The 278,564-nt window shown below is 55.7% G+C and overlaps 7 protein-coding genes and 3 pseudogenes across 18 annotated transcripts; 4 read left to right on the forward strand and 6 right to left on the reverse strand.

The window, feature by feature from the left end:
- Positions 1-3,117: 3,117 nt before the first annotated feature.
- MSLN (mesothelin) lies at positions 3,118-9,660 on the forward strand. Of its 4 annotated transcripts, XM_045189699.3 has the most exons (13): positions 3,135-3,172; positions 3,889-3,957; positions 6,199-6,335; positions 6,440-6,527; positions 7,097-7,140; positions 7,244-7,334; positions 7,608-7,786; positions 7,885-8,040; positions 8,135-8,277; positions 8,348-8,475; positions 8,818-8,912; positions 9,180-9,366; positions 9,443-9,660. In XM_045189699.3, exons 4-13 carry the CDS (start codon positions 6,449-6,451, stop codon positions 9,529-9,531), a joined length of 1,191 nt encoding a protein of 396 aa, XP_045045634.2. In that variant the 5' UTR covers positions 3,135-3,172; positions 3,889-3,957; positions 6,199-6,335; positions 6,440-6,448; the 3' UTR covers positions 9,532-9,660. The 4 variants fall into 4 exon arrangements, with proteins under 4 accessions (XP_024408917.2, XP_045045634.2, XP_053783642.1 ...); XM_024553149.4 differs by lacking the exon at positions 6,199-6,335 and having other exon boundaries at positions 3,118-3,172; XM_053927667.2 differs by lacking the exons at positions 3,135-3,172; positions 6,199-6,335 and adding an exon at positions 3,687-3,705.
- A 396-nt stretch (positions 9,661-10,056) lies between these two features.
- On the reverse strand, positions 10,057-19,389 carry LOC112298406 (mesothelin-like protein). 3 transcript variants are annotated; one of them, XM_045189897.2, is made up of 16 exons: positions 19,143-19,389; positions 18,260-18,345; positions 17,272-17,392; positions 16,147-16,267; positions 14,781-14,866; positions 14,503-14,647; positions 14,238-14,428; positions 13,786-13,876; positions 13,407-13,554; positions 12,848-13,041; positions 12,618-12,773; positions 12,386-12,513; positions 11,609-11,739; positions 11,439-11,533; positions 10,930-11,194; positions 10,057-10,490 (listed from the first exon to the last, which is right to left on the reverse strand). In XM_045189897.2, the coding sequence occupies exons 2-16, from the start codon at positions 18,273-18,275 to the stop codon at positions 10,237-10,239; spliced, it is 2,142 nt and encodes a 713-aa protein (XP_045045832.2). In that variant the 5' UTR covers positions 18,276-18,345; positions 19,143-19,389; the 3' UTR covers positions 10,057-10,236. The 3 variants fall into 3 exon arrangements, with proteins under 3 accessions (XP_045045832.2, XP_045045829.2, XP_045045835.2); XM_045189894.2 differs by having other exon boundaries at positions 12,386-12,540; XM_045189900.2 differs by having other exon boundaries at positions 14,503-14,629; positions 19,143-19,388.
- Positions 19,390-21,225: 1,836 nt separating this feature from the next.
- Positions 21,226-24,620, reverse strand: RPUSD1 (RNA pseudouridine synthase domain containing 1). Of its 3 annotated transcripts, none has more exons than XM_024553415.4 (6): positions 24,470-24,620; positions 23,635-23,825; positions 23,413-23,536; positions 23,218-23,320; positions 22,961-23,062; positions 21,226-22,441 (listed from the first exon to the last, which is right to left on the reverse strand). In XM_024553415.4, exons 2-6 carry the CDS (start codon positions 23,814-23,816, stop codon positions 22,014-22,016), a joined length of 939 nt encoding a protein of 312 aa, XP_024409183.1. In that variant the 5' UTR covers positions 23,817-23,825; positions 24,470-24,620; the 3' UTR covers positions 21,226-22,013. The 3 variants fall into 3 exon arrangements, with proteins under 3 accessions (XP_024409183.1, XP_024409181.1, XP_024409182.1); XM_024553413.4 differs by having other exon boundaries at positions 24,512-24,613; XM_024553414.4 differs by lacking the exon at positions 24,470-24,620 and adding an exon at positions 24,330-24,416.
- Positions 24,621-24,752: 132 nt separating this feature from the next.
- CHTF18 (chromosome transmission fidelity factor 18) lies at positions 24,753-33,654 on the forward strand. 4 transcript variants are annotated; one of them, XM_053927704.2, is made up of 22 exons: positions 24,753-24,985; positions 25,213-25,392; positions 25,480-25,630; positions 25,807-25,975; positions 26,367-26,459; positions 26,553-26,605; positions 26,739-26,868; positions 27,372-27,581; positions 28,085-28,182; positions 28,479-28,602; positions 28,690-28,841; positions 28,985-29,078; positions 29,437-29,535; positions 29,617-29,747; positions 30,011-30,182; positions 31,047-31,271; positions 31,361-31,510; positions 31,607-31,737; positions 32,385-32,529; positions 32,645-32,776; positions 33,138-33,195; positions 33,267-33,654. In XM_053927704.2, the coding sequence occupies exons 1-22, from the start codon at positions 24,895-24,897 to the stop codon at positions 33,401-33,403; spliced, it is 2,925 nt and encodes a 974-aa protein (XP_053783679.1). In that variant the 5' UTR covers positions 24,753-24,894; the 3' UTR covers positions 33,404-33,654. The 4 variants fall into 4 exon arrangements, with proteins under 4 accessions (XP_053783679.1, XP_053783683.1, XP_053783687.1 ...); XM_053927708.2 differs by having other exon boundaries at positions 25,216-25,392; XM_053927712.2 differs by lacking the exon at positions 33,138-33,195.
- Positions 33,618-35,870, reverse strand: GNG13 (G protein subunit gamma 13). Its single transcript, XM_024553457.3, has 3 exons — positions 35,751-35,870; positions 33,984-34,109; positions 33,618-33,807 (listed from the first exon to the last, which is right to left on the reverse strand). The coding sequence occupies exons 2-3, from the start codon at positions 34,079-34,081 to the stop codon at positions 33,702-33,704; spliced, it is 204 nt and encodes a 67-aa protein (XP_024409225.1). The 5' UTR covers positions 34,082-34,109; positions 35,751-35,870; the 3' UTR covers positions 33,618-33,701.
- Positions 35,871-57,642: 21,772 nt separating this feature from the next.
- On the reverse strand, positions 57,643-58,541 carry LOC112298407 (large ribosomal subunit protein uL10 pseudogene; annotated as a pseudogene).
- A 648-nt stretch (positions 58,542-59,189) lies between these two features.
- LOC128779551 (ubiquitin-ribosomal protein eS31 fusion protein-like) lies at positions 59,190-68,693 on the reverse strand (annotated as a pseudogene).
- A 15,810-nt stretch (positions 68,694-84,503) lies between these two features.
- Positions 84,504-200,024, reverse strand: LMF1 (lipase maturation factor 1). Its single transcript, XM_053927753.1, has 10 exons — positions 199,817-200,024; positions 180,025-180,334; positions 145,274-145,422; positions 125,225-125,290; positions 110,147-110,314; positions 96,246-96,429; positions 95,721-95,874; positions 95,266-95,449; positions 93,890-94,002; positions 84,504-93,337 (listed from the first exon to the last, which is right to left on the reverse strand). The coding sequence occupies exons 2-10, from the start codon at positions 180,038-180,040 to the stop codon at positions 93,139-93,141; spliced, it is 1,233 nt and encodes a 410-aa protein (XP_053783728.1). The 5' UTR covers positions 180,041-180,334; positions 199,817-200,024; the 3' UTR covers positions 84,504-93,138.
- LOC112298272 (small ribosomal subunit protein uS5 pseudogene) lies at positions 186,460-187,376 on the forward strand (annotated as a pseudogene). Its single transcript, XR_011651480.1, has one exon. The product of XR_011651480.1 is annotated as a small ribosomal subunit protein uS5 pseudogene (transcript).
- Positions 200,025-211,493: 11,469 nt separating the features above from the next.
- SOX8 (SRY-box transcription factor 8) lies at positions 211,494-216,569 on the forward strand. Its single transcript, XM_024553417.3, has 3 exons — positions 211,494-212,070; positions 213,317-213,546; positions 214,358-216,569. Exons 1-3 carry the CDS (start codon positions 211,649-211,651, stop codon positions 215,095-215,097), a joined length of 1,392 nt encoding a protein of 463 aa, XP_024409185.2. The 5' UTR covers positions 211,494-211,648; the 3' UTR covers positions 215,098-216,569.
- The last annotated feature ends 61,995 nt before the right edge of the window (positions 216,570-278,564 follow it).

A 278,564-nucleotide genomic window follows, 5' to 3' on the forward strand; every position in this document is an offset into this window, starting at 1 on the left:
CCGGCCTGCGAATCAAAGGGTCGCTGGTTTGATTCCTAGTCAGGGCACATGCCTGGGTTGCAGGCCAGGTCCCCAGTAGGGGGCGTGTGAGAGGCAACCACACATTGATGTTTCTTCCCTCTCTTTCTCCCTTCCTTCCCCTCTCTAAAAAATAAATAAATAAAATCTTTTTTAAAAAAGGGGAGAAAAAATGGCACCACTGTGATAACATAATCAATAAAATATGCTTTACACGGAAAAAAAAAGAACGAAAGCTTATCATTTGTGACCGCATGGATGGACCTAGAGGCTATTATGCGAAGTGAAATAAGTCAGACAGAGAAAGATTAATACCGTGTGATTTCACTTATACGTGGAAACTTAAGCGCAAAATAAACAAGCACACAAAATAGAAACCGACTCAGGACAGAGAGCGGACTGGTGGCTGCCAGAGCGGAGGGGCGCAGAGGGCTGGGTGAAAGGCGAAGGGATTGAGACGTACAGATTGGGAGTCGCAAAACAGTCACGGGCTGTAAAGTACGGCGCAGGGAATGTAGTCAGTGATGTGGTAATAACTACGTGTGGCGCCAGGTGGGCCTTGAAATATTGGGGGGCCCACTTTGTACAGTGTGTGACCGTCTGACGGCTGTGCTGCACACCAGAAACTAATGCAAAGTAATACAGGGTGTCGACCGTAACTGAAAAAGGAAAAGACGCCGGAGTGATCACACTAATGTGCGCCCCCACCAGCGGTGTTTGAGGGTTCCAGTTGTTCCCCATTCCTGCCAGCGTTTGTCATTGTCAGCCCTTTTAAATTTAGTCATTCTGGTGGGTGTGCAGGGTTTCACCACGGTTTTGATTTGCGTTTCCCTAATGAGCGATGATGTTGGGCGTATTTCCATGTGCTGATTGGTCGTTCACACATCTTGTTTTGTGAAATGTCCGTTCAAATCAGCCTGTGTTTTAAAAACAGCTTACTGAGATATTCGCATGCCATACGGCTCGTCCACTGAAAGAGTACAAGTTGCTCTGGCTGGTGTATTTCAGTGGATTGAGTGCCAGCCTGTGAGCCAGAAGGTCACAGGTTCAATTCCTCATCTCAGGCACATGCCTGGGTTGTGGGTCAGGTCCCCAGTAGGGGGCGTGAAGAGGCAACTGACCCCTGTTTCTTTGCTGCTCTTTCCCTCTCTCTAAAAATAAATGAATTTTCTTTAGAAAAGTGTACAATTCAATGTTTGTCAGTATATTCACAAAGACCCTCCTTTAACCTGAATTACTGAACACTGAGTATCTTCGGAATTTAACATTTGCTTCAGATTTGATAATGTTTCTTAGTGACGACAACCTAAAATCCCATGGGAAAATAGCACGTGCACACAAAACGAGTGGTGGGCCACCATCGAGGTGACAACTGCTGCTGTGTGACTCACACGTAGCGCGCTTCACGCACTTCGCCAGTTGTCAGTTAAAACAAGAAGTGAACTCTTGGTTCCCACGCACGTCTGCGGTGGCTGTAACTGCTGAGCTCAAACTACTGTTCTCGATGCAAACACAATGGCAATTTCCACGTTTTAAAATCCATTTAACTGTGCAGCTGAGAAGCTCCCACTTAACCCTCAATTGGAAGTGGTTAGTCCTGTTATTAAGCCCATCCAGTGATTTTTTAAAATTCCAGAGTTTGAATTTTTCATTTCTAAAATTTCCTATTTTGTTCTCTTAAAAACCATTTTTCTACCTCTCATTCATGAGAGCCTATTTCCCACGACCTCGCTGGACGGGGTTGCTGTAGCCTGTTTAACATCCCTGCCTGACCCTTCTGATAGCCGACTGACTCCACCTGGCATTGGCTCAGCTGATCCTTTTCCCTTAAGGATGGGTCACAATTTCCTGGCTTTTCCTATGCTGAATATTTTTGGATTTTCTCACGAACATAGTGGCGATTACATTGTATAGACCCTGAATTGTCATATTCCTGTGAAGACTCTTTGGTTTTGGTGGGCCATGAACTTGGTTAGACTACAGCTGTGAACTCTGCCACTCCTGAGGGGGCAGAGGTCAGTTTCGGCCCCTTTCCATCTCTGGCCGAGCTGTTTCCCATCTGCCCTGCACACACGTGACTCAGGGCTCAGCTAGAGACTCAGGCCGAGACTGAGCACTCGCACCACCACCCTGGCCACGCCTCCAGCTGTCCGCAGGGCAAAGCCACCCGCACACACAGAAAACCACTCAGAGCTGGCATCTTCCCCCAGGTAGCAATTCCCCTCCAAGATCTGACTTTTGTTCACTCCCCAGGGCCCTTGGGGAGTGGCTTTTTCACATTCTGTGCAAAACTTGTAGTAGCTGTCTGTTGACAGGGCTTTTTAAAGGCATTTACTTCTCCATCGACTTCCGTAAGTTGACTCTCGTACCTGGCAGCCTCGCTGAGTTTCAGGCAGGCACACCTTGGAGATGTGGCGGGCTCAGTTCCAGGCTGCTGCAACAAAGCAGGTCATAATCTTTTTTGCGCGGTGAAGGGTCTTGCCTTCAATTTGTAAAAGAAAAAAGCAGCATCTGTGAAGCAAAAGAAAACAAGGCAGGCGTGTTTAATTAGCATGTGGTTTAACTGCATATAGCGAACTACGCTGCAGAGAGAAAGAAGGAACTCCTACCCTTCGTGACAGCGTGAATGGAACTGGAGAGCATTATGCTAAGTGAAATAAGCCAGGTGGTGAAAAACAAATACCACATGATCTCACCTATAAGTGGAACCTAATTAACAAAACAAACAAGCAAGCAAAATATAACCAGAGGCATGGAAATAAAGAACAAACTGATAGTAGCCAGAGGGGAGGGGGGAGGGAGATGACAGGAAAGAAGGGAAAGGTTCATCAAGGAACGCTTATAAAGGACCCATGGACAAAGCCAAGGGGGCGAAGGATTGAGGGTGGGAGGTGGGGGCGGGTGGGGTGGGGAAAATGCTGGGGGGAAAATGGAGACAACTGTATTCAAACAACAATAAAAAAAAAAGATTAAAAAAAAAGAGAAAACCCAGCCCACAGAAAAGGTCAGAGATGGGGCAGCTGCGCATACTCAGCTCAGCAAACAGAAACCTCTGCAGGTATGAAACTCACAGGAGCCCCCACAGGGAAATGGTGATGACTTCCTGTTCACGAAATCATCGGAGAGGTCGCAGGGGAAGCGAGGGAGCTTCCAGGTACTTTGGCTTCAAGGTCAACCACGAAGGCTGTGGTCTAAAGTCAGGAATCGGGGAGCAGGCGCACCGGGTTGTCCACACCCGGTGGCCAGCAGCCAGAGCATCGGGGACGTGGCCTCGTGCTCCTGTCTGGGACACAGCCAGTGCCAGGGCAGGGGCTCCCACTGGCCCCACCATCACGGAGGGCTGTGCTGTGTGCTCACTGAGGCTAGCTGGGTTGGCTTTGTCTCCCCAGCCCCTGGACTCTTGCAGTCCCCCACTCGGCCTCTTCACCCCCTGCTGACGTCCATGCTATACTACTATGAGCCCAGAACTCACTTGAACGAAACCACACCATGGCTGATACTCTGAGCGGCCACCAGAGAGAATGGCTTTGTGGGGTGGCCTGTGGAGACCCTGCCAGGGCACCACTGGGAGACCACACCCTGGCTGTGCTGTGTGGTTTTGGCCATTCACCGAGCCTCCCTTTCTCCACCTGAGAAACAGGAGAGTAAGAGCGCAGGAAGCAAGGACTTGGCTCCGACACATGCCTGGTACACGATGGTCAGCCCGGAGCGTCCACCCATGCCCACCAAGGGAAGGGCTGAGGCAGCTCTCCACCCTGCACCTCTCCTCCCTGGGCGGCCTCTCCGCGGGGCCCCCACCCTCACATTCCTGGAGCATGAGCAGCACAGCTCTTAGCTGCATCAGTAATTCCTCATTTCCTTCCCTGACAGACCTGAGAGGCTGCCGGCCCCTTGACCATCCACTTACCAACTGAGGAAACCAAGGCAGAGGAGGTTCAGGTTTGGTCCATCACCCCAGAACATCAGAGCCACCACAAGCAGGGCCTACCCAGACCCTGGGGAGGGACCTGGGGACACCAGGGTTTTTTCCAGGGGTCTCCTGGTACTCAGCTCAGTGTTCAGGCTCACGAGGGGCTGACCACAGCCTCATCCGTGGGGGTTGGGGGGTGGATAACGGCCCAGTCAGGGTCTGGGTCATGTGCATGGTCTTGCCTGGGGAGGTGAGGGCCAGGAAAACCCCATCAGCGTCTTCTGGAACTCTGAGCCAAGCAGCTCTGGGTGGGAGCAGGGAGTAGGCTGAAGCTGGTACTGGGAAACACCCAGGAGGGGCCCCTGACCATCCGCAAACAAGCAGGCTGGGGGAGGTGGGGCGGCTATTGCCTCCGCCTCCGTGGATGCCCCCTCCCGAGTCCTCATTGCACTTGGGGAGCAGTGAGGACCCCGCCCCACCTCTCTTGCTCTACTCAGAGGTTGGAACTTTGAGCACCAGCTCTGTCTGTCCCAGTACCAGCCGCTCCCGACGCGCTGTGAGCCCCTGGGCTTGCTGCGCAGCGTCTGTATGTGGGAGATCTGTCCTAAGCCCGTAATCTGCTCCCCTGCCCACCCTCTCCAGAGAGGCCTGCGGTTGGCAGGGAATGTGGTCTGACTTCATATTCCATCACTTGAGGGCCAGACCTTGGGGGCCGAGGTTGGGCTAGGGGGGAGATTCTGTAGGTGTGTGGAACAGGAGAGGGAGGGGACAGCCTCTGCCAGAGTCCCGCAGCCAAGCACCTGCCAGAGGCTGTGAGCTCCTGACTCTCAGCGTGGGGGAGGTGTCACAGGCAGTCGCCTTTATCTCGCACTCTCCTCTGAGGAGCTTAGGGTCCAGTCAGACCCCAGATGGCTGCAGCCAGGGACAGGAGGGCAAGGGCAGGGCCAGCCCGCTCTGTGCCCAGGCCCCACATCCAGGGTCCTGGCCAGAGCCTGAATGTCTTCTACTCCAGCCCCAGTGTCTGAGGAGGGCTTGGCATGCAGTAGGTGCCAGGTGAGTGTGCAGGTGGCTCATGAGTAACAGCTGACCAGGTGGATGCTGGTCTTGGAGGACTCAGGGTCAGAGAGGGGACCACTAGGTCCTATCCTGTCTTGCCCCCGCCGGGACCCACCACACTGCCTGGGAACTGTTTCCACATCACACATCAATACCCACGCCCTGAACTGGCTGAAACACCACGACTCGCTTGTGGCGCTCTGGCTGGTCCGAGAGCTGCAGCCTTAACACAGCCGAGGTGTCTCTGTGGCCCCAACCTGGCCTTGGGTGGGGAGGGAAGGATGCTGATTCCAGGGCCCATGGTGGCTTGCAGAGGCTCCCAGGGGGCCCCACCTGGGGTGCTGGGGGCCCCTGGTTACATGGTGCTGGGTGTGGGCTGAGGGGAGAAGCAGGGGGAGGTGCAGCTCTTGCCTGGTCCCACTCACTGCCTATTTTCTGGCCTGGGGCCTGGTTTTCTCCCACCTCCTCTGCGGCCTGGTAGGGAGGGGAGAGGGATTCTCTGGGGCCTTGCTGCTCCCCGGACTTTCCCTGTAGGCTGGCTATTTGCACAGCTGAAAGGGGTTGCTGAAACATGAATGTGCCCACCCCCCCCGTACTTCTGAGCCAGGGGTGCGGCTGACACAGGCCTGGGCAAAGGTTGGGGGGAGGGTTGTCTCTGCTCCACAGGGCCACCGGCAGCCTCTAGCTCTGGGTCTCCCTGGGAGGGGCAAGTGTACAAGGTGGCTTGGTCTCTTTCAGGCCCCACCCCGACCCTGGAACGACCTTCTCCACCCAGCTCCCCACTGTAGAAAGTGCAAGGGGCTCTCCCACCCCCCACAGGAATGCCTACCCACTCACTGCCTCACCTAGGGGGCTGACAAGTAGGAGGCAGCATTGCTCTCTGGCACCCACCCAGGCCTCTGTTTTGAGAGGGACTTCAGAAGGGAAAGCAGGAGGTGGGCCCCACCCAGCTTCGCCCACCTGTCAAGGCCCTGGGTTTGCACGAAGTCCTGCGCCTGTGGCCGTGGGTTTGGAGGGGCAGTTGGTCATGCCCCAAGTTGGGGGGCGGCATTCAGCAGGACTCCCAGCCCTGACCTGCTTAGTCCCCCTGGTGCAAATGGGGAAATTGAGGCCAGCCTGAGCCAGAGGCAGCCCTGCCTCCTTCTGCCTTCCCTGCCCTGCCCTACTGGGAGAGGGGGTGGGGCCAACTGACTGCCTGCCCACCCTCCTCTCAGCTGGGGACAGAGCGGACTCAACTCCACAGCCCCTGGCAGGAGGGCCCAGTTTCCCAGACGGGGTCAGCCAGGTGGGCTGTTCGGTCCTGAGAACAGGGCCGGAGGCACCACAGACGCTGCTGCAGGGGTCTGACAAGGTTTGATCTGGCGCCCCTCTGGGGCTCTGAGACCCCTTTACTGGCCTTGCGCAGGGCCGCGGGTGGGCGAGTGGTGGGAATGACAGAGTGGCTGTCCTCCACAGGCCACGGCCATGCAGACTTCTCGACCCACCCTGGGGTCCTTCAGAACCCCCACCCGAGGCAGCTTCCTGCTTCTGCTTCTCAGCCTCAGTGAGTAATGGGAGTAGCAAAGGATTGGACTGCCAGAGCGCTGGAGGGCAGCCAAGAGTTCTTTGGGGTTGGGGGCCTCAGGAGAGGCTCTACCTGCCCCATGCCTCCTCCCCAGTCTGTGAGCAGTGCCCCCATCCTTGGGAGGTGGATCAAGTACAGATCTCAGCAGATGCCCGAGTTTCGGGCAGGTTGTCAGCCAGGTCTCTTCCTGCCCTGCCCCATAGGGCTGCAGGCTGAACTAGGGCGGTGCTGTGATGGGGGCTCCGGCCAACCGAGGGTGTTTGTGGGATGGGTGTCTGACTGCCCTGAGCAGTGGGGTCCTAAGAAAAGGATATGGGAGCCCTGTGCTCCCTGGTGGGGAGCAGGCCCTGGCCTGGGGTGGGGCATGGGGGGCTGTGACATCATGGGGTACAGGGGCCTAACCCTCTGTTTCCACACCTGTGGGGTGTGCACAGGGCTGGGGGCCAGGGAGAGGCTGGCTTTGCCTCCTTCCTCCCTGTGGTAGGGCCTGCAGCAGGCACACCCAGGAGCCCCCAGCTCCTCCTGAACCCTGTGTCCCTGCCCTGCAGGGTGGGCACTACCTTCCACGGTGAAGACTGCAGACACAGGACAGGTAAGGACCCTCTGGGGAGACGGGGGAGGGTTTTCTGGCCCTTGGTGGGGGTGCTGGGATGCTGGGCCATGCGTGGCTCAGCCACAACCCTGTGCGTCCTCAGGGCACTGTGACCTCATGGCTGCAACGCACCTCCCAGGCTGAGCAGCCTGAGCCAACTGCCGTCCTCCTGAGGGCTCTGCAGGGCACAGACAGTGAGCACAGGGCCCAGCCCCGTCGAGTGGGAGACCTGAGGGTGGAGGCTGGCACTATGGGGTCTCACCTGCTAGTGCTGTAGCCCTTTCTGGCTGCTCAGCTCATTCAATTGTGAAAACCTTGGAGAGGGGACAGAATCTCCCCATTTTGCCAATGGGTAAACTGAGTCCTGGAGAGGGTCATGATTTGCCCAGGGTCTCAGCACGGGTGTGGAAGGATGAGGAGGTTGACTGGAAAAGCCCAGCCCCCTGACCCCCTGCCTGCCCCTGTAGAGAAGGCGTGCCCCCCAGAGAAGGAGGTCCACATGGTGGATGAAGAACTTTTCTTCTATGAGGACTGGGAGCTGGAGGCCTGCGTGAGCGGGGCCCTGCTGGCCGAGCAAATGGACCGGGTGAACGCCATTCCTTTCACCTATCAGCAGCTTGACATTTTAAAGCACAAACTGGACCAGGTAGTTCACGACTTGGGCTTCCGCCTGCTGAAGATGCCAAAGCCTTCCCCAGCTAACTGGGAAGGGGCTGTGGCCCTCACTGTCAATTTCCCCGGCAGTTCTACCCACAGGGGTACCCTGAGTCCCTGATCCGGAACCTGAGTTACTTCTTCCTCAAGGTCACCCCCGAGGACATCCACCGATGGAATGTGACATCCCTGGAGACAGTGAAGTCTCTGCTGAAAGTCAGCAAAGGGCAAAAAATGGGTCCTCAGGTGACCACCTGTTGGGAGGGGAGCGCAGGGTGTGCAGGCCTTGGGGGATACATCTCTCCCCGCCCCGAGGCACCTCACTGGGCTCCTCCCACAGGTGGCTGCCCTGATTGCCCGCTACGTGGTGGGAGGGGGCCAGCTGGACAAGGTCACCCTGGACATGCTGGCCAGCTTTCACCCCACCTACCTCTGCTCCCTCAGTCCTGAGCAGCTGGGCTTTGTGCAAGAAGATGTTCTTTGGTGAGTCCCGGGGTCTGCCCCGTTGGGGGTGTGTGTAAGCTCCCTTCCCAGCGCCATACCGCCTCTCCAGGGAGGTCAGGCCCCAGGACCTGGATGGGTGCCACCCACCGCAGATGGACGTTCTCTATCGCAAGGCCCACGTCGCTTTCCGGAACACGAGCAGGTCCACGTACTTTGAGAGAATCAAGCCCTTCCTGGGTGAGCCAGGAGAACGTGGGGTAGCGGGATGCTGGAGGTCCCCATACGTGCTGCCTTCCCCCTGGTATCATCACCAGGCATCGGGGTGCCCTCCATCCTTCCGAGTGTGTATGTAGGCTGAGGTCCTGTGAGTTCTGACCCCTGCTCAGGCGCTTGGCCACCTCCAGCCTCTCCGCTGACTGGGAGAGTCAGGTGGTCACCAGGCAAACCAGAGCCCAGGAATTCCTTAGGAAAAGGGAATCTCAGTAAAGGTAGCGCACTTCCCGCAGCTTGTGTTCAGCGGGTGAGAGTGGAGGTAGTGTTGTGAGTTCTCACGCTTAGGGCCCCTCTCCCTGGCCACAGGTGGGGCCTCCACGGAGGACTTGCGGGCTCTCGTTCCACAGAACATCAGCATGGACATAGCCACATTCAAGAAGTTAAGGAAAGAGGCCTTGCTGGTATGGCCACCAGAGGGGCGGGGCTATTGGAAGGTGCTGCCAAGTGGAGGAGCCAGGGAGAAGGGCTGGTCTGTGGATGGGTGGGGCCACTGAGTGGGCGGGGCCTTGGGGGGAGCAGCTACTGAGCCAGGGCCACTCCAAAGTCTGGAGCTGCTGAAGCAGGGTCTGTGGGCTAGGGAAGCATGGGGTGGTTTGGACAGGGCAGAGTCCAGCAGCCCTCTGGACAGAGGCAGGGACACTCTGACGGCCGCCTGGGGGCTTTGGCAGCCACTGACCATTGCCGAGGTGCAAAAACTTCTGGGTCCAAACCTGGAGGACCTGAAGGCAGAGGAGAGAAACAGCCCCGTGCGGGACTGGATCTTGCAACAACGTCAGGACGACCTGGACAGCCTGGGGCTGGGGCTTCATGGCGGCATCCCCAACGGCTATATCGTCCTAGACCTCAGCTTTCGAGGTGGGCTGTGGTGGCTGGCTGGGTGGGGCTGGGACAGAGTGAGGTGGAGGGTCTGAGTTACCCCCTCTCTGTGCAGAGGCCCTCTCAGGGGGGTCCCACCTCCTTGGACCTGGACCTGCATTCATTATGATCCCAGCTCTGCTCCTGGCTTCGCCCCTGAACTGAGCTGGATGCTCTGGATGCTGAACTGGGCCCTGCTGTGGAGACTCCCGCCTGGGGGAGTAGGCTTGGGTGGTCCCTGCCCCACCCTAGGGGACAGGAGCTCAATAAAAGAGAACATGTTCCTCCTCCAAAGAGTGACCTGTAGTGTTCTGGGGACAGGGTGGGAGGCCTTATGGCTACGGTGTTCTGAGGGGCGGGGTTGGGGTGGACAGCTCTGGTGTCCTGGGCCCTGATTGGCTGTGGTGTTCTGAGCGGTAGGGGCCTGAGGGCTGTAACCCTGTGGACAAGACTCCCTGACTTGCAGCCCTTCCAGTTTGTACTTGGAAGCAGGGCGGGTTGGGGGAAAGCAGGGCAGGGGGGAGGGCTACGGCCTTCTGATGCTCTTCCATTGCTCCCATCTCTCCTGAGGCAAGGCCAACGAACCCAGGGTGGCCTTGGTGACTCCCCAGGGTGAGAGTCCTGTTCCTGGCTAAGAGGGTTTCCGTGCCCTTCCTCGGGCCCAGAGCAAAGGGACACATGCAGGAAAACCACCTTGTCCTTTATTAAAATCAGCGAAGTGCCATAGCATCCCCGTCCCCAGCCCCACTTCTTTATCCTGAAGGAGACCAGAGGGCCCAGGTAACCCTGTAGTCCCAGCTCTGCCTAGGCCCTCAGTCCAGCTCCAGGTCCCAGGAGCTGGATGTGGGTAGGACCCTGCCCTGCAGGCTCCTAGGACATGGGACGTGGCCAGGTTCCCTGGGCCTGGGGCTTGCGCCCTGGCCTGGGCTGGCATCCAGCTCCACCTACCAGCCCCGATTTCCCTGCATGTGGTGCCAGCACAGTGCTGTCTTCGGGGGCTGCTGTGCAGGCACCCTGTGAGCAGCCCCCAAAGGGCTCCAGGCTGCCCCAGTACAGCAGCCACAGGAGACTGGAAGGCAGGGCCACAGCAAGTGGCAGACACCTCAGGTGGGCTGGTGGGCTGCCTGTGGGTGGATCATGGAGGATACGCCCATCAGTCCTGGCTGGGAGCCATGCCCGGGATTGTCCCGTCAGCTTTTGGGCAGCCACCCCTTCTGGGCTCCAGGGTCACACCAGCCCTGTGGGTGGGAAAGGCCGTGTGCGGCCACTCTTCTGTGCCCTAACAAAGATCTCAAAGCTTCCCCTTCCCTGGGGTCTGGCCCCTACTTTATGCAGTCAGTGGGTCTGGAGGAGGCAACTGTGTCCTTCAGTAAGTCAACAGACGATACAGGGTGAAGCATGTCACTCAAATGTCACCCAAGAGGCCAGTGGAAAAAGTTGGCCAATGGAGTATGACATTGGGTATAAGTAGCGGTTTGGGGTCCACAGAGGCCCTGGGCAGACAAGGCCGAGCAGAGGCAGGGGAAGGCCTGCCAAGGGGGAGGCCTGGGTGTGAGGCTGTACCTGAGGAGGGGGCATCACTCCCAGACCCGCCCGATGTGGCGGCTAGATGGGACGCCCAGAGAGTTGTGTCGTGAGTCCCAGTGGTCAAGGGGACCGGGCCGGTCGGGCTGGCGGGGCTGGCAGGGTCTGTGTCCAGGCCTAGCTTGTCCAGAGCCAACCTGTTCAGGCTGCGGAGCCAGGAGCTGACGGTCGGGTGGCTGCGTGCTTTCTGCAGGTCCCCCACATTCTGGCCGAGCAGCATCGTCACGTGGTCCACACTTAGGCCCTTTGAGGGAAGTGAGGGGGCCAGGTAGGAAGGGACAGAGAGTCGTGAAGGGGCCCAGCTTTGGGGCCAAGGGAGGACTCGGCAGTGCTTACCCAAGGAGTGAGCACAGGGGTGAGGCCTGGCAGAATCACCCTGGAGAAGTGACCTGAGGCCCACTTTGGGGTGCCTGCGGACCTGTGGCCTGGGGCTCCCCTGGCTTGGCCAGCCTACCCTACTCCCCCAAGGGGCAGCCCCCAGGGCTCACCTGCAGCACGTGGGGGTTCAGGTTGGTGAAGGTGTGGATGTCCATGGAGACGTTGGCCTGGGCCAGGTGCTGCAGATCCTCCAAGGGGGCACCACCTGAGGGGCGGAAGTGGTGAGGGGGGGCGGGGGGGTTCTAGAGGAAAGGTGTCTGCACACGGGGCAGGGTCTCACCAAGGTAGGGGCGTATGAAGTGGTAGTAGGCAGCCGAGGTCCTGGTGCTGCCGAAGGCTTCTCGGGCCTTGGAGTAGAGCACGTCCTTCTGGCTCTGAGGGCAGGAGGAGACATCCAGGGCCCCGGCCAGCCTGGGGAGGGGTGAGGCTGATGGGCAGGCTGGGAGCCCTGGTTCTCTGGTTGGCTGAGTCTGGCCCTCTCTCCTAAACCACGGCGGTCCTCTTATCCTCTGTACTGGGCTGATAGCATTTCCCCAAAATTTATATCCACCCAAAACCTCAGAATGTGACCTTATTTGGAAATGGGGTCTTTCCTATTTATAGAGGTAATCAAAGTAAGACGAGGTCCTACTGAATTAGGGTGGGTCTTAAAATCCAACGCCTGGTGTCACAGACACAGATACGGATTGGGTGGGGGACAGCCATGTGACGATGATGGAGGCAGAGATGGGGTGATGGGACCAGAAACCAAGAACCGCCAAGGATTGCCGGCAACACCAGAAGTTGGAAGAGGCGGGAAGAAACTTCTGCTACAAGTTTCAGGGGGAGCCTGTCCCCTCTGACACCTTAGTCCCAGACTTCCGGCCTCCAGACTGTGAGAGAATGCGTCTCTGTTCTTTTAAAACTCAGTACTTTGCTTTGGCAGCTGCAGGAAACTAACCCACCTGCAGTGGCCTGGCCCAGACCACTCCTGAGCCTCAGTCTCCCCTCTAATTCCCCTTGGTGAGCAGTGGGGCTGACACTAAGGTGCAGTGAACGTGCCGCTGGTGGGGCTCACCGGAACTCTGAGGGCCGGATGGCCTGGATCTGCTGGGGGCTCATCCAGCAGAGGCGGGAGCCCCCAATAGCCACAAGCAGCGCGCTGGTGATGTTGCCCTTGTGGTCCAGGAACTTCTGCAGGATGGCCTGGGGGCAGGACCGGGGTTGATGGGGCTGGGGTTGTTGGGCCGGGGTCAGTGGGCTCCCCTACCCCCCATCCTTGCCACCTACCCCACCTCTACTGCCCTCACCTCTGTCTGATTCTCCAGGGCCACGTCCGAGGCCAGCAGGGCCATGACCGTGTCCCTAGATGTGATGCTCCACTGGTTGATCTCTGCGTGAGAGTAGAGGTAGACCAGCGAGGTGATGAGCCGAAGCTGCTCTTCTGGGACGCTGCTCGGGTAGATCTGCGTGGACGAGAGGGTCAGGTCCCACCCCCAGTGCCCACCACCTGCCAGCCTCCACCCAGTCCTCAGCGCACCTGAGCCAGCTTGGCCTTGACGACACGCTGGCACTCGGCAGGTAGCGGGTGCTGCAGCAGGGGGTCCAGGTTGGCCTTGAGCACTTGGCTGCCCAAGCAGGACTCGAGCTGTGAGCAGTCGTAGCGCACCAGGAAGAGGTCGTCCTGCAGCGTGGCTGCCGTGATGTTGCCTTGGATGCAGGGTCTCACTGTGGCTGGGGGTGGGGTGGGGTGGGGTTGACCACCCGGCTGCTCAGCCACGGCCTGAGCTGGCCACTGCTGCTGACTTTAGGCTCTACCTCGCTCCTAGCCCTGACCCACCCTTGACTCTGTCCCTGAGCCTGACCTCTAGCCAAGAACCTGGCTCCGCATAGACTTAGTCAAGCTTGACCTTGACATCAACTCCTAGCCAGGCCCTGGCCCAGAAGTCCCGCCGAACAGCCTGTGACTGCCTGTGCTGGACACGGATGGCCGGGCCGAGCTCGGGAGGTATGGCAGCAGGTGGGCCATGTACTGGGTGCTCCCACCCCAGAATCAAGATTACAGACCGGTGTCCCCAGGCCACTGTGGCCACACTGACCTGTGTCCCTCTTGGGCCGTGAAGACATCAACTTGGCCTTGGCTTCAGCCTCAAGGAAGCTGGTGACAAAGCGCCTGGCGTCACGCTGGCTGAGCCGACCTGCCCGGCACGCGGCCACCATACTGCCGAAGAAGTCCAGGCCCACAGCCTGGCAGAGGGTGCTGGAGACTCCACACCCTGGAGCCCCCTGGTTTCTTCTCCTACCCCACAGATAAAAACCCTGTGACAGGAGCGACTGGGGACACCATGTGGGCATTGGAGTGGCGGTATGGTGAACAACCCTCAGGCCTGAACAGGCTGGTGAATGGTCGCTTGGACACTCCTCCCTACGTATGGGGCTAGTTTAGTCCCCCTACCTTACCCCAGGGCACTGTCCTACCTCCTGCACCTGCATCCACAGGCTGGGGCTGATGTAGGTGGCCAGTGGTCCCAGAGCCTGCAGCCCCTCCAGGTTCCAGGAGACAGGGGGCCTGGTGTGGGGAAAGAGGGAGCTGTGTCTGGGTCTGGAGCAGCACCCCAGGCCCTGGAGGCCACCTGCCCTTCCCTGAGTGCACAATTCCCAGGGCCTGGCCTGGTGGGACAGCTTCCCTACCCAGAACAGACTCAGGCTTTGGGGCAGGGGGATTAAGAGGTGCAGTGGATGTTGGTAGCACCCCCAGACCTGTGTGCCCCAAAGGCTGTAAGGTCTGAGAAAGGCTGTGAGTTGGGTCAGAAGTTGGAGGTCATCAGGGCTCTGGAATTCAGTGAACTCCTGCACCCGAACCCCACACCACCTCTTGTCTCATCTCCAGGAGTGGAGGCCTGGGCAGAGGGGGTGGGGCCCCCACTCACCCGAGCTCAGTCCTCCCACTGGCCAGTAGTGTGTTGACAGCAGCCTGCTGGGCAGGGGTCAGCCGGGGGCAGCGTTGCAGGTTCTGCAGCACGTGGGGGTCCGAGGCCACGATGCTGGACGCATCCATGTCGCACACCAGGACCCCAAGGAGCAGCAGGTCTGAGGCACTGAGCTGTCGGTGGGGCCTGCCCTGCAGAAATGGAAGGTTAGCGAGAGCCAGGCCCCCTGGCCCTCCCACCCTTCTGGTCCCACCCCAGGTCCTACCAGGCAGGCTAAGGCTGTGTGCTGCAGGGCAGCCCTCTGGTCAGGCAGGTTGGCCAGCAGCTCTGTGTCCCCTTGAGCGGCACGGCGAGTGAAGGCCCGACAGTCGGCTTCCCTGACCTGCCCCAGGCTGCAGGCAGGTGGGGAACTGTTGGGAGGGTGGGGCCAGCCAGGGGTCCTCTGGGGTGGCCCAGGTGCCCCTGAGGAGCTGGGGTTCCCGGGACCCAGAGAGGCATGCTTAGACTGCTGGGCGTTGGGTGGGACGGTTGGGGGGCACTCACTTGTAGAAGAGCAACAGGTCGGGTGGGTGGAGCAAAAAGTCACCCTGGAGGCCATGCAGGGCGGCCAGGTTGGCCAGGCAGCAGAGCTGGGCAGGTGTAGGGCGCATCACTCCCTTGCCCAGCCCCTCCTCTGTGGCACGGCCCCTCCCCCTACTCCCATACCCACATCCACCCAGTTTCCTCCTCCCAGCTGCTTGCTCTGTGTCACCTGGACTAGTTTTCATCCTCTGCCTGCCTCAATCTCCGCATCAGAATGGCCTCAGAACAGGTCAAACCCAGCCTGAACGTTACCAGCCCTCCCCCGCTCCCCCCACCGCAGGAGGCATTCAGGCCCTCTGCCTACCCCCCAGCCCCACTGCCCCGTGGAAGCCCATCCCAATGCCTCCTGCCCAGGCCTCTTGTCCTGCCTGGCTTGCTTTGGGGTTGTTTAAAGTTTATTACTAGTTCTGCCCTGGCCAAGTGGCTCAGTTGGTTGGAGCGTCACCCTATACACCAAAAGGTTATGGGTTCGATTCCCAGTCAGGGCACACACCTAGTTTGTGGATTCAACGGGGTGCATATGGGAGGCAACTGATTGATGTTTCTCTCTCCCTTCTCTCTCTGAAATCAATGAAAAATATATCTTTGGGTGAGGATTAATAAAATTATTACTAGTGTTTTTCCTTCTTTCTTATTTTCTATTCTTTTTTGTGTGTGTGTGTCTTCCTTTTGTTACTAGTTTTATACTAACTTTATAATGAGACAGAATGACTTCCTCCTTCCTTCCTTCCTTCCTTCCTTCCTTCCTTCCTTCCTTCCTTCTTTCCTTCCAACTCAGGGCAGGCTATGCTTGGGTCAGCTGTGAGTCGAGGTGAGCTCAGCTGGCCCTTCTCATGGCCCAAGTTGGGGAACGGCCAGCAGGCTGGAAGATCTACAGCCCGAGGACCTCAAGAGGGCACCATATGGCAGATGGAGGCAAGAAGGGGCCAGCACAGGCCAGGTGGCCTAGCCCTCATCCAACCGACCACAGGAGCCTGGGGTCTTTGGGCGACTGGCTAAGGAGTCCTAGAAATGATCCAAAGAGGAACATACAGGAAAACCACCCGAGGGGGTGGGCAGGCTCTGTCACCTCGGAGTCAGCCTAAGAGGCCTCTTAGGTGGCTGTGACGCCGGCGGGTGGGCTTAGAGACAACCGCGTGCAGAGTCTGCAGTACGGCCCTAGCACTGCTGTGAGCACAGCGTGTCCCGGCCCAATGGTCCTGGCCCTTGCTGGCCTGTGCCTTCTGCTGGGGACACTCTCCCTTCCTACCCGTCTCAGGTCCCCTTTTTTTGGAGCCTGTCCTTGCCCTCGACACCCAGCCCGCTCACGCCAACCAGGGCTTCTCACCTGCCAGGCTTGGAGGAGCACCCGCTGCAACTCCATCCTCCTGATCAGAGCCGAGAGCTCGTCCCGGGACAGCCGGCTGGCTGGCTGGCACCAGAAGCCTCGCAGGAGGGAGGCGTTAGCACTGAGCAGAAGGAAGCAGGTGGTGAGGGGAGGAGGTGGGGGCGGGAGGGGCAGTCCAGACTGCAGCATGCAGGGTGGAGGTCAGACTCCCAACACTGAAGGAACGAGGCACAGGAAGTTCTGCAGGCAGGGCAATTGACACAGGCAAGACCCCTGCTTCACCCCCTCCCCCTCCCTCCTCCCGTAAGCACCCCTGTTCGGGCTCTGGGCTCTGAGCAGGGGCGTCCCCTGCCCAGATGCTGGGTCTTTGCTCCTTCCCCAGCTGGTCCCAGCAATGGCTGAGCCTTTGAAGATGCGGCCCGGGCAACTGCTGGGCTGGGCCACTGCAGCCCGTTGCGTCTCCTCGCTGAGCCTTCCTCGTGGTGTGAGCCTAATGAAATTTGTGCAGGAGGAGGGGTCTCTTGGGACTTTAACTTGGGCCCGGCTGGTCCAACGTGGGTGCCCAACCTTGCTGGGTCAGTCAACTGATTGATCAATTGACTGATGGCTGATCAGTGACCTCCAACCCCTGGGAAGGAGGGGACAGCTGAGCCTAAGCATGAAAGCCCCGGAAAGTGTGTGGAAACGATGCAGTCTGTTCCGGGGCGTGAGAGGGCGGCAAAGTCTCGGGGTATAAGGAAGGATGAGGACTCAGGATGGGCAGTAATTGCCTGCCAGGCCAAGCGGGGCAGTGCGAGCGCTGCGGGGCTCAGGAGGGACCCTGGACCCGGCCAGCTGTGATGACCTGGGCACCCGCTCTCAGCCACGTGGACATGACCCTGATGCAGGACACCAGACTCCGGGCCGTGTCAGGGCAAGGTGGGTGAGCGGCCGGGGCAGGCCGGGCCAGGCTCCCCAGGCCAGAGCCGGGAGTTAGCGGTCCTGCCACAGCCGCACCTGGCCGGTGCGTGCAGACCCTGGAGGTGGTCCCTCCTTTCCACCGCCCCCACCCCAGGCCTGCCAGGGAATTGGCTGCAGGAGACACGGTTTGTGGATGCAGAGCCTGCAGGAGGGGCTGGCACTTACTTGGCCCACAGGTTGGCCCTGCTGGCTTCCAGCCCTTCCTGGGAGAAGCCCTCGGCCTGGGGACGAGAGCAGGAGACAGTGAGGCACACAGAGAGGGTAAGACCCAGGCTCACCAGGGCACCTGGAACAGAATAGGCCGTAAACAGCCACGAGCCCCTCGAGAGGCTGAGTCCTGCCTGAGTGGGAGCACGTGAATGGGATCCTCGTGTCCCAGGCGGGTCTGTGACTGCCTCCAAATGGAGACCTCGAAAGCCACGTGGCTCTGGTCTCCTGCGTGTAGCAGCCTGGCCTGAGTGGTGGTGTGTGTGTCTGCAGGTGAACATGTGTGTGGTGGTGTGTCTGGCTATATATGTGCCTGCCTGACACTGTACGTGTGTTCCTAATAGTGTGTGTGTGTGATGCGCACACGTGTGATGTGCATGTGCGTGGTGGCACGTACGTACCTGTCGTGGTGCTCTGGCCCAATACAGTACACCTGTGTGTCTGATGAATGGCAGTGTACATGTGTGATGACGTGTTCCCATGTGTAGCTGGTGGGGTGCGCCTTTGTGTGTGTGTGGAAGCATGTGCACACATATGTGGTAGGGCGTACATGTGCCCACCAGTGTCCACACGTGGGTGATGATGTACACATGTGGTGTACAGTGTGTGCCCACGTACACGTACCCGCCATCCTTGTAGCCCTGTCCGCACAGTCCAAGCCCCACGACTGCCAGGCAGAGGGACTGGGGGTCAACTCCCACCTCCTCCTGAGCCCCTTCTCGCTATGACCTCTCTTGTTCCTGCCTTGTCCCCTCCTGTCCAGGCCCAGGCCCAGTGCCCTGTCTGCCTGTCTCCTTCCTTTCCTGGACCCCCAGCGGGCCGCGGGGACACCCTGGGGCAGGGGCGCTGACTGCGGGCTCAGGAGGGCACGCTGGCTGGGGCGCGAGCACTCTCCACACCTGCCGCCAGGCTGCCCGGGGCCCTTCCGTGAGGGGAGTCATCACACCTGCTCTGGGGCCCATGGCTGCGTGACGCGCACAGGCTGTTCTGGTGGGAAGGCACCGGGGTCTCCAGCAGCGGGTCCAGAACAAGCTGGAGAGGAGACAGAAAGTGACGAGGCTGTCCCTACCATCTCCCCCAACCAGCCTTGGCCAAGGGGCACAGACTAGGAGGGTGCCTCCAGGGTCACGCAGGATGGGTGCCTTGCAGGGCAGGCAACCTGAGCCAGGCTACAGCTGCGTCTACCCGTCTTTGGGGAGGGGCGTAACCCCACAAATAACACATCTTTGGAACGAAAGGGAGCTGCCTGAGGGGCAGCCAGGCCAGGCCTTTCTTATCACAGGTTGGGGATCAGGGAACCACAGGCTGTGGCTTGGAGAGTGGCCTCTCTAATGAACAGATCTCTTGAATTACAGGGGAGGGGGCAGCGGTCCCAGGGACTCCCCACAGGCAGCTGCGGGAGACACCTGGTGGCTACCCAACCTGCCCTGGAGTGGCCACGGCTTCACCCCTACACCTGCGCGGCCCACGCAGCTCTCTGTCCCTCTCCGGGGCTGAGACCTGGCCCCAGACACAACCCACAGTGCAGTCCCCTGGGTAGCTCTGGCTGCGGTGGAGACCAAAGCAGTGAGGCTTGGGGATGCAGGTCCTGGGAGGTGAGGGGCATCGGGGAGCCTGGTCACACTGCCCACTCCTGGGCACAGCCTTGCACAGTGTTGCAGCTTGGGGTGACTGTGGGCCTCTGGATTCTACTTGGCCCAGGGGAAAGACAGGGAGCTTACTACCCCACGCAGGGGGGCAACATGGAGGCTCAGAGAGGCTCAGATCCTAGAAGCCTGACCTTGTGGGTCCAGCTAGGAATGGCCCCCACCCCGGCCCCTAGCCCTCACCTGAGTACAAAGACCTGTGGTAGAGGGCGGTGCTCCGGGACCAGGCAGCAGCTGTTGGGTGCAGAGGGCTGTAGCCAGGTGCCACACACTTCAGACACTGGCAGTCCCAGCCTAGTGAGCGTGTCCGTCCCTGCAGCCGAGCCCTGGGGCGCAGCGGTGGTGCGGGGCTGGGGCACCAGGATCCCCGCTCATCTCCCTTCCTCTGCAGCCGCCCACTCCCGGCTGATGTGCAGGGCAGGGGCTGAGGCTGTGCCAGGCAACGCTGCGATGTCAGCCCCTGGGGCCCGGCACAGCAGGCACCTGTTCCCAGCCCCAGGAGAGCGGGAGTTTGAGCACATGGTTGGCGGCCGCCCAGCGTAGCCCCCTCCCACTGAGGAGGTGTGCCTAGAGGGTTGTGTGTGCGTCCACACACATGCACCCCCGCCTTCATGTGTGTGCTGGGGCACGTGCACACGGGGGCCTATACACACATGCCTAGGAGCACACACGTGTGCACGTGTCCCCTGCAGGGGTACTAGGCGTACACAGACTCAAGATGGTACCTAGGTTTATTGACGTGTGTGGGTGTGTTTCTTTCCTGTGGGTGCTGGAGCAGAGCCAGGCACGTATGGCCACACACCTGTGTACCAAAGGCAGGGAGGGCATCCTTAATGGTGGAGAGTGTGCCACACGTACCCTGGGGCCGATCTACCAGGCAGGTCTCTGAAGCTCAGCAGGAGGGGTGCCTGCAGGAGCGACTTCCCATCCCACCCACGCCCAGGACCAGCTGCTGGATGACTGCCGTCTGTACCACATGGTCATATGCGCCCAACAAACCAGCCTTGTGGCCATGCAGAGGTGCTGACCCGAGCCTGCGGGCTGAGAGCTGGAGGGACCAATTGCAGGTCACTCCTGAGCCCCACACAAGCACCATGGAAATCCAGTTTTTGGCTGAGGGCTTGGTAGGGCTCTATACACCGAGGGATTTGGGGGCAGCAAAATCTCACGTGGTAATGGTGTCTCCACCCATTTCAGGGCTGGAGACTCCCACAGGTCAAAGGAGATAGGAGCAGGAAGCAGGCAGTGTGTACAGGAGGTCACACGCTGGCCTACCCGCTGCAGGGCAGCCCCTGCCCCAGACCAGACCAATGACCTCGGCCACAGAGCAACTGCTGGGCTGGAGAGTCGCATCCTGCCCTGGCTCTTCCACGCAATGCCTCACCAAGTCGGCCTTGGCCCATGGAACAGCTTCCACGCCCAGTTCAAAGATGAGGGAACTCAGGCTCAAAGAGGCTGAGCAACTCCCCTCGGCTGCATAGCAGTGAGTGGGGAGCACGGTCAGACCGAGGCCAGGCTGGCACCTGCGTGTGGGACGTGATGGGGGCGTGGGTGTGAGGATGGGGGCAGAGGGTGGATAGGGAGGTGGGTCAGGTCTCAGCAAGGAGGTGATGTCCTGATGTGAGAGTGAGAACTGGAGAAAGCAAGGTGTGCCAGGGTGGGGGTTGGTGATGCCATCCCATCACACCCCTCGCCAGTCACGCTGGGTACACCACAGGAACCACCTGGGCTACCAATACCGGCATCCCATGAAACCCTCCCAATACGGATGAGGAAACAGAGGCGCAGGGAGCAGGGACTGGGAGCTGGGTCTCTGCAGGGGCCCTATGGTGGCTGCTTCTGGCTCCATCCCGAGTTCCTGCTGTGACCCCAGGTAGGTCCAGCTCAGGAGCCTCAAAACCTATGTTACCTAGCAAAAGGGACCCAGCCCAGCCAGGTGCAGGGACACAGTATGTGACCCTAGACTGGCTGATGGCCCAGGTGACAGCCCTCCTGTGGCATTCTGACACGGTGGAGAGCCCTAAGCCAGTGTAACAGTGGTCGGGGCAGCGGCTCTATGAGGGGTGCCGGTGAGACTAAATGGATGCTGCAATGCTTTTGGCTGGGAGGGCCAGGGTTGCTCCAGCTTTTCCCCAACAGGGCAGGCAGATGCTGGCTGCATGGGGACACAGCCAGGAGGGCAGTTCTGGCTATTGCAGGGGAGTTTGGGGCAAATATCTGCCTGGTGCAGGAAAGGGGGCAGAAGTCGGGGCTCTCCCCAGATCTCCCACATTAGAATTATTCATGGTTGTTCACAAGGTTAGTCACTGAGCTTTTATTCTAAGTCCTGGAGCCCAGTTGTGGCTGCAGTGATATGGGCATGTCGTGGGGGACAGGAGGTGGAGGCTGGGCTGCCCTGGCTCCTAGGCTGCAGTATAACTGGTGGCTGTGTGGGAGGACCCCTGAGGCAGCACTATATCAGGCCAGAAGGGACAGATCAGACCCTCCCTCGTGTGCTGGTCAGGAAGTAGGTGGAGGCAGGAGGCCTGCAGGCAGAGTTTGGCAGAAGCTGAGGCACACAGTAGGACTGGCCAGGCAGGGATGAGTCAGGGTTTGCAGGTGGCGGCGGCTCAGCGGAACTGGGGTTCTATCACAGAAGGTCTGAACAGAATGGGGAGCGGGGTGCTATAAGGGTGGAGTAGGGGCCCAGGAAGAGCCTACCCAGGCAAGGGCTGGCCCAGGTTCTTTCCCAAGGTGACCCTTGGGCAATCTACAAAACAGGCCCTGGGGGTGGAGCTTTGGAACCAGAAAGCATTCTGGGAGGATAGACAGGCCTAGGTTTCCCCTGGGGGCTGGTACCACCGCCCTGAGCCCTTCCTCTCCCATAATCGTGGCTGCCTGGCTCCCCCTGCTGGCCATGTCCGTCCTCCTCCAGGTTTGGCTGCTGCAGTTGGGGTGGAGCCTCAGTCCTCAGTGGCCGGGACACCCGTCCCTTGGGATGGTCTTAGGGTTCTGACCCACAGCCCCCATCCACCTGGAAGTTCCAGTCTGCACCCCAACACCAGGCCCATGTTCTCAGTTGTCTGGCTCCAGTGTCCACTCTGACAGCCACTGAAGGCATGAGGCCCGCTGTGCCTCTGTCTCAGGGGGAGTGGCAGGGGGCGGTGGGGGCCGGCCCGGGCCTGGCAGGCACACGGAGGGGCTACAGGGCCCAGTGTCCCCTTCTGTGGGCTTAGGGTCGTGTGCAGCCCGCAGGACCTGGACAAGCTGGTCCAGTGGCTGTACCAGAGTGTGGGGGCTCCAGCAGGCGTCGAGGGTGGGCACAAAGGGGTCTGGTGTACGGGCTTCCACACACTCAGCCTGTGTGGGGATCCGCAGGTAGAAGGCATGCAACATCATACGAAACGGCTGCTCCTCCCGGCCCGAGGCCTGCCCGTAGGTCAGGTCCCCCACAATGGGGTGGCTGAGGGCACTGCAGTGCACGCGCAGCTGGTGTGTCCGGCCTGTGTGGGGAGAGAGGGCCAGTGAGACGGGGGTGCCACTCCCCGATCACCACCCACCACCGTTCACTGATCCCAGCTGCCAACTCACTGCCTCAGGCACCGCCTGGGGACAGCAACCCTCCCTGCTTCCTGCTAAGACAAGGATAAAAGCTCAGAGTGGAAGTCAACTTTTGGGGTCACCTCTGGTGAGGGCAGAGCCAGGGTGGCACTCAGTACACTGGAGAACTCAGGCCAGACTTCTCACTGCTCCACATCCAGACCAGCAGGGCCACTTGTAGGACAAGGGCTGCAGGTTGTGGGGTTAAGTGTGCGGGAGAGGATCAGCTTTGAGAGCAGTGGCTGGGGTGGGCCCGGTCAGGATACTCAGCCTCATGCCTCACTTTCCTTTCCTGTGTAACAGGGATGCTGCAGGGCACTGCTCGAGAAAATGCTGACACCAGGCACCCACCACGCCAGGGGCAGGACACTGTTGACGGTGAGCGGCCTGGGGAGCTTCCTGGCCCCTGCTCTTGAACATACCTGTGAGGGGCTGAAGCAGCACTTTGGAGACAGGGTCACCTGCATACAGGCCGTGTTCTAGGACCACCAGCTCTGTGAGGCTTGGTTTTGGGTTCTCACAGCCTGGGGAGGAGAAAGGGAGGCTGTGAGGGTTGGCTAGGCCAGCCTGGGGCCCCAGTCCATGCCAGCACAAGTCCGTTGCCTGGGGCAGGCCCTACTTGCCAAAGGTCCCCCTGGGTGAAACATGCCCCATGGCCCTGCCCTCTTGCCCACTGTACCCTGGGTGCCCTCGATGCACATGGTGTGGGCCCGACCCTCTGTGTTGTTCCTGCCGATGGCATAGCTGATGGTCATCCGGCTCTCCTGGATGTGCCCCCGAACCTGCAAGGCAGGGGAGGCTCCCTGACACTCAGGGCCTGCTGAAGTGGGCTGAGCACTGGAGTCCCCATGCCCCAGGACCGGCCAGCCCTTACCAGAGCCAGGTAAGCCTTCGTGACACGCCGCTCCTTGAAGCATTTGTAAGCACTGCCTGCAGCTGCCTTATTTAGGGCCACACAGAGTGCTCCGCTGGTAGAGAAGTCCAGCTGGTGGCAGAACCTGGCACAGAGCAAAGGAACAGAAGTGGCTGGGTTGGGGGCAGCCACTTCCCTCCAATGGAGGCTGCCCTGAGCTGCCTGTGTTGCACTCCTGCATACCTGAAGCCATAGTAGGTGTCTGGGTCGGCCAGCTCAGGGAAGTGGTGCCGCAGCTGCTTCTGGAGGGTCAACGTCTCCCTCCACGTCTTGCTATCGATGCGCATGTCCCAGTGCTTGTTCACCACCAGGAAGTCAGGGCTCTGGTACAGGATGGGCAGGTTCTCCATGCTGCCTGGCTCCATGGCAGGGGCCTGCAAAGCAGGGCAAGCGTATGAAGTGGTGGTTCATGGGGTGACCAGCCCATGTTAGGTTTCTGCCCAGCTGGGATGGACAATTCCTGCTTTCCACAGCCCTGGATCTGAAGCCACAGAGTCCGTGTCGGGCAAGCATGTGCATCTCCCGTGTGCCTGCGTCCACTGGGCCCCTTACTGCTCTCACCCCTGAACCAAGTAGGAGAGTCAGATACGCTGAGAGTGTGGCCGAGGGGAGGGGAGCCACTGCTGCTCTGACTACTGGTCAGTCCCGCAGTCCCGCCCAGACCCAGGCCTTGGGGGAAGCAGTCTTGCTCTCCAGCCCGCTCCCACCGACCCTTCCCAACAGATCAAGAGTGTGCGATTAGGACCTTTCTCTGAGTGGCGATAGGATCATAGAGAGAGGCTACTACGCCCCTTCCCCCGCCCACATCCGGGAGAAGCACAAGCCAGGAAGGTGCAAGGGTGGGGGGCGCTGGGTGCAATCTACCCTCGTCCACCTACATCCCATTACGCAGGCACTCATCCCCTACTTGCTCTCCGCAGAAGCCCCAACCTCCTGCGTGTGTGGGCAGAAGCCGAGGGCTTCTGGATGGACCCCCACTGCAAACTCCTCCCACGACTCCACCCACTCTGGAACCGACCTGCAGTCCGGCCGCGCCGTCGGGGCCCCGGATGCCGCTGACCTGCTCTAGATCCTGCCCCCGCGTCCCGGCACCTTGCGACCAAAGGCCCGCGGACCTAGGTTCAGGCCACAGAGCCGCGTTTCTCTGGGTCCAACCAGCCCCTGCAGCCCCGCCCACGCTTCCAGACTGGCGGCCGTGAGGGCCAATGGTGAGGTCCCGAGACCTGCCGCTGCGATTCTAAGCATTAACACAGCCCCACTCGACCTGCGCGCGCAGCCACGCCTACGCCCCGACCCGCCCACTGGCCGATGTGGAGCACAGCCCGGCACGCCGGCCGTTGATTGGTGGCGCCGGGACGCTGCAGGCGGGAGCGGCGCACGGCGCTGTCGCGGGAGGTTCGGAGCGGATGGTGAACCCAGTGGCATCTGCGGGTCGGCGTGGCCATGGAGGACTACGAGCAGGAGCTGCACGGCGTCGAGGATGACTTCCACAGCCAGTTCGCTGCCGAGCTCGAGGTGCTGGCCGAGCTGGAAGGTAGGCGCGGGTTCCGCCGCGGTCTCGTCGCCTGTAGCTCAGCACCGTCCTGGTCTGTCCCAGGAGTCGGGGACGGGTACTCGGGGGAGGGCAGGAGAACGAAGGCTGGAGGCAGCCGTGACCTGGGGCGGGGGGCGCATCGGAGAGAGAAGGGTCTTCCAGCGTCAGGGCAGCCCTCTGGCGATGTTGGCTGCCCTGAGGCGGTTGCTGTGAATCTTCTCTCCCAGCAGGGACGGCGGCCCTATCACCGTCCAGGGGCCGGCACCGGCGGACCTTTGAGGAGGCCATAGCTAGAGGGGACGCTGCAGCTCTTGGCTCTCCAGTTGGATCTTCAGGGAACCGCAAATGCGGTGCCAGCAAGAAGCAGCTGGCCACCGACGTACGGAGGGACAGATCCCTGCCCCTCAGTATGTCTGCAGTCCCCACAGGGTGGGGTGGGGTGCGGTGCAGGGGTGGGGTGCCTCTGTTCCATCTCAGAGTGTGTGTCTCCCCAGCTCCCAGGGTCAAGCGGCCCAGGCTGGAGGCGGTCAAGAGATTGAACTTCGGGCAGGATGAGATGGAAGAGCTGCTGCTTCCTGACTCCCCTCCTCAGGACATCACTCCCCCACCGAGTCCTGAGGTCCCAGCTGAGCTGTGGGGCGAGGGGTGTGTGGCTTGGGCACAGGTGTCCCAGGGTCATAGGAGGGTCTCATTCCTCAGACAAGTCCCAAGCCTGGGGCTGGAGGCCAGTGGGAGGGCTCGGTAGCAGAGGGTGGATCTGGGCCCCTGGCCTGACGGTAACAGGAGGCAAGAGTCCCAAGACAGCCGGTTTTTTTTCTCAGAATTGTGGATGCTGGTGCTGACATGGGTCTCATACCACCTTCGCCAGCCACTCGTAACCCGGTCCTGAGGCGACCCCCTGTCCTGGAGGACTACATCAATGTGACCTCCACGGGTGGTGACCGGGCCTTTCTGGTGCTACGGGCTGACCCAGTGGGCACTGGGGTGCAGGTGGGTGTCATTTGGCCATGGCGGTAGGCTAGGCTGGCCACAGCCTTCCTATGGGATTGGCAGGCTTGATGCTGCCGGAGAAAGGGTCCTGGGTATCATGTCCATGCTGGGACCCTGGGGACTGCTCAGGGAGTTCACTTGACTTAGGGGACGCTCTCTCTCCTTTTTCCCCTTTCTCCTCCACTTTTCTTCACCTCCCTCGAGCTGCCTCACCCTTAACAGCTTTTCCTTTTTGAGTCCCTGGTTACAGAGGGAGCTGTTCCATCTCTAGGCGTGAGGATGCTAGGGAATGCCACCTGGGTCCCTGAGTACTGTTGGGAGGGGCTCCTGGGTAGCCCTGTGACCCACCTAGGAGGGTGTCCAGAGGTGACTGCTACTTTCCCTCCCCCAGAGCCCTTTCTCGGACATCCAGTGGCGTGGACGTGGCCAGCTGGGTCTGCTGGGTGTGTCCTTCACCTCTCTGAAGGAACAGGTTGACAGCGAGGTGGGGTCTGCTGGGGTTTGCTGGGAGGGGCGGCGTCGCTCCGGGGTGACCGAGCTGTCTGAGCTGCCCTGATCGCAACCCCTCCTTGCACAGCGGCGGCAGCGATCACTCGAAGAGGCCCAGCGGCTCTCAGACACACTGCACAGGTGAGTCGGTGGGCTCTTTGGCTCCTGGGACCCTTGTCGGTTCTTGACCTGTTGACTGCCAGCCTGAATTCTGGGTGGGGGGTAATCCCTGGTGGAGTGGAGGCAGGGGGGCTCAGGGCACGGTGTTCTTCAGCCTCAGGACAGAGGACGTGGAGCAGGAGGCCCCTGAGGAGGTGCCGGCCGACAGCCGAGACGACTCCCAGCACTGCCTCTGGGTGGATGAGTTTGCGCCCAAGCACTACACTGAGCTGCTCAGTGATGATGTGAGGCCTTGTGCTTGCTTAAGTGTGACTGGCTTTCTTGTTGCCGTAACGGGGGAATTCAGGGTCCAGCCATATAGCATACTGCCAGCCCACAGGGAATGGAGGACAGGGCTCTGGTCCGCCTTGCTGAGTGGTAGGTGGGGAAACTGAGGCCAGCACTGGGCCAGCTTGCTACTAGTCACCTATGACACGGGTTGGGGATGCAGAGCACCCCATGCCTGGAGCTTTTGTTTTCTTTCCTCTCAGCAGCTGATGCCCCTGGTGGGGGGGGATGCCCCTGGGTATGGTGGGGGCTCCGGGAGGGGTCAGTACTAGGGGGATGGAGGCCCCTTGGTGATCCCCACTCTGCCACTCACAAGTAGGGTTAGTGGGTGTCAGTCATTTGCTGCTCAGCCTCAGCTTCTATGTGTGTGTCCTGGGGCTTATGTCAGCTAGGGAGACAGACAGATGCGGCGGGTCCTTGGCACTGGTGGTCCCCCAAGGCAACACCTCCTTTCCCACAGTTCACCAACCGCTGCCTTCTCAAGTGGCTGAAGCTGTGGGACCTGGTGGTGTTTGGCCAAGAGAGGCCAGCCCGGAAGCCCAGGCCCAGTGTGGAGCCAGCCCGGGTTGGCAAGGAGGCCACGACCACCAGCAAGTGGAAAAGCCAGGAGCAGGTGTTGGAGGAGATGCTGGAGGCTGAGCTGGACCAGAGCCGGCGGCCCCGGCAGAAAGTGAGCCCTTCCTGTCTGCGCTGTAGACACAGGCACTGTACTCACTGGCTGGTGCCTTTGTACCTCTGGGGGCCACAGCACATGCACATTTATTGCTCTCATGGCTGTGGGCATGATGACATGTCGGTGTGGGGTGTCAGCGACATGAGTGGGACTTGGGTTGTTTTTTTAACCACTTAGGTAAAGTCAGGGTCTCTTGAAGGGCCCTGTACCTCCCAGAGGGTGACTGTGACGGACGGTGGGTGGTTTCGGGGGTCAGTCGTGTCAGTAATAGATGTGTTCCTGTCAGGCCTCCCTGTCACTGGCTTGATTCAGGGCTTTCTCATTCTGAAGTGCTACTTCTGAGCCGTGAACATGCTGGGTCCTCACCTGGTGACAGGTGAGGTAGGGAGGACCTTACTCAGCACCAAACCTCACAGAACAGGATTATCAGTCTCGGTGGCGGGGCTGTGAGGACCTAAACATGGTTTAGGCGGCAGCATGTCTTCGTGTCTCGGCTGCAGGTGGCGCTACTGTGTGGACCCCCTGGGCTGGGCAAGACCACCCTGGCCCATGTGATAGCAAGGCACGCTGGGTACTGTGTGGTGGAAATGAACGCAAGGTGAGTGGTGCCAAGGCCCAGCCTCTGGGGCTCCTGTCTGTGCTCATGTGTCTTGTTGAATCTGGGAGGCTGGTGGGTTAGAGGTGGGGCTGGGGTCTCGGGCGTTGCCAGGGGACTGGGGTCCTCGGGTCACTGGGATTTGGGGCAGCCACGTTGCAGGGTCTCCTCTTGCAGTAGCTGTAAGGTGTAAGTGTGGCAGCTTGGCCCTGGGAGGTCATCCTGCCAGGTCCACTGGCTGCTGCCCTGGCCGAGCCCACAGCTGCCCTGATGGCCCTGCCCCTGCTTCATGGTTCCAGTGATGACCGCAGCCCTGAGGCCTTCCGCACCCACATCGAGGCAGCGACGCAGATGGAGTCGGTGCTGGGTGCTGGTGGGAAGCCCAACTGCCTGGTCATTGACGAGATCGATGGGGCCTCCACGGTGGGCCTGGGTGCCTGACCGGTGGGTGGGTGGGCGGGCGGGCAGTGGGGACTGTGGCTTATCGCATCCCCTCCACCTTCCCCCCAGGCTGCCATCAATGTACTCCTCAGCATCATCGATCGCAAGGGCCCGAGGGAAGCAAAGCCAGGGAGCCTGGCCGTGCTGGCCGGCGAGGGGCGGCGGCTGCGACCAGAGGGGGGTGTCTTGATGAGACCGGTCATCTGTATCTGTAATGACCTGTGAGTAGTTGGGGCAGGGTCTCGGGTGGGGGCCTGAGGGTGTTTCACTGGGTGGGGCTTCCGCAGGGGGGCGGAGGACTCCAGGGATGTGAGGCTGGTATTTGGCTGAGTGGTTCCCCCTACACTCTATGCCCATCCCGCAGGTTCGCGCCCTCTCTGCGACAGCTGAAGCAGCAGGCTTTGCTGCTCCACTTTCCGCCTACAGTACCCTCTAGGCTCGTGCAGCGGCTACAGGAGGTCCGTGGGGGTGGGGTGGGGTGGGGTACAGAGCCCAGGCTGCCTGGCTCATGCGGGGGTGGGGGGCCTTCCCCATCCTTCTCCTCTTGCATCCAGGGCCCCACCCCCAGTTGCCCCTGCTACTACCCATGCCTGCCCCCCCGCCCCCAGCTGTCCCAGGTCCTGAGGGTGAGGGGTGACTATCACTTTGGTGTCTGGTGGTGGGTGGTCCCAAGCAGGGAACACGATCAGTTCATAGGGTGTGCAGCCTTTGTCTCCTGTGGCATGAGAGCAACTACTCATCTGTTTCCAGGGAGGATGTGGCCATAAGGTGGGGCTCTGGGGGGCATGTGGACACCCGTGCTCTTGCCTCCTGCAGATCTCCGTACGGCAGGGCCTGCAGGCCGACCCGGGTGCCTTGGCAGCCCTCTGTGAGAAGACGGACAATGACATTCGCGCCTGCATCAACACCCTGCAGGTGAGCTGGGGGCCACCGGCTGTGGTGGGGTGGGGCGGGGCAGGGGGCCGCTGCCTCTCACCTCCCACACCCTCTGTCCAGTTCCTGCATGGGCGGGGCCAGCGGGAGCTGAGTGTCCGGGCTGTGCAGGCCACACGAGTCGGCCTCAAGGACCAGCGCAAGGGGCTGTTCTCTGTGTGGCAGGAGGTCTTCCAGCTTCCCCGGGCCCAGAGGTAGACGAGGGGGACAGAATGAGCGGGTGGGCCTGCCTCCACCTGGACATCTGTGGGGCCCCAGCCCTGGACACCAGACCCTGCATGTGCAGTCGGGCCCCCCTTTGCCAACAGAGGCCCAGGCTTGCCTGGGCCCTGCTTTCAAGGCTGGGCTTCAGCCTCCCCCACTGCCCCTTTCTTGGGACATCTTGGGTTGGGAGGGTGCTGCCAAGAGGAATAAGGTGGGTGGGGGTTCCACTCCAGCCTCAGTGCCCCCTCTGCAGGAGACGTGTGGGCCAGGACCCCACTCTGCCTCCCCACACACTCCTGCTGGGTGACGGGCCCACGGGCCCAGGGCACCAGGCTGCCAAGGCACCCCTGACCATGGCCGCACAGCGGTTCTACCACATCCTGCATGTGGCCACCTCCGCGGGCGAGCACGAGAAGGTAGTCCAGGTAACCACGTTCTACCCGAACTCTCTTTTCAGGGTGAGGGGTTGGGGGAGTGTTCCTTTGTTTCCACTGAATAGGAAACATTTCAGGTAATGCCAAGCTCGAGAAGACGCAGGTGGGGTGGGGTGAGGCAGGGCAGAAACAGCATCAGGGAGACCTCGGTGGGGACTGTGAGCAGGGCAGAGGGCTGGAGGAGGGGCTGGTTAGTGCTGGTGGGGGAGTGGCCACCAGCATGGGCTAGGAGGGACAGGCAGTGGGCTGGGGGGTGAGGGTGTTGGGGGGTTGATTGATGGGATCACTGGCTGCCAGTTGGGAACCAACAGGAGAGGCGGCGGCAGCAGCTGGCCAGCCTGACCCGGTGACTGGGAGGGGGCTTGATTCTGCACGTGAACTGCGGGGATGGGGACATGTGGGTTAGAGGGCAGGCAGGGGTTTTGGCCTACCTGAGCAGGTGGCAGACGTGCCCCTCTACCCCAAAAGCCCGACGTAAGCTGTCTCCCTAAGCTGCTTTGGGTTAGTGGTCAGGGACCCGTGCAAGTCCAGAAATCCACGGTGAGGGCAGAACAGTAGTGGGAGGGAACAGGACTTCCTCATGGAAGGAGAGTGGGGGCTCATCCCTCAGTTCTGGTGGACAGAACTTCCTGTATGTAGGGGTGAGGGTGGGGGTTCTTTTCTGAACATCCCAGGTCTTGGTGAAACCAGAGTGGGGCAGCAGGTGGGCCCTCCTGCTCGGGGATCTGGCCACTCACTGGCGTTTGCTGCTGTCCCGAGCCCCCAGACTCGGCAGGGCAGACGGGCACAGTGAGAAGCACTGGTGCTGTGGGGGAGCCCTGGTGCCGAAGGGGCTCAGGGACGTACCGCCCACAGGGCCTGTTTGACAACTTCCTGCGCCTGCGGCTGCGGGACTCCAGCCTGGGCACCGTGTGTGTGGCCCTCGACTGGCTGGCCTTCGAGGACCTGCTGGGCCAGGCTGCCTACCACAGCCAGAGCTTCCAGTTGCTGCGCTACCAGCCCTTCCTGCCCGTGGCCTTCCACCTGCTGTTCGCCTCCAGCCACGTGCCGAGGATTGCCTTCCCCAGCAGCCAGCAGGAGGTGTGCCCTGCACCCTGCCCCTGTCGGGGTGGGGCCCGTAATCTGGGGGTGTCCTGGCTGACCTGGCTCTGGTTTATCCTCCGCCCCAGGCCCAGAACCGGATAAGTCAGATGCAGAACCTGATCCGGACGCTGGTGTCAGGTACCGCACCAGCCACCCGAAGCCGGATGGCACCCCAGACGCTTGTCCTGGACACCTTCTGCCTGCTCCTGGACATCCTCAGGCCTAAGCTTCGCCCTGTGAGTGCCTCACCCACAAGGGGAGGGTGTGGCTTCCAGCAGAACTGGACTGTTGGGTGTGCTTAGCATTCCTACCTGTTGCCCACTTGCCCACAGGTGAGCACACAGCTATACAGCGCCCGTGAGAAGCTGCAGCTGGCCAGCCTCGTGGGCACCATGCTCGCCTACAGCCTAACTTACCGCCAGGAGCGCACGCCTGATGGGCAGTATATCTACAGGCTGGAGCCGTGAGTCCGTGTACCACCTGGGGTGGGGGTGCCGGGGGCTGGGCTGGGAGTCTTAAAGTGTGGCCTTGGTGAGGTATGTGAGTCTGTCCCCATTTGTCAGAGGGTGGGGGCGTGGTGTCTGGCCCAGCCCAGCTCCTGCTATTCACGTTAATTGTGCAGTGGGCCCTTGGGCTGGGCAGAGCCCCAGGACCTGAGGTTTACTGCAGGACCTCTCCCTGCCCGAGTGTACCCCGGGAGCTTGCCTAGGACCCTCGTGCTCCCAAGGACGTTGTTTCCCTGTCCTGAGATGGTTGTGGGAATGGAGCGCTGCCTGGGGCCCTGCTGCTGGGCAGGGGCTGCGGTGCGTCTGGGATGCAGATGTCCCTCCATGTCGAGGGCGAGGAGGCAGTGATGGTGGTGGTTCCTGAGCCCAGCCTTGCCACGTTGTCTCGCTCCCTCCCCAGGGAGGTGGGAGGTCCCTTCTCATGTCCACACACAGTTGAGAAAACAGGTTCAGGGATAATCCCCCTGCTGGCCTGGGGCTGGGGCATGGTAAAGCCCCGTCCTGCAGCTTTTGAATTCTGGCATTTGGTGGTGGTGTGAGTTGCCCCTGCCCCTGTCACCACTGAGTGGGTGCCTGGGTGTCCTGCCCTGCCCACCCTGAGTAGGAACTTGGAGGAGGTCTGCCACTTTCCTGAGCTGCCTGCCCGGAAGCCCCTCACCTACCAGGCGAAGCAGCTCATCGCCCGTGAGATCGAAATGGAAAAGATGCGGCGGGCGGAGGCCTTGGTTGGAGATGCAGACAGCCCCCAGGTGAGCCCACCCCTGGTTTGGGGCAGAGCAGGGCCCAGTAGGGCAGTGCCCTCTGAGTGGACACTGCCCTTGGACTGGCCCTGCCCGTCAGCTCTCATTGTATCCACTTTTGCAGGCAGAAGAGAATCCCCCCAGGGCCAGAGGCCCACAGGGGGGTGCCGGGGGAAAAGGAGCACAGTTACCCACTCCACACAGCCACGAGCAGCGGCTGGAGCGCATCCTGAAGAGAGCTGCCCTGGAGGACCAGGTTGGGGGCCAGAGGGTGGCCAAGCGGGTGGGGCTGTACAACTGAGGGACCCACATGGAGGTGTAGCTCCGTGCAGCTCGGCGGGACTGGGTTTCACCTGGGCAGGAGGGTGGGTTCTGCTGGCACCTGCTGCCCTGGCCCTGACGGAGCTGGCAGCTCTGAGGGTGGTGAGGGGCAGAGGAGACACTTGCTGAGCAGGTCAGCACAGAATGAGGGGAAGGTGCTGGGAGAGGTGTCTACTCCCCAGCCCTGCGCCACTGTTCAGAGGTGCCGTGAGACCCATTCTCCCTGGGAGAGCTCTCCCCTTGCGGCAGGGGGTGTCCTCTGTCTGTCCCCGTGAGCCTGACCTCCCCTTCTGTAGCCCGAGAGGGACTTCTTCGGCCGTGTGGTCATCAGGAGAGCAGCAGTGCTGAGCGCAGGTGTGTGTGGGGCGGGAGCTGGGGAGGTAGGGGCTGGGGTCAGGCAGAAGGTCAACCCTGTGGCCCCATAGAGGATGCAGCCCGGGAGACGGACGCGGTGGAGCGGCGCATGGGCACTGCTGTGGGCAGGAGCGACGTCTGGTTCCGCTTCAAAGAGGGCGTCTCCAACGCCGTGCGACGCAGCCTGCATATCAGGGACCTGCTGTAGCTGAGTCACACCAGACACCCCGGGGCCACACGCTACTCCCCAGGGTCACGCCTGGTGCTGTGGTCCACGTGGACACCCAGACCCATGCTGATGCCCCGATTTACACCGGACGCCCAAGTGTCCTCCCAGATGATGTGACGTCTGTGACCGACCCCAGCTCCACACCAGACGCCCGGCATCGCTTTCTCCGTTAGAAAATGTACAAAAGCACAGATAGCCCCAAAAGTCTTTATAAAAGTCGCACCTTTACGGAGTTGTCCTTTTCACAAAGAGGCTCGAGCCCGGGAGTGGGGGGGTCTCACAGGATGGCACACTTGCCCTTCTCTACCCACGGGTTGTTCTTCATGAGGTCAGGGTTCAGGAAGGGGTCCTTGGGGATCCCGTCCTCAATCCACTTGAGAAGCCTGTGGGTGGGGAGATGGGGTTGAGCAGGCGGGCAGCGGGCCCCAGAGGAGCGGCCCAGTGGCTGTGTGAGTGTTAGATCTCCGCTTATGCAGATGAGTGCAGGGCAGGGAAGTGAGATGCAAATCCGCAGCCACCGGGGTGGGGTGAGGCTGGGGCTCGGGTCCTGGGCACTCACTCAGGGATGGTCTTGGATGACGTCTCCCTTTTGAAGGCCAGCTGATACTTGAGGCTCTCAACCTCCTTCTTCATCTGGGGCACATCCCACTCCTCCATGGCGTCGGGGGCTTCGGAAGCAGCCAGCCTGGGGTGGGAGGACACAGGAAGAACCCTGGGGCTGTCAGCTTTTAATCACCTCCAGATGTTCCCTCCCCACTGGTGAGACCCCCACAAAAAAGGAGAGAGGGGCCCCACCCTTGCACACTAACACCCAAACCACTGCCTGGGGGTGTCCCTGGGGGCCACACCACCAGCCCTGGTGCTTCCCAGCTCCACACAGTACGGGCTGCAGGGCCTGGGCGTGAGGCCCTACTAATGAGGCCCCGTGTGTGGGCAGCCCTGCCCCAAAGGGCTAATTAACTGCAGAGAGAACTTTCTACCCTTAGAGCTGCGTCCCCACCGGATCAAAGCCTTACCAAGGCTGAGCCTTTGGGTTGCAGAGGTTTGGGGCACTGTCCCTGCTGAGGAGGTGGCGGGATTGGCACACAGCACAAACAGGTTCCCAGGACTCTGTGCCAGTAGTCCGTCCGCCCCCCCGCCCCCCCACTGCCTTCCAACTGTGAGTCTGTGAGGCCCTACTGGTGGCAGAGGTGGGGCGCAGACTATCATGTAAGGGGCGGGACCCTGCCCGGCCCCTCCACAAGCCTCCCCTGCTTTGCATGAGCAAAGCCCCCCACTGAATGCAAGTTAATCCCTGGGCTAGGAGATTTGACTGCACTTTGCATCTCTGACTGGTGGTTGGGGGTGCTGGGGATCTTGAGGGGGTCAGTAGATCTGCATTCGGAATAGCTACGTCCTCTGTTGCCCAGCGTCTCCCCTGGAACTCCACAAACTGCACGGGCTACTTTGTGAACCAGCTTGTAAAGCCACAAGTTGAGTCCTCAGAGGAGACTGGCCAGTTTGGGACACGTGAGGGCAAGTCCTGGTTGCCTCCCTACCCCAACCCACTCCACGGGCCCAGGGAGTCTCACTACCCCCATCCCTGAGGCTGGGAGCCAGGGGACTGGCTTTCTTGGCTTTGGGAGGGTGGGCAGGGAGGCCACAGGCTGACAGGAGTGCGACCCTGCCTGCTGCAGATGGTGTACAGTCATCCTGGGAGCGGGGGGATGGGCCCTGGTCTTTGTGGTGTTTGGGGAAAGTGACCAGACTGGGAGAGGCTGTGGGACAGCCAGGAGCGAGGGTGAGAGCCCAGGGAGGCAGGGCAGCTCTGACAGACATGTAAGAGGGGTGTGCAGTGGCTTCTCTCCCAGAGACCCCAAGTTCCAACCCCAGAGCAGGCTCTCACATGGACAGCTATGTGTGTTTGGCGGGGGGTGGGGAGTTGGCGGGCATCACAGTCTGGCTGTCCATAACCCCCTTCGCTGCCGCCTGGCCCTACCTGTGTGCAGCTGAGCCCAGCCCTCCAGCTCCATGCACCCTGCCTGCCCCTCAGCCTGCACCACCTCCCAGATGGTACTTGGCAGGCACTGCAGGGATAACGCAGCTCCCCTTCCTGTGGGCTGCCCCACCCTACTCCACCCGCAGACAGAGGGGGTCTTCCTCAGCACCTGGCTTGGTCCCTTGGGATACCCAGGGCGGCTGCCCTGGGCTGAAAGACACACAGGCAGAGGTGTCTTGTCTTGGGTTAGGTCTGTCCAGGTCAGCCCAGTGAGACCCAGGCAAGTCTCAGAACCCCGGGCCTCAGTTTCCCGCTCAGCCTGAGGGACCGCCAGTTCATCAGACCTACCTTGGGCAGTGATGGTGAGGGAGATTGCAAAGTGACGGCAAGTGCTGAGTGATGGGTGAGTGAAGCTGGCACGCAGGCAGGCAGAGCCCAGCAGGGGCCGCCCACTCCCGCCACCTGGGGCCCGGCCCTGGCCCCGCCCCCACCCTCCACCCCCCTCCTCAGGGCTGAGCTGAACCCGGGGACTTGGCGGGGCCCTGCTAGTCTCCAAGAGTGGGAGATGCAGTGTGAGGTCAGCTCTGGCCCTGAGAGGTGGGCCAGCCCTCCAGTTCTCACAACAGATTCCACCTGGACCAGAACTGTTCCCCCTTCTTGGATGGTGCCCTGGGCACACCCAGTGGGCCCGCTCCTGTGCCTCACTCTAAGGGAAGCTGTGCCCCCAGGGCCATTGGGGTGACGCAGGTGCCAGGCTGTATCCTGAGCAGGCTCCCAGGTGGCAGGGTCCAGCTCTCCAACCAAGGCCCCTAAGGGGGCCGGACCCAAGGCTGCCTGGTTGGGGTGGGGGAGGCCTGGACAGGTGCTCCTGTGATCTCCCCTGGGCTCAGGGTCTATGACCAGCCACTCTGCCCCACCTGGAATGCAGGAGGGGTGCCCCCTGCCCCTTCAGACACCTAGGTCCTTCCCGTTGTGATTCTGTAAAAGGGGTCGGTGACGCCTCCCGGCCCCTCGAGTGTGTACACGCTGGCAGATCAGGAGGCGCTCGGGAACTGGGGCATAGCAGGGAAAGTAGGGATTATTTTATGGATTTGGCGGGGGTGAGGGCTTAGACCCGAGGGCGTCCTCGTTCTCAGGGCAGATGGCCACAGTGCTGGCTTCCCTCTACTCCGTCCCGCCCCATCCCCCACCCCTGGGGCCTGCGCTCACCTGCCTGCCTGGCCTCTCTGGTGCTGTGCTTGGGCTGCCTGGGGTCTCCTGGGACTGGGGGCCCTGCTCACACTGGTAGGAAGCTGAGGGCAGGGGTTCTTGTCAGTCCCCAAGACTAGCTCAAGGTATGGATTGAGACCCAGGCTGGGTAGATTCCACTACCTTGTCACGCCTTCCCCTTGGGAGGCGTGGTAGATGGGCATCCGGGACCAGGCTGTGGCCTGACAGTGTTCCCCGAAAGCCCCTGAAAGAGGAGCCCTGGCGCGACCTCGCCAGGGGTGGACCTCCATGCTCGGCTCTAGGGGGTGCTCTGCAGGTGCTGTTTGCACTCTTCACTGTGGAATCAGAAAGTTCTAGGTGGTCACAGCACTCGAGTTCTCCGGGGTGTCCTCAGCTCAGCATAGCCGGGCCTGCAGTGGGGAGTCGTGGGGCACAGACCCTGCCCTTCCCCCACTGGGCTCTGGGACCTGGGGTTCAGAAGTGCGCATTGTGCTGACTCAGGTGGCCCCGTATGATGAAGGCCACAGCTGTTCGGTGGCCAAGCTGGAGAATGCCTGCTTGTGTGAGCTCAGGCAGCCGCCCCCTAGGGGAGAGTTGGGGAGCCCAGCTCTCCTATTTCTCGCCTTCCTGGGAGGCAGACTTGTGGGCCCCAAACACGTCTGGGTCCAGGGCCCCCTCACTGGAGCCGCCTGTGGGGACTGGGCGGGCGCAGAGGGCTCAGAGGCCCTAGGACTCATGGTGGGGCAGGCGGGGGCGGGGCTCAAAGAAGCAGGGGCAGCTTGTCCTCCAGCTGAGCGCCAGCACGCGGACTCCCAGAGTGGGCCCAGGGAGACAGCCGCCTTTCTGAAATTAGCTCCAGTAACTGGGCTGCTGGTGAGAGCTGGCGGAGCTCCTCACTGGCCTAGAAACGGAGGCCCCAAGCCCCAGGCCTGCAGAGGCCCCTCACGGGGAAGGTGATTCAGGCCAGGCCTCCCAGGGGACGTGGCAAGCGTAGGGGCAGGGGCAGCGAGGCCCTGTGGCAGTGATGCTCTTGGTGTTCAAGAAGAATCAAACATGTGCAGGGGTTGCTTTGACGCCTTCTGAGCAGGGACCCGGGGAGGGCTCAGAGAGGAAGGGGAGGAAACGCCCCAACCAGACAGGGCCCACATATGGGCACTGTCCCTGCCTGTTCCCAAGGTGGCTCTGACCTTTGGCCTGTCTCTCACCAGGTCACCTCTGAGCTGCCCAGTGCCACGCCCAGCTGCTGTCAGCTGCAGCTCCACGTGGGGGCACAGTGCCACTTGGGTTCTCCAGAGACCGGGGCTTGTCCTCTGCATGGTTCCCCGGGGAGAGAGGGCAGGCAGCCCTGGGCAGAGGTGTGGGGCCCTCGGTAAGATTGCCGCTGTCGGTGTCCGCGGTTGTGCTGCAGAGACCGCTGGGCGGGGGAGGTATTTAGGCTTACACACAGCCCTCCCAGGGTCACAGACCTGGCCTCAGGTGGGAAGCCAAAGGCAAGCGGGCTGTGTTGCAGGGCCCTGATGGGGCACAGTGGGCGCCCTGCCTGCCAGGGAGGGCACAGGAGCCTTGGGGTTACGACAGGCCAGCCACCCTCCCGAGGCATAGTGATGAGTTCTGGTGGCTTCAGGGGGACATGCTGACTTCATTTCCACCCCTGGAAACCAAACCGGGACAGGTGAACGTGGGGATTAGAGAAACACCAAAGAAACCTGTTGTTTTGCCTGGTTAAACGGAGCTCATATAAAACTGCAGACAGTTTTTATGTAATCTTTGATGGTCTAAAAATGATTTGCAAAAGTAATTTAAGCTCTTAGACCCACGAGTGCAAATGTACAACAAATAATTCCATGGAAATCGAGGGTGGGCAGCTGGCTCTGGCTGGCACGTCCTCGTGTGTGACAAAGCCTCAGGGAAGCGACTGTGGTTAGCGCGGAGCGTCCCGACAGTTCTGGGCCCAGGCCGGAGGCGCGGCCGCAGCTCTGACGGGCTGGCTCTCCTCCACGGGAGTTCCGGAAGTGGCCGAGCTCTCAGCACCTCTGGGTCATACACAGTAAAGCAGCTTCTCTCTCTGACAGCGTTGACTGAAGAAAGCCACAAATTTTCTAATAACAAAAATCTGCTCAGCAGCAGGTGGCTCATGGTCTTGAGGTATAACCTTTAGAAAGTTTGCGGAGGGAGCGGGGAGCCCGGGACATCCTGTGGGAGCAGGTGAGGTCCAAGGCATCACTGGCTCGCTCCAAGCGGTAGCGTTCACAGACCCTGCTAACCACTCCACACATCGCACCGGCCCCAACAGGACCCTCTGGCTGCAGGACCTGCCTCCCCTCCCACGTGGGCAGACACTGACTTCGAAATGACAAAAGCTGAGCCGCTGCCCAGGGACAGCTAAGGAGTAAAGACAGGACGTCAGGGCACCGGCCCACGCTGTGTGCCAGGGCTGGCAGCCTGCCTGTGGGTGGGAGGGCCCCGGGTGGGAGGGCCCCGGGTGGGAGGGCCCCAACCCGGGGTTGGGGGTAGGAGGGATGATGACAGAACTATCATCCGGGTGAGTCCTACTGTGTCAAAAGTGTCACCACGAGTGATTCATCCCTGCTGGTAGAGAGGACCCCAAGGTGGGTGCCACTTACTGGCTCAGATTTTAGGCCACCACGTGGGACAGGAAGACGGTGACGGGCCGATTTCTGGACTCTGGGAGCTGGGGACAGGAACAGCTCCTCATGCACATAGTCGGGGCCCAGGGTGTACCGCACAGCACATTCTGGCACGTGGCTGGCACTGGTCTTGCTATGTGTGCCCGCACACTGCGTGGGGCTCCCTTGCGGACCCAGTGTCTACCTATCTGCCCTTAAAGGCACACAGGCCACGCAGGATGAGTAAGCAGAGCAGACACGCACTGGGCCACCGGGCTGGGGCGGGTCCCTGGGGGTCGGGCTGGCAGGTGCAGAAGCAGGTCTTTGCCCGAACTCTTGGCCTCCTCTGAGGGGCCACCATCCACTCTCAACATGAAGTGGCCCCCCAGTTCTACGCAGTGCTCGGAACCCTGCCCAGGCACGGGGCGGCAGCTCCATGCAGGCACGCGAGCAGGGCTGGGATGTGCAGAGGGCTGTAGTGGCCTTCATGGCTGACCGCACCTGCGCAGTGCTCTGCGAGGTGGAGCAAGGCAGCTGGCAGGAGCACGGCCAGCTGTCTGACGTTCTGGGGGCAGCCCACCCTCTGCTGCTTTACAAAGGACACAGGCACAGACATGCCTGATGAGCCCCCCAGGACTGTCAGCGCGGAAGCCAGGCCCTTGCTGTGACCGTGCGCTTACGTGTGCCGCAGGGCTTGTTTCTGGCAACTCAGGTCCAGCGTGATCACCCCCACCATGCAGAGGAGGACAGAGGCTCCATGTGTGGGCCCTTCTAGAAGCAGCCTCAGCGCCTAGACACTTTCCTACAAGAGCAAACGAAGGGGAGGCCTTTCAGGAGGTGACGCTGCACCCTGTACCCCGCCACCAGCCTCACCCCGAAGGCCAGGACAGTGTCCAGCCGTGACGTAGGCCAGGGCAGCTCCGTGAGCAGCCTGTGGAGGGCAAACTGGACATGGAGCAGTGGGCAGGCCTCGAGGCCCAGCTGTGGGTGGACAGGAGTCTTTTGGGGGCCCAGGCATGAGCCTCCCCACGAGCCCTGAGCCACGCCTGTGTAAAGAGAAAGGGGGGAGTGAGGGTGGATCGCACACTGCGGGGAGACTGGACAATGGAGCAGGAGGAGGTGGGAGAGGTGCCCTGCGCAGACTCACCGCGCCATAGAAGGGGCTCGAGGGCAGGGAGGGCCCTGCACGCGCTCTCAGCTACTGCAGGGTGCCATCGGCCACGGGCAGCACGGTCTGCACTGAGGCACACCAGGCGTGAGCTGTGCAGAGACGAGCCGGGCCCACACCATAGGGCTGCAGCCTGGACAGGTGTCCACTACTGTGGGGCTGTGCCGAGGGGGGGTGGTCACAGGCCGGGGCAGGGGCCAGTCACATCTGAGGCTGTGTGGCTGGGAGTCTGGGAGAGGTGGGGGTGCTCCGCCAGGCTCCAGGGTGTGTGGATGTGCACCGCTCACAGGCAAGTCCCCACTGACTGCAGCAGGGTGCAGGGTGGGTGCTGAGCCAGGTTCTGGAGGTGGGGGAGGGCCAGCACAGGCACCTCATGCCCTTGTTGGGAGGGGCTTAGGGATGGAGGAGCGACTCAGGAGGCCAACTGCCACAGCCAAGGCCTGATGCCAAATGGTCCACCAACTCCAGGGGTGCAGGGCCTGGGTGCCTCCAAGTGCAGACACCACGTTTGCTGTAACTGGACAATGTTCCCCAGGCTGGAGGAGAAGCTTACCATCTGGAAGTAGGGCCGGGGTACCCGCAGGGCCAGTGAGGTCAGGGGCCCACGCTGTTCCTGGCCCAGATGGAAAGCAGGAAGCCCTGCAACACAGGTGCTCAGTGGGTGCAGCCCACAGGGGCCCCGCTAAGCTTCTGAGGGGACGTGTGAGCCGCATCTGCCTGGTGATGCAGGAGGGTGTGTAGGGCAAACACTCAGTCTCTGTACAGGGACAGGTTCCTGTGGCGTACCCTTGGGGCCTGCTTAATGACGGCCCAGCGCTTTACTGGGGTCCTTGGGACAGGGAGCCTGAGCCGGGCTCGGCAGGAAGGGCTGGGGGCTCCCCTCCTCTGGGCACCAATTAGAAAGCAGCACAGACACAGTCAGAAACGGGGTGCTGTTACGGGCAGCTTGTCACCCATGCAGACCACCTGCTTGTTGTGGCCGTAGAAGTTGTTTCCCATGGGGATGCTGCTTGGCCAGAGCATCTTCCGGTAGTTCTGGACATAGGCGGGCGTGAGCCGGCAGGTGGAGCAGCAGCCCAGGCTGCTAGGGGACGCCAGGGGCCTGCAGCCAGCCCTGGCGGAGTCCCTGCACCGCACAAGTAGAAGGGGATCTTACCACGGAGCTCCTGCAGCCTCTGGGTGGAGGGAGGAAGGGCCTCTGAGGAGGGCGCACACCTCCCTGCACAAGCCACTTGGGATTTGTTGTGACAGCTATCATTTGGACTCAAAGGCCAGGTAGACTTGAGAAGAAAGGAGACGCATGTAGAGAGGAATCAGCTCCTTTCTCGCCCAATGGCATCTTCACGCCGCACAGCTTTCAAGCAGCAGAGGAGCTCTTTGTATCTACACTGAGGCAGGAAGAGGAAGCCCTGTCACCAAGACGCCCCTGAGGCCCCTCCCGGCTACTGAGTGGGCCTGTGGGCTTTGACGGCTGTCGTCCCCAGCGCATAGGAGTGAGTGGGAGGAGACCCTCTGGGAGACACCGGCCTCCCGCCCTGAGCGGGTGCAGGCTGGAGTTCCAGACTTCAAATAAAATTGGGGCCATGCAGGCTTTAAATTACATGGGAAAGCTTTGGATGAAAACACAGGTTGTTCTTGATAATGTCACAGCAGGGAAGGCCTGTCTAAGGAGGGCCCAGAACTGGGCGCAGGAAGAGAAGACACACTAGAGAGTTCTGTGGAGAAACGAGAAGAGTGTGCACCGGGAAAAATGGCGGACAGTAAAGGTACAGCTGTGTGCTTCCTTCACAAGGCAGCGCGACGGGGCCGAAGCCAGGGGAAAACTGGCAGAACTCCCGGACGCCACCCTCCCCGTGTCTGAAAGCCTGAGAGCACCCCAGGGTGCATGTGGGAGCTCAGGCACACCATATGCACTAGGTCACTTGTGGGGAGGGCCCAGGGAGGGGAGAGAGGAGCTTCCTGGGAACTTGGTGCCGACTTCGGGGCTCTGAGCAGCAGAGCGGGTAGGGGAGAAGAGTTGGCCCACCCGAGCCTTGCCCAGGGCCATGAATGTTCATGAGGGCTAGTTCTATAACTGGCAATGTGCAGAGCTCCTGGCACTGCATGAACCCCAGCTTGGGAGATGGGTAACCACCCTGAACATGAGGGGTCCAGCCTGCCCAGAACAGCGCCCGGGCCAAGGTCCCCCGGCAGGGGACTCCAGGACACCATGGCCACAGACCGCAGAGACTGCTGCTGCCTGGTGCTGGCAGGCCCTGGTCAGGGGCCGGCAGGCGGCAGGTCAGGCAGAGCTGCCCCCATGCTGCCCCCACCGAGCCTCACCTTGGAGTGAATTTGAGAACTTACTGCCCGTGCTTTCCACCTGATCCTGCTTGGCTCTGCTGACAGTGAAAACTTTCCAGAGAAACTCCTGGTTTCCATTCTTTTTCAGATGTCTAGTAATGATTTGGCCTTTTAAAATGGTGGTCAGCAGCCTGTGGTCCACAGGCAATGTTCGACCTGAAAGAAAGGTGGATAGATGCAGGAGGTCAAGGGAACCAGTCCCCATCTTCTTGCTCAGGGATGGTGAGCGCCCAGGTGAGCAGCGCCCAGGTGAGCAGCGCCCAGGTGAGCAGCGCCCAGGCCCCTGCCTTCAGCTCCACTGCTGGCTGCTCCACAGGCTCAGAGAATGCAGGTAGTGGGTCCACCAGAGCATCAGCACAGAGGCAGTGGGGAAGCCCACCTGCCCACCCACCTGGGAAATGGGCTCAAAGAGTGAGCAGAGGCTACAGCAGGGCCCACTTACCCAGAGAGCTGGGTGCACAGTGAGCCAAGCGCCCTGCCAGTCAGGGCCAGCGTGCATGTGGAGCAGACAGACAGAGCCGCTGGGACAGCCCACCGCGGCCCCCAGAGTTTTAAGAAGGCCCCCCCCACACACACACCAGTTTGTGAAGCTGAAGCAGCGCGGGGGACAGTGAGGGGATTGGGGAAGAGAAGTCAAGGAGGGAGACTGATGAGAAGCAGATGAGCTTCTCACTCAGAATTTGGGGGACGTTGCTGAGCACCACTGTCTGCTGAACGTGTTGTGTAACCCTGTGCAAGTGAGGAGGGCCGGCGCTGGGCTTCAAGTGGCCACAGTGACCATCTCCTGTGCCAGCCGCAAGCAAGGGGGAGACAAGGCCCTGGTGAAGAGGGGCCCGGGGACCTGCCACTTGAACAGTCAAGAGGTGCCCCCTCTGCTAGTGAAGGCCAGGGCCCTCCTCCTGCTGCCTCCTTGGACCACTCACCTCCAGAGGGTGGGGAAGTGAGCATGCGAGCCTGTAATGGCTGTTCCACCTCCTGTGAGTCACACACATGCACACACATGGCTCACACACATCTCACACTCGCATTCACACATGCGTTGCATGTGCACACTCACATGCATACTGAACACACATGGCCTGCACATGTGTGCACACACTCACATGCATGCCCCGTGTGCGTGCCCACGTGCATCCCGCAGCACAGAGAGATTCTAGCCCAGAATGAACGTGTGAAACTGAAGTGTGGGCTCTGGCTGTCCTGTGGAACTCTTGGACGCATCTCAAGGCCGGAAGGGAAGTCCGGAAAGGTCCCCTAGCTCAAGACTGCAGAGGGCCACCTGCCTGGGAGTCTGTAGTTGGCCCCTGAGGCGTGGCCTGTGGCCACAGTGCCCGCGGGAGCTGCCCGGGCGCCATCCGCCGTCCAGACGGAGAGCAGGCGTGGCGGCAAAGTCACCTCAGGCCCTCGGACTCACTTGGCCTTGAGCACAGGCACTGCCAACTCGACACTTGGGACCTCTAGCGTCCTGCTGAGGCCCTGTGAGAGGACACAGTGGGTACCACTTGCGGGCATAAGCGTCCTCGGCACCGGGCCGGGGCCAGGGCTTGCAGGGGGAGCGGCACAGGGACTGCTTACGGGGAAGGGTCCTTGTGCAGGGCAGTTTCCTTAAGGGCGCCCAACAGCATGGTGGCAGACGCTTGTGCTGCTCCTGCTGTGCCTGGCTCACAGCGAAGATAACACCACAAACAAACAAACAAAAAAAACCCCCAACCCAACCCCAGAGCACCGAGAGTTAAAAAGGGCCCAGTCCCTTTCTACTGGGTGTAACTGAAAAGCGTAAGTTTACACCCACATGGTTTCCGACTTTAGGAGGCATTACTGATAGACAAGCCGGAGCACCACTCAGCACCCCAATTTCTGGACGCTACATGTCAGACTGACCCCCGAAGTTGGGAGCAGCTGTCAGGACTGCTCACAGCCTGTCCTCGATCCCCACCCATGAGGCCACAGTCAGTACCTGCAGAGGAGTGCTCCCCACCAGCCACGGAGGGAGCACTGCTTTCTGCTCTGGAGCTCGGGGGCACGGTCCGTTTCCATGTACCTACTGGTCCTGACACTTGGACACTTGGCAGCCGCCCCCCGGGCGCACAGGTACCTGGAGCTGCTGGCGGAGAGGGCACCCTCTTGAGTGTGGCCATGACCGACACATGCAGGCCTGTGAGTCCCTCAGTGTCGCTCCGTGGAGGTGACGTGGGTACAGCATGGCGAGCTCCTGCCTGAGCTGCAGCAGACTCCTTCCTGGAAGGGGCAAGGTGGGGCCGGCTGCCAGCACCCTGAGGCACCCTGCAGACACCGGGGCCCACACTCAGTTGCTCACCCCCACACCACAGGGCTCTGTGCACCTCCAAGAACTCTCAGTGGAAGGCGACGAGGATGCTGCCTGTGAGAGGCCGCGCTGCTCCGGGCGGCCCCCGCTCTTGCTGTGGGCACTGCGGCATCACAGGGCTGACGGCGCCCAAAAGCGGCACTGGGGGGTGGGGGAGAGAACCCTGGACAGATCCCCGTCACAGGCACTGGGCTCAGACAGGGCTTTGAATCTGAACCCATGCTGCCCAGGAACTTCCCCACGATACACAGGAGCCACTTTAGTCTTCGTGCAGAATGCCTCTCGCTGGGAAAGATAACATACTTAGAAAACACCATTGCCTGAGGCCTCTGAGGAGATGGGGGGACGGAAGTCAAGTCAGGCCTCCAGGGAGGTGTGTGTGTGCGACCCCTTGACACCTTGGTCTTGACTCTGGGCCACGCTGCAGTCTTAGGCCGCACTCCTGTCCCTGCCTGGGGTAGATCAGCCCAGGAGACTAAGGCAGCAGTCTGTCCCGTTGCTCCTCCGCGACATCTGCACGTCCTTGCTTCTTGGACGCCAACTCTGATCCTCTCTGAGGACGCCCCCAAGGCCTTTTCTTTTGCTTTTGTGTCTTTCACATTAGTGGCTTTCCTCACACACCTGGACACCTGGCCGTCTATTTTCTTTTCGTCAGAAGCCGATGGGACGCTCCAGGACCGCACAGCCCAAGTGGTTGAATGGGGACCCTCAACTATCACAACAGTCTCTTTTCCCGGACAGGACTCCTGGGTGACGGGGGTCCCTTTGGGGACTGTGGACTTCACCCCTCAGCCTAGCCTGGGCTCAGTGTGGGGTTCCCTCCGCTTGCCCGGGTCCTGTCTGCCGCTTCCCGGATGCAGCCTGTACGGAGCACGGCCCCTTTGCTGGCCGGGGTGGGGAACTTGGTCTCAGAGGCAGACACCGGATTTACAGGAATCTGGACATCCCCCGTTTCCGATTAAATCTCCCAGGGAGGGTCTCTGACACGGGAGAGAACGAAGTAGACCGGAGCAAAGGAGCAAACTCAGGCCTGTGGCCTCCTTCAGACCAAGCCCCAGACGGCAGGGCCTGCCTGGGCAGCGAGACAGGCTGCATGGGAAGTTCTGGCCAATGGGAAGGGCCGTCACGCTCTCCGTCTGCCTGAGACACGTGGGGCTGGAGAGCTCGTGGGCCACACACAAGGCCCGGCCAGCACCCTGGGCTATTCTTACAAATTTTCCTTCAGGCAGGAATTTTGACAGAAGATCCCAATGCAATAAATGCCTTCTTTCATTTTTTAAAATTATATATTTATCTCATAAAATTTCTGCACATTCACTAATTATGTGTTTATTTATTGATTTCATTGGGGTGACATTGATTAATACAATTATGTAGGTTTCAGGGGTACAATTCTGCAATAGATCACCTATAACAAATGCCATCGTTAAAAGATGTCTGTTAGACAAAGGGTTTCTAGGACACAGGCTGCCAGTCCATTTGCTTGGGGAACTTAGAGCCAAATAAAGGTTTCTCGCATTCTTTGTAATGACGTTTTATGTCATGGTGCTTATCATAAAGTATTTTTAGTTTAGAAAAGTCGAAACACAGGCAGCCCCGGTGGAAACCACGCTGAGAAGTCACAAAGGGAGCTGGCGCGACGACCTACAAGATTTACAAATGAAGGGGTGGCTCGGTGAGAAACGGCCCCTACCAGGTTCCAGGCCCCTCGGTCCAGCCACGGCAGATGCCCTCACATCCAGTGGGGTATCACATGCCTTCTCCTGCGGGAAGTCGCTGTGAGCTCACATTCCTTGCCCATAGGCTCCTCGGGGGACCACATCAGCTGGAAAGGAGCCGGGGAACATGCCGTGGCCACAGGTGTCTAACTGCCAAACGTGCCAGGGCCCTTGGAGGACGCCAGGCCACGGGAAAGCCCCGACTCCGCGCTGGGCCCTTCCTCGCCCTGCCGGGCTGTGCGGCTGAGGTGAGTGTCAAGTGCGCCCCCAGTGTCCTGAGTGAGTCCCTTGCAGCACTGCTTTATGAACACGCACTGGGTGTTTCTGGGAGGTCCCTGAAGGCCCGTTTGGCCCCTCGGATGTACCCAGCTCACCAGCCAGCAGAGGGGCCTGGCAGAGGCAGCTACCTGGTTACCCACAGCACCACGTCCAGGGGGAAACCGCCCTGGTCTGCACCACATACCAGAGGGCTCCACCAGAAGGGTGGGGTCTCCAAAGCTGTGTCCGCACTCTCATCAGCACTGATCCAAATCACAGACTTGTCGAGGATGGTGTCTGCTGGCCCCATGCGCCTGCAATCGGAGCCCCAGCACCTATCGGTGTCCAGCGGATGGCAAATGCCTTCTGTTGGATAACCAGGCTGACTCGCCCTTATACAGACACCGGGACAGTCACCAAGGACAGCCCAAATCAGCAGGGGCGGAGAGGCCACCTACCCCAGAGAGCACTTGTTAGGGCACTGTGTCCTCAGGCCCTTTCCAACCTCAAATCCACCAGGCACAAACCTTGAGGACAAACGGCTGTGCTCTGCACACCTTTCCCAAGCTCTAGGATAGGAAATAGCCCCACTCAGCCAGGGCACGGGCAGAAGCTGCTCCGTAGCAGCTGCAGAACAGACTGGTCGTTGGCACTAATTCAACGCCAATAGGAACCCCCAATTTGAGGTGTGGTGAAGGAAACTTTATTCGGTGCAAAACAGCTCACTTGTGATAAAGCACAGCTGTGAGGAGGCCCTGGGGCCAGGCTCCTCCCTGGCCAGACAGCTCTGCTGTCCATCTTGCTGGGGTCCTCTGCTCCGTGCTGGTCTGCTTTGCCCTGCAGCGGTCTGCTCCACTCTGCTCCGGTGAACTCCATTCTGTGCCGGTCTGCTTTGGCGACACATCTTCAGCTCCAGCAAGAGAAACCATGCCCCTCCACTTTGGGAGGAAAAAGGTGCTTCTAGAATGGAGCTTACTTATATAGACGGAAGTCCTCAACCCTGGTCCCTGATTGGCCCATCCTCATGTGAATGAGACCTCCACATATTTGCAGTTTGATTGGTCTAAAAGGCACTATCCTGACTGGTCAGAATGAAGCAGCTCTGATTGGTTGGTGAAGAAGGTGATGGGGAGAGAGCCCAGAAGGGAGAAGTAGCTCGCAGCTCCCCACTGGATGCGGAAGGCCTCAGCCCTACTGGCTGAAATAGGAATCCAGGAACTCCTTTATGAGGGCAGGCGCAGATGGCAAAACTACATGCAGGCAGGCAGTTCAGTGCCCTGACCTGCAGTTTGCATGAGAGGCTCCTGTGTAGAAATGGCTGCCAGGCTCTGTTTTTGTTGTTGCTTTAAAAAAACTCATTGTTAGCTCAAAGGTCTTACTAAAACAGGCCCAGTCCCCGCTCCAGCTGGAGAATATTCAGAGAAGAAGGGACAAAAGCTGGAGAAGAGGGAGGTAAAGGGTCTGTGTGGCTCTGCCCATACTACAGGGAGGCTGGACCGAGCACCGGCTGCCTAACTGTGTCTCTGTCCTGTCCTTAAAAAAGCCTGGCAGCTCAAATGAGAGACAAACCACGGGACCTCCGCCTCCTCAGGATCCGCCCACAAAGGCTAATCAGCCCCAGCTTCACCTGTCACCCCTCCATGCCACTTTGTCCAGTCAGCGTCACCAAGTACATGTCCCACCTGTGGACACACCCTCCAGGTAGTTGTGGCATCCCCCCAACCACCGCCCAGCTCTCCTGCAGCTTCCCCTCTAAGGACACTGGCCCGGCTCTGCCCCGACCAGGCAGAGCCCTAGGGTCCACTGCAGCCTCCACCCGTGCTATCCTGCTATTTCAATTGCCCTCTGAGCCTTGCATGCTCCCTCTGCCTTGGGAGATCACTTCCGGGTCAAAGCCAAAAGGGGCACATTTGAGATGAGGCAGCCATCTTGGGGCCTGGCAGCGGTGTCAGTGGGGGCGGAAGTGTGGAGTGGGGGGAAGTCCACGTTGACTTGTATGTATGTGGAATTCGTTGGACACAGCGATTTTCCAGACCTGTGTTAAATTTTGACAAAGGCCTGGGAGGGAGCCAGGCACTTCCGCCAGTGGCCCTGGTGAGCGAGTCGGGGGAGACTCCCTGTCAAGTGGCGCAGTATTGGAGAAAGATGACAGAGCCTGGCAAGGCCACACTCAGGTCTCCCACGCAGGTCTCCCCACCCCACGTCTTCTCACCCAGGTCTCACTGCCCAAGTCTTCCTGACCAGTCCTCCCACCCTAGGTTCCCACTCAAGTCCCCTCACCCTAGGTCCCCTCCTCAGGTCTCCCCACCCACATGTTCCCACCGAGGTCTCTTCACTCAGGTTTCCCACCCACGTGCCAAAACCTGATCTCCTCACCCAGATCTACCCACCCCAGGTCTCCCCAGACTAGGTCTCCTCACCTATGTCTCCCCACACAGGTCTCCACCCCAGGTTCTCACCCCAAGTCTCCTCACCGAGGTCTCCTAACTCATGTTCCCCACCCAGGTCTCCTCACTCACGTCTTCCCGCCCAGGTCCCCACACCAGGTCCCTCCATCCCAGGGCGCCCCACTTAGGTCTCTTCACTCAGGCTTCTTCACCCACAGTGTCTCTTTGGTGGCAAAGCAGTGGACACCCTTCTTTTCCCCTAAAGGGCTGTTCTAGAAACCTGAGCAAGCTATGTAATTATTGCTCACAACTAATTTTTGGAAGGTCTTCCTCAGAGACATTGGGCACTCGAGTGTGCAAAACTTACATGCTGGACAGGTGGGGGACAGTAGGCAAAGCCTGTCTTCCAACGTGACTCGATCCAAGGACTTCAGGTGATGTCCCTGGGGGTCTGGTGGCTCTGGACACTGAGGAGGCGGGTTGTGAAGGCAAGTTTGCTGGCAAGTGGGAGGTGGGGCTTGGAGAAAGAACAGCCTAGTCAGACACAAGAAAGGAGCTGTGGCATCTGCACCCTGCGAAGCCTGGTCCCTCTGTGACCCACACCCCATCCTGCCCCAGCACCATCAGTGCTAGGGTGCGGACGGTGATCTGGTCTGTCTGGTCTGCTGGAGATCCTGGGCCGGGTCTGCGTATGTTTCTGCTCCTCACCACTGGAGCGCTACTGGCATCTAGTGGCTGGAGGCCAGCGTGCAACTCCACGCCCATGTACCCCAGGTGGCTTCGCCACTGTCCTATCCTGATCCATCCCGAGTCCCCCTCTGTCCCTGCCTGTCAGTGTGTACTCACACATGCCTTTCTTCCCTCCTTGAGCCTCTGGCCAGCCTGTGGGCGAGGTCAGGGATGTGCACACGGCGAAGTCCCACCTCCTGGGGTTCCGTATCTAACAACAGCGCACTGTGAAAAATGCTCTCACAGCACGTGTAGGGCCCTGAGCAAGGCCTCAGGCCAAGGCACGTGGGGCTGGGTCTTGGAGGAGGGTCCCAGCAGCCCTGTCCAGTAGAGTTTGAAAACAGAAGCCTCCTGAGGTGGTGTGACGGATGGTGTCTGTGATCAACTGGAGTCCCCAGCTGCCTGGCTCTCGCCTCTAGGTGGAGCCACAGGCCCATGTCGTCACCACTCTGGATTCGAATGGCTGTCAGCCCACCAGCAGTCAAACTCAGGACCCCGAAACAGTCTTACGCATTTCAGGCTTCTGTTCTGTGGTGACCTCTAGAGGTGTTTACTATGTGAGAAGTGAAAATGGAGAAATATGTTATATTTCTACTTTACACTTAAAACCAACAATAAGAAATCCACTGTTTGTGAACATTACATTTTAATGACAAACAGCTATATTTTCCCTTAACAAATGTAGAGGCATTGTTTTACATTTATGCAGATCTCTTAAAGGAAGAGCTGCGTTCTCGCTCAGTTCCGCCCTCAGTCTGTTGGGACGTGGTGGCCTGGGCAGCACCGGGCACTCCTGGGAGAATGGCAGCGCGGTCCCCTGAAAAGCATCCTACATCCACCCTGAGCACCAGGTATGGCCATCTCATTCCCTTTTTTGACGTTCTGTCCACATTGATTTTATGCTTTTTGATTCCTTTTGTTGAAGACAAGGAGGGTCAGACATAAAATATTTCACATAATTTTATGGGGAGAAATGAGCTTTCAGAAGTTGGATTTGTAATCGGGATTACTCTGGGCATTAAGAAACTGACCCCTTCAGTCTTGCTGAGATGGGGCCAGATACCCTCAAGCCCCTGGTGGGAGCCCCTGGTGGGAGCCCCTAGGGGGAGCACCTAGTGAATGAATCTGGCCGGAAGCACCTGGTGGGAGCACCTTGCAGAAACTCCTGGCGGGGACCACCTGGGGGGGGGGACCCTGCAGCCCCTCCCGGCATGAGGCCTCATTTCAGGGGGAGCAGAGGCTCTGCTTTGGCAAGGGGCTGTCCAGTCCCTGGTGGCCAGGCTCAGCCCAGGGAGCACAGTCCATCAGGCCTCAGCCCCTCAGTCCCCCAGGATCCAATGGGCATTCCTGCCCAGCCAGCCTGGCTTTTCTAGAGGCTTCACTCTGGCTGTGGGGGTTTCTCAGGGCCTTGAGGTGCTGCTTCGTCTCTCAGGACTCAGGCGAGGGTTGAGGACCCTGAGGACGTGGTGAGTTCCCCTGCACCCATGAGCCTGCTGGTGCAGGGGACTGGCAGAGGGCAGCTGTTCTCCTAGTCCACTGCTGGTCGTGGGTGACTGGCTCCTGCCGAGGCGGGCTCTGCAGCAGCAGGCAGGAGGGCAGAGGGGAGACTGTGTGTGTGGGGACGAGGTGACACTCAGGGCTGGGACTTGGAGGTGGGGAAGGTGCTGGGAGACCTGAAACTTTTGGAACCCACCTCCAGGCTGACCTCTTCCCTGCTCAGCACTTGGGTGGGAGCAGCCTGGAACCCCATGGCCATCTGGGCCTCATAACTCGCTGTTCCTGGTGCAACCGGTTTGTGGAAAAGCTGTTTCCTTCCAGAAAAAGTGCATTGGGTTCCCCTCTCTTCTGACACAACCTTAGCTGAGTGGTGGTGGAGGTTTCTGGCTTTTAACAGACGTTCTCACTGAGCCCGTATTTCCCGTTGTCCCTCAGACGTGGGCTGATGGACGCTTTTACACCCCCATTCCCAGGACCTGCAGCTGCAGCGCCTTCGTGTGCCTGGCGGGATGTGACCACAGCGGTTCCCGCTGCGTGTCATGAGAGCGTGTCTCGACCCTTCGTTTCTGTCAAGTCACAGCTGGTTCCGGACTCTCTGCCTTTCTGGGCCCCATGGCCTCCCCCGCCGGGGTTTCCTCCAGCATTTAAAGCAGAAACAGAGCCCGGCTCCCCAGCAATTGAACTTCTGTGGTCTGTCTTCAGGAAAGCAAACCAAGTGTTGAGTGGGGCTCCTGTGGATGCTTCATCTACGGATGAAGAGGCGGATCTTCCCATTTCGAAGTGCACACACCTCCTTTCTTCCTTCCTGTGGGGGCGGGGACACAGGAGAGTAAGGGACAGGAAAACGGGAGGGCCCCGCTCGCCAAGCACCCACGCACCTCCTGTGCCTGGGAGCTGGGCTCACAGATGGCCCGGTGTTTCAGGGATAGGCCTGTGTTTTCGAAAGGGGCGGGGAATTTACTCACCTTATGCCGAGTGGAGGAAACTCCAGGCTGTCAGGACAGAAATCTTGGCTTTTGTAACGGTCACGATCATTTATCAGGTGCCCTAAACACAGCCACGGTTTCACTGAAAGAGGGAACCAAGGGGAGACAGGGTGCTGGGGAGGGGGGCGGGGGGCGATGGCAAGGCAGCTGACGTGGGCACGGTGTTCAGCATACTGGTGTGACTGGGGCTCCAGGAAGCCGTCAGCTGAACAGTTTCAGTCAGGGGACGTTCTCGCGACTGTCACTGACCTTCGCTTGGCTCTGCTAGGGCCTGCTCTTAGAGGACGGGGCCGGGCGAGCCCACCCGACAGTGACTCCTGCTGGCCCAGGAGGACTTGGTCACAGCGCTGGGTGATGGGGCATCAGGATTTGCCATGCTAAAGTCGATCACTTTGGCATGAGGGTTATTTTGAGGCGAAGACAATTGAGAATCAACAGATGCAGAAAGAAACCTTTCAGGAGCTTCCCTTGTCAGATTCAAAGCAGCGACTTCTGGGAAATAAGGCTGCTGTAAATTTCTTCTTCAGAGCAGTTACTCCCCGTGGAGAGACCCTGAGAAAGCCTGTCGCAAACCCCTTCTCTGGGGGAGCTGTACGACCCGAAGGAGACAGGGGACCACTTATCGCTGTATTGGCAAACAGTAGCTGAAGTTCCTTACTGTCCCTATTGTTCTCCTGAAACGGAGTTTGTCTTTCCTAAGGAAACCTATTTGTTCTTTTCATAAGAGCCCTTTCCTCCCCCGTCCTTATCCCCACTAATGTATATGAGCATTTAATTGAAACCATTTACACAGCCAGCTACTTTTGTTAGCGGCCATGTGCATACGAATAAACTTTTTTCTTCCGTTAATCTGTTGTTTGTCTGTTTAATCCCCAGTCCTGGCGGGAAATGGGGGTGGGGTGATGGGGTGAGGAGGCGAGGGAGTGAGGGTAGGTGCTGCCACTGAGAACCTCCACACCCCAACCTGTCCCTCCTCCCCTTACGTGTGACATCATGCTCATCAAACTTTGAAAGGTCAAGATCGCTCCTGATCCCCTTGGCAGACAAACGACACCTTTTTGTCAGGAAAAAAGCAGTATCACGTGGTGGAGGGGAGAGAAGTCCCCAGTGAAGGAGAGGGGGCCATCAGAGAAGGCACAGGACACGTACTTCCGCAGGGCAGGGGACTCATGGTGGTTTTGAGTAGCTACAGACATTGGAAATTTTTAAATTTTTTTCTTCATTTTTGGTATTAATTGAATTGAAAATGTCCTGCGTAGGAAATAAAAGGGGGATTCGCTGTGTGCCACCACTGTATCCGAACTTGTCAAGTCCTTGTCACTCAGAGAGAACCACGAGTCCGTGGGCTCCGGCGCCCGGGCCCTCAGGAAGTGCCAGGGTCTTGGTTCGGAGGGCCTGGGCGTGACCCTTGCACAGCAGCCCTGTCGCACTAGCACTGGATGGAGACACGCTGACACGACTTACGTACTGCGCTTATCACCAGAGACTTTACTTTCAGGTCGCTAGCGTGAGGGACCGTGCCCATATTTTCATTTAGATACCGAAAAACGGGCTTTCTGAATTTCGGCTAGCTCCTTTTAAATCAGGCTGGCTTTTCAGGGAGAGACACCGCAGACTTAAAATGCGAAGTGTTCAGCGTGGCTCTCACATCTCATGTGCTTAGAGCACATCTGTTGAGAATTACGTGGGCCCTGCTTTTGTGGAAAGGAGTCCAAATTGCCTGTTTATCGTGGGCAGAAGAATTAAAGAAACAGTGAGCCTGCCGTGCAGGGAACAGACTCGGTGTCTCAGCTCTGGAATGGTAGAAGGCATCTTTTGCGTTTGACATTTGCCACTCCTTTAAGTTTACTGGTGGCCTCTCCTATCGCTCCGTATTGTTAGGCGTAAGTGTGACATTTTCTCCCCCCGCCCGAGGGCCCATCTTGGTTCTTGCAACGCTTCCAGGGTGTAAGGTTGTGGTGAGCTTGCATTTCGATGGTTTGGAAGCACTGGTGGCTGTTTTATTGGTTAGAGGTGTCAACCTGGCCTCTGGGTCATTCCTTATGCTCTGTGATGATTGGGACCCTTTTCTTCCCGGGACAAAATATCATGTACGGGACAATCATACCCTGTATGGGACAATAACATCCTATGATCAAACATGCTCCGCATGGGAATACCCAGGAGAAAAGACTGAGGTCGCCCCTCCCACCTGTTTTCAAACATCGGCCATGGGTGGCTGCCCCTCAGCCAGCCTGCAATACTCCAGGGGGCGGGCTGCAGTTGGGGGCCCTGCAAGCCTCTCACTGAACCCGGGGGGTCCCACTCATATCCGGACCCTGGGAGGGGTCTCGCCCAGAGCGTCTACATTACAGGGGCTTAAGACAGAGGAGTGGAAACAACGAGAAGACAAACACCCCCAATCGGAAAATGCACCATGGCCTTGAACAGACCTCGCCCCAGGGGAGACAGGCAGATGGCCGACAGGCCCCTGGAAAGGCACTCAGCAAATGCGAATCAAAACCACCACGAGAGACTGCTTCACACCCACTACGGTGGTTACAACACAAAATGCAAAGTCGCGAATGCTGGTGAGGACGTGGAGAAACGAACGTTCGTTCACTGCTGGTGGGAGTGTAAAACCGAGCGAGCAGCCGCTGTGGAAAACAGCCAGGCAGCTCCTCAGAAGTTAAACATGGAATTACCTTGTGACCCAGCAATTCCGCTGTTAGGTATACCCACGAGAGAATTGAGAACAGGGGCTGGAGCTGCTCGTTTCAGCGTTATTGACGGTGATCAACCCAGATGTCGCAGACGGGTGGATGGTTCAGCAAAATGGGGCCGACCCATGCAGTGGAATATTATTCAGCCACGAAAAGAATGAAGCGCTGGCATGCTATGCGGATGGGCCTTAGTGAAATAATCCAGACACGAAGGGCCACCTATTAGTGTGACTGCACTTACATGAAACGTCCAAACAGGAAAATCCATAGAGATAAAAGGGTGTTAGTGGTTTCCAGAGGCTGGGGAGGGGAATGGTAAGGGGGACGGGGTTTCATTCTGGGGTGGTGGAAATGTCTGGAACTAGATCGAAATGGTGGTTAGACAGAAGGGGTATTTATACACATCAGAGAAGAGCAAACCTCCTTCCCCATTTTTGAGTGAGTGAGGATGGTGATGGGGGTGGTGTCATGGGTGACAGTGTATGGCTTTGACGGGGGAGCCAAGAATTTGCCTCTCTCTGCGCCCCCTCCCCCCGGTTTCACAGATCAAGAGTTGTAAGCTGAGGTCTTGGAGGAGACACCCCATCCTCCCCAGGCCAGAAGGAGGCTGGGAGATGTAAAATGTATTCATCTTGGCCTGCTCTTTGGGGATGTTTCTTGCGACACCCAGGGACACGGAGGTCCGGGGCCACATTGCAGCCCCGTGGCTCTGCGTGCAGCCCCCTCTCCGCAGGTTCGGCTGCAGTGAGTTTTGCGAGGCTGCTAGACGTCTTCCCAGCAGAATCCCCAGAGAGTTCTAAATTTCAGTCACACTCTCTAAATTTTCATTAAGAGCCTTCACCCGGAGAAAATGATGGATTAGATTTTATTGTTGGAAAGGAGCCAGATAAAATTAGATGCCTCTTAGTCCCCACCGCCCACCCCTCACTCTTCTGCTCTGTTCTAAAGCCTTCACTTCTTCCCCGTTCCCGGCAAGCAGGCACCCGAGGGTGTTTATTCACTAAAGTCGGTGATGTGCCGGTGTCTCTCTGCTTTTATTGCACGTGCGATTTTGCTTTTTTCCAACATTCAAGTTAGGGCAGCTTTGGGCCTGGGCTCTGCATCGGGGGTGTGTGTGTGGTTTTTGTTTTCTTTCTGAAGCTTGTTAGAATCTCACAGTTGTGAGCTGGTAGAACACTGTGTTGCACAAAAGAAATTAATCTGACTCCTTGTCTGTCTCTCCTCGTCTCTCCCAAGTTCTCGCTCTTCTTGGCACAGCTAACTGGCTGTCCCTTCCATCTACATCAGAATTAAGAGTTTACCCCAACCAGCCACTTTTTAGCAAAGCCGCGTGCTGATAGGTGGCTATCTCCTGTCAGTGTGCGTGGATGGTGAATTTTAAAAACAGCTGTTATTTCTTATTGCACTGGGACAAGAAAGGAAGGATTACTCTGCGTGAAAGCTGGGGCTTACATCCGTCGGAGGAGACCGCGAAGGCGGTCTCTGGCTGCGGAGGGTGTGAGGGCCGCTGCTGTCTGCGCTGTTCACGTGCGGGCCGGCAGTGTCTTTAAATTAAATTCCACGTGGAATTCAGCAGAGACCTTGAGCCAATTTCAGACAGCCTCACCCCGATGGGTCCCAGCATCATAAATTCACCGTGTTTGAAGAGAGGCAGGAGGAGCCCGCTTGCAGCAAAGGAGACTTTTGTACCGAGTTCGGACAGCGGGCAGGCTTCTTCTCCAGGCAGATCTGAAGGGCTTGTTCCCCTCGGGTGGAGAGGAATGTGCGGTCAGGGGCGCATTGTGGCCAGATGACCTGGTCATAAACGAGCTGACTTTCCCAGGGACCGAAAGCGTCTTGGTTTTCTCTGAGCTGTTTGCTTCCCGCAGCCTGTCTTGGCAGTCACTGTCGACACAGACACCCACTGAGAAGGCGTTCCTTCCGCCCCCTCCCCGAATTTTAATGTTGTCCCACAGGGTGTCCCTTGGCAGCTGAAGGAGAGTTTAATGGGCAGTTTCATTGGTTTCTTGGTGCTGTTGCCCAAATACCTTGGACATTTTGGGGAGCAGGGGACACTAGCGAAGCCCCAGAGGCAGAGGCGCTGGACTGAGGAGCTCGGCAAGTGATGTGTGGTCTGCCTGGCTACCCCGCGGGCTCAGGATGAGACACTGGAGCCCGTCTGGTCATGACGGACATTCTTCTTCTTCTTTTTCTTTTGACCTTAAAGAGAAGTAAGTTTTTGTTTCCTTGTTTCACAATAAAGCTGGCTGAGCTGGTTTGCTTTTTGGTGATTAGTCAAAGAGACTAAATCTCATATCCTGTCTGACTCTTCCTTTGCTTCAACTTTGGCTGGGGCTGTGGCAGCAGGAGCAGCAGCCACAAGTGCAGAAGAATCAGCCAAGAAGGCCTTGACCTTTTCCGCAGTGGGAAGGTGTGATCGGTCTCTGCAGACAAAGTCGGGACCCGCTTGTATCCAATGATGATAGAACGGGGTGCTGATGCAGCAGCTGGGTATCCGAGCAATCTGCAGACAAGCGCCGGCAACACCGCGGGCCCCCTCCCGGAAGCAGGAATGCAGTTTCCTCCGTGATGTCAAGCACTTCCAGGCTGTAGATGCTGCCATTGTCCAACGCCTGCTGCATGATCAGCCCAAAGGAGAGTGGAGAGGTGCTCAGCAGCGTGGCTTCGCTGCCTCCCGCTTTGTCTCCCGTCTTACTCAGCTGCACATCACTCAGGATTTCAGTGGTGCCCTGGAGGTCTTAGTGGCGATGCCTAAAACCTAGGAGAAGGAGGTCTTCTTGGGCCCCAGGCCAGTGTTCTGGGCTGGCACAGTGGCCTCACATGGGGCAGTTGCACCAGCATGGGTGGCAGCTGGCACCTTATTGGCCAGCAGCATGTCCCTGATCTCAGTGTGGTCCCCACTGGTGAACACAAAGCCCACATTCCCCCAGATACGAGGCAACAGTTTCTCCAGAGGTTGGAGAAAGTGCTGCGCTGTTCTCCAGATGCCCAGGATGGCTTTGCGCATCGTGGCGTTCCTGCCCATCAGCCCCACGGCCTTCCCGGGAGGGACATGCAGGTCTGCTGCCTCTGCTTGGAGCCCACGGCGTCTGTGCCCACAATGAAGCATTTTGGATAGTCATCTAGAAGTTGGATGATCTTAAAGAAGTAGTTGGGCTCCCAGGTTGCCCTGTCTTTCCTGGAAGACATCAGGGATTGCCTCGCAGGGTTTAAAGACAAGTCACATGCTTGAGGATGCCTGGTGAGAGCCACGGTGGCCATTCTGATAGTTACTCTCGTCCACCTCGTCATCACCTGGGGGCCAATGGTGGCCATGCGCTGTCTTGTTTGGTTGTTGGTCGATCTGTTATCCATTCACTGTCCCCCATGCCAGACATGTTAGGAGGAGCCTGGCACAAAGCAGTGAGCAGAGATGACCTGCCTCCCGGAGTCACGCTGCCCACGTGGTGCCACTGGTCACACATGGCCACTGAGCCCGGAAACGCAGCTGATCCGGACCGAGGCACTGTGAGTGTGAGACACACACCTGGTGAGAAGACTTAGCACAAAAAAATGATAACAAATTAATAAACTCTTATTCACGTGGTAGAATGGTAACGTTTTAGACATCAGTTGACATAAAATATATTATTAAGGTTAATTCATCTGTTTCCTTTTACTTTTAGAATGTGTGTGGCTAGTAGGAAACTTAAAATGAGATCTGTGGCTCACAGGGTCACACATAAACACACACACGGGCATATGTGCACGCACAGACATGCACACACGTGAGCACATGCTCACACAGCCACACGTGTGCAGCCTTGCGCTGACCCTGGGCCCAGGGCCCCCCACGCCCTAGCCTTCATTCTGCTTCACATGCCTTTCAGGGGCCTTGCTTGGCCCGCAGTCAGGACAGGCTGGCTTCCAGCTGATGCCTGGGTGGCGGAGGCCTCGGAGCTCCAGGAAGGGCAGGGAAGTGACAGGCTGATTGTCTGAGTCAGTCACGTGTCCTGAGAATCCGGCCCACAGAGTGGTAAACCTGTGTGGGAACCAGCGCACACCTTCCCCTGCAGGAGCCTCCTCCTTCGGGTGGTGACCGCAGAAAGGATGCGAGACACACCAGCCTCTTTCCACCTCCAACTCCCTCCGCCGCCGCCTTTCCACGAATCGAAACAAATGGGTTTTTACCAGGTTCTTTTCCTTTTTAAAATTGAGGTGAAGTGCACATACCATAAAATTAACCATTTTAAATTCAGCAATTCAGTGGCATTTGGCACATTTACAACGTTATGCAACCACCTCCAGCATCTGATTCCAAAAAGAAACTGCATATCCATTAGCATCGATCCCCACTCCCCCCGCCCCCCCCCCCCCCCCCCCCCCGCACTGTTCTCTTTCTGTCTCCGTGGATTTGCCTGTTCCGGGCATTCCACATAACCGGAGCCGGCCGCACGCTGCGTGGTCTCGTGCGTCTGGCTTCTCTCACTCAGCAGCCTGCGTTGGGAGTTTGTCCATGTTGTAGCGTGTGCTGGTGCTTCTCTTCTTTTTTAAAAAAGTTCTCGCCCCCCCCTTCCCCTTTGGCAAACATCAGCTTGTTCTCTGTATCTATGTGTCTGTTTCCATTTTATTTTGTTTTTTGAGATTCCACATATAAGTGAAAGCAAATGGTGTTTGTCTTTCTCTGCCTTCCGTCACTCAGCACGATGCTCTTCAGGTCCATCCGCGTTGTCGCAAACGTGAGATCGCATTCTTTTTTGTCGCCGAATAACGTTCCGGTGTGTGGTGTGCGCACGCCGCATGTTCTTCACCCACCCACCCGCCCACCCGCTGACGGAGGTCGAGCTCGCTTCTGCGCCTTGGCTGTAGTCGCTTATGCTGTGATGAGCATGGGGGTGCGTGTATTGAATTAGTGTTTTTGTTTTCTCTGGATAAATACTCAGAAGTGGGGTTGCTGGGTCATCTGGTAGTTCGAGTTTTAATTTTTTGAGGAACCTCCGTACTGTTTTCCACAGTGGCTGCACCAGTTTACAATCACCCACAGAGTAAGGGGCCCCCTCTCCCCACATCCTTCCAGCGCTTGTTTGTTGATTTCTTGACAGCCATTCTGACAGGAGTGAGACAATATCTCATTGCGGTCTTTTTTTTTTTCATACAAGGAATTTTATCTGTTGTGCAAAGAGAGGGTTATCTGGCTTCCCAGAAGTTTCTGGGCTTCATTAAGACTGTCCATTTTACAACTCCAGTTCCAGTTCTTCTTTTTCTTTTTTATAATCTTTATTGATTTAGAGAGAGGCAGGGAGGGAGGGAGGAAAGGAGAGAAAGAGAGAGAGAGACATTGATTTTTGCTGTTCCATTTACTTACACATTCACTGGTTACTTCTTGTATGTGCCCTGATTGGGGATCGAACCCTCAACCTTGGCATAGTGAGACAACATTCTAACCAACTGAGCTACCTGGCCAGGGATCCAGTTCTTTTTAGAGATTAACAGGTCCAAAGGCCCACGACCATGGGCACTGAAAGGGCTACACACCCTTTGGCTCCAGTTAGATCCCTGGTGCCTGAGGTGTTGGGACTGCGGCTGTTTGCTTCCTGGCCCTGCCGCAGCCGGGACATAACTGGCTTAGGAGCGTAAGGTGGCTGTCTCTGTGAGTCAGGGGCAGCGGGAGACAGCTCCCTTCCCGGTGGTCTTAATTTGCATTTCCCTGATGATGAGTGATGTTGAGCATCTTTTCATATGTTATTTATATGTCCTTTTTGGAAAAATGTCTATTCAGGTGTTCTGCCTATTTTCAAATTGAATAGTTTGTTTTTTAAAAATGTTATCCATTCCCTTTTATGGCTTAATAATTCTCCAGTGTGCGGATGAGCACATTTTATTCATCTGTTCACCTGCTGAGGGACACTGGTCGCCTCTGCCTTTTATGGGTCCTGCTGCTGTGACCGGGGGGATGAAGCATTGTCGAAACACCCGCCTTCACTTCTTTAAGGTCTGCACCCAGGAGTGGGAGACCAGCTTCTTTTTCCTTCCAGGTGGACGCTCTTCTACAATTCCCCTGTAGTCCTGTACAGGAAGCCTTGCTGTTTGCCTCCAGACCTGACCACAGAGCCACACCCCGGGCCACCAAAGTCCTGGTGAAGCCTTTCAGAGCTGTCCCCAGGCCAGGTGCATTAATGTGATAAGAGTGACATGCCTGGGGCTCAGGGGACAGAAGCCAAATCTTTGTTCCAGTGCAGAATTAGGCCTCTGCCCACAAGAGGACTTTATGAGGGTAGATTTACGTGTCTAAGACTTTTGTGATCGGATGGATTCAGAATGCATTTTTCAGGCCACAGGCTGAGAGCAGGTGGAGGACCTGTGTGGGGCCTGCTGTGTGAGACCTAATCTTCCACCTGAAAGAGGCTGGTGCTCCGTATCCCGGGGGTGGGGCCAGGCCCATCCTTATTCGGTGTCAACTGGGGTGTGCAGTGTGGGAGGTGGGGAGGCTAAGAAAACAAGCAGAGAAATAGAAGGGCTTGCACGTGTCACAGTGGGAGGTGGGGAAGGTCTGCGAGGGGTCCGACGCGGGAGGCGGTGCAGGGACGCGCAGGTTGAGGGGGGCCCGCCTGAGTGCTGAGCAGGCCCTCTGTCTTCCTTTGGGCTGGGGCTGCCCGGCGTCCAGTCACAGCAGCACTTAGTACATTCACGATGGCTTTTTTGGCTTATTCATTTATTTTTGCATTTTCATTGAATGGACTGGGGTGACATTGGCTAATACAATGATACAGGTTTCAGACGTACACTTCTCTAACACATCACCTGTACAGTACATTCACGGTGTTGTGCAGCCACCACCTACATCCACTTCCAGAACATTTCGTCCTCCAAACGAAACCCCACATTCCTTAGCACTCACTCCCCATTCCCCCTCCCCCGTCGCTGGTCGCCCCCAATCCTCTTCCTATCACTCTGGAGGTGCCTGCTGGAGGGACCTCACGTCGGAGGAACAACCATCTAGGGTTTGTTCTTGTGTGTCCGGCTTATTTTTCTGAGCACGATGTCCTCGAGGTTCATGCGCGTGGCAGCCTGTGCTGGAGCCCTTCCTTTTCACAGCTGAGTAATATTCCCCCGTTTGGATGGGCCGCGCTGTGTTTATCTTCTGCTGTCCGTGGACGCTTGGGGTGTCTCCACCTCTGGCAACTGTGACGTGCTTCCTGCTGCAGCGGACATTGTGTACAAACTCTTACGTGGACGTGAGTTTGCGTGTTACCCGGGTGTCCCCAGGAGCCCAGGTGCTGGGCCATGTGGCGATTCTATGTTTAACTCTCCAAGGGGCCCCTTCTGTGAATGTGGGTGACCTGCCCTTGGGATACAGAGAGGCCGCACCACTTGGTGCCTGCCTCCTGCTGCCCGTGACACCGCTGGGGGGGGGTGCTGGATGGGGGGCGGGCTCACACTGCAATTCCCGGCAGAGCGCCTGCAGGAAGGACCGCAGGCAGAGTTGCGCATTCGTGTGCAGTCTCTGTGGGGGTCCCGTTATCCATCTGTAGATTAAGACAGTGTTCATGGACCTTGTCAGAAGATGACTGTGGAATAATGAAATATATCTATTTGGCGTTTGTCCCAGTTCCTGGCACCCACTCCTAACACCCTGGGCATGGCTGGTGATGACAGCCTCTTGTGAGCCAATGAGATGGAGGGGGCGGGGCTCTTAGGCTTTGGGAAGGTGGGGTTTCCTGCCACCCAGGGCCAGAAAGACTAAGGTGGGATTGGAGGGTTGGGATTTTCAGCCTCACCCCTGACCCCCCAAATCCCAAGAGGGACTAGAGATGGAGTTCATCACCAAAGACTTAATCAGCCTGTGTAATGGAACCTCCAAGAAAACCCTAAGTGAGGGGCTGGGGAGCCTTCGGACTGGTGAACACGTGAGGGGCTGGAAGAATACGCTCCCGGAGAGGACACAGCCGCTCCGCACCCTTCCCGGTGCAGCTGCTTACTGCAGTTCCCGGGCATGGCCTTTATGACAGATCAGTAAACGGGAGTGAAGTGTTTCCCTGAGTTCTGGGAGCCCTTCTAGCACATTATGGAACCCGAGGAAGGGTCATGGGAACCCTGTTTTATGCTGGTCATTCAGAAGCACAGGCGGCAACTGGGACTTGTGACTGGGGCCTGAAGTGGGGGCGGCCTTGACTCAGCCCTCAGCTTGTGGGGTCTGGTGAATGCCGGGCAATTAGTGTCAGACCTGAGTTCAATACCAGGACACCCAGCTGGTGTCTAGAGCGTTGGGAATTGGTTGGTGTCCAGAGAAAACCCACACGTTTGAGATCAGGAGGGCTGTGAGTAAACCCAGCTCACCACCTTCCCTTTCCTGACTCAGTGAGGTTCTAGGTGGGGAGGCGACGAAGGCTCAGAGCCCCGAATGTAAGTCAGGTGGAGGAGTGTGAGCCGGTGTGGAGTCACACGCAGAGCCTGGCCTTGTACAGGCCCCTCAGAGTGTCCCCTGCGGGGGTGTTTCCCTTGGCTGAGGCGGGACAACGCAAGGACGTTTTATTAGGAAGAATTTTTCGCGGGAAGGAGAATTCTGTCTTGCTGCCTGTGGTCCGGCTTGTGCTAGGTCTGTGGCCTTCAGGCCTGGCCGCATCTGGAGGCTGGGGCCCGGGCACCACCGCCTGGGCTCTGGGCTGCTGCTGACTCAGAGCATTTCAGATACGCAGGAAGTTCCCGAGAGGAAAGCCACAAGCTTTATTTTTATTTAATTCCAGCCATTCTGTGGTTTTTGGAGATGGCCTTTAAAGATTTGTTTTTGATTTTTATCTCAAAGAAAATGCAGAAAAGCCTATGGGTCGGGTTCCAGAGAAAATACAGACAAAGAAGAGAAGTAAGTTTGTATCACACCAGGCAGCTGCGTGGGGCCAGGCAACAGGATGAGCCTGGGGAGCGGGGGCCTCATTCCCTCAGGAGGAGCTGAGCTTGGCCTGCCGGCGCCTGCCGGAGAGCCCAGCACCTTGCTTCCAGAATCCCAACCCTGGCCGCTGCAGGGACAGTCCCCAGGGGCAGTCAGGCTGTGCTGGTGGTCAGGTGTTAGGGGTGGATACTTTTGTTGGCACCGTGGGCGGGGAAAGCACCAAGTCCTTGTCCCTGCTCTGGCCACAGGGAGGTGTCTCAGGGGTGCTGTTCAATACCACGGAGAGTCTGCTAGAGTACGGGGAGGCGGCTTCCTAGAAAACACTGTGAGCAGTGCCCGTGTTGGCCAAGCTGGTGGCTGGGGAGGCAGGGAGGCAGTCTGGGCAGGAGCCTGACAGTCCCAGCCCCTGGTTCTCTGTCCTCTGGGAGAGGGTTACTTGCCCTCACTGCAGCCCAGCATTGACCTTGCTGTGACCGACTTTCTGTGCACAGACTGTCACTGGGGTCTTTCCTCTGGGTCAGGACACCTGACTGGATTCTGAGATGAGTCTCCATGCCAAGGGGAGGCGTCACTAAATTCTTGGGAGAAACCAGAGTAAAGCCAATATGGAAGTTAACCTGTGCTGCAGGTCCTTTGGCGAAGGAGTGAAGCCGTGGCAAGTCAGCACTCCCCACGCCCACCACGTGGGCACTTGGGCAAGTCTGCGACGTGTCGTGGGCCCTGGAGGAACAGGCCGAGGGTGTGGGCCTCTCCCCCTCCCTCTGGGCCGGCTCCCTGGGTGTCAACTTGCGGACAGTCAGCTTTGGAAGAGTGGGCGCCCCATCGGGTCTGTATGGCAGACTTGCGTCAGGGTGGGCGGTTTGTCTCAGCGCACCCGAGCAGGGTCCTGCCTGGCACAACCCGCTGGGAGGGTGTGGTTTGCACAGGGCTTGTGTCTGGCCGCGTTCACTTTGTTGCTCCGTCAGCAGGGCGTGTGTGTGTCCCCCCCCCCCCCCCCCCCCGCAACCTTGGAACTCTGCAAACGCCCTGTCCCTCATCAAAATAGCCGTTCACTTAATCTCCCATTTTGTCTTAATGCTCCTGCCGTCAGGGCCCCGGCTGGAGGGGGCCTCTCATTCCTGGGGCTGCCCTTACTCTCTGGGACTGAAGGCTGTCAGGCTGTGCTCCTTGGCCTCTGCCCAGCCCTGGGACCACCTGTTCTTCAGAGAGCCCTGCGCTTTCAGTGAGTGAAACTTTTGGGGTGTCACTGCTTTTAGACCCAATTGATGGACAGAGCTAAAGAATGTGTGACCATGGGCACCCTCATTTGTATGTGTTCTTGTGTTGATGGCCATTTATATTAAAAACGGGGACTTCACATCGATGCCACTGGCTCCACGTGACTACAGGCCATATTTGAGCTTTCTGCCTCTATGTCTGTGATGGGCGACTCCAGCAGTGAGAACCCTGTTCCCATTGGGCTCAGAGCGCCTGCGTTCTCAGCCCTCCATTCGTGACCGACTCCCAGCTCCCCCGTCATGACGCCTCCCCCACTAGTGTGGGTGCCTGTCTTGTTTGCTCCTCCACCGGCTTTAGGGCTGTGCATTCAGAAAGGGGCAGAGCTGGTCTGTCCCCCTGGCTTCTGCTGAGAGTGATTCAGCAGGCAGAAGGGACCCAGGAAGATGAGGGTGTGGCCTCCCAATGGGGGCCTTTTCTCTACCACCAACTGCTGTGCAAAGTCACATTCCCGGGCCTCAGTTTCCTCCTTTGGGAATTGGGGAGAATAACATTGCTTCTCTCACTGGAGTAAAGTCATGTATTTAAAGGCCTAACGTGGTGCCTGGTAAGCCCTCGGAGTTGGGGTGTGAGTGTGTCTGTGTCCCTGTGTGCATGTGCATGGGTGTGAAGGATGCGCGTGTTTCTGGAAGCAGGTGGAGAGCGTTTGCCACGGTTGTCTTGCTCTGCACCTGCCACTGAAGCAGGGCCCTGCCTGTTTCTTGTACACGCGCCGGGAGGTCACTCAATTCTTCTCTGTTCTTCATCCAACCACATGTGGTGGGGACTTGATATCAGCACATCTGGACCTGCCCAGGTTTTATTGTGGCTACATCTTAAGAAGCCACTGCATGGAAGTAGGTAACTTAGCTGTCAGTCCACCTTTAGAAGGACTGGAATAGCACAGGCTGGAAACAGCGTGTCTCTGCGGCGGCCACACCCACCGGCACCAGGAGAGTCTGAGTTCCTGGGTGGGAGGAGAGCGCCAGCTCGCAGTACAGAGGCACGTGTTTGTCTGGCTTTTAAAAAGATTTAATCTTCATTGTATTTTTTCCCCTACTACCATATCGGTCCTTGTAATTCAATTCTTTAAACTTTTATTTTGAAATAATCTCATATTTAGAGAAAAGTTGCAAGAATAGTGCGACAAATACCTGTATTCCTTCCCCCGGATCGCCCGGATGTTAACATTCCAGCACGTTTGCTCCGCCCCTTCAAAGGGCAGCTGCGGAAAGGCGCTGCCCCCCTACATATTCCAGGGCATGTTTCCTAAACACAGGGGGCTCTCCCACAGCCAGCGCCCACTGGTCAAAACCGGACGTTAACATCGATTCAGTTCTACACAGGCTCTAGTCTGCAATTCCTCATCTTTCAGTTTCCGTCTTTGTCCCAATTATGACTTTGGACACTTCCTGTCAGCTTCATTCCTGAGTATTTTATCTTCTGATTTCCATTGTTGATGGTGGATTCCCTACCATTCCACCCTCCCACTACTTAATTTGTGTCGATATCAAGGCTCTTGATTCCTATGTGTTAACTCTTGTTCCCTGTGTGAATAAACTGTGTGAGTTTGTTCACTTGTGTGCGCCTCTGTCCCTCCGTCGGTCCTCTCGGGCTGTACTTGCTGCCGAACGCAGCAGTCCCGTGTGGCTGCTTACGTTTGTGTCCGCATGAAGGAAGAGGAAATGAATCCAAACACTTGATTCCTCAGCCACATTAGCCCCATTTTTGTTTTTTTTTAAATTTATTTTGTTTCTTCATGTCTTTTATTTACCCAAATACAACGACTTGTCTTCTGGTTTGTTGAAGCAACAGGTCAGACAGCATTTGCCGCAGTAATGTCTGTCAAGGGCCTGATCTCCAAAATACATAAAGAACTCACATGACTCCACTCCAGGAAGACAAACAATCCAATTTAAAAGTGGGCAAAAGTCTTGAGCAGACACTTCTCCAAGGAGAACATACTGAGAGTCCAGAGACATATGAAAAGATGCTCAGCATCACTAGCCATCAGAGAGATGAAAATTAAAACCACAATGAGATACCACTTCACATCTGTCAGAATGGCCAACATAAAGAAATCAACAAACAACAAATGTTGGAGAGGATGAGGAGAAAAGGGAACCCTAGTGCACTGTTGGTGGGAGTGCAGACTGGTGCAGCCACTGGAAAACAGTATGGAATTTCCTCAGAAAAATAAAAATGGAACTGCCTTTTGACCTGGCAATTCCACTGCTGGGATTATACCCTAAAAATCCTGATACATCAATCTAAAAGAACCTATGAACCCCAATGTTCATAGCAGCACAATTTACAATAGTCAAGTGCTGGAAACAGCCTAAGTGCCCCTCAGCAAATGAGTGGATCAAAAAACTGTGGTGCATTTATGCAATGGAATTCTATGCAGCAGAGAGAAAGAAGGAGCTTATACCCTTTGCAACAGCATGGATGGAACTGGAGAGCATTATGCTAAGTGAAATAAGCCAGGCGGTGAGGGACAAATACCATATGATCTCACCTTTAACTGGAACCTAATCAACAAAGGAATAAAGCAAACAAAATATAACCAGAGACATTGAAATTAAGAACAATCTGACAGTAACCAGGGGGTGGGTGGGAAGGGATAATGGGGGGACAGGGGGAAGGGTTTTCAAGAACAACTATAAAGGACACATGGACAGAATCAAGGGGAGGCTGAAGCAGGGGAGGGATGTGGGGATGGCTGAGGTTGGGGAGAGTAGTGGGGGGTCCGTGTGGACAACTGTAATTGAACAACAATAAAATCATTTAAAAAATAATGTCTGTCAAAGTGGCCATACAGTCTCCGGCACCACATTCATCTGTGGGGCACTCCCGACCAAGGCGACGGGTTTTGCCCTTCGCATCCACTTCGTGGTATTTCAGGACAGCCAGCTTCACCTTCCTTCACTTAGGCTTCTTTTTCACTTACGCTTACGCTGCCCTGGCGAGCGGTGTAAGGCTTCCTTCTTTCCTTAGCGTCACTGTGAAGTCTCGACACTGGAAGGAGAGCTGGCTCCTTCCGATGCTGCCGTCAGAAACAGTGCCCGCCGCCAGCGGCTGGCCGGCCAGGGTCAGTCTTAGCTGATCAGGAGGGGTTCCTTCCTCATCTAGGGTCTCGGCCTTTACAGTTTCTGTTGTACCTGAGGGTTCAACCTTGAGAGTGATGGTCTTCCCATAAGGGTTGTCACGAAAATCTGCATCTTGGCGGCGATTCCACCACAGATGGCCGCTCGGAAATGCACATAAGCCCCATTTTTAACGCTCAGCAGCTGCACGTGACTGGCAGGGACATGGAGGATACGGGATGCTTCCGTGGTCAGGAGTTTAACGGGACGGCATGTTTGTGGAGGTCCCAGGTACGGCATGTAGCCCCTGCTGATAGACAGTCTCACCTCTTTTCCAGCCTCGCAGCCCTAACCGGCTCCTCCGGTCTGGCTCCGTGGCTGGTGACTCCGGACAGCAAGGCGTGGCAGTGGGGACCGCAGGTGGGCTTACCTTGCCCTTGATCCGTGGGGAGACGGCACCCGCATTTCCTCGTTCGGTGAGGTGATGGGGTTAGGAAAAGGCATATATATTTTATTATGTTGAGACAATACTATCAATTCCTATTTTCCTTCCTTTTAATATTTCTGTCAGAAATGGACATCAGACTTTTGTCAAAGGCTTTTTCTGCAACAATGGAGAGAAATCATATGATTTTTCTCCTTTGATTTGTTCATATACTGAATTTTATTAATGGATTTCTTAATAGCAAAGGACCTTGGAATCGTGTTTACGTGTCTTGTTTTCCTTCTACAGGGAGAGGCTTTGGTAGGAGCCGGGAGGGCTGGGGCAGGGGACTGCGGTCAAGTGTATGTGTGTGTTGGGGGGATAGAGGATGTGTGTGGGTTAGATGTGAGGGGCGGGAGGGTACAGGTGGGGGGCTTGCAGATGAGCCTCCCCAGCTCTTGAGAGGGTTGGTGCTGCTCCTGGGCGCCAAGAGCGACCAGGGCTTGGGAGTGCCCCTGAGCTGGGCGGGCACCAGAGGGCGCTGCAGCCCACAGGTTGGGTGGGGCCTGGGCTGCAACTAGTAGGGGCATATCCTCCCTCTTCTGGAACCCCATCCTGTACCCTTTCCCAGCCTGTCCTCCCACCACCCCAACCAACACCTGCACCAGGTGCTGCCCAGGTAGGGTCAGCACAGCCCTGGCCGCAGCATCCCCCAGTTGTTGGAGGTGAGAGGTTCACCCAGGGAACCCCTGCGCAGTGTTGTGAGGTTGCTGGCTTGTCATACCTGGTTCTGCACTCCCATGGGTTTCTGCAGCCATTTATTTGCAAGCAGCAGACACTGAGGCTTTCTGACCTGCTTCAGTGTCTCCTGATCGAGGAGAAACTGAGTGAACACAGGTGTGAATTCAAGGAACTCCATGCTAACAGGTGTATGGAAGGTCTCACCCGAAAGATGACATGCTGAGTAAGGGGTCCTTGGGCAAGGTCAGCGTGAGCAGGGAGCTTCAGGCAGAGGCCTGACAGGGAATGAGGCAAGTGTTGTTGGGGTGCCACAAGGAGGTGGGGGAACAAGGTGAGGCAAGCCTGCTGTCCCTCTAAATGGCCCTGAGGACCTTGGGGGCTGTCAGGGCAGCAGAAGCTGAGCTTGGGGATGTGCTTTGTGGTGGGGTCAGTGGCAACTGCTGGGGATGGTTGTGGGGTGAGGGAGGAGCTGGGGAAACAGAGGTGTCAGGCATTTGGATATGAGGTGGAGGGGTCACTGAGCAGTTGGATGTGCCCAGCAGGACAGGAGCTGCCTGGGGGGGGCGCTTTGGCTGGCCATTCCCCCAGCGCTACATGGGCCCAGTCTGGCTTGGGCCGTCTGGGAGGCTGGTTCAGAACCCAGCTGTGCGTGGGCTCCCCTATTGTGACACTCTTTGAGGGGGGGCTGTGTTCTTCTGCCCAGAAAGTTGCTGCTGCCGACTCCAGGCATCTGCAGGAGCTGAGTGGGGGCCCTGACTTGGTTGTCAGAGGTCCGCCAAGTGAAGCATGGATTCACCCCCTGGGGGGCATGTGGGGCCCCAACCTTCATCAGTCTGTACCCCCAGGGAGCCATCAACTGCTTCTTCCCAGTGGTGACCACATACCAGCCATTGGACCGGCACCAGCCACCCTCCTGTTTTGGAGGAGTCCTGGTGGGACAGAGACCACAGACAGGCATCCCTGAGCAGAAAACCAGCTCAGAGAAGGCTCAGCAAAGTCCTTGCTGCAGAGTCTTCCTCCCACATCCGTTCATCCAGGAGAGAGGATGTTTGAGAACCAATCAGAAAACAGCCAGGAAGGAGGCAGCTCCCTTTTCTGCATGTGTAAGCCAGACCAGGAGACACTGAAGGAAGACTTGCATCTGTGTGGTTTTTGTTATTTTTATCTTTGTCTTTTCTCGCTGTCAAAAGCTCCCTTTACCTTGAAGATGCCGTGAGTGGTCCCACCTGTGCAGGTTTGCCGGGGCAACAGCACCTGTACCCTCCTTCCCCTGAGCTCTCTCCACCCAGAACCCCGTGGTTCCTGCTTCCTGCGCTCCCTCTATCCCGAGGACCAGGCGGATCTGGTCCTCCAGAAGATGCTGTGTGCTGCCCCTCTAAACTTGAAACTTACGTCTGCCACTTTCTTTCTGATCTCATCTGTTGCTTCAGTGCCAGGCTCAGACGTAATTCCTCTCCATTTCCTGGGCTTTCCAACTTCTCCGTGCTAGCAATACTGCCTTGATAATAAAAAAAATCAGAAAACAATAGAAATAAGGAAATGAATAAATATATTCACAGCAATGCCTAGGGCAAGGTGGCTCAGTCGGTAGGTGCAAAGCAAGTTGCGAGACGGGTAGGAGGGGCAGCCTGGAAGGGGAGCCTGTGCTGCCTGCAGTGCCTTAGAAATCTGCCAAGGTGGTACAGCGGGGACTACTGGCTCAGGTGCCTGTCCTGCCCACTGTGGCAGGTTACCACTGGGGACAAGGTGAGATGGACAGCAGAGTGGAAATATCCTTGGGAACTTGAACACGTCCCCCTAAGAAGCTGAGAGAACAGGCAGAGCAAAGTAAGCAAAGATATAGGAAATCAGAATGCCGTTCTTAATAAACTGAATTTTATTTATATTTATAAATATTTATAATTTAGAAAGGTGAGTTTATAATCGTGCATATCATTATTTAATAAGTTGTTATTCCAGAGATTCACCAATACAGTTTCATATCAAAAATTGATCAATACAGACTTCTGGTCAAGATGGCAGCGCAGGTAAACATGGTACTCACCTCCTCCCACATCCACATCAAAATTACAACCATAGAACAACCATCATTCAGAAATACTTGAAATTGGGCGGAATGGAAGTCCTACAACTAGGGAAGAAGTCACATCGAGACTGGTAGGAGGGGCAGAGATCCAGAATGGTCTCTGGATCTCTGGCTGGTCCGAAACCCATGTGTGGCAGATAAAAATCGGGAGGGATACCTTGGCTGCTGAGATACCCTGAGAAGTGAGGAGCAAGGGGCCTCAGCCCTATACCAGGCCCCACAGCCCCGGGATCTAATGTCAGGAAGAGAAGTCCTCATAACTTCTGGCCATAAAAACCAGTGGGGATTGAGGCTGAGGGAGACAGAGGGTTTCTCTAGTCCCAGGCAGCTCCTCTTCCAGGGCTCATGCACAAGACTTACTCAGACTCATTCCCTGTGAGCTCCAGCCCAGGGATAGCAGCTTGAAAGGCAACAGGGACATATGGGGAGGAACTGAATTGTTTGGCATCAAGGTGAGAGCTGGCAGGCAGCTCCCAGACAGAAGTGCTGGCAGAGGTCATTGTTCCTTTGATGAGTCCTCTCCCCACAGAGCTGGCAGGTGGGCGCCATATCTGAGACTTCGTCAATCTGGCTAACATTGTTTGCCTCGCCCTGGTGATTCCCTAAGGCTCTGCCCCACCCAACTTTCAGACCACCCAAATTGTTTGCAGTGGCTTTTCCATACAAATGGCCTGTTTTGGCCCATGCTTCAGATTTTTCTAAAATGTCTCAAACAAGCAGCATCTGGCCTCCACATGCTCTGTACCCCTCACTAAGTGGTCCCAGGCTGGGCACTAGCAGCAGCTGGCCATAGTTCATAGCTTGGCCTCACCTGGGCATCTCCAAGCCCAGCACAAGTAGCAGCCATCTGAAGATTGCTTTGTAGCTCATGCCAGGTGGCCCTGTGCGAAACACAGGCAGTGGCTGACCTTGGCCTGCACCTTCCGGAAGGCCCCAGAGCCAGCACACCCACTGAACAGCTTCAGAACACATTAAAGCACCTCCGCCCAGCCACCTCCATAAGTGACACGCTCAAGGGGCAGACTTAGTGAGCACCAGAGCCCGGATGAATTGAGTCCTGCTCTGTGGACTGGATCCCACACAGCTGACCCTCCACAGTGGGCAGAGGTTGGTGGTTGGTAGTTGCAACCAGTCCTTGCAGCTGATTGCTCTGGGGGCAAATCCCTCCCACTGACATGCCAACAGCAATCAAGGCTCAAGTAGAAGAGGAGGGTAAACACCGCCCGCATGGGGTGGGAGTGGTGCATCTTAAAGCCCAGCTTGGGTGACTGGGGAGGCTGTGCTACTGGACTCTGCAGAGCACCTACTATAATACATTAGGCCGCTCCACCAAGCCTGGGAGATAGCAGCTCTACCTAATACATAGAAACAAGAACAGAGGGGCTGCCCAGATGAGGTGACAAAGAAACATGGCCCAAATTAAAGAACAGAGCAAAATTCCAGAAGAAGAACTAAACAAATTGGAGACAAGGAATCTAATAGATGCAGAGTTCAAATCCCTGGTTATAAGGATACTCGATGAACTTAATGGGAACTTCAACAGCATAAAAAAGGGCCAGTCAGAAATGAAGGACACACCAACAGAAATGGAGAATAATTTACAGGGAATCAACAGTAGAGTAAATTAAGCCTAGAATCAAGCCAGTGATTTGGGATACAAGGAAGCAGAAAAACACTGAATCAGAATAGCAAAAAGAAAGAAGAATAAAAAAAAATAATGTAAGCAGCCTCTGGGACAACTGCAAGTGTAACAACACTCACATCATGGTGTCGCTGGAAAGTGAAGAGAGAGAGCAAGAGACTAAAAACCTATTTGAAAAAATAATATCAGAAAACTTCCCTACCTTGGTGAAGAAAATAGTCATCCAAATCCGGAAGCGGAAACAGTCCCAAACAAGATGAACCCAAAGAGACCCGCACCAAGACACCTCATAATTAAAGTACCAAATGTTAAAGACAATCTTTTTTTATTATTATTTCTAAATATATTCTATTGATTATGCTATTACAATTGTTCCTTTTTTCTCCTTTTGTTCCCCTCCACCCTGCACCCCCCCTCCCACCAGCATTCTTCCCACCTTATTTCATGTCCGTGGGTTGTACATACAAGTTCTTTGGCTTCTACATTTCCTATACGATTCTTAACCTCCTCCTGTCTATTTGCTACCTACCATTCATGCTTCTTATTCCCTGTACTTTTCCCCCCATTCTCCCCCCGACCCCTCCCCACTGATAACCCTCCATGTGATCTCCATTCCTGTGATTCTGTTCCTATTCTAGTTGTTTGCTTAGTTTGCTTTTGTTTTTGTTTTAGGTGTGGTTGTTAATAACTGAGTTTGTTGTCATTTTACTGTTCATATTTTTGACCATCTTCTTTTTCTTAGATAAGTCCCTTTAACATTTCATATAATAAGGCCTTGGTGATGATAAACTCCTTTAACTTGACCTTATCTGGGAAGCACTTTATCTGCCCTTCCATTCTAAATGATAGCTTTGCTGGATAGAGCAATCTTGGATGTAGGTCCTTGCCTTTCATGACTTGGAATATTTCTTTCCACCCCCTTCTTGCCTGCAAGGTTTCTTGAGAAATCAGCTGACAGTCTTCTGGGAACTCCTTTGTAGGTAACTGTGTCCTTTTCTCTTGCTGCTTTTAAGATTCTCTCCTTATCTTTAACCTTGGGTAATGTAATTATGATGTGCCTTGGTGTGTGCTTCCTCGGGTCCCACTTTTTTGGACTCTCTGAGCTTCCTGAACTTCCTGGAAGTCTATTTACTTTGCCAAATTGGGGAAGTTCTCCTTCATTAATTTTTCAAATAAGTTTTCAATTTCTTGCTCTTCCTCTTCTCCTTCTGACACCCCTATGATTTGGATGTTAGAATGTTTAAAGTTGTCCCTGAGGTTCCTAAGCCTCTCCTCATTTTTTTGAATTCTCGTTTCTTCATTCTGTTCTGGTTGAATGTTTACTTCTTCTTCTTCAATGTTTACCATTGATTTGAGTCCTGGTTTCCTTCCCATCACTGTTGGTTCCCTGTACATTTTCCTTTATTTCACTTTTCATAGCCTTCATTTCTTCCTCTATTTTGCAACCATACTCAACCATTTCTGTGAGCATCCTCATTACCAGTGTTTTGAACTTGGCATCTGATAGATTTGCCATCTCTTCATCAATTAGTTCTATTTTTGGAGCTTTGATCTGTTCTTTCATTTGGGCCATATGTTTTGTCTCAGCACACCTGTTATGTAGTAAGGGGCAGAGCCTTAGGTGTTCACCAGGGCGGGGCAACTCACATTGCTGGGTTGTGGCACTGTATGTGGGGGAGGGGCCCAAGAGGGAACAATGCCACTTACTCGGCTTTCACCAGCTTTTAGTCACTTCCTCCTCTACCCACAAGCAAATTGGGCTCTTCCGGGGCTGATTCCTGCGTGGGTGGGTTTGTGTATGTTCTAGGACCCTATGGTTCTCTCCAATGAACTCTCTCCTATGAGGCTGGGAGTTTCTCCCTCTACCACAACCCGCACAGGTTTTTTCAGTCAGAGGTTATGAGGCTTTATTTCCCCATGCTGGAACCTTGGGTTGCATGGCCTGTCTTGCTCCCCAGTTATTCCTCCTGGTTTATCTGCACACAGATGTGGGACCACCCGGTCCACCAGCTGCTGCCTCGCCCACTGTGGTCCTCCAACTGCCACCTTGCTGTGCTTCCTCTTGGCTTGGCTGCTCGTCTCCGCCCCTCCTACAAGTCCGGATGAATGTTTCTTCTTTAACTGCTTGGTTGTCAGACTTCCATACAGTTCAATTTTCTGTCAATTCTGGTTATTTTTTGTTTTTAAATTTGTTGTTGCCCTTCTTTTGGTCGTGTGAGGAAGCAAAGTATATCTATGTATGCCTCCATCTTGGCTGGAAGTCACACAGAGAGAATCTTAAAAGCAGCAAGACAAAAGCAGTTAGTTACCTGCAGGGTAGTTCCCATAGGACTGTCAGCTAATTTCTCAAAAGAAACATTGCAGGTTAGAAGGGATTGGCAAGAAATATTCAAAGTGATGAAAAGCAAGAACCTAAAACCAAGATTACTCTACCCAGCAAAACTATCATTTAGATTGAAGGACAGAAAAAGAGCCTCAGACAACAAAAAGTTAAAGGAGTTCATCATCACCAAACCAGTATTATATGAAATGTTAAAGGGTCTTCTTTAAGAAGAAAAAGAAAAAAAAGACCAAAAATATGAACAATAAAATGGCAACAAATACATATACATCAACAATTGAATCTAAAAAACAAAATTAATGAACAAGCAGAACAGAAACGGACTCATGGATACAGAGACCATTTTGACTGCTGCCAGATGGGAGGGGATGGGAGGGGTGGGTGGGAAAGGTGAGGGATTAAGAAGTACACATTTGTTGTTACAGAACAGTCCTGGCGATGTAATGTAGAGCGTAGGGAATATAGTCAGTATTATTCTAACAACTGGGTATGGTGTCAGATGGGTGCCAGATTTATTGGGATGGCAAATTAGTAAGTTACATAACGTCTAATCACTGGGGTATACACCTGAAACTAACATAATTATGTATGTTAACTCTCATTGAAAAATAAAGAAAGGATTAAAAAAAGAAAAAAATTGGTCAGTGCAGTTTATTTATGAGCTAATGCTGAAAAAGTATTTGATAACTGTCAAAACCAATTTATAGCCCTGGCTGGTGTAGCTCAGGGGATTGAGCATGGTCTTTGAGCCAAAGGGTCGCTGGTTCGATTCCCAGTCAGGGCAGATGCCTGGGCGGTGGGCCAGGTGCCCAGTCAGGGGTGTGAGAGAGGCAACCACACACTGGTGTTTCTCTCCTTCTCTTTTTCCTTCCCTTCCCTGTCGCTAAAAATAATTAAATAAAATCTTTAAAAAGCGATGCCTAAATTAAAAAACAAAAACAGTTTATGATAAAAATGCTTAGAGAATTGGGAATGGCATGTCACTAACTTGAAGTGGGTGTGTCAAAAAAATCGGCCCCCTCACGTCACAGGTGATGGTGGAAATGGAGCTTCCTTTGCCGTAAGACTAAGAACAGGCCAGGTGCCGACTCCCATGGTTTCTGCGAATGTCATCTGGGAGGCTGTCAGCCCTACATCACTGCCACTTTCATAAATCAACAGGACTTACAAGGGACACAGTGAAACCCGCAGGCCAACAAATGAGATAACAGATAAAATGTGTAATTTCCACAGAGACAAATGACCAAAACTGACTTGAGAAGAAACAGACGATGTGAATAGACCTGTAAGGGATAAAGAGATTAAGTTAGTTATTCAGAAACTTAACACAGAGGAAAGCCCAGGCCCAGACAGCTTCACTGTGATTCTGTTAAAGGTGTAAGGAATGTCAGGCCATGAGCTGGGACAGCGGCTCCTTTGGGCAGGGGAGACGGTGCTCTCGGAAAAGCTCTGTCCCTGAGTGCTGCCCTTGGGGTGGGGGGCATAGTCCCTGGTGAGGCCATGGCCTGATGCTGGTCACGGCCCTTTGGCGGAGGCTCCAGGGGACGTCCTGCGTGAAGCACAGGCTTTGTCAAGGTCTTGCTTTCACAAGGGCTAAAGTCTTTGAAAAAGTGTCAAAATGTCAGAATGATGAGGAGGAGGCAGCCTGACCAGATCCCTTCAGCCTAAACCAGCCAGTCAAGTGGGGCCTTGGGATCTGGCGCCAGCCTCTCACCTCTAGCTGTCATGGATGATGGTCCCCTTGAATCATGCCAATGCAGTGATGCCCCTCTGAGGGTCTCCCAAGCTAAGAGCTCTTACTCGGAATGAGGCTGGATCTGGGAGACCACTCTGGGCACTGCAGCCTCTTCCCACCTGGCCTCTGGACCCAGGGGGTGGGGAGTCTCGTCTGCAGGCCCTACTCAGTAGTAGACCAAGGACTGCAGGGGGCTGTTCCTGGGCCATGGGCCACCATGCCCCAGGGGGTGGTGGCCCTCATGTGACGCTCTGGGACATGGTGCCATCTGCCATTCTCTTCCACCTGGGGTGATGGCCACCCTGCTTTTCCTAGACTGTCCCCTCCTGCCTCTACCCCAGCTCCTCAGAACCAAGGGGCCAGTTCCCAGCCCACCGCTGTGTGGCCAAATGGTACCATTGTCCTTCTAGTCACCTGGAAGTGTACCTATGAACTTGAAAGGCCACCCATGTATGTGGTCACATGCACCTCAGACCTGTGGGTGGGAAACCACGGCTGGGCATGCCTAGCAGGGTGACCTTGTGAATACAAGGAAAGAGGGTGGGTGGGGAACGTTTGGAGTCCGAGGCCCCTTCCCCGTGCACGCTGTGTGGGAGGCCCCAAAATGGACATAACGGGGGAAGCAGGGTTTGGGGGGTTGGCAGGGGGGGTGTGCCTGTGTGCTCACAGGCTGTGTGTGACTACGCAGGGTTGGGCGCTGCCTCTGCGTGGGCAGCTGGGGTACACCAGGAGCCAGGGGCCCACAGGTTGCGCTGGCTGCATGGTGCCCCCCGAAAGATGTGTCCCTCAGAGCCTGGGAACTTGACCTTGTTTGGAAATATGTTCTTTGCAGATGAAATTAAGTTAAGGGTGAGGGATCAGGCAGGGACTGGGACCCTCAAGGCCTGAGCACTCAGCTGGCTGTGCCCTCTTGTCCTGATGGGGAAACACCCACAGATGACCAGAGACGTGCGGAGGCTCCTGCTCTACTTGCTCCTCAAAATAATCAAGGCGTCTCGCTCACCATGAAGCACAGGTGTCTTGCGCTGAGTTTGGCGGGGTTTGACAAATGACCCATCGGTAATGATCCTGTGCATCTGTCCCGTCACCCTGAAAATTCCGCCTGTGCCACCAGCGGGCCCTGAGGAGCCACCATGGGTCACACCTGCCTGTTCTAAAACCGCGTGTAAAGGGGGCTGGGCAGTCTGTTTCTTTCACTCAGTGCAGTGCCTTTGAACCTCACCCCTGCTGCTCGGATTCTCATCTCACCCGATTGCTCCGGCAAGGACCCCGCCTCTTGTCGAACAGCAGCGGCGAGGGCGGAGGGCCTCGGCCTGCGCCTGGTCTCCTGGGGAAGCAGTCGGCCGTTCCCCCTTGGGTGCGACGACAGCTGTGGGGTTTGGCGGGCGCCCTTTGTCAGGTTAGGGAAGTTCCCTCTATTCCTAGTCTACAGAGAGGGCTCTTTAAAAAATTATAAATTGGTGTTGAATTTTGTCTGTTTTTTCTGTATCTACTGATAGGATCCTATGGCTTTTCTTATTTAGTCTTAATTGGTTTGGAAATTTGGAACTAGCCTTGCATTCCTGGGTGAAGCTCACTTGGTTGTGATGTATAATTATTTGTATATGTTGCCGATTCATTTACTAGGGTTCTGTTGAGGTTTTTTTCTGTCTGCGTTCCTGAGAGATGCAGTTTTCTTGTGCTGTTTTTCCTGGCTTTGGCCTTAGGCTAATGCTGGCTTCATACAATGGATTTGGAAGTGTTCCCTCCTTCTCTCCTCTCTGAAAGAATTTGGGTGGGATCGGTGCTGTTTCTTCTTCAAATGTTCGCCAGGCAGCGCCAGTAAAACCACCCGGCCCTGGGCCTGTCTCCCACGTCTTTAACGGCGGAGTCAGTATCGTTAGTAGCGCTGGGACTACTCAGTATCGACCACATTTTAGGGGAGTGTGGTTGTTTGTGGTTTTTGAGGAATTGCTCCACTTCCTCTAAGTTATCAAAGGGGAGATGTCTCTGCGTCTGACTTTGGGGGTACCTGGTGCAGCCAGAGGCCAGGAGTGAGGCTTGATGGGGCTGCGAGGAGCAGCTGCACCTCCAGAGCTGGGGAGAGGAGTCACAGGAGGCCTGGGGGGTGGAGGCGCTCCCACTACACCCACACCACGGTGGGGCGTGGGGGCATTGTGTCCTGTGACCACCATCGCAAACTGGCACAGACCGGGTAGCCTAAACAACGGGGACTAGTTTTCTCCCATTTTGGAGCCAGAAGTCTGGGGTCAACAAGCCCAGGGCTGTGCTCCCTCCGGAGGCTCTCAGGGAGGCCCTGTCTGGCCTCTCCCAGCTTCTAGTAGCTTCGGGCGTCCTTGGGTTGTAGCCGCGTCACTCCAAACTCTGCCTCCGTCTTCCCGTGGCTTCTTCTCTGGGTCTGTATCGCTCCTCTCTGGTCTCCTATAAGGACACATGTCTTTGGATTTAGGACATGTCCTGGTAAGTCAGGATGATCTTGTCTCGAGATCCGTAATTTAATAAAAATGCAAAGACCCCTTTTCCAAATAAGGTCACGTCCCCAGATTTCGGGAGTCAGGACATGGACACATCTTTTGGGGTACACTACTGAGCCCACCTTGATGGGTCTCTGGCAGCGCCTCAATGGCTGCTCTTTGGTGCAGCCCCAGCTGTGGGGTGCCCACGGCTAACATTGGAATGGGGGTGCCTCCCCTTCCTGGCTCCAGTTTGGACCCACAGGCCCTGAAAAGGCAGAGCTGGCAGCTCCCTGAGTCCACGGGGCAACTCACTGGTTCTGGCCGCAAGATCATCAGACAGGCAAGTCATTCCGGAATGTTCCTAGGCTTCCGGTGCCATCTGGGAGCGGGGCTCAGGCTTCCACCTCGCAGGCCGGTGCGGACCAGCTCAGTGCTGACCTGGGCGCATCAGTCCGGCTCCCATCATCATGCTCCTCTCCCTGTTTTCCCTGGAGTGGCAGACGCTGCACTTGGCTTGGTGGGGGGTCTCCAGGAGCCTCTCAGGAAGGGGCAGGCCTGCGCACCACCTGCTGCCCACAGGGACCCGGGCTCCGAGTCCCCACCTTGTGCGGGGGCCCATCGGTGCTCCTGGTGTCTGCCCTGGCCCGGAGTGGGCGCCGCCAGTCCACACAGCCCTGGACGCCTGCCTTCGGCTCTCGCCAGCTGCGTGTGGCACCGATTGGAATTCCGAGCACAGCGTGGGCACTTTGTTTTCCTGGATCGGAGTCTGGGCTCTTGCTGTCAGCACAGCTGTGGTGCCTGAGCCCTGACAGGTGATGGGCCAGCTGTCCCCGGCCCTGGGTGGGGCGTTGTCCCTCTTGCTGCTGCGATTAACACTTGCCTCTGGGCTTGCCCTGGACAGAGGGGTGGCTTTGTGCGAGGTGTCCCTGCTCTCCCACCCCCTCGCCAACCTGCTGGGGAAGACAAGTTCTATTTACATCTTACTCCCTCAGACTGAGGCGGATACCCCCCAGAAAGGCGCATTCCACCGAGTCCAGGGACCCTGGCATCTTCCGTTTGTCCAGGCGGAGGAGGCGCTCCGTGGTCCGAGTGGCGGACACCTGCTCTCCTGGCAGCTCCGCCCTCTGGGCCCAGAGGGCATGGCAGGGCTGGGGCCAGCTGACCCAGGAAGGCTCACAGTCCCTCCAAGGCACCGTCTGCCAGCTCTGGGGGCGTGAGAAGGGGGATACTAAAGTGATATGTCTCAGTAGGGGAGCTATCTCGAGGTCTCCAGAACTGCTGCCTCCACTTGGAGGTCTTCCAGGCTTTGCCACCATTCCTGCCCCAGCTCTCCAGGACAATAGAGGGGGGCCCTGCCTTGGTAACTGTAACCCACCAGCCAAGACCCTGTGACACCAGCAAATGTGGAATGAGCCAGGGGGCTGTGTGCCGTGGGGGGCCTGGGCTCATTACTGCCACAGCTGCCCTGGCCGGGCCGGTCATCGAAGGCCCGGACGGGTCGGGGCTCTTGCAGGACCTGCCACAGCTGTGAGCAGGGGACTTAGGACCCTGAAGCCTGATGGTGTCCTCTGGGTGCCATCTTGGCTCCTGAGAAGGGCTGGTGGACAAAGTGCTGCCAGGTGTCCTTGGGGAGGACGTGGGGACAGGTCAGCGAGACTGTGGGGGTAGGTGCCAGATGGCTGAGGGCACCCTTACCTCTGGAATGCCCACCTACCCTTGGGAGGTGCGTTTGAATCTGGCGAGTGAATTTTGTCCCCAGGTGCTCTGCAGTCATGCCGTCTGGTGGGGGAGGGGTCACGAAGTCCTCTCTCTAGACCTGCCCTTTGTTGGTGGTTCCGGGAGCACAGTCCTGTGGGCTCTGCGTACAGGACCTGGGCAGGGAGGTGCTGGGGGCCTGAAACCCTCCCCTCCCCACATAGAAGATGGTCCCTGGCGTCTCCACAGTGTCCACCCTCCTCTAGGGACTCATTATGGCAGGAATCCGTGTGTATTGAGGACAATGTGCCCCTGGGCAGGCACCAGACCCAGAGGCTCTGGCTGGGTGTAAGGGGCTGGGAGGGGTGCTGGGATCCCCCAGGTCTCGTGTCCTGGGAGGGCCAAGGGTCCAGACACGCTTGGGGGTTCCAGCTGGGCTGACGGGGGTCCTGCTGCCTTGCACTCCTGATCCTCTCAGGAGGCCCCAGCCACCCGCCTCTCCGGTCAGTGAGGAGGGCGGCGGCAGGCCGCACACTCTTGCACCCAGACACTTGAGGCTCTCCCAAGCCCAGGGCCGTGGCCCCACTGCTATGCGGTGAGCGAGTGAAGGAGCCGCAGTAGCGCAGGGCCGCAGCCCGGCGCTGAGAGCGACAGCACCGCTGGGCTTGGAGAGGTCTGGAGGCTGGAGGTCTGGAGGCTAGAGGTCTGAGGTCAAGGTGTCTCAAGGTCGCGCTCCGTTGGAGGCCTCAAGAGGAGGGTCCTTTCTGTCTCTTCCTGCTCCTGGAGGCTCTGTATCTCCTGGGCTGTGGCTCTATCACCCCAGCCTCTCCTGCTGTCCCACGACTTGCCCCGGTGCCTGTGTCTGCTGCTGTAGTAAGGACACCAGACACTGACTTGAGGGCCCACCCTGTCCAGCTGACCTCCTCTCAGCTAATCACAGCTGCAAAGACCCTATCTCCAGTCACGTGCTGAGGTTCTGGGAGGGTGTGAATTTGGGGGGACACTATTCAACCCACTACAGCTGACCACAGGCCCTCCTGGTGGAGCTGGCGCTGCCCCGAGGGGACTGAGGCAGCCAGAAGCAGCAGGCCGCAGTAGCACAGCCCACAGACGCCCTGGGGTGGCTGGGGCAGGCCTCTCAGGAAGCTGAGCCCCCGCGGTGAGAGGAGCCACCCTGCCAGGGGTTGTGGTCAGTGAGGGGAGGGCTGTCTGCATGGGTGGCCTGACTTGATTGACAAGAACCACTCATCCTTCTTAATGGCCAGCCTGGGACAGGTTGGGGGAAGATTGGGACCCATGGGGGGCTGTGTAGCCATCAAGGAAGGACAACAGTGATGGGGCCTGTGACTCCCTGAGTGGGGTGGGGTGGGGGTGTTGGCTGCGGCACGTCCCCTCAGGCCTATGCATGAGCTCCGACCCTGGTGAACACTTTCGTTTGACAGCGCGGTGAAAGGGCACGGGGCACGCGGCGCCCGACGACGGTGGGCGGACGGAGGGATGGAGCCCAGCCCGGCGGCTTGCTCAGCGCCAGCCCTGCAGCTGCGCGGCGGCCACAATGGACTGAGGGGCATTGATGGGGACACACAGTTGGTCCCTGATAACTTGCTAATAGCGCTTCATATTTTTTTCATCTAGAAGAATTGTGTGAGTGTGAGAGCTGAGTGAGGAGATGAGGCCACTTGATGAAGAGCCTGGAGCCCACCCCTTAAAGGAACAAGGCGTGTTTTTTCCCCATTTTTTTCCATGTGGCTGAGACAGCTGGCTCCTTAAATATTAATCAGGGGTTATTGAGATGCAAATGCACACCCACCACTGAAAGGCCTGCAGCTGCAGGGCTGGCACTTTTGCCCTGGAGGCCCAGGTGCAGCTCACCCCGCCCCCCGAGCCCCCCAGACAGCGCAAGGAGGTGGCTTGTGGATGACCCTCCCTGAGGACCAATGGAGTCGGTTTACCCCTTGACAGGAGAGGAGAGATGAGAGGCATCATCTTGTCTTGTTGATTCTGTCCGGCACCGCGTTCGTGGTGTTTAGCCTTCGAACGGGAGGTGTGGGCGGTCCAGCTCTTCTCCATGGAGTGGGGCTTTGCCAGGCTCGCTCACGTTGCTGGGTTTGAACGACTTCAGAAAGTTACATTCACAGGAGAAACACATGCCAGCCTGACAAGATGCCCCGGGAAAGGGGCATCTGGCGTTTCCAAGCCTCCGCCTGAGTCCCCACCTGGGCCACAGCAGGTTGGATTGTGGCTTAAAAACTTAGGGAACGGAAAATATTTCTAAAGAGTGAAAAGGGAGGGTGGGGAGAGGTGGCCAAAAGCAAAGAAAAAAATGCAGCCAGTCAGAACACAAGATACGTTGGGTGAGATTTGGGTCACATCGAGGTCACAGTGGACGCAGGCCTGTTTGCTGGCACGTTCTTACACGCGCCTGCGAAGAGACGAACACCCAGCTCAATGCTCCTTCTAAGAAACACGCAGGAACGAGGCGGATCTACCGCTCCACGGTGAGAACACACAGAAAAGTCCGCAACGCCTGTGAGCTCAGAAAACGTTCACAAACTGAACGCCAGGGTGACCACCACCGGGTCAAGCATTTGAACCTCCCGGCCCTTGTGTGTTCCCAGCAGGACAAGGACCCTGGTCTGTAGCACCTCGGTCTGGCCCCGCACGTCGGGGTTAGCTGACACAGGGTGGTGTCCTGTAGCGCGCACTTCCGTACGTCTCGCCTTTTGCTCAGCTGCGCGTGTGGGACCCTCGCCCCATTTTCCACATGGTTGTAGGTCGGCGATTCTCTTGGCTCTAAGGTATTCCATCAAATAAGCACACGAACGTCGTTTGTCATCCTACTGTTTATTTTTTACATTTTCCCATTGTTTTTTAGAGAGTGAGGGAGAAAGGAAGTGAAGAGAGACATCGATTCAAGGAAGAAGCATCGATTGGTTGCCTCCCGTATGCTCCTGACTGGGGATTGAACCTGCAACCAAGATATGTGCCCTGATCGAGAGTTGAATCTGCAACCTTTCAGCTATGGGAGGGCGCTCCAACCAACCGAGCCACACTGGCCAGGGCTGTCTGTTCTACTCTTGATGAACTTGTGTGCTGTTTTTTGTCTCTTAGGAACAGGCTGCTGTGCACTTCAGCGCACGCCTCCTGGGGACATCTGTCGTGCTTGCATTGTGCACACAGCCAGGGGTGAGCCAGGTCCCCGCCACTCACAGCTGCAGTAGATGCTGCCACCTTAGACTTTGGCCCGCACCTCCACGGCCCCCTGCGTGGTCAACACTGGCGTTGCCAGCCTTACTTATTTCACCTGGAGTAGGGATACTTCAGCGTTTTTCTTCTGTTTTCAAATTCCACTTGATTACACTGTAGGTGGAGGGGGGCTGGTGCTGGCTTGTGCCCTGCACAGGGCCCGGTCATGCACACCCTGTCCAGCTCTGTGCTGAGTGACGGCGCTCTGGCAGCCCGAATCTGACTCAGCGGGAGTACTTCCGTCACAGCAGCTGCAAAAGCACACTACAGATCGGGGCTTCCTCCAGAGCCGGCTGAATTTACATAAAATAAAAGGTACCTGTGTTAAGTGTACCGCCTGGTGGTTTCTGACAAATGTGTACACCAAGGTACCTGCCGTGTGCAATAGACATACAGAACGTTTCCACCCCCCAACGACTTCCTTGTTCTAAGTCCCAGTCAATTCCTCCCAGCCTGGCCCCAGGTAACCACTGACTCGTTTTCTGTCACCGCAGTGGAGATGTCTCCCTCCCTAGAGTCCTGTCTAAATGCAGCCACATGGTGTGTAGTCCTTTGTCTCTGGATTCATCAGCGAAGCGTGTTTTCCAGGTCCGAGCGTGGTGGTGAGTGTCAGTCATTTGGTCTCTTTATGGTTAAGGCTTGGCAACACGGTGGAACCACCCACTCTCCTGCTGACGGACTCCGGGACTGCTCTGCTTCCCAGCTCTTACGAGGGAATCCACTACTAACATTACTCACAGGCCTCTGTGCTTTCGCCTCCCTTGAGGAGGTGGCGAGGGGAGAAATGGCTGGGCCAGGCGGTAGGTAGTACATGCTTAATGCTTTCAAAATGCCAAACCGTTTGCTCGTGTTGTGCCTTTTTCCATTCTGAGCAGTAGTGTGTGATGTTTCCTCCTCCGTTTTCTGAAAGTTCGTATACTTTTCTCCATTAAATTATGATGTCTCCATTAAATTTCACTTAGAACTCAAGCTGTGTTGGCCCGAAAACTTCTTTGTGAAGTTTGAAAGAACTCAATTTATTTAATTGTTATGGAACTATTTGGATTTTCTCTCTCTTCATGAGTCAGTTTTGATAACTCGTGTCTTTCATGAATTTTTTTTTTCCATGTCAAGTAGGATGTCAAATCTATTAGAGTAGTTGTTTACAATAGTCTTTCAGTACTGATAGGGTCTGTAGCGATGTTCCCTTTTCCCTTCTCGATCCTGGTAATTCGTGTTTCCTCTCCTTTTTGCTTGATCGTTGTAGCCAGAGGTTTACCCATTTTATCGATATATTCACAGAACCAGATTGAGTCTTGTTGACTTTGTTCTGTAATGTCTTGGCCTGGAAAGGCTCTGGTTTTATGCAAAGGCCTCATTGGGAGGTCCCGTGTCATCGGGACAAGGGGCCTCTTCCCTGCAGCCTGGGGTGTGCCACTCTGGCCTTCAGCTTCTTTTTTTGCACCAGCTTATTCCTTTTTTGTGCTACTATCCCCTTTCTTTTTCAGAAATTGACCTTACAATAAATTAACCATTGAAAAGTGAATAATCACGGGCATTTAGTACATCACAGTGTTGTATAAGCATCGCCTCTCTCCAGTTTCAAAATGCTTCATCGCCTCCAAAGCAGACCCTGTGCCCGTCAGCAGTCGCTCCCCTCTCTCCCCTCCCTCCAGCCTCTGGCGACCACTGATGGACTTACCTATCCTAGATACGTCATGCAAATGGAATCATATAACTGGCGACCTTTCATGTCTGGGGACATCTTTCAAGGTTTACCCACGTAGCATGTGCCAATACTTTATTCCTTCTTGTGGCTGAGTAATATTCCATTGCAAGGATAGATCACACTTTGCTTATCCATTCGTCTGTTGGTGGACATATGGGTTGTTTCCAACTTTCGGTTATTTATGAATAATGTCGCTGTGAAGAGTGTCTGCTCGTGTACACTTCCCATTTTTTAAACATACACCCTGCAGTGGAATTGCTGGATCAGGCGGTGATTTTGTTTAACTTTCTGAGGAACTGCCAGGCTGTTTTCCACCGCGGCCGCACCGTGTTGCATTTCCACCTGCAGTGCGCAAAGGTTCTAATTTCTCCGTTTTCCTGTCGGCACTTGTCATTCTCTATTAAAAACGTGATAGCTGTCCTGCTGCTCGAGCAGTGGTGTCTCACTGGGGTCTTCATATGCATCTCCCTAAGGGTGTTGAGCATCTTTTCATGTGCTTTTGGCCATTTGTATGTCTTCCTTGGAGAAATGACTATTCAAGTCCTTTCGAATTGGGGCGTTTGTCTTTTTGTTGCTTGGTTGTAAGAGTTCCTCGTATGTTGTGAACACTAGACTCTTCTCAGACACACGATGTGCAAATATTTTTTTCCATTCTTTTGGCTGTCTTTTCACCTTCTTTACAATGTTCTTAGATGCACAAAGGTTTTTAATTTTGATGAAATCCAATTTTTCTTTCGTTGTTCCTGCCCTTGGTGTTATATCTAAGAATCTGTTGCTAAACCCAAGGCCACAAAGATTACCTGTGCTTTCTCCGGAGTGTTTTAATAGCATTAGCTCTTATGTTTAGGTCTTTCATATCCATTCCAAACTAATTTGTTTTCTTTTTCTTTTACTGATTCAAGAGAGGGAGGGAGAAAGAGAGGGGGAGAAACATCGGCGTGCGAGAGGCAGACATCAGTCTGTCATCTCTCGCGCTCGCCCTGACTGCGCTCGACTGGGGACCGAGGCTGCAGCCCAGGCACGTGCCCTGACGGGGCATCGAACCCCGGACCTTTCAGTTTGGCGGGATGATGTCCAACTGAGCCACACTGACCGGGGCTTGAACTAATTTTTTAATACGGTGTGAGGTAAGGGTCCACCTTCATTCTTTAGTGTTTAGATCCATTTCCCCAGCACCATTCCATGAAAAGACTCCGTTCCCCATTGAAGTGTCTTGGGGCCCTTGTCAAAAGTCATCTGACCCTATGTGTGAGGGTTATTTCTAGGCTCCATTCTGTCCCATCGGTCTGTGTGTCTATGCTTATGCCAGTACCATGCTGCTCTGGCCATCGTAGCTTTTGCTGTTTTTACGTCAGGAAGCGTGAGTCCTTCAACTCTCTTTTTTTTTGAGATTGTTTTCATTACTTGAGGCCCTTGCAATTCCATATGAATTTTCAGATTGGCTTTCTGTTTCTACACAAAAGGCCGCTGGAATTTCGACAGAGGTTTTATTGACTTTGTAGGTCACTTTGAGTAGTGCTGTCAGCTTCCTATTATTAAGTCATCCAATCCGTGAACACAGGCGCCTCCCACCCATTTCGGTCTTTAACTTCTTTCTGCAGTGTTTGTAGTTTTTAGTGTACAAGTCTTGCTCTTTCACCTCTTGGGTTAGATTTATTCCTAGATGTTCTATTCTTTTGGATGTCATTGTGAATGCAATTGTTTCGTTAGTGTCTTTCCGATTGTTCACTGTTAGTGTGTAGAAACACACCTGGCTGTTGTGTGTTGCCCTTGCACCCTGCAGTTTTGCTGAGTTAGTGTATTGATACAGCAGTGGATTTGCAGACCGCTGGTTTCCTGCGCAGCCACGCACGGCTTGGTGTTTTGGTCAACGACGGACCGCATACACAACAGTGGCCTTGGAACCTCGCAGTGGGGCTGAAAAGTTCCCGTCAGCTGGTGATGTCACAGCACAATGCAGTACTCGGGGTCAGTGGTGACGCCGGTGTGAACAAACCTGTGATGACAGGCATGCAGAGTATGGCGGATCCAGTGATATCAAGCACATAATTCTTCCCAGTAATGACTCTGTTACTGGCTTATGTGTTTGTTATGCTATATATTTTATCATTATTTTAGAGTTCTTTTTCAACTTTGAAAATAAAAAGTTGGCTGGAACACAGTACATTGTGTCACGCCGGTGGCAGCGGCCTCTCACATCTGGGTTTGCCGGTCTCTTGACTGCACCATTTTCTCTTGAGCTCGATTCCACCCCCGGTTGTCTCGTGTAGCAACATGTTACATGTCTGTAGCCTAGAGCAGCGGGTCCTGCCGCAGGGCCCGGATGTGTAGCCAGCTAAGCCACGTGCGTTTGTCCACGTAACAACACACAAAATCGCCCAGCACTCGTTTCTCAGAAAGCATCCCCGTTGTGAAGCGGTACATCCCTGTGCACAGCGTCGCGTCCTCTGAGAATGGAGACAGTTTTACTTCGGGTGAATAGCAGCGGTGAAAGAAGGTCCCCTTGCCTTGGTCCTGAGTGTGTGAGCCATGGACTCCTCATGAGCGCCTTTTATTGTGTGACGGGGCGTTGGGTTTTGTCGAGGGCTTTTCCGTGTCAGGCGCGGTGGCATGTCCCGCGTTGTTAATGCAGTGCGGGAACCTTCTGGCAGGCTGTTAGACTGCTTCGCCAGCCCTTCTGTTGAGGACTTTTCGCATTTATCGTCATAAAGCATGCTGGTGTCTCTGTCTGGATAAACAGGGCACACGAGCCTCATAGGATGAGTTAGGAAGTGTTTCTGAAAGAGCTGGAGAAGGATTGGTGTTAATTCTGTAAACTCTTGGTAAAATTCAGTAATGAAGCCTTCTGGTCCAGTATTTTTCTCTGCCGGGAGGTTTTTGATTACTGATTCAATCTCTTTGTTATAGACCCTTTCAATTTTTTTACTTTTCCCCAAGTCACCTTCAGCAGTTCGCCTGTCTCTAGGAATTTGCCCATTTCACTAGGTTATCTCACCTGTTTGCATGTCATTGACCGTAGTGCTCTGTAATATTTTTATTTCTGTGAGGTTGAGAGTAATGCCCTACTTTTTAAAATTTCAGTTGTTTGCTCTGACCAGTGTGGCTCAGTTGGTTGGGCATTGTAACACAAAGCGAAAGGTTACTAGTTCGATTCCCGGTCAGGGCACATGCCTGGGTTGCAGGCCTGGTCCCTGGTTGGCATGCGTGTGAGAGGCAACTGATCGATGTTTCTCCCACACATCTGTTTTTTCATTTCTCTCCCTTCCTTCCCCTTTCTCTAAAAATAAAATCTTAAAAAATTTTAGTTATTTGCATCTCTGTCAGTCAAGCCAAAGGTTTGCCAATTTCATTGATTAGGAGTTTTGAAGGTTGATTTGCTGATGCACTGAGTTCCACTGTACCTAGTGGCTTTGGAACTGGACCCCTGAGGACGACTGTCTCGTCTGAGCGGGGCTGAGGGGAGCATGTGCATGGCCCCAGCAGGCGCCAAAATGCACCTAATCGTCTTTGAGTGAGTGAAAACCATCGCAGCAGCTAAGACGCTGAAAGCCCCTTTGGCGTGATGAAGGCTCGCAGACACCCCGCCTCTTGTGCAACGGGAGTCCCACCTGGACTGGGCCCCGGGCTAAGCCACTGCTCTGGACGGGGCCCACGGCCAAGCCCAGCAGGTCATGCAGCATAGCCACTGTCCGGTGGAGGGTGCCTCGGGGTCTAGGGTCCCAAGTCTCATGTTCCCGGGACAAAGCAGCGGCACAGGCGGTCCAACACAGGCATGTTCACCTGAGTTTGGTGCGCATCCACTTCCCAACAGACGCTGTGCTTCCTGTCAGGTAGGGCAGAGGGATCTTACCCACAGGCGCCTGCATTCCAGGAGGGTGATTTTGGGAGGAGAAAGGGAGGGGGGAAGAATGCACCCCCATTCTCCCAGACTCGGCTGTTTGGAGGAAAGGTGAGCTAATGCCCCCTGCCTCATGTCCCAGAACACCCCCTCTGCTCTAGAAGTTTCCCTAGGGCTAAGAAACAGCATTCTCATGGGGCTGGAGCGAGTACAACGTCAGGAGGACCAGATGAACAGTGTTCGGGCCTTCTTCCGTCATCAGGTGGACGGGTTACCCAGCAAACCTGTATTGGGTGCCACTTGGCACTGGGGTGCCAGGCGAAGATCCCCACCAGCCTAGAGCATGACTAGCAGCAGCCTGGGGTCCAGCGAGGGTAGGGTGAGGCAGCCCTGAGGGGTGCAGGCCCCCAAGGCTTGGCTGCTGGTGGGTGTGAGGAATGGAGAGGGTGCAGGGTGTGGATGAGGTAGGGGCAGTGACCCCAGGTTTGTGCTGAGGGAGGCTCCTGAGGGAGGGTTCAGGCTGACATGCTTCGATGGGAGGGCGTGGCCTCAGGAGAGAGTCCAAAGACTGCTAACAGATTAGGGGGTGTGGGGGGACACCTAAGCCTCTGGGAGGAGAGGCTGTGGGAGAAACAGGCCTGCTGGGTCCTCCTGTGTTGGAAGGTGGAGCCTCACTCTGGCCACTGCGCCCTCACAACCTGGCCCTGGAGTGGCCTGTGATGCCCAGGTGAGTAGATGCTTGTCTTGTCCCAAGACGGGGACGGGTCTGTTTGGTTCCCGAGGGCTCCTGAGCCAAGGGGCCGCCTGTGATGCTGCTGCTGGCTCTGGCCCTGACCGCTGGCCTAACCATCCCCTCCTGTGAGTGTCGTAGGGGGCCCTGGAGGCTTTGGGGACAAGGATGGATGGAGACACAGAGTTTAGTCAATGATGCTGGGTCATAGTGGCCTCCCCTGTCCAGCCCCGGGTGGCAGTGAGCCCAGGGCAGAGTGAGAGGATGGCGGGGCCATCATAGCTCCTGGCAGGGAGGCACCTGAGGTTCTGGGCAGGGGTGTGGAGCCCCACTGGAGCCAAGGTACAGGGTGTCTTCAGGCCCTCTGGCGCCCCCACCCATTGGCAGAGCCCCCAGCAGGGGCTGCCCAGGTGGTGGCTGGCGGTTGGCGGCCACAGGCAGCCCCGCTGGCCCCAGGCTCTGTGTCTGCGGCCCGGCCTGCCCTGCCACAGACACAGGGCGCCTGTTCCCTGCAAGCAGGGGCACGGCCTCTCTGTTGGTGCCTGGGCTGGACCCCCCGCCCCCCCCGCCGGGCAGGAGGGGGTCTGCTCCACACAGACTTGCATTTGTACCCACCTCTCTGGAGCCCTCTGCTGTATGGCCAGGTTCCCTGGACCGTCAGGGCTGGGGCAGCAGGAAGGGGTGGGTGGCCATCCGCACTGGCACTTGCCAGGCCAGGGGAGAAGGGAGGGCTGCCTGACACCCCTGGCCTGCTGTGCCCTGGGCGGGGCTGGATCCAACCCCCTCAGGACCTCTCAGCCCGGCTGACCAGCGTTAGAGTGGTGCCGTGGGTGCTTGGCTGGTCTGGTGGGACACCACCCCGTCACTCACAACTCCCGTCAGGCAGTGAGGATTCGGGGCTGCACCCCAGATCTCATTGGGGCCCCTGGCTCGCCAAGCAAAAAGTAATTAATGCAGCTTAATTTCTGACAAGTGGGCCTCAGAACTGGCACCCCAGCATCCAGGCTGAGGCTGAGCACTCTGCTGTCCCCTCACCCAGCAGGCCAGGGAGCAGGAGGCTCCATAGTGTGTGACTGGGGGACCTGGCCACATAGAAGCATGGGGGGGCACTTTGCTCAGGGTCTGGTGGGGGCGGCCCACCCAAGGGGGGCACAAGTAGCATCTGGACGCTGGTCACTGGGGAGGAAAGCAGGGCCCAGGCCAGCCTGCAGGGGTGTGTGCGGGGTTTGTGGGGGTCCTGAGGAGGGAGTGGGCACAGGGGAGACTGGGAGCCTTGGCTTCTCCCAGTCTCAGTCCCTCTCGTGGATGTGTGGAGGAGAGGCAGGGACTGAGGTATTCCTCATGGCCACACCAGGCACATAGCAGGGGTGTGCTGTTGAGGAGTAAGGGCCTGGCTGTGGACCCCGTGGGCACCCCCCATTCCCAGCCAGGCCAAGGCCAATGGGAGGAACCGAGGCTCTGTGTAATGGGTGCTGAGGGTCCCAGATCAACCAGAGCTCTCTTGGGACACCCTGGTCCCACCTAGGGGGGCCTGGTGACATGGGAGATGACTAGGGGTGTGGTGGGAAAGGGGGCTTTCTGAGTTGCTTGGGATCAATTGTGGGAGATGAGAAAAACAAGCCCTGGCTGGTGTGGCTCAGTGGATTGAGTGCTGGCCTGCGAACCAAAGGGTCACCAGTTCCATTCCCAGTCAGGGCACATGCCCGGGTTGCTGGCCGGGTCCCCAGTAGGGGGGGCGTGTGAGAGGCAACCACACATTGATGTTTCTCTCCCTTTCTCCCTCCCTTCCCCTCTCTAACAAATAAATAAATAAAATCTTTAAAAAAATAAAGCAGATGGCCACTCAGGATGCCAGCAGACCCCTCTTCCTGGTTTGCTCTCCTGGACGTCAGAGTGCAGGCAGTGGTGCTGGGTGCCGACGTCTTCCCACTTTATTGCTCAGGGCACAGGGCCCGGGCCCCTCTGTTCCAGTTCTGGGTACGGCCACTCCCGCGATCTAAAGTAGTCCTTCAGGTCCCGGAGGCTGAGCGGAGGGAAGTAGGGGCCGATCCTCTTCCGGATCCACCACTTGCCATCTGCAGCGTGCAGGCCCCCGGGGCGGCTGAACTTGTACCTGTAATGCTCTCCCCTGACCCACCTGCAGGGAGGGTGGGTGTCAGTCTGCAGCCCCTGCCCAGAGCAGCAGCCTCTGCCTGCTGAGGCCTGGCTTCTCAGGGGGCCCCAGGCTCAGGGTCCCAGGTTTGCACTCCAGGAGGGGCTGTGTGTCTGTCCAGGCACTTCTAGGGGCGGGGTGGAGAGAGGCTGCTCAGGGGGGCCCATGAGGAGCCCCCACCACAACCAGGCCCTGGACCCGGTGACACGGGGCAGCAGGACTCCAGAAAAGGAGGCCCCGTGGTGTCTACCTCAAGGAAGGGTGAGTGCTCAGCGGCAGGCTCCCAGAGCCCAGCCGGCCTGGAGGCCAGGCCTTGCTGTAGGCGGCCCGCCCCTCCCCCAGAAGCCCGTGTCCTTTCAGCAGGTGGGCGGTGCTTGCGAAAGGGGGTCAACTGAGGGCCTGTGGACCTTTGCACCCCAGCACGTTTCCTGGAGATGGGGGCCTGGCCCCCGGAGCACGTTCTGCATCTGGGGAAGCAGCCCTGAGAGGCAGCTGAGGCCAGTGTTGGTGGGGTCCCATGTGGGAGAAGAATCTTACCTGGGGGGGGCCCTGTCCGCAAAGGGGTTAAGGGCCATTAGGGACAGAGCCTCAGCATCATTGGCCAGGAGCTTGCCTGCCAGGTGGATGATCCACTCTTGGTGCTCGTAGGTCTGGGGGCAAGAAGAAGAGGGGTGCTTGGGCCACCGCCCCTGGGTTGGCGCTGGGCGCCCTCAGGATGAAGCCACAAGCCTGAGCCCTGCTGTGGGCAGGAGCTGTCAGGGTGTGGCCCCCCAGGGCCGGTAGGAGAGGGTGTGCTCTCTGCTTGCTCCCTCCAGAGGGCGCTGCCGCGTCACTCCCTACCGCAGTCTGTAGTCTGTGTGTGTGGGACCAAAGTGTGGTCAGTGGGCTGCCCCATTACTGTGGTTTGGATTCCCCTCCGGAGGGGCTGCCAGCTTCCATTCTCATCTGTCGGCCAGATATCCACGTGAACCGTTCACTGGCCCCATAGTCCTGTCCTTGGGTAGCTAGGAAGCAGCAGGCACAGGGCCCAGCCATGCCAGCTCACCTCTTGGCTTTGTCACCTAGCAGCCCCGGGCTCTCAGGCAAGCGACGGAGCCTTCCTGAGGCTGTCACAATGGGTGAGATGGGTCGGGGGAGACGCAGCACCTCCAGGCTCTCTGTGGCCCAAGCTACCGCTCTGTGAGTGCCAGCTGCCCTAGCATCGGTCCGCCTGGTCTTGTCATTTCTGGTAGAGGCCTTTGAGAGGCTGACTGTGGTGCCTGGTCCTCTGCAAGGGTACCTGAGGGTGGCCCCTGGGGACATGTGCCCGCGGAGAGCCACTGCTGTCCAGAGGTAGAGCCTGTGTGTGTGGCAGAGCACAGGGCAAGACCTGGAAGAGAGCCCGGCCTTGGAGCCCCCCGCCCTAGCCAGGTGTTTGCCCGGGTCTAGGCTGCTCCAGGAGTGAGACCAGCCCTTGGGGCGGTGGGGCCCTGGGGGACTGCTGTCACAGGCTGCTGCCTGGCCCTGGATCGCAGGCTGCATGTCCTAGTTTGTTCCTCAGTGGCTGGGCAGCGAAGTGAGTTCTGCCTCGAGGGCTGGGGCCAGGAGCTGCCTTGCAACTGATGCCCCGTTAGCCCGACCTTCTGTCCTCTGGGCCCAGGTGTGTTGCGTGAGGCTGGTCACAGTGGGGGCTGAACCAGCACCCATGGCCGAGTGCTGTGTACGCTGCAATGTTGTGTCCAGGGGGGTCTGATCTCACCCCCACCTGCCTCTCCCACCGGCCCTGTGGGAGGTGTTTCCGGGGCCCCAGGTGTCCCTCCTGCGGTGCCACAGCCTTGGGGATGCTGGAGTGACTAGAGCCTGAGTCCACCGTGAGCACCCAGATGTGCGGGCTTGTGGGGGACGGTGGGGCAGGAGGAGGAGAGGGCCCTTACCTGGAAGGCTGCGAACCACATGAGCCAGTCGAGGCGGTGGTGGTAGGGGGAGATGAGGCATGGCCGTCTCCTCAGGTCGCCTGGCTTGCACTTGAACTCGTAGTCCTCCCACACGGTGTCCGGTGCGCTGGCGTTGGGGCTGGCCGTGCCCTGCAGGATGACCTCTGTCCGCTCCCTGGTGATGCTGCCGAGGAGACAGTCAGTGTGGGCCGGGCCCTGGGTGATCACGGAGGGGCGGCGGCACATTTCCACCCCGCTCCCCACCCTGGTCAGATCGGGGTGAGGCTGCAGCTGTGGCTATGGGTGGAGCAGGAGCAGGGTGGGGCTGGCCCTGGGGGTGGACCAACACTGCCCACCCAGCTGGTCAGGGCCGGGTCTCCCACGTGGTGAACAAGGAAAGACCACACCCAGGCTGGAGTCAGCCGAGATGGGAACCCCTGGGTGATGTGGAGTACCTTCCAAAGGCTCCGTAAGTGTTGACGATTCTGAGGGGGTTGAAGGAGCTGTTCATGACCTGCTTGGGGCTCAGCAAGTTGAGGACCACGGGGATGCTGAGCCAGGCGACCAGGATGCCCAGTGCCAGGTTGGCCGCCTGTCGCACCATCCAGCCTGGGCCCGGAGACAGAGAGCAGGTTGGTGAGCTTCTGCACCCGGGCCCAGACCCCAACCACAGGGAGGGGCTGAAGCCTCAGCTGGCCCCCCAGACCTTGGTCTCTGTCTGGGCCCTCTGGGCTCACAGAGGCTGAGGGCAGTACACGGCCCCCCGCTTGGGATTCTGGAAAGGGGCCTCCACACACAACCTCCATTTCCCCCCAGCGAAGGACACCTCCTGAGGCTGATGTGGAAACTGAGTCATGACACCTGCCCCCATGGGGAGGGCCTGGTTATCACTAGATAAGAATGGACCAGCACCTCCAGGGACCAGCTGTCTTGGGTCCGGGAATAATGGCCTGTGCTCACGTCCCCGGGTATGCACCTACCGAGTGTCAGCCTAGGCCGGGCCTCCCGGGCTTCCTCCTTCTGCATCTTCAGGACTTGGTCCTTGAGGCCGCCAGGCCCAGAGGGAAATAAGAACCCTATGGATGCGTCATCGAAGCAGGCGACACTGGGGACAATGGTCAGCCAGTTGAGGAAGCTCAGGTTCCCGCTAACAATGAGGACCACCTGAGGGACAGAGCAGAGGATAGCTGCCCCACCCAAAACTCGGGGCTTGGGGTGCTCCTGCGGTGGCAGCCTGGCTGTCCCCTCCAGCTGCCTGTGCTCCGCCCACTCCACCACCACACAGCAACTCAGCCGTGGCTCACACACCCCGCACTCAGGGCTGCTGGGGCTGAGGGTTTCCAGTTTCTCCCCAGAGGCACACCGGGGGTGTGTGTGCCGTTGCCTGAGGGACGGGGCAGCAGGAGGCCATGGCCCAGGCTGCACACCTGTCCTTCCTAGACGTCTGCCCCAAGGATGTGCCCTGCATGATCTTGAAGGCAGATTCTTCCCAGAGCCTCCAGTGAGGCTCCACCTGCTGACACCTCGATTCCAGCCTCTGAAACTCTGAGACCGCAGCCAAGGCCGCCCCGGTTTCTGACCTGAAGAACTGTGGGGTAGCAAGTGTGTGCTGTTTGACGCTGAGGTGTGTGTTGTGGCAGTTGTTACGGTGGTTAGTGATCGATACAGGCCCAGGTAGGACCCTGTGGCATGTGCCCCTCCCCTGGGAAGGGGCTCTCCCACCATAGGTGGGAGGTGGGCGGGCTTCCGCTGCTCCCCCTAACAATGGCGGTGCACTTGCCTGTCTGTCTGCTGCCCTGTCCCCCACACCCTAGTGCCCACGTATGAGGCTGCCCCAGGTCTGGCATCCACTGGGTGGGCGCGGCAGGTTTCTGGCAACCTATGCGTGTGGAGCTACGCTCGGATGTGGCTCAGATGGAGCCCACCTCCTTGTACTTCCTCCGGGGCCACAGGGACGGGCCAGTCCAGGGCTGTCTGTGGGCAGCTCTCTGGGAGGCCAGTTACTGCCGGTAGAGCCGCCCCAGCTGCTTCTGGGGCGGGGTCCGGGGTGTGGCTAGATGACACAAGGCCCAAGACGCCCAAACGTGCCTGGTGAGAAACTGGCATGTCCCCCAATTCCCACTGAAAATGGTGACCAGGGAGGTGAAGCTGCCGTGTCTGGACCCACCGGGTCATTGCTGTGGCACCGGTGCTAACGTGGTCATCCAGAGAGGTTTCCAATGAGGATCGTCCCCAAAGGGACGCGGCTCCTGGCCATCACTGAGGCTGTGGACGGGAGCGAGGCGGACAGCTCTGGGTTCCCCACATGCCCAGCCTGTCTCAGAGGACTGCGTGCTGCAGCGGCCTCCAGCCAGAAGTCTGGGAAGTTCCTTCTGGCCGGGCACAGTTTGTAAATTGCCTTAGAGACTCAAGAATGGCGCCTTTGGCCTGATTATGCCCTGTTGCCGGGTGAGGGAAACAGGGAGTGAATGGTCCTCCCCTGAGGGGAGGGGAGGCCTCTGGGTTCACAGCCTATCCTCGTGCCCCAGACAGAGGCCTCTGCTCTCCAAGCCCCCAGGGACCCACAGGGCCTGCCGAGCATAGAGCTTCCTCGGTGAGGAGGACTCCAAATGACCACAGCGATGACAGGCTGGGAGGTGGGGAGGCCTCAGGCCCCCCTGGCCTGTGAGTTCGGGTGCAGCCTGGGACACAAACCCACACCTCTGGAAAGCCCAGCCTGCAAGGGTGGCAGCTCGGTAAGAGCAGGTCTGACTGTGGTGGCAGGAGGTCCCGGACCACCAGGGACGCCCGCAGGCCCGGCCAATGCCCCTGGAATGCAAGCTCCCTGGGGACCATGCGTGTCCTGGAATGCAGGGTAGCGGGGCAGGCGGTGGGGGCTGGAGGCGGGGGAGGAGGGACCTGACCGCAGCACACACTCTCACGGTGCAAACGGGACCCGCAGACACCACAGGGATGGGAGCCAGAGTGACCAACGTGGCATGGGCATGGGCGTCTCCCCTCTTCCTTTTTAGGTCAATTTTATTGACGTGAGTGATACATTGCACCCATTTTTAGCACACACAGTTCAATGGCTTTTGACACCTTCACTTCTGTGTGAATCACCACAGAAGCCAGGACCTCCACCCCCGGGAAAGCTTCCTGGGGCCTGTGTGTGCCAACCCCCTCCCCCCACCCTGAAGTCTCCGAACTGACTGCTGTCGCATCCCGTTACTCTGCCTGTTCCAGAGCTTGGTCCCCGGGCTCAGCTCCAGGCCGAGACCTGCACTCCCCGGCCTCAGGGCCTCCCACCCCCCGCAGGGCGACACAGGCCAGTGTCCGCCTGTCCTGTGGTGAGTGTCGGGTACCCGCAGGACTTGACTACCATGAGTCAAGTTTACTTGAATATTTACGCGGAGGCGCTGACTAGCAGCCTGGACGCCTTCCGCCCTCTGTCCGGGACTGTGAGCAGAGCTTGCTGGTTTTACCTGGGGCTCCCTGTCAGCAGCGGCCTTGGGGGTCTCTTCCTGTGCTGCTGAGCTCCACGTGTTTTCTGAGAAGCGCTTGTTCAATCTTCTTCCCGTTAAAAAAAGCCGAACAACTGGCTGATTCCCTGGGTCGTGAGAGTTCTTTGTCCGACGTGTGTACTGTGATTATGTTCTGCCTGCCGGTGGACCGCTCTTTCGTTTTTGTTACAGTATCTTTGGAAAAGATGAACTTTTAGTTTTTTGTGAAGTCCAAGTTACCAATTCTTTCAAATCTAAGAAACCTTTGCCCACCCCAAGGTCATAAAGACCTTCTTCTGAAAGGCTGTAGGTGGAGCTCTGATCCATCTGGGTGACTGTTCCACGCGCAGCATGAGGTGAGGCTGAGAACTCCTCTCTCCTTGTGGACTCGGTATGGAGTCCATCAGGACGGCTCCCTCGCAGGCCAGGAGCCAGCTCAGGAGGAGAGAAAGGTGTGAGGGCGAACGGGACCAGGCCTGCAGGAGTACCAAGTGCAGGGAAGAGCAGAAAGGTGGCCACGCCTTCCAGGAGCAGCGGAGGAGCTGGAGCAAGCGGGAAGGGTCAGGAGTCTGGGATGACTGGGCTACTGAGGGCATGGGGAGGGCCCATGGGGGCCGCGGTTGAAGTGTTTGCAGGGAAATGAGTGCCTTGGGCCAGGGCCTCTGAAAAGAGAAAACAGGAGCCTGGAGCTGGAGGAGGAGCCGTGTAGGCCAGGGACCCACACACCAAACGAGGGGAAGACAGGCGCGGAAGCGGAGAAGCAGAACGTGCGCATCTGTCACGTGAGGAGAACGGCCAGATGGACACTCTCCAGAAGGAGAAAAAGATGAAACAAGGGCAAGTAAACAGAACCCACGATGAAAATGGTGACGTCACCACAGAAACAGGACGAGTAAAAGGGATCGTCATGAAGTTCGACATGTAAATACATCTGCCCGCCTAACCAAGTGCGCACATTTCTGAAAGAAACGAGACCGTAACTAGCCAGCAGCCACTGCGCAGGCAGAGCCTCGAGTCCCCACCAGGCAACTTCACAGGTGTGTCTACGGAGCCCGGACAGCGGGCGGCCCAGGTGGCACTGTCATTGCAGAAACACGCAGAGAGGGGAGCAGCCCGGGAAGGCGGTGAGGTGACAGGTGCAGGGGGAGGGGCTGCCCTACCTTCCCCAGGGGTGTGTCCTCTTTTTTTTTTTTTTTAAATTTTTTTTTATTGTTATTCAATTACAGTTGTATGCCTTTTCTCCCCGTCCCTCCACCCCACCCCAGCTGAACCCATCTCCCTCCCCCATCTCCACCCTCCCCCTTGGTTTTGTCCATGTGTCCTTTATAGTAGTTCCTGTAATCCCCTCTACCCACGGGGTGTGTCCTCTTGACGGGCAGGGATCCGCCATCTCCGTGTGGCCCAGCCCCTGGCCCAGCCCCTGTCACCTCAGCTCTTCTCCAAGGCTGAGCAAAACTCAGCCGATGCCCTAGACCCGTAATTGCTGGATTTTAATTAAAGCTGGTCTTGATCCCAGCAGTCGGCAGTTGGGAGGAATGCGAGGTCACAGATGCCAGCCTAATGAGGGTGTGCGGGAGGAGCCAGCCTTTCGGGGGGTCAGGCCAGCTTTGCGGATCCTGACGGAGTTTTATGATGTATGACATGAGAGGCTGTGGGTTCACGGCTCTCACCGGATTAACTTGGGAAACTAGTTTTCTTGGCTATGAGCCCAAAATAATTATTTCTTACTCTTCTCTGTCTACGATGTTAACAGACACATGCCGAGCACAGCCCAGCCGGTACAGCTCGGGCCGGCAGTCTCTCCCACCAGCCCCTCCTGGCCCGTCAGGGTCCCCACACCTCAGGTCTGTGCTAACAGGGCTGCGGTGGGCAGACGGGCTTCTTCCTGAAGGCTCTGGACCGCCACTGGCCCCCGATGGCCTGGGCGAGGGGGCCTGGGCTGTGTGGCCCTTGCAGGAGCTGGGGTGCTGACAGGTGGGGCGGGTCAGAGCCCCACTCCCCAGCCCCCTCTTCCATGACGGGGAGGGTGTGGGGCTGGCGACCCAGCCCTTTGGGGCGCGATGGCGGGATGCACGGAGTCCTGCGGCCCCTCCAGTTCCAGCCTCTTTCACGTTCCCTTCCTGGTTGGTCTGGGCCAAACCTGACGGGACGGGAGCATCCCTCTTCCTGCTCCCCATCCTGTGGGTCTGACCTCTGGTTTTCATCTCCCTAGACCTCTGTGCCCGCTTGGCTCCTCAGTCTTTCAGCTGTGACAGTGACTTGCAGGGATGATATCACAGAAGCTCAGCTGCTCTGCTGCGCTCCTGCCTCTGGAATCTTGGCTGCTGACATTCTGGCTCTCAGTGGCTCTGCACCTTCTGGTACATGCTTCGCACCGTGCCTGGCGTGGCTCAGTGGACAGCTGGGCTGCCGCATCCACAGCCCCTCTCTGTGTGGCTCCACCAGGTAGCTAAGGCCCGCTGTGCAGTGGAGGTCAGAACAAGCACCGGCCATGACCCCGAGGGGCTGCTGTCTGGGGCCACGAGGTGAGGAAGCACTGCTGCTCCTTCGCTCCCAGTTCACGGCTGATACGGCTGCCAAAGCTGAGGAGACCCAGAGCGTGGCGGCCCTTCCACTAAAAACGTGACACAGCTGCCCCTGAGGGCTCCAGTGAAGACAGAGCAAGAGTAGGACGGAGGGAGGACAGCCAGCTCCTTCCCACAGTCCCGAGGACCTCAGAGAGGCATGGTTCTGGACGTGCCCCTCTGGCTGTGCCAGGACACCCTCCTCGTGTGCTGGGAGGGTGAATGGGGTGCAGGGGGTGTGAGGAACAGTCCACCTTGCTCAACTTCACACCTGCCCCTCAGAGCGGACCCTGGAGGAAGTTGGTGGTACTGGGCAGCTGCCCTCTCCTCACTGTTCTCCATGTGAAGAGCCTTTTTGCCCTGTGACACCCTGTCCTTTGTAGCTGCCAGCCTCTGGAGGAAGCACCAGCACCCACCTGTACCCCTGAGAGATCTGTCTGGGCCACAGTCTCTCCATTAACGCTCGTACCACCAGAAGACATGGCGACCATGACCAGCGAGGCTGTGCAGGGTGGCCTGATGGCTCACTGGGGACGCCGACCTGCCCAGGGAGTCCGCCTGCGACGGGCCTGCCTGCCTGAGCGAGCCCTCCCGGCCAGTCCGACCTGCACGCACACAGAGGCCAGTCTCACCTTCTGGCCACTCACGGCTCTTCTGAGACCCCAGAGGCCTGGTGCAGGGAGAGGCGTCCAGAGAAACCCAGGCCACACCACCACTGATTTGAAAGAAGCCTGACCAATAAACAGCATTTATTCATCTACACCCTCACGTACACGTGAGAAGCAGAACGGAGACTGCTGAAATCCGAGTGAGTGGTTCAGAAACTGACTTGGGAAATCCTGCCTGAACGTGGTGCAGAAATGGAAGCGCGGATGACAGCAGTGATGCAGGTTCAGCAAAGTCAACGGCTTCGCGGTCAGCTTCCCAGGAAAAGAATGATGTAAAAAGTTGGAGCTGAAACCCCCAAGCGCAAGCAGCCGTGGGCCTCAGGGCTGACGGACAGGTCCCAGGGGCGAGAGGCAGCCCACACGTGCTCTGGCAGTTTCTCGTTTCCAGGGATGAATTGGAAGAAAGAACAACATGAACATTTAGGCTGAAAATGTAGAAAGTGAGTGAAAAAGCAAAGACGGAAACAGGGAAGAGGTAGTCCAAGGGGTGTCACGTGTCTGGTCTGAACTCCAGAGTACGAGGCGTGGGGAGTGGTCGGGGCCGGTGGAGGGCCCCACCCTGTGCTCGGTCTGCGGGCGCGGGTTCTGGGTGAGGGCAGAGGAAGGGTGTTCACACATAAGGGCCCCGCTCACCTCTCGAGACACGCAGGCTGGGCATGGCGGGGGCAGGGCAGGGCCCACAGTCTATGCAGCCACAGGGTTTCTTGGCAGTGGGGGGGATGTTTAAAAGGATAATCAGGACAGAGCCACCGAGTCTGGCTCCCAGCTGAGAGCTGACCTGGACGGTGAGGCACAGCGTCGGCCCGTTCCATCTTTAAACGCCCACGACTGGAACAAGGGCTGAGAGGAGAGTCCCAGAGACCCGCTGCCCCCAGCATCCTCTCCTGCACCCCCATCCTGCCTGCTTCCCTGAACCCACTGGGATTACGCTCCCAGGTGTGCACTTCCTTCCACCGTGTGGTGCAGAGCTGACTGGAAACGGACTCGGGGTGTCCCAGAACTGCCCCCAGAGGAGCGGCAGCTGCGCATACCGCCTCCACCCTCCCTGACACCCCAGAAGCAGGGCCCATGTCTGTGCCATCCCCTTCTGCCTCCTCACTCTGACTTCACACTCCAGGCATGCCAGTTCTCAAGGTTAAAACTCCACCAGAGATCTCTGCTTCAGGCCGAGAGGAAGGAAGTAGCGCTGGAGCCGCCGTTGCCAACACAAACAGCTGGACGCTGAACAAAACAGACGAAGCGACTGTGTGTGACACGCGGCTGTGGGCCCCGCAGGACTCCTGACTCAAGAAAGAAGGGAAACAAACAGATCTGCCCGGCCTTTGGTGGGCGCACAGGGAGGAGCCCTCGGGGGGCCGAGCCTGAAGTTGGGCAGGTCAAGGGACTGATGCCCGCCACACAGGAGGCAGCTGCAGACACCCTGCGGGCCCCCCTGAGGCTCTGCCCACCCCTGCGCTCACAGGCACACCGGAGCCCCCACAAGCCAGGGAGAAGGCACTACCAGGAGGCCTGGCAGTGAGCCCCACTCACTGGTTCGGGCGACTTTCAAGCCCTGACGAACCCGCGTGTGGACCCCTCCTGGAAGCCAGGTGGGCAGCAGAGGTCCCCGGCCGTCCTACGGGCCGGCCTGAAGGAGAGCCGAGAGCCTCAGCGGGGGCTGTTTTAGATGCACTCGGAGGATTTGAGACAAATCCAAGACGATCAAATTGATTTGCAAGTAAATCCACTGCTTGTCAGGAGAGAATCCAGCACTACCACACTGGCCAGTGCCCAGTCCGCAGTTACGGGCAAGTCCGCAGCAGCACGAACCACGGCTGGGAGGAAAGGACGGGCTCGTAGAAACGAGCCAGAGGCGGTGCTGACTGGGAGCAGGTCGATGGGAATGGTGAAACAGAAGCCGTCAGTAAATGAAAGGATTTAAAAGAACACATGGTCATAACTAAGAGAAACAGAAAAATGACAAAGAAGAACCAAGAGGTAATGCAAGATTTTAAAAGGTGATACAGGAAATGGAGAATTTACTGCAGAGGCTTTGGACAAAACCGACACAGAGGAGAAAAGTTAGCGGCTGAGTGAGAACTTTCTCAGCTGAAGCGCAGAGCGGCCAGAGCTGAGCGGGACTCGGGCCGGGGCCAACAGATCGGTTCTAAAGCCCGAGTGGGTGTGTCCCAGAAAGGGAAGGTTGGCAGAAACAATAGTTAGGAAATCGTGTCCGAACACCCTCCTATTTTGATGAAAACTATAAATGCACAGATCAAATAAGCCTAAGGAATCATAAGCAGGACAAACGCAAAGAAGTTCACACCACAGCACATCAAGTCAAACTGCTGACAACCAGTGGCAAAGATACAGAAGCAGCCAGAGGGGAAGAAAAGAAATGAAAACGATACAAATAAATTAAAGCATCTACTGTGCTCATGGGTAGGAAAAACTAATGTCGGGAAACTTCCCATAGCGCCTGAAGCGGTCTGCAGACCCAGTGCAGCCCCCATCAAACTGCCGACGGCGGGTTTCACAGAACTGGAACAAGCAAACCAAGAATGTACATGGAGCCGTGAAAGACCGCAAATAGCCACCATAATCTTGAGAAGGGAGAACAAAGTCGGAAGCATTATGTTACGCGATACCGAAGTGCACTCCAAGGCTACAGTAATCAAAGCAGTACGGTACTGAGGCAGAACAGACACAGAGATCAACGGAACAGAACAGAGCCCAGAAATAAGCCCCGCCCATGTGGGTAATATGACAAAGGGGACAAGGACATACAGTGGGGGCAGAGGTGGTCTCTTCAATAAATGTTGTCGGGAAAACTGGACACATACGTGCAAAAAATAATAAAACTATACCTTTCTCTTATATCATATACAAAAATGAATTCAAAATGCATTAAAGACTTAAATGTAAGCCATAAAACTCCTAGAGGAAAACTTAAGCAGTAAACTCTTAGACATTACTCTTAGTATTAATTTTTTTTTGGGGGGGGCTGTCTCCTCGGGCAAGGGAAATAAAAGAAAAGAATAAGCAGGACTACGTCAAATTGAAAAGTTTTTGCAAAGCAAAGGAAACCATCAACAAAATGAAAAGACAACCCACTGAATGGGAGAAGATACTGGCCAATGATACATCTGACAAGGGGTTAATATCCAAAAACATACACCTTAACACCAAAAAACCAAATAGCCCTATTTAAAAAATGGACCCGAATAGATATTTCTCTCAAGAGGGCACACTGACGCCAACAGACGTATGAAAAGATGCTCAATGTCGCTAAGCATCAGAGAGATGCAGACTAAGACAATGAGATACCACCTCACACCTGCCGGAATGGCCACCAGCAACAGATCAGCAAACAGCAGCGGGGCGAAGGTTCGGAGGAAAGGAGCCCTCACGCACTGTCGGCGGGGTGCAAGTGGCTGCAGCCGCTGTGGAAAACGGTGTGGAGATTCCTCAAGAAATTAGAAATGAAGTTGCCTTATGCCCCAGTGATTCCACTTCTGGGTATTTATACAAAGAAGTCTGAACCACTAATCCGGAAAGACACACGGATCCATGTGCTCACTGCAGCATTGTTTGCAACAGCCAAGATACGGGAGCCCCTACACGTCCACTGATGGGTGAATGACTAGAGATGTCACACAATCTCACACACACACAAACACACACACACACTGGGATGTCCCTCGTCACAGGAAAGCACACAGTCATACCGTCTGCATCAGCACGGACGGACTAGAGGGCACTGTGTTAAGTGACACGAGTTGCACAGAGAAAGACAAACACTGTACGGTTGCACCACACGGGGAATCTAAAAAAAACAAAGCAGACGAAGAACCCAAAGAGAGAAACAGACTCTCAGATACGGAAAACGAACGGAGGGTGGTGGGACGGGGTGGAAAGGCGGACGGACGGAGGAGTACAGGTCGGCAGTTACAGTCAGCCGTGTCCAGCACAAGGAATATAGTCAGTGACACTGTGGTCACTATGTACGGAACCAAGTGGGCACCAGACTCATCGGGGAGCCCTTCACAAATCACAGAAACGCTAACCTCTGCGCTGCACACCTGAAACCAGTATAATACCGAACGCCGACTGTAACGGGAAAAACGGAACCAAGCGCAGGACTATCAGTGGGCGCACAACGGATCTTCTTGCCTCTTACTTTTCCAAACCAGTTACTTTCCATTTACAACAAGAAAAAGTGCCATCAGGGGGATTCTCGGTGCCTCTGGGGGTCCCCTGGCCACCCCACACCCGTGGGGCCACACCCCAGTGGCATGAGCCGTGGGCCCCGAGCTGTCACCGGCTCCTGCAGGTGTGTGCTGCAGAGGCTCCGGGGGCCTCCCCGCTCTGATCTGGGGCTTTGTCATCTTGCTAGCTGCAACCTGAGCCTTCCTGGGGGACAGACGGCTCAAGCTATCCCTGGTGACCCACAGTGCCACCCCCCACGGTGAATGGGGGGTTTGGTGGTGGCCGATACTTGGCAGACCTGAGCAGCGTCTTTTGAGCGACAGGCCCCAGAGAAAGAGGTCCAGCTGCTCAGCACAGGCAGGAACGGGACACACGCAGGGTCTTCTTCAGCCTTTGGAAAGAGAACTGGAAAAAACAAAGAGCCACGCCAGTGCCCCACAAAAGCACCAGAGAGAGGTCTGTATCCCTGCAGCCCAGGCGCTTGCAAGCCCGGCCCGGCCCGATTCTGTGGCAGACACAAGCCTGGGCCACATGAGCAAGGACACAGCGCAGGCAGGTGGGAGTTAAGCCTTCTCCCTGACGTTCTAGGTGGCATCGCTGTCCATTTGGCACCATTATCTTGATGGACCGTAGCTTTGAATCAATGCCTGGTGACACCTGCCCTGCTTCCTGAAGAGGTCACGTGAGCCCAGCCTCTGCAACCTCAGCTGCAGACATGGGTGCAGGAGCCGAGGGCCAGCCCCAGGAAGGTCATTTCTCTGTGCAGCTGCAAGAGCATCAGCCACACCTGATGCCTGAGCCGCGTGACCGTGACCCAGAACGCCCTGGCGCCAACACGATTCCCAAAGCCTGAGTTTTATCTGGGTGAGACCTCGGGAGCGCACGTCAAAAGGCATGGCCACGTGGCCCTGAGTGACCTCTGAGCATCGCCTGTCGCCTGGCCCTCCCAGGGCTCTTGCCGTAGAGGGCCTGGGCGGGGCAGCCCTGGCACCAGTGCGTTTTCTAACAACCCCTTGGGTCATTCCTATGTGAGCCCTGCTGGGTGGCTCTGACTCCCTGGAGGACTAGGTTCAACAGGGCACAGTTTGGGGATGAAAGTCTGTTTCTAATAGAAGAGCAGAAACCACGGGAACATCACTTGGCCGTGAACAGAGCCCTTGTCAGGCACATGTGTGTCCCCACCCGGCCTACTCCCCTTTACCTGCCCCGTCCATCTGGATGGCCACGTTTTTAGTAAAAATGGGGTGTGGTGTCCCGTGCATAGCCCCTGTGTGCCGAGGGGTCTGTGATCTTTCTCGGCGTTGCTGCAGCATCTCCACTGAGGGAAATGAATCGATCACACTGCGCATCTGCATTTACACCGGCCGGCGGAGGCTTAATTACATCCTCAGTGCACGACGCAGCCTGCTGGAGACCCGAATGGGGCAGCGGCCCAAGACCTGCGCTGGGGCAGCTGGAGCTGGACGACGTGCAGGAAGATGAGTGGTGAGCGCTGGCCTCTCGGGCCCAGGAGACACTGCAGCAGATGTTCTAAGATGAAGCAACAGGACTCCAAAGAGGGAGGGACGGGCTTCTGGAACTCACTGCTGGGCTCTCAGCTTGCATGGCCTTGCCAAGGACACATGCTTATTCGCAGGAGACTTTCTGCAGCCCGGAATCCAGGGGCAGGTACCCAGAATTCGGGGCTGGTGGAGGCAGCTCTCTGTGCCCACAGCCATGGGGATGGCCCCACTATACCATGTCCTTAGGACTTTGGCCAAAGTCACAGAGATTAGAAAGAGCAGGAAGTGGTGGGAGGTGCAGGAGAATCTGGTCTGGGACCCGAGATGAGTCTGCACTGACCAGGAGCCTGCAGCCCGGCGAATGCCCGTCATGTGCTAGGATGGGCTGTCTGCCCAGTTCCACGGTGGAAGCCAACGACTGCCCCTCCAGGGTCTCTCCCTCAGGCTTGGTATCAGAGCGGGGGTCTGAGGCTGGGGTGGTGCGCTTCTTCACAGAGACAATGGCCTTGCAGAATCCTCTGGAGCAGCTGTATAAACTCAGCGTGGGAGGAGGTAAGGTGCTCACATCCTCAATCCTTTCCCAAGGGGATGAACGGAAACAAACAGAACCAGAGCTGCCTCTTGGGGTCTCAGGCACAGGGACAGGTGCTCGGCCCCTATCACGGCACCTCGCAAACCCACGGGGCACACCTAACATGAGCCACTCCCCAGAGCGACTGACGCGCCCAGCCCAGGGCAGCAGCCCTGAGGAGAGCTGAACACTTGTCATGAGTCTGCACCCTGGGGCCCCCCAACCCTGAGACCCCACACTGCCTGCCATGGGGCTGGACCTGTCGCAGTGGGGCCAGCTGGCCATTTGTCTTCTCTGCTCTGGACAGCTGAGGCCTGACCCCTGAGGGGGCAACACACCAGGCCTTGGAGAAAAGCCACAGCTCTGAGGTTCTCTTGCTTTGTCCTGGCATGGCATGGGGCTGGAGCGGACAACGCTGGGGACATGCCTGGACTAGGGGCTCCCAGGGCCTTCAGGGAATGGAAGGCAAATATGTGGGCTGGTCTTCTGGAATAATGTTCAGAGCCACAGGCTAGCAGTAAGGCCCTTTGAGGTGCAGCCCTGTAAACAAACAAAACAGCTAAAATACCGGGCCGTGAAAGCAGGTGAGTAGGCAGGGGCAGGGGCAGGGACGGTTAGAGCACCCTAGGGCTTCAGGGCCGTCTCGGTGGCAAAGACGGGAGTTAGACTTAGACTTCCTGTTAGTTAACGAAGCATGTACTCGCTTGAAAGAAATGGAGTGTATAACTTACTAGTTGGGAGAGGAAAATAATGGCATGAGAAAAACCTCGAAAGAAAGCGAAAAGGGACAGAAAGAAAATAACACGTGTGGAAATAAAGACACGGGTTGAGATGTACGGACTTGTCCCGCGGAAGAGAATGCATGTTGCCGGCCTCAGTCTGGAGAGAACCCTGCTCCTTGCCGTTAAAGAGCCACACCGGACAAAAGGACACAGGCTGAAAAGCGGAGGGAACAGATCCAGACTCCGCAAATATATGAGAATATTACGACTTTTTTTGGCCAATAAATTTGAAAACATATGAAAGGGACAAATGTCCAGGAAAATGTTTGTCCTACAGCTGCCTTCAGAAAAACATGGAATCCCTGCATGTCTGACAGCCCCCAAAGGCACTAACTAGTCAGCGTCACGGACACCTGAGAGGCCAGGTGGCTTGTGCAGGAGCACTGTCTCTGTCCTCGTGAACGCATGCCGAGAAGGGGGCCAGCCCTCCCCGAGCTCGGTGAGAGTGACCGGACGGCCTGAGCAGAACCGGTAGGGCCCGTGCAAGATGGAAAATCACAGACAAATCTCATTCACCGACAGCCATGCAAAATCCAAGATACAGTGCTAGCAAAGCACACCCAGTAACGTATGAACATACGCAGCGTGTTAATCTGTTGAGTTTATCTTAGGAAGGTAAAATTGGTTCAACATTAGCGGTATTAATGCAATTCACCACATTAACAGATTGAAGGGGGAGAAAAGTGATCTCACAACTGGTGGGAAAAAAAATTTGTTAAAATTAAACATCCATTCATGACTAAAAAATACCCAAAACAAAAATCACAAAACAAAACTTCCTACTAAAGCAGAAACAGGAGAGAACTTGATAAAGGCAGCCACAAAAACCAACCAACCAGACAAACCACCTCCAGTCGCATCTTGCTGGGCCAGGGAGCCTGTCCTTTGGAACCGAAGGGGGGTGGGCGCCCGGCTGCCTATTGCACCTGCGACCCGACACAGCACACTGGCCCCAGACACCAGGAGCAGGACCAGCGAAGTCACGAGGGCACTGCCGTTACAGCATGCAGGTTACCCGTGATGAAAACAAACAATAAGCAGGACACAGCAACTTTAGATCCCGACAGTGTTTTCCTGGAAACCGACAAGCCATGCTCGTACTCACAGGGTCTGCAGTGACTCACCTGGAACAGGATCTGCAAGGTGCCATGAAGGATGCACATCCGCCGTCCCAGGAAGATGAAGAAGGGCACCACAAGCTCCAGGAAGTGGTTGCTAAGTGTCTCGAAGCGATGGACCCACCACGGGGACTGGTGCAGGAAGTAGGCCATGGGGTTGGGCACCGGCTGCGTCTGTGGAATAGGAGGACACCTGTGAGCTGTACCCTAAGCCCCACCTCACAGGGGACCCCAGCCGGTCTGTACTGGCCACGTGGTGTCCACTGGCCGGTTTAGGACGGAGAGGGGGCTTTTGGGAGAAGACGGATCTGGGACTGTCCTGGCTGGAAAAGGCACAGGGGAGGCTGGTGCCATGGCCCTTCCTCCAGAAGCTCACCTGCTGCCAAGATACAAATCTCCAGGACAGGGGTGATGGGAGCACATGTCTAGGTCTTTTTGGGGTGCACATCAGAGGCACCTGCCCCTGCACGGTTTCCTGTAATTCTGACACAGATCCATTCAGGGACCTCGAAGGTCCTGGTTACGTGGGAGCTCAGATGCTGGGGAACAGCCTGTGGTTAGAGCCCCGAGCAGCACAGGGCACTGGAGAGCCCCATTCGGAGGACAGGGTACCGGGGGTTAGGGGACTGTGGGAGCCTGTCTCAGGCGAATGCTTACATGAGAGTGATGTCTGCCTGAAGGACGAGAAGGCTGGGGAACAGGTCCCGGCCCTGAGTGTGTGTCCCTGGGAGCACACGTGTGTGAAGTGGGGGGGGTTCAGTGTGTCCCAGGAGGCCTGAGTGTTGACTCCGCTGTGGTGCTGGCCAGCCCAGGGCCCAGCTGACAGGCCCTGCACCTTTGAGCACAAGGCCCTGTGGTCTCCCAGGCTCCCCATTCTGTAGCTGAGGCCAGGAGCAGGCCACGCAGGTCACGTGGCCGGCCACCAATGCTCGGATGGGCTGACTGTGCCGACGCCATGTGGGGCTTGGGATGTGCCTTGAACCGGGCTCACTGCCCCTTCGAGGAGGCCCCAGTGTGACACTCAGCTGTTGGTGAAGGGCATGGGTCTCACGGTGCACAGGGACCCCTCCACGCCGACAGGACACCAGGCACTGGTGGCTCCAGGCCCAGGTGGACCTGCTGTGCTGCCTCTAACACGAGCTGGCTCCCTTTCCCGTTTGCAGAGAGGACGGCGATTCCCGGCCGGGGTGGCGGTGTACTGTGCCCACGCACCACCCCTCCCCTGGGCCTGGCCCTGGAGCCCCCTCATGCTCCCGGGCACTCACAGGCACCCTCCTCCCTCTGGGGGACTTACATTCTCTGTGCGCGCACACACACGCACATGCCGCAGACACAAAGGTGGCCGTGCAGGCAACAACGGCCACTGTCAGGCAAGGCCGGGCCAGAGACACAGGCGGGTAGTCGCCGGTGTGCCAGCATGGCTCCAATAATATCAAACACACTTGACCTTGTCACACATGGTTTAGATGCCAGAGGAAGAAAGTGCCTCTTGCAACAGCAACGGCAGTGCTGGCCCCAGCCCCTTGTGACCTGCTCCCCAGCCACAGTGTCCCTCACCTGCTCCTTTGCCCCGTGGCCTCCCGGCCCCAGCACTGGCCTGGCTGTAGCCTGGCTCTTACCTCTGCCCTGGGCACGCTTCCTCTCAGATTTGCTGCAGGCACAAGGAGGCGCCTGTCCTGCTGGTGGCCTACCGTATGATGGGCACAGAGAGGTGACTGCTGACTACAAGGAGACACTGGTCGAAGTGCAATGGCCCAGGCGCCCTGAATAGTGTAGGCCTTCTCCCTGACACTCAGGGAGGCGGGAACGAGTGAGTGGCCATGGTGAGAAGCCCCGAAAATGGCAGAGCTCCTGGCCGCCTGGCCACCCATCGGCTCAGAGGTAGGACGGCGGCTGCGGAAGGGTAGCTGACCCACCTGGGAAGGTGTTTTCCTGTTAACTCTTCACTTCATTTGGACACAATTCCTGACTTAGAGAAAAGTTGCAAGAATAGTAAGGAAAACCCCTGAACTCCCAAATGTTTCCATGTTACCCCTCCTCCTTCTCCCACCACAGGCGTGTCTCCTGTGCCACCTGGGAGCCAGCCGGCACACGGCAAGCAGCACCCGCAGCACTTCAGGGCGAATGTTCCAGACGGGTGCTCTCCCGTGTGCACAGTAGCTGTCACAACTCGGGACTTAGGCCAGTTGGCCGATTACTGTCCTAGACGAGAGGAAATCCCAGGTCACACGCTGCCTCTTGCTCCCCAGTCCCTCCGGCCCAAGCACGGGGCATGGACACTCTGGAGCGCATGCTCACTTGCAGGACACGCCTCAGTGGGGTGTGTCTGACGTTCCTCACAGTAGGCTGGGGCACCCACTTGTGGCAGGAAGACCCCAGGAGTGACAGGTGCTCTTTCTTGGGGCCCAGGGTGTCAATGTGTCTTAGTACAGGTAGTTCCCACCTGGATCTCCTGGTTAAGGGATGTCGGCCAGGGTCCTCCCCTGCAAAGCTACTGTTCTCCCCTTTGCAGTGTGAGGCCCTGAAAACAACCTGTTACACCCAAATGCCCCATCTTCGGCACCTTTGATGATCTCGCTGAAGTCAGTCGTCCCAGTGGCATTTGAACAGTGAGTTCTGGGCCCAATATTCCTTCTGCGTGGCGTTCCACTGTAAGGAGAGGCTGTCCCGCCTCTCCGTGTATGTACTGGGGCCGGTGTGGACGTGCGGGTTATTTTATTCAGTGGACCATTAAACACGGACCATGTGTTTTGATGGTATATACCACTTTCTGAACATTTTCCTAATTTCTGGCACTAAACATGCTCTAGGGTCACCTGAACCCCTGCTTGCCCAGCCCTGGGCACAGCTGTCTCTCCCAGAAGCTGGGTCCTTCTGGCTGAGGCCAGACTCACCCTGGCCTGGGCATCACTGTCTCCGGGCTGCTCAGCAGGCAGGGCTGGGACCTGGACACGTGACTACGTCTCACCTGACCCTGCATCCATACCAATCTAGCTCATCAGTCTCTGCGCTGAACTGAATTCCGAGTGGGTTTCTGCAGCTTTGGGGAGCATGCGGCAGGCCTCTCCCAGTCTGCCCCCAGGGGCTCCCGGCAACTATGCCTATTTCCCCTTGTGAATGCGGAGGGAGGGCAAGGTGGGGAGGCAGGCCCTTCTCTGGAAGGGGGCACAGGGCTGTGGGGGCAGGGAGGCGCAGGAGCGGTGGGCAAGCAGGCCTGTCTGGGGTGTTTCTGTTCACAGGCCTGCGCCAGGTAATGCCTGAGGACAGTAATCCCCACGGTCCTCAAGTTGCAGGGATTCTGGTGGTTAACAGCAACTTAATTCAACAACAGAAAAAGGCAGCAAATCAGTTCCAAATGTTTCAGCTTTTTAAAAAAGCTGGCAGAGTTGCCCTGGCCAGTGGGGCTCAGTTGGTTGGAGCGTCATCCTGTAACTGCAGGGTTGCGGGTTCGATTCCCAGTCGGGGCATATGCCTGGGCTGTGAGCTTGGTCCCCGTCTGGACATGTGCGGTCCGTGGTCCAGGCATGGGGGCCCCCAGTTGGGGGCGTCCGGGAGGCACCCAATTGCACACCCACATCAGCGTTTCTCCCCCTTCCTTCCTCTCTCTCTAAAAAGCAATGAAAAAATGTCCTCAGATGAGGATTTAAAAAATTGAGAAAAACAGCAGAGCTCTCTGGAGGCAGTATGTGTGCATGTGTGTACACAAGCGTGTGTACACGTGTGTGGGTGTGCAAGCCCATCCCCACGGGGCCTGTGGCCCCGGACAGGAATGGGCGCCAGGCACCCAGCAGCAGGCTGAGCCGTGTCGACGAGGCCAGAGCAACCGCGAAGCGTGTCTGCTTGCTCCGCGGGCTGGTGGCAGGCCTCTGGGACGGGAGGCCCTCTCCTGGCACACAAACTTGCTTTCTGCTGGTAGCACCAGGGAGAATGCCCAGACGGACAGATGGCGACGGGACAACTTGTTTCCCCCAAGTCAGGATGAGCCCGCAGCACATTTTAGGGCCCACTTTCAGAAAGGGGCCCGACCACAGACCGATTCTCGGCGGTACATGCAGGCAGAGCGGCAGGCTGCTCGGGCCTGTTTGTGGCCGAGGGATAGCAGGCCCTGCATACTTCTTTATTGGTAAAAGGCCCTGCTTTTTACCAACAGTCCCAGCCAGCCAAAGAAAGCAAGTTTTGACAAGATGGCCGTGTCCTCTCCATGGTGAGGGGAGGCTGAAACGGGAGCCCACGCCCGCTCTGGCTGCCTTGTGGGGTCCTGGCACCAACACAGCCTCTTCCGCCCACAGCCACCAGACATATTGAGAAGGGGGAGGCCTAGGGCCCTCTGCACTCTCCACCCCACCCCATAAGCAAAGGAAGGCACTGTTAAAGCAGGTGGTATGGCATGACAATGCATTCATGGCTACGTTAGCATCACTGCTGGCTCCAGGCTGTGCTGGCCCTGACTAGCTCATCTGGGTGGAGTGGACACCCCAAGTCCCATCATGGGGATGTGGCCAGCCCAGGTCTCAGGAAGCACAGATTTGGGTCCGAGGACCTTCTCTTCTCGACCCCCAGGCCCCTTGTTGAAAAGAGCACCATGTTCCTAGGCTAGAGAGACTGAATTTTATAAATCCAGCTCAGGACTGGCCTGAGAGTAGGCATCCCCCACCCGAGGGCAGGGAGCTGTGCTGGCTTGGGGATGGGGGCCACACAACAAGGATGTGGGGGGCCTGGGGCTGAGTGGCCCCAGCTGCCAGCCAGCAGGGAAACACAGACCTTGTGCAGAGATGTCCCTGCCAGTCCTGCTGGCCTCCCCAGTCCTGGAGACACCTGTGGCCAGCCTGGGGCCTACGTGCCGTCCAACTCAGTACTTGGTCCAGGGGTGGTGGCCGGCTGTGCACAGGGCCTGAGGTTTTTGCTCTGTCCAGCTCCTCAACCCAGTACCAGGTGCGGCTGATACTCAGGTGAGCTGGAAGGCGAAGGCCCTCTCCTAGAGGTAGCAGGCACACAGGCAGAGCTCCCTGGCCGGCACCTGCTTGGGGACAAGTGAGCACAGTGCATGTCCCCTGGACCCCTGGACACAGCCTCCCCGTTCACTGTTACCTGGCTCTGACTGCCCTTGGGATCCCCTGGAAGAGATGGCCCGTGTCCCTTGCCCTTTGGAGCAAGCGGACCGAGTTGGACTGATGAGCACAAAGTCTCTGTGCCAGTTGCGCAGAGAGGTCCGCGGGGCTCATCTGGAAAGCCCCAAGGAGAGGAGGGCCCGGGTCAGGGCCTCCTCACTCCAGGGTGCTGCCTTGAGAACAAATGAGAGAAGCATCTGCGAGGAAAATGAGCCAACAACACAGGGAGAGAACGTGTTTCTACGCGACCTCCAGAGCAGCCACGTCTGAGCATACTGAAGCACTGCCCCCCTTCAGGAGGCAGGGGCCTCTGTGTCCTGCGGTGGTCCTCAAGGAGCCCGTGCGGCAGGCCCATGTGCGCCTCCCTGCTGGGCAGCCCTGCTACTTGTAGGGCGTATATGAAAAGGAGAAAGATTGTAAACAGAGTTTGTTTCTGCTCGCTCGGAGCTGGGGAAGGAAGCCAGACCCTTTACTGGGTGATGCTGGGGGGAGGTGCCTGCATGTTCCTTGTTTTTGGAGGGAATAGTAGCAGAGAAGTGGGGCGCCGGCTGCAGAGATCAGGCTAACGACATCCTCTAAGTGTTTCCAAAAGAAATAAACAGACTGAGTCCAAGGAGAGCAAATCACTGAGCGGTGCCCACAAATAGAACCTGACGCAGGCTGAGCAGCCGCTGCCTGCTCCCGCAGCCACCTTGGCCACCTCCTGACAGCGCTTCTTACTTTCCATTAAGGCTCAAGGGCCCACCCTGTCCCTCAGGAGCAGGGCGCCTGGAGCAGGGCCTCCCGGGTCGGGTTTTGGCGTTTTTCGTTTCCGGAGCATAAATGTGTGTTTCCGTGCTTGGTGCCGGCTTCTAGGAACCACGTCACAGGGCTGCCCCAGGCTGTATGAGTCATTTTGCATCCTCATGGAAGCCCCAACAAGATGCGGCTTCTCAGGACGGGCAGGGCCAGGGCCAGGGCCAGGGGGCTGCAGACAGTGGGTGACTCCCCAGCCGCAGCGCAGCCCCATGCAGCCTCTGGGTCCATGCCTCATCGGCAGGAGCCCGGGCAGAGGACGTGGATGCTGGCTAAAGGGGCACATCAGGTAGGAAAAGGGAGAAGCCGTGACCCACATTTGAGGAGCTGAGCCAGCTGCTGCACGTTCGTGTTACTTCAGATTTGTGTGACGCTTCTTGACTCCCCCAGGTGAGGTGCTGTGAAGGACAGGACTCGTGCAATGGGCGCACCGAGCCAGTGACGCGTGGGTGCAGCGGGGTAGCTGGGAGACCAGGCACTCCCCACTCCCAGGGAGGTACGGAGCCGACTCTGCAGGTGGGAACCCCACGGTAGGTCCTGTGCCCTCAGCCCACGCGGGGCTTCACTGTACCATGTAAACGAGAACAAATATGGTGACTGTGACATGAACAGTCCCTGATGACACGGAATTCCCTGAAAGGAAGGCTCTGTGTTGTGAGGGCCCTGTTCCCCGGGGCGCACCCATTTCAGCTTCTCCTGTGGATTTACGGCCTGCCAGGAGAGGGTGTGTGCCGGCGGGGCCTGCTCCGCGTGTGGATCCCTAAAGACCCCGAGCCCGCCAGGAGGGGGTCAAGGCCTCCCTTCTCCTGCAAAGCAGGACAGTTTTATTTCTGTTTGCACTGAGCTGGAAAAAACCACCATGTTGTAAAATCTGGTTGTAAACCGTGGAAGTGGCGACTAGCGCATCGCACCCCATAAAGCACAGCGAGGAGTGGCCGGGCTGCCTGTGACGGCTGCAGGGCCCTGCGCGCCACGTGGCCACGTGCCCAGACACAACAGCCCAGACGCGCGGCGCTTCACAAGAGGCTCCCCTAAGAAGAGACAGTTTTAAGTAAGGACAGCACGACGAACACATGGAGAGCGATGAAAACTGCCTAGGGGTTTAGAAGGTAACAACTCTTCGGGGCGCAGTGTCACTTCCTGTTGGGGGACAAGCACTCTCCTCGGACGCCCCCTCCTGCCCCACAGCGAAAAGAAGAACAGAGGCGGTTTCCCAGCTAGTTTCTCAGGAACTACGGGTTTTGCGTTGGACTTTGGTGAGAAAGGGAGCACATGTGACTCCTGTCCGAAGAGTCTCTCACACTCTCGGGCCCCACTCGCCCCACTCTAACAGAAAACCCTGCGGTTGGAACACCCTGGCCCCGCTGATCCAGGACCCATGTCCTTTGTAGAGCTGGGAGAGGAGGTTTCGGGGTGGGGCACCTCCCTCCTTCGCCAGAGGAACTGATGTGTGTCCTGAGGACGCAGAGGTGCCCGCGGGTCGGCGGCTCCCAGGGGGTGGGCAGGGGAAATACCACATACCTGTCAAGTGAGAGGGCAGAACGGTAAGGCCGGCTATGGGTTCTCACGGGCAGCTGGGGGCCCCCGACGGGCAGGGCCCGATGTTGGGGCTGAAGGCCCCTCCCACGAGACCACAGCCGACATGGGGGTGTCCTCGTGGTGCTCACTTTGTGAACATGCACTGCCCCATGGCTACTTCCCACCCCCCACCAGGTGACTGGGAATGGAAAAAGGAAAGCGAGTTACAAATGTGGGGACAACCCACAGCACACACAGGCCCAGGAGAAGTGCAACACCACGAGGGACGGCAGCCACGTGCCGCGGTGCACACGGCCCTCCTCGCTCGGGCGGGCCAGGTCCCAGCCGGGTGGCAGTGGAGCAGCGCCCGTCACGCACTCAGACAAACCTGTTCGCCTAGCATTCTGTACCTGCCAGAAACCTCTTTCAAAACCAAAGGGGAAAGAGAGACCGTTTCAGACGGAAAAGCTGGAAGGACTCCTTTACCTGGAGGAAGCTGTCAGGTGAGAAAAACCCAGGCCCACGCCCAGGGCAAAGCCTGGGAGCAGTGAGCGTGCGGGTGGATGAGTAAGGCTGTCTTTCCAGCTTAATGGGGTGTCTTTAAAGGGCGATTTGACTGCTCAAACAGAAATGATGAAGTGGCGCACGGTCGTGTCCACGTAAATGCAGGCCAGCGCCAGCACAGGGCCCGGCGGCAGCAGTGGGGGAGCCCTGCCATCGAGTCCTTCACCGTTTATGAAGTAGGCGCGTCACTTGAAGGCAAGCTGTGATGAATTAAAGATTTGTCCTGTAGACCCTGAAACAACCACAAAAGTAACACAACTAAGAGTTCTGGCTAATAAGCCACGAACAGACATAAAAAGGAATCGTAAAAAACATTCAACTAATTCAAAAGCAGAAAAAGATGAAAAATAAAGACTGAAACTCATCATACCAAAGATTGCATTCAATGCCAATGATCTAAATACACAATTAAAAGGCAGAACTTGTCAGACTGAATAAAAAACAAGACCCACCTAAGTGCTGCCCGTAAGAGCCACACTTCAAATACGAAGACAGATGTAGGTTCAAAGTTAAAGCTTGGAAAAATGCATACCAGGGAAACGCGAGTCAAAAGAAAACTACCGTCATTACATTAACATCAGACAAAGAAACTTCAGAGCAAATGCTATCCGGAATAAAAGGTCACTTCATGTCGCTGAAGGGGGCCGTTTCATCAGGAGGCCCCCCCTCCAACACCTATGCACCTGTGACAGAGCTTCGAAACGCAAAGCGAAAGCCAGTGCAGCCGCACGGAGACGCGCACAAACCCGCAACTCCAGCCAGAGATTTTAACCCCCTTTCGGTACCTGAGAGCGCAGACGTACAGAAAAAATAAGGAGGACACAGAAGACTTGAAACACACCCTCAGCCAACTTGAATTAACGAACTTTATGGAACACAGAACACACATACCTTTTTAGGCTCCAATGGAACATTCACTAAGACAGACCGTATTCTGGGCCACAAAACAAGTCTGCATAAATTTTAAAAGATTCCCATCACACACTGCGTATTGCCTGACAATGAAGGAATTAAATTAGACACCAGTAACAGAAAGACGGCTGGAAAACCCTCACATGCGGAAGCTCTTCACGGAGTGGACACTCCAGTGTGCGGTGTGCCAGCTAATCCCCACGACACCCCCGGGGCTGCTATCAGCGTAAAGTCGGGAAACAGAACTCTAAGGCAACTTTCTCAGGATTGCACCAGCTTGAAGTGGTCGCCCTGCGAGGGCAGGCAGCACAGGTCTGCGTAAAGACATTCGGACCCGGGTTCACGCTCGGATGCTACCATTCCGGAGCTCTCTGCTGTAACAGAGGGACGCCGCTGACCCTGAGGCTGCACCCTCACCTGTCGTGGTCTTGGCCTTGGTCTGGTGCAGCTGGTCCTTCTGGGTGACCCCAGGGCATGGGCCCCACTAAAACCACGCTGTGGTCAGCCGCCCTGCTGGTCCCGACATTCCCTAGGCCCAGCACCAACCCCCCCTCCAGTCCCCGGTACACCCATAAAACACCCTGTTCTTACAAAATCAATAAAACTGCCAGTGGACAGAGCAAATATGCCGCGATTCCCAACCTACTGGAGGTAACTCAGTCACAGCTTCTACCAAGTTAACATTTACAGCTTTCACGGGAATGTCAACCTGTAATACAATTATTTCCAGACTGGCGGACCCCTGTATCTAAAGAGTGCTTAGTGACCCCCATCCAATTATGGTACAAAACAGCTGGTAGCCCAGGTCCCTGGGTGGCCATTACAAGTAGGATCTGCTGGCCCGAGACACAAAGAGAAGCCACCCGCGCTGGGAGTGGGTCTGGAATGCGGGACGAAGGAGGCGCTGCTGCGCTTGTGCACGGGGTTGGCAAGGCAGCCCGACTGTGCCTGCGCACAGCTGCGCCCAGGGCCCAGGGCCCATGAAACGTGCTGGCTACAGGTGGCCGGGCTGGACCAGTGTTCGCAGGTGGATTGCTGCAGCTCACCCAGAGGCTAGCCAGCATCTAGGGAGCAGACTTCCCTGACAACTCCCATTACCAGGAGGGAAACTGGCTGTCGGGGAGGTGGGGAGGGCCCTGGAAAGAGGCTGAAGGCTTCCATTGGCACTGCTGTCCTGGGCAGCAGGGCATGTCCATGGGGCTCAGCCCAACTTGGTCACCCCCGGGAGCTCCTTGGCGCAGCTGCCAAGGTCCCTGGCACCTGGGAAGGAGCGCTGGCCTGGGTCCTTGCGTCCGTGAGCTGACAGTGACCACAGCTTGCAAAGGGGTGAACAGTGTCCAGGAATAGGTGGCCACAGCACCCTTGTTGTGAGTTGAGAGACACTGGAACAAGGGACCATTTTGCACCCTGACATGTGAAGATGTGTCCTAGACAGGCAGCGGCCTTCCTGATCTCAAGAGAAAGAGAAAAGGCTTCTCCTAGGAATGCCAGCAGGAGCTGCCTTCATGCTCACGCCATGAGAGAGCACAGTGACGGGAAGCGTGTCCCGAGCACCTTGCACATACATGCTCAGCTGACCCTGAGGGGAGCACGTACGTGGTAGCGCCTCGCATGGACCGCCTCATGTGCAACTGGAGGGGTGGCAGACAGGGAGCACACCTAGTGACGACCTTCCTGTCGAGTTGCACAGGAAGGTTCTGCTCCGACAGCAAGGCCCTGGGGTGAATCCTGGAGGTGCCCTGTGAGTCAGCCGTTCCTACTGTGGGCTTGAAACTCCAGCTTAAAAACTCCACTGACACAACACAAAGGCCTCTTTTATGTGCTGTGAGGCTGTGGGGCTTTACAAATAATAGGAGTGGAAAGTGATTTATATCCAGGATTAAAGGTCAGCTCTGCATGCCGGACTCTGGAGTAAGACAACAGGGTAAACTTGTTTGAACTCATTCATGCACCCCTGGGGGTGGGGGAGAAACGGAGAAAAAGCCATGCAGGCAGAGCGGCTCCAGAGCGGCTGCAGGCAGGACCCACTGTGGGCAGAGGGACCCAGCGAGGCTAGGACACCTCTGACAGCTTAGCGACCAGAACACACAGTCTTCGTAACAGTGAGTCACCGAGTTGTGAAGTGATGGCTGTTTTATGTGAGTGATAGGCCCGATGCAAAGGAATTTAAGGAATAAACTTGTGTAATCAAAGTATACCAAAGTTAAAAAGTTCAAATTCGATTAATCTGTATTGTGGACACTGAGAGAGAAGATACCTACTAAAAAGGGCTCCTGGTGACTCTCTGGGCTCAAATAAAAACAAAAGAAACAAAACAAAACCAAACAACAGAGCCCAGCAGCCATTTCTGCACAGGGCCCTCTCAGGCACACTGCACTTCAGGGAGCTGCCTGCACCGAACTGCCTGCCTGCCCCGGGTTCTGCCCTCTGAGCCAGCCCTCCTAAAGGAGCCCCTGGAATCCTATTTCATCCAACAGAACGGAGCCTTTCCCAATCCAACTGGAGATGCACAGCTCTGACCAACCAGAGCAGCTCTATTCTGACCAATCAAAACAGTGCCTTATGGACCAATGAAACTTTGAAGATTTGGAGTCCTCATTTGCATGAGGACAGACCAATTAAGGATCAGGGGCGGGGACTTCCATCCATATAAGCCAGCTCCCCTGTGGGTCTAGGAGCACACTTTCCCTTTCCACCCAAGACTAAAGATTGCATTTCCTGGCTGAGCTGAAATCAAAGATGTCTCAGTAGAGCAGAGTAGACCAGCACGGGCCAGAGCAGAGGGGAGCAGTGAGGAGCGTAGCTACCTGGTTGAAGGAAGAGCAGCCGGGCCCCGGGGCTGCCTGACAGCCATGCTGTGTTCACAGCTATGATGTATCACACTGAACCAAGCTTCCGTCTTCAGCACATCCCAAACTGCAGATTCCTGTTGGTGCTGAACGGCACCAATGACCGCAGGTTGACAGTGTAGAGTGGTCCACAAAGAAACGCCAGTTTGCCGTTAAGAGCATTTTCTTAGTGTTCCAAGTGGAATGTTGCATATTTTAAGGGTAATTGGACAAAACATGAAACTGCTACGAGGTAAGCTATATTTATTTATCTTCCTTTCCTGTAGTGTCTGACAGTTGAGGTGCGCCTGTGGGCATTTCTTGTGGATGGTTTCACTAAGCGTGGGAGCAGAGCCTGTCGGTTTGCGGGTGGAGGCTTGCAGGGCGTTTTCCTGCCTTGGATGTGTCAGCAACACCGGTTTTGTGCGGCTGCAGGTCCCACCATCACCAAATCCACAGGAACTGCGCTCGCTGGTGGAGCATCGCGCAGAGGCGCCTGCCTTTTCTCTCGCTGTGCCTGACGATTTGCGTGTGAAAGACATTTGCCCAGTGTTGCCTCTGATTTGACCCACTGAACTCACCGACAACCACCTCTTAGTTGCGAGTAGATGGAAAGGCAAGGGGCTGCATGGGCACAAGGGCCCCTCAGGCCTAGGCCGACCGGCAGAGAGGGCCTCCTACCCAACAGTGTGTGGGCTCTCGGACCTGTGCAGTGAACCGTGACGGCAGTGCTGCTCCCCTCACTCTCTGTGCTGCGGAAGACCTTGTGCGGGAGTATCATCGGGCTCCTGCCACATGCTCTGGGTCTCTGAACACAATGGGTAGAGACAGTATATCTCTGACCCTGACGCCTTGTCCCGATGGTGAGGATGTAGAAAGACAGGCAAGGGCCTCAGGCCTCACACAGCAATCACGTCACGAGGACATGAGCTGCGTCCGAGAGGCGGGAGGGCGAGAGGTGGGAGAGGACATGAGCTGCATGCCGCTCCCACCAGCCCTCCACCCACTGGCTGGGTGTGGGTGAGTGGGGCTCAGCCGCCATTCCCTCACAGGGTCAGGACGCTTGGGAGAACTCACACAACCCTAAGCACCAGACGTGCCAGGGCTCAGCTCTGTGAGCTTCGATGTCCTAGGCCTTCACCAGGCTTCGCTGTGGTACCACCACGCAAAAGGGCATCCCCAGTAATAGCCAAGCTCGAGGTGAAACAGAGGCAATGACGAGAGGGGAGAGGAGCCTGAGCTCTTGTCTCGTTGGGAGCCTCTCCCTGCTGCTCAGGCTGCTCCCGACACCCCCACCAGCTTGGCTGCCTCCCATAGTGGGTCCCTCTCCTGAGGCCCCCACCCGCGGAGCCATGCCAGTGAATGAGGCACCCTCTATTGTCACACAGGCCCCGCCATTACCTGGAGCCCCCACTGCCACTGGCCATGGACTGGAGGAGTCCAGGTCACAGAGGACAGGCCATGTGGCCCACCCATCCTTGCCCCAGGGGCACAGACAACTTCAAAGGGATGAACTGAATGGTTTGCAGTCAGCAAACAGCATGGTCTGGCTGCGAAGGAGACATCAGTCAGTGCCCCCACTCCAAACCAGCTTACAAAGCGGGTATTGAAACAAGATTCTGCTGAGGAAAGGCTTCTGTGGCTACAGCGAGTTAGGAAGTGTGGTCCCTCCAAGGGCCTGACCCGGGAGCTGTGGCCTGCACTCTTTGTGACCGTGGCACTGGCAAGCAGGGCCTCAGAGTGCCACTTCGCTCGGCCCCGGGTCCAACATGGGCATCGGCCATCACATTCCTGGTGCTCAGCGAGCCACGACTTGGCCTGTCCTAGAACCTCGATTCCAAGTGGTCTGAGCTCACACACACCGATGTCCCAGCCTGCTGGCTGTCCCCAGGACTTGGTTCACAAGCCAGAGCTATGGTAGCCACGTTTCTGCTGCCTGCCCAAATCCCAGGCAGGCCTGTGGGGAAGAAAAGCTCTGCCCTGGAGAGTGCCAACTCCATGCCCTCCAGGGGACACTCACCCAGCCCTGCCCTCCACTCCCCAGGGCTCCTTCCATTGTCCTAACACAGAAGTCCTGAAGCTGCCTCCACCTTGGCCAGAGGCCACGTGCACAGGGAGCACGGGGATTTGCACCCAGAGGACTGACAGGCACAGCCTGTTCACCAGGCTCTAATGCCCTTCAAGGGGTCAAGGGGACACACGTGGTCTTCACACATCGGGTCAGTGTTGACAGGGTGGCTGAGGGGGCTGGCAGGCAGGCCCAGGACAGAGCAAGGGCCCTTGGCCCAGACCATGGGGACCCACACTCCCTCCTGCCAAGCCAGAAACATTTCCTCTCAGGCAATTTTTGAAAGGTCAGCTCTAGACCAGGGGTGGGCCACATGTAGGAGGGGAGGCCACTCTGAGGCACAGTAGGCGAGACGTGGGGTGATCTCCACACCCTGAAATAAAGCCTGATCTCCTAAGTGCAGCACACAGAGGACGCCTCCCTCCCGGGCTGCTGAACAGATGACACGGCCAGGAATAACGCAGTCACAGCAGGAAGTGGGCGTGACCCAGGACTCGGCAACATCCTGGCCTGAACCCACCTGGGACTAAAAGCTGCAGAAGGCACAAGATAGCCTGCAAGCCGCCATTCAGAGAAGAGCAGATAAGAACCCCGTTCCTGTGTTTGGGCTGTAAGCGACGAGCAGGGAACACGGGAGAGAACACCCTGCCTGGTGGGTAGTGCTCTCCACACACCAAGGCTTCCGCTGCCAACAGGAGCGGCATGAGTCCGATGTGAGAACTGACGCCCGATAGGCATGTACTCAGTACGCGATGAGCCCACGTGGTTGAGAAGACGAGTGACATTTTGATGCCCAGTGCCGTCAAATTAATTCCTAAGGAAAAATGATCCCAGCCCTCCATGCAGAGGCCAACAGTCAGGAGAGACAGGAGTGTCTACAGGGGCTGCACCAAGGCCTGGGTCCTGGCGTTGGTGGGGCATGTCCAAAACCCCGGGCCCAGGTAGGGGGGGCTGGGGGGCCCGAACACAGTATGACTAGGACCTGCCCTCCAGGAAGCTGAGACGTGCTTATACCCACATCCACAGAGGCTAGGGGCTGGGCACAGGGTGGAAAGGGCCAGCTCAGACTCTAGCATAGAGGGGCCTGCCTGGCGTCCAGGGCCTGGGCGGGACTGCGGACAGCAGCAGAGGGACATGGTACCTGTAACCAGATGACCCAGACCCATGACTATGGTGGCCAGATGCCCCATTCTGCCAGCCTCAGCAAGCGGGACCCTGCCTCTCAGACAAAGGAAGCAGGAAGGGGTGTCCAATGGGCTGAAGTCTGAGTTAACACGTCACCGCTCCTCACCTCATAGTGGAAGTCCATGCAGGTGAGGTCTCGCCAGCACCGGTCCCCCCGGACCTTGATCAGGCCCTGCAAGGCAAGGAGAGGAAGCAACATGAATCAATTCCCCAGAATAGCAAGGATCCCTGGGGACAGGGGAACCCTGCAGGGGGGAGAAACAAGCTAAAGTTCCTAAGCTAAAAGGAACTTTAAGCGAGCGACAAATTTTACCTTATACCTGAAGTGATATAAAGGGTAAGATGTAAAGAAAGCTTCACAAGGGCTTCAATGACGACGAGTCAGCAAACGCTACGGGGGGGTGGGGGGGGGGTGGGGGGGGTGGAAGGACACCGGTGCCGTCATAGCCAGTTCCTTCCGTGCTTTCTCTGTAACTCGGTTTTTGCTGTGAGCATCAGCACAGTGATGTGACTGGAAGGCTTTAAAAACGGACAAGTTTGCAAAGCTACACACACACAACCTCAGTCACACTTCTACAGACGCCAAGCAGAATGTGAAAGGGACAATGCTGCGACTGCTGTGACACACTATTCAGCAGCTCAGGTGGGCTGGAAGACTACGTCCACCCATATCCCCAAAGGGTCACTACTGTTTCATGGCACCCAGGAAACCCCCGGTGCTCAGGCCCCCGAGTGCCTCCAGGGAGCTGCTTTGCTGCCTGGTCCACCGGGAAAGTGGCTGCAGGGAGAGGGGACTCTGTAACAGCCCTTGGGCAAGCGTCTGGGAGCTGGCTAGCCACCCCAGCACCGTCGGCTCCCCTGCACCCTGCGCAGCTTCCAGGGCGCCATGCAACGTCCACATCATGGCTGGTCTGTGTTGCAGGGAGGACAGTCAGCTCACATGCCTTCCCCTTCCCTGCAACAACCCTCTATCTCTCCACACGAATGCTTCCTAAGTCAGAGACCAACTGTTCTCCTACCAGGAATAAAAACACTGCTTGACATGCAGAGATTCAGTTCCAATTCTGGTCTCTTATGTAATAGCTGGATTAGAAAGCGAGAAACTGCACCGATAAAGACACGACCCTGGAATGCAACTCAGCTTTCTCTTGTGATGGTGGATTCTGCAGCTACGACCACCTCTGTTTCACCCTCCCTCCATCCCTCCATCCACGCGCCACCCAGGCCGCCCAGGACAGTGTTCCGCATCACAGACGACTGACCCTAAACTTAATCACGTCTGTGAAACGCCCTCGCTGCGGCACTGAGATCAGTGTGTGACTGCATAGCTGAGGGCAGTGGACGAGACCGGCTGGGGCATTAAAATGACCTTTACACGTGGAAAGACTCTGGGGCAGCTGAGGGCTCTGAGCCAGAGACCAGAGTGTGAGCTGATGGGTCCTCTGGTGGCCATGCGGCCAGCAAGGCAGAATGACGGTTTGGGAGGTGGGACGTGTCCGATTCTGGATACGTCTGAAACATGGAGGACACAGGACAGGCAGAGGGACTGGAGCTGGTGTGGGGGGAGAGCAGCCAAGACCTCTGACCTGCACCCCTGGTGGGTGGTACGGACCCAGGGACCCCTGAAGGATCAGGGAGGAGAAACGTGGAGGGGCTTGTGGGGGCCACATGGGCCTCACCCACCTGGCCTTCAGCTGCACCTGCTGCCTCCAATGTCACGGAGCTGTGCCGCCAATGTGACGCTGTGCTCCGAGGATAAAGATGAATGAACCACTTTGCAAAGTGGAGAGTGACATCTTTCTGGAAACTGGGTTTGCTTACGTCATAAAGTGCCAGACACAACTTCCAGTCCGAATTTGGCCATATACAGTCATGTTTGCGTGAAAACAGAGCTTCAGAGAGTCAAAAGCGCCTGCCGACCCAGACCTCAGGGAGCCCGTCCTGCCTGTGGAAGAGCCGCTGGTTTGCAATGGAAACGTGCCCCCGTTCTGCACAGACCTCAGGCGTGAGGTCACACGAGGCTCCCTCGTGAGCACAGCTCCACTCCCTGCATCCCCTCAGAGTCTGAGAATGGTGCTCTTTGGAGATTCAAACCAGGCGAAGAAGAAAAAAAACAAAATAATTAAAATGTCATTCAAACTCTAAGCTGATATAAGACACTTAAAAATCTGAGACATTCTTTCAGGAGCGGAGGATAATTATATTCCTCCCCATCTACTGATTTCTCCCTACAATGCAGATGTCAGATTTTCCACAGATTTTTTTTTCTTCCAGAGTAAGTGTCAAAGGAACAAAGCCTTCTTTGAGACTTTTTTCAGCCCAAAATTAATTCTGAAAGAAAAAAAAAAACAGCACAGATAAGCCACTAACACGCAGACCCAGAGAGAGCTGAGTGACCCACAGCTGTCCATACAACCCCTGCTCTCCGCCTGGGACCAGGAACGCCAGCATGCGGGAACTTTCCAGGGCGGCTGAGGCCTTACAGGCCGTGGGTGGGAGGCAGGAGCATAAAGGCAGGAGGCTGACGGCTGCAGATGGGCTCCTCTCTGAAGCTCCAGGGTGTGAGAACACTCATCTTAAAAACTCCCATTTAGAAATGGGAAATTCCAGGGCCTCACACCACAGAACATCCATTTCTGTGAGGCTGCAAGGGTCCCTTCACACCTGATGGGGGCGAGGGGGCACGACCAGGCCTGCAGTGAGGCCAGGGGCGACAGCACATGGATGCCAGGGGGGCGACCCCTTTCCTCACGAGCACCTGCACACCACGGACAGCTCTGCCTGCAGTGCCTCATTTTGAACAAACACCTGTTCTACCACCCTCGGGGTCCCTGCCTGCTCCTTTTCCACAGAGGAGACGCCTCGTGGACCCTGGAGCCCTGAGCACTAATGGGTGGCTCACAAGTGTACAGGGACAGGCCATTGCTCCCACGAGCAGGCGTGGTGTCTGGTGTGCCTCTCGAGGTGATGGGGAGGTTGGGCCAGTGGGGGCCAAGACACCCTGGATTCTGCCCTGACCTGAGTAGCATGCTGCTTCTCTCTGTGGGAGCTGAGCAGGGCCCACACGGCCCCATGTGCATCTTTAACAGGTGAGGGGGACCCCACGTCTCAAAGTGTGCGGTGACTGCTGCATTTGAGCGGCACTTTTAGCACCCCGCGTGTTATGTTAGCAATCACAATGACTGACCTGTCTCCATATTTGAAGGCCCCAGCTAGCTCAGTGTCACCACCTGGCCCCACTTCTTACTCTCCAGCATCAGTTCGGTGGTGTAGGTGCTTTCTGACCCCAAGGTGCAATAAAATAAAAACGGACCATCTACACCCACGACGGCAAGCGTGTGTCCACACAGTTAAGTACCAGCCAGTCACAGGACAGCGCTTGGACTGTACCGTGTGGTTGGGGAGATAAACAGATCACTGCAGCCACGTTTTGTGGGGTTTCACTCTGCCTCCTCTCAAATCCTGGAGATGCTCCGAAAACTGCCATCGTGACACCTGCCTGTGACAGGCAGGCTGTGAGGCGGGGCTGCACAGCGTGGGTGGAAGGAATTGTCACAGGTCCTCGGAAGCATTTAGGACTCCGCGACCTTCTAGGCCACCAGCAGCGGCTGTCTTCCTCCTGAAGGCGGTTCTGAGACACGCGGCTGGAAATGGAGACACAAAGGCGGTGCTGAGGAGCCGAGCCCGGAGCCTGTGCGAGCGGGGGTGGGGGCGCTGCAGCTGGGGGCCATAGGTCAGCACATTGCGGACGTCGTTTCCCAGAAATTCCCATGCTGCCCCCAGGCAGGAGTCCGAGGTCTGGTCTCCCGAGCGCTCCCGCAGGAAGGAAGAAAGCCCCTTTCTTCAGCTCTGCCCACACTAATGCAATAAAACAAATTGGGATAATTGCTCTCCTTGGGGAGTGGGGATCCCAGGACGGGTCAGGCTGGCCGAGGAAATGACAAGGACATCCGCTTGATTTGGGTCTTCACGGGACATGCTGCATTCTGACACTTATTTCATTACATGTAATACGGTTTTACTGGAGGTAATACGATTCCAAGAGCGAGCTCCTGATTTCAAACTCATTTTTCCTTTAGTGACTTGGCTCCTTATTTTCTTTGCTAAACTTTCAGTGCCTCCTGGGGCTGGAGCCTCTCTGGGACATGCACAAGTGGGGCACGCTAACAAGCAAAGAGCTCTTATGGTCACTCTGGGTCACCTGTTCCAGTCGGTCCCTGGGCCTCCATGGGGAAGAGCAGAAATACAAGTGCAGACTCGTTGAACTTCTGGGTCAAAGCGTCATCTCAGCTGGAAAAGTTCCTTCCCATCAGATGGATGCTTGGACCTCAGGGTGGGAGCTGTGAGGTCCATGTGTGGCTTGGACACTGAAGCAGCAAGCAGCTATGGCCCCAAGCAGACACAGGTGAGCATGTACTCACTGCCACTCTGCCAGCAAGTATCAGAGCCTCCCCAAGTCCCAGCAAAAACCTGCACAGGGCTGGCTCCTGACTGCGTCCCAAACATGACCCGTCGAAGAGAATGTCAGCGGTCTGTGCAACTGCCCTTCTCTCCAGTGCTGGGGTGCCCAAAGGCTGGGGTGCCCACAAAGCTCTCCCAACATCAGTACGACCAAGCCCCTCACTGTCCCCAAGGTGTGCGGAGTTTGTGGGGCTGCACCTCCGTGATCGTTCCATGTGAAAAGCAAACTCACGCTACTCTCTGAAGTCTGAAGGGTGAGCTTCAATTTACACAAAAAAGAAAACACCAATCTTTAAGTACTCAGTGCAGTGTGTTCTGGCAACTGTATACAATCAGATACCTAGTACCTTAAGCAAGTTACAGATTTCAGTCCCATAGAATGTTCTCTGGAACCCCTTCCAGGCAATCCCACGCCCTACTGGTCAGAAAGCTGTGCAACCAGGCCCAGCTCTGCCTGCTCTGGGGTCCCACCCAGACCGACTCGGGCCAAGGTGCTCTTGCCCTGGGTTCCGACAGGTCATGCTGGGCATGCTTCCTGGCTCACCTGTGTTGTTGCTACATCAGAAGCTGGTTCCTTTCCTTCTACAGTGGCCTGTAGTGTGAGTGCATCACAATGGACCCTTCCTGCTGATGGACATTTGGCTGTTTCCCAGGTCTGGCGTTTATGAATAGGGCCGCCACGGATGTGTGTGACCTGTGTGGACACAGATTTTCATTTCTCGGGGGCAAATTCCCAGGAGGGGAAGGCTAGCTCACAGAGCAGGCACAAGTGTCGCCTTGTAGGAGGCCGCCAGCTGTTCTTTAATGCGATTGAACCATCTTACAGCCCACCGGTGACGAACCCCACTAGGAACTCCAGCCCCTGCACACTCACCAGCACCGGGTGCTGACAGGGTTTTAAATTTGACCCGTCTTGTGGGTTAAAAGCTGTCTCAGAGTTTTCATGCACTGTCTCCATTCTTGTATCTTCACTTGTAAAGTACATTCAGGTCCCACGTTATTATTCATGATTTGTATGTTCAGGATGTTAATTTTGGGTTGGACTATGCATTGCTAATATTTTCCCCAGTTTTTGACTTACCTACTCATTTTCTTAATTGTGTCTTTTGATGATAGAAAACTTTAATATCACTGAAGTACAATTTATCAATTTTTTCTTAAATGATAAGAAAACATTTTTCCTTTTTTTGTGTGTCCTGTCCAAGAAATTTTTGTCTGCCTCAAAATAACGACATATGTTATTTTGAAAAGTATTATGATTCTGGCTTCTATGTTTGTAAAAAAAATACTTTCCTTGCCCTACTGATTTGACGTAGTGCCTTTGTTGGACATCTACTGAGTGCATGCATGTGAATGCATTTCCGGGAGATACTCTCTCATGTTTTCTCCTGAGAACGCCATGGCTTTGCTTTTACATTCGGGCCCGTGATGTATCCCAGACCAGAGTCCGGTATAGACGGGGCCGCAGTCAAAGCTCGCTTTGTTTTTCTGTAGATACCCAATGATTTCAGCGCTGTTTGCAAAAAGTGCCTTTCCCTCACCCACCGCTCCGATCCCTCAGTTTAATATCCATCCGCAGTGGGGCTGGGGCTGTTTCTGGACTCTGTTCTCTCCTGCTGATCTGGTTTTCCAGCTCTGATCAATACTATACTTCAGTTTTAAATTAAGCTGTAAAATCAGGAAGTGTAAGTCCTCCAACTTTGTTCAAGATTCTCTGTATTTCCATGTAAATTTTAGAATTGACATGTCAATTTCTCTAAAAAAGCCCCTTGGGAGTTTGATAGGAATTGCCTTTTTTAAAAAAAAATTAAATACTTTTGAACTTTATTGTTGTTCGAGCACAGTTTTCTGCCTCTTCCCCCCACCTGTTCCAGACATCGCAATCGCCTTGAGTCTGTGTGTAAATTTGGGTGAAATAGACACATCTTAACAACACTGAGTCTTCTGACCCCCGAATGCGGTATAGCCCTCCATGTGTGTAGGCCTGTTAAATCCCTCTCGGCGATGTTCTGCTGTTTCAATGTACACGCCTTAGATCTCCTTATTCGGCTTTATTATGAGGTGTTTGGGGGCTTTTCATACAACTGTAGACTGTCTTTTCATTTTACTTTCTAATGATTTCTTAATAGTATATGAAGCGCAATTATTTTTCCATTGACCTTGTGAAATGCATGTATCCATTTGCTTTCTTTATTCCCCTGCATTTTTCAAACACAATCACGTCTATGAGTAACAGTTTCATTTCTTTTTCTTGCCTTATTGCACTGAGACTTCCAGTACAGTGTTGAAGAGCAGAATGAGGAACAGACATCCGGGCCTGGTTTCTCACCACATGCCAAAGCTTCACCCTCACCCCGAGGGCCCAGCGTGAGCTGAGGTTTCACAGATGCCTTTGTCAGGCTGAGGATTCTGTCCAAGACGGTCAGGAGTGGGTGCTGAATAGTCTCATGTGCTTTTGGGTTTGTTTTTTTTTTGCATTTGAGATGATAAAATGGTTCTTCATCTATATTCTGTTAGTATAGTGAATTGCATTAATTGATTTTCAAATGTTAAAACCACCTCGCATTCCTGAGACAAACCACACCCTTTTTTATTGCCAGATTCGATTTGCCGGTATTTTGCAGAGGGCTTCTGTGCCTTTGCTCATGAGGGGTATTAGTCCCTATTCTTCTTTTTCTGATGTCCTCATCAGGTTTTGGTATCGCTGTTATACTGGTCACATAAAACAATTCGGAAAGTGTTCCCTCCTCTGCTATTTTCCACAAGAGTTTGTGTAGGTTTGCTATTACTTCCTCCTTAAACATTTGCTGGATTTCACTGGTGAAGCCATCTGGCCCTACGCTTTTCTTTCTGGAATGGTTTTTGATTACAAATTCAATTTATTTAACAGGTATGGAGCCACTTAGATTTCCTGTTGCCTTTTGTCTCAGTCTCGGTAAGCTGCATTTGTCCATTTCATCTAAATTGTTGAATTTATTGGCCCAAAGCTTTCATAATGTCCCAGGCGACTCTTTATGGCAGGATCTCGGATGCAATTACCAGTCGTTCGAGGGAAGTGTTTTCTCACAGTGCCCTTCAATCACAGCCTGGCTGCAGCTCCCAGCTCTGCTGAGTTCTGACCTGAAAACTATAGTTCCTCTGGGCCTGTATTCTCTGCGTTTCAGATGCGGCTTTGTGTCTTGTGTTAACAAGACAGTAGGACAGTGTGCACGCAGGGAGCGTCGCAAGGCCCCAGTGAGGGCGCTGAGCCCGGTGTGAGCACGGAGCCGTGGGCGGCACAGGTGTTTAGCAGTCAAGCCTCTGCCGATTAATGCTGGGGACTTGAAGCTGCCCGCGTGGAAAATGCACCGGCATCTTGTCACTGCTTTCTGCAGCCTGTAGGTCACTCGGGGGCCACTGAAATGCGTGGACAGAAACGCTAATCCTCACGTCAGCTTTTGAGAGGCGTCAGAGGCTCTTGCTCATGCCCCAATTTGCCATGTCTTGATTCTTTGTTCCTCCTCTTATGTTGTGTGGAAAAAACCCCCGAAACAAAACAAAAAACCCAGCTTCTATGGAAAGCAGCCTCACAGGACGATCTGATCATGAAATCTTAATTGGGCAGGTCATGATGCGCAGTCGAGTCCCAGGCACATAACTTTTTCCAGTGAAAGGCCTATCTTCACCCTAAGCAAGCCCTGCCGTCATTTCTGTGCATCGAAGTCCACATAACCACCCTCGGAAGGGCGCGCACCTTCCTCCCTGACCTGCAATCTATCCCGCCTTGCCTTCCCCCAGCCTCATGCGGTCTCCCTGATTTCAAATGCACACATGAGGCTGTGACACTGTCACTCTCTGGAGCCCTTGAGATCTTGCTCCCTGGCACAGGTCGTCAGCTTGGCTCAAATAAACTCCTATAGAAATTCTCTACAGGTTTGAACTTTTCTTGTGTCAACAGTCATATCCCTCCACTTAGTTCACATAAAAACGACCTGCTCCCACATAGCAAATATGCAACTTGAATGAAAACTGCTAATTTTAGCTGTGGTTTTGCTCAATAAGAATTGAGGGCACTAGGTCTTTAACTCTTAAAATATAAAGCAATAATAAAAATAATTTACTATCAGCAAGACTGCAGTACGAGATGTTGGAAGGACCGCAGACAGAACATGCAGGAAAACGAAAGCCACGTTAACATGCAGTGCAAGCAGAAGTAGCTGCGTCGAGGAGCCGTGTCCCCCACAAGGGCAACGTGTCAGCGGTCAGGTGCCCGGCGTGGGCTCTCCTTACTACCGACTCTGAGGAGCGTCTGGGCATCAGTTTTTCACTTGCCGTTGTTCGGGTTTGCATGTTCTCTGCAAGGTGATGCTTATGCCAAAGCAGGTTCCTATGGGAAGAGGGAGATGGCAGCAAAGAGCTCTGCATATGTGTTGCTGCCAAACCTGACAGCCCCTTGCACACGCCCCCAGACGGAAGCCAGGCAGAGGGGGCGGAGAGCTGGAGAGAGGGAGGTGCAGAAGAACTAGGCTTTGCTTTCTCCTTTCTTGGGGTGGGGCAAAGTGAAACCGCGTGGCCTCCCTTTGGTACTGTCCAGGTCTGAGAATTCCCAGCAACAAGGGCACTGGCTCAATTCCCAGAATCTTAGCAATTGAGAGCTCTAAACCCTCAGAGCACACAGTTCATCAGCCTACCACAGCATGACATAATCAAGCGCAGCTTCAGCTCCAAAAGCACCGCGTGGAAAATCCATTGTCTGCTCCTGCCCGAGAAGCCCAGGGGGTCAGAAGCAAAGGGCTCTGGGCTTTGGCAACAGGTTTCTGACGTGCTCTGGGGTAAAAACTTTGGCTGGTATGAACGCAGTCACACACACACACATATCCTGTCTTTACAAAAATTGAGATTAAGAAAAAAGTGAAAAAATTTTTAAAAGCATAAAGACAACCTATTTTTTGGACCATAAGACACCCCCAGGTTTTAGAGGAGGAAGATAGGAAAAAAAGTTTTGAAGCAAAAAAACGTGGTAAAATATTTAATAACATCCTTTAAAGCAGAAATCCTGTAGTGTGCCAGGTAAGCTACATTCAAACTGTAAGATGCACCCCCATTTCCCTCCCAAATTTTGGGGGGATGCGTCTTATAGTCTGAAAAATACGGTACTTTAAATATGGTGATTCAGACACCCATGTGTCTGCAAGTGAAAGAGATTCTGCATTCTAATATAACTGAAATCTATGCATTTAAAGCAGAAAATTGAGCCTAAAATCGGAGAAACACTCCAGAGCTCCCCCCTGAAAACACCTAGTGTGTGTTTGCCCCATCCCAGTGGAAAGGCACAGGTGTGTGCCCTGAGCGGACCTGTGTCTTTGTTCTGAGGAAGGAGGCTGGACGGGGTCAGCTGGGCCCACAAAGCCGCTCTGTGCCGCCATCCCAGCAGCTTGAGGTAGGAGGACAGGGACACAGGAGCTTCTCCACCTTCTCACGCGAGGAATGCGGTGACTCCATGCTGCTTACAGCTGGCTTCAGGGTGCAAATTCACGAGGCCCGGAGCTGCACAGAGGGAGCCGAGGGGACACTCTGGTGCTGCGTGAACTCCAGCTCCAATCCAATCGTGTCAACGGGGTGACCACCTTGCCTCCACCAGCACCATGCGGTGAGAGTTTGGAGCCGTCACAGCACCTATGCATTAGTGGGCACCAAAAACTAGAGCAGCGGAAACAGGACATCCCACCTCACACAGCCCAGGCCCACAGCTGGCACAGGGAGCCGGGTAGGAAGTCGCATCCCGTGGGCCTGTCTCAAGCTGCAGCCTCTGGCCAGGCAGATGGTCCTTCCAGGCCGTGAGGGCACATGGTTTTTATCTGGCATTCAAGGGAAGGACTCGGGGGGAAATCTGGCTCTGGGTGGGTCTGCTGGGTGGGGTCTGTTGCTCTCCAATTCTGCCCACAAAGAGATGTCTCTGCTCCCCTGAAGCCCCCTGCTGCTGACCTCTGGCTAGATTTCAAAAACAATTCGTCCTGCCCTGAAGCGTGTGGCCAAGGAGCTTTGAGGATGTGCATGCTTGCGGGACCCTCACCCCATCAGCACACAGGACTTTTTCATCGCCCCGCCAGTTCTAACATGCCCCCTGTGCCCCAGTCAGCCCCCACCCTAAATCCCAGAGGCAAGCACTGCCCTGCCTCTCCCGGCTCGAGAACCTCCTGCACAGGCTCGTGTGGCGCACAATCCGTCTGTCTTCTCTCATTCGGCAGGATGCCTGTGAGGTCATCCAGGTCTGTCACAGAGCGAGGAGTATTTGCTCCTCTTCATGACTGAGTGGTTGCCACTTGGGGGGGCGTTTTGCATGGGGTGTCCGCTTTTCCTCCTGTTGAGGGCCTGTGGTTGGCTTCCCGGGCTCGGTGCACGTGGATGCTGCTGCTGAGAGCGTGTGCGTAAACGGTCTTGTGAGCACATGCTTTCATTTCCCTCGGGTGATTGTTGACAGTAGAAATACTGGGTGGTTGAGCGAGAGTAAGGCTACTTTTGTAAGTAACTGCCAAGCTGTTTCCCCCAAATGCTGGTGCCATATTACATACCCACAGGAGGACAATGCAGCAGAACTCTTCTCGTTCACATCCTTGCTGTGATGGACTTAGTATTTGTGACCTCCCCCAAATCATGTGGAAGCCCTGACCCCCCCGGTGTGGCTTTATTTGGACTAATTAAGGTTAGATGAAGTCATAAGGGTGGGGACCTGATCCGACAGGATTTATACCCGTACTAGAAGAGCCACCAGAGCTTCTCTCTGCGTCAGCTGAGGACACAGTGAGAGGGTGGCCACCAGCCGTTCAGGAAGAGTCCTCACGGGGCACAGAATTAGCCGGAACACTGATCTTATACTTCCAGCCCCCAAACTATGAGAAAATGAATGTCAAGCTGCCCAGTCTGTGGAATTTTGTTAGAGCAGCCCCAGCAAACTAAGACACGCTCCAATACTTGCTTTTGCCAGCCTTTAATTTTAGCTAAGTCTTGTGGGCACGCAATGGTACTCAGTGTGGACTTACTAGCATCTCCCTAACAGCCCACGAAGCTGAGCGATTTTTCAAGTGCTTGTAACAGCCATTTGTGCGTCTTCCTTTGTGAAGTGTTGAATTGTTTTTACTATTGAATTTTTTGGGGTTCTTTATGCATCCCGCATAGAGGTTTTTAGTCAAATATAATGGTATTGTGAATATTTTTCCCCAATCTGTGACTTGCCATTATCAATGGTGTCTTTTGAAGAACAGATTTTAATTTTGATGAACTCCAATTTATTCATTTTTTAATTTTATGGTTCATGTTCTCACACTGTGCTGTAAGAAATCTTTGCCTATCCCAAGACTGTAAAAACATTCCTTTATGTTACCTTCCGGAAGTGTTCCATGAAGCAGTTCTGTGTTTGCAGTCCATCTCAAACTAATCGTCTGGTCTGATGGAAGGGTCGGGGGTTGTTCACCCCTATGCAGATAACTAGGCAATTTGTTGAAAAGACTTTTCTTTCTCGGTTAAATTGATTTTGTGCCTTGTCCAAAAATAACGTGACGGCGAGTTCAAGGTGGGACTGTTTCCAGAATATCTGATACCTCACTGGTCAGCTACCACCCTGTGCCTACACCGCGCTGTCTGGACGACGCGTCTCCTGGGAAGTCTTGGACAAGTAGTGCTACTCCTACAGTTTGACTCTTACTCAAAAATTGTTCTGGCTATTCTAGGTCCTTGGCTGTTCATCGATCTCTAAGAAGAAAATCCTTCTAGGATTAAGTTTGGGGTTGCACAAACTCTCTAGATCAATTTGGGGACAACTGACAGTTGAGCAGCATTGAGACTTGTGACTCACAAACATGGTCTATGTGTCTAAGTCTCTAATTTCTCTCAGCCATGTTTGGTAGCCTTCGGGGTACAAGTGTTATACGTCTGTTAAAATTTCCTAAGTGGCCCTGATGCTGTGATTCAGTGGGTTGGGCGTAGTCCCACAAACCAAAAGGTTGCTGGTTCCTGGGCTGCAGGCCAGGTGTCCGGTTGGAGGTGTGCAAGAGGTAACCAATCGATGTTTCTCTTGCACACTAATGTTTCTCTCCTTTCCTTTTTCCCTCCCTTCCCCTCTCTCTAAAAATGAATAAATTAAAAAAAATTCCTAAGTAGTTTATTGTTTGGGATATTATTATTTTTGCTATATTTTAAACTTTCCAAAATTTTGCTAGCATAGAGAAATAGTATTTTGCATACCGACCATGAATCTTGCACTTTGGTTAAATTCATTCACTAGTTATAAGGACCCTTTGATCCACATACACGACCTTTTCGTCTGTGAATACAGATTATTTTCTCTCTTCCATTCCAATCTTCAGGGTTTCCATTATTTTTTCTTGCTTTGTTGCACAAGCTGAGATCTTCAATACACTGTCGAATAGGTGTGATGAGAGTGGACAGCCTCGCCTGGTTCCCAGTCTTATGGGGAAAACATTCAGTCTTGCACCATTAAGTGCAGTGTTAGCTGTAGGTAGCGTATATACTTATCTTTTATCAGGTTGAGGATGTTTCCTTCCATTCCCAGTTTGCCAAGATTTTTAAAAATTGTTTAATTGTGTTTAATACCTTCCCTACCTTGGGATGATCATATCACTTTATCTTTTTCTCCCTTACTCTTGTATTCTGTGAATTATACTAATTCGTTTGTGTCCAGCCAATCTTGGGCTCTGGGGAAAAGCCCGTGTGGCCTTGATGCATTATGCTTCTCACGCACTGCTGGGCTCATTTGCTGGTAATTCCTTAAGAATTTCATGTCTGTGCTCTTGAAGAGTTGGCTCTGTAACTTCCTTTTCTTTGCCAGCCTCGGAAAGTGAGTTAGGAAGGGTTCCCCTCCTTTACTTTCTGAATGAAGTGTATAGGATTCCTACAGTTTCTTCCTTAAATATTTTATAGAACTCATCAGGAAAGGCTTTTGGGCCCGGAGTTTTCTCAGTGGGTAGGTGTTTTTGCTTTGTCTATGTTAATGATTTCAATTTATAGAACTACTCAGATTCCTGTCTCTTCCTCTGCTGGGTAAACTATGTCTTTTAAGGAACATAACCATTTCCTTGAATTACCTGCTCTATGTGCATAAAGTTGTCATATTATTTCTCTTTAACTTTTTATTTTGAAAAATTCTTAGACTTTAGAAACCTTGGAAAAACAGTCTGGAGTTCCTGTGTACCTGTTGCTATTAATTCAATACTATTAAACTATCAACCTTACTTGGATTTCACCGGTTTGTCCATTAATGTCCTTTTTGTAACAGAGGCAATCCGGGTGCCTCATTAACTGTCACGTCCCCTGAGTCTGACAGTTCCTCAGTCTTTAATTGCATCGCGTGACTTTGATAGTTAAAAATTTTGGTCAGTGAGACTTCATGGCTCCCCTCCTCACACAACCACATCAAGATTACAACTAAAATATAAAACAACCATCACTCAGAACTGTCAGAAGTCAAATGGAATGGGAGTCTGACAACTACGGATTTAAGAAACCAGACAGGTAGGAGGGGCAGATATGTGGAATAGGCAGGTCTCACATCCTTGTGTGGTGAATAAAAATTTGGGAGGGATATCTCAGGAGCAAGGAGTCACAACCACACACCAGGCCCCCCAGCCCAGGGTTCCAGTGCCAGGAAGATAAGTCCCCACAACTTCTAAAAACCAGCAGGGATTGAGTCAGTGGAAGAAATTTCTAGAGTCTCAAACAGTTCCTCTTAAAGAACTCACATGCACACTTACTCAGACTCACTCCCTCTGGGCTCCAGCACCAGGGTAGCAGCTTGAAAGGCACCAGGGGCACACAGGGAGGACCAGAAGTATTTGGCATCAAGGTGAGAGCTGGAGGACAGCTTTCTTCCAGACAGAAAAGTGGGCAGAGGCCATTGTCCCTTTTCTGAGCCCTCCCCCACAGACCACAGGGCCACAGAGAAAGCAGGTGGGTGGGTGCCATACCCATTGACCTGGCTAACACTGCTTGCCCTGCTCTGGAGATCCCCTCAGACTCCATCCCACCCAAACTGTTAACTGTGACTTTTCCATATGAATGGCTGGTCTTGGCTGATGCTTCACAACTTCCTAAATCCTATCAAACAAGCAACAGCTGGCCTCAGTGAGCCCCCAGCCCCTGCTCCTCTTGCCAAGTGGCCCAGGCCCAGCACTAGCAGCAGTCAGCCTAGATTCACAGCTTGGCTTCCCCTGGGAATCTCCAGCCCAGCACAGGTAGCAGCATCTCAGATTGCTTTATAGCTCAGGCAGGGTGGCCCCAGGCAGAACACAGGTAGGGGCTGACCTTGCCCTTCACCACTTGGAAAGCCCTAGTGCTTGAGCTCACAGTGGAAACTGCAGACCACATAGGAGAACCACCACCCTGCCTCTGCACAGCTGATCCTCCATGGAGGGTGGAGGTGGGTGGTCAGTGGTCACAGCCAGTCCTTGCAGCTGACTGGCCTGGGTAAATCCCTCCCATTGACATGCCAACGGCAACCAAGGCTCAACTACAAGAGGAGGGTGTACTCAGCCCACATGAAGAGTGCACCTCGAGTACCCAGCTTGGGTGAAAGGGTGGGCTGTGCCATGGGACCCTAGAGGAAACCTACTACATTAGGCCACACTACCAAGACAGGAAGTCATAGCAGCTCTACCTAATAAACAGAAATAAACACACGGAAGCTACCAAAATGAGGAGACAAACATGGCTTAAATGACAGAACAGATCAAAGCTCCAGAAAAAGAGCTAAACAAAATGGAGATAAGCAATCTATCAGATGCAGAGTTCAGAACACTGGTTGTAAGGATGCTCAGGGAACTTAGTGAGGACTTCAAGAGTATAAAAAAAGATCTAGTCAGAAATGAAGGACACGCTAACTGAAATAAAAAACTATTTACAGGGAAACAACAGTAGAATAGATGAAGCTGAGAATCAAATCAATGATTTTGAACACAAGGAAACAAACAAACAAAAAACCCAACAACCATGCAGAACAGTGAGAAGAAAAAAGAATTTAAAAAAATGAGGATATTGTAAGGAGTCTCTGGGACAACTTCAAGAGGTCCATCATTCCCATCATGGGGCTGCCAGTAGGAGAAGAGAAAGAGCAAGACATTGGAAATCTATCTGAAAAAACAGTGAAAGAAAACTTCTCTAATTTGGTGAAGGAAATAGACATGCAAGTCCAGGAAGCAAGAGAATCCCAAACAAGATGGATGCAAAGAGGCCACTCCAAGACACATCATAATTAAAACGCCAAAGGTTAAAGATAAAGAGAGAATCATAAAAGCAGTAAGAGAAAAGCAGTTAGTTACCTGCAGGGTAGTTCCCATAGGACTGTCAGCTGATTTCTCAAAAGAAACTTTGCAGGTTAGAAGGGACTGGCAATGAATATTCAAAGTCATGAAAAGCAGGGACCTACAGCCAAGATTGCTCGACTCAGCAAAGATATCATTTAGAATCGAAGGGTGATAAAGAGCTTCCTAGACAAGGAAAAAATTAAGGAGCTCATCATCACCAAGCCATTGTTATATGAAATATTAAAGGGACTAATTTAAGAAAAAGAAGATCAAAACTATGAACAATAAAATGGCAATAAATACATATCTATCAACAATTGAATCTAAAAAACAAAGCAAACAAGAAGACAGAGACAGAATCAGGGATATGGAGAGTGTTTCAATGGTTGCCAGATGGAACAAGGGTGTGGGGGAATGGGAGAAGAGGTGAGGGGATTAAGAAGTACAAGCAGGTAGTTAGGGAATAGCCAGGGGGGATGTAAAGTACAGTACAGGAAATGGAGAAGCCAAAGGACTTACACACATGACCCATGGACATGAACAATGGTGTGGGGATTGCGTGAGAGAGTTGGGGGTGCTGGGTGGAGGGGGGAAGGGGGGAAAATTGAGACAACTGTAATAGCTTAATCAATAAAAAATCTGCAAAAAAAACTGTGGTCAGTAATTTTGAACAATATTCCTCTGTTGGGTTTTGGCTGATGTTTTCTCATGATTAACTTAGCACAATGCATTTTTATGAGACCGCCATGTAAGTGATGTTGTGTCCTTGGAGCTCCTTCTGTGCACAGAGTCTCCTTCCCCGTACCCTGCTCCGGAATTCTAGCAGGATTACGAGGTGAGAAAAGCCCCACCGCCTTCCATCACCCTCCACTCCCAACAGTCGCAAGGTCTCCCTGCTCTTCCTGCTCCCCTGCCTGTGTCTCCCCATTACCTACCCCCTGCCTTCCCCCTCTGCCTGCCCCCACCTCCCCACAGAGAGCCAGGTAGCGGAGAGGCTCACCTCATGTGTTTCCCTCTGGACCCCCATCCCACACTGTGTGTTGTGCAACATGAAAACAGCTGTGCCATGCACTGTGTCCGGTGTCCAGCTGTTTCCAGAGAGCAGAGTGGCCTGGGCCACCTCTCCACACATGCTCCCCTACCCCTGCTCACATCCCCCCACAACACTGCAGGGGGGCATAAGGGCTGAGTACACAGAAGCCTTAAGGACAGGAGCTGTGCGAAGCCATCGCAGGCTCCCTGGAAGAGCGAGCGAGCAGCCCTTCCGTAGGCACGGAGGCCGTGTGCTGTCCTTTCACTCTGCTCGGCACCTTCACCTGCACAGCCTCGGGGTTCCCTCTGAGACTGAGCTCTGAAAGAGCCCGTCTGCCTTTTGAACCACTGCAAGCTGATAAAAACCACAGCAATCTGTGAATGTTCAGGACTGTTATGCTCTAAGCTGATTCTGTGGCACCAGTTTCGGCCCAGCAGCAGAAGCACAGGGCGCTCCATCCACAGTCACTTTAATATCGCCCGGTCTACTGTGGTTCCTCTCCTCCCAGAGGAATGAACACTTTGCTGCTGGCGCTTTTTTTTGTCAAGTCAACTCTACTTTCTGCTTTCCACCAAAGGAAGATTAATAATATCCAACATACAGACTAAATCAAGTAATTATACCTTTTAGTGCACCTGATAATTTCTTACCCAGCTGGTGCTAACAGTCAATCAAAATGCCATAAAAGGTGTTTTAGAATGTGCTAATGATCCGCTGCACTCTGGCAGGCGTGGGGGGGTTTGTTCAACTCTTGCCATGGCAAACCTTGCACAGAACAGCCTGACAGACCCGCCGCCCAGAGCCCCACACCGCGGCTGCCCGCCACTGGGAGCCCTCACTTCACGTGCCCCACGTAACGGAGCTGCCGTATTCCACTGGGTCCCCAATAAAGGCCTTTGAAACATGTCATCCATCTTTATGCCTTTGAAAGCCAGCTAAGGAGAGAATCCAAAATCAAGTCCTAGATGGATAAGAAACCACAGACAACTAATATTTCAATATTTCATTAAAAGGAACCGTTAGATGGGAAAATAAACTTGGAGGAAGCATCACATCTGGACTGTGTGCAACCTGGACACACAATCACCCCAACGTGGCGTTTTCCAGTATCCGGAGCTACTCACGACTGCCCCTGTCGAGAGCCTGACCAACCAGGCCTGCTCCAAACAGGGTGCTCTCCAGGCTTCTGCTCACCCATCTGCCCCGCTGGCTGGCGCTGCCACAGCCCCTGGGGGCCTGCTCACCATCCCGCAAGTGGACACGATCAGCCACACCGGGCCCTGGCCCTAGGCCTGCTGCCCAGGTGGAGCTGTCCCTCTGCGTCCAGCTGTGCCCTGAGGCCCCGATGCAGTTACCCAAACCACACAGCCATCATGCCGTGATGACAGCTACCTAAGAGGGGGCCTGAAGCGTGCGTGAGTAGGCTCCTGACGGTGCCGGAAAGGACTGGGAGGTGCGTGCCTTTAGGGCTCCAGCTCCGTGCGAAGAGCAGCGTGCCACGCCTCCAAAGAGCGGATGTCCGTCAGTGCTAGCTCGGAGCTCGTGCCACTCAGTTCCTACACAGGGACGTGAACGTCCGAGTGTGAAGAAGGCTGACAGGAAAAGACTCACTCAGGTGAGCTACGGTGCTGGGGGAGAGCGTTACCGATAGCCTGGGCCAGCAGAAAGAGGAACGGGTGGCTCCTGGAGCAAACCAAGCCTGAAACCTCGCTGGAGGCAGAAACGGCACAGCTAAAGCTGCCCTGCGTCAGGCAGGGCTCTTTGGGAAAGACAACAATATCAGGGAAAAGCGAAGGCAGCAGGGGAAGAGGAAAACCAGATACGAGTAGACTGGCCCCACAGAGGAGCCCATGGGCATGAGTGTACAGGAGCTGAGCAGGGCCGCTGAGGACGGGGCAGTGTGGACATCACTCAGAGAGTCGCCAGGAGTCCGAGCCGACCGGAGGGCACGTGACAACCGCTGGCCAGCAGGCCAGGGTGATGAGCACAAACCAGACGCAGGGCATGAGGGCATCACATCAACGACAGCCGCGGAGAGCTGGGAAAGTGCCGCGCTGGGCAGAGGGCACAAGGGAGCACACGCACACAGACGCAAATGCACGAGTCAGAGGGACATTCGATGAGAAATGGGAGAGCCTCGCTGTTCCGTGAGACCTCACCACAAGACACTTACTGCTTACACTGTGAAGAAAGTGACTCTGTGAGAGGACCAGCTGAGCCCGCCCGAGTCAGGGAGGGGCAGGGGGGACTCTGCCCCCAGGAGGGGAGTGCCGGGCCTCCTGCCGGGGATGCAGGGCCTCAGGCTGGGCTGGGGCGTGACATACAGCCGCAGTGCCGGGTCACCGAGCAGGGGAGGCGGAGGACCACCTGGACTGGAAGGGACACAGCCAGCTGTCCCTGTGGGTGGAGAAGCTTACTCTCAGGCAGGTCAGGAGCAAGTTCTCTGCCCCACCTCCCAACAATTCTACAATTTCCTGGGGTTGTGACTGTCCCCCCAGGAAAAACTTAAAGCAAACAGACACTTAGCATAGGTGTAAGACGAGGTTTCCAATGTAAAAGAATTCAGGATTTCATAATATTTTAATTAACAATCGAGATCTTATTTACAAAGGGTAAGAAACAGAAGAGAGTGAAAAAGAAAACAGACAAATTCTCTGTCTGTAGTTGGAAGTCAGAAGAAACTGCGTCGCTCCTGATTTTAAGGCTCAGAAATGTTTCTGAAAAACTTTAAGGCAACTGCTAGTGAGAGTAAAAGCAGGACATGCACTTTCAAAAGCTCTACAGACGACAGAAGCTAAGGAGCCGTAGTTTCCAGGGCTGAGCAAGAGAGTGTAAGGGAAGGAGAACACTTCCCTTACTGCGCTGAGCATGGCACGGACCACTCAGCGGCCACCGCCGGGCCCCAGCGGAGGAAAGGGAACAGCTGAACACACCCCCAAACCCAGTGAGCAGGCATCTGAAAGCAAAGACTAACAGGCAGAGAGAGAGAAGGAAGCCAGCGTGGCTTTCTGTGGTTGCGAATTACAGGTGACACGGTGTCCCTCTTTACTGACTGAAATTGATAGAAATGCTTCAGACATTCCAGAGACCACCAGGAAGGACGGTGAGAAAGGAGGACTGAGAGGCCCCACCCACCCCTCCAGTCTCTGTGTGAAACAGGCAGGTCGTGGTTGTTCCACACAGAAACCGGCCCTGCAAAGGGTCAGGGAAGCCAAGTTTCCAGGGCTCAAAAATAGGCCACTGGACATCACAGAAGGGGGCAGAACAGGCCCAGCTGGCCCGGCCCAGCCTATGTGAGGACAGTGAGGTGAGTGACTCGTTTTTAGCACATTTCCCCCAAAATATTACAAGTAAAAGTTCCACTTACCGCTCCGAGCATGATTCTGAAAATCAGCCACCGAAAGCCCCACAGAACAATCCGGGATGTGGGGGTCCCCCTGGGCAGTCGAGACAGAGTCCAAAGAGGGCACAGGAAAATCCCCAGGAACCCTGTTTCCAGAAGCTGAGACTCCCATCCTAAATGGTGACAGTGAGACAACAAAAGGTCATGTTAACCACAGCGCGACACCGTCTACAGAAACAGCCTCACCAAACTCAGGACAGATGGTGCGGCCGTGGGACTGTGCCGCCCCAGCCACGCCCTCTGTATTCAGACCACTGCCCGTCCTTCTCAGGGCGCTAAGATGTGACACGGCCTCCTGCTGAGCACTCACTGCCCACGGGTATCGGGGTGGCCCCTTCCATTCAACAGGCTCGCGTCTGAGGTCATGGCGTCATGCGCTCTTCCCTGAGGGGCATTCACCGGGACGGGCACTGTGCATCGAGGAGGCCAGAGACCTGCTCGTGAGGCTCTACATGCAAAGCTGACCCTGGTGCCTGTCTGCCCCAGCCGAGGGGGTAAGTCACAGAGAGGCATGGGACAGGTACAGGTGAAACAGCCCTATATGCCCCAGGTAAGGAAGAAAGCCAGGGGGAGTTACAGGTACAGGTGACACAGTCCCTGTCTTCCCCAGGAGAAGGAGGAAGCCATGGAGAGTCACAGGTACAGGGAACATGGCCCATGTCTGCCCCAGGTGAGGGACTATATCTGCAGAAGGAACAGGAACGGGTGATGGTGGCTCCAGGTGAAACCGCCTCCTCTCAGCCCCACACGGGCTCAGTCTGCCATGGCAGGCAGCTCTGCGGTTAGGTGTGAGGAGTGCTAGCCCATTCTTCCTGCCCCACGTGAGAAATGCAGCCGAGTGCAGTGCGCCTGAGTTCTTGTTCTCACAAAGCAGATGGCACTCCAAGTTCTCCTAAAAGCTCTGAGTTGGCCCCCACTGTGCAAACCGCTGCTCCCACTGTGTCCCTGGGATACCAGACACCAAGAACAGGTTTCAGGTGCTTGCAAACCAGGCTCTTCAAAAGGAACCTGCCCTTGACTGTGCGTGTCGCACAAGTTCCCGTTAATAAAATGCCGCGTGAAAGATGCGTCAGACAAGGGTGCTCTCAGTTCCATTTACGTAAAGTTCTAGAATAAGGAAAACCGCTGCAGGTGAAAGAAATCAGAACAAAGCCAGCTGCGCGGGGAGGCGGGGCTGGGGGACGCTGGGAAGACCAGGAGTCTGCGCCTGGTCAGAGAGTGGGTCGCGGGGTGCGCTTGCCAACTCAGCAGAGGCACCTCAGGGTCTGTGCATTTCGTTGTTTAGTTCCTTCCTTGAACACATACAAACCTACGGAAATTCTGAACCCCAGTTGTAAGGCTGATGACAGGTCTTCAGGCCTGTAACTTATTTTGGGGTACATCAAACATTAAATCGAGAAATGAACAGATGTGTGATGAAGCCAGCAGAGCAAAAGACAAACGGTAGTCCAGGCAGGGGGAGCTCACGGGTGTCACTGTGCAGTTGTTTGAAACTCTCTGTGGTTTAGAACTTTTTGTAAGATTGCGGGGTGGGATCCCATTTACTCTGACATGTTCTATGGATTTCTGAAACCCCAGTTCCAAATCAGTAGTTCTTTTGGAGAGAACAGGTCGTTTGCAGCAAAGTGGTGCCAGAGAATGGCATGCCTGACGTGAGGGTGACAGTGACCTGTAACCGCCCAGAAGGGCAGGAAGTCTCAGCCTGAATGGGTGGCTGGCATCAGTGGAGCCACACGCCCTGAGCACGCACTCTGACCTGGGACCATCAGCACGCACTCTGCCCTTGTCAACGGGTAATTCCAGCCCTGGCTGGGGTGGCTCAGTTGGTTAGAGCGTCGTCCCGTAACCAAAGGGTTGCGGGTTCGATTGGTGGTCAGGGCGCATACCTAGGTTGTGGGTTTGAGCCCCAGTTCAGGTGCCTACGGTCCCTGGTCCAGGTGTGGACAGAAGGCAACTAATTGTTGCTTCCCTCTCTCATCCATGTTTCTCTCTCTCCCTTCCTCTCTCTCTAAAAGCAATGGAGAAAATGTCCTCAGGTGGGGATAAAACAAAAAAAGAGAGATACTTCTAGAAGGAGAAAGAAGCCTGGACGTGCTGGGGGGCAAGGCAAGGCAGGCCGCTGGAGCCACATTACCACCGGGCTGCGCTGGGTCCTGTATCACAGCTGTCAGCTGGCGGGAGAGGAAAGCACTAAGCTGCAGGGGGCTCTGGCCAAGGCCGGGGAGGAGGGACTGGATGCACAGGATGCCTCTCCGGTGCCCACCTGCACCCCACCCAGCACTGGACACTTACCCCGACTTCCTTCAGAGACTCAAGAGGGAAAAATGCAGAAAGCATCTACACTACTTTTATGAGATTTCAGACATAGCGCAATGGCTTACTTTGGGTCAAGGACTCCCCGCTTCTTGTTCATAGTTCAGAAGACCTTTGCTTTACAACTTGCTTCAAACCTCTCTTCTTTCGGCCTGGAAAAAGCAAACTTATTTCCGTATGACAATTTATTTAGTTTTTCTCGAGGTGATTTTCATTAACTGTGGACTCATTTCACTTAGGGTGCATTTTACAAATATATGAATTGATGAGCAAGGCTATGCTGAATGTGGAAGTGGCCGAGGTCCTGGCTCTGAGCGTGCTTGTCTGTAGACATGTCCACTCTTTGAGAAAGTACCTCAGAGCCACCTGTTCTGATCCTTCCTCCACTTGGTGGTGAGAAAACCCAGGAACCGAGAGGCCTGTGCCTCACGCAGCCCTGCAAGCGGAGCAGGTGGAGCTGGGGCTCTGGGCAGAGAGCGCCAGGCTGGAACGCCGCCCAGAATGCCTAGAGGAGCTGATGTGCCCCTGCAAGTGTGGGGCCCTCACTCGGCCCTGCAGTGCACACCTGCCTTGCTCACACTCCTGCAAACCCCTTGTAAACTCTAAGACCCCACGTGGGTGAGCGCTTCCCTGGGCGCCAGGCCTGCCTTCTCTAATTGTCACCTCACTTTGCACAGATGTGATGAACGGAATTTTAATATACAGTTTGAGTGACACCGATCAAAGTGATATGCAAATGGCAGAGCCCAGAGACCGTGTAAGTGCCAGGAAGCAGGTGACAGGGTGGATAGGCAAGGGATGGGACGTGCTGTCACCTTAGGGATGTGCTTGTACTGGCAGAGGGTCACCTGGCCCTCCTTCCTCCTGAACCTACTGAAACACTCCTTACCCTGCTGGGCTGCATGGGAGAGCGGACGCCTGAAAGCCAAGGTGCACAGCCTTCCTACTTGGAACCCCTCTGCTCCCACCTGCCCCCTCCTTCCCTGGAGCTGCCGCCTTGCTGGCCACCGGCCCCCCAGCCATCAGCACTCCCTGACACCACTGGGGAGGAAAAAGGGTCGCCTGCAGACCCACCTGCTTCTGCTTTCTTAGCTTGGATCTTGCTGAATTTCAGCAGCTGTGCTGCCTGCACAAGAACACCATTGTTCTCCTCTTCAGCATGGTGGGGAGGCGTCCCCAGAAAAACAGATGCCCAGTGCACTGCTGTGGTGGCTTCCTGTGGCTGAGAGGCTGTCCATGTGCCTGCGGATGGCACGGCACACAGCCCCCTGCCGAGACGTGCTCACAGCTGTGAGCCAGCGCTGACCCCAACGGTCACCAGGCCCCACTAGGTGCCTCTCACAGCCAAGTGCCTTTCGACCTGTGCTCAGAGCCTCTCTGGGGGCGGGACAGAGACACTTGGCAAACACCTACTTAACAATCGTGGTGGGCCTGGAGGGCTCTGCCTCGCTGGCTGTGTCTTGGGGATGCTGCTGGTGTGATGGTCCGCCAGTGGCTTTGGGGGTGACAGTTAGCAAATGCCCACTGGAAGCCATGGGGTATGGGCTACACTTGCCTTTTTCTGGCATTTTCACTTCCATGGCTGCTGGCTCGTTTCATATAACACAGACCAGCCCTGAATGAGTCACGTTTGAAGTTTCCACATAAAACTGAAGGAGAAACACCTCTCGCTGTGAGAGGGAGGAACGGGTGCTCCCAGCCCCGGGCACCTGACAGATACAGCGGCCACCGGGGCAAAGTGTCTAGGCAGCGAGTAGCTCCCCTGTGCATTTTCCCTTTTCCGGGAACAGCTAGCTTGCCCGCTGTCTCCCAGGAGGCCCGCAGACAGGCAGCGGGGTGGGGACCAACCGCACTGGAGGAAGCTCAGGGTCTTCTATCCTGGTCCTGACGGGACAGTGAACCTTCACGCAGTGTTGGCCAGAGCTCAGGGCTGGCTGTCATCCATGGCGCCCGGGTCTGAGGACAGCCACAGCCCCTCATCTTGTGGTCTGCGGGCAGCCTGGGCACCCCACTGGCCAGGGCCAGCCGTGCCTGCATAGACTTGAGAGGTCAGAACAGGCCGGTTCTCTCCTTCTGCTGGTTTGAGAGTTTAAATAAAACTCAGAATGGGGCACATGGCCTGAGTCTGCAGGGCAGTTGCACGTAAAGTCTGAGGAAAAGCCCCATGAAACAGCCTGAATTTGGACTCTCGGCTTCCTGGTGCAAGCTACGACCTGAGGGGTCCCTCACTCCTCTGGCCTAGCCCGGGGGACCTGCTCTGCAAATAAGATTGATGTAAAAATGGCGTCGATGTTTCTTTTCTATCTACTTCGGGGCAAGCGAAGAGTGAAGACGTTTTCTGTTGCAGATCCAGAGAGTTCACCACCGAGGGGCCCGCCCTGTGCCCAGCGACCGCAGCACTGGCGGACGGGTGGGCGGCAGGCGCCTCCAGAATGCACAAGGAGAGCGGGGCACCGCTCTGCTGCTCCTCGACAGGGAGACTCGCTGCCGGTGCTCTGGACAGGAGGAGCAGAGATGGGGGCGCCAGCGGACAGCCTCCAGCCTACAAGGGGGCCCCTGGGCTGGCGCCTTGGAGGCTGCCCAGAGTCAAGAACGACACAGTAGAGGCACCACCTCTGACCAAGCAGGAAAACAATCTGAGACACTGTTTCAGAGGCGGAAGCTGCCCCGATGGCCACTCTAGGAAGAAAATACCAACTGAGGCCTCACACTGCCTTCCTTCAAACTATGATAGTTACTTAGAAAGAGTAATTAAATCTCACACATATGGATCCTTCAGAAGTGACAGCCACCATCCATGTTAGAAGTAGGAACCCATTAGCTGCACGTTCAAATCAGGGAAAATGGAAGAAAAGCGCTTCCCTCCTGACGGGCTGTCACTCCGGCACGGAGCCCCCCCCTCGGCCGCCCGGGGCCCCTAATGATGCTCTGGAGACTACTTGAGCTCTTAAAAAGTTATTTTCTTAATCTTTACGGGTTGTACGCCAGGACGGAAAGTTCTGGATTGGCACACCAGCTCTTGTCTGTAGTCACTGACATGGCAAAGATGAGCTCTGGGAATCAGAGCGCTCCCCTGATGCGGAGGAGGGTGACCCTGCCCGCCACGGATGCGGCACTCTACGCTGTCACAGAGCAGCAGACCTCTGCGGAAAGGCAGAGCCTGCCGCGGCGGGGAGGGGAGGCTCTGGAGAGCCCACGCGTGTGAAGTGAGGGGTACCAGCAAGGGGGCGCGGGGCGGCACCCGAGGGAGCAGCGGCGTGCTGGCCCACTGACTTTGGCCCCCTGTGTTGGTGGATGGTTCCGGGTCCTGCTCACACCTCTGCCCAGGCTTCATGGTGAACATGTGCTGAGGTCCAATGGGCCAGCAATGGCTCCTGGGGAGGGTCAGCAGGGTGGCAGGATGAAGCAGGCAGCTTTGACGTCACTCCCTGGGACACCAGGTGCTGTTCACACCCATCCTCAGAGTACTACAGACAGTGAGAGACCACCACAGACTCTGCAGACGGCGAGCCCAGAGGGCCACCCAGGTCACCCAGGCCGTGCCATCACTAGGGAGGCAGGCACCGACCCCGCGTCACAGGGGACGTCGTGGCCCTGTCTGTGTTCACGAACATGAGGCCTACAGGCCCCGCTTCCTTGTGTGTCTCTGATCCAGGGAAAGTAATTTCTGTGGTAATGTAGGCAGAGCGCATGCTTCAAAGATGTGGGCTCTTCTCACAGCCTTGGGAGGTCTGGCAGGCGCTGAAGGCACAGTTGGTGGAGGGAAGAGCCCTTCTTCTAAGCTGCCTCCGGGTTCAGGCCATGCCTTCACAAACCCTCGCCTCTCCAAGCTGTTCCTGCCACTCTGTGCTCACCCGTGACGTGGCCACTCCGCCAAGCCTCGTTTTAGTTTTACTTGCTGTTACTCAGGGTGCCACTCAAGGAAAGTTGTATTTTGAGAGTGGAATGGTGGCCAAGCGTGGGAGCCCTGCCTGCAGCCTGGTGCATAGAGGAAACACGGCACAGGATCAGGCCTGGAGCGTGCCCGGCAGGGGGCCAGCTGGAACCCCAACTCCCACTGGCACACCGCTTCAGGTAAGCGAGGAAAGGACAGTTCTGTTGCAGTGTCTCCCTGAGAGCTGGGCTGGGGTTGCAGGGGGGCTGCACAGCACGGGGAGCAGAGAGTCCCCAGCACTGTCCCTGAACCAGCCCGTCTGCCCGGCTGTCACAGACGGGACCTGGGAGAGCTGCCTGCTGCCCAGTTACTGCTGCGCACATCGCTGTCGTGACAGGCACGATCTACCAGTGGACTGGGGGAGGCCCTCTCCTCTTTCACTGAGACAAAACATAAAATGAGACCAGGTAAAAAGAAAAAAAAACGTAAGGGAGGCTAAGGCAAAATTTGAAAACTTCTGCCGGCATTTAAAAATAGCCAGTGTCCATCTAGCAAGCTATGTAGAAGATGCATTCCTCTATTTTCTGTACCTGAACAAGGCCGCCCAGCAACCTGCCCCGCCGCTTCAGCAGAGCCAGAACTCTGTGCCTTGACTGCTCACGTGGTCCTTTCCCTACAAACACACTCACCGTGGCAACCAGCCACAGTCAAGAGGCCCCACACGTGTGCCTGTACGGGAGGGCACCGTTTACAAGGCTTTGCTGAGGTCCACTAACTTCTTCCAGTTGTCAGAACCACCTGGCAGAGCCACCCTTGTTCTAACAGGACAGGCTGGGGCCATCCTCCATCCTCAGGGGCCAGGGAGGTACTGACGTCAGCTCCACTCCAGAAATGAGGCCGTGCTCTTGCCTGCCTTCCTGGCCTGCGCCCCACTCACTGCTGCCTGGCCTGGTCTGGAGCCTGCTATGCCCCGATCACTGGCCCGATGGACCTGCTTAGAGCAGGGTCTGCCCAGGAATCTCCAGAACCAGCCTGAGCTGGGCAGGCCCCTTGGACAAGAGGACAGAACCTAACCACTAAAGGAAGCCAGCTGCAGAGGACTTCACATTCAGCAAAGATCAGATCTAAATGGGAGCACGTTTTCTAGCAAGTAGATATTTTCAAAAGAGCAGGTTAAAGGCTTCATGTTTTACATAAAATCATTTTAAATTGCATGCTCCCAACTATGAGGCATTTAACAAATTGCTAATGTATGTTTTAAGGATGTCCTTGGGCACTTCAGGGAACAGGAAGTGACCTGTGTAACCCACATACCCGCAGTGACCCTCCGTGTCCAGTGCACTTTGTCACGGTGCTGGCTAATACTCGGTTGCTGTGGCAACCAGACTTCCTAGCCCCAGGTGTCCCCTGTTGCTTAGATCTATGCAGGTGTCACCCCCCCAGCCCCCAAACAAAATCCATAGTAATGACCTTAGCTAGCTCCTTGGTTCTAGTTAAATATGAAAATGCTTCCTGTGAACGGAAATTAGACTTAGCAACAGATTTTTTAGGATTAATATATTCCAAATATTTAACATATATCAGGCTGAAGGGCATTTCTTTGTCTTTTGTTTCTTATGCATAAAATTAGCCAAAGCTTGCTCGATAGTAACCTGACAGAACGCCGCGTAGCGACGGTCAGCTCTGGCCGCAGGGCTGCCCGGCAGTAGGGACGCTCTGGCCCCGCCTGTGCTGGCCAGTGCCCACTGGCCACATGAGGGCTGCGAAGCCTTAAAGCTCAGGTCAAGGGGACGGCGAAGACCTGGCCCTACTCTCGTGAATCCCAAGAGGCGCGTCTGCTCGGGGCACTGTGTCCACAGGCCCTGGGCGGAGCAGGCAGGTCTACCCCAGCACTGCAGCTGGGGGGCTCCTGCCCACATGCAGAGGTGGCCCTTGTGCCCACATAAGCGGGCATCACCCTCATCCCTCACCCCGTACTTGAGTGGGCCGTCAGCATGCGGGGCCCTGTGACTGCAGAAGTGGGTGTCTCCCTCATTCCACATCTTACTTGGCCGTCAGCACGCGGAGCCCCGTGGGCACGGGTTTCACCCTCACCCCTCATCTTCGTGGACCATCAGCATGCGAGCCCCTCACGCCCACGGAAGTGGTTACTGCGCTCACCCACATCTGAGTGGGCTGTCAGCACACGGGGCCCCATGCCCCCAGAAGTGGGTGTCACCCACACCCCACACAGTCTTGGAGAATGACCTGATTTCCCGCACGGATTTTCCAGATCTTTCCACACGCTCAGTGAACATCACTTCCAGCATCCTCCACATTGTGGGTGAGCACGCCCTTGTCACATGAGGGAGGATGGGCCTGGCTCGTCGGAGAGGATGCCCACTTATTATGTAAACACACATACTTGTAAGAAATAACGTGGAGCGTCAGTTCTCCAGTATAGTAGGGAGTCACACACAAATCTCCACCTAGCATGTGCGCAGGTCAGAGGTCAGGGTGGCCCTCCCCCCTCTGCCCCACGCAGACACTGTCTCCACTGGGGGCCACCAGAGTGGACAAACCAGAACTCTTCCTTCCCTTTCCACACCTCCATCTGTCTGCATGTCCTAACCAGTGCAGGCACTTCGCTGACCGACTTCACACCCCACGAAAGCGAGTTGTCGCTGGCCCTCCAGTGAGGACAGTGGTGGCAGGCAGCTCTTGGGCCCAGAGGCTGGGATGGCCACTGCGGGGCAGCCCACCCCCCAGACCCACATAGGGCACTATGTACACCCCATGGGGACCAGGAGGGGAGGGTTGAGCATCTTGGCCGCAAAACCAAAACCTGGTGGGCATGTCTGCCAGTCAAAGTCTCCCTCAGAGGTCCCTCTCAAAGGGGCCTTTGGCGGGTTCAGCGACTTGGGGAGAGGCGGTGACATCCTCAGGTATCTTTGTGCACTTACAGTGACCCTTCTAGAAGATGAGCGTACAGTAAAGGATCAGGTGTCAGCTAAGTCAGCTGACAAGGATCCTCAGAGGAGAACAGCACGAGTGACCACAGAGAGGCTGCAGGGAAAGGGTGAAGCTGACCAGTGCCTCACTGACCACTGCATCCACCGTGTGCGCTCTGCCCTGGGATCTTCTCCTTGGCTGGAGGCCCAGGCTCACCTTCGGCCTCTGCCCCGGTGCCCATCCCTGCGGCTCTTGTCAAGTGCCTGCTCAGATGCCACCTCCTCAGGGAGCCCTTCCCCCCAACTTGGGCCTTAGTCTGTCCTGGTACTGTCCACCCAACACTCTGACCACTCCACGCACTGCGTGTCTCACTGTTTCCATCTTCCATTCACTCGGCGCCCACAACGCAAGCTCAGGGCAGACGAGGTAAAGCATCCATAACAAGATAACCAAGGATGAAAAGGAAAATAGGCTCACAAAGCATAAACGGATGGAATACTCAGTAGAGAGGAAGAACTATAAAGAAAGAACCAAACAAATTCTAGAGCTGAAAAATAAAATATCTGAAATTAAAATTTTACTCAATGAGCTTAAGAGCAGATTGGAGGACAGAGAAGAAAAAGGTAGTGAATATAAAGACGGTGCTACGAGACTTAACAAAAAGAGTGAGTAACAAAAGAGCAGACGCTCAGGAACCGGTGAAACTAGTCAGAAGGTCTGGCAGGTATGTAACTGGAATCCCAGAAGGAGACAAAAGAGAAATGGAACAGGAAAAAACCTTGAAAAACTACTGGCAAAAATTATCCAAACTGGGAAATGACATAAATTAGAAATTCAAAAACCTCAGGGGATCAGAAGCAGGATAATATTCACGCCCCCGCCTCCCCAAATGCCACGTGCAGGCACATCATGGTTAAGCTGCTGTAAGCTGTTAAGGGGCAGGCCCGCTACTTCCTGACGGCCACATAAACCCACGGCTGGGAGTATAAAGGAGGAGGAGAGGCCTCAAAGCGACTACAGGGGCACCTCCATCAAAGGGGTCGTGTCCCTACGTGGACAAACCAATCGCGGAAAGGCGTTTACTTATGAGACAGCTGGCGACAACTGGCATGCTTACTAAATATTTGATAGAATTCATGCCAGTGGTTTTTTTTTAATTTTTTTTCAATTACAGCTGAGACATAATATTGTATCAGTTTCAGGTGTAAGAATTCATCCTGATTTTCCAGGGTGATCACGGTATCATAGTGTCACTGTTTCAGAAGGCCCAATCTACTGGGGGCCTGTAATGAAGTGTTTACAGATAAACAACACGAGCCTGGGCCGACGGGAAGGTCAGTAAACAAAAGATGGGGCACGCGCTGGACAAGCGACCATTTGCGACGCTGCCCGGAGGCACCCGGTGCCGTCCTCTTCACTTCTGTATTCGTTTGAAATTCTTCATAATCAGACGTTAAAGAAAAATAAGCGGGAAACTCCCATCTTCTGCCTGAGACGTTTAAAACCGACCACTGGAATTCTCATGAACCAAAACAAATGGTGAAAGGCATTTTCTAAACTGCCATTGGTTCTAGAAGCCACACTTACAGTGAGTATGGAAGCATGTCTTTGGAAGAGCTGAAAGTGGTGTCTCTGGGAGCGGGACACCGCCGCCCGTGGCGGTGAGTCTGATCAAACTCTTCAGGTATGATCCTAAAAACAGCGAACATTTTTTTTGAAACATAGGGAATCTATTTTCCAGAGTGACCGACTTTCCCAGGAGACTAGGAACTGAGGCCTGAAAGGGAACTGAGAGGAGCCTGCCTGTGTTCTAACCTTGAGCTCACCCACCGCAGCCTGGGCTGGGAGTTGCGTGCTCTGCTCACCGGGCTACCGCCCAGGACCACCGCTCCCTGAAGCACAGCCCTTCCAACAGGGCAGGAAGCGCTCTGTGGGGCCGAGGAAGAAAGGTAGGGTCCTGTTTCCTGTGCGTAGTGGCCGCCTTCTCTGAGGAAACTGCAGGGTTTTGCTTTAGTCCAATGCTCGTGTAAGAAAGAGGGTGCGTCCACCCGGAGCGTTCCGCGGGAACCGGAGAGCTCCCACGTGTACACACAAAGCCCCCTCGCCCTCACCCGAGCCGTGGGTTCTGCTGTCGTCCCTGCCCAACGTGTGCCTGCTGGCTACCTGCACTTCCCTTGATATTTCCCCGTTGTTACTTCTATTAGGGATTATGACTATAATCGCTGGTCTGAGCACAATCAAAAGGGAAAAAAAGAGAAGTAAGAGTTGTCTACTTTCTGACAAGGAGATAAATGGGTTTAATGGCACCATCTGTCTAGAATTCAGGTCCTGAAGCCAAATAACTAAACACGGAGGGCAAGATTTTATCAGCGAAGATTGCATAACAGTGTTTCGTTTGAAACGCTGACACACCTCATTGTCTTATGTAAATGGGGACCCAGTGAGGCCCATTCCCAGTTGCTGTCACAGGCAGCGCTTGGACACCAATTTAAAACCTGATGACGCACCGATGACCTTCATGTAAGTCTTGACAAAATCTCCCTCTCTCTCTCTCTCTCTCTCTCACACACACACACACACATACACAGGCGCGCGCGCCTGGGATTTAGAAAGAAGAAGGGGCCCGGGCCATTGAGAGCCCAGAAGACTCCAAGGCCTGGAGAGGTCCAGGAGACTCAGGGCTATTTGGTGCGACGAAAGTCAAGGTTTCTGCCTCCTGTGTCATTGCTTGCATCCCCAAGCTCTGTTACCTTTCTTGAGGCAGATCAAACAACTCTTACTAAGATGAAAGGGAAGTCCCAGCCTTCAAAAAATACAAAACACACCACGAACACAGAGAGCAGAAGGATATTAAACTCGCTAGGCCCTAAGGAAGCAACCAGTGCCTGGCCAGGTCCACGGTCACACCGGGAGCAGGACAGGACGTCACATCTACCCCCAACTTCTGCAGACACACCCCAAAGTGCTCTCAGTGCCAGAAAAGCAGGGCTGGTTTAAAAAGTACTTTGCACGCTCTGCAGTCCTCAGACTCACCTGCTCTCACTTCCATGCCTGCAGCTGGACTCCCTGAAGCTCAACTCTCAAGACCCTCCTCTCGTCTGGTCGGTCAGGACAGGCCTGTCCTTGCCTAATTGAGACCACCTCACACCTGACCCTTCCCGCACCCTCCGCACTCTCAGTTACCAACTGTCTCCGGGTGACCTGCACCTCCTGCTGGGCAGCAGTGCAGACAGCAGGGTGACACTGGGACTGGCCAGGGACAGGTCCACAGCCCCTTCTCAGGGACTCGACACCCTGCCACCTCCACCCCTCCCAAATCCCCAGCATTGGGCCCTGAACCTTGCCGGTACACTGCCTCCACTGACAGGCTGTTTAGGCCCAGTCCCAGGGAGAGAAGCCTTCCTACCAGACCGAGTTGCTGGGCCTGCGCGCCAGTGAATCACTTGGCCTCAGCGGCCCATAGCCAAAGGCTCTCCGCCCCTCCCTTTCCCACCTGGGCTCTTACAAGCCTGTCAACACCGGCTCAGCTCGCACCTGTTCACCTTTGATTTCATTTTATTAAAACTAATTTATTAATCTTTAATCAAAGGCGAGAACGTTCAGTGAAGATGAACTGGAACTCGAGATGAGAAAGAAAAGCGATCTGGTCACCCAGAGATAAATATGGGTAATCTCTTGGTCATGGATTTCCTAACAGTTTTGATAGAATTTTTAAAGGAAAAAATGGAATATTGTACACACTATTTAAAACCCATTTTAACATATCATTAAAACATTTCCCTATCATTAAATAGTACTGTAGTCAGAGAAGGGATATAAATGTATTTAGCTACTTCTCCATGACAGAACCTTTAAAAGTATACCCTATTTCTCCTCTCAAAAACATGGTGACAAAGTCCTTGTATCTAAATAGCCTTTGCGCCCATCCCCAAATCTGTCGCGGGGAGCCCTGCGGTGGGGCTTTGCACCCATCCCCAAATCTGCTGTGGGGAGCCCTGCAGTGGGGCTGCGGACCAGCAGGCACACCCATTTCTAAGGCGTGAAACTGCGTGGCCACCTGTCCTTCGGGGCGGTCGCACCAACTGGAGTCTCCCCACAACGCCTAGCCCCAAACCCATAACGTATCCCATTATGAAAAGCACCGGACAAACCCAACTTGAGGGATATTCTACCAAATGTATGACCAGACCTGCTCTAAACTGTCAAGGTCATGAAAAGCCAGGAAAGCCTAGGAGACTGCCACAGACGGGGGGCGGACAAGAGGATGACTGAAGGCAGCGAGCTTTGGGGAGGGGTCCTGGCCGGAGAGGGCCCTGGTGGGAAAGCTGGAGAGACCCAGCAAGGGTCCGCTGCTTGGCCAGCAGTCGTGCTGATGCCGCCGTCTCAGTTTGACCACGTGGTTATGGGAGATGGGGACACCAGGGGAAGCTGGGTGAAGGTCGACGGGGACTCCCTGTGCTACCTTTGCAACTAGAAACTATGTCAAGACCATCTTCCTAACTGTGACGCCATTTTCCCAAGCACTGCCACAGCCTCCGAGCAGCGCCTGGGTCGGCCTGGCCTCAGCGTGGAGACACACCTGACTGTCATGAGGAAGACAGCGGCTCAGGGGTTCTGCCTCCGACACGAGATGCCACACACCCTGGCAACCTGGGAACAAAGCATGGTGTGGCCACTGTCAACTCTGCAGTCACCCTGCCAGTGTGAGGACAGCAAACCTCAGATGAGGCCAGAGCTCCGCTGACTCACAGTCTGGTTGTGCCCCACCATGCACTTGGCTTTGGTTGGGTTCAATGTATGGGCTGTGGACAATTTGCTCAGCACTTCTCCTGGGTCTGGTTCAGAGCCTCGGGGGAGGAGTTGCCACGTTCCCAGGCCTGTGCACTGTCTGAGGGAGGTTGTGCGCACGATCGCCCAGAAACACCAGAACACACACTGCGACTGTGCTGGCAGTTTGGGGTTCAGGAGACGTTTCATTGAAAAATCAAAGAAAACTAATCAGGTTTCTTGAGTCAGAGCATGTGATGGCCACCAGACTATTTGCCATCTTGTGACACACACATGTGGACCCAGAGTTCCTTGATTCCAAGTGCAGACAAACATGATTGAGCTCCTCCCTGTCCTATGCGCTGTGGGGACAAAGGGGATGGGCAAAGCCCAGACCTCGTGGGGCTGACGTCTGGTGGGAGGAGGGGCAGGTATAGAGACGATAAACTGACACAAAGGAAAGATCCACCGCGAGGGGGCAAGCGGGAGGAAAAGAGGGCTGGGCCTGGAGCTGTGCGGGTGCAGGACGTGGAAGTGAGAAACACACAGCTAGCTCTTGGGGGTCATGTCCCACAGCGGGGACAGCCACAGTGGGGCCATCAGTGGCAATGGACATCGCACAAATATTTATCACTGAATCCTGTCTGCATGCCAGTCTTCTAAACGCTCAAAAGACATTTGCCAAGGCTGAAACCGAATGAGGGGCCGGTAACACCACGCTGTTAGAGACTGACCTGAGACCAGCCAGCGTGCCTGTAATAAACACAGGGGTAAGCACCATGCCTGTGAGAAATCCCGCTTTATAAGGGGTGTAAAATTTTGATAAGAGGAGGACACAATCATCAAGAAGAGATCTGTTACATGCACTCAGGAACCATTAACAGTACTAAAGCTGCACCGGTGTCTGTGTCTCCATTCAGTGAATCCACACAGACAAGAGCTGCTATTGTAACAGCAACGAAGCATGGCTTCCTCGTCTAAAATTTCTGTTTTAAAATATCAAAGCATTTACAAAAGAAACTGGCACACAGCTGCTACTCCAGGGCTAACTTAACAATGCCTCTCCCTGTTACTTGCGTTGGCAAAGGTCAGGCCTGCCGACGCTGTGTTCTTCGTGCATCCCACAACGGGGCACTGGAGCCAGGAAGCTCCAGGGACACATGACAGATTCTGGAGTTCCAGGCCAGCCAGTGGCTGTGATGGTGTCTGATGAGACCAAAGGCCCTTCTCTGGCCTCCTGTGCTCACTGCAATTCAGGGCACCTAAATGTTGACCCGGCAGGGGAGCAGCAGGGGGCAACGTGAATAAAATCAGCCGGTTCACCTTGCTTCACACAGGCAACTGCTAATGCTGGAGAGAAGGACCCATCTCACCAAGTGCTTTTAGCTGTCTTTATATGAGTGATCAAGAAAAGGGCTTAAATGACCCTCCCTAAAGACACCGCTCTATAACCTGCAGGGGAGGAGCTGGTAAGAGCAGCTGCATCTCTGAGCCTCACCCGGCACAACTAGGTACCTGCCCCTGTGAACTGATAAAGATCCTTAAGACAGGGAAAGGGGCAAGTCCATCAGTGGTACCCAAGCTGACAAAGGGTTTCCCCGCCCTATAATCTCCAACTCCAGGGGCCTAGAAAGCATCCACTCCAGGCAGCAACCCAGAGCTCCCGAGCAGAATCTCTAGGAAGCAGGGAGAAGAAACTGAGAGATTATCTAACGTGTATGATTCGGTAAAAAGCAGTACAGTATCGGGAGAGGTCAAGCAGTTGCGCTGGTGAATCTGGAACGAATTATTGAAACGTGATCAGGGATGAAAAACAAAGCGAACCAAAAAAGGAGAGGCAACTATTAACTCCAGGAAACACAAAGTTACTAGGAAAAAATTATACTTGACTATTGGCTTGGAAGTCAGTAATATTTACATAGTCACAACAATGTAAAGACTGAATATTAATAAAAAATTGTATTTGTGACACAGTTACACTGAGATAGTGAGGGGCAGAGTGTTAGGGATACAGCAGAGCAATCCTTATCGTTCACGACAGGAAGCACACAGATGATGTCTAAAAATGATACGCCAAGAATAATCTACACAGACCTGTTCAGAAACTCGGAGGGAAGTACTGGAGTGCTAGAGAAGGTGAAGCAGCTAGTGGGAGAACAGGCGGGGGTGAGGAGAGGTACAGGGTGCTGCTGTTTTTGCGATAAGCTGTGTAATACAATTTCACTTTCTAATCCATGCATGTCTAAGGTTTTTTTTAAAATAGTTAAAAAAACAATCTTCAGGACTCATTTTATCTGGCCATAGTGTGATAAAACCAGAAACTGGTCAATAAAATTAACCTACAAAACCCTAAGGGCTTGGGAGTTTTGAAGCTCTTCTCGAAACAGCACTTAGGCCGAAGAGGCGTCAGCAACGAGGATTGTAAAGCACGCTACCCACCGCTGTCCGGGAGGTGCTGGGATCTCCCCTGATGGCGTGGGACGGGACACGGTTGGAGGGCAGTGGTCGCCTGCCTCCATGCGTTCATTAGCAGATGAGATGGAAAATTAATGGATTAAACAATCAACACATGATCTTAGAAAACAATAAACCCCTTCCTCTCAGAAGGGAGAAGCAACCTGTAAAAAGTAAAGATTAATGAGCTAGAACATTTTTTAAAAATCTGATAAATAAAGCCAGTTCTTTGATTGAAGGGGCCCGTGACGGAGGCAGCCTGTGGCTGTCCTGATCAGCACTTAGCTCTGCACAGGAGAACTGCAGCTGGGGTGGGAGTGGAGAGGCCGCTCCGAGCAGTGTGCAGCCACGAGGCAGCGGGGAAGAGCGTGCCGAGCTCAGACAGACCCTCGTCTGCAGGGGCTCACAGCAAGTCTCTGGAAAATGGGGTGGTGACGAAACCACCTTCTTTAACTGTTAGGGTGCCGGCACCCAGGAAACTCTCAACAGTTGGCTGCGACACTATCATTAATTCTACTGTAAACTGAAAAGCAAATGCTGGCCAAAGTTACGCACTGACTTGACTTAAATAAAAGGTAAGTTAGAAGCATTCCAGACAAAAGCCACCCAGATGGATCTAGGACTGAAAGTATGAAGTATAGCAACGAGATGCTTCTCCAGTACTCTCGTGCTCTGCGTGGTAAGGAGGTAAGCACGGTCGAGGCTGCCAGCCTGCCAGATACTAGAAACAGGTAACTAGATGCAACGGGAGAAACTCAGACCAAGCAGTGTTACCATGGTGTGAATTTTAAAAAGGGTCTTCAAAATGTATTTTCTCCTTGTTTCAACTAAGTCATTCTCACTGGATACTACTGAGTGGAAAGAGGAGGCAGAAAAGCACATGCCACAGCCGCTCTGGGTGACGGGGCCGCCTGAGTGTGCGCATTCACCCCGTGCTCGCGCACAGGGCAGGCACAAAGCCGAGAGAGGCCGCAGGCGGGTGGGTGGTTAACTCAGGAAGGCGGGGAACAAAATTAGATGAAAAAGATGACACTAAAGACAGGCACTACGTACAGCGTGTGACCACACATGAAGGAAGTAGAACCCCCCCCACGAGAGACACATTCTAAGGGACTCCAGTGCCCCAACCCGGTTTTTGCCCTTCAGCATCCTGGTCCGAATGCCACGCACCCCTGCCAGTCTGGAAACCCGGACGCGTCCTGAGGCCCCGTGGACAACGGAGCCAAACTGGGGGATAGTCAGGAGTACCGGCTTCTCCCTGTCAGGGCACCTGCGCTTCCGGTCTCCTCCCCAGCACCAACCCCTCACCTGCGCACTCCTTCTCCACCCGCGACAGGAAGTAACGCCCTGGAGAAGTCCCTTCAAGATCTTCATTGGTGTCCCATTGATTTGAGAGGAAAGTACAGTGGGGGACAGGGAGGGAAGAATGTCACCTTGGTTGAGAAGCACCAGAGAGCCCAGTGCACCAAGGACGAGTCTCAGAGCAGAGGTGGATGGGCTGATGGGTGAGGAGGAGAAAGGGACCCCAGTAGGGCTGGCCCCTCTTTCTTAACCCAGAGCACCTAGGATGTGGCAGCAGACTCCCCAGGAAGGGCCCGTAGCCCTGGGTGACCTCACAGTTGGGTGGATAAGGCTGCCTCTGATTACGGGAATAATTTAATTAAAAGAAACTGCTTTCTTGGACATGGGGGCTGGGAAGAGAGTCAGACGAACCATAATTAAACCAGAGGATATGAGAACCAGGCAAAGTGAGGACCTGGAGGAGGTTTGGGGGACCTGCTGTGGCTGAGCTGGCTCGGAGCTCCAAGGCAGCTAATCGCTTCCTGCAGGCAGGCTCCACTCCAGCACTAATAGGTTTTTAATAAAAACTTCCAATTGGGCCAGTAAACCCTTCACTAAGCTGTTTTTAAAGCATGACTTTAAGAGCAGCAAGGGCGAGGGGTCACAGGGAGCAGTTAATTCACAACGGCTGGTGGGAGGCGCTGCTGTGACAGAGGACATCGGGTTCAAGTGTCCAAGCCCCATAAACGTGCAATGCCAGCTTTGGATCCGCCTGGAAAACAGACTTACAAGGCAGACGTGAAGCGTCCCGCAGGACAGGGTAAAAAGCTGCTCTCAGTACAGAGACAGTGACGGAAGTCAAGAGCAGCCTGCAGGCCCGCGTGTGGCCCACTGCACATCAGCTCCCCTGCCAGAGACCAGACTGCCCAGGGCAGCGCCATCCGGCACGGCCTCCGAGGCTCCGTCAGCCCACCCCGTGGTTCACCCGGGGACTTGCCGCTGCAGCCCTGCTGTGTGCTGTTCGTTCCCTGAGCCCCGATGCGGATTTCTCTCGCGGAGATGGGGGTGCTCACAGCGCACAGAGCGTGACCCCGATCAGCCCCCAAGGCCTCCTTCCCGCTCCTGCTCCCCGACTGCTGTTCCCAGCAGAACTTGCTGATACCTGACCAGCATCAAGGAAGACTCGAGACCGGCTAACACTTGGTTTCCACGTTAGGATAAATAAACAGTTCATTGATTATGGTTCTTGTTGAAATGAAGGATTCCTAAATTGTCTAACTCATAGCCTGATAGGCCTTCAGTAAAAAAAATGGAATGTTCTTTTTCAAAAAGGAATGACCTGGGTGTGAAGCCTTTCAGGATCCTTCCGTAAGAGTCCCTTCAGACCCCTCACTCCATCCTGAGTGTGCTGATGTCCTCAGACCCCACTGCCAACTCCTCCACAGAGGATCACCCCCAACCCCTTCACACAGGATACCTTGCAGCCTCCTTGCTGCCCCCACCCTTGTTCCCAGCACTGAGTTGAGAACCAAAACCATGGATCCTACACAGCTAACCTTGAGGCTCAATTTTCCTGGTTTCCACATCTTTTTGATATTAAAACAATGACAGTATATTAGAGGGGTCAATTCAGAACAAATATATTACAGGGACAAGTCTAGAATGCATCCCACAAAAGCTTCCTGCCACCTGCTGCCTCCCTCGATGCCCACCTCCTTGGGTCTACCTGGACCAGTGTGAATAGCTCGTGCTGGTGGCACCACCCCCCAAAATGAGTCTCTCCATGCCCCTCACATCCATGAGGCAGTGGGACTGGCCCCGCCTGCAGCGGGCCTGCTCTAATGCTGCCTGGGTTGCCCCGGGCCTGAGGGGACTGGCCTCTGAGGGCAAGCTCTGCAGTAGCACACGGGCGAAAGTCCCAGGGCTCGGCTCCAAAAAGCAATTGCTGTGGCCCTGGCTCATCCTAACTCCACCAAATGCAGGCAGACAGGAGCCCCCTCCCAGGAGTGCTCAGCCCCTGAAGGCTGAGGTGCACAGCCCAGGGGGCTCAGCATGCAATCAGGAGGGCATGGGCCAAGAGCAGCCCTGTCCTGGCGAAAAGATCAGAAAGTCCTTCCTGGAACCCTGTGCCGCCTGCTGGGCCCAGCACTATTTTCAAATGCATCGGGACAACATGAAGTTCAAAAAAGGCTCCAGCCCCAAGCTCACAAATATCAAAAAGCTCACTTCCTACAGAGGAGCCGGAAACAGCTCATAGAGGGGTGTTGAATTAATCACGTTTTAGACCCATTCTTTGAAGTAAGAGTTAGCAGACTGGCAGATTTCAAAGCGCAGCCTCACTGAATGCTCCAGCAGAGGTACAGCTGGTGAGGTGGTGTTATCACGAATGCTGTGGTTTTCCTGTGTCCTGGAGCAAACGGCCTCCGGTCACACGCTGTCTCCTACCTAGCAGTCACATCCATGCACACGGGGGTGCAAGACCCCAGGGGACAGGGCTGCAGGATGGCAGCAGGTGACACCCCCATTGAAGAGGGGACTTCAAGACCAGGAGGAATGTTCATAGAAACTCAGAAATCCTGGGAGACACCTGGTCACTGAACAAAGGAGAGACAACCGGAGGCCTTGGCCGTGCTCCCTCAGGGAGACCAGCCACACACCCCTACTCCCAAACCGATGGGGTTACACCCACCACACCGCAAGTGGTCAGCAGAGAGCGGTCGTCGAGCCCCCAGAATAATATGTTGGTGAAAAGGGGGGCATCCTCTGACCAACCGTCCACAGAACTTTCTATAGCAGGTGTGTCAAGCTCATTCTCACCTGGGGCCACGTCAGCCCCGCAGTTGCCTTCAAAGGGCCGAATGTAATTTCAGGACTGTATAAATGTAACTACCCCTTAACGAGGGGCAAGGAGCTCGGCGCTGCCGCCGAGTAGAAACAAGGTGCCGGCCGGGTAAAACGAGGTGGAGGGCCGGGTTCTGCCGTGGGCCTTGTGTGTGCCCCCTGAGGTCTCTAGTACTTGGGCAGGCCTGTGATCCACTTGGCCCAGTGCGTCTATTGAGCACTTGATGTGCCGCAGGTGTGGCTGGGGAGCCACCAGCTTTATTTCATTTAATTCTAATTAAGCCAGAAAGCACACACGGCTGGAGACGCACATATTAAATGGCAGCTCGAGGAGCCTCGCTCGATTCAAGTCAGCCGCGGCCCAGGGGTACTGCACTTCCCGGAAATGTTGCTCTGAGGGGCAGCTCAGTACCTCGGCCTGCCGTCCAGAGTTGCTTTATCTTCATCAAAGTCCATGTGCAAAATAAAGACAGTTAGATGCAATTAAGTTCTATATTTATTAATGTATCTATGTCCGTTATACCTGTATCCACGCTCACGGATGAGAACACAGGGAGATACGAGCACAAACAGGGAGGGATGATCTGCTCACTGTGAAAACTAAGTTCTCACAGGCAACCCCCAAATGAGGCCGACGGGAAAGCTCCCAAAAGGTCGAAAGTCCCTTCGGATTGGCTGTTCCTGCCCCGGCACCACAGCGACAGAAGAAGGAGCAGAGCAGAGATGCTTGGCGCTCACCCAGCGGCAAGCCGGCTGCCGTGACAATCAGGGGTCTTCTCAACTTGTGCTTGTGGACTTTCGGCGGGAGCGGCCCGAAGACAGCACATGAAATTCAGTCCTACTCAGCCCCCTCAGGAGGAAATGCAGTAGCAAGTCAGCAGCTGGCTTCTCAGTCTCCAACTGGGGCCAGATGGGCAGTTAGACTTGTGAAGAGCACCAGATACACCAAGAGAAGCATAAACGGAGGACAGACTTGCTTTAATTCGGAGCAAAATGTAGCTACTAGCCCAGCATCTGGATCTTTTCTACTGAGTGCTGCATCTCTGGACAATCCACTTTCAGCAGGTCCTTTTTTTGGGAGGTGTGTGGTAATTTTTTTTCAGTATGTCAAATATTGTGTGTAGAAAAACAGTAGCTCCTGAGGTGAATTACCCAGAAATGGGCATGCACGGTGAGGCTGTTAGTTGAGGGTGGAAGTGGGGACAGGAAAATCTAGCCAGAAAAAACCTGGGTTTGGGTTTGTTGTTCCCTCATTACCCTCAGTGACCACAGGCTGCAACTTCCTGGGCTGGGGAGCTTCAGTTACCCACTGCGCTCAGCGAGGGGCTGGCGGTGTCTCACTTCCAGCAGCTCCTGACTGGCCTCTCCCAAACTGTTGCCTGCCCTTGGGTGATGGGCAGATGACAGGAGAAAGAACTGCCAGCTCCTGACACTTGCCTTCTTGGGGTGGGGCCTTCTCAGAGTCTCTCAGTTCTCCCCCTGCTCCGCTCACCAGCAGCCTCCTGCAGCAGCAGAGCTCGCTCTGTATCCAACATGATGTGCAGCCCTTCTCCCAGGGACCGCGGTGCGGTGCGGGGCATAGGTTGATTCTCCTTCCGAGTAGTTCGAGGCTTCTGCTTCCTGTAAGAGGACAGTCCAGGGGGCAGGTGGGTGGCTGGTCACCTCCTGCACTGCACCCCCAAGGAAGCCCTGGGTGCTCTCCCTACCTGCCCCAATCCTTCTCACAAGCCTCACAGAAGCCTGCAGACCACAGCACTGAGTAAGCAAGAACTCTGTCTGGGGACAACTGTTTTCCTTACTCTTTCCTGCTTTCACTCTGCTGAAGGGGAAGCCTGTTAACAGACCCATCCCTCCTCAGTAAGGGGAATGGGAGTTCTGATTCCTTAGCTGCTTTGCAAATTCAGTGCACTGAGGGAGTTGAGAGAAATTATGGCTTTCACAGACTATCCAGCTCACCGCTAGGATGGGAGAGACTGTCTCTCCCAGAAACAGAACCTCTATATTATTTAATCCCTGTTCGGTTTAATCCTTGGGCGCAGCCTGGCGGAGGGCTGGTGTTCCGGTGGAGGAACCGTGGGCATGTGAACAGCACCTGTGTTCTCAGGAACACCCATCAGGGCCAGGGGCCGTGCAGTGCTGTTCACAGGGTCCGCCCCGTCATCAGCATTCCATCTAGCCGTTCTGTCAACGAGGGAAGGGCGATGAAATTCCTTCCGTCTCCCTTTGCAGCTTTTGTAGTTCACGGCCTTCGAGGTCTGTCGTGGCTCCCGGCCTGCGCGATGACGCGTCCTTCACCTCCAGCAATGCGCGGTCAGAGCTGGCCTCTGACTGCTGCCTCCAGTGTGTCTTTCCCGTCCGTTTTCTTTCAGACTTTCCGTGTTCACATTTAATGTGCGTTACCTATAGGCGAGTATAGCTACATATTATTTTTTTCTTCTGCATTCCTTCTGTTGACTTCTGTCTTTTAACTGGAGTGTTTAGTCCATTACACTTAATGTAATTACTGATATGGTATTTAGGCTTACCACTTAATTTTTATTTCCTAGCAAACCTTTAGTTTCTATTCCTGTATTCCTCCTCCCTGCCTTCATTCAAATGTCTTCAGACGCCCCTTTAAAGTGTCTATTGGCATTTTAACCATCGCTCTGGATCTTCCGGGCGCCTGCTCCAGGGCTATCACACACGCGCTTAGCTTTCCAGACCCCATTTAAAGCTGACACTGTGCCACTTGACATCAAATGTGGACGCCGCAGCCTCAGGGGTCTGTCTGCACCTTCCCGTGCTCCATGTCATGCTTGTCGCTTTGTCCCCTCTCGGTGCATTACGAACCTCTGAAGACGAAGAATTCGTTTTGCTTTAAACAGTTATACGTATTTTGAAGGAAGTAAGTGAAGCCAAACCCTCTTCACGTTGACCTGTGTTATCTACTGGTTTCCACGTGCTACGTTCCTGCTCAGGGACTCATGTTCTCACCTCCTATTACTTTCCTCCAGCCCAGAGAGCTGCCCCTGGCGTTCCTGGAGTGCTCATCTGCCAGTAATAATAAACTCTCTCACTTCCACTTATTTCGCCCCTGGCCCTGGAGGGCACTGCCTGGGCGCAGGGTCCTGGGGACGGTGCCCCTCTCTCAGCAGTACTGCCCCTGGGTGCCGGGGTCCAACCATTTCAAGGGCCATGACAAGCTTCTCCAGCTGCTTTCAAGCTTCTCCCTTCCCCTTTGGTTTTCAGTACCGATTTCAGATGATTTGAAGAGGCAGTTTTATTTATGCCTTTTGAGGCCCACCAGGCTTCCTGAATCTGTATGTTCAAATGTCTCACCGCACTTGCAAACTTCTCGGCCACTCTCTCTCCCCTCCTCCTGGGGGTCTGGTCTCAGCCTGGGTGATGTCTGCTGGTCTTTCTTTCCTTTGTTATCTCCACCCTGCTATCCAGTCCTCCAGTGAATTTCTTACTTCACATATTGTATCTTCCAGTTCTGAAATTTCCACTTCTTTTTTATATTTTTGATCCTTCTGCTGCAATCTCATCTTGTTCCCACTCACCAGGAGCCTGTCTCCCCTCACCCCGGTCCGCACAGTCCTGGCAGCGGCTTAGTCCCCTGTCTGAAAACCCCGGCGTCACTCGCCTCGGGGCTGGCCGCCCTCACGGCCTGTTCCCTCCAGAAGGAGACCGCCCTCCTGGCCCTTTGTTTCTTGTGTCCTGAGCATGAGGACATCGCGCTGAGGGGCACCCGGGTTCTGTTACGCCCCCGGGACAGTGCTGATGCCTTTGCTGTAACAGCATGTCAACTGGTAAGACGCAAATGTGACCTGTGCCGTGCCCCCGCCCTGCCCGGTCCTGTTCATTTGGGGGCTGTCCTCTGCTCACCTCCAGCCAGCGGCCACGGCCCCACGGCCTATTCATTTCTGAACAAAAACCCTACCCAGCACATTCACTCTGGGGCAGCATTTCCCTCAGAGCCCAGGCTGGGGGGACCTGAACCTTCCCCCTACCAAATCAGGCAGACATCCAACCACCTTTGGCGCACCCACCAGTCAGGACAGTGCGGGGGAGCCCTCCTCTGTGTATGGTGTCCACAGGCTCGTGTCCACTGGGGCCTCAGTGTGGCCTGGAGAGAGGAGCACACGTGTCACAGGTCTTCTTGCTCACCCAGAGAGAGGGGACGGACTCGCAACATGCCATGGAGCCATCCCTGCTGCCACTGCTGCGGGGCCACGCTACCAGAGACTGGTGCTGCACGCAGGGAGCCGAGAATTGCGCGCTCCCTCGGCTGCGCCAGTCCGCCACTCTGGGCAGGGAGGCTGGCTGGGGGCAGGAGTCCCGGCTAGCTAACAAACACGGCATCAGGGCAACGCGGCCGGCCCCGTGGGGCGGTGACAGATGCGCGAGCGATGAGAAAGCCAATAAAAAAAAGGCGCGAGGATACATACCCCAGCACAAAATGCTAACTCGTGCAGAGTTTTTCTAAATGATTTTCACTTACCAAATGAATACCTGGAAAACAAAAGAAGAAAAATGTATTAAAATTTGGCACTTTGTATTAAAATGGTAAGATTAAAGCACTGTGTTACCCGACTAAGCAGAGCCCCTGTCCGTGACCACGGGGCAGTGTGGTGTCGGGGCACAGAGCTTGTGGGGATTAAATGCGGCGGGAGGTGAAGGCAGAGGGGACGCCTGTCCTCGGGTGCTCTGAATGGGCGGCTGGGGCCCCAAGGTCCGGCAGGCTGCCCTGGGGTATCAGAGCCTTTTTGTCCCCTGCCCACCCTACATGGCCAGTAAAAAAGGTGATGCCCACAACAGGCCAATCAAAAAGTATTTTGGAAAGTAGTAAATATAATATTTGGTTTTCCTACAGTAAATAATTTCAATCAAACATCATAAAAATGTCATACCCTAGGGTTTGAAAATTTAAAGGACACCCCACTACCCTGAGCATGTATTATTAGGGAAGGGCCCTAAATTAAAGGGCCTTGAGGGGGTCTGTCTCCTCTCTAAGGATCTGCGGTCTGTCTTCATGTGGAATCTGAGCAGAACCTCAAGTCTACACACTGGCCCGGGGCTTCCGTGATGCGGGCTCACTCTGCACCCCCGGAGAGGGGAGAGACATCAGCCCCAATCGTAGACTTAAATCCCTACAATGTCACCGAACACAACTGACGTGGGGGATGCAGAGGCCTTGAAACAAACCCCCCTCGCACCCGTGCAGCTCTGGCACCTGTCTCCCAGAACGAGTGGAAAAGAAAACCCACCACCGGGACCCGAGGATAAAAAGGCCACGCCCCTGGGGAACTGACACACGCTACACTGTGAACGAGCCCTAAACGTGTCCCGCTGTGTGACAAAAGCCAGACACAAAAGGCCACAGAGCGTGGGACTCCATTCATGTGAAACATCCCAAACAGGTGAATCTACAGAGACAGAAAGCAGATCAGTGGCTGCTGGGGCTGGGAGGGGAATGGGGGCCTATGGGTTTCTTTTGGGGGTGATAACAATTTTTCACACTTAGTAATGATCACAGAATTCCACAACTATATAAAGCCACTGACTTGTACACTTTAAATGGTTAAATCTTAGGGTATGCAAATTATACCTCAATAAAGATGCTTTAAGAAGTAGTTGTTTAATAAAACGTGTATGAAAGAGAGGATCAGGCCTGAAATTTGCACAGAGCCCCTCAGGGAAGAGAGGGCAGGACCTCTGGAGGATGAAAGGAGGGTCAGTCTTGGGCATCTGGAGGGCTGGGCCAGGTCCCTGGGCTCCCTACCCCGCCCACTTTGGAAGGCGTGTACGATTCTCCGCGGTGGAAAGCTCAGACGCAGACCCTGCAGGCAGCAGTGGCCACGGAAGGGCGCGGAAGCAGTGTAGGCGTCATGGAAGACCTGTCAGGTGGCCGTTCTCTCAGAGCCGGGCCTGGCAGTGACGGTGTTTTCAACCACCCCGCCCCATCAGAGGTGCATACCACTTACAGGTTAAATACCACAGTGTGGGATTCGGTCTTTACTCCGGAAAAGACAATTTGGGACAAGAGGGGACACTCGTGTGTGCGTGAGGGTTCTTTGCATTGTACTCTACTTTTTTTTTTTTTAGATTGTATTTATTTGTTTTAAAGAGACAGGAAGGGACAGAGAAAGAGAGGGAGAGAAACATCGATGAATGAGACGTACATCAGTTGCCTCTCACACACCCCCAGCTAGGGACCTGGCTGGCAACCCAGAATGTGTCCTAGACTGGGAACCGAACCGGTAACCTTTTGGTCTGCAGGCCGGCGCTCAATCCACTGAGCTCTACCAGCCAGGGCTACTCTCTACTTTTGAACAGGTTTCTAAGTTTCTGTAGTTCAAAACCTTTAAAATAGCCAGTGTACATACTGGCTAATATAAGAAACAAGTTTATCCAGCACATTCTCCTGGTAAATCACCTTGTTGATGGAGAAGGGGAAAGGGGCTGATTTTCCCAAACTTATAAAGAATGAATGGTTTATATTTTTGTCAGATCTGACTGGAAAAGACAGCTGTCGGGTCAGAGCTGCCTCACATGGCTCCCGCCCGCAGCCTGGGCCACCAGAGCACAGCGCCCGTGGGAACCGGGAGGGGCCTGCGGTGTTCCTGCCATCACATTTACTGCGGGCATTTAAAAATGGCTGCCATGCCTTCAGCCGTTTTGAATTTTGAATTTCAAGGCTGCCTGATACAAGGTTTTTAAATACAACGAGTTATATCTAATTACTTGAAAAACTAAAAAGGCTTCACTACTTTAATAGCTTTTATTATATTTTTTAACAGCTGGAATTTATTTTAGAAGAGACAGATGTCTATGGAGCTATTTTGGGGATGTTCTGCTGTTTTGTTCCTTAAAGAAACTCCAGCCCTTCCATTTTCCAAGAGACCTAGTTTTTGCTCCCAAATGGTCTGTGTTAACGCAGGGCCCCGCCTGCCTGTAAAGACAAGGCCCCTTGGCGGAGGAAGGCCGACATGGCCTGTGTGAAGACAGCGAGAGGACCAGGAAGGGGCACGGCCTTGCGGAGGCACTGCACCCGCTCGGACCCTCGCCCGCTGCACAAAGCAGGTCTTGTCCACGGCCCCTTGGGCGTCATTCCACCGCAGCGACTTTTGCATGAGGCTCCTATTTTTACAGAAGGCCTCTGATTAAAAAGTACATCAGGCTTCCAGCACTTTTTGTTTTGTAAAAAGGCTTCTTGGATAAATATTTGTTAAATTATGCTCCCCTGCCTGTGGAGAGGCAAGCTGTGAATTTGTAAGACTTCTCCCCGCTTTCTTGCCCAGCACTGAGCTCCCCAAAGGCTCACTCAGAAAGTAGGTAGACAGGAGTCAGTGTGATAAGGCCTGCCCTTCTAAGCCGCCCTCAATTCCTGATGCGAGTCTGTGGCTAATCACATCATCCACACGGAAGTCCCTGTCACGTGGTGATGGCCAAACAGAAGCGGCTCAGGATGAAAATGTCACAGGAACTACAAGAACGGCCCTCGGTATGCCCAAGCAGTCTGTGGGCGTCCACCCTGACCCAACCCTCACCTCTGCTGGAACAGCTCTTCACAGAACCGCGGGGGGTGCCCAGACGTGGGACCCGCCACGGCACGGGCAGGCCCCGTCTCAATGCCGACGTGCAAGAGCAGAGAAGGGCCCTCTGCGTGTGAGAAGGGCTGTCTCACTGGGGCCCTGCTGGGGAGGCCCTGAGACGGCTGGACCTGTGTGACATAACTGTCTGACAAGAATGGAGGGGGTCTATCCTCCCTCGCCACCTGGGACCAGGCCCCTGCCTGGCTCTGAGTACTTGACCCTTATTGCCACAGAATGGAAATGGCACCATTTTTTTTTTAAGAGAGAAGGGAAGGGAGGGAGAAAGAGTGGGAGAGAAACATCGATGTGAGACAGAAACACTGGTTGGTTGCCTTTCGTATGCGCCCTGACTGGGGACTGAACCTGCAACCCAGGCATGTGCCCTGACAGGGAATCGAACCTGTGATCTTCCAGTTTTTTGGACAACGCCCAACCAGCTGAGCCACAGTGGCCAGGGCGGAAATGACACCATTCTGCTCCCTGGAACCTCACAAATCCAAAGGAGGAATTCATTGTTATGCATGAAAAGTATCTATACCTGGTGAAATTGATGGGCTACAAACCAGGACAGGGGCAGCTGAGGAAGGAGGAACGGCATTGTGTTTAAGGCCTGGAGCCAAAATCAGGTTTTCATCCTCAAGAGTCAGAGCGGAGCCCTGACCCTGGTCCCCTCCACATGTCCCGGGACTGCTGGCATCTGTTCTCGGTGCACTTTGAAGTTGATACCGTCCCTGTGTCAGAGAGACATGCCAGAGGCAGCTTCCTCCACAGGAAGGGGCCCCCTGAGCTGCCCAACCTCAGTCCAAGTTTCTAGAGATAATCCTTTCTTCTTTTGGGGGGGCCAGGAAGGTGGGGAAGAGAGAAGGATGGTTATACAGCCATCCTTAATAGCAACAAAGAAGCCCTGTAGGATTATTGCCAAAGTAAAGCACAGACAAAAGGATCACAAATCCAGAATTTTTGAAAAGCTGATGCTTAACTAACTGAAGAAGCTGGGGCAGATGTCACTTAGGATTTCTAACGAGGTTCCACTGTTCGGACCGGACAGTGCTAATGGTGGCTAGGTTCTCCTTTAAGATTGCCTGAATAGTTACCAAGCTCTGCCCCTTTCTCTGAAACGCCGCTGATCCCCGAGACATTTAAAATCCTGCAGACACAGAACTGATACCCTAAGTGCTAAGACAGATGTGTGCAGGAGTCCGTGCTGATCAATGACTGAATAAACACACGGGGCGAGAAGCACGCTCTGTGCGGAAGAACCCACATTGCCGTGCAGGCACCCCACCCTTGAGGAGCCCAAAGTGTGGGCTGTGCTAGGGATGCCTCCAAAGAGAACACATGGTGTAGACCTGGGAGGACAGAAGGCGTTCACAGCGGAGACAGCCGACAGACACAACCCGCTGACCGCCAGGGTCAGCGCCACGGACGTGAGTCGTGCCAACGGCACAGACTCGCTATGGTGGACGATAACAGCGGCGCACCTCTGTGGTCTTCTCCCCAAGCCCGCAACCGAGTCACTGATGAGCACACATCGGACACATGCCAGCAGAGGGATGCTCAACAGACACCTGACCAGTCCTCCCTGAAACCATCGGGGATCAAAAGCGGCAGAGTCTGAGACGTGGCCCAGCCCAGGGGAGCGTGAGTGCACGGGACGACCAAACGCCGTGCAGTGTGGAGAGATCCGGAGGCAGAAGGAGGGCATCAGGGAAGAACCGAGGAGATGTAAATGAATAACAATGTGTTGGCACCTGTTCATCAGGCGTGACAAGCACCCCATCTATGGTAAGAGGATAACAATACAGGAAACTGAAGTGGGGTACACAGGGAGTCTCTGAACTGCTTCCGCAGTAACTCTGTAAGTCTAAAACTGTTAAAACTAAAAAGTGAAGTTTAATAAATTAAGAACAAGTCGAAGTAGCTAGGCAGCCCCAGGATCTGCGCCTGCCAGGAGAGCAGCCTCCAGCCCCGCCCACTCCTCACCAGAGCCCAAACGGGGTGCAGGCTGGGGTCCCGGGAAGGACCGGCCACCCAGGCCAGGACCGCACCTGCCTCCTTCTACTGGATGCAACATCTGGGCAGACAAATCAAGTTCTCAGGAAGAACAGGATGAGCCCAAGCCGAGTTCTCAAAGGCATCCCTACCTCCTCCTGGCCCCACCTGAGAAGAAGGGGGTAAAGCTCCACGGCAGTGGGCTGCCGGCTGCCCAGTCTGATCTCAGGCTGCCTCCTTCACTCATCCCAACAGACACAGTTCTGTGCCTCTGCCCAGCCAGGGCTGCTTCTTTAAAAAAATAGAAAGGAAAGGAGAGTAGCCATTCAACTGCCTCTCGTTATCACCCTCAAGACAACTCTAATACCTGTGATCACTCCTGTACTTGGGCATTACCAATCAAAACCCATTCCAATCACACCTGACTGATAACGAGAGAGTGGACTCCTTTGAAGCTGGGGCCCCCAAACATGCCTGGCACCACCGTGCCGTGTCCTCGGGAATCCTGAGCCCCACCCGGGCTTGCCCTGCACCCCTACCGTGGGGCCTGCAGCCTGGCGCGTTCTAACTGCCCACTTGCAGTAGCCAACATAAAGGAATGTCTGGCCACCTGGCGCTGGGCCACTTTTGTATTTCCTGTCTTGTAAAATACAGTCCTGAGTCTCATCACCTTTCCTGCGTCCGGGAGAAAGGACCGATGTTAGACAGGCCAGTCTAGCTGTCTACCACAGCCCATGGTCAGAAGGCAGAGAACATCTCAATCAACCAAACAAGAAAATAATCAGAGCCTAAGACAATGCCATGAAGGAAATGAATTTTCTCCTTTTTCCCTCCCACCCAAACAATTCTCTCCCCCACCCCAAGCTTTGAACCACCCAGGCCTATCTTCTAAGTCCACCTACTTGTACCTGGACCCCACAGGGTCTGCTCTCCCGGGGTGTGGGGTGCCCGCACCCGAGGATGTGGGCCATTACCCTGCGAAGCACCACTGCGTGGTTGAAGCCACCCTCCCCGCAGCGAGGCCCTTCAAGCACAGCCGTCCCGCAGCGGACGCTTCAGTCTCCCACTCGCCTGGCCACGCATCGGGACCCAGACGGGAGAGTGGGGGGAAGGCAGTCGTGCTTCTCGAATGCACAGGACTCACGCAAGGCTACCCGACTCTGCCCCACGACACTGGCCTTGGAAACTCAAAGCACTACCACATGCAAGGTTTGTTTTAAGATTTTATTTTTTTGTGAGAGTAGAGGGAGAGAGAAAAAGAGGGAGAGAAACATTGATGTGAGAGAGAAACACTGATCGGCTGCCTCTCGTAGATGCTCTGACCAGGGACCAAACCCACAACCCAGGCACGTGCCCCGACTGGGAACTGACCAGGCGACCTTTCAGTCTGTGCGACAACACGCGAGCAACTGAGCCACACTGGTCAGGGCCAAGTGCAGGGTTTTACCTGTCTCCTGTGTCAGCAGTTCAAGATCCCATGTGTACTGAGACATTCACTTGTGACACTGCGAAGTCATCAGGACACTGGTCTGGGCCAGAGAGAAGCCGAGGGGATGGACACCCACGTAAGAGAAGGGAGAGAGAGAGGCTCTAAGTGAAGCAGCAGCCACAGCGCGCACTCAGCAAAGCTGGGCCACCGCACGCCGGGCCGAGTGCCGGCGAAGCGCCACGTGCACCTGCCCGGCGCCTCCTCGCCCCACAGGGGCTTCCTGTCCCTGCCACAGGGTGCCAGCTGGACAACACTTGAAAGACGTTCCATCAACAGTGTCCATTATCTGAGCATCTCATCCCAAACAAATATCCTTTCCTCTCAACTTGAAATAGAGGGGACATGAAAAGAACAGATTGTGTCTAACTTTCATTTCAGGATAGCAAGGAAAAGAAAGCCCACTTTCCATTTAAAGTCCCCGCTCTCTCAGCAAGCTTTCAGAGTCGCTCTGACAACCCCGAAACTACCGTCCGCCAGGGAAACATGAGTCAAGAGCTGACCTGAGACCCTGACAGGGGTGAGGGCGCCTGAACCGCGCTGACTACCCACTGCGGTGCTCGCGGAGTCCCGCCCCACGGCCCCCAAGCCCGTGCCAAGCAGGCCGCACGGTCAGCTGTGACCACGGACGCCTGGCGTCAGGAACACAGTGAAGAAAACGCTGGTCTTCGTGGACGGACGCTTTCCCTTTTGACGGTTTTCATCTAAAACATCCCAGGCGTCATATCCTAGAAGATACAGCTTTATTTTATTTTGCTTTAGCAGGCTTAAATGAATTCGAATCACATTTTTATCATACCCACAGGGAGAGGAGCAAAATACCTTTCCCAATAAAAAAATACAAGCCTCTTTTTTTAGTCACTTGTACTCAAGACTTAGAAATTTAAACATGGGGTTAATCATACCTGAGAGTATATTCTAGACATGATTCAGAAATACTTTTTGAAGTAAAACTTGAAGTCGATACAGTTTGGCTGCCAGGTACGGTGAGGCAGGACCTGGGCCACCTGTCACAGACGGAGTATGCCATCTCTGGGCATGACCCTGCAGTGGGGTTCTCCCACTCTGTGACTCCCACCGTTAGAGTGGGGCAAAGGCGCCTGGGGTTCTCCCCTCTCTGGCGTGGATTAAAGCCACAGGTGTCAAGAAACAGCAGCCCCTTGGACATCACAGAAAAACCCAGCCAGAGGCCTCTTGTGCTGGTAAGCTACGGAGCGGGCAACTGGAGGTGGGCAGTAGCCACCGATGGCCGCCACGTCCGTCAGATGCCCAAGTGGTGGCACCAATGTATGCCGTGCAGGAAGGGGCAGATGAGAGCAAAGGAAGCGCCACTGCCTCACAGCCGCTTCGCGCTCCGGGCCCCCCAGACACACCTAACCCGCACCGCCCTCACTGCTGTGTCCTTCACAAAAAGCAAATGCAATAAATCACATTTAACATCCCCCCTCCCCTAGGAACCAACGCGGCTGCTGTGTGGAACTGAAGACACGGTGCATCCGCCATGATGACGTGGTCGGTCACCCAGTGGCCCGTGCGAGTGCCCATAAGGACGCGCATGGTCAAGTAACCGGAGGCGTAGCCCTTTCCCCCCAGTGCGGACCACTCACACCACAGCTGCAAACGCTGAAGCCCCCAAGTCTCTTCCTCAGTCCCAAACTCTGACTGCCACGGCGTCTGCTCTCAGCAGTCACTTGTTGAAACAAGGCCCCCGGGCAGCAGAGTGGAGGGGATTTCAGGCTGATGAGACACCGAGTCCTCTTTTCGCAGGCTGAATCCGCGGGCTGCGCCCCCTGCACACACACTGCGCATCACTCGCACTGGTCCCCACGCAAGCCCAGCACAAACCAGCACTTCCTACAAGAGGAAGGGGGCAGAAAGGTCCAACCCCGATGCCTTCTCACAGCAATGCCCACCTGTGTGGGGACAAGGGCACAGATGACGGAGCTGAGAGGGGACTGTCACACAGATCCTAGCCCACGCCACAGCTGTGTGACCATTTAAACATAAATCAACAGGGGAACTGAAAGTCAGCTCCTCATGCCCAGGAGTCGGACCTCCTGGGTTAATGTCCACTCCCTGGGAAGCTTCACTGTCATGATCTGGGGCCCAGTGACCCTGTCCATCCTGCGCCAGCAACGAACAGACCTGTCAGGCCACTGACAAAGCTTCTCTCCCAGAGCACACATGGGCCCTGGAGGGACGGTCCCAGCAGCGGCCCTAGATGGGCTGAACCTCCTACATGTCTACACAGACACCCACCTCCACGTCTACTTCCTGCACATCCGCACAGACGCCCCCACACCTACCTCCTACACACCTACACAGAAACCCATCCCCCATCGACTTCCTACATGTCTACAGACCCCGAACCTACAACTGCTTCGTGCCTAGCTGGGCAGACAGCAACCCACATATCTACCCCCTGAATGTCTGCACAAACACCCACTCTTTTCCTAGAGCTTTCTCTCAAAGCTCCAGCTTGTCTCCCGGGGTCTTCTGTGCTGCCTGCTAGGTGATCTTCCCTATTTGTGGAATCCGGAAGTGGCAAGAAGATAGGGATCCCCCTCCTCTGACCAGTTTAAACATATCACAGCAGTTCAGGGCCCCTTGATTTCATCCAGGCTTATCCCAGTTCACAGGCTGCCCTGACACACCCACGTGCCCTGTGTGCATTCCAACAGACGTCCCCACTCTCCCCACCTCCACGGAGCTCTAGCACTACCTCTGCTTTGTTCAGCACTGCGGCCCACTCCCCCTAGCAGGGCCAGCATGGTCTGTGACCCTTGGTACTAGCTGGTAAAGGTCCCTGTTGACAAGGAAAGAGTAGGAGGGGGTAGAAGCAACAGGCTTAAACCTCCAAGTCAACCCTGTCACCAGAAGCACACCCAGTGACTTCCACCTCCACCTCACGGCCCCGCTGGCTGCAGGAGGTTGTCCATGTGGTCTCAGGGCAGTCATGTCACTCCCGCAGGAGTGGCAATTGTTCCCAAAGAAAGGCCCCTGAATTTTGGTTGATTGGCAATTAGCGCTCTTTACCATGGCTCATTAAAATGATACTTCCCTGAACTAATGTAAGGAGAAAGCCCGCTCAATCCCTCCAGCTGCCAGGAGATTGTGGTTTGCTCTGCGGTGTGTAACGTCCCCAAGCTGCTGGGTTACAGCACACCCAGCTCACGTGTGCCCAGTCCTTCCCACTTACCAGATCTGTCCCACATTGACTAGGGACATGTAGAGGACCCAGAGTGCAGCCATGAGAATCATATTGGCACAGCCTGTGACCAGGATGAAAGATGAGATGCCCAACCCAAGCAGCGCCAGGGCGTCCAGGTTGGAGTCCATGTGTGACCAGTCCAGCAGCCAGAGGACGGTTGGGGCAGAGCTCACGGCGTCCCAGCCAACCCGGCCCTGGAAGTGCCGCTGCACACTCTTCAGATACACTTTGCAGGGCAGCAGTCCTCGGTCCCCAATCAGCTGCTTGTTCTGATGAAAAGCCACCAGGAATGCCACGACTGGAAGAAAAGGAAAGGAGAGAGGGAATGTGAGCAGGAACACACCATCTGTGGACACAAGCGGGTGCTTTTCCGACATGTGGGGGCCCAGCTGGGCAAGAAGATGAAGCAGTCTGACCCATGGTCCGGGACCAAAACATGGACTCAGGGGTCTGATATTTCTCAAAATCTCGGGGGAAATTTTGGAAGACCCATCTTGGAGAAGTCACATGTGTATGTATATATACCTGTAAATGTTGTATCTACTTACACACATTGCATATGTGTGTATCTACATACAGAGATACACGCGTGTAAGATGTGTCTTATTACATGTAAATAGTCAGTTAACCCCCCAGGTTGCACGCAGCAGTCCCATTGTAAGTACTCCCTGACAACCCCTGGGTCTGGGCAATAGTGCTACTCCTGGGACTAGCTACAGGGTTGGAAGCTTGACAGTGCTTACACGTAAGTCACCACTGCCCTCCCTTCTAACCACAAGTTTCTGAACTCGTTTCTAACGATCCCCACTCCTTCCAGAACAGTCACGTCCTCTGGACTTCAGTGTTTACACAGGTATGTCTGCACAGAGATACTACGGGAGAGACCACAGCACTCCTGTCAACGTGAAGAACAGAGAAACTCACAGCCACCCAGAGAGGAAAGGCAAGCAAAAGGCAGCGCGAAGCAGGTCCGTACAGCCTGCTGGGCGACCGCTGAGACACCGCCCGGGTGGAAAGCACGCACGCTGGAGGAGACAGCTGCACGCTGTAGAAAGCTAGACAACTCTCTGCATTTCCATGGGGAATGAAACTGCGTCAGAGACGGAGGGCGTGCTGGTAGGTTAGGCTCACAGCTGTAACAATCACCACCTGCTCTTTCAGGAAAGTGGGCAACCCCTGGCCCAAAGCAAACGGTAACAACGAACCATGTGTTGACAGCCATGTAAAGCAAAATGTATGAGAAAACAGCACAAAGGCTAGAGGGAGATACTGAAATATGCTCTTAGAAGGACCGTACAGTACACAGAAAGTGGTGGACTATTACGTGAAGGTAGCGTCAGATTAACTTACAATGTACTGTATTGTAAGTCCTGTGGGAGAGCAAAAAAAGTTTTTCTAAACAATTCTAAGGAATAAATCAATACAGATACCAAAATGAAACCATAAAAAAAAAATTCCCATTTAACCAAAGAAAAAGCAGGAAAAAAGAAACAAAGAATAGAAGGAACAGAAAATAACTAGCAAAATGATAGATTTTAACCCATCACTTCAAATAGAAATGTTCTAAACACACCAGCAGACAGAAATTGTCAAACTGGATTTAAAAACAAACACGGGACCCCAGTTTATTCTGTCTGTAAGAAATCCACTTTAAATATACATACATAGGTAGGTTAACAGTGAAAGCACAGAAAAAGATATCATGAAAATACTAATCCAAGGAAAGCTGGATGGCTGTATCAGTATCAGACAAGACAGAGGAAAAGCAAGGACTGCTACAAGGAAGAAAAGAGGACATTATATAGCGATGAGGGATCAACAAATGAACATTCAGTACTAAATGTGCATGAACCTAATAACAAAGCATATGTGTATAGATATAATGAGCTAACCTAACACAGGTACGTGCATGTATACTCTCTCTATACCAACCTGACCTGATACTTACATAGTATAGAAAAGCAAGACACAACTCTATGACACCTTTGGAGCACTCTATTCAACAGCAAGATAATACCAGGTCTGGCCAGAAGGTATCCAGCCATATAATAGGAAAAACAGACATTTATTGAAGAAGATACAAGAAACATTGTACATAGGACAATGACACCTCAGTCACCTTCAAAGTCAGCACCTTGGGACCTCACACAATCTCCCAATCGCCATCAGCTGCCCCATCATATTTTCCTGAATCTCATCAACGGTCAGAAATCTCTTCTCTTTCAAAGGTGATTTTAGTTTTGGGAAAAGCTAGACATTTCAAGGTGCCAAATCTGGGCCATAGGGGGCTGAGTTACCTGGGTGATTTGATGTTTTGCAAAAAAACTCTGCGTGAGACGTGATGCATGAGCGGACACATTGTTGTGATGAAGCTGCCAATTTCCAGCTGCCCACAGCTGCGGCCTTCTGATTCATCCAAATAGTTTCCGTGGAAAAATGTTCAAGCTTAATGCAAAGTTTAATGTGGGTCTGTTGCTCTACTAGCTCAGTCATTTTTTAATGTGACAGCCACACAGTACACGTGCTCACTCAACAGCATCTACCGCCCCACTGACCAGTACAGTGAAGTCGTCCTTGTTCACACATGTGCATCCCAGTCCACTGTCCTTGGCGCCTGGTTACACTGATGCAGTGCAAACTGTTCTCGTTATATTAACAATGGCTGGGCTTTTTCTGGACAGAAAATACATGTAATTTTCAAGTATACGTGGAACATTCATGAAGATAAACCAGAGTGTGAGCCATTAAGCAAATTATCAACATATAGTAGACTTAAAATTTACAAAATGTTTCCTGACCACACAGAATTAAACTAGAAATCAGTAACAAGATATTATCTGGAAACATACTCAAATATTTGCAATTGAAATCACACACTCCTAAATAAACCATGGATTTTTTTAAGGGCACAAGAGACATTTCAAAATATCTTTAACTATATTTTATTGATTATGCTATTGCAGTTGTCCTGATATTTCCCTTTTTGAGCCTCTCCAGCCAGCACCTCCAAGTCCCCGAGGCCATCCCCACAGCACTGTTCACGTCCTTGGGTCATGCCTATATGTTCTTTGGCTTCTCCATTTCCTATACTGTACTTTACACCCCCATGATTGTTCTGTGACTACCTATTTGTACTTCCTAATCCCTTCACCTCTTCACCCATTCCCACACCCGCTTCCCATCTGGCAACAATCAAAACGCCCTCCATATCCATAATTCTGCTCTGTTCTAAGTCCTTTTACATTTCATAAAATAATGGTTTAGTGATGATGAACTCCTTTCTTGTGTGGGAAGCTCTTTATCTACCATTCAATTCTAAATGATAGCTTTGCTGAGTAAAGCAATCTTGGCTGTAGGTCCTTGCTTTTCGTGACTTTGAATAATTCTTGATAATCTCGTCTAGCCTGAAAAGTTTCCTTTGAGAATCAGCTGACAGTCTTCTGGGAACTCCCCTTTAGGTAACTAACTGCTTTTCTAAAAATATATATTTATTGATTATGCTATTACAGTTGTCCCATTTTCCCCCCTTCACTCCATACTGCCCACTCCCTCCCTCCCACATTACCCCCCTATAGTTCATGTCCATGGGTCATACTTACAAGTTCTTTGGCTTCTACATTTCCTACACTATTCTTACCCTCCCCCTGTCTATTTTCCACCTATCATCTATGCTACTTATTCTCTGTACCTCCCCCCCTCTTCCCCCCTCCCACTCCCCTGTTGATAACTCTCCATGTAATCTCAATTTCTGTGATTCTGTTCCTGTTCTAGTTGTTTGCTTAGTTTGCTTTTGTTTTTGTTTTAGGTGTGGTTGTTAATAACTGTGAGTTTGCTGTCTTTTTTACTGTTCATATTGTTTATCTTCTTTTTCGTAGATAAATCCCTTTAACATTTCATATAATAAGGGCTTGGTGATGATGAACTCCTTGAACTTGACCTTATTTGGGAAGCACTTTATCTGCCCTTCCATTCTAAATGATAGCTTTGCTGGATACAGTAATGTTGGATGTAGGCCCTTGCCTTTCATGACTTGGAATACTTCTTGCCAGTCCCTTCTTGCCTGTAAGGTCTCTTTTGAGAAATCAGCTGACAGTCTTATGGGAACTCCTTTGTAGGTAACTGTCCTTTTCTCTTGCTGCTTCTAAGATTCTCTCCTTATCTTTAATCTTGGGTAATGTAATTATTATGTGCCTTGGTGTGTTCCTCCTTGGGTCCAGCTTCTTTGGGACTCTCTGAGCTTCCTGGACTTCCTGGAAGTCTATTTCCTTTGCCAGATTAGGGAAGTTCTCCTTCATTATTTGTTCAAATAAGTTTTCAATTTTTTGTTCTTCCTCTTCTCCTTCTGGCACCCCTATGATTCGGCTGTTGGAACATTTAAAGATGTCCTGGAGGTTCCTAAGCCTCTCCTCATTTTTTTTGAATTCTTGTTTCTTCATTCTTTTCTGGTTGGATGTTTCTTTCTTCCTTTTGGTCCACACCATTGATTTGAGTCACAGTTTCCTTCCCATCACTAATTGGTTCCCTGTACATTTTCCTTTTCCTTTATTTCTCTTAGCATAGCCTTCACTTCTTCCTCTACTTTGTGACCATACTTAACCATTTCTGTGAGCATCCTGATTACCAGTGATTTGAACTCTGCATCTGATAGGTTGGCTATCTCCTTGTTACTTAGTTCTTTTTCTGGAGTTTTGATCTGTCCTTTCATTTGGGCCATGTTTCTTTGTCTCTTCATTTTGGCAGCCTCCCTGTGTTTGTTTCTATGTATTAGGTAGAGCTGCTATGACTCCTTGTCTTGGTAATGTGGCCTAATATAGTAGGTGTCCTTAGGGTCCAGTGGTACAGCCTCCACTATTACCAAAGCTGGGTACTTGAGGTGTGCCCTTGGTGTGGGCTGAGTATACCCTTCTCTTGTAGTTGGTCCTTGATTGCCATTGGCAGGTGAATGGAAGGGATTTACCCAGGCCAGTCTGCTGCAATGGCTGGCTGTGACCACTGACCACCAACCTCCACCTTCTGAGGAGGATCAGCTGTGCAGGGGCATGGTGGTGGTGCACCAAGGTGTTCTGTAGCTGTCCACTGGGTGCAAAGGCCCTGGGGTCTCCTGGGTGATGCAGGCCAAGGTTGGCCCCCACCTGTGTTTTGTCCAGGGCCACCCTACCTGAGCTATAAATCAATTTGAGAAGGCTGCTACTGGTGCTGGGATTGGAGATTTCCAAGCAAAGCCAAGCTGTGAATCTAGGCTGGCTGTTGTTAGTGCCTAGGGCCACTTAGCTGTTGCTTGTTTGATAGGATTTAGGAGGTTGTGAAACATACGTCAAGACCAACCATTCATATAGTAAAGTCACTGTTACCAGCTGTAGGTTGGGTGGGGCGGAACCTCAGGAGATCTCCAAGGCAGGGCAAACAGTGTTAATCAGATTGATGGAGTCTCAGATATGGCACCAGCTTGCCAGCTCTGTGGCTCTTAGTGGGGAGGGTTCAGAAATTGGACAATGGCCTCTGTCCATCCTTCTGTCTGGGAGAAAGCTGTCCTCTAGCCTTGCCTTAAGGCTAGACCCTACAGTTCCTCCCTGTATGTCTCTGGTACCTTTCAAGCTGCTACCCTAGTGCTGGAGCTCAGAGGTTGTGAGTCTGAGTAAATCTGTGTGTAGATTCTTTAAGGGGAACTGCTTGGGACTCCAGAAATTTCTTTCACCAACTCAATCCCCTCTGGTTTTTGCAGCCAGAAGTTATGGGGACTTATCTTCCTGGTACTGGAACCGTGGGCTGGTGAGCCTGGTGTGGGGCTAGGACTCATTTCTGCATCCCTCAAGAATTTTTATCCACCACATGTGGATGTGGGACCAGCCTGTTCCACGTCTCCACCCCTCCTACCAATCTGGATTCGGTTTCTTTAATTCTGTAGTTCAGACTTCATTCAACTCGATTTCTGACAGTTCTGAATGATGGTTATTCTAACATTTAGTTGTATTTTCATGTGGCTGTGCGAGGAGGCAAGCCATGTTTACCTGTGCCGCCATCTTGACTAGAAGTCCACAAAATATTTTTAATTGAATGAAAGTTGAAAAAACAACATATCACAAATTGTGGGATGCTGCTAAAGCAGTGCTTAAAGGAAAATTTACAGTAAAATGCTCATGTTAGAAAAACAGAAATGTCTCAAATCTAAACTTCTTTAAGAAATCAGGCAAAAAAGAACAAATTATAAAACAAACAGCAGAAAAGAAACTTCTTAAATTTTAAGACCAGAAATCATTGAAATTGAGAACAGAAATAGGGAAAAATCTGTAAGACCAAAAGTTGGTTCTTTGAAAAGATGAATATATTTGGAAGACCTCTTGTCAAAGTGACTGGGTAAAAGAGAGAATACACCAATGACAGGGATGAAAAAGGAAACATTCTTTTTTTCCCAAGGAACACCAAATGGCGGATGACGCCGGTGCTGCTGGAGGCCCCGGGGGCCCTGGAATGGGAGGCCGCGGTGGCTTCCAAGGAGGATTTGGCAGCGGCATCCGGGGCTGAGGTCGCGGGCCGGGGTCTGGAGTCTGGGGTTGGGGTCGAGGCCGTGGAGCTCGCGGAGGCAAGGCCGAGGGTAAGGAGTGGATCCCTGTCACTAAGTTGGGCCGCCTGGTCAAGGACATGAAAATCAAGTCCTTGGAGGAAATCTATCTCTTTTCTCTGCCTATTAAGGAATCTGAGATCATTGACTTTTTCTTGGGGGCATCCCTCAAGGACGAGGTTTTGAAGATTATGCCCATGCAAAAGCAGACACGTGCGGGCCAGAGGACTCGGTTCAAGGCATTTGTCGCCACTGGGGACTACAATGGGCACGTTGGTCTGGGTGTTAAGTGCTCAAAGGAAGTAGCCACTGCCATCCGTGGGGCCATCATCCTGGCCAAGCTCTCCATTGTCCCTGTGCGGCGAGGCTACTGGGGGAACAAGATTGGCAAGCCTCACACCGTCCCTTGTAAGGTGACCGGGCGCTGCGGCTCTGTGCTGGTGCGCCTCACCCCCGCACCCAGGGGCACTGGCATCGTCTCGGCCCCTGTGCCCAAAAAGCTGCTGATGATGGCTGGTACCGACGACTGCTACACCTCAGCCAGGGGCTGCACTGCTGCCCTGGACCACTTTGCCAAGGCCACCTTTGCTGCCGTCTCTAAGACCTACAGCTATCTCACCCCCGACCTCTGGAAAGAGACTGTGTTCACCAAGTCTCCCTACCAGGAATTCACCGACCATCTCGCAAAGACTCACACCAGAGTTTCTGTGCAGAGGACCCAGGCTCCAGCTGTGGCCACCACATAAGTTTTGTACAAGGAAAATAAAGTGAATTAAGCCTGTTAAAAAAAAAAAGAAAGAACGAAAAAGGAAACATTGTTGCCGATCCCACAGACATTAAAAAGATAATAAAGGAACATTACAATCTCTCTAACATCATAAATTTGGCAACTTAAATGAAATAGACCAATTACTTAGAAGAGAAACTACGAAAACTCACAAAAGGAAAAATAAGACGATACTGGGTTGGCCAAGAAATTCGTTTCATTTTTTCCATATGATGGCTCCAGTAGCGCTAGTTGTCTTCAACTTCATTAGAAACAATTTTGTTAGACTGCATTGTGACAGCTGTCATATCAGCATGCATTTTTAAAAAATACCAAAAATGGTGAATTTTTGTGTAGCCATTTTAATATTGAAGATGGAAGAAAATATGCAACATTTCAGCATATTATGCTTTATTATTTCAAGAAAGGTAAAAACACCACTGAGATGCAAAAAGAGATTTGTGCAGTGTATGGACAAGGCGCTGTGACTGATCGAACAATTTGAAAGTGGTTTGCGAAGTTTTGTGCTGGAGATTTCTCACTGGACAACGCTCCATGATCGGGTAGACCAGTTGAAGTTGACAGCGATCGAATCGAGACATTAATTGAGAACAATCAACGTTATACCACACACAAGATAGCCGACATATTCAAAATATCCAAATCAATACAGTTATTAGTGAAAATGAACAATGTGTCTTTTATTTCACAGAAAAAACTAAACAGACTATTTGGCCAACCAACAGCATTTCAGAAATGCAAGGCTGGTTTAATACTCAAAAATCGATCAATAGAGTTTGTCATACTAACACTAAATAAGAAAAACCTTAAGGTAATATCCACTGACCCACAAAAAAAAGCACATGACAAAATTAAACATACATTCATGATAAAAAAAACTTTCAGCAAATTAGAAATAGAAGGAAACTTCATCAACTTATAAAGGGTAGCTATGAAAAACAATAAAGGGTAGCTATGAAAAAGACCCAAGATCATACTTAAAGATAAACTAAATGTTTTCCTCCTAAGATCTGGATCAAAACAAGGATGACTCACTACTCCTATTCAACACTATATGGGAAGTCCTAGCTGGTGCAACGAGGCAAATAAAAGAAAAGGCATATAGATTTGAAAGTAAGATAAAAAACTTTCTTCATTAACAGATGACATGATTGTCTCCAAATAATCTATTTAAAAAAAACAAAACAGCCCTGGCTGGTGTGGCTGGCTCAGTAGATTGAATGCCGGCCTGTAATTCAAAGGGTTGCTGGTTCAATTCCCAGTCAGGGCACATGCCTGGGTTGCAGGCCAGGTCCTCAGGAGGGGGCATGCAAGAGACAACCACACATTGATGTTTCCCTCTCTTTCTCCTCCTTTCCCCTAAGAATAAATAAATAAAATATTTTAAAAAATCCCAAAACTCTTGGAATAAGTGAATTTATGAAGGTCACAGAATACAATATTAATATACATAAAGTTAATTGTATTCCTATATCAATAATGTACAACTATAATCTGAATTTTTAAAAAATGACAAAGCAAGCAAAAAAGTGCATGGATAATATCTAACAGATTCTACCAGAATCTGTATGTGAAAAACTACTGAACATTGATGAAAAGAAATCTAAATAAATGGAGAGATACACTGTGTTCATGGATTGAAGAGTCAGCTTGTCAGCTCTCTCCAGTTTGGCCTATATATTCAATGCAATCTCAACCAAAATATCCAGCAAGCTTTTCCACAGATACTGGCCAGCTGATTCGAAAATTATTTCAGTCATACTTTGGTACTCATCAGCTTTGGAACTCGTCAAATCCTGTATTTGTCAAATTTTGACGAGAAAAAAATGTTTCAGCACTCAGTGCTTACTTGGGACTCGTGCACTTGCTGGAACTCGTACTAGTCACAGTGCCACCTTGCAAGAGAAAATGCTCCATCATTCAGTGCTTGTCAGTTCCGGCACCCATCACTTCTGCAACGAACTAACGACAAGTACCAAGGTACCATTGTACATGGAAAAGCAAATTAGAGTAGGCAAAATATTTCTGACAAAAAAACAAAGCCAGAGGGCTTATATTAAGCAATGTCAAGAGTTACTACAAGTCTACAGTAATCAAGACAGTGTCACACGGGCAAAAGGACAGACACATAAATCAATGGAATAGAAGAGAGAGCCTAGAAATAGATCTACACAAATATAATCAACTGATTTCAACAAATGATACTAGCAAATTGGATGTCCATAAACAAGAAGATGAACCTTGACACATATCTCTCACCTTCACAAAAATTTACTCCAAAAGGACCATGGACCTCAATGTAAACTATGCATGTGTAGAACTTCTCGAAGAAAATCTGTGTGACTTGGATCTGGCAATGAGTTTTTAGGTACGACACCAAAAGCATGATCCATGAAAGAAAAATATTGAGTCCTTATCTTGGAGACTTCCGGCCAAGATGGAGGCGTAGGTAGATACACTGTGCCTCCTCGCACAACCAAAAGAAGAACAACAACAAATTTAAAAACAAAAAATAACCAGAACTGCCAGAAAATAGAACTGTATGGAAGTCCAACAACCAAGGAGTTAAAGAAGAAACATTCATCCAGACCGGAAGGAGGGGCAGAGACAGGCAGCCAGGACTCACAACAAGGCGGCAGCTGGAGGGCCAGGGTCGGCGAGGCTGCTGCTGGTGGAGCAGGGGGTCCCACATTCGCATGCAGATAAACCGGGAGAACAACTAGGGAGCAAGACAGACTGTGCAACCCAGGGCTCCAGCGTGGGGAAATAAAGCCTCAAAGTCTCTGACTGAAAAAACCTGTGGGGGTTGACACAGAAGGAGAAACTCCCAGCCTCACAGGACAGTTCATGGAAGAGACCCACAGGGTCCCAGAAAGTACATAAACCCACCCACCCGGGAATCAGCACCAGAAGGGCCCAATTTGCTTGTGGGTAGAGGAGGAAGTGACTGAAACCTGGCCAAGAGCTGAGCAAGCAGCATTGTTCTCTCTTGGACCCCTCCCCAACATACAGCACCACAAAGCAGCGATGAGAGCTGCCCCGCCCTGGCTAACACCTAAGGCTCTGCCCCTAATTACATAACAGGCGCATCAAGACAAAAAATATGGCCCAATTGGAAGATGAGATCAAAGGTCCAGAAGAAATACAACTAAGCGATGAAAAGATAGCCAACCAATCAGATGCAGAGTTCAAAACACTGGAAATCAGGATGGTCACAGAAATGGTTGAGTATGGTCGCAAAATAGAGGAAGTGAAGGCTATGAAAAGTGAAATAAAGGAAAATGTACAGGGAACCAATAGCGATGGGAAGGAAACTGGGACTCAAAGCAATAGTTTCGACCAGGAGGAAGAAGTAAACATTCAACCAGAACAGAATGAAGAAACAAGAATTCAAAAAAATGAGGAGAGGCTGAGAAACCTACACGACAACTTTAAAGGTTCCAACAACTAAATCATAGGGGTGCCAGAACGAGAAGAGGAAGAGCAAGAAATGGAAAACTTATTTGAAAAAATAATGAAGGAGAACTTCCCCAATCTGGCAAAGGAAACAGACTTCCAGGAAGTCCAGGAAGCTCAGAGAGTCCCAAAGAAGTGGGACCCAAGGAAGCACACACCAGGGCACATCATAATTACATTAGCCAAGATTAAAGATAAGGAGAGAATCTTAGAAGCAGCAAGAGGAAAGGAGAGTTCCCTACAAAGGAGTTCCCATAATACTGTCAGCTGATTTCTCAAAAGAGACCTTGCAGGCAAGAAGGGGCTGGAGAGAAGTATTCCAAGTCATGAAAGGCAAGGACCTACATCCAAGATTGCTCTATCCAGCAAAGCTATCATTTAGAATAGAAGGGCAGATAAAGTGCTTCCCAGATGAGGTCAAATTATAGGAGTTCATCATCACCAAGCCCTTATTATATGAAATGTTAAAGGGACTTATCTAAGGAAAAGAAGATGGTCAAAAATATGAACAGTAAAATGACAACAAACTCACAATTATCAACAACTGAACCTAAAAAACAAACTAAGCAAACAACTAGAACAGGAACAGAACCACAGAAATGGAGATCACATGTGGGGTTATCAGCGAGGAGGGGGTGAAGGAGAATGGGGGAAGAGGTATAGGAAGTAAGAAGCATAAATAGTAGGTACAAAACAGACAGAAGGAGGTTAAGAATAGTGTAGGAAATGGAGAAGCCAAAGAACTTATATGTACAACCCATAGACATGAACTAAGGGGGCGGGGGAATGCTGGTGGGAGGCGGGGTACAGGGCAGAGGGGAATAAAAGGGAGAAAAAAATGGGAAACTATAATAGCATATTCAATGAAATATACTTAAAAGAAAAAGAAAAAATATACTGATAATTTGTATTTACTAAATAAAAAACTTCTATAAATAATACTTTTTAAGAAAAGGTTTTTAAAGATTTTATTTGTTTTTGGAGAAAGGAGAAGGGAGGGAGAAATAGAGGCAGAAAAACATCGAAGTGCAAGAGAAACACCGACTGGCTGTCTCTCACACGCCCTCCACCGGGGACCTGGCCAGCAACCCAGGCGTGTGCCCTGATGGGGAATGGAACCAGAGACCTTTCAGTTCTAAGGACGATGCCCAACCCACTGAGCCACAACAATCAGGGCTGTAAATCATACTTTTAAGAGAATGAAAAGACAAGCTAAAGATTGGGGAAAAAATATCTGTGAATCATGTATCTGACAAAGGACTCATACCCAGAATATTTAAAGTAATGTTAAAACTTAATAAGAAAACAAAAATCCGAGTTTTAAAATGGGCAAAAGATCTGAACAGACACACTGAAGTCATCTGTTTCACACAAAGAAGATATATAGATGTCAAATAAACACATGAAAAGATGCTCAATACCATTTGTTACTAGGGAAATGCCAATTAAAACCACAACGCAGTATCACCACACACCTATCATAGCAGCCAAAATCCAAAAAACTGAAAACACCAAACATTCCGGAGGATTCAGAACAACAGGAGCTCCCACTCCTCGCTGGTGGGGATGCAAACGCATAAGCCACTCTGGGTGAGCTTGGCAGTTTCTTATCGAGTCAAACATAGATTTACCACGTGACCCAGCAATTATAACCTCAGGTATTCACCCAGGTGAACTGAAAACACATTTACATAAAAACCTGCATGCAAATGTTTATCGGAGCTTTGCTCATAATTGCTAAAACTGGACGACATCAGTGCCCCTCACCACGGAAGTGGGTAAACAAACTGTGATACATTCCTACAATGAAATAATGTTCAGAGACAAAAACGCAGGGCCTGTTCATTCACACAATGTGGATGAATCTTAAGTGCATTTTGTTAAGTAAAAGAATCCAGACCCAAAGTCCACATGCTGTAGGTTCCATTTATGTGGCACACAGGAAAGAGCAAAACCACGGGGACAGAACACAGATCGCCGCAGGCTGGGAGCTGGTGGGGGGAAGCAGCGACCACGTGCACGGGGAATTTTCAGGGGGTAGAACTATACTGAAGAGTGCTGGATGATGGATAACTATGCATTTGTCAAAACCCATAGAGCTGTACATCACAAAAAATGAACTTTAACGTATACAAACTATCAAAACAATATAGCCAGTAGGTCGGGGGATGCCAGGATGGAATGTGGACCGGGACAAATGACTGAACTCTATTGCAAACGTACAACAGACCACACTGAACGGGAGAATAAGGGGAGGGCTGCTCTAAGTAACTTTGGAAAATGTTTCCAGTGAAAACTGTAAGAACAAAGACAAGAGGAACTGCATATAAACACTGGAGTCTAGTTGGTTTTTCTCACGGGGGGTCGGTGAACAATTCTGAAAGTGCTCTGCATGCGCAGAGGGGGTGGGCATGGGGGTGAGCAAATAAACCCTGGCGGATGGTGGGGCAAGATTTCTGACCTGTAGGAAAGGAAGTTCCAGGTAAGCAAGGATAGGAGGACGGCACACACCTGTGCATTGGATTACACCTGGAGATGCCGGGTGACTTCACGTTTACCTGAGCATACACTCAGAGGAATACGCGGAGAAGCAATTGCACGCGAGTGCGCACACACATATACAAGCTAGCTCTGTCCTCGGAGGGGGTCTGGAAGCAGTGACACCTGTAGCAATGGGCACGCAGGTTGGGTTCCTAACGCCACTCTCCAATAAAGGCACAAGGGCCTCTGGAGAAATGGCTGGTTTTCAGTCTGGGAAGTATGAAAGGAGCTGGCAGCATCCTGTAGTACCAGAAAGGAAGTGCTCAAAGAAGGAAGAACGAAAGCATGTCACAGGGACAAAGGACACGAGTGGGAAGGCCCACCTCTGACCAGAGCCAGACACTTGACGCCCCGTGAGTAACAGTGTTGGACCACAACCCGAGGTGAAACTAAACGCGGCAGTTGATAAACAGGGAGAAGACACAACTCCTCCTCAGCAATTCCAGATAATACATGGAGATGCCCGCTGCAGAGGGTAGCAGAGTCCCGCCGCTCCCCTGGAGCATAGGCGGGACTCAGTGATCAGCCTCTGGAAGACAGAGAACGGATGGGCAACGTGGACCCGGACAGGGAGCACGTGGCAGTCTCGATGTCCTGAGTAAAGACGGGCAGGGCTGCAACACTGCAGGGGGTGGGTGGGAGGGCGGTAGAGCGCCCACAGCAGTTCCCACCCACCGCGTGTATGTGTGTGTGTGTGCATGTGTCTCCTGAGGCAGACTGCTCCCACATACTACAGAATGCCACTGGGCTCTTCCACGCAGACACCTGATTATCAAGGGCTCAACAGCTGGATGTCCTTCCTGCCCAAAACTACAATTCACACCTCAGTGCCAGGGAAGAAAAATGAGATCTGGTTTCACCAATAGTTTAAAAAGTAACTCCAAGACAAGAAGCATAGGAAACTACCTAACTTATCAGAAAAAAAAAAGAAGACGACAGACTAGATTTAAATTTCAGAGAAGAAAACCTATTTAAATTCCCACCCCTCTTATAACTAGAAAGAATAAACAAAAATTTCAAACAAAAATCATGGGATCATAAAGCTAAACCAACCAACCAACCAACCTTGGAAAGGCTCAGTCAGCCCCCGCCCCACCCCACCCCAGGAAGAAAGGGGTGGCGGCCAGGCATGAAGACTTTCCGCAGCTGCCCGCTGTGGGGCAGCCCGGAGACTGCTCTCCGAGGTAACCAGGCCATTGTCAAGAAGTCTGCAATACTCTTCAAAAATAAAAAACAGAGGGCGCAGGGGGGATAAATGGTGAGGGAAGGAGACTTGACTTGGGTGGTGCACACACAGTATCACATCCAGATGACGTGCTATAGAATTGTACGCCTGAAACCTATATACTTTTAGTAACCAAAGTCACCTCAATAAAATTCAATTAAAAATTAATTTAAAAAATTTCTCTCCTTTTCGGATAAGTCAGTATAAAATTAAATGGGAAGCACCCCTGAAATGTCATTCTCTGCCAGGTGGTTTTTACTGATGATGATTAAATGGTGGCCTTGGTACAAGAGCCTCTGATACTTTTTTTAAAGGCCTGTGCTACAGAGAGCTCAGAGGTAGGGCAGTGGGCTTGTTTTTTACACAAACTGGAAGCATTTTACAGAGAAGCCTACAAAACCAAGCAGAGCATTCCATTAGAATTTGGTGGCCGGGAGGCGACAAGGACCAATGTCCCAGGAACTCTCAGGATCTTTGGAAGCTCAGAACAACACAGAATTAGACAAGATTTCAAGGGTTCTTCTGGTTCCACTTTCCCCTCAAATTTTCCAAAAAGCAGCTAAGCGCTCAGCGAACACAGGCACGAATGGTTCTGCTCTGCTGCTTCTGTCCTGTGCTCAGACGCTGTCGGGCAGCCTGGCTGAGCCACGAGACCCCAGGAGACTTGATGTGGCGCGAGCAAGAGTGTAACAAGCTACCCTTTTAGAAAGTGCAACAGTTCATCTCAGAGTACAGTACTGTTAGCTAAGTATTAAGTAAGTACTATTACTTACTTAAGAGTACTATTACTGTTAGTTAATAACACTCTGCTACATGGAACGTAAGGAAAGGGGGCAGAGCAATTGCACAAAGCAAAATACACACGACAAGCACGGTGTCGCAAGATGCGTCTGAACCAAAAGAAGGTACTATAAGCAAATCCAGGAATTAGAGTTGACCAGAAACTAGCTTTGAGAGCCTTTCAAAGTTGGATTTTTAAAGAATGTTATCTGCCCTGGCTGGTGTGGCTCAGTGGACTGAGCGCCAGCCTGCGAACTGAGAGCTCACGGTTCGATTCCCAGCCAGAGCACATGCCTGGGTTTTGGGCCAGGTCCCCAGCTAGGAACACGTGAGAGGCAACCACACATTGATGTTTCTCTCCCTCTTTCTCCTTCCCTTTCTGTCTCTCTGAAAGTAAATAAACAAAATCTTTAAGAAAAACAAACACAAACCCCACAACCTAAAAAAAAATGTTATCCCAGGGACTCCAAGGTAACATTGTGAAACCGGTAAGACAAGCAAGTTTTGTTCGTATGTCAAAAGTCGTGCATTGGCTCCAGGGCGCACGCTTCCTCCTGGAGATGCCCGCCGCACAGCCGCCATTACTCAGATGGTCATGGCAGTCACAGGGGTGGGCTCCACGTCGGGACACAACTGCCAGGGCCTAGGAGGAGCCCATCTTCTTTCCCATCAAACCTTCATGCAGTGGCTTTTCAGGCTCCACCCAAACAGGGAGGCTTGCCGGGTGGGTGGTCCTGCAGTGGGGTCTGGGATCCACTGGAGCATTTGGGACATGAGCCTCCGTCAGCAGACTGGGTAGGGCCACAGAACCTCATTCAGAACAGGGCAGGAGTCTTAAGGTTCCTTGAGGCTCCAGAGATGAAACAAGGAAGGAACCTCACGCAGACCCACCATTAAATAACAAGGACCCAGAGCAAGGATGGGGGAGAGGATGATAAGGTGGCAGAGACTCTAAAGGCTTCCGGAGAGAAAAACCAGTCCCTGTGATATTGTCAGATAATAAATAATTATGTGGTCTTCATCTCTGGTCCTGGCACAGAGCTCCTAAAAATCCTGGGATTTCCTGAGTGATGGGGTGAGAGGAACATTTGTTGTTATTCATTAACAAGCGCCTTTCAACTTTATCAGAGTTTATTCCCACGAGGTGACCCTCAGAGGATGGGGACTGGCTGCTAGGGGAGCCCACCTTGTGATCAGAGGGCTGCAGCTCTCAGCCCTGCCCCCGACCTTCTTGCAGGGAGAGGAGTTAAAGACTGAGCTAATTGACAATGACCACTGATTTAATCAACCAGCCCATGTAATGGAACCTCCATAAAGACCTAAATGAAGGGGTTCGGAGAGCTTGTGTTGTTGAACGTGTACAGGCGCTGCAAACGCGGCAGCACCTGGGGACTGCATGGACACCCGCACCCTTCCCGCACCTTCCCCGTGCGTCTCCTGTCTGCTGCTCCCGAGTTGTATCCTTTACGACAGATCAGTAAACCTAAATAAAGCTTCCCTGAGTTCTGGGAGCCCTTCTAGTACATTACGGAACCCGAGGAGGAGGTTGTGGGAACCCTGAGTTTTTTAAAGATTTTATTTATTAGTTTTTAGAGAGAGAAGGAGGGAGAATGAGAGGAAGAGAAACATCAGTGTGCGGTTGCCTCTCACACCCCCCCAGCTGGTGATCTGGCTGGTAACCCAGGCATGTGCCCTGACTGGGAATTGAGCCGGTGACCTTTCAGTTCATATGCCAGCGTTCAATCCACTGAGCCACACCAGCGAGGGCAGGAACCCTGATTTATATCTGGTCCGTCAGAAACACAGGTGACAACCTGTACTTGCGACTAGAGTCCGAAGTGGGGGCCGTCTGGTTAATGCCAGGAAGTCCCTGTCAGAACGGTTTAGTGTGAGGAAAAACCTCACACATTTGGTGTTGAAAGTGTGAGTAGAAGTTTCTCTTTAGTCACTTGCATAAGAGCAGGAGTCAGACTGTGTGAAGACTTCTCAACACCAGAACCTTCTGAGGAAAACTGCTTTGATAAAGATTTGCAGACCCAAGCGAACTGATAATTTCCACGCATGCAAAGAAAGAGGGAAAGTTCACCTTCTCCATATCCTTTCTTGAAAAGTTGTTTGGGGATACACTCCAGCAAAAAGAGAGAATACACCAAAAATAGGGAGGTATGAGATGTGGGAAATTGTAAGTACGACTGGAGGAGGAACCAGTGGGCCCTGTGGGTGTACAGCAGGTGCACACCCGGGGACTGAGGGTGTCGTGGGGGCGGGAGAGGGGAACAGGGTTGGAAAAGTATCCCATGGTGACACAGAGCAATCATAAAGACCGTGGGCAAAGTCAAGCACATTTTACAGACCAGGGCATACCCCTAGAAGACAGAGATAGAGGTATAAATAACACAGTGTCCGGGCTGCAAAGAGCTCACACAGATCAGTATGTTAACAAAACTAAGTCTACTAAATGTACAGAGCGTGAGGGAAGAGTAGGACGGGTCCATTATTCAGCCTTGTGGTGGGATCAGTAGTCCATGGGTAACTATGAAATCCAACCTCGATTCTGTGCAGAGCCCCTACGGCACAGGGGACACTCACTGGGACTGCACGTCAGACACTCTGACGTGGCTTACAGTCCAGTGAGACGTGGAACTCTTTAGAAAGAGGTCGGTGCAGAATGATCAGTGCAGCCCACTTGTCCCCAGCCATCTCAGCCAGACAACTTGTCCCTGAGAGACGGGAAACTGCTCCCTTTATACAGCTGAAAAACACAGATTTTACCCCAAAGATGCTCCCAAGGTAGGAAAAAAGTACACCTGCCAAAGCAAATCCTTGTGATCTGCAAAGAATCTATCTGCTTGACCCAGTGGCTCAAAACTGTTTCCTTTTGAACTGAACAGAGAATCCCCATGGAGATCAAAGGCATCCTGCTCATTTGAAAGCCAAGAGCCAGGTTTTATAAAGCTGTGCGCTCTCTCTGCACACGAAGCCACTGGGGTTTTTCCACTGTGATCGGCTCCCCTTTTAAAGGTCTATTAAAGTCTCACAGATTAACTTTGTCTTGACTTCATCTTTTGCTAAGTGACAGCTCAAATGTTTGGATGACTATTAAATCGTGGAGGATAAAACGACACTGCGAGAACTCTTTTATGTAACAGAGAGACAGAGGGCTGAGCTGAGAGCACATATTGACAATCCCATGGCACACAGAGTCCCTCCAGAAAGCCTTGCAGTGACACTCGGTGTCCACTGTATGCTAGGAGATGGCCTGAGTTGTCCCAGGGAAGGAGTCACCCAGCCTCACCTTCCTGGGGTGCTGCCCTTTTTTTGGAAGGGCTGCAATTCTGCGCTTTTTTCCATGTGTGAGGAGAGAGATTTAGAAATGAAGGTGCACAATCGCTTCCAGGAACCAGCACCCTCTGGAACCTGCTAGAGGCTGACTGCCCACTTGCCCAGGCCACCTCAGTCTGGGACTGTTCCCCATCCCCACTGGTCTCCCCTCACTTCTAGGTTTGATTTGAGAATCCCAAGTTAGGTGTTAGTCATGACTGCAGGTTGGGCTCATGAAGTGTATACTTGTGTTTGTTCACTATCGCTCCCATGCTCAGGACGTTTGTGTCCTTCTGAGTGTAGGAACTGGGATGGGGGAGGTGGACTCAGCGCTGGCTGCCAGGGCAGAGGTTGTTGATGTTCTGGGCACAGACTGACTTCTCCGGGGCTCTGCAAGCTGGTTGGGCAGGCCCTGCACAGCTGCCTGGTTCTCAGGCAGTTCTCAGCCTGATCAGAGGTGGATGTCACCGAACCCCGCAGGTAACGTGCAAGCTTCATCTGCTGCTGTCTCAAAGCTGCCAACAAGCCTCTAGTGAACATCAGGAAGAGGGGGAGCGCCTCGGACCCGCTTGGCCTCCAGGATGAAGGCTCGGGAGGCTTCAGATCCCACAAGGGTTGCCTGTGAATTAAGATGCACTCGTGGAATCAGAGGTGCACAGAGTGGAGATGCTACTCTCTTTTTAGGGTTTGGCTGCTCCGGATTCCCGGACAGGGGTGCTGCTCAGGGCGGTCGGCTCCCACATTCCCGCTGTCCCTTGAGAGGGGCCCCTGTACCGTCCTGCTCAATTGGGGTCCCTGACTCGGGGTCCCGGCGGGAGGGGCTGGGGAAGTCGAGGCGGGCAACTGACAGCAAAGGGGAACCAGATGCGAAGTCGCCTGCGAGGATCCTCACCCCTCACCCCAGACGTCAGCCAGCCCTCGGGGCCGAAAGAGAGGGGATTGCGCGGAGGCGTGCCTGTGCCGTGATGTGGAGGGGGCGCGTACGGCTTGGGGCTTGGCTGTTTACCCGCGGGAGGAAAGCCAAGGGACCTGGCGGGGCAGGGTCACTGGCGGGGGTCGCGTGCGCGCGCGGAAGAGCCACACCGCCGGGGCCCAGGCCCCGCGGACTCACAGTAAACGAAAGCGAGGGCCCTCAGGAGAACGATCCTGGTCAGCCAGAAGGTGCCCGCGCGGAGGCGGGACTTGCAGCCCGCGGGGTAGCTCCCTTGCCCCGGCGGAGACCCAGGCTCCCGGCCAGTGCCCGCAGCTTTCCGCCTCCTGAGAGCTTCCCCGGGCGCCGCCATTGTCGGGCCTTCAGGGTACATGCGCGAGGAGGAGCGTCGTGCGCAGGACTGCCCCGCCCACAGCCGAGACCACGCCTGCTCCGTCTGGTTTCCCCGCCCACAACCGGGAGGACCTGCCCCAGCGCGGTAGCTCGCGCCAGGCCCGAACACGCGCGCGCCCCCCGCAGGCGGTGCGGGGCACTGTAACAGCGAGGGCAAGGAGGTGGGTACCTAGGAAGACCGTGAGTGTTACTCCGCTAGGAAGGGGTTTTACCCACTCCATTCATTCACGCACTCGTTCATTAGCCAACATGAAGAGGGCCCCCGGTGCATTTCTTGGCCTAGGCGCCTGCCCTCATGGGCCCTCAACTGTAGGGAGGGGATGGAAGGCATTCCAGAAATAGAAATGCACTGGGAAGGAGACTGTTGGAAAGCTTGTGTCTGTCCAGTACCAGGGTGGGCCACTGTGTGCAGCTGAGTACCCTGGCGGGTACTTCACTTCCTCTGCAGCTCCTGGGGTGTGTGGAGTCGCAGTCCCGCAGAGGAAAGGCCGGAGCAGTAGCTTCGACCTAGGGTGCCGCGCTGTTACAGCCTGCATGGGATGTGTGGCCAGGTGCCTCACAAGTGTCCCTTCCCAGACTTCTCACTTACGCTGTCCCAGGAGGTTGCTGGGATGGAAGTCACACAGCTGGTGAGGGTCAAAGCAGGGCTTGAAATTTTAGCCAAATCTTCCAGCTCTGGCCAGTAAAGCCATTGTTAGGCAGAGCTCTTATGGGCTCTCAAGACTGGACCTCCAGCAATGACCTAAGCAGAACCCCAGTGAGGACGCCGGCAATTCTACATTCGGAGGACAGAGCAGCCCAGGCACTGCTCGGGAAAGGCGGCTCTAAGAGGGTGGAATCATAGGCCCTCCTTAGAGGAAAGAAGGGGTGTGCAGGACAAAGTAGGCATTAGAGCCCCAGGGCTCATTGGGTAAACTGTGGCACACTTGGAAACAAATCACTGAGGTAGGTATGAATTCTTCTCATTCGTTTGTCAGAATTCCCTACATATTAAAAGATCCTGTTCCTTTCGTGTATATTGCAAATGTTTGTCCTGGGTTTTTTGTTTTTAAATCGTGTTCCTAGTGTTTTGACCTATGAATTATCAATACCTGTGTGATCAAATTATCATTCTTTCTTGCTTGTTTAGTTGTATCTTCACCACCTGTAGTGTGAGCTCCATGAGGGTAGGACTGGCTCTGGACATAGGATCCCCTAAATCGAGGCCGGACCAGCAACTTCTGGAACAACTCCTCATCCCCACCCCTCAACCATTGCTGGAGTTAGTAGCATGTACATGCATCTTACAGTGTGATTTTTTTTTAGTTTATTTTTTTCCCCATGAAAACCCTTCCTTTGGAACCCAGCTTTGAAGAGGGACCTGTAAAAGATGTTGCAGTGGGCGGGGCAAACACCTTCTACATCCCGGTAACCCCCCAGCAGGGAAGCGTGTACCCAGAGGGCTCACAGCCCTGATAATCGGAGGAACACTTAGCCCTGGCCCATGCCTTGCTCCCAGGTCCTTCCATAAGATCCCACACCCAGCAACCCCCGTTCCTGTTGTTCAGGCACAGTGCTTGGTAGGGGCCAGCACAGCTGTTTAGGGAGAACTGGGAAGATCCAGCACCCTCACCCCAAGCCAGCCCAAGCTTACCCAGGTCCCTGTCCGGATGTGGGAGCTGCTCAGGAGATAGAAGGTGCGGAAGGACAGCTCTGCCATCAGGTGGGACCTGGGTGCTGCTTTTCAGGTGGGGATGGTCCTCACAAATGGGCCCTTTGTCCTCAGCATCCCCTGGCTAGGGGCTGCATTGTTCTCCCCAGAGAAGGGCACAATGGGGCATTGTACACAACAGAAAGGGCCCCTTGTCTGGCCTCCAGCTTGCTGGGCTCCGGGCTCCCTGTTTGGGTTTGCCCAGGGTGGGAGAGGCCATCAAAGAGGTCTGCTGGGAGCTCATGTTCTCGCGTTTCCTCCAGGGTCCTCCTCCCTGGGAGCTGACCTCAGAGGCCCAGTTCATCTGAGGGAGTGGACCCCACAGGGCTTGGGCGGAGGATGGGCTGGCCAACAGCTCAGTTCTTGCCCATTCAGCCTGAATGTAATCAAAAGTACACTGTTGCGTTACTCAGCCACACAAAGGCGGGAGGTACTGACACGCACTGCGACGTCACAAGCGCGGGGAGGCAAAAAGCACCGGCATATATTTACAAAAAATTGTGTATTTATTCTCACATGTTTAATCTTCAGTCACCTTCGAAGTGCTCTCCATGTGATGCAATATACCCATCGAGACGTTTTTCCCCTGCTCAAAAGTTTTTAAACTGTTCAATTTTGATGCTTTTCAGTGCTTCTGCTGTTTTTTGTTTCACCTCTTCCACATTGGGAAACATTTCCTTTTGAGGGCTTTTTTAATGCAAGGAAACAAAAAAAAAAGTCGCTTGGGCAAAATTGAGTGACTAGGGAGGGTGAGGCAGGGGGTCCTGCCGTGTAACGGTGGAACTGCTGAACACTCAGCAGTGTGGGCAGGTGCGCTTGTAAATCACCCATCGTGAAATGGAGAAAGGCATTGTGTCTTCAAAAAAAAATTCATTGAAGCTGAACGCAGCCTCTCACAACATTGCCAGTTGGAACAATGATACAGATGGGTTCCTAGAACACTCACCTAGTGGGGGAAGCCTGTACTGCAAGGGGTCTGCCCTCCAGAAGATAATTCTGGGTTTTTGGGGGGTCCCCGCATAGATGAACCACGAAACTGTCCTGCTGAGTGAAAGAAGCCAGAAGCACAAGGCTATGTGTTGTCTGATTCCACTTACGTGAAATGTCCAAATAAGCAAATTCACAAAGTAGACCCATGATTCCTGGGGGCGAGGGGAGGGGGATGGATGAAGACTGACAGCTAATGGGTACAGGATTTCCCTGTGGGCTGATGAAAATGTTCTAGAACTAGATAGTGGTGGTAATTGCACAATATTGGGAATGCAGTAAATACCACTAAATGGCATACTTAAAAATGCTTAATTTTATGCTATGCGAATTTCACCAAAAAAAAAAACCAAAACGTAAAAATATATGCCCCGGTGTTGTTGCAGAATCACCTACAAGGCGCTGCTTTTACCTGTCAGAATAGGTCATATCATTCATACCAAATTCACCTCTTGATCCATATTAGGGAGCACCAAACAGTTTTAGAATACTACTCAGGCGTGGGTGTGTCTTCTGCCCCAAGACTGCGCTCTACTTAAAAACAAAGAAAACCTTTTCTGCAAACTGTGGGCCAGCCCCAGTGCCCCGGGCTCGTGTTGGAGAGGCATCAGGATGTTTTCCGCTCGGCCGACAGCTCCGTGCCTGCACCGCAGGCACGGTGGGCTCTCCACCAGGCAACCTCTCGCCAGCTGCAGGGGATCGAGGGGCGAGGCACTCCTGAGCCTACACTGTCAAGCAAAATACCGTATGAAAAAAAGTGAGGTGCTGAGGTGAGGTCCAATTGCTTGGAGCTGGTTCCAGGAGGACCGGGGGCCAAGCCAGCAGGGAGCCAAGAAAAGGAGGAGAGAGAACAAATTGGGGGCACCCTGAGAGGAGCTGTCAGCTCAAGCTCGGGGACAGTGTTGTGCAGGTCCACACACAAGCTGGAACCCTTAGGTGGGCCCATCAGGGACTTGGGCCCACCTAAGGGCCCAAGCCCCTCCAGCTCGGCTCCGGAGCCAGGACACACACGAGCCCGAGGGCTGGCGGCACTCCCAGCAGCTGAGGGACGACTTCACAGAGGAATGAGCCCTGTGTCAGCACCTCACCCAGCTGTCCCCATGCACCCTGGCCTGGCAGCCCCTGCCGCATCAGGGCATTTGTCCCTGACGTGCGTTTGCAGCTGTCTCTGGCACCCCTGAGAACCCAGCTTGGGCCCGAATCTAATCGTGCACCCTTCATTTACCCTAATTTTTCATGTCTTGACATGTTGATGGGGAGGGCAGGACCCACTGGCATTAACATCTGTCACTTTCTTCTGGAGGGTGATCAGTTTGGGCCCGTCCCACCAGGACTGTACAGCGGCCAAAACTCCCTGGTAAGGCTGGCAGGTGCGGGTGAGGGTGGGCAAGCAGGTGCTGGGCCATTTGCTGGTTGTTCTGGAACTGTGACTCACTCACAGACGGCTGTTCTGCTTGGCTCACCCAGCTCTTCTGCCAGCACCCTCAGCTCCAGCCCCTGAGCACTCCCGTGCCTGTGCCCCAGAAGGAGATGTGGCCCTGTGTGGCCCAGTGAGCTGGTGAGCCATGATTGCTAGGCAGAGGAGGAAGCAAAAAGCTCCCAGGGCGGTCCCATCCTCTGATTGTAGAGCTCTGCAGGGAAAAGAATGTGTAGATAAAACTTTTATTTTTTCTTTTAGAATCACATTCTGAACGGGAAGAAGCCTTGGGAATTGCCTAGGCCAGCAGTTGCTAACAGGAGGCCCGTGGGCTGAATCCTGCCCGGAGAGATGTATCAGTTATTGATCTCCACAGTACCGCCATGTAACAAACAGTCTCAAAAATCACAAGTTCTTGTGTTGGCCAGCAGTGCTACCCATCCAATCTGGGCTCCAGCATGAATCTGTGGTCAGCGGAGGTCTGGTGGCACTGGCTGACCATCGGCATGACTAGGGCCTCTGTCCAGCCATCCACAGGCCCCACCGTTCCTTACAGCCTCCCCCGCAGCAGCATCCACATTCCCTCCCTGCTTGGCTCTCAAGGGCACTTAAGTCCAAGACCCCTCATTTGGCCCAACCTCCATCTCACAGTGGGGGAAGGGAGCTGAGGGGGAGCTTGTGCCCAACGCCATCCATCACCAGGTCTTCCTTCCTGTGACCCTCCCCCGGTGATTAAAGCACACAATCCATTTCTGGAAAGAGTGGGCGGCCTTCCTGTTACATGTTCTCCTTGAAGGCATGCCCAGATGGGCCCATCCGCAGGAGATGATAATGAGTTCACAAGCATGGAAAACACAATAAACACCAGGTGTTGGCTACTGCAAGCCTGGCATTCTACATACGTCAGCCCACACAGGCCCAGTGGTGCCCCTCCGGGCAGGCACTCCAGACCTCTCTACTGCCCATAGCGACCCCTTAACTTGCCCGAAGTCAAAGGACCACAGAGGACAATGGCAGGCCCCCGGACCTCAAACACCCTCCTTTCCAGAATCCCGGTGCCTTCTTGGGGAAGTCCACAATTCCTGTACCCCACAGGCGGTTCCCATAGCCCGAAGGAGGCTGGCAGCCCCGAGCGACACGCCGTTCTGCAGTAGCTCGCTTCACACTTCATTTAGAATGCTTTGCCAGCATGAGCTTCTGGAGGGCAGGCCCTGTGGGTCGTCACCCTCTGGCCCAGCACCGATGCAGGCCTGGCATGGGGTAGAAGCTCCAGAATTATTTGCAGGCAAAGCTCCAGAACAGAAAACACACCCTACAGGATCTCATGTCATGGACCCACGCGGTGACCGCGTGAGGGGCTTTCTCTATGTCGGGATGGCCACACATGATGTTGAAAGCAGCCAGAAACCCGTTCCTAACCCCCTTGGGTTGTATCATTACTTCCAAAGAACGCTCAGGGACTTTACGTTGGTTTATGCAGACTACCTCTGCAAAGCCCACTCAGCACCCATTGAAAGAGAGACTACGCACCCTCAGCCATTAGAAGGCCCCAACCCAACTGCCTCGGGGTCCCAGCCAGACAGACCAGCCAGAGCTGCAGCCTAGATGATGAGTGCTCCTGCTCTTGTCTGACCGAGATTTCTTCTCACACTGGCACCGGAGGTGACTGAGGGGGACTGACAGTTTGTGCAGCAAAGGTGGCCCCATATTCTGCAGTCCTCAGGTCCCGGGGGTGGGTGGCTGCTGGATCCTGTCGACACATGCCACGTCCCATGAGGAAGGGGACATGAGGGTTTGCCGCTGAGAGAGCTGGAGTCTGCACTAGCCAGCTGGCCAGGTCCCCGTGCCAGGCCCCGATAGACCGATGCAAAAAGGACCCGACAATTTCCTGCATCTCTGCCCCTGATCCTGAGCCTGGGGAGGCAAAGCTCTGCCTCACTTTCATCTGAGCCTTCCAGCTGCAGCGCAACCGCCTCGCTTTGCGGAAGGACCATGCAGCTTCCTTCCACTTTGCCCACTGTTCCCGCCTGAGGGCACCTTAATTAAACCCTCCTTCGCCAGAAATCTCGACAGGTGTGTTTTAATTTGCCTGTGATACTAATGGGTCTTGGAACCTTCTGCCTGGCAGAGGTGGTCAGGGCACCTCCCTCAGAAAGAGGGTTTCCCTCCGTGACGTGTTTATTTCCATCACACGCATGCCTTTCCCAGTCAACATCTGACACGGGGCTCCACTTCAGAGAGGTTCGCATTTATACATCTTGAACAAGAAGTCTCATTCAATCTGAAAGTTGAGTTTAGAAGGACGCGCACCGCGCTCAGCACCCCTTTGGGTTCGGCACACTGATTTTCTAGAGCTGACTTGGACAAGCCTCTCCTAGCCCTGGTGGCTTTTCAGAGCTCAGTGCCCAGAAGACAGAGGAGCGTGGTACACAGGACCGGGGGCAAGGGCATGGTGAAGGGAAGGGGTCCGAGAATGAGAGTGGGATCCAGAGGAGTGAGGGGCTGTAATGAGGCTGGAAACTGGGGGTCCTGGGAAGTGAGGGTCTGAAATGGGGCTGGGATCCAGGGTAGCTAGGGCCCAGAATGAAGGTAGAGTCTGAGGTCCAGGGGAGTGAGGGCCTGGGTTGGGACTCAAGCCCAGAGATCCAGGAGTCTGGTGTCACGGAGATCTTATGGGCTGGAAATGTCCAGGGGAAGGCATAGCTTGATCCGGCGTCTCTAACACCTCAGCAGACTCGGCTTACTTAGAAGATGCTGCCAGGGCCTGGCCTCAAGCCCTGGTGCTCTCTTTACCCAGGGAGGGCTGAGTGTTGAGACTCACAGGACCCTGACTGGGGATGTTTTTTGGCTACAGAAACACCCTCTGCTTGTCATCAAGGAGATGTCAAGCCGAGACCTATAGGCTGCTAGTGAGGTCAGCGCCCACAACTTGGGGAGAGGTGGGTAGGCAGAGCCAGGGGCTCAGGGACTGCTCCTAGCCATGGGTGAGTGGAGGCCAGAGCTGAGACCAAGCTGTTCCTGACACATCTGCACCCCCACGTGTCACCAGGCAATCACACTGGGGCTCATGCCCCATGCATGGGACCAGTGCCCATCACAGCCTGGCACCGAACACCCTAGTGCTGCAGGCAGAGAGGGGAGGAATCCAAGCATGAGGTTCCAGTGTCCTCTGAAGGCATGGAAGGGTGAGGAACAGACACGACCAGCTCCCAAATGGGCATCTGCCCAACCAAAGGGCCAGCTTCAAGCCCAAACCAGAACTTCCACACCAGAGGGCAAACTAAGTTGAGGATGGGGTTTCAGCAAAAGGCTTGGCCCAGAGTCCCAGGTCTGTTACCAGGGGCTGCTGGACTCCTGGCGCCCCTGTGAGGCCTTCTCCTCTCTCTCTGGAAGCCCAGTGAGGCAAGACGAGGCCTCCATGATGGAGCCGCTGCTCGGGGATGCTCTCCATCTCTGCCCTGGACACTTGGTTTCTGTAGACCAGCCAGTAATTAAAAGTACCAATTAATCACCGAAACCAAGCCAGGGTTTCCAAGACAGGATGGCAACCTCCTCAGGCTGACTGGTAGAGAGGCCCAGGCCAGGGCTGCAGACACAGGAGACGTGCCAGCATTCGCGGCCCCATGTGGCCTGCCCCCAGCACCAGTCTCTTAAAGGCTGTAAAAACTACGGACATAGCCTCCCTGACTGTCCAAGGCTGGGGCCAGGCAGAGGATGGGCAAGGCAACGTGAGGAGTGACAACAAGGCGCCCTCCTCCATGATGGCATTTAGCCCTCAGCAGCCCCTTCCTTCCCACTCAGCTCTTCCAAAGCCCGGCAAAGATAGCCTTCCTGAGCTGGCCACCCTAGAAGGCTTTGGGGGTCTCCGTGCCTGAAAGATGTTTCTTAGAGCCCTCCAGGTCAAGACTGGCCAGGCCTCAGGTCTTGCATGCATAGGGGGTGCCTGCAAGCCAACACCTCCTTCTTTGCAGGTGCCCTGAAACCTCTGTCAGGGGTGCGGGTATATCAGCTGTCCCATGCCCAGGGCTGACAGTCCAGACTTTGCCAATTGGATCATTTCCCTGGAACCACAAAGCCCTCTACATGAAGATAAGGTCATGTGGATGGGGGCAGGTGGGAGCAGGAAGGAAAAGCTGAGAGAGGAGGAGGCCAGGAGGTGCACTGAGAGGGGGTTCAAAGAATCGTCCCTCAAGTTTTAATTCACTACAGCCTCGCTGTTCTCAGATACCCTGTGTTTTCTACTGCCTCAGTGCCTTTGCACAAACCTCCATTCCCCACCCTGGGAGTGCCCTTTCCTTTCTGAGAGATTGGAAGCTTCAGGCCTCAGCTTAACTGTCACCTCCTCAAAGCCACCTTCCTGGGTCCCCACCCCATGTGGTGAGTGTCTCAGCCCCTCAGTGTGTCTGCTGTCAGATCCTCCTCAACTCCAGCATCTTCCAAACAGGGACTATGCAGTGTGGTTCTGCAATGTGCTGCCCAGAAAAGCCCCTGGCACAGAGCGGGGTTTCATCGACACCAGTGAACAGATGAACAGGTGCCGCCAGCTCCTTCTCTGAGGGCTACGTCCTGGTGTCCACTCAGGGGGCACCTAGCGGCGGAAGACATGAACCACGGTCAGCGCCAATGGAGGATGAGGCTGGGAAGCACGAGGCAAGTTTAGAGGCTTTCAAGACGGCTTGGGTGCTGCCCCACATGTCAGCAGCCCATCCTGGACCGTGGGGGCTGCTCCCTGAATGCTGCCCTCTTAGAAGTGCGCACATTTGCTTTCAATGGCTTGGGCCAAGCCCTGGTGGGGAGCTACCCATACCGCTGGGGTGTGGCCTCCACATATACACGAGACTCCCCATCAGTCCTGGGTTGGTCAAGGCAACCCGGAAGGGCCTAGGACCACACATGCCGCACCGCTGTGACCTAGCATAGGATTCCCCCTGCTCTGCCTCCTTTGCTCCAAGGTCCCAGAAGTCACCTGTCTGTGTCTTAGGGACTCAGGCATGGCTGTGTGCTGTTCCTCATGGGTGGGTAGGGAGCAGGAAGGGGCTGCCTGCCGGGTGTGCCCAATGCAGCCTATGCCTCACTTTGCTGGGAGAGGAGAGATCTTTCTGAAAACCGACCTGGTGTCAGAGGGCACACTCAGTATAGGAAGTGGGTGGGATCTGTTCCCATGTGCAGGACAATCTGGACCAGGTGCCTCGTCTGTGCCCCCTACCCCTAAATCCTGCTTTCGCTTGCATGGGTCCCGTGGGCCAATAAGTTGGGTGGATGCCCCCAGGCAGCCCCCACTGGGGCCTTCCCTCAGTGTCCTCAGGTTGCAGAGTGGGGACCAGGAGTGGAAGGCAGGTCCTCCAGAGAGGAGCCACCACAGACCAGCAGGGGAGGGTGCTCCTTGTCAGGTGACCCAGCAAAAGGAGGCACTTGGCAGGAGGGGAGGCAAGAGAACAGGCCACTCCGTAGGCCAGCTCTCCCTCTGCCACCAGGTGGGGGCCTCCCAGCACTCTGTTCACTTTAAAGAGCAAGCGCCACCCCCTACCCCCTTTCCTGAAGGTGAAAAGTGGGGCTCACTGACCTCTGGCAAGCAAGTTAGTCCATGACCAAAGACAAGAGGCCTTCCGGTCACCTGCAGGTGACAGGAGACCTAGGCTGGCACAGTCCAGATGCGAAGGAATGCAAGGCTGCGGGGACCGCGGCCAGGGCGGACCCAGTGAGGCGAAGACCTCCTCCCTAGCTGGGCGGTCAGAACAGTCGGGACCCCCGCCCGCTCCAAGTACCGCATCTCCGTTTCTAAGGAATTCACAGCCCCTGGTGGTGACGGACCGTTGGGGACACGGTGTCTTGTGCCGGGATGGGGGGTAGCAGGCGCGTCCTGCGCGTCGGTGGCGCGTTGTCCGCCCCTGGGCTGGTAAAGGCGCGGCGGGGCGACTTCGACACCACCCGCCGACTTTCAATTTGGAGTTTTCTGGTGACAGACCAGCCCCTCCTGTTGCCAGAGAAAGGGCATCACTCCTTCTCTTCCAATGGCTACTCGCTTAGGCTTCCGTGACTCCGCAGGAGGTGCGTAGTGGGGAGCCCGGCGCCCTTACTTAGGTAGGGTCACCCGGAGCTCGCTGGCCCCAAGTTCAGAGACACCCATAACCAAGTCAGCCCCCCGAGGGGTGTTGTACCGCGAGGCTCTACGCGGCCGGTCGCTTCCCGGCGGATTTGGAGAAAGAATCCATGCTGCCCTCGGGAACCGCGCGGCCCAAGGCCCAGTCGCGGGGGCGTCCTCCGAGCCGTGGCCCGGCGCTTGCCTCCGGAATAATGTCCCTTCCCAGACCCCACCGCCCCCCTCCCAGAAAACTGCACACCCCGCCCACCTCCTCTCCTCCGCGGGCGCGCCCACCTCCTCCACTCCAGGAGCCCCGAGCGGCCTCCACCTCCGCCGGACCACCCAGGACCGCCCCGCCGGACTGCATCCCCGTCCCCACCCCCCGGGTCACGCCCGGAAGGCTCTGGGCCCCCGCGTCCGGCCACGCCATCCGCCGGGAGGCCCCAGGGACTCAACAACTAGGGTCAGCCCAAGTCTCGCCCAACTCTCCCGCCCCACACCGCTGCCCCGGCTTCTAGGGCCGCGCCCCCGCCGGTCTTTCCAAGCTCGTACCCGGATGGGGCAAGGCACCTGGGATCGCCCGGCTCCGAGCTGTGACTCCTTTCGTTACTCGAACGCGCGCGGCACGCAGACTCGGAGCGCGCGGGACTCTCCGGCAAGTTTCGCCGACCCTGCGGGTGATGAGCTTCAGCTTTGAGGGTAGGCGAAGCCGACCCTCCCCGGGGCCGCCAGCTGGCAGTAGTTGACCCCGGCGCCTCTGGGCTGCGGGCAAGACGTCAAGGCTCAAGACAGGCTCGTGGGGGAGGCCCTTGAGGACCTGCCTACTTGCGGAGTTGGCTACCGAGGCTGGGCGACTGGACAGGGGCAGGGTGCGCAGGGGCCACCACTCGCCTTCTGAAGGAGCAGGGCGGAGAGCCCCGGGGTACGCAGAGCACCCCATTGTCCCCCTCTCTGACCCTCTTTGCCTTCTCGCCCCGCCTGGAAGGGAGGCCCGCGGCGTTGGGGGACGATTCGGCGGGCGGGTGCACCGTTAGGGATCTAGTCCTCGGCTGGCTGGCGAACCGGACCCCACGTGGTTCAGTGCCGGGCGGGGCGCCCGGGGTCGCAGCGGGAATCCCGGCGCTTTCTTTAAGGTGGGGGGAGGGGCGGGGGCGACCAAACTCCGCCCTCGGGGGCAGCGGACTGCGCAGCCCGGCCAATGGGGAACCTGGAGAGGGGCGGAGCCTCGCTATCGCAGCTTAAAGAAACTTGTTGCGGGTCCCTCAGCGGGACTGAGCTTCGGCGGCAGAAGCGACAGCAGGAAGACTGGGGGAGGCGGCGGCGGCGACGGCGACGCAGGTCAGGCCACAGCACGGTGACCTCGGGTCCCAGAGCGGCCACAGCGCAGCCCGGCATCCGACCCGGTGCGCATCTCCGGTGCACGCCCCTTCGCGTGCGGCCCAGATGCTGGACATGACCGAAACACGCACCCAGCCGCCCTGCAGCCCATCTGGCACGGCCAGCTCCATGTCGCACGTGGAGGACTCGGACTCGGACTCGCCACCGTCACCTTCGGGTTCCGAGGGCCTGGGCCGCGCGGCAGGCACGGGGAGCAGTGGCCGGAGCGACTCGGCCGAGGCGGCAGACGAACGCTTCCCAGCCTGCATTCGCGACGCGGTGTCGCAGGTGCTGAAGGGCTACGACTGGAGCCTGGTACCCATGCCGGTGCGTGGAGGCGGCGGCGGCGCGCTCAAGGCCAAGCCCCACGTGAAGCGGCCCATGAATGCCTTCATGGTGTGGGCGCAGGCGGCACGCCGTAAACTGGCCGACCAGTATCCACACCTGCACAACGCCGAGCTCAGCAAGACTCTGGGCAAGCTGTGGCGGTGAGTGTCCCCAGTCCGGGGGCGGGCGCTGCGCGTGAGTCCTGGGGTGCTTGGGGGCTTGGGGCGGTGGCGCTACGCCCGGTGTCGGCCGTGCTCCCAGTGGCTGTTCCCAGGGCGAGTCCTAGTGGAAAAACACCCTTTGGCCAGCAGGGACCAGGCGCAGGGACCAGGCGCCTGGCCCTCCGGGTGTGGACCCACAGAGGGCAGCAGGAGGAGTGTGACACCCTTACCGCATTCCTGGAACCTGGACCGGGAACAGCCCACCGAAGGTGGTGGCTGGCAGTTGGGGGCCCCAGCTGTAAGTGGCCTCAGAGCCTGAAAGCCTGTTCATCCCCCAGGAAATGTTGCCTCTTGTCTGGGAGCAGGACACAGCAGTGGGCAGCATGCTGCTGTCTGGAGGTGGCGCTCCTTGGAAAGGGCAGAGGGAGGGTCTGCTCCACTGGCAACTTCCCCATGCAGCTGCACTTTTGGCATAGTGAAGCTGGTGGGTTTTGCCGAAAGTTGGACAGCAGCAATGAGAAGGTTGCAGCTCACCCCACCAAACACTCTCTATTTGGGTTTAAAGTGGACAGCTTTGGGTTTAGGGCACTGGTACACTGTTCCCTGATTCTCACCTCATGAGTGGGCTCTTGAAGCAAGTATGTTCGTCTTCCATGCCACTGCTTCTGTCTGTTTGGGGTGCCGTGGACCTATGCCTCTGTGCCCCCAATGCCCTGTCCCACAGGCACTTAGAAGTGAACTTCTGGAAGAGTCTGAGGGGCCAGCATATGTTCTGAGCCTCACTGAGAACCACTGGGTTTTGCCAGTGTTTCTGGAGGTCTGGGAAGCCCAGTTGTCGCAGGAATCCCACCTTGGTTCCCAGAAAGCTCACTTTGTCCATAGTGTGTGTATTCTCAGCCGGGTCTTGCTCTCCTCCCCCTCCCACCTTAGAAAGCCCATAAGGAAGGGGACAAATACAGGCTGGGCTGGGGAAATCAGAGGAAGAAAAAGGAGATGAGAGATATGAGTCTTGTTACTGCTTCTTCTTTGACACTAACAAGAACCCAGACCTCACCAACTGGGCACCATGGCTCAAAGAGGGGGAGCACTGCCCGCTGAGGTGCGGGCGCACTCAGGCTTTTCTGGCTGGGGTCGTCCTGGTCCCCTTTTTGCACCTCCCTTGGGGCATGGTCCAGCTTCTGGGCAGCATGGACACTGGTGCTGGCCTGGACGCCCTTGCCATCCAATTGTGCTTTTGGCTCGGCAGCTTGCTGAGTGAGAGTGAGAAGCGCCCCTTCGTGGAGGAGGCAGAGCGGCTGCGGGTTCAGCACAAGAAGGACCACCCAGATTACAAGTACCAGCCGCGCCGGAGGAAGAGTGTGAAGACAGGCCAGAGCGACTCAGACTCAGGCGCCGAGCTGGGCCACCACCCCAGTGGTGCCGTGTACAAGACTGACGCAGGCCTTGGCGATGCACATCACCACGGCGACCACACAGGTTGGCTTGGGGGTCCCTAGTGTCTGAGAATCCTCAGTGGGAGAAGCTGGGGTTCTGGCCATGGCAGAGATGAACAGTGGGGGAGGGAACAGGAGCTCACTCCCAGGGCAGGCATGCATAAGAGAACCAAACCTTCCCTGGGTATCCTCCGAAAGCTCCCAAAACCCCAAGTGGCAGCCACTGCTGATGCACGCTCTGGGTTGGGAGAGTACCCGGTTTAGCCCTTCTGAGCTTGATGGTCTCAGAGCTTTGCCTGGTTGGCACTGTGATGTGGGGTTTTCTGTCCTACCCAAAGGCAACTATGCCTCCCTGGGATTTTTTGCTGGTTCTGACCCAGGACTCACTCCTGCTGCTGGCATGGTGGTCAGCAGCCCAGCTTCTGGATCCGACTGACTGGGGTGCAGTCTTGGCCCCCAAGCAGTCTCGGTGAAGCTGGCCACAGTCACCAACAGGGTTTGTGTGGATTGCGTTGCTGTCCTATGCACAGGGCCCGGTGCTCCTGGAGCGCTACCTAAATGTGGCGATCTCTTCCTTCTCCACTGTGGTTTTCACACTGGGGCCTCCTTGGCCCTGGGTCTTCACATAGAACAGTGCTTAATGGAATTTTCTCGGCCAAGGAGTGAGGTCTGGGTCTGGCTTTGCTGGAATTTCTGGTAAATGTACAAGAACAAAAAGCTGTTGATTTCTACCTGCGGCTGTTAGTGGGCTGGTTTTCCTCCTGTGTGCATGTCGCCAGCCTGCCGGCCCTGCCAGCCCCACCTCCAACCCTCACAGAAAGGGCATTTATCCCTGAAATGTGCTCTGACCCTAGGGCAAACCCACGGGCCACCCACCCCACCCACCACCCCCAAGACGGACCTGCACCAAGGGGGCAAGCAAGAACTAAAGCTGGAAGGCCGCCGCCTGGTGGACAGTGGGCGCCAAAACATCGATTTCAGCAACGTGGACATCTCCGAGCTGAGCAGCGAGGTCATCGGCAACATGGACACCTTCGATGTTCACGAGTTTGACCAGTACTTGCCCCTTAATGGCCACTCGGCCCTGCCCACAGAGCCTGGCCAGCCTTCCACCTCTGGCTCCTACGCGGGTGCCTCCTATTCACACTCGGGGTCAGCAGGCATTGGGGCATCCCCTGTATGGGCCCACAAGGGAGCCCCATCAGCCTCTACATCACCCACTGAAGCAGGTCCCCCTCGGCCACACATCAAGACCGAGCAGCTGAGCCCTGGCCACTACGGCGACCAGTCACACAGCTCCCCAGGCCGTGCTGACTACGGCTCCTACAGCGCCCAGGCCAATGTCACCACGGCCGCCTCTGCTGCAGCTCCCAGCTCCTTCACCAGCTCCCAGTGCGACTACACTGACCTGCAGGCCCCCAACTACTACAACCCTTATGCAGGCTACCCATCCAGCCTTTACCAGTATCCCTACTTCCACTCATCCCGCCGGCCCTATACCTCGCCGCTGCTCAGCAGCCTCTCTGTGCCGCCTGCACACAGCCCCCCCAGTAACTGGGACCAGCCTGTGTACACCACCCTGACCAGACCCTGAGGGCACTGTGGTCAAGTGGAGAGGACCGGTGTGGGCAGAGGAAAACCTTTATTGGCAAAGACAGCTTCTGAGGTCTCCCTGGAGGGGTTGGCCAGCAAGGTGAGAGGAGGCAACAGTGTGTGCCGGCTCCAAGTGCCTGCTGATGTGTGCAGGAAACCGACCAATCCCCTTTGCTTCCAGATCTCCAAACTTCCACCAGTGGACAAAGCCCTCTTTTCCTCCTCCTCTCTCTCTTTGTGGTGACTGGCAACTTCAAAATGAAGGATGGCCATTGGGTCCCTTTTCTGCGCAGACACCAGAACCTTGGTTTTGCAGCACAGTAGAAGCAAAACGGAGCCGTAATACAAAGGACAAAAGGAGGGAAGAGGCACAGTGTCTCTAGGCCTCCTGTGTTCTGTGTTCCGGGCCAGCCCCAGCACCGAGAACTCCCAGGACCAGTGGACGACACCCCTGCAGCAAGAGAGCACACCCACCGCCTTGGCTGGCGGGGATGCGTCTGGAGGAGCAGTTCGGCAGGGACACATCCCCAGCTCTTTGGCGAGGATGGGTCTGTAGGAGCATCTCTCGGGACCAGCTCGTTAGCTCTGAGGTGTTCCTTGTAGTGATTAACACTTCTCTCTTTTATTTTTTTAATTTTTATTTTTGAAGCTTAAATGTGTTTGATTTGTTTTGAAAGCTGTTAAAATGTATTTATGTCCTGTGTTATTTTATCTTTAATTAATGAAGTAATTTGTGCAGAGAGTAGAATTTAAGATAAAATGGACGCCTAGGAGCTGAGGACTTGGGCCAGGAGGCAGGTGGGGTTGGGACCCTCGACCTGGGCCTTTTGGAGCCCGGCTACTGGGAGGCATCAGGGAGGGGCTGAGCTCCAGGCTTCCAGGAGGCAGCTGGGACTCTGAGGGAGAAGGGGTTCGCCTTGTAGTGTGTCTTTGATCAGGTCGGGGTGCTCCTGGCACCAGGCATTAAGTTGGGGTTTAGAAGGCAGGGACGTGGTTGGGTGTGATCCCTGCCCATGACTGTGCTAAGTGGTAGAGATGGGAATTTCCTGGGATGTGGTGGCTTCAGAAACACCTTAGTCTTGGCTCTTAGGAACCAGGCGCCACCTCCAAGCTGTGAAACTAAAACCTTCTTCACTAAGTGTTTTTAGATTCTTTGTTTTAGACAAATAATATCTGACTTACCTGTACTGCTTCCGCTGTATGCTGAGCTACGGTAACTGCCAATTTCATGGAAACTTGTGCCTTTAAACTTTGTAAATTTAAATACATTGGAGAAGTTGCTTCTTTTTACTTTTTCTACTTTACCTACCTTTTTCTAGAAAAGTCTTTTTTGCATATCTCTCTCTGGGGGTGGGGGGGCGGGGAACTACAACAAACTCATTTTTATGCAATCTTATTTTTCAGTGTTGAGTTTGGACTTTTGTTCTCACTTACCTGCTGTGTTTCGCTACTTTCTGACCAAGCAATGCTAACTTTTGTACAGACCAATTTGATAAAATTAAAAAAAAATGCTTTCTACCTACGTGGGCTGCATTGTGTTTGTCGCTTTCCCTATTATATGTTGGGGGGTGGTAGGGCTCCAAGGCCCTGGGGTCCTGCTTTGAAGGGCCTCAGCCAAGGCAGGGGTGGATCTCTCCAAGCCTCAGAGAAGTGGGACGATCAGAGCCCTCAGGCCCACCCAGACCCCACTGAAGGTGGAGACCCGTCTCCATCCTGGGGATGGGGGCTGGCCAGACCACCCTCTCTCTTGGGTATTGCGTCTGAATTTGAATATGACAGATCTCAAAAACCTCCAGGAAGCCAGCAATGGATCTTCCTTCCTGGGGGGCCCCCTCAGTACGCAAAACAGGTCCAGATGGGCCAGATTCAGGGGCTGTGGTTTCCTCCCAGGCGAATCCCAGAGCGGGTTTCTGGGTGGCTGACGGCATTTTTCGGGCGCTGGCACAAGGCCAGGCTGGGAGAGGGATAAAAGCCGCCCTGCAGGAGCTGGGCAGGGTTGTCTGGTTGGCGGAAAGTGTTTCTAGGGAGAAATGGTTGTGGGGAGTGACAGCAAGCAAGGGGTAGCCTAACCCCCTGGCTGGGCCTCCCCGGCACACGCGGCTGGCTCGGGAGCCTTTCGGGGTTGGGGGTAAGAGGGAGTTTATGCTTCTCGTGAGAACCCAGATACATGAGTCAGCTGCCTCTGCAATTTTAATGGGGTGGCCCAGGTAGGGGGACAATCACCCCATCCTCTCGCCTGCCCGGACGCCTGCATGGCTACAGTCCAGGGCACGTCCCTCGCCTCATGCTGGGGGGCCATGTCTAGGGACTGCCAAGGGTAGTGTCTGGGAAGAGCTGATCGGGTTGATGAGTGTTGGTGCGGCCCAGGGTGTGCCAAACCTCTGGGGCAAGGTGCGGTGTGGGAGGGGCCACAGAAAGCCAAGCTCATGGACTCCCTTGACTTGCAGGCACAGCCCTTGGCCTGCATGGAATTGGCCCAGCCCATCCTGTGTCCAGCCGAGGGCTGTCCAGGTCCATATGGCCCTCAGAGCTGTCCTATTGACACCCCAAATGCTGGAATCCCAGCATCCAGCTCACTGATGGGGTGAATGGGGCAGCCTCTTGGCTGTTGCAGGTTTGCTCAGGCGTTGCCAGGCTTCCGAGGGCTGGACATTCTGAAGTTTTGTTTGGACTTGGCGGGGCTTCTGCGTGTTAACTCCTGGGGGACTGGCTCTCCTTCCCACCAACCTGCCCTGATGTAAAAGCTTCATGGCGCTGGGTCCTGATGGGTTTCCCACCTCTGAGCTCAGGGAGAAGAAGGACAGTTAACACTACCTTGGGGAAACCATGCCCCTGCCTGGGCCGAGGGCATGAAGACGAGATGCTCTGCACTTTTCCCTGCCTGTTCCAGGCCCCCTCTTCTCTCTGGAGGCCCTGTTGCTGGCTTCCCCACTAAGCATCCTCAGGCACTGAAGGGCCCTGGAGTAGTGGGGTCCCCATCTCCCTCAGTGATGCTCTGGGGAAGTAACCCAGGTGGATGCCGCAGGGGGTCAGGACCTCTGTGAGGGGTCCTGGGGACGGTCCTCCAGCTGGTAAGGGTTTTTCAGGAGCTCCTGGCTGATGACATTATTCACAAGGCCAGCTCCGGCCCTGCCTTGCCCGAAGTCCGAGGTGGTGTTTGTCCAAGGTTGTGCAGAGCCCTGTTCTCACCGACATCAGCCTATCCTGGGGATGGGCTGGCAGGAAAGTTCCTCATTTTTTATTTCCTCATCCAGAAAAGAGCATGTTGCCTCTGATCTCAGCTGAAGAGAATGCCCTGTTCAAAGAGAAAGGGGAAATGGCGTTTATGATGCAGCCTGCTCTGAGAGACGAGAAAAGCCCCGTCTGGCCCTGGGCACAATAGCCCTTCCTGGGATGATATCGGCTTTCAGGACTGGATTTTCTGTTTGGATATGAGTTCACGGCCAGTGTGTCTGTCAGCTTTGGGGAGGGCCTCTGGCCTCCAAGCAGCTGCCTGGGAGAGGCCTGTGGCCCCCCGCTCACCAGGCCCAGCCCAGACATCAGTTTTAGGGTACACACAGCCTCCTTCGACTTCAGGCCACATTTAAGAACCCAGGGTGGGTGTCACAGCCTTGGGGTCCTGGCCTGGTGTCTGGACCCCAGTGTTCTCCACAGTGTCCTCCCCAGTGTCTGGCCTAGGGGATCTTTGTGGGCCCTGTCTCTGGCTGACCAAGTCCACTGGGGCTGCTGACCATTGGGGCTGGGGGATGTTTCCCAGTGGTGACATGACGGCCACCAGACACGAGACAAGCCCTCGCCACCTGTGTAGACAGCTTCCTTGGACTCATTCCACCAGGCTCACAGAAAACCTGTCTCAACCAGGACCCAGTCTCAGAGCCATGGAATCAGCATTGCCAAACTCCCCCTCCCACTGGAGGACATTGTAGACCCCAAGACAGGGAGATGGGGCTGCCCTCGCCAGGTACTTGGGCCAAGGAATCATTCCAAGGGAAGGAGACCGTAGATGCAGGGTACCCATAAACACAGCCCCAGACCCAGGGCCCTGCTTCCTGAAGCCTGCTCTGTAGCCCTGACCCATCCTGGGGACGTGACGGCGGAGCTGCACAAACAGGTGAGGGGCTGTGCCTCCTGACCACCTGTAGCCCCTGATCAGGACGTGCTTGGGAGCCACAGGGACTCACCTGGCCCCTGTCACTCCTGGAACCCTCACATTCCACGTTGTGGGAAGGAACTTCATCTCCCTGTCTGCATTTCAGAAGGAAGCTTTGTGTCCTGGTGCCTCCTCCTTCCTGTCTCACCCCGGCAGAAGCTTGCCCACTTTGGGGTCTCCTGTATCCTGGAGGGAGCAGGTCTGCAGATGACATCTTCCAAGGTGGGGGCTGTCGGGACTGCAGAAGTCTACAAAGGAGGAAAGTCAGAGAGGGAAGAGGCAAAAGGGAGAGATGCCCTGGGGCGTGCCCCCCCCCCCCCACGTGAGGGCCGTCCTGGGGCCGACAGGGGCCAAGGCCTGGCGCTCAGGGGTGTTGTGTCTTTCTTTCATCTATCTGTCTTTGGGGAACCTGGCTTTCCTCCGGGAGCTTGGGTTTCCCACCTGTAAGACGGGGATGTCCCCCACCCCGGTGCTGGGGGGACTCTGAGATTGCAACCTGCTGGGATGGAGCACTCGGCACCGATGCTTGACAGTGACGATTGGCGGTGTTATTACCACTTCCAATCACAGGACGCTTCTTTTTGCTCATTCGCAAAAGAGGGAGGGTTTGCTAGTAAGAAAATTAAGTAAAAGTGAAACCAGCTGAGAAGGTGCATTTGAATAAAGGTAGGGGCCTCAATGCCACTTCTCCGTCTCTGCCTCCAGGACTGGATCTTCCTGCGGCAGCGAGGTGGCCTCCAGTTTTCCCCACAGCAAGGCTGACTGAGCCAGTGGTTGGAGGTTCTGCCATTTGTCAGTGTATCTCTCTGCACCTCAGTTTCCCTGAGGATTAGCCAGGCATGGCCAAGGCCAACACCCAGACACACGTGCCAGACACCTTCGGCTGCATCCTGCTGGCAGACTCACCCCCGGCTTCTGGGGAATCTCACTCCTCTTGCCTTGTCTCTCCCAGCCTCACGGTGACTTGTTGCTGTGGCCCTCTCAGCTCGGCCCTGGAATGGCTGGTGGAGGGGCTCCGGTAGCCACCCCTGCCCAGGTAGGCTGTCCCCCGTGGGGTCTTATGTGTGCATGGTGGAAGCCCTCTCTGCACCTCCCAGCTCTCTCTGGCCCCTGTCTTCCCCAGAGGGCTGGGGCCAGACCCTGGGCTCCTCCAGCTCTGGCTGCCATGGGAGACACTTCACTAGGCCTTTCTAGGGGGCTCCCTAACCAGCTCAGGTCAGCCTCTTCCCCAAACACCGGCAGCTGCAGGAGCCCCACTCATCTGCTCCTCAAAGGCTGAGGTAGGCTGGCACCCCAAGCCAGGACCCCGCAAAGGGTTAAGGGGCGCGAGGCCTGGCAGGGCAGAGCAGCCAGGCTGGTACAGGGCCAACAACTCTAGGGAAGGCGCTGCATTTTAATGAATCATTATTGCCGGGAGGCCTTTGTCTTTCTTTATCCGGTGCACAATAAAAGAATTAATTAGACAGAAAATGGCAGGGCAAGGAACTGACAAGTCATTAAGGGCTGCTGAATGACCGATGAGATGCACGCTGGGGTGGATTTCAGCTCCAGAATGATAATGGCTGGCTGGGTGCTTTGTATGCGCAACCAGCGGCCTCTGTGCGGGCTTTGTGGGCACTGACACTGGCCAGCCAGAGCGGAGCAGCACCAGCCTCGCTTTCCAAAGGCAAAGTGGGCAGTGGGACTCGCTCAGCGAAATCGGGGTATGAATTTTTGTGTGCGGACAATGGCAGTAAATATTTAGATGCAGAGGGACTTTGGGTAAGGGTTCTGACCCCTGGACTCCAGTTCCCAGCTCAGGAGACAGAGGCCAGTGGTGGGAGTGCTCCCCCCACACTGTGAGAAGCAGAAGACGGGTAGGGGGAGGGGGGAGGGGAAGGGAAGGTGGAGGGAGAGGAGGAGAGAGCTGGAAAGGAGAGGAAAGAAGAAATTGGACAGGAGGGGAGGAAAAAAAAAAGAGAGAAAAGGGGAAAGTAAGGGTGGGGAGAGGAGGAGACAGGAGGGGAGGAACGTGGAAGGAGCTCTGAAGACTTAGAAGGAACTCCTCAGAGCCTGGCCCTACCCTCCTTCTAGCTTCTGCTGTCATGGTTATTTAGACTCCACCAGGAAAAAAGTGCCACCCACAGATCCGGTTCTCCCACTCAGAGGAACTGAACTCCTCTGGGGGGAGCAATATCAGAGAGCCCATGTACATGGCAGGGCCTACTATCCACAGCTTCTGGACAGTGGGAGGCTCAACCTGTCCCATTCCTATGACCTTGCAGCCCTCTGGGGGCTGGATTTGAAACCCGCCTGGAGCTGCTGGCTCCCTGGTTTCCTGCAGCTTTGAGATGTGTCCAGTTCCTTTGGTGGGTGTTGTCCCAGGAATGCAGGGAGTGTGTGTAAAACTCAAGGCAGGTTGGGAGAGGGGTCTCCCCTGCTCTGAGTGTGCCAACCAGTCAGTCATCAACCCTTTCTGGGCTTGATGCTGAGGGACAGATGACACGGCCACTGGGACATCTCGCAGAGCTGGTGCCAGGACTTGTACCTGGACGGGTGGCAAGGCTGTGTCTCAGGCATTGCTCCTGAGCCCCTGAGACCCTCATGGGGACTGGGCTGTTCTGGGCAGAGGGCTGCCCCTCATACAGGCAGAAGGCAAGTTCTGGGTGTCCCCTCCATTGGAAAGAGGCTCCACACCAAGTCAGGGATGCAAGGAAAACAGGCCACACCTACTTCCAAATAACAACTGTCCTGTCGGGTGGCAGGGCATCCAGACACCCTGAGGGAACACTGGCAGTGCTTTTTCAACTCACCATCTGACAGCATGTGTGCACGTGTGTGTCCCCTCTCAGACACGTGTGTGGGACTGAGGCAGGCCTGGACACGCTGGGTATTACCCCTGAAGGGGGGGGCCCTCTGGCCCTCCCCTCCCTTCTCCCTCACATCCTGGGATCACTCATGTCCTCTGAGGAACTTGTTCACTAAAGGGGGAGGGAGGGACAAATGTGAATAAAGGACCTGGGTTACCCTGGCTCTAGAAACCTGAGGCTTCGGCTTTTTCCCCAATAGGAAGAGGGGAAAAGTTCACCCTGGGGCTAGGTGCCTAGTGTCTGGGAGCTTGGGCGCCCCAGGGTGCAGGGATGTGGACAAGTTACTGGCCTCTCTGATCTCAGTGGTCCATCTGTGAAATGGCAAGAACACGCCCCTCCCCCCAGGAATGGTGTCAGGGACACAGATGCCTGTGGGCAGATGCTTAGCTCAGGATTCAGACGCCAAGCCTGGCCTGGGACCTGCCGCCATGAGGGCCAGCCCAGCTGCGGGGATGCCAGGCCCCCTGAGCAGGAAGCGCTGGCTGGAGTATTTCCTCCCATGAACAGCAGCCCCAGCCCCACTGCGGGCAAATGGATGTCACAGGCCCAGCCAGCCAGGATAAGTGGGGTTCTCATTGTTTCAAGAATGCAAGCAGCATCAGGAGTTAGCAGACGCTGCTGAACTCTGTCACTGGAGGAAGACAAGCTGGAGCTGCTGGAAGGTGGGCGTCCTGTTCTCATCTGGCAGGAAAGTAATTTTCTTGCAGATCAGCCAGCTTGGTGTCTTTGGAAAGGAGACAAATAACATCTCAATTTGCAATGGGGTCTGGCTCCTGCCTCCCATACAGCACACCCCAGTTTGAGATGGGCGGCTGACTCTCTTCTCAAGGGTGCCTGTCACCTGTTCCTCCCATTTTCGAGCTAATTCCACACGGGTCGTGGGCGGCGGGGCGGTAGAGCGGCAGATCCAGGGTGTGGGAGTGTCTGCTCCCTGCCTTTTGCAGAACAGTCCCAGGGGAGGCTCATTTGCATAAAGCCCCTGGAGAGTCCTGAGAATAGTCCTCTTTTATTCTCAGTCCCTGAAGCTCCAGTCTGCAAAATGCACCATGCTGCCCTCCAGTCTTTGCCCCCTGACACAGTGTCAGGGGGTGGAGGGCCCCCAGCTACCAGCAGCTCCCATGGTTCCTGCTGGTCACCCACTCCCGCCAGGCACCTCAGGGGAGACTCAGACTCTGCTCACCCATCTGGCAAGTGGGCACCGGGGGGCTGTCTGCCTGGACCCTCAGAGGGGCTAGGAAGCCAACAAGGAAGGAGATGGCAGCTTTTCCAGTGTGCCGCCAGGTGCTCTCATTTTAAATGAGAAGCGGCTGGGGCCTCAAGGAGCCTGGTTGACAGGATTAAAGTGGGAGACACCCACGCAGCCACAGGATGGACAAGCCAGCGTGGCGAGCACTGGTGCCGTGCTCTGAGTCCGGGAGACTCCTGGGGAAGAGGTCAAGAAGTGGAGGATGTGTGCACCCAGTGGCTCTGCGGGCATCCCAGAGGCTCTGCCCTTGGTAGGCACACACAGGAGGCTCCAAGCTCTGGAGCTCCAGGGGACTTGGGGGTTCACCCTGGGGGAAGTCTGGGGCTTTCTGCAGCAGCCGGAAACAATGCACTATCAGATGTGGGTACTGGTTCCCGGGTGGGCGTTGAGCCGGACTGAGCCTGTGAGCAGAAGGGCATGTGTGTGAAAACAGCGGGTTCTCAAAGGAGACTCCCTGGGAGGAGCTGGAGCCCCCTGGGCTGGCGCTGTGGGGGAGCAGATGGAGGAGAGGGCAGGGAGGAAGAGTACCAGCGAGCGAGGTGGGGGTGGGCGGCCCTGGACAGTCAGGGCAGCGCTCAGCTCTCTGCACCCACGACTAAAAAGAAAGACAAAAGGAAAGAAGGGCACCAGCTGGCTTGGGGCAGAGCAAGCCGGCATGGCCCTTGCCACTTCCCGTGAGACCAGACGGGGCTGCGGTGGGTCGTCTGTTTGTCTCTGGTCCGGGGAGGATGGAGAGCAGGCCCCAGGGACCTTCCTGGGGGTCGCTGCTGTAAAGGGCCACCCTCCTCCCAGGAGAAGGGGTGAGTGGTGTCCATTGCTTCATGTCCCCGGGTGTCCTCAGTCCCACATATGCCTCCCTACCTTCTCACTGTCAGACCATATGCTGCCACCTCTGAGAAGCCTTCCTGACTGCCCTGAACAATGAGCCCATCTGATTATTTTTCCCGAAGCTCAGGTCCCCATTGGCAGTTACCACAATGGGTGTGACTATGTGGGTCCTCCCAACCCACAAACTGCAAGCCCCTAGAACGCCACAGCAGGCTCACCTCATGCCAGGCACAGGGATCTGCCCATCAGCAGCTGTGATCGGCTGACTGGCTTCAAGCCCCGGAAGGGTGAACGGGGGGGACTTTGGGACAGAGTCTGGGTGGGGAGCACTCAGTCGTACCCTGGCCCAGCCCCCCCAGGCTGAGCACGGGGCACTTGCCAAGGCCTTACGTGATATCTTTCAGATTCCCTGCTTGTTGGAGTCTCCCCATTCTGCCCACAGGGAACTGGGGCCTCTGGGTTATAAGGCATCAGAGACAGTGAGTCCTCTTGGGCTCTTCTCCAGCCAATCGGGGAGGGGCAGGGAGGTGTGCAGACCTTTAGGGACCCCTGGGAGCAGGAGGCCCTTTTCCCTGTGATTCCAGGTCCAGGAGGCTGGCAGGTGGTCCTGGGGCTTTTCAGAGCCTGGTCTGGGAGAGTCAGCAGGAGCCCCCAAGGGACTGCTTGCCAAGGACTCTGGGTGGCCGGACCCTCCCTGCTACCTGCAGGCTTGGAAACACCAACAGAGGCGGACGAGGCAAGCAACGGCCCATGCTCTCAGGAAGGCCTCATCACTGTCCACATGCACAGCCACCCCAGAATCCTTCCTGCTCAGGGGAGCTCACCTTGCCAGGCAGTCCTGGGCAGGAGGGGACCCCTGACATCTCCCAATCACCCAGCCACTGGATTGGAAAAGGGCCGCTGTGACTGCCAGGGGGCTGAGATCTCTCCTGAAGCCCCATGGGATCAACTCTTTCTCCTGCCCAACCCAAGTTTCTTGGTGACCTTGACAAGTGGCCTGTCTGAGCTCAGACATCTGGCTGTGTCTGAGGCCAGGGGAAGCTGGGGCCAGAGGGAGCAGCACCCTCAGACAGGAGCCCTAGGCACTTGTCAGCAGCTCCGCCTGGCTGGCCCCTCAACCACACGCTCCCTGACGCCTTGTCTGGGTGAGAATTGGTGAGACTGGCTCTCTGGCCATGTGGGCTGAGCTGGGGACCTAAGCCTGCTCCAGAAAATCAAAACCATATTTTTTCTCCTGGAGCTTCCCGAAATGTTTTAAAGCAGACTCAGAAAGCTCATTTGGACAGATGCCATTTGCTCCCAGGGGACTCACTTTCCCCAAAATGCCAGCAGGAAAATCAGTTGGAAGCCGGGTAAGGGAGAGTGGGAGGGAAGGCAGAGGCCAGGAGCCGGCTGGGGCCCTTGGCCTCCCCCGCTCTGCTGAGCCCGGTGGAGCAGTGGGCATGTCTCTCAGCTTGTCTGGGAGGCCACTCCTCACCTCTGGGGGATGGGTTAGAGGACATAGGCAGCTGCCTGTGCCAGGCTCAGAGCCTGCTTTTAGAGTGTTGAGGGCTGCCCTCAGAGGGGACAGGAGGCACAGGGTGACCTCCATGAACAGGGAATCGATGTCTCTGTACAGAGGAAGCACCTGGTACAGGAACCCAGGTCCCTGACACGCCACACCTGGGCAGTTTAAAATTAGTGACATTCAAACCATCCTTGGGTAGCCCCGTCCTCTGGCTTCCCAGTGCCGCCCACAGGATGAACCACTGCAAACTGATTCCTGACCGTGTGGTGGCCGGATATGCGGGCTGGGACCAGGCGTGGCAGTTCGAAGTGCTCACTCTTGTGGTCCTGGAAGAACAGGGTGATAAGGGTCAGGCTGAAGGGTAGACAAGTGTAGTCCATCCACACAGCGGACCATTACTTAGCCATGAAAAGGACTGGAGTGCTGACACATGCTAGGGCATGGACGTACCTCAGAAATGTCATGCTTAGTGAGAGAAGCCAGTAACGAGTCCACAGAGAGTATGATTCTATTTATAGGAAATGTCCAGAGTAGGCAAACCCACAAGACAAGAAGTCGCCATGGGCTAGGGAAGGGAGGGTGGGGAAGTGATGGGTACAGGGTGATGAAAACATTCCAGAACTGGATAGAAGTGATGGTCACATCCCATTGTGAATGAACTAAATGCCACAGGGTCCTACGCTTTGAAATGGTTAATGTTATGTGATTCTCACCTCAATGAAGAAAAGAAATTAAAATAGAAAGATCTGAAGCAGCCAGGATGACTTAGGTAGAAGGTGACTCATCCAGACCATTCGCATGTGGTCACTTAAAATCTGACTTTTTCTAAAAGGCTGGAAGACCAAAGTGATGTCCCATGGGCCGGGACAGCAGGAGGCAGATTGGACAGCCTGATGGCTGGTGTCTACCCAAAGTGGAAGATGGGCAGAGGAGGCAGGCGGAGCCCCCCAGGTCAGGGGACAGATTTAAGTGTGGAGGGATGAAAGTCCTTGTCAGGGTTGGCAGGGTGGGGCGGGACCTGCGGCCAGGCTGGGGGTGTGGGGCGAAGAGCTGGGATAGACTCTGTCCTTCTCGGGAGCAGCCAATGTGAAGAAGGAGGCTGCAGAGGAAGCAGGAGCACGCGTGGCCTCCTGGGGGTGTGGACTGGGCCTGGTGAGCATCCTGAAGCCCCTGCCCAGAGCCAAGGACTCCAGCTTGGAGTGAGGAACTGGTGCTGAACCCGCAGCACCCCTCCTGGGTCCCCTCGTTCAGGCCCCATGTGCTGCGTGCATACCTGGTGACCGCCACAGGTACACTCAGCCCATACTCATGATGTAGTCCCATTGGGCCCAGGGGCTAGTTCCCCCTGCCCGCCCTCCCCAGTCACACACCACTCTCAGAGAACAGGGCAGGCCACAAAGAGATTTTCCAGGCTTTATGGAAAGTTCTGCCCACTGCCGAAGCTTGGGAGGGGCTCCTCACGCCGCCTGGCTGGGCTGGGAGCCCAGACTTGGTCCCAAAAGGGGTTGGAGTGGCCATTGGTCGCCCAGAGTCCCACATGCCCTACACACACCCCCCCCATCCCGATAGTAGCACCTGGATGCTGTGCAAGGCAAATACCGCCCTGGGGGAAGTCCACTGGCATAATACTCCTTTTCATCGTTCGCCACTGTCAGGCCACATTAAGGGCAGTGCTGGGTGGCTAGGTCATTTCTCTAAAGGCTGGTAGGCTTGGTCCCACAGCACAGCGCCAGCCCTGGGCAGTGTCCCTTGATGCCCCTAGAGGCTGTGACATCTCAGGCCGTCTCCTCTACGGCCAGGTCCCAACTTGACACAGGCAGTGCAGGGACAGGGCCCGGGCAGCAGGGGTGGCCCTTGGCAGGGGTGGGAGAGAAGTTTCTAGGGCATCAGTCGTTCAGGCCCGCCTGGGTGCTGCCTCTGGCAAGGGTTGTGCTCCCTTTGACACCTTTGCCCCCGCCGAGATTTTCTGACCAAGACATTGCCGGCAGTAATAATAGCTGCCGTAGGAAGGAAATTCACACACGTGGCCTCCAGGTGGGGACTCTGGTTGCATCCATTTTACAGATGGGGAAACTGAGGCTAGAAGAGATGATACACATGGCCCAGCCACTGCACCAGGACTCCTGGGGATGGAAGAGTGAGTTAAAAATCATCTCCCGGCCTCTCCCCACCACCCTCAGGCCTGCGTGTGGGCCTGAATCCAGGCCCCCTGGACAACAAGTGTGTCTCCTCCACGCCTCCCAGTGGTTCTAGACCTGCATCTCCATCTCCGTGCCCCGCCCTGGGGCCTGGGAAACAGGGGAGGGAGTTGTCGCCCCTCCTGTGGGGGCCGGGGGATAATGAACCCGGAGGTGTCTGCAAACGGCTCAGCTCTGAGCACCTGGGTGGCGGGTCTCATTTTCACTGTCACTTGGACAACTGCCAAATACAGCAGCTCCTACAGGCCTAGTGTGTACCCCCAAATTCCCATGCTGAAGTTCTAACCCCAGGTTCCTCAGAATGTGACTGCACTTGGACATGGGGGATTGAAAGAGGTGATTATGGCAAAATGAAGTGGTCGGGGTGAGCCCCAGCCCCCATAATCGGTGTCTTCAGATTAGGACACAGACGTGCACAGGAGAGGCCATGTGAGAACACGGGGAAGAGGCAGCCACCTACCAGCCAAGGCCTCGGGAGGAACCAGCACTGCTGTCACCTTGATCTTGGACTTCTAGCCTCCAGGACTGGGAGGAAACACATGTATGTTGTTTAAGCCCCCAGGTCTGTGGTGCTTCGTTATGGCACTACAGAAGTCACTAAAATATTTGCAGGTCAAGTGCAATGTGATGTCAGGCAGCCTGTGGCCACATGCTGGGAGGGCTTCCAGAAGCTTCTGTGACCCTTGACATCTATCCAACAGCCCCTCCCTGGGGGCAGGCCTAGGAGGTTCCTCACTACCTGTGTGGACCCCCTTTTACAGGAAGCACGACGTGGATGCACGTGGTGGCTGTTCTCTCGGCTGGCCCTCCCTTAAACCAAACCTTGGCATCGGAACCCCAGGCAAACCGCCGCAGCGAGAGAAGCCACACGGAGTGTGCTGCCTCTGGCTCCGCGCCTGCGTAGGCCGTGGCAAGCACAACGGTGAGCTTCACACTCCTGGGAGGTTTTAATCCCCAGGCTTCTTTCCCGTCCAGAAGCCACTAACGAACATTTTGTGGAGGAAAAAAAGGAAACCTGTCATTTCTCCCAATGTAAATGTGGACGCCCTGCGTGGAGCCCGGGGTGGTTCCCAACCATCCACAAACATGTCAGAAGTCTGGGGGGTGAGGCAGGCGCTTGTGAGCAGCACTGTAGGCCCCCCACTCCCGGGCTGCGTCAATATTGATGTAGGGGGCCGGTGGTGCTGGCTGGGCCTCCGCGGTGGAGGGAGCCTGCTGCAAGAGGCCCCAAGCCTGGGGTAGATGGAGCCCTCAGGCTTGGGCAGAGATGGGGGCTTCAGGCTGAGAAGGAAGGCTGATACCTGCGTAGGCATCCCCCCTCTCCCCAACTCATATGGTAGGTCTATTCCCTTACTTTGCCAAAACCAAATGAGGGAAAATTTCCCTGGCTTATTTTAATAAGGCTCGTTTATAAAATGTCTATTTCCAGTGGGCGTCCAGGAATGTTGAAGACTGCTCCCATCTCCTTGGTTCTAGGATGGGCCCATTCCCTGAGCACGCTGCTGGCCCCGGACGCAGCTCCTACAGCAGCCCCTGGTGGCTGGCGGCTGTGGAGGGACGATCTCTCTAGGGAATGGTCATCCAGGCCCGGATTCTGTGTTGGAGCTTAAAAATCAGTCTTATAAAACCTGGGGCTGGGACTCTCTTAGAGATGGGCCATGTCTCTAACATGGGCAAATGTAGGTTCAAATTCCCACCTCTTGGGCCTGGTCATCTCCTCCTTCCAAATTCTTGTCATTGACAAGAGGAAGCAGGCTATGACCAGAGGCTGCAGACCCAGGTCCATGAGAGCATGCTGGCTCTGAGTTTCTGAGGGGGAACAAGGGTTCCCCTGGCCCAGCCTGCTCTCTGGGCATCCTAAAGCCAGCAGCTCCTTAGCCTCTTCTCGCTCACCTCTCGAGATGGGAGCTCACTCTCTGTGAAGGCGGCCCATGCTTGGTAACGTAGCTTGAAGTGCGGCCAAGCTTCTCCAATTCCTCCTTTTTGTTCATCTGTTCCCCCCAGTTTCTAGGGGTGACAGAACTGGGCATGTTACGAAGCTCCCCACTCACCAGCGCCTGCCCAACCACATCAGGATGGACAGGGGCTGGGGGCTGGGGCTCTTTTAGGGTCCTGTCCAGCAGCAACGAGCGTGGCTGTGAATGAATGAATGAACGAACGAATGAATGAATGAATGGGTTTGCTGCGGAGACCTGGTTGAGTTCAGAACTTTTTCTGTGAGACAAGAGCCGCCCAGGAGAGAGCCCACCCCTGCAGCAGCCACGGGTGGTGGATTTTCTCCAGTCTCCGATGGGGCCTTGCCAAGTGTTATAAAATACATCAGAGTGTGCCAGGGTGCTCAGAGCCACACTTACTGCCTTGGGGTGAGAGGTTAAACAAACTCCTCCTCAGAATTTACTGTGCTCATTTTTGCCTCAGAGCAGGGCCCTGCCGATGGGAGCCGTATTTCATGCAGAAATACCTCCTCTCGGGGTTCGGGGGGAGGGGCCCAGCACGCACAAGGCGACTTCCAGATTTTACAGTAACAAAGGTAGCTACATAAACTCTCCCAAACAAGCTCCTTCCAGAAAGCCATTTGTAAAATTTACTTTCCAGTAAACCAGGAAGGGAATTGCAATTTGAAAGATGCAGCGATAATTTTATTTTCTTGATTTTGTGCTGATTTGAATTTTTGGGAAGTGGTAGGGGGAAGGGGAGAGAGGAGATGGTGTTTGGGGTCTCCGGGCTGGGCTGACTTACCTTCTCCCCCTGGTCTGGGGTCTTGGAACTGCTGATGTGAACTCACCCAAGCCCCAAGGGACATAGGACTTGGCTGGTCTTTGGTCATATCCCAGGTGGCACGATTGGCCGGCTCAGGCCGGTGTCAGTGTCCAACCCTCCAGCAGTGGCCACATCCAGGGCAGGGTGTGGACAGCTGGGGAAGCAAGTAGGTGCCTCCTGTTGCTGTTCACACAAATCTGTCACCACCATTCCAGGTAATGGGCTCCCCAAAGCCGCTCGGGGCCCTTTGCTCAGCTTTCTCCAGGGGGCTTCGAGACGCTGGCCCAGAGTGGGACGGCGCAGAGCAAGAGAGGAGGCTGATGTGAGCCCCAAGGGGAGTGTGAGAACACTGGTGCCATCTGATCTCCCTCTGCGGGGTGGGGACGCGCCTTGGGCCAAGGGGCAGAGGCTGGCTCGGGACCCTGAAAGGAGAGGCCCTCTGGCCTGTTCACCACGTTAACCCCCAGGCCACCAGGGGAGCTTGCAGGTGGTACCATGTGTCTAGTGGGGGACAGATGTGCAAAGATGCTTATGCGGGGGTCAGAGCAGCTGTCGAGGGGGCTGCAGGAACACCCCCAGGATTGGGCTCCTGGTCTGCTTGCCCTCTGTAGGACACCTGGCACTGAATACTCCTCGCCACTGGGGCCACCCCGCACGGAGACGCCAGGCTGCCTAAGGTCGGGTGTGAGTCACCTAGACACGCAAGGCCAGGGCACCTGGCACGGACGGCCCAGTGGGTGGGGGCCATGCCCCTGTCTGGCTAGGTGGGTTGAGTCTCCATCAGGCACCTGAAATAGCTCTTGAGATGTCCAGAACAAGGAGGAGGGTGTGGAAGCCTAACAGAACGGATGTGCCCCAGGCTGCAGGCAGCCCTGCCAAGCCAGGGCAACCAGAGGTTGGCCCGGGGTCTACCCCTTGGCCCAGGCTCAGAGCCGGGGGAAGCCAGCTGTTGCCACTCCTAACTGTGGCTTCATGTCCTCCTCCCACCCTTTCAGGCCCTGAAGGATAACCTGACCAGCTTAGGTCCAAGTTCCTGCACTCTCCACTGCCTCCTTCCCTGTGGCCCTGGGGGGAGGGGCTTCTGGGACCCTTGAGGTGGGGCTCCAACACTTCCTCCCCTGGGCCTTCCGACTCTTAGCAGGGACCTCCAGCCTGGTTCACGCAGACACTGTCACCCAGTGTATGGCCGGGATGTCCTGGCTGGCGTCCTACCCTTGCCCCTGACTCCCTGGCCGAAGGGAGTCAGGATGTCACCGACGGTGCTTACAGATGGTCCTTTAGGGCAAGACCAAGGAGCTGTTGGGCTTTCAATCCCCACAGGGGATGGGGCAGTAGTGAGGTGCCTGTGTCAGTGTTATGGGGTCACTACAGCCGTTCCAAGGAAACCAGGCAGCTGAAGCCAGCGGCGATGCAGACTCGGACAGGTTTGGAGGCTGGCAGTCTGCACCCAGGGCCCGCCACTCCAGTCCGTGGCTCTGCAGTCACACGGCTGCCTTCCCTCCGTGCTCACCTGTGCTTCCTCTTGCTATAAACACATGGGTCACCAGATCAGGGTTCATCCTAACCCGGGATAACCTATTCTGGTTTAGTTACATCTGTGAGGACTATTTCTGAATAGGGTCACATTCTGAGGTTGCGATGGACGTGAATTTGGGGGGATGCTATTCAACGCAGTACAGCGCCTATTTGTAGCTCAGGCAGTTGAGGTCCAGAAGTGTGGGAGCTCTCAGACACAGGCCAACTTCTGGGCGCACGTCCAGGTCCAAAGGGGTGGGGCTGTTCTTTGGGGACAGGGGCCTGTGGACAGGAGGGATCCCCCAGGTGCTGGGGGGAATGAGCTGGTTAAAGGTGGATGTCCAGGGAGCTGAAGCTGGAGCTGGCCAGGCAAGGAAAAAGGCCGCCTTCTGTGGCACTACTGGGTGTCTGGAAAGTGGGAAGGCTTGGGGGGAGGGGTGGTCCTGAGGGATCAGGCTGGAAGGGCAACCCCAGAGCCACGTTCTGAGAGGTGGTTTGGGTCGAGATTCTAGAAACAGAAGTGAACAAGGGAAGAGGCCTTAAATCGCAGCCTCTCCCTGGGAGGACGGCAGGTCACAAGGGGCAGAAAGAAGAAGGGGGCCTGCTGTGCAGCTCAGGGAAGAGCTCTGGAGCGGAGAGTGTGCTCGGCTGGTCCTCAGGCTGTGGAGGCCTGGCCTCGGCTGGCTGCATACAGTAGGTATTCAGAGAATGCCCGGAGAAAGGACTTTCCAGAAACGAGACAGAAAGGTTAGTGGGACAACGGCAGAGGGAGGAGGGAGGCCTCCAGTAGCTGTCACTGCCGCCAGAGCCTCTGTCCTTCTAGAACACCTCGCAGGTCACGTGCTCATGGCGGGGACTAGGAGGACTGCGGCCCACGGGCAGCAGGCACCCTGGGAGGGGTAGTCCACGAGGCCAGTCTCCTGGCCTATCAGGAAGCCCAGCTCCGTGTGAGGGAGGAAGTGGGCAGCCGCACAGCTGGGGGCCTGGGCTGACAATGGGGCTCACTCTCGGGCACAAATGTAAGGCCGTGAAGATACGGAGGGATCTGGGAAGACTTCCCGCTGTATGCTGGAGGTGCTAGATGGGCAGACGGCTGTAACCCATATTAAAACTGCTGCCTGTCGGCAAGCGGGAAACAGGGACAGCTGTGGAAACGTGCCTGGGCTGTGTCAGTGAAACCAGATGGCCTACAGCAATACCAGCAGTACAGGCAGGCGGGGTGCAGGTCGGGGGAACCCCGCCATACACGAGTGGGGGCGAGCATGTCGACCGTGAGTGGTTTCCATGACAACACTTTGCAAGATGGCTTCCACTTGGAGCGACCTGCTGTGTGACCGTGTGGTCTCGTCTGTGGACAGGAGACCTCTCACCTTCCCAAGGAAGAGAAGGGAAGGAAGGTGAGGCAAGTGTTCTCAGGCCCATGGGTGTGGCATTGCCTTCCCTGGAGCTGCTGGAAGAACGAAACCCTGCTGACACCTTGATTTAGCACTTCTGGCCTCCGGAACATGAGAAAATAAGTTTCTATTGTTTTAAGTCCTGGTGTCTGACCTGTGTTACAGGCCCCGATTCTCACAGGTTTTCTGTAGCTGCCGTGGTGCCGGCAGTCCTCGGCAATCTCGGCTGGTGGTTGAGTCCCTCTGATCTCCTCCCCCAGCGCAGGTTCCCTGCCTGTTTCCACGTCACCTTCTCAGCGGGTCCTGTCCTGTGTGGGTGGGGAGGCTCCTGAAGGCAGTGACTCTGTGCTGACTCTTACCTGCCGGCATGCTCTTGGGGTGGCGAGAGAAGCTGATGGGGGGAGTGAGTGGGGAATCTGGGCTCTGCGGGCTGGGGAAGCCCTAGGACACGCACTCGAGGCTGTGACTGGTGAGGCCACAGCATGACTTCAACTCACTGTGGCCAGCCACCCCCATTCTCCCACCTCGGGTCAGAGAGCCCAAGGCCTGCCCTATCTCCCCAGCCCACGCTCCCTATAGGGCCACAACCTACATCTTACAATGCATTTTCCTCTGCTTGAACGCATTCAGCCAGCAGCATAGAGCTGGGTGCACGGCAGGAGCCAAGACACACATATCCACCTAATCTCTCTTGCTAAACACTCAAGGTGGGTCGTGTTTACAGGCCTATTTGCCTTGATGGACCCACAGCTACCTGTGCCACTAGCAACCCATTTTTTTTTTAAATAAATCCATTTTTTGAGCTTCAAGTCTGTTTTGAAAGGAGACCTCCCATGGCAGATTTGTGATGCTGGTAGGATTCTCTCTCTGGTACATCTTGGAAAACCACAGTCTTGCCAACAGGAACGACTGTCATCTAAGGCACTGCAGCCACCCAGAGGACTTCATGTGGGCTGGCTAACACCCAGGAGCCCCCGCAGGCAGGTGGGGCCGGGTCCAGGGGAAGGTGAGATTCAAAGCCACTCTGGACCCTGGCACTCCGAGGTCATGGTGGGGGCCGTGCTTGGAAAAACAGGAGCCGGATAAATCAGGTAGAAAATCGGCCTTCAAGGCTCCCAGTGGCCATCCGTGTCCTCAGGAAGGTGCGGATTACCCCAGCATGGTCAGGCAGCGTCGGTCTGCGTTTCCCCAGGCGACGTGATAGCTGAACGGCTGCCCTGAAACCCGCACGTTTGGGAAGGCAGCTGGGTCACTGCAGAGCCCTGGGAGGGGCTGCCCTGGGGCCTGGGCCCTGGGAGCTCAGGCGGTCTCCTGCAGGGCTGTTCAGCTGCGCAGGTGAGGCCACCCAGTCTGGGAGACCGGAGTGCTGGGTCCTGCCTCCTGCCTCTGCCCACACCGTGGACATGCTGGTATGCCTTACCCACAGCCACCGAGCAGGCAGGGGGCGTCTGTGGCAGTGAGAGCTAAAGGGTCCTCTCGGCCCCACCACAGGCCCAGGCCCAGCACCAAGTGTCTTGCCACCCACAGAATCCTGGGTCCCAGCTGAGCCCCTTTTGCCTCCCCAAACCCTAAGAAGCACTCGAGAAAGCTAGATGCATGCACACACACGCAGCCACATGTGCACACACGCACACACGGTCGTGCTCACACACTCGGGGAACGCACACTCGTGGGGATCACACAACAGACACGCACGGTGCTCACAGACGGGTGCGGGCTGCAGGCCGGTGCTCCGTTCCCCGATTCCCCTCTGCCCACTAGTCTGCCTGTGAAGCAGGTACGGGCCCCCACTGGGGTGCCGAGCCTTTCTGCCTGAATGCCCCCCCACCCCTCACCCCACTAAGCAGCTCCTCCTGGGTTATTCTGAGCCGCAGGTGGCCCAGTGAAGTTGTGGGCTGTGCTGAGGACACAGGCAGCAGGAGGAGCTGGCCAGCACTTGAGGCACAGAGGCCAGCGGAGCAGAGCCCAGCCCGTGGCAACGGTCCAGCTCTGGTTGGTGTGACAGCGGCTGGGTGGGGGTCAGGGTCCAGGTGCCCCTGCCCGGAGGGCAGCCTGAACCCAGTGGTGTCTCATCTCCTCTTGGCCTTTCCTGGGTTCTGTCTGCAGAACTGAGTGGGTGAGCTGTCTCTTCAGAGTGGGGTCCAGGCGCGGGCGCTGAGGTGGGGGCCGCTGGCCCCTCTGAGCCTTGGGGCGGCACAGCACACTGTGCACGCTGGCACTGGCCCGAGTTTAAGGACAGTGTTGGGTGACGGTATGACCCCAACCAGTCTCGGCGACAGAGACGACATCCTGGATGGCTGGAAGCTGCTCCCTCTGGGAGGGTGCTCCCGGCCAGAGTCCTGGGGCTGTGTGTGTTGGGGCTGGGCCCATTCTCTGTGGCCGGGTGTGCTCAGAGCAGCTGGGCAGGCTGGCCACTCAGGCTGGGGTCGGTGGAGGACAGAGGCCTCCAGGGCCTGGGACAGGCGGACGTGCCCAGCACTGTCGGGGTCCCACAGGCCCCCCACGAGCCTCAGGGCCCCAAAGGCAGCCCCCAGGCCTGAACGTCAGTTACCCCGTCAGGGCCGGCTGTCCGTGGAGGTGGAGCACCCCGGTCGTGGCCTTTCACGTCACAAGGCTTGTTGTGTGATGTCTGTCGTGGCTGTGGCTGTGCTGTGTCCCTCCGCAGAGCCCCCCGAAGGACCCTCCACCAGTCCTTGTTTGCTGGATTTGCATGGGCAGCTGGGGCTCCAGGCCTTGCTCCTGGGGACCCCCGTTCCTGTGGGGCACGGGGGTGGGGATGACTCATCTCCCATCACTGCTATAACAAACCACCAAAAAGGCATCGCCTTAAAACAATGACATTTTGTTTTCCCCCAGTGCTGGGGGCAGGGATCTGACACGGGTCTCACTGGGTTAAATCGAGGTGTCTGCAAGGCCGGCTCCTTCTGCAGGCCCCAGGGAAGAACTTGTTTTCTGTCTTTCAGCTTCTGGAGGCCCCGCCTTCCTTGGCTCATTGCCCCTATGTCCAACAGTGGCCTGCGGTCCCCAATTCACACTCTCTGGCCCGCTCTTCTGCTTCTGAGGGCCACTGCAATGACACCGGGCCACCTTCGTAACCCAGGGCCCTGCCATCTTGGTCAGCGGTTAACAAACTCAAGTCCATTTGCAACATGAATTCCCTTTTCCACACAGTGTGATTCAGGTCCCCCACAGCAGGACCCAAGAGCCCCCCCCGCTCGGCGCTCTTTGCTCTCCGCATAGCTCCTCAGGCCTTGGCACCCCTCGGAAGTACCGGCCTCTCCCCCAGCCCAGCCCCCCAGACCCAGCCTCATGCCCAAAAGCCGCACTCAGGCCAACAGTGGCATCCTGTTTGACCCGCCCCCCAGCATACACATTGGCCGTAAACAGGATGTGCCAATGGTGACATTTGTGGCAGGGGGTGTTATGGGTTGAATCGCATCCCCTAAAATTTGCATGTTGGCATGTTGACCCCCAGCACCTCTGGATGTGCTCTCATTTGGAAATAGGGTCCTTGCAGCCATCATTAATGAAGCTAAGATGTGGTTGTGCCCGAGTGGGTGGCCCTGACCCGACCGAACTGGTGTCCCCATGGGAGGGAGATGTGGGCCCCTCGTGCACTTGGGGGGGGGTCTGTGTAGACTGGCAGGGTGCTCCCACAGCCCAGGAACCACCAGTAGTTTGAGAGAGGCCTGGAGAAGACCCTCCCAGCCCCTGTGGGGGACACCCCTACATGCCCATCTTCTCTGGGGGCCCCTTTACCAGCTGGGGTGATCCTGTTCAGAGCTCTGCAAAGTAGGCCAGGGCTGGCCGCTTGTCTAAAATCCAGTCAGGGACACAGCAGAGCCCAGGGCTCCCTGGTGGGTGGGCTGCGCCCTGAGCGCTCCCTCCTCCCCTGGGGTCCGGGTTCAGACCGGGAAGGAGGTGCAGCAGCAATGTTGGTGCCTTTGGCAAAGGGCCTCAGGATTTGCGTGGTGGAGAATCTGGGCCCCAGAGCCGAGCCTCCCCCTGGGAGGCCTGAGGCTGGCTTATTGCCTCATATGATGCTGATGTTTAAGAATTGGGCAGAATCCAGTGTAGAAGATTCCAGAAAAAGAGTGTGTAAGATACTTCATTCAGGGGGAACTCTGTTCATACCCAGGAAGCTAGGCAAGCTCCCCCAGGTCCTTCCTCTTTGGTAGGGCCCAGCACCTGGTGGGTCTGCAGAGGCCTCTGTGGTCTCCTGTGCCCGCTCCACCTTTCCGACGTCATTCTAGGGAACAGTGAGGAAGAAGGGAAGCACAAGCCCCAGAACTGTCGTGGGCCCAGGCCTTGGAGAGACAGGCTGCATGTGGAGTTGGCTCACACCCTTTGGGCGTTGGTGCTTCTGTGTGGACGTCAAGGACGTCAGGGGCTGATGACCTCTGGGTGCACGGGCCTCCCCATCCGGGTCACCGACAAGCTCCCAAACCTGTTTGGGAGTGGGCCCTCACTTTCATGGAACCCACATGGCTTGAAACATATTAAGCTTTAGTCACTGTGGTGGCCAGAAGGGGCGTCTTTGGCCAGTGTCCCTCTGTGACGAGCCCTGAACGTTCTCCTCAAGGCTGCCCCAAAGCTGCCCTCGGCCTGCGGGAGACACCTGGCTGCTCCTGGCGTGCGCCACCCTGTGGGGACATCCCCGCACCCTGCACTCAAGAACAAGCTACAGAACCACTTTTAGAAAGGCCACGTATGGCTGCTCTTGCTGGTGGTGACCGCTCACATCTCCGTGCACACGTGGGCGGTGGGGGAGCCATGGGGGATGAGGGTGCCATCCGGGTTCTGCCGTTTGCCAGCCGCTGACCTCAGACCTGCCTCTGTTTTCTTATCTAGAAAGCGTGCTGCCTGCCCACACTTATGGGGATGAACTTAGTCACACATGAGAAGTGCCTGGAAGGTGCTCAGCACAAAGTACTCAGCACGTGGGAGCCAACCGCACCATTATACTAAATTTCTTTCTACCTCTACTTTGCCTACCCTGAAGCTCCAAGCAGACCCACCTCGACCGACCTTTGGGGTTCCGGGCACTCTCTGCACTTTTTGGTCCCTTTTTCCCTTTCTTCTTCCCTTGTCCATTCATTATTCATTTTTAAATAATCATTTTTCTTTCCTTAGATATAATTTACATACTATAAGATTTGCCATTTTAAAAGATACAACTTAATTGTTTTTAGTATATGCACTAAATACACTGGAATTGTGCATCCGTTATCACAATGAATTTGAGGACATTCATCACCCAAAAGGAAACCCTGTACCCCTTACCCACCCCTCCACAACCCCACAGCCCTAGGCAGCCACCGATCTACTTTCTGTCCCTGTGGGATGGCTTGTTCTGGACACTTCACGTGGGGTCTGTCACACAGAATGTGTCTTTTTGTGCCTCGCGTATTCTGCTCACCGTGATATGGCAGCACGTGGCAGACCTTCACTTCTTTTTTATGGCCCATTAACGTTCCGTTGTGTGGATGCACCACATTTTGTTCAACCGTTCATTCATTGACGGGTGTTCGGGTTGTTTCCACCTTTGGCTCTTGTAGATAATGTTGGTATTAACATGCGTGTACAAGTTTTAGTGAGAATATAGACTTTTAATTCTCTTGAATATTCACCTGGAAGTGGAATTGCCAGATCATAGGGTGACTCTGTCTTTGATCTTTTGCCGAACCACCCAACTGTTTTTACGGCCGCCGCACCATTTCACATCCCGCCAACAGGGCACGAGCGTTCAGAGAACGCCCAAGAAAGGACTTCCCAGAATCGAGACAGAAAGGTTAGTGGGACGCTGGAGAGGGAGGCGGGAGGCCTCCAGTAGTTGTCACTGCCGCCCGAGCCTCTGTCCTTCTAGAACACCTCACAGGTCACGTGCTCATGGCGGGGACAAGGAGGACGCGACCCACGGACAGCAGGCGCCCTGGAAGGGGTAGTCCATGAGGCCAGTCTCCTAGCCTGTCAGGAAGCCCAGCTCCAGCTGGGGGCCTGGGCTGACAATGGGGCTCACTCTCGGGCACCTGGCCGGCCTGTCTGCTCCAGCCCCACTCGGTGCCTGTTTGGCCAGCAGCTGCTTCAGGCATAGCTGCTGGCCAGCAAGGCGGCCTGCAACCCCCATCCGCATCCCATGTCCTGCCCAACACTCATTATATGTTAGGGGGTTTGTTGGTTGGTTTGTTGGTAACAGCAACCCTGATGGTGAGAGGTGGCATCTTATTATGGTTTTGATTGGCACTCCCTGATGACTCCTGAGGCCGAGCATCTTTCTTGTGCTTATTCGCCATTTGTGTAGCTTTTTGGAGAAATACCTGCTCAGATCTTTTGCCCACTTTGAAAACTAGGTGATTTGTCTTTTTATTGTTGGGTTGTGAGAGTCCTTTCTGTATCTGGACACCAGTCCCTTCTCAGATATATGATCTGCAAACATGCTCTCCCACTCTGTGGGTTGTCTTTCCACTTTCTTAATGGCCCTCTGAAACACTAAAGTTTTTTAACTTTGGTGAAGTCCAATGTATCTATTTTTCCTCTGCTGCCTGTGCTCTTGGCACCTTTATTCATTTTATCAGACTGTAATGCACACATGTTGCAAGGTGCCAGTCTTAGTGAGCAGAGCGGCGGGAGGTGCACCCCACCTTGGGCACCATCTGTAATTATAGGCGGAGGCCGTCAGAAAAGATTTCTGGTGGAAGAGGCTGGTCCTTCACACAACAAGTTGGGACCTTCAACCTGGCAGGGGCTCCTGGGTGTGGAAGTGAGACCCCAATGCCCCCTCCTCGTGGGGGCTGTCTTCTCTCCTCCACCTGCCTGGCCTACAAGCCCCACTTCCTGAGCCCGGTCCCTAGCATGATGAGTGGGGAGCAGGAGGCGGCGGGGCTAGGAGCTCATCGGGTAATTAATTCTGACTTACGGAAGCTGTATTAAATTGGATAGAAACTGGTGAAAATAGGATTAGGAGATAGGCTGAGCCAAGAGCAAACAGAAGGAAAACTTCCTGAGCCAGCGGCTGAACACTCAAAGGAGGGAGACCAGGAGAAGGCCCTGGACATTTCTGGGTGATGGCGTCATGTCCGAGGCTAGGCCCCCCCAACGGCCCCTGGAGGGGTGGCCAGCTCTGGGCCGGGAAGATGGGAACACGATGGCTCCCTTCCCTGAGACTGGCTTATCTGCAGTGAGCTCACTCAAGTCCACGGATTAATTTGGAAACAATTAAAATTCTGTGCAAAACAAGCAGCGGGTTGGGCCGCCTGCAGGCTGGCACGCACGGGGCCCTTTCACCACCGACGCAGAAATCTAATTAGTGTGGGATTAGGGCAGCCACAAATCAGCAAGCAGGGAAGGCAGCTGAATCCCGGAGCAGGGCACGCCCCACAGAGCAGGCAACAGACACAGCAACGGTCTGCTCTGGGCTGGCGTCTCCGGCCAACAGCCCGTGAGGAAGGCTGTGCCCACAGGCGTTGCCCTGGCCCCTAGGTTGTCCCCAGCCCACAGGCTATTGCCGTTCACACTCGCATAAATGGCAGACCCCTCTCTGTCCCTCAGAGGAAGGTCCTGGGAGGGGCGGAGGTCCCTCACTGCCATGCCCACGCTCAGTTTTACCTCAGTTTTTGCAGGTGGGCTTTGTAAACCTCTCTTAGGCCTCTACTTTTTCTTTGCAACTTTTTTGGGGTTTCTAGAGACCTGTCACTCTTTCTTGGGCCACTGAGATAGTTTTGGCTGTTTGGCTGAAGAAGCCAGGGTTTGGCTGAGATGCGACCCAGCCAAGTGCATCCTGGTGGGCACGCAGGGCAGGTCCGGTTTTGCGAGGACCGGGCAGAGCTGCCATGGTGCTGAGTCCAGGGAAGCATCCTGGGTCTGGCGAGGGCCCACTGTGCAGACACAGCCGAAGGGAGGTGTCCCGGCGGCCTCCTCGGGCAATGCTCACTATTCCACATGCCCTGGAAGCCCAGCACCTGCCCTTGGCTGTCTTTGTACCATCCCAGGCCTGGGGCCAGGCGTGAGGCATGGGGCTCACCCCTCTGTGTGCACGAGAACCCCATGCCGCCACGTGCCTGCCCCACTGAGGGGCTCCTGACCCAGGCGGAAACCCTCTGAAAGCCACTGACCCTCCTCCCAGAAAAGCACCTGCTTCCCCCCAGCTGCCTGCCCCCCCGGGGTCTCTGTTCTGTCGGGATCTCCGCACACGTCCTGGTGTCCTCAGGTCCCAGAATGACAACCTCTGCACAAGGACTAGTCAGAAGAAGTGAAAGGACATTTTCCTGAGGGGATCGCACGCGTGGGTGTGTGAGCGTGGGCGACTGCATGGTCAGGGCAGCAGGCAGGCTGAGGGCTGTGTGCAGAAAACCCTCCTGCCAGGGGCTTCTCGTGCGGGCTTCTCAGGTACTTTGGCCGAGGCAGAGGGTAGGAGCTCAGGGGGAGGGGGCTGGATAGTAGGGGGTCTGGGGCACCTTGTCGTCTCCCCTGCTCCCCCGTCTGTTGGAGACCACAGAGCTGGTGAGAGATGCGTCTCCCCCTGTGGTGTCCCATTCTCAGCTCACCTCCAGGTGGCCACGCAAAGCCACTGGAGAATGCTGCTATGAAGGGGGACCAGTGCCTGGTGAAGTCACAGCAAATGGAGGAGGGGGAGGCCTGGTGATCCTTCGCCAAGTGAAAGCCTAGAGGTCAGAAGTAGAGAGGTTCAGAGGTCAAGGCTTTGGAAGTCCTGTGTGTGCTAATGAGTTTGAACTCTGGCCCCAGCTCCACTGCTGGGAGGATCATCCTGGGAGGGGCTCTGTTATCAGCTCCCAAAGATACCATTCAACTTGTCAGCGGGTCCCTCTGCTGCTTGGAGGCAGACACAGCCCAGCTGGGGCTAGGGCAGGGGCGCGGGCCGGGGCGCCTGGTCCCAGCCTATACCAGGAACTGAGAGATTAACGTATATGTGTTGGGGTGGGCAGGGAAGTGGAAGGTGGACCCAGAAGACACTGCCCCCAAGTTGGGAGAGGAGCCCAGTTAGCTGGTGTGGTACAACTGACCGATGTAGGAACCGAGGCAGCCCAGGGCTGGGCCTGCTGATCCCCTCCCCCAGCCTTGTTCATGGGCAGAATGTCCTCCCACACCCAGAGACAAAACTGGGCTACACCATCGAGACCCACAGGTTTTGCTTGTGAGCCACAACCTGGGGGCTTTGGGGGCTCCTGCCCCCTGGTGGGCACGCAGGGCAGGTGGGCAATTTCCGCTGGTGGCTCCTGCCCTCAGGGGCCTGTTGGAGGCCTGAGCTAAAGGCTGCGTGTCTCTGACCCACCGTGACCCTTCTGGGGGTTTCAGGTGATCTGAATAAACTTCTGCTTCTGGGTGGATTCCCAGCGAAGTGGGGTTTTCCTGGCTGGATGCAGCATTCAGACAAGGGTTCTGGTGGCCAAAGGCTGTGCTGGCAGAAGTGGCTTGGAGTGACTTGCCGGCTGCAGGGGGTGCTGTGTCCAGCTGCCTAGAGCCCTCTAAGTCCCGTCTGGGTTCCAGAAGGTGGCTCACACAGGCCAGGGCCCCCAGCATGTCCTCCTTCCCAGTGGGAGCTTGTCGGTCACTGGTTCTTTTCCAGAACGGGGTCTCTGCACATCCCCCCAGGGTCTGGCACCCGGTCTGGCCCTGCCCCACCACGGGGCTCCAGCCTCAGCTCCAGTGGGGGCAAGGCCTCGTGGGATTAGTGACTGTCCAGAGTCATAGGTGCCTGGCTGTGGAACCACGAGGACTGGGTCCCCGGCCTCTGAGTCAGGTGCAGTGTGACCTGGTTTCTCTTTCCCCGGGGCAGATTGGAAAAGGTCTTCTTCTTGAGAGCCAGCGCTCAGGGCCCCTCCCTGTGTGCTGCCTGTGGGGCTGATTCCTCTTCCTCATTTGCCTGGAAAACACCCTTGGAATCTACTTGGCAGGTGGCCGAGGTACCTTGCAGGACATTCCTTCCGCTTCCAGCGGGAGCAAACACAGCCTACGGCCTCACCTTGCTGGTCACGTGAGTGGAATTCTCCTGGGTGCCTGGCTCTGCTGGGGCTGGGGGTAGGAACGCAGAGCTGGTGATCGGGCAGCTTCTCCCAGTAGACAAGGGCCCACGTCAGGCTGTACCAGGCCAGAGATGCTGGGTTTCTGCTTCCGGGGGGGGGGGGGGGGGGCAGGGCAGCTGGAGAAACCCAAGTACCGCTCTAAGGGGGTCTGGATTGGGTGGCAGCTCAGATAAGGCCCCTTGTGTTCTTCACTCAGCCCTGGAGGCCGCCAACCCCTCGTGTTGGCCAGCAACATTGAGGCCTGTCCTGGTGGACAAGCATTGGGGAGAGCCCTGAGCATCAGCTCGAGCGAATGCAGGGTGCAGACTGGCCAGCTGGGCACTGCAGGGCCATTGGGAGCTGCAGCCCAAGGAGCTTGCAGGGCATTGACAAAGAATGAGCCATCCGCCTCCCAAGCCTCACTTCCGCCCCGTGCGGTAAGTGCTACGTCACTGACGCCAGTCAGGGGTTAGAAAACACCACTGGGCGACAAATGGCCTGCGCCGCTGTGCCTGTTTCCTCATCTGTAAAGGGGCAGTGAATACAATGTAGAAGGATGCTGGGAATGGGCCCCTGTCCCTCCCAAGTGGCCATGCACTGCTAAGGGGATCCTGGCAAGTCCAAGTGCCCTCAAGGGGCTGGGGAGTGGCCCCTGACGCCATCAGGACGTTGTCAGCAGAGAACCGGCTCTGGCTGATCTCACTCCCTCCGGGTGTCCGCTTCCTGGCCACTGGCATCTGAAAGTGAAGTGAATCATTGGGGTGAGGGCTTGGCTAGAAGCTGCTCAGGGGCTGAAAGCCTGATACCCCTGAGAGGGCCACTTTCTCTGCCATCCTTGAGCTAGTGTTGTCACAGAGACAGCCACTGCCTGGCACAAAGGCGCCCTCAGAGGTGAGCTGGGGCAGGGAGGGGGGACGGGGGAGCAGGAGGAGTGGGGCAAGAGTCTGCATGTTTGGGAAGCTGGGCAGCTGGCTGGAGGACGTGACCCGTCCCGTGACTGTGGCCGTTTGGAGTAGCAGCGCCATGGTCAGGACGTGCCGTACCACCCAGAAGGGTGTGCTAGGTCTTCCCTTCCCCTGCATTGGAGCCTGTTCCATTAGAAAACCAGACGCAAGGAGCTTGTAGGAAAACATCTTCAGAGGACGGCCTCTTTTCTTTCTTTTTGAAAAGCCAGAGCCATTGACTTTCCCTCATTTTAGTACAGTCTTGATAAGGTGCAGCTGTGGTGGCTGTCAGCACGATGAGGCGCAGCGGGGCCAGGGTCCTCCAGGTGGCGTGGCCACTTGGGCCAGCGAGCCCTGCCGTGTGGCCGGCCCAAATCGAGAGGAGCCATCAGTGTTAAATGCTCACCAGATTTCCAGGACTCAAAAAAAGAATGTAATGTGGTAGAGCCATGTAATGGAATATTACTCGGCCTTAAAAAGGAGCTGACACAGGCTACAACCTGGACGGGCCTTGAAAACGTGATGCTCGCTGAAAGAAGCCAGACACAGAAGCTCACATGTTGGGTGGCCCCATTTATGTGAGATGTCCGGCATAGGCAAATGCACAGACAGAAAGCAGATCAGTAGTCGCCGGAGGCTGGGGCGGGGAGGAGGAATTGGACAGTGACTGCTAACGGGGTCGGGTTTCTCTCCGTGGGGATGAAGACATTCTGAAGTTGACTGTGCGGATGGTCGCTCAGCTCTATACTAAAAGCCACTGAAGTGAACGCTTCAAATGCGGGAACCCCATTTGAACAGATACAGAAGGAACTTCTCGATGGCTGTCCAGAAAAAGTCCAGCTACTGTTACTATAATGAGAACAGGTTGCATGACATCGATGTAACCTGGCAGCCAGGGAGACTGGACTGGAATGCGCGTGTGTGAACAAGGACGACTTCACTGTACTAGTCAGTGGGGGGGTGTAGACACCATTGAGTGAGCATGTGTACTGTGTGGCCGTCACATTCAAAATGACTGAGTAAGAAGAATAATGAATCTGCATCGAATTTTGCATTATGCTTGAACATTCCCCCGCAGAAACTATCGGGATGATTCAAAGGCTTTCTTTCGGGGATGGTGCAGTGAGTGCTGCAAAGAGAAGTGCGGCGCAGACTGCAGAGGTTGTCGAGGGCCTGTCAAAGGCGATCCACGTTCGGGAAGGCCGCAGCAAGCGGAACACCTGAGAATGTCGAACGTGGACGGGCTGCGACTGACAGTGTGAGACCGAGAAGCTGGTCCCAGGATTCCAAACACCACTGTGTCCGAGATTTTAACACAGGATCTTGGCACGAAACGTGCTGTGGCAAAATTCATTCCTCGGCGTCTGCCACCAGAGCAGAAGGAACGTCGTGCTGCCGTTGGGAGACCTGTAGGAGGCCCCAAGGTGCCTACTTTGAAGGGGACTGAGGCATCATGTCCTGTGTACAATGTTTCCTGTATCTTGTATCTTTTTCAATAAATGTCTCTGTTTTTTCATAGTACAGGGCTGGATACTTTCTGGACAGAATTCTGTATGGTATGTGAATTATATGTCAACAAAATTCTTTTTAAAATGTGAAGTATCTTGCCCTGGCCAGCGCGGCTCAGTTGGTTGGAGCACCATCCTGAAACCGAAAGGTTGTGGGTTTCATGCCTGGTCGGGGCACATGCCCGTGTTGCAGGTTCCATCCCTGGTCCGGGAGCGTATGGGAGGCAAGCGATCCATGTCTGCCTCTCACATCAATGATTCGCTTTCTCCCTTCCTCTCTCTCTAAAAGCAATGAAAAACTGTCCTTGAGTACGGATTTTTTAAAAAGTAAAGTGTCTCAATAATTTTCATTTATTTATTTCCATTCTCACTCCAGGATATGTTTGTTTATTGGTTTGAGAGAGAGAGAGAAACATCAATGTGAGAGAGAAACATTGATTGGTTGCTTCCTGAACACACCCCGGCAGGGGATCAAACCTGAAATCTAGGTGTGTGCCCTGCCCAGAGTCCAAACCTGCAACCTGTTTTTTTTGGTGTCTGGGACGAAGCTCCAACCAACCAAGCCACCCAGCCAGGACAATAATTTTATATTAATTACATGCTGCAATGATTATATTTTGGATATTACAGTTAAACCTCAGATCTCGACCATTTTGGTTCTCGAACAATTGGTTCTCGTCCAAGTTGTCCGAGGAAAAAAGGTCTTGGTTCTCTAACAGAACTGCAGGTCTCGATCCTCTACCCGACAGCCCTTTCACGCTGATGCCGATAGGACCAGCCACGCGTCTCCCAGGCGACAACTCCGGTTTTTGAACGAATTTCTTCTCCAATAGTTTTCAGGTGTGAATTAAGTTCGAGAACCGGAGTTCCCCTGCATCGGACGTAGAACCTCAGTTTGGGAGGGTGAGGCCGTCCTGGAGGTGGTGCTGGTGGCGGAGGCTGCACAGCGCCGTGCCTGCGCTCACGTCGCTGAGCTGTGCGCCGAACAGTGGTGAAGATGGCAAGTTTATGTTATGTGTATTTTACCACAAAAAAAGGAGGCAAATGCAATCATGCAGAGCTCCTCGCCCCCGTGCTCATGCATGTCCCATGAAGAGTTCCGTGTCGTGTGCTCTGCCACAGGGCCGTGCCTCGAGCCGTTTTCACCTGTCTGCTGCGGTGGGGCTCCCGGCTCCCGTGGTTATACACCGAGCTATGACTTGCAGCTGTGATGAAGGACTGAGGGGCCAGTGGGCTGGCACAGGAGCGGAGGTGAGGGGCAGCGCCACAGGGAACTTGGGGGTCCTTGTTCCTACTCTGCTCCCATGCGGAGCAGACGGGGAACCTCCTGGAAGGTCTGGCCTCCTTGCCCCATGGCTCCAGCAAGGACAACAGGGACAACCCACGTCAACCACGGCACAGGCTGGCCGGCCGAGCTGCTGTTGGCATTTTCCTCTTTGTGCCCTTTAGAGGGGCTGGCTGGTTTGCAAAACACTCCACCTGAGAGAGCGGGTGTCTGGGCCATGGGAGAGGCCCAGGGACGCTCTCTGTCCCCCTGACAGAAAACACATGGCCCTTCCTCGTCCCGGACCCGAAGCTGGGAGCCTGAGGAATGCTCTGTGCTGGTCTGGGGAGGCCAGGACCCCAGCTCTGCATTCCAAGATGCACAATCGCTTCCAGTCACCACTGATGCGCTGGTCTCAGCCCCAGGAAGGAAGTCTGCGAGGCCCCTACCTTCCCACCCCCCGCCGGACACGCACCCAACCGCCCACACTGAGCACGGCTGCCTTCTCAGTGGGCCCTCTCCTAAGTGCCCCACCCAGACAGGGCCCTGGGAGGCCTTGGCCTTTCATTTCCCCCACCTGGGCAACGCACCCAGCCCCTTGCTGGCTACCTGGAGGGGGATGCAGCTGTGTCTCTGCTCAGCACCATGGACATCTGTCATCAGTGGAGGCCAACTGTGGCCACTAAGTCGCCCAGACATGTGTCTGGCCCTGAGGATGGCTATCCCTCCCCAGACTCTGCACCTCCCCAGTGGGTCAGCACTTGCCCCACCTAGTGTGCACGGGTCCCAGCTCACTTTCTCCCTCCTGGGGCCTTCTTCCTTCCATGGTCCTGCTGTTCCTCCCTCCTGATCACTCATGGGCATCTGCTGACCACAGCTGTGAGCCAGCGGCTCCCAGCCCAGGGGTCCTGTCCTCCCTCCTACTCCCCCAGCCTGCCCCGGCCAGGCCTACCCCAAAGCCTCCAGTGGCCCCTCTGCTCAGCACAGGACCCCAGCAGCACCTCACTCCCCAGAAGTTGCCCACAGTTTCCACAGGAGGCCTTGGTGCCTCCAGGGGGTGCTATTCTGGGTTCCCCTAAAATTCACGTCTACCGTGGACCTCAGACAGTGACCTTATTGGAAATAGGGTCTTTGCAGATGTAATCGCAGTAAAATGAGGTCAGACTGAAGGGGACGGACACTAATCCAGTGACTGGTACCCTTATAAGAACAGGAGACTGAGACGCAGGGGAGAGAACGGTGTGTAGCGGTGTGTAGCGCTGAGAGTGGGGGTCGGAGAGATGCGGCCACAGGCCAAAGCCTGGGGGCACCGCCAGCAGCCGGAAGAGGCAGGACGGATCCTCTCTGAGGGAGTGCTGCCCTGGGACACCCTCGTTTTGTACTCTGGCCTCCAGAGAGGACGAACTTCCGTTGTTTTGGTCCCTCTGTCTGCGGTGCTCTGTTTCGGCAGCCACAGGACTAAGATGCTGCCCAGCTCCACCCATGGTCTGTCCGTGTGGCTGGCCCTGCTCCTGGACCCAGCCCCACTGGACTGAATGTGGTCACTCCAAGATGGCACTGTGGTGGTGTGTGAGACGGGGAGAGGGTGAGGGCTCAGGATTCAAGGGCTGATCCTGGGACTCTCAGGGTGTCAGTCCACGTGGGTATCCACTGACCGTCTGCCAAAAGGCCCTCCTCATGCTTATAGGCTCCCCTTGGCCTGGAGAGCCCTCTCCTCAAGGGTCGCCCAGCCGGTCCCAACAGATCACTCCCCTGGTGGCTGCTAAGCTGTGTCTCCTGTTTTAAATTGCCGCCTGGTTGGGTTCCCGTTGCCCCACCCACCACAGTCCCCGTGGCTTGGCAATGAGGTGTCCCGGTCTCTTTTCCAGCAGGCGTGGGCTGGATGGAAAATGACCTCAGAGGGTGGGGTGACCAGGCCTGAGGGAGCTCAGAGGGTGTCCTGGCAGACTGGGCTGGGGGTCTGCTGGGTGGAAGGCCTGCTCCCGAGCACTGTGCCCAGGGACCTGGGATTCTGTGATGAAGGAGGCATTCTCATTCCCAGCTCCATTAGGAGACTCTTTACCACCGTGGCTCGCCCCGTACCCTGGGCTTTGACGGAGACCTACGTGGGCAGAGGATAGGAGGGGCTGGTGGTAGGCTCCACTCCCACAGCTGGGATACCTGAGCACTGGCTGCATGGAGCAGGGGGACCTGGCCAGGGCCCGGCATGTGGCACAACTCTGCTTTAAGCCTCAGCAGGGCCCTCTGGTCATTTAGGTCAGACAGACGGTGGAGTCAGAAGCTGCAGCTCTGGGCCCAGGGTGGGAGCCAGCTGGCTTAATGAAAGGATGACAATGCTGATAAAAAGGTCCCCTCAGTCAGTGGCCTGCCAGGAAAGACACCACCTCTCCAAGGCACTTTCACAAGCGGGTGCCGAGCAACCCCATGGTCGGGGCACAGAGGAGGGGTGAAGTGTGCAGGGATGGGCAGCAGCTGCTGTGGCCACGTCTCAGCTGGAGGGGCAGAGAGGGTGAAGAGGGGTGCACTGGGGGCCTGGGGCTCAGAGAGGTCAGAAAGGCACGTGACAGGTGCCTGGGGTGTAGCCAGGAGGTGAACCCAGGTACCCAGCCACAGCTGCCAGGGACCCCAGCTTGGTAGACTGCCCGATGGAAGGAGGTGGCTTCCTGGGGTGGCTGGCAGTACTGTGTTCCTTGGCGTGTGGCTGCATAACTTGTCCTGTGCCCCCTCCTCTGTGTCTGTATCACTGTTCTATCTCTTTCAAGGACACTTGTCTTTGGATTTAGGGCCAACCTGGGTAACATAGGATGATCTCACCTAGAGATCCTTACTCACATCTGTGAAGACCTCTGTTCCAAATATGGTCACCTTCACAGGTGCACACAGACAGGTCTCAGATATGATGGGGATTGTACTCTACCTATGACTCTCCAGGTTGGCTGGAGTCATGTCCCCAGGGCCCCATAATGTCACCAGATAGAGGCTGCTGCCCAACCTCCAAGTCTTTGCTAAAAAGCTCAGAGAAAGCTTTGGGTCACGTAGCATGTGGCCACATGTGGAACCATCTAGCAGGTTAAAAGGGCAGGAGCAGGGTGACCCAGGGCTTGTGTGAGCCCCTCAGATGAGGGCCAAACCTAGGCTCGCCCCCCAGCTGGTGGTTCTGCCCCATGAGTCCCTGACGGCCAAGAGAACGGAGTTGAAGGGGACGTTTGCCCTCCCAGGCTCTGTTAACTCCATCCATCTGTCCATCCATCCATCCATTAGTCTGTCCAACTGTCTGTCTGTCTCTCCATGTATCTGTTCATTCACTCACCCATCCATCTGCTGTATGTCTAACCTTGAGTGAATACTGAACGGGGGAGAGGGGAGTGCCAGCCAGGCCCCTGGCTGCTCATGGCCCACCCTCGTGCCCAGGGTCTTGGTCTCCCTGCTGGCTGCCAGGCAGGCAGCCCAGCCTGCAGCTAGGGGATCTGGGTGGGAGTCCGGACCTGCTGGCCCCCGTCCCTGCAGCTGAGAAGTGTTCCCAGTGTACAGCAGCGTACTCACTCCCCCTCACCTGGGTGGGGGAGAGCTCAGAGGGTGCTCAGAGGAAGATGCTGACTCTGAGCAGGGGGTGAGGCTGGACAAGGGTGGTCTGGGCAGAAGCGGGAGGCTCGGGGGTGGCTGTGAAAGGGCTGGGGCTCCAGGTTGGGGCAGCTTCCTGTGCCCCCAGCGTCCGTCTGTTCAGATGTTTCAGGGGCCTTTCAGTGCAGTGCCAGCATGGATGGGAGGGAGGGCAGGGGCAAAGGGGCTGGGGGCTGGGGGCGTGGGCTTGGCAGAGGAAGGCAAGGTGCTGGCCAAGGTGGTTGGGCTGCCAGGGCCTTGGGAACCCAGCAAGTAGGGCTCTGGCCCCAGTGTGGACTGGCCTCACGTCTGGGCACATGACCAGGGCATCTGAACAGAGGCCTAGAGGGGCATGACCTCAAGTGGGTGCTGCCCAGGGTGCAGTGACTGACACCCTCTGACTCCGATTGACACTCCCTCCTCCAGGCTCACATGGATGGTGTGAGGCCACGGAGTGATCCTCAGGGTGCCTGGAGCGGCCAGCCTGGGGCAGCGGTGGCAGGGTTGGTGATAGGCAGCTGTTAGGAGTCTGGGGGCATTGGCTTCAAATGGGGCCCTGGTTTCAGAAGGGACAGGGGAAGGGAGTGCAGCACGGTGGGCGCTGGCCCAGTCCACATTGCCTCCCCTCAGCTTCCAACCTCCCTGAGACGTGTGGGAGGGGCATCGGGGCTCGCGCCACACAGGTGGTAAGTGGCGGGTCCATGCTGTCTGGCCAATGCTGATACTGTGAGGGGAGGCCGGGGAGGAGGCGGGGCGGTCAGGGCGGCTGGGGCTCCATCCGGGAGGCCCGCAAACCAGCCACCAGCCTTGGAGGTGCAGTGAGCGGGCAGTGGCCTCTCCTGGCAGTCCTGCCAGGAGGGACACATGCACTCCAGGCAGTGGCCTGACGCACTCACTCCCTCCAGCGTGGGCCGCAGTGGACAACGAGGCCCTGTTCAGAGCTGGAAGAGTGGGCGCTCGGGAGGGCGGGGGAAGGAGAGAGCTCCAGGGGCCAGGAGGAGCCAGTGTGGGGGGCCTGTCTGCCTGCTTACCATTAACCCCTTAAAGCCGAGGCCAGAGTCTGGGAGGGGTGGGTCAGCTCTCCAGTGCTCCTGGGCACACAACAGGTCTTCAGAGGGCAGATCTTAGCTCAGTACCTACTGTGTGCACTGCAGGCCTATGCTGGGGCTAGGGTCATGTCCCTAGGACAAGGGTGTCTCCACAAGGCTCTTACTGTCTGTGCTGTTTGGGGAGCAGATTCCCTCACTCGCTTTTTCTCACCCTCCCGGGGTGGGGGATGTCCGCATTGATGAAGCACTTCCTGTGTGCTGTCTGTGTCTTCGTGAGTTCTTCCCTAGCCACGTTCTCTGCCCTGCACAGGGGACCCCGAGAGGCCGCAGCCCAGCCCCACTGAGGCTTCCCCTCTGCGCCCACTGCAGCCCGCCTGCCCAGGCACTCTCTGCATGCTGGAAGGCCCCCAGGAGCTGGCGTATAAACGTCCAGCTTCCTACCCCACAGATAAAGTGCCAAGGGTCCCCGCTGCCCGCTCCTCTGCCCTGCTTCCTCCTGCTCCTGCAAACAAACCCCAGGCTTTTGGGCCTTGTCTGGGGTCTGACTCTGGGTGGGGGCTGGAGGACAATTCTGGGGCCCTCGCCCAACCAGGGCCAAATAAGAGTCCCCACTGTCACCTGCATGGCTGCTCTTCCTGGGGTTTGGAGCAGGAAGGTGCCTAGAAGCCGTGCCTTCCTTGCCCTCCCGCCCACAGACCCGCCAGGTTCGGGGAGGGGTGTGACAGACACGGCTTTGTCCCCGGCTCAGTCCAAGTGTCCCTGCATCCTTGAGGGGGGACGGTCCCAGCTGGGAATGGGATTGTCAGTTCCCAGGGGCCAGGGGTTATATGTCCAGAAGCTGACCCCCAACAGATGGGACCCCTTGAGTCACTTTTCCAGGGGGAAGTTACTCAGTGGCCATAATTCATTTCAGATTGCTCATCTGCCAGTGTTGCCGCCCCCCACCCCCCACCAGCATGCAATCATCGCACTTCCGATGGCCCAGCGATCCTGCACACATAATTAGGAGGGCTCCCTTTCTCGCCCGCGCCCACCTCAGGCTCCAGCCAGCAACTTCCGAAGGAAGGCCCCAGGCCAGTCATCTTCAGGAGTAGCGAGCGTGGCTTCCTGAGCAATAGCTGGGAATCCTGGAGGCGCCTAAATGAGGAGGGGGCAGGAAGGCCAGGGTCCGGTCCCAAGGATGCCTCTGTTAGCACTGCCGCTGCAACATCTTGGGGGGCCCAGGAGGGCCCAGCTGAGATATCCCAGCTGAGAGAAGAGACCTACCTGGAGACAGACGCCCGCAGGGCAGCCTAGCCTTCCGCACACGCAGTGTGTGCGTTTACTACTCTGGGGATTTGGGACAATTGCATACAGTTATGAGTGGGTTTTCTTTGGTCACTTTCAGCTGTGGCTCGCGACTGAAAAGGGGCCGAGGCTAGAGGGAGGGTGGCACCTGGGCTGGTCACGGTGGTGGGGGGAGGAGCCAGTTCAGGTCTCAGCGCCACGGGGACAGTTTCTGCTGCGGGTGGGGGCTCCGCCCTGTCCCACCCCAGCCAGCCACCTCAACAAACCCCTGCACCTCTGTGGGCCCGTGTGTCCTTCCTGAGCATGGCCATCGGCTGGCAGAGGCCCTGAGAGCAGCTGGGGCGGGGCGGGGGGCGCAGAACAGTGGCAGCCTGCCCGGAGCAGCCGACATGGCCACTGTGGTGGGGATGGAGGAGGAGCTGCGCCCGCTGTGTGTTTGCCCTCTTTCCGGTCCTGCCATCGTCGCCTGGTTGTGACCGGCTGGCCCTTGCTTGGCCCCACAGCAGCCCTTCGGGGAGGAGAAGGGGTCCGTGAAGCAGGAGGAGGCCGCGCACTGCCCAGGTCTGCCCAGCCCAAAACCTGGCCCTCTGGCTGGCTGAGTCTCTTCCTCCTGTTCACTACTTTCCCTGGGGGTGGGCTCGGCAAACACTTCCGTGTAAGAACTCACCCAGGTGATGGCAGAACGCACGGGCAGGAACACACCCCGACTCGCCCAACAGTGAAGGAAGAAGCAGCTGGTTCCAACTTGTGGTGGCACTTTAGCCCAGGGGGACGGGGGCCATATTTGGTGGGGCCAAACTCCTTCCCTGCATCCTCTGTCACCTTCTCTGGGACCCAGGAACAGTGGTCTCATCTGCCCGGCAGCCTTCAGTGTCAAGGTTGGGGCTCAGAAGTCTCTGCTCTCTCTCATTTTCTTTCTTTTTTGCATAAAGTTTTCAACATTGTTATACAAAGAAGATATGCTTTTTGCACGACCCTTAGACCATGCCCCTGCAACAGAGGGCATGCGAAGGTCTCTACTGTGACCCCAAATGTACTGATCGTATGGGCCTGGGGAATAGCGGGCACATCTCCTCCAAACACTGTTCCTGTAAGTGCAGGTAGAATGTGTTCATTTACTGATCAACTATAAGATCTCACATAACAAAATGGAGACCGAGGCGGGGCGGGTGGGTGGGGGCAGCGCCGGGTGACGTGTGTGCCCAGTGTCAGCACCAGAAGGCAGCAGAGCCGGGGTCAAACCAGGCCGGCAGTGAGTCCGGGTCTGAAGTTCCTCACTATGCTAAGCAAAGCCCCAGCGCTGTCTGGCGGACCGTGTGAGAACCCCACATCTGTACAGGCTGGATTCCACGACGACAGCCGCTGCTGCACCTGGGGCTCTGGCCCCGAGGCTCTTCTCGCCTCAGGGGGTGATGGAGGCTGGGCGCCCAGCACCACTGAGACTGTCCCTGCAGACGGGGGGAGACCACGGAGAATCCAGAGCGAGGCTCTCCCTGCGCATTTTGCTGTTGACAACGTGGAAGCCTGGCCTTCTGCACGAGAGGCCCGTACTCCATCACCAGCTGGGGCGGGGTGGCCTGGTGGCTCAGCTATGAGGTGTGGCCGCTGCCGCACACATATCCTCGCCGTCAGTCCTCATGGTGTCCCCCAGAGGTGAGAGTATTATCATTCCCATCTCACATGCAGAAAGAGGGCTCAGAGAGGTTCAGTGGCCTGGCTGAAGTCACACAGGACATTGAACCCAAGTCTAAAAAGTCTGTCTGTTAACCAAGAATAGTGAAGGCTCCGTCTTCCAGTCTTAAGGAAACTGAACTCCCAGAGAGGAGACGCAGCCTGTGCATGGGGCCTGGCTTTGGGGCCTCGTGGGGTGCAGACGTTCCCACTCGACAAAGGGCTGCGTACGTGCTCAGCACCACAGCTGCTGGGGAGTCTGGAGGATCTGGGGTCTCCTGGGGCCCCAAGGCTGGAAACTGCCTTTGGAGACGACAGCCAGGCCTGCAACTGCCGCCAGGCTGGCCCCACCGCGGCCCCAACGTGTAATTAGGGAAGTGGGCTTTCGGCTGGGGACCACAGAGCCCTTGGCAGACCGCGAGGCCCAGAAGCCCTGGTGCCATGAGCTGAGAAGACAGCAGCCGACTGCCTGCCGAGCCCTGAGTGTTTCCACCAGACACCCGTGCTAAGGAGTGAGTTTGGGGGTGGGGCTCAGCCACAGGGCCTGTGGACCTGGGTTCCCTGTGGCTATGACCACCTCCATCCCCGCTCCCCCTGCCCTGAGGGCCCTGAGCCCTCACCTTCTCCCCTAAAACCCCCGGCCCCTACTTTCTCCCTCAGGGTCCCTCATCTTCTTCCTGAGGGCTCCCCTACCCTTTGTCAGTGGTTCCCTTCACCCTCTGAGGCCTCCTTTCCTGAGCTCTCTCCTGGCCTCGGGCCCCCAGGCAAAGGGGGTGACTCCTCCACCAGGCCTGGCACACGAACGGGCCTCATTCCACCTGGCTGCCATTACCTCCAGGATGTGCTCATCTTTCCCAGCTGAAACTGTGTCCCCATTAAACACCAACTTCCCGTCCCCTCCCCCCCAGGCCCGGGCACCCACCATTCTGCTTTCTGTCTCTAGGAATTTGGCTCTAGGCACCTTAGAGAAGTGGAATCGTGTATGTTTGTGAATGCTTATTTGCCCTAAGGGCAAGGTTCACCCACGTCGTAGCGTGTGTCGGAATTTCGTTCCTTTTCTTTGAGGCTGAATAACATTCCACTGTATGTATGGGCCACATTTTATTTCTCCATTTGTCCACTTGTCCACATATCCCCTGACCTAAGACTGCCTCCTTCCTGCACCATAACTCTTGTTATTGAGGCAAATATTGCCCCCATCACCATTGTTAAACCTTATCCAGTGCACGTAGTTTTTTAAATGATTTTTAAAATTTATTTTTAGAGAGAGGGGAAGGGGAGGAGAAAGGGAGGGAGAGAAACATCAATGTGTGGTTGCCTCTCATGCGCCCCCTACTGGGGACCTGGCTCGAAACCCAGGCATGTGCCCGGACTGGGAATCAAACTGGCGACCCTTTGGTTTGCAGGCCAGCCCTCAATCCACTGAGCTACACCAGCCAGGGCATATAGTTAATGTAGTTTTGAATGAACTGTGTCGGTCTTTTCCTTGATGGTTCCTTGGCGTCAGACTTACACAAGACTCTCCACCATGGTTTTACTACAACGTTATCTCTTGCTGTCTTCGAGCACGCGGATGTCTTTACTGCCCATGTTAACAGCGTCCGTCCACCTGGAATGTGCTGTGTGTGTGGTGTGAGATGGGGATCTAACTGCACGTCTCACAGACAGGCAGTCGTTGGAGAGTCCGTCCTTTTCTGTCGCTGATGCCCCGTTTGCTAAGTTGCCCATTCTTGAGGTTTGTTACTGAACTCCTCCATCCTGTCAATTCAAGCCAACCTACAGAAATGGATTTAACCAGCCTGTTTATGCATGACTCCCAAACAGCTGGTTAATTTAGTGAAAAGAATCACATGCCAGATGTTGGCAGATCATGTAACAGAATGGCTGGTTCTCTATTTTCAGTTTGCAGGGGAGACTCTGACCAGCACTTGTTCGCCGTTTCACTCGGCAATGCAGTGTCGGGCGCTGGCAGGGAATGGAGCTCCTGATCTAGAAAACCTGGGAGACAGAGATGGTCAACCAGCAAGACAGATACACACACGATGTCGCTTCCGTAAGGGACAGTGATTGGAGATGATTACTTGATATGGGTGCAAGTGGCTGGTCAGGGAGGGCTTCTCGGAGGTGGCTGTAGATGGAATGTTCATGCCCCCCCCAAATTTACAATGTTAAATTCTAACCCCCAACCTAATGGAATCGGGCGGTAGGGGACTCAGGGGGTGATAAGTCATGAACCACACAAACCGGATCAGCATTCTTGACCCCCAGAGCTCCCTCGCCCCCTCCACGACTTGGGCACAGCTTGAGGTCAGCTGTTCATGAATCAAGAAGCGGGTTCTCACCAGACCCCGGCTCTGCTGGCCCTCTAACCTCCCAGCCTCCGGGACTATGGGAAACAAGTGTTGTGTGAGTCCCCCAGTGCACGGTCGTTTGTCGTAGCAGCCTGAGTGAACTAGACAGAGGAGGTGGCCTCTTCGTTTGCATCTGATGGGCAAGATGAAGCCCAGGTGCAAAGATCTGGGTGTAGAAATTCTAGGAAGAGCAAGTGCGAGGCCCTGTGGCTTTGTGTCTCCGCTGTGGTCAGGGTGGCTTGAGGGGAGGGGGTTACAGAGATGTTGACCCCATGAAGCCGAAGACTTTCGAGGGGCAGGGAGGGCAGCAAGGCTGCTGGGCCTGCTCACCAGATGCTCTCCCAGAGCGCCTCCTCCACACACAGGGCCAGAGGCAGGACGAAGGTGAGCCAGCAGCTCCCCTCCAGCTGCCCAGTGAAGTTCACACACCTGAGCCTGGCGTTCTTGGTCCCCGCTGTCAGACTGCAACCCACCCCGCGTGGTGCACCACGTGACGTGTGACGTGTGGTTTTTCGACGCTCTGATCTGGCCCCGGGCCCTCCACTTGATCTCCGTCACTGGAAAGCCAAACCCGGCGCCCACCCTTCACCCAGCACAGCATTTTTAAAATTTGAGAATTGGAGACAAGCCATCTAGAATGTCACTCTGCAGCCATGGAGCCCCACCTTTCAGGGGACAATGACAGTGTCTGCATAGACACACACCATCCACCCGGAGCTGGTGATAACATGGCACCCTCTGTGGCCCAAAAGCTATAGGGCTGTGAGGCTCTGGGCAGCTGTCTGAAGGGCCCAGCCAAGCCCTCAGTAGGACAATGAGGTCACTGCCCTGGGGTCCAGCTCCCACCTCTCCTGGGCACAAAGACAGTGGGCAGCTGGCCACCGAGCTGCGGTCAGTGGGCCTGAGGCACCCTCAGGCCTTGGGAGCATCAGGTTGCCCCCTCAGAGCCACAGAGCGTGACGGGAGTGGGTAATTGGGCTCTGGCTGTGACTCAGGCTCTGGGGGGGTGGGGTGGGTTTGTGCGGCATTAAGCTTGGCTCCACTTCGCCGGCTGCGGCATTCCTTGTCTGATCCGGCTTCAGATTGGGCCAGGAAGAAATTGAGGGAGAATTGATTTGTGCCACATCCAGGCAATGGCGGGCTGGGGGTGGGGTGGTGGGGAGAGGAACGGGATGCTCCCCCCACCCCACCCATCCTGTTCTTCTCCCTCGTTCCTTCTCCCTGCCCTCCCCATGCACTCTTGGCCAGCTGCTGAGCCAGGAGAGGTGAAAGCAGGAGTAGAGGTTGAGGCCTTCCCATGCGGGGTTCCATTACCCCCCAAAGGTGGGAGCCCAGCAGGGTCTCTGGGGTGACATTCATCACACGAGGCTCTATCTGCGTGCTAGTCCAGTGCCAGGCCAGGGGTGCCCTGGCCTGAGTACCCTGAAGACAGAAACACTCATGGGGAAGCTTCGGAGACCAGGAAGCCTGGTCAAGACTCCCTGTCCACCAGAGAGGGGAGCTGAGGTGGGGACAGACGGGCAGCTCCAGCCCTGGTTACTTTTCCTGGGCTCTTTCACAGCCCTGCTATGAGCTGTTACAGGAAGGAGCGGGTAGGCCCCGGCAGGCTTCCTGGAGAGGGCGACCCCAAGCTGGTGCTCATGGGGATGAGCAGGGTGTGATGAGCAGGGCCGAGGAAGGAGAAAAGACACCTGGCAGGAGGTAAGACTTTCAGCCAGGGCCATAGAGCACCAGTGGGCTGGGCACTGGTGGGGAGCCTTTCCCTGGCTTGGGGGCCTGGTTCCGGCTTCGGTGAATTAAACATGCTCTTCACACAAGCTCTATAGCATCAGCTCCGTCTCACACCCAGCCGAACACTCTCCATCACCTGGCACGTCTCTCCTTGCCACTGAGCTCCCTGGGCACGTGGGAGCCAGTCTGACAGGCAGTACTGTGTATGGAGCCCCTTCAGGAGTGCCAGCCCCAGGGGGCCTCCTTGGCCACCTAGGCCCAGGGGCCAGCAGACAAGCAGGGGACCCACAGGAGGCCCCACCAAGATGCCGGGGAGGGAAAGGCACCAGGAGGGCTTTGGCTTTCAGAGCCAAGTGGTTCGCCTGCCTGTCTCAGGCTGGCAGGCAGGGCTGTCTGCAGAGACCCTGGCCCCTGGGGCGGCTGGGGAGGTGAGCACAGGAAGAAAACTCTGGAGGAACAGTTCGGGTCCCCAGGAGTATCCATCTTGCAAGGAAGCCCACAGTGAGACCTGGTCTGGGACTTGCCATCCAACACCAACCCTGAGACATTGGTGGGTTCTGGGCCTTGGTTTTCTCATCTGTGAAATGGAGCCACCTGAGCCCTGCTCAGCTTCCCAAGGCCATCGTGCAAAGCTCACATGGGCAGGCAGCCTCTCCCTGTGGTGGGCATTCCCAGGTCAGCTACGGGGCTTCTCAGGCCCTTGTCCCCGAGGCCTACTCGCACCTACCCCACGGCTTGTATCTATGGCAGGAGTCGGGCTACTTGAAGGCGTGAGTTAGCATCCACACCCCTTGCAGTCCCAGGGGAGCCCAGGCCCAGGGCCAAGTTTTATTTTGACTCAAATCCTGTTGTTGGGGCCAACTGTTCCCGCCTTTCATTTCTGTCACATCCTGTACATTAAAACAGCATTAACTCGAACCTCTTGTTTTGAGGAGCCACTGTGCCCACCGAAGCCTCGAGGCCCCCGTTAGCACAGGGAAATAGCTCAGCCTGTCTTCTGGTCTGGACACAGGGCATTCCCCTTCTAACTGTTGGGACAGGTGAGAAGGGCCTGGATGGGGCCCCCAGGTCGGCTGGGGAGCTGCTGTGAAACCAGCCCAGGGTCCAGTTGCCAGAGGTCTGTCTGATGGCTGGGCGGTGCAGCCTCCTGGGCTGGCTCCAGCTGTCCTTACCCAGTGCTGCTTCAGGGAGGGAGGCCGGGTGCCTGTCCCCACATGTGTTTCTGGGGCCAGTGTGGGGTGGGGAGGGCCAAGTGGGGAGCTAAACCCCAGCCTCTTGCCTTCACTGGAGTGGCCTGCTCAGGGCCCAGGCTCAGTGGGGCAAGGCTAGGAGCAGAATCGGGGGCCAAGGACAGAGCCCCTCTTCCTTCCCCACCCACACCAGCTGCTGCGAGAAAGGCCCAGGCCCAGCTAGTTGGGGAAGGGGCTTCCCAGAGAGGGATGGGCAGCTAGGGAGGGCTTGAAGGGTGTGAGTGGTCGTCCGGGCTCATGCTCTGGTGCTGAGAGGACGCGGTGGCAGCCTCGGCGTGGCGCTGACCCAGACTGGGCCTGTCCACAGGTTAGCGCCTGCCGTCTCCCCTCCCCCGCACAGACGGGGATGCACAGAGGGGATGTGCCCTGCCTGAGGCCCTGTTTAGTCGAGCTGGGCTAGAAACCTGGTACCTGCACTCAGCACTCTCCTGAAAGGGCCCAGCAGCCCTTAGCTTTACCTGGCCCCTGGGGACCCGCCCCCTCCTGCTAGGCCCTCCCGTTGCCCAGTCGGTTTTCTGGGCCCACTTCCTGCTCCTCCTACTTCTCACTACCTCCAGGACGTCTCCTGGACTGCCCTGTGCTTCTAGCCCCAGCCACTGCCCAGACCACAGTGTCGGCATCTGTATCCCGGGTGTGGCCAGGCACTGGCTTGGGGCCTATGGTGGGGCGAGGGCCACCTCACCTCATGCTGTCCAGGCCGAGAGGGCAGGGCCAGGGCTGGGAGAATAGGCCCCTTCATGCTGCAGCCCTGGCCTTGTGTGTGCCGCACCCTAGCCCGGCCCGGACTACCCATGCCCCCCACCCTGCTGGTGCCCTCCGTGCCCTCCTCCGCTTGCGCGGCTGGCAGCAGGGCCTCCTCGTGTGGGACCGGGCAGCCACCTGCTGCCCACAGCCGCAGCCACACAATGGGCCCCTTGTGAGCGGGCGGGCGCGGGCAGCGCTTCCCGGCCCACCCCAGGCTCAGAGCTCCGTTGTGTGGGGCGGTTGCCTTGGCTAGGCAGCATGGAGCCGAACAGGCTGCTCGACCCACCTTGGGCCACGGCGGTGCTGGCCCTGTGCCCCAGCCCTCTGCAATTCCTGGCCCTGTACTCACTGGGGGTGGTGGCGGGGGGCAAGGGGGATGGAAGGGTTTGTCTTGACTGAGAAGTCCATGCCAAGGGCCCCTTCCTCAGGCGTCTTGGGCAGCCTGGAGCTGAGCACCAGCCATGTGCCGCCATCCACTCCTGGTTTCACCTCAGCCCTGGGACCTCAGCCTCCTCACCGCCAGGGTATGGCACTTGATGCACTGTGGATGCCAAAACTTCCCTAGGCGTTGTCCTGCAGCTCTCAGGAGCCTAGGGCAGTCCACCGACACATCCTATAGGGAAAGGGGTCCCCAAAGAGCCTGCTAGGTATAGGCTCAAACTGAGGAAGGCTGACTATGTCCCTGTGTGGGGCTGCTGAGAAGCTAGGCACAGCCGGGCCAGGACAGGCGTTCAGGGCCTCAGAACTGTGTTATTTCTTGTTGCAGCCCCAATGGCCACAGGGAGCTTGTGCTGGGATCCCGCCAAGCACCCCAAGGTTGTCACCCAAGAAAACCAGATGTCTCCGCTGGGAAAAGAAATGCACAGTCTCCAGGTTGGTGGCCAACATTCTCAAGTGTCAACCTTTCAACATCAAGTTCTTCGAGGCTTGTACCCTGAAATCCTGGGAGGGGACACGGGCCCCTCTCCCCCTGGCCACTTGGATTCCGGAGCGTGGGCAGAGGGCTTCATCACAGGGTCCTCTTTCCCACCATGGGTTGTGGTGAGGACCACAAGGTCAGCCTGAGGTGCCGCTGAGCTGGGCCAAGGAGAAACAGGGCCTCTTGTCCTCAAGAGCTCAGGGCTTGGAGGAGGCCATCTTCCTGGGAGAGCGAAGGCACAGAGAAGCTGACCTGAGCAGTGGGACAGGCAGGAGAGCTGAGAGCCTGATTCAGCCATGCCTGAAGTCAAACCCCAACTTCACGATCCAGAAACTTGCGCTTTTCACTTAAGTCAAGGAGGGTGATGTTTCTGTTATTTGCTTCAGAGGCCTGCAGGTCTCTAGCAGATTGTGGGTGGGGGGAGGAGCACTGGGGACAAGCTCAGGGCCTATGACAGGTGAACTCCACTCCTTTCCCTCCTCCTCCTGGGGAGCCAGGACTCACCTCAGCTGCCTGGAGCCATGCCTGTGTAGCTGTGAGGGGCATCCCTGACCCTCTCTGGCCTGGTGAACACAGTAGGCTCTCTCTTCCTCCGCTACCCCACTGTGGGGCCACCAACAGCCCTCTCTTTGGGTACTTGGCGACAAGGTCCCTATCCCCCAGGGCAGCATGTCCTGGGCAACAAGATGCTGTGGCTTTGAGGGGGGCTCTGTGAAAACATCTCCATTCACCTGGGGGTGTGGGTCTCTCAGCAGGGGTGTGCTGCTCCCTGTCCAGCCTACACAGGGTCACTAACCCTTACGCTTGACCCCAAGGCCACCAACCCACAGGGATGTTTTCCTATGTCTCCTAGTCACATCAGACCATGGCCTTGTGGCCCCCCAGGTTGGCTCCAGGGACAGCTAGGAGAGGAGCCTACACCCCTCCCCAGACTCAGGACCCCACAGAGCCCCTCCTGCCCTACCATTCCTCCCTCAGCTCCTGGCTGTGCCCAGAGCCCCGGTGTCACGGAGATAACTTGCTGACATCAATCAGTCAGACTTAGATAGGGTTGTTACCTGGCGGGGGGGGGGGGGGGGGGGGCTCCGGGTCCTACCCTGGGGTCAATCATAGCCACTCAGGGGGGACTGCTCCTGCCCAGAGGTAGGGGGTGGCCCAGGGCAGTCCTATGAGGGCAGTGGCCACCACCCTGGGGGATGCTGACACGGACTCCATGACCCAGGTCTCCTTGGTAGGTGGGAGGTGAATCCCTGAACCCAGAGGTTCAGGTTCCCGGCAGGGGCCCCTGAGGAGCAGCCCCTGCCCTGTTCCCCACTTCAGAAACGATGTCTAGCCAGCCAGGCCCGGCCAGAGTGGGAGAGCAGCCCAGCGTCCTCATCAGCCGCCCCCTCCCAGCTGTTCCAGGCAGCTCTGTGTCCCCCGGGGCCCGTGCAAAGCTAAGGATTTCCTCTGGCGGGGCCACAGCTGCCCGCACACGTGTGAGACAAGATGAAGACCAAGCAGAGGCTGCAGCCTGGGGCCGGAGCCGGGGCTGACACAAGCCCCCCGGGCCCGCAGCCTGAGGACCTGCGTCTGCGGGGCTGAGGGGCGGTGTGTCCAGGGGTGGGGGGCATGGCTGGTGCCTGAGTCGGAACTCGGCTCAGTTGGGCTCAGTTGGGCATGCCACAGGGCCACCTCTGAGGATCTCAACCATTTGCGAACATTTTCCTTTTGTGCCAGGCTCCTCAGGTCTTCATTCTGTCCTGCAAACAGGGGTCAGGGGGTCAGGAAGTGTTCCCACAAGGGCGCAGGGTCCTGGGGTGGCTGGAGCCCCTGCAGGTTCCCCCCAGGGTCTCAGCCTGAGGCAGCTGTGGCGCCTGAAGCTGCCAGGGTGGTGGAGACAGGCTGCAGCCGCTGCTGCCTCAGCAGGGCAGAGGGGCACCCCACCGCAGCACCCTGACAACCCCAGCCTCGCTCGGCCTCTGGAGGGGGCCACAGCGTCTGAGACTTCCAGGCCCACAGTTGTCCTTCTCAGCCACTCGCATGTACCCCCGGGCCCCCATGTCCGGGGTTCCTTCAAGTGCTCCCGGCTCCTACGAGGTTGGCTGTCCAGTCTGCCGAGACTCCCTGAGTTTCAGGACACAGGTGGGGAAGGGAGGCCAGGCCCGACCCCAGGGACCCTCAGATGTGTCCGGGGGATCTGGGCAGGGCTGGAGCACCGTCACCCAAGGGTGAGTTAAGTTACAGAGCCTCCCTGAGACGGGCCGAGTGAGCCGGGCATACTGAAAATGTTACTTGGAGCTTTATGATTCAATTTGGATGGTAATTAGTCAAGATGGTCACGGGACAGGGTCAGGCTGGCAGCTGGGGTACCCACAACGGCGGGGACAGTTCCCGCAGTCTTTTCTGACCATAGGGCAGCGCATGTCCAGGAGGGGCAGACTTGGCCCCCAGATGCCCCCAAACCCCTTTAGTCAGGGGGCCTTCCTAAGGTCACCCCTTACCCCTCCTGCTTCATCAGAATCTACCCCTGTCCCCGCCTGGCACACACACCGAGGCCAGCTGCGGCGGCAGCACATGGAGGGTGCCACCAGGGCGCCAGGTGCCTGCTTCTCCAACCCGCCGGCTCAGGGCCACTGGATGGGGGCTCGTTCGGTTTTCGTATCTGGGAATGGGATAATGGTCCTTCTATGTCAGATTCCAGGGCAGAGAACAGAGCACGTGTTCATGCAGCTCTTTGAATGGCGTCTGACATACGGGCACACACACAAAGGGTCTGTTAAATAACCGTTGCCTGTTGAGGCCTCATGCCCTCTCTGCAAAGGAAAGACCGTGAAAATCAAGTTTAGAGGTAAGACAGCACATAGTAGGTGCTTAATGATCACCCCTTTTTTCGGGGGCTGTGGGGACTTTTCCTGGTGAGCACCAGCCCTGGCCAGAGCTGTGGGACGGCAGCCACCTGGGGTCTGCTCTTCTGGGTGGTGAGACATCCAAGGGGCCAACAGGAGGCCCAGGTTTTTCTCCTGAGAGGCCTGGGGCCTGAGCATGTGGCCAGTGACCGAGCTGTACCTCGACCCGTTTCGGGGCGACCCACCAGGGGGTGCGGTCAAGCCCTGTGGAGCTGCCCCTGGCCCTGGACAGCTGGGCCCAAGTGAGGAATGGTAGAACAATCTTAGCTGAAATACAGTTCTTAATAGCAAAACCACTTCTTCAGAGGGAAAACATGATATGCAGCCAGCCGGTGCCTCCACTTGGGGGTCTGGAAAAGAAAGACCTGGGGAAACAAACGGCTCTGCGCGGAGCTGCCCCAAACCCACTGCTAAATTATTAAACGCCTGCGTCGGGAGAAGCGATAAAGTAAACATCCCCTGCCCCAGGCTCTCGCAGAAGTGAAAGGTTCCCGGAGATGGGAAATCCAGAACACGCAGAGAGCCACTCCATCGAAATAAAAGCATCGATGTTTGTTTGAAGATGCTGGGGAGGAACAAAGCCCAGATAAATTACCTGCGTAAAGCCCGCCAGCCAACCCGCCGCTGGGTCCTGGGCTGGAGGTGCCTGCGCTTGCAGCGCAGCTGACGGATTGGGTGCCGCGGAGGGGCCACGGGAACTGATGCTATTGTAGGAATGCGGGGGCTCAGAGAGGGCCTGGGGGCCGTGTCTGCCTGACCGTGATGTCTGGCCCAGGCTTCCTGTCGTGGCGGGCTCCGGAGAGGACCAGACTGTGGGGGCCACCATGCCTACTCTGTCCTCTTCTTGCCCAGGGAACCGACCAGAGCTCCGAGGTCCTGAGCAGTCCGCTCCAATCTGGACTTCTGACGTTGATCTGGAGGAAACTGCCTCCAGGAGTGGCTCTGGACGGGGGCGGGTTGGAAGAATCTTTACAGGTGGCCTGGTTCATCCTGTGCACACTCAGCCAGCGCGGCAAATGCTGGCCTACCAGACACTATTGTCCACGTGGGGTCTGGGGCAGACATCACCCCAGCCTCTGCCTCCGTGGTCACACGGCCTTTTCCCACGTCATCTCCCCTTTCTCCTAGGGACACCACTCACTGCATTTAGTGCCCACTCTAACCCAGTCTGACCTCATCTTAACTTAATCCCACCTACAAGTACGTGGGAGTCCAGGTGGACAAGAATTTGGGGGGACACCATTCAGCCCAGTACGGGAAACAAGGGGAAGCTGGCCTGGCTCACGCTTACCCATCAGGGGAGCGTCCTCTCGGATTTGCAGCCTCTCCTCTCTAAGTGGGCCAGTTGCCCTCAGGGGTCCCCCAGCTGGCCCTCCCATGCCCTGTGTCCTAATTGGGAGCTGCTCCCTGCCCTCAGAGGCTGCACTGGTGCTGGACCTGGCACCGATGAGGGAGGGGCTTGCAGGGCCAGAGAGAAAGCATAGGCCTAGAGTGTTGGGGGCCAGGGAGGGCACCCCAGGCTGGGAAGCAGGTGCAGAAGCCACAACAGAATCAGGGCCCAGAGCTGGAAAAAGGTCGGGGGAGAGGGCACACAGGGTGGTCCCTGGTTTGAAGGCTCAGCTCCTCTTGCAGTGGCCACAGAAGACAGCTCGGGAAGTGCGCAGCCGGACTGCATGGAGCAGGGCCCGGCACCTGTTGGAGGCACCCTGAAGGGGGGGACACTCCTTGACAAATGTTCACAAGTGGTCTTGACAGCTTAGGGGCCCCCTCTCCTGAAATCAGAGTGGACGGTGGGGACAAGGTCAGGGAAGACACTGGGTGCCAGGGCCTGGTGGGTGGGAGCGTGTGGGGCAGGACCCAGGTTGAGTCTGGGCAGGGGGTGGGGGTGGGCTCCCTGGGCGACTCACTGCTACTCACTCTGGTGGGAGTGAGGACGCTCTGTGTTCCTCAGGGAAGCTGACCTTCCTGGCCCCTGCCCTGGGGACCTCAGACAAGGCGCCCTGTCTGGGTCTACACTGCCAGTCTCACAGGGTCAGACGAGTGTGGCTGGTGGCAGGGGCCCTTTTTGGCACTGGCTGCAGTGAGCACTAGGGCAACTTTGCCCACAAGCTGGCCACAGGGGGCCTGGCTTCTGCTGCCACAAACTTGAGGACCCTGAATGCCAGTCCCAGCACCACCCCCCAAGTTGAGCAATGAGGACCAGTCCCATACCCCAGGGATAGGCCCTTGGTAGGCTGGGTTGGGCCGCGGGGGCACACCTGCTCTGGGGTGGGTGGGGAGCTTCCGGGCCTGCAGCTGTTGGTCCCCAGGACAGACATGGCCTCCCCAGCAACAGCTGGGCCGGAGGCTCCAGAGCCAGGAGAGCCCAGAGCCCAGGCTGGCCCTGCTTGAGGATCAGTTACAGGGGCTGCAGATGCTTGGGGAACAAGGGAGGGAGGAGAGGAGAGAGGGGTGGGTGGGGAGAGTGGGCTTGGGGGAGAGCGCAGGGGGCCCCTGCCTGGCCTCTAGCCCCCAGGGGTGGCACTAGTGCTCCCCTGGATGGGAGGCCACACAGATGTGACTTGCGGTGCTTCCCCTGCTCTTGGGGGTCATGCTGCTCACAAGAACGATGCCCAGCCTCCCCTAGTCAGCTCCGAATCTCTGCTCAGTGACTACAGTGTCCCCAGCTCCAGATTACCACCCCCCACCGGCTCAGTGACACCCAGAAGCTCCCCCAATCCCCCCGAAGGCTGACATCTCCTGACAGGACCAGCCTCCTGGAGCTGCATGGAGGTTCAGCAGGTCGGGGCAAGGTGGGTGCTGTGTGGCCTTGATGAGGGTCGTTGCAGGGGTGGGGGCCCGGAGCGGGCTGCACCCCAGTGGTGTGTGCCAGGATCGCTGGCCCATGGCAGGTGCTTTGCAAATGCTCACAGAATGGTTGAGCGTTAGCGTGGTACGGTGCTGACCTACGGTCTCGTAAAGTTACTCCTGTGGGTAACTGTGCTGCAGCCTGAGACTGCAGGAGTCGGGGCAGCACTCACCCCCACACGGGCTCTGTGTGGGCTCCCCAAACAGGCTGGGAACGGCCCCTCACCTCAGGCCTGGCAGCAGCCCAGACACGGGGAGCTGGCCAAGGGGCTTCCACGGCTCTGCCCCTCCCCTCCCACAACAGGGACCCCGATGATCACTAAGTGGGGCATCCCTGGTGGCCGTCTGACTGCAGAGGGACTATGCCCCAGACTCCCTCTCCTGGTCCAAAGCAGCTGGGTGGTGGGACTTGGGTGAAAGTTGCTCTCTTTCTGCTGAGAAGTGAGTCTACAGGCTCTCCTGGTTCACTCCAGCAGCAGGGACACACCTGCCCCACCAAGGGTCCAGGGTCAACACACCTTGGCCTGCCTGAAGCCCTTGGCACCCCGGGGGCCTGCCTGCCTCGCCTGCCTGCCTGCCTGCCTGGCCACAGTCCCTGACAGCCAGTTCAGCAAAGGACAGGCCAACCATCAGGACCGAGGACTCCCTGGCTTGGCAAAGCGGAGCCAGTCTGCAGGATTTGGGGATTTTGAACCAGCTGCTGTGGCAGGTGTGGCCGGAATGGCTGAGCGAAGTCCACCCGCCACGCCACTGGGCAGGGCAGGTCGCCCGCCAGCTGCTGCCAGAGGTTGTGGGGCGGCTGCTCTGGCCACTGGCCCAGGCAGCAAAGCCAGTGGAGGGTGGACTGGGTTGGGGCTACAGGAGGGCCCAACACACCACGTGGTTCACCGCAGACCCCTGCCAGAGCCCAGTCGGCAACCCAGCTTCTCCAGGCCCTAAGTCAGGCCAGGGCAATTGGCCAGACCTGGGTCTTGGCCTGAAACCCCGTGTTCTCAATCCGACATGGGAAATCCTAGCCATTAGTTGGTGAGGAGGCACAGCGAGAACATCGGCTTCCCTAAATCTTCAGGTCTCAGCTGGGCTGGATGCCCCCCTACCTCACAACCCTCTTCCCCACCTTCCCCAGTTGTGTCAGAACATTTGCGAACTGCTGGCGCCCCCCAGTGGCAAGTGCCTGCTTTGTTCCCAGTGATTCTCAGAGGCTGATGGGGTTCCAGGGACCCAGATGCCTCTGGGTGGCGCTGTGCTGTGGTCCACTGAGAGCACAGGATCAGAGAGGGTTCTGAACTCTTACCTTGTTAGGGGCAGGTTTAGGGGGCTGAGGTGGAGGAGGGGACCAAGATGTGGTTGGCTCAGTAGGGGTCCCCAAATCAAGCTCAGAGACAAGGGTCTCAGTGTCAGAAGGAAACCCGAGAAGGGTGGGGGCCTTAGGAGTGGGCCCCTCCTCCTGGGCAGGAGCCGTGTTCCACACCCTCTCGCCTTGGGATGGCTGTGCTGGGTATGAATGGCCCCAGGCCTGTCACACGGGTGTGCCCAGAAACCACACGACCAGGCCCCTAGTCCTTCATGGAGGAATGGTGAGCTGGTTCCATAGGGGTGGGCAGAGGGGTGACCTCCTCGAGGAAGGTCTCACCTCCCTCCCTCCCTCCCATCCTGTCTACACCACCAGGACCCGGTGGGAGTAGAACCTGGGGCTCTTGCCACTGATCCCCAAGAGACTGACTCACCCACAGAGGCTGTGGGGCAGGGAGAGGCACTGTGGGAGCCCTAGGGAGGGACTTGCCAGCTGAGGGTCCCCAGCATAGGCTTTGGGAGGTCTGAGAGAAGACAGAAGGCAGGCCTAGGACAGGGCTCTCCTGGAAACTTCTGGAGGAGTGGACAGGAGGGATAGTCATTATGACCCCATGTTGCCAATGAGGACACTGAGGCTCAGAGAGGTTGAGGACCAGCTGAGGCTGCACAGCAGGAGCTGCTGGGAATCCAGGCCCTGTGGATGGGGTTTGGGGGCACTGAGCTTTGGTCATGGACTTGGGTGTGACTGTGGGGCTGTGAGGTCCTGGAACGGACTGTGAGGGGCCACGGGGGCCCTGGGCTGCCTTGTCCTAAGCCTGCCATCGCCTTATTCAGGAAGGACTGTGGCAGGGGGTGGTCATGGCCCTTCAGGGCCACCCAGCCTCCCCCAGCCTCACCTTGGGCACCCCCAACCCCAGCCGCTCTGCCCCGCAATGACTGTAGTGCCCAGCAGATGTCACCAGAGACCTACAGGGGAGAGATGGGGATGTAGTGGAGGGAGGACCAATGGATCGGATGGGAGCGGGAAGGGCAGTCCCCACCTAGGGGCCCCATGGCCAGGGATAAGACCCTGGCTCTGGCACCCCTGACTGTGCAAGCAGGGACGTCAGTTCCCCTCCAGGAGGGGAGGGGAGGGGGCTGGCTCCTCTCAGAAACCCCGGGGAAGGGAGTGAGTCCTGAGTGGCCTTGTCACCTTCCCTTCTGTCCTCCCCGGCCTCCCGGCCCAGGTGGGGTCCAGTCAGGAAGGAAAGTGCTGGGGGGAAAGGGAGAGCTCGGGGGCCATCCATGGCCTGAGGTTCAGGTCAGATATGGGCACACAGAGGGAACATAGAGTCCCAGGAAGAGGACCTTCAAGGGGAGGTTGGCAGCAGAGCAGGGGGCAATGGGATGTGAACACCCTATACCCCCAAACGAATTGCGTGAGCGGTTGGGAGGTAGAGGGGATGGAGGATGGAGGGGCCCTTGACCCCATGTGTCTGTATCCTTCTCCTTCCCTCTCGTTTCATCATCTCTGCTCAGACCAGGCGCACCCCACTGTCCTTCCAGCCATGTTAAGAGCCTCTAATTTGTCCTTGGCTAAATGACTTAATTTATCTTTTCAGCTAATTGTCACAACGTCCACCTGATGCTCGGCAGATCCACACAGAAGCACGGGCTGGGCCTCCCAGGTTCTTGATGGTTATGAACATTTTCACCTGAGCCTGAGCCCCGCCCCCATCTTAGCTCTGACCTCTGAGCTCACCCACTCCCCCCCCCCCACCGCCTGGTATAAAGGAAGGGGGTCAAGGCCGAAACCCCAAGAGAGGAAGCTGCGGACTCTGAACACCTGCCTCTGCCCTCTTTGTCTAGGGAGGGGCCCTGGACGAAGTCCTGGTGGCAGCTGCTCAGTCTCACCACCAGGGGCTTGTGGGGAGGGGGGAGTTGGCGTGGTGATCTCGGTGGCTACTTCTCAGCCAGGAACCCCTCCCAGGCCTGAGTACCTGAGAGGGGTGGGCTCTGAAGCTGGCGCAGACGGGGTGTGGCCAGCAGAGGCTGCAGGACTGTTGCTGTCCTCAGCCCCACCCACACGAGGCCGCCTCCGCCTCCGGCCAAGTTCCCCCTAACAGAGTCAGAGACAGTGGCTCTTTAATGCCTCAGGGAAGCTGCTGAGAGGGTCACAGAGCCGATTGCCAGCAAATTGTTTATCAGTCTCTAGGGACTCTGCCGGCCACCCAGAGGAGCCCTGACAGCTGACACCGGTCACTTTGCATCACCAGCCCAAGGCCTGACTCTTTCTGAGTGGACAAGGAAGCTGGCCTGATACTTGGGGACATCTCAAGGGTTACCTCTTCTCTTGGGAGCACCCTCAGAGCAGTATCCAAGGAGCCCAGCAACTTAGCACGTGGGGGTGGGTGGACACAGCCCCACTCCCGGACTCTGTCTTCACTGGGGGTTGGCTGGTACCACCCCTCTTGTGTGCCAGGGGGTCCCTTCAGGAGGGGGCTAGGGACCAGCCCCAAGCCCTGGGGAAGAGTTTGCAGGTGAGCCTCGTAGCCCAACGGTCACTGCAGCCAGAGGCCCTGCTACTCAGAAGCTGCTGGCGGGGCGTGGGGCAGGTGCTGAATTGTGCCCCCAGAAAGAGATGTGCGAGGCCTCGTCCCAGGAACTGTATACGGAAGTAAGTCTGTGGGTGTGAGCAAGGTAGTCACAGTCACTCTGGAGCAGGGTGGGCCCCAGTGCAATGACTGGTGCCCTGATAAGGAGGGAGAGACCACCGTGTGACCACAGAGGCGGAGATGACACCAGGGACACAGCTACCAGGACAGGGCAGGAGGGAGCCTCCCACGACAGGCTGCCCGCACGTCGATTTTGATTTCTAGCTTCCAGAACTGAGAGAATAGATTCCCACTGTTTCAGCCCCAATTTTTGGCCCTTTGTTACAGCAGCCGTGGGAATATAACACAGGTGACTGCGAACAGGTGTGCAGCCCCCGGGGCCTCAGCTTCCCCGTCTAGCCCCTTTGGCACAGGGGTGGCTGAGATTCGGGAATGGCACTCAGGGCCAGAGCCCCACTGGGCGCCTGTTGGTCTTTGCTGTGGTGATGGGGGAGCTGGTATCCACCTGGGCGCTCCCCACCCCCACTCCAGCCACTGAGACATCGCAAGGCAGCTGGACCCTCGGCCCACTGGCCACCGTCTGGTGCCAGTGGTCACCACTTGGGTTCTGGTTGAATTTGGCCAAACATTAGTCACCCTTTAAGAGGCGGCGGCTCTTAAGAGTGTGCGGAGCTCATCGGAGACGTGGGCCTGGCTGGGCACAAAGCTGGTTCATTGTCACCTGGAACTGCCGGCTGCAGGGTGGCTGTCCCCATTAGCCAGGCATTCTCCTGGGCCATCCCTTCCAGGGCCTGGGGTGGGATGTGTTTGTGACCTCTCTGGGGCCCCAGGGTCCTAGCGCTGTGAGCCTGAGTCCAGAGGGCAGTGCCCCGTGGTGTGGCCCCTGACACAACAGTGATTTCCTGAGCTCCCCTCCACCAGGAAACCCGTTTTGCTCTGAAGCCTTCAAGGCCTGAGTGAGGCCCACCCACCTCACAGAGGGTCACCGCCTTTACTTAAGCCCCCGAGACTAGCTGTCAGCCACGGCCACACGGGCCTGCACAGGGCACCTGCGTGCGTATGAGTGATTGAGCAGTGGGCACTAGGGCCGCGCCAAGTGGGCACAGGAACCCAGTCGAGTTGATATCATCACTGTTAATTCTTACTGTGTTTACTATTCCTGCTTTCTAGGTAAGGGAGCAGAGACTCAGAGTGGGCCACTGTCCAGGGTCCCCAGCTGGTCAGGGCAAAGCCAGCGTCCCTCAGCTACACCTCTACCTGGGCCATCTCAAAAGGACCAGGCTGCCTGGTTAGGTATCGGGGTGCCTGGGGGGGATGCAGCTACTGAAGCAGGCCCGCGGGCAGCATGTCTACCCAGCCCAGCTGGCTTAGAAGAAAGTCTTAGCCCCTGGTCAAGGGCAAGACAAGGACACATCGGGAGGCTCTGGGGGCCCCAGTGGGCCCGTACCCTGGATGTGTGCCACTTGAGTTCGCTGACAGCACACGTGAGTTGGCCCGTGCCTGTGCAACTACTTCTCTGGAGAAGATCAGAAGTGCTGGCAGTGCTGGCCCTGCGTCCTTGGGCGCCCAGTGAACGGCCCAGCCCGGCCCCTGCGCTGCCCGGAGGCAGAGGCGCTGCCCCTCGGCGAGCAGCTCACCCTCATTGAAGTTCGCCTCTGGTCCCTGAGGACGAGGCGCTCAGGAGCCCTGGCGGTCACTCACCCCTGGGGGCTGGGATACTGTGATGAGGTGAGCTGGGGCATCGGTGTCCCCACTGTCACTGTCCCCTAATCTCAAACACCGTGCTTCCCCACGAAGGCAGAGCACCGCTCAGGTCTGCGGTTTTGTGCTGACTCAGTAACGACTTCTGTCTCCAAATGCCATTTGACTATCAAATGGAATGAAATACGTTGGTGAATCACTAAATTCTCACATATTAGAAAAGACAGCTTTCCAGGGGCGTCCAGTGACCCAAACGGACTTTTTAACAGATGGAAAAGTTGATCAATGTGAACAAATCAAGCTCAAATCAATGTGCTTCTTTGATTTGCCTCTAAGTGGGAAATTAAGAGACTTAGATGAACTTTGAATGGGTCAACATCAAAACACGCTAAATGTGACATCGGGGAATTCAGAAGTCCCAACAGTGCCCTTGTGTTTGGGGAGAGAGTGGAAGAGGTGAGGGAGAGCAGGTGGGCCCTGCCCGCCTTTCAGGATGCAGCCCTGTCCTCCGCGCAGGGAGCTGGGGCCACAGGGGCGCCTCAGCTGGCCATCCGGACATCCAGCCACAACGAGAGCTTCGAGAAGAGGCCAGAGCTCTGGGAAAGCACCTGGGACTAGCCCAGGATGAGGGGCTCCAGGGGGCCAACAGGAAAGGAGGGAGGGAGGGTGCCTTTAAGGACTGAGCCTGTGCTAGTGTCCTGGGGCCACCAGAACGAATGATCATAAACCTTAACTTATGGAAGATGAACTTAATGACAGAAGTTCATCTTCCCACAGTCTGGAAGACAGAGGTGCAAGGTCAAGGTGTTGCAGGGCCTCGCTCCCTCCACAGACTCAGGGGAGGATCCTTCCTGCCTCTCCAGCTGCTGGGGGCTCCAGATGTTCCTTGGCTTGCGGCCAAATCACCCCCATCTCTGCTTCTGCCTTCACATGGCTTCTCCTCTGCGCCTGCATCTCTTCTCGTGTTCTTCTAAGGACATCAGTCATTGGATTTAGGGCCCTCTCTGAATCCAGGGAGATTTCATCTTTACATCCTTCGCTTAATTACATCTGCAAACCTCCGTTTCCAAATAAGGTCACTTTCTGAGGTTCTGGGTAGATATGAATTTTAGAGGAATACCATTCAGCCCACTGCAGGGCCCTGCTGTGTGCCAGGCCCTGGAACACTCAAGAGCCTATGATGGCCACTGAACTCTAGGAGGAGGGCTTCCTGGAGGAGGTGGCAGGGCTGTACTGTCCAGAAGGCTGACATATCTCCCCTTGGTTTCTGGGTCCAGCGTGACTATGGGGCACAATTTAAAACTTGTGAATTGTTTATTTTTGGAATTTTCCATTTAATATTTTTGGACCGCAGCTGACCGTGGGAGATGGAAACCGTGAAAACGAAACCGTGGATTAGGGGAGATTGCTGTCTGAGCGGAAGGTGCCGGTCTGAAAAGGCTACCTCCTGGCCGATTCCAATTCAGGGCGTCTGCGACATCCTGGGAAGGGCGAAACTATGGAGAGGGTAAGAACATCAGGGGTGTGGGGGTCGGGGGGAACGGGGCGCACAGGCTTTAGGGCAGTCGGCACCACGCTGTATGGCGCTGTGACGAGGGGCGCATGACATCTGCCCAGACCCGTACAGTGTGCTCCCCCAACAGCGACCCCTGGTGGAGACTATGGACATTCATTAGCAGCAGTATCTCTAATAACGAAGAGATTCTGCGTCAACAGTGTCCCTATCACTGTGCCATGGATGACGATACACGCGTCACGCAGAGTGTGGGGGAGGGGCATATGCGAATATGTACTAATTAGCCTGAAACTGCGCTACAACATAAAATCTATAGATTAAAACATTAAAGACAAAGGTCGGTTCCTGGATTTCGCGCTGCAACCAGGCCACTGCAGGCTGGCCACAGAGGTGTCTATGGGACACCTTGCCCCCACCCCAAGCTCCATCCTGGCACCCCAGCGCCCCCAGGCCTCTTCCTCTCGGGGCCCCGCCCAAGGCCACGCCTGTGTGTTGTCGCCTTAGAGCCAGAACTAGCACCTTATCACTGCCCCCAAGTGTCCCCCCCCTCACTCTGGCAATCAGCTGGGCTGACTGCTCACAGCTGCCCTGCGCTGGCTTGTTAATTGCACCTGACAGAAGCACTTCCCGACAGGCTCCTGGGTGTCCTCAAGGGCGGGGGAAGAGCCAAGGGCAGTGTGGAGAGGCACCGTTCTTGTTTCCCATCCAGGGGCTCCAAGTGGAGGCAGAGATTAACTTCAGCCCTGGCCCCTCAAGGAGAAGGCGTAGGTCATACCTGCTCTGGACAATGGCCAGCCCACCTGATTGCAGACACGGAGCCGACAGCTCTGCCCTCTTGTGAGGTCTAGCCATGGCCACCAACTTGAGTGGGAGTATGGTCACTCCTGGCCCACTCTCTCCCTCTCAGATAACCCAGGCTGTGGGTGACGTGACACCACAGCTCTGGCCACTGGGAGTCGAGGACACGGTGCAGGGAGAAAGGTGGCTCGTGTCCGCTGGCACCAGGCCCACCCTGGACGGAGCCTGTGACCTGGGCAGGGGCAGTCGGCATGTTGAAGGGGTGTGTGTACAGCCTGCTTTGGGACTAAATCTTCTGCCCACTTGCTTGTTTTCATTTGCAGGAATGGCTAGCTCTTGCTAAACCACTGTTTCATGCGCCAAGAGCCCGCCGGTGCCAGGCCGGGCCCAGGCTGGGGGATGCATGAATGTCTCTCTCTGTCCTTCGTTCATCCCTCCTGCTCCGGGGTCCTCTCCCCCGCCCTCCTCTCATCTTCCTCTGGATTAACTGGCTACACAATTCATGGGCCCCGTGCGAGATGGGAACGCAGGGCCCCTGGTTCAGGAAAAATCGGGGAAAAAGTGCCTTTAGCAGTGCTAATAAGGACAAGGTTTTCCTTTCTTCTGCAGTCTCTCCCAACTTGTAGTGTCTTCATTTGGCTTCTTAATGTTGTTCTAAATAAAGAGACATTAAAGGTTTAAATTAGGAGCATGAATTTCAATATCCGTCTCTGTAGTGTGCGGTGTCAGCGGTAAATGCAGCTATAAGCATCTCCCTCATTGGTAAAATCACCCAAATTGCCCAATTTGTATTTCACGGGCAGTCGATACGTGTGCATTTTGCTACCCGATCAGGGGAAATGTGGCACAAATCTAATGCAGCTGGTCCGGTTTCACTCCTTCGTTCGCACGCCCTGCAGCTCGGGGCCTCACCTGGGCCCTGGGCGACTGAGGACGGGCTGGGGACGCACCGGGCAGCGTCAGCATTTCAGTGTAATTGGCTCCCGCAGGAAGTAACACGAGTTGGGAAGGAAGTGACGGGGCCCCTGGTCACGCGTGCTTCTGAGAACACCGGGGCCTTCTTCCTGCATGTTCTGGTTGGAGAGCTTGGGGCCCTGGTGGTCAGCTGCCTGCCCCCGCTCCCTCCCTCCCTCTTTACTCAGCTGCAGACTAACACGCTCACCATGTACTGGGCTGCGGAAGAGTGCCCCCAAAGGTCGTGTTTGCTGAGATCCTCAGGGTGTGACCTTATTTGGAAATAAGGCCTTTGCTGATGTAATTAAGGGTCTCAAGGCAAAACCATCCTGGGTCTTAGGGGCCCTACATCCAATGGCTGGTGTCCTTCTAAGAAGAGGACGCAGAGAGATACCCAGAGGAGACAGCTGTGTGAGGGGGCAGGCGGAGGGTGGAATGATGCGGCCACAGCGGGCGTAGCCCCGACGCCAGGCACGGGAAGAGGCCAGGAGCAGATTTCCCTTAGGGCCTCGGGAAGGAGTGAGGCCGGTCATTGCCTTGATTTCAGACTTCCGGCCTCCAGACTTTGAGAAACTACCTTGCTGCGGTGTGGAGCCCCCAGCGTGTGGTCCTTTGTTATGGCGGCCCCAGGACACCTGAGACCTTGACCAGCCTTGGTGAACTCCGTGCGTGGCGGCTCCACCAGCATCGTGTGCCCAGGGGTGCGCTCAGGGCTGCGACGTGCTCGCGGGTGTGGCGGACGTGGGCTTCGCACGCATCTCCCTGCTCCTGCCCGTCTGCCGCTGAGCCATCAGACGACGTCCCTTTTAAAATACTGGTACAAACTCAACACCTGAAACATATTAAGATGGCCACCACAGCGCGCCCAGCAAAGCCAGGGCCCAGAGCAACTGCGCGGGCTGTGAGCGGCGCGGGAAACTGCTTCTGCGCGGCAGCACTGCCCTCAGAGTGCGCTCAGTGTCTCACTTCCCACACCACATGGGTCTGCACGGCAGGCGATTCTCAGGCACCCCCTGGGAGTCCCACAACTTAATTCTGACACTGCCTCCCTGGGGATAGCTGTGGGCCTGACCGGGAGGGGCTCAGGCCCTGGAGACGCCTCGTACAGGAAGCTACTTCACTGCCAATTGCCAGTTCGGGTGGTTTCCTGTGCCTCTGACCAACCAGCGACGGACCCACCCGAGAGCAGAGAGGGTGTTCATTCAGAGCTTGCTCTAGCCAGGGGTCAGCCGCACCAACACATTTGACAGAGACTGGGAGTCGGGCTGGGGAGGGGGAGGCGTTGGGGTGGAAAAGGGGAGGAGAGACTCTCGTGAGCCCGGGCCCCTGTGGGATGGGTTTGGGAAGTACATTTGGCTTCCCCTGACCGCTCCTGGGTTAGAAACAGGGACAGCAGGAAACAGTTACTGTCACTGACCAAGTCCTGACCGTTCTGGGCAGAGGTTCTGGTCCAGCCTCCTGGGCCGGCTGCTGCACATTGAGGGTCAGAGTCCCCTTGTCATATGCTGCTGGCCTCTGTTGCTTTGTATATCCAGTCTCTTATCCCCAGCGGGCCACCCGAGGCCCCCGGCAGAAGGGCCCCGCCGCACAGCTTCCCGTTGGGCCTGGAGCTCCCCTCAGCCATCTCCCGTGAGCGTCCCCTGTCCTGCCTCCTGGGGATTCAGGATGGTGAAGGTGGACCCCTCTCAAACCCAGCAACCCAGTCAGGGCCTGTGGGACCCCCCGACTCCTACAGCAGCAGTAGGTGGGGGAGCCACAGCTCTGTCTGGCCACGCCTAATGTTCTGGAGCGGCTTCCTGGCCTCTTCCCCAGAGAGGCCCAGGCCCTGGGGATACAGCGTCCCCAGACAGGGTGCGTGTGGGCACGGTGCCCCCGGATGGGCCGTGTTGCCCCTCCCCATGTCACAGCTCTGCTTTTTCCTTGTCACGTGTGCTCCAAACCTCAGGTTGCCCACCTCCATCTCCCTCCACTCCACTGGCCAGTCGACAGGGGGAGCCCACGGACTTTGGCGTTGGGCAGGGTTGGATGATATCTCTGTCACCTGCTCCCAGTGCCCTCAGGAGAAAGGACGGCCTCTCTGCGCCTTGTTGGTG

The sequence above is a fragment of the Desmodus rotundus genome, chromosome 1, assembly GCF_022682495.2.
Source record: "Desmodus rotundus isolate HL8 chromosome 1, HLdesRot8A.1, whole genome shotgun sequence".
Lineage (NCBI taxonomy): Eukaryota > Metazoa > Chordata > Mammalia > Chiroptera > Phyllostomidae > Desmodus > Desmodus rotundus.

Excerpts from the sequence above, each read along its gene's own strand:
- MSLN (XM_045189698.3), top strand. The coding sequence starts at position 4,925 with ATGTCTTCTACTCCAGCCCCAGTGTCTGAGGAGGGCTTGGCATGCAGT. Across the intron at positions 7,787-7,884 it reads TAAAGCACAAACTGGACCAG|TTCTACCCACAGGGGTACCC; the intron begins GTAGTTCACGAC and ends TTTCCCCGGCAG. Across the intron at positions 8,041-8,134 it reads GGCAAAAAATGGGTCCTCAG|GTGGCTGCCCTGATTGCCCG; the intron begins GTGACCACCTGT and ends CTCCTCCCACAG.
- LOC112298406 (XM_045189894.2), bottom strand. Across the intron at positions 14,648-14,780 it reads GACCTGTTGCTCTTCTACAA|TTCCCCACCTGCCTGCAGCC; the intron begins GTGAGTGCCCCC and ends CCCTCCCAACAG. Across the intron at positions 11,195-11,438 it reads TGAACCCCCACGTGCTGCAG|GGCCTAAGTGTGGACCACGT; the intron begins GTGAGCCCTGGG and ends CTTCCCTCAAAG.
- RPUSD1 (XM_024553415.4), bottom strand. The coding sequence starts at position 23,816 with ATGGAGCCAGGCAGCATGGAGAACCTGCCCATCCTGTACCAGAGCCCT. Across the intron at positions 23,537-23,634 it reads GACACCTACTATGGCTTCAG|GTTCTGCCACCAGCTGGACT; the intron begins GTATGCAGGAGT and ends GCTCTGTGCCAG. Across the intron at positions 23,063-23,217 it reads GTGCATCGAGGGCACCCAGG|GCTGTGAGAACCCAAAACCA; the intron begins GTACAGTGGGCA and ends TCTCCTCCCCAG.
- CHTF18 (XM_053927704.2), top strand. The coding sequence starts at position 24,895 with ATGGAGGACTACGAGCAGGAGCTGCACGGCGTCGAGGATGACTTCCAC. Across the intron at positions 24,986-25,212 it reads GGTGCTGGCCGAGCTGGAAG|CAGGGACGGCGGCCCTATCA; the intron begins GTAGGCGCGGGT and ends CTTCTCTCCCAG. Across the intron at positions 31,738-32,384 it reads TATATCTACAGGCTGGAGCC|GAACTTGGAGGAGGTCTGCC; the intron begins GTGAGTCCGTGT and ends CACCCTGAGTAG.
- GNG13 (XM_024553457.3), bottom strand. The coding sequence starts at position 34,081 with ATGGAGGAGTGGGATGTGCCCCAGATGAAGAAGGAGGTTGAGAGCCTC. Across the intron at positions 33,808-33,983 it reads TCATCCAAGACCATCCCTGA|GCTTCTCAAGTGGATTGAGG; the intron begins GTGAGTGCCCAG and ends CCCCACCCACAG.
- LMF1 (XM_053927753.1), bottom strand. Across the intron at positions 110,315-125,224 it reads GCATGGACTTCCACTATGAG|ACGCAGCCGGTGCCCAACCC; the intron begins GTGAGGAGCGGT and ends CCTATTCCACAG. Across the intron at positions 93,338-93,889 it reads GCGGACAGGGCCCCCCCCAG|GTGGGTCAGGGGAGAGCATT; the intron begins GTAAGATTCTTC and ends CCCTCCCTGCAG.
- SOX8 (XM_024553417.3), top strand. The coding sequence starts at position 211,649 with ATGCTGGACATGACCGAAACACGCACCCAGCCGCCCTGCAGCCCATCT. Across the intron at positions 212,071-213,316 it reads ACTCTGGGCAAGCTGTGGCG|CTTGCTGAGTGAGAGTGAGA; the intron begins GTGAGTGTCCCC and ends TTGGCTCGGCAG. Across the intron at positions 213,547-214,357 it reads TCACCACGGCGACCACACAG|GGCAAACCCACGGGCCACCC; the intron begins GTTGGCTTGGGG and ends CTCTGACCCTAG.